Source organism: Sciurus vulgaris (assembly GCF_902686455.1).
Source record: "Sciurus vulgaris genome assembly, chromosome: 5".
NCBI classification, from domain to species: Eukaryota; Metazoa; Chordata; class Mammalia; order Rodentia; family Sciuridae; genus Sciurus; species Sciurus vulgaris.
This window is the reverse complement of record NC_136465.1, coordinates 65,509,984-65,783,509: the sequence shown is the minus strand read 5'-3', so window position 1 is coordinate 65,783,509 and position 273,526 is coordinate 65,509,984. Positions and strand designations below refer to the sequence as shown.

Genomic DNA, 273,526 nt, shown 5'->3' with positions numbered 1-273,526 from the left:
ATCATCTCCTTGGAACAAGGTTAATTGCTTTTTTTTTTTTTTTCCACTTGTTCAGATAACAGTTTGGTATCATCTTCAAAGGCCAAATGTCTAGAAGAGAAATAAGATGACATCTAATAATTTACTGGCCTCTGCCTCTGATTAATAATTTTGGACACTTTAACCTATAGGTCTGTTATTAGGAAGCTCAAAGTTTTAATTAGCTAGGGCAGAAGGATTTGTGTATTAAAAAGGGGGACTTTGGTAGTTACTCTAGATTTTTTCTGTGAACACTAATGCATAGGAAAAGAGAAAGTAATATAAAGGACTGAGAAATTTCTGACCCAGTGGATATTTTACAGGGTGGGGGTTGGAGGGTGTTACAGGGAATCAAACCTACAGCCCTGCTCATGGTAGGCAAGCACTCTTAATTTTGAGTTATATCCCCATCTCACCCCCAGTGAGTATTTCACTGGTTTGCATTTCAGTAGTTTGTTTATTTATTTATTTATTTTTGTGGTACTGGAGATCTAGCTCAGGCCTTGCACATGCTAAGCAAGTGCTCTAACATGAAGCTATACCCCCAGACCCTGGCCCTGATTTTTGAGGATATATTTCTTGACTCCTTTACTTTGCAGTCAAGAGGACATGTCTATGACCCATTCACCAGCATTAAGGGACGTTGTCTATGACTTTATCTTTGCAATCTGGCTGTCTGCTTTGAATCTAATGTCCATCCATTGCTAACAGCAAGACCTTGGACACTTTTTAGTTAACTAATTTTTTTGCAGTGTTGTGGGTTGAACCCAGAACCTTATGTATGTAATTTGCTGTGTAACAAATTATTCAAAACTTAGCTGCTTTACGATATCTATTTTCTCAGTTTCTAAGGTTCAGGAATCTAGTCATGGCTTAGGTGGTCATTCTGACTCAGGGTCTTTTATCAGGTTGCACTCAGGATGTGAGCTAGGATTTCAGTCTCATTTTTTTCCCCAATTGCGAATGAGAATAAGAGGCCCAGAAAGATGGAGTAATTCACCTAATTGTCTTCATCTTGTCCTTGTGGAGCTGGTCTGACCTCTGCAGCCTAGGGACAAATTTCTAGGTGCCTGGATTCCAGCAGAAGGGATGGGGAAATGAGAATGCATTGATTATTTCTTTATTTTGCAGTGCTAGGGGTGGAACCCAAGGCCGAGTGCATGCTAAGCAAGCTGTTCTGTCACAGAACCATACTCTCATCCCAATTTTGGTTCCTTTGTTTCCTTTTTCTGATCTTCCTTCAGCATAAACCCTCCAGGAAGGTCCTGCCACACCCTGTGCCCAAGGTTTCTGCACCATTTTTTCTGACTCTTACTGTACTTTTCACATTTTGTTTAGTATTATATTACTGAATATAGAGTCTCTTGTTGGGTTTGTAAACTGAGGTCAGTGAGTATTTCTATTCTTAATCCCTCCTTTCTCCTTCTTTTTTGGTAGTGGGGATTAAACCCAGGTACACTTTACCACTAGCTACACCCCATCCCTTTTTATTTTTTATTTTTACTTTTTTTTTTTTTTGGGGGGGGGGTGCTGGGATCGAACCCAGGGCCTTGTGCTTACAAGGGACACACTCCACCGACTGAGCTATCTCCCCAGCCCCAATATTTTTTATTTTGAGAGAAGGTCTTGCTGAGTTGCTGAGGTTGGCCTTGAACTTGCAATCCTCCTGTCTCAGCCTCCCAAGTCATGGGGATTACAGGTGTGCTGCACCAAACCCAGCTCTTCTCCTTTTTTATTTTTCACTTTCTTTTCTTTCTTATTTCTTTTCTTTTCTTTTCTTTTCTTTCTTTCTTTCTTTCTTTCTTTTTCTTTTTTCCTTTTTAGAGACAGGGTCTGTAGCAGGGTTTGATGATGCACACCTGTAATCCCAGTAACAGGTGGCTGAGGCAGGATGATCATGAGTTTGAGGCCAGCCTCAGCAATTTAGCAAGGCCCTAAGCAATTTAGCAAAATCCTGTCTCAAAAATAGAAAACAAAAAGAGCTGGGGATGTAGCTCAGTGAAAGCACTTGCCTATCAAACAGGATGCCCCAGGTTCCATTCCCAGCACCACACACACACACACACACACACACACAATAGGGGGGAGGGCAGAGATGAAATCTGACAGTGCCCAGGCTAGCCTCAAATTCTAAGGCTCAAGCTATCTTTCTGCCTCGGTACTCTGAGTAACTGGGATTATAGGTGGGTTACTGCACCCGGCTTTATTATTAATTTTTTACTTTCACCCTGATGCTCAACTAAGGTCCTACACATAACAGGTTTATATATTTGTAGAATTAACAGGAATTCTGGCTTAGTCTTAACAAATAACAGTATGGATACTACAACTCTGATCAAGAATAGAAAACATGCTGGGCATGGTGGAGCAAGCCTGCAATCCCAGTGGCTCAGGGGGCTGAGGCAGGAGGATCTCAAGTTCAAAGCCAGTCTCACTAACTTAGCAAGGCACTTAGCAACTCATGAGACCGTGTCTCTAATAAAATATAAGAAACAGACTGGGGGCTCACTTCGGCAGCACATATACTAAAATTGGAATGATACAAAGAAGATTAGCATGGCCCCTGCTCAAGGATGACACGCAAATTCGTGAAGCATTCCATATTTTTATCTCGCTGATAAGCGGATGATGACACATAATGGGGGATGGGAGGGGGGCAAGAATGGAGGGACTGTATAGAGTGAAAAGAGGGGTGGGAGGGGTGGAGGGGAAGGAAAAAAATAACAGAATGAATCAAAAACTATTACACTAGGTAAATGTATGATTACACAAATGGTATGCCTCTACTTCATGTACAGAGAAACAAAATGTATCCCATTTGTTTATAATAAAAATAAATTTTAAAAAATCTTTATGCAATAAATGTAAAAATTATAAATAAAATCTTTTACATTCTTTAAAAAAAAAAAAAAAAAAAACACAGACTGGGGATGTGGTCCCAGTGGTTAAGCACCCCTGGGCTCAATCCCCAGTACCAAAAAAAAAAAAAAAAGAAAAAAAGAAAACACAGCAATCTTCAGAGAACAGACAGGTAATGTAAATGAGATGAGGGTGGTGGAGGACTGATGAATCAGAGGACAGATACCACCTAGCAGGGCAGCTGACCCAAAGTTCTCTGTGCAGATGACAGGCACAATGCTGCCAGATTTCTCAATTCTGTTCAGAGAATCCCCAAATTTGAATATTATGTAAAATGCTCTAATAGTTTAAGTTTCATAATGAATTAGAAGAACTTTAGTGATGAATGAGAAGTAGACATAATGGAAGCTTGAAGTAGTTGCTTGGGTTCAAATCCTGGCTCTTACTAGCTGTGTTCCACAGATAAGTTACTTAACTTCTCTGTGCCCAAAGTTCCTATAGCACCCCCACTACACACAGCCTTTCTCATGATTTTCTCACCTTCTTTCTGACCTGACTCCCGCTCTGCACCTGCCTCCATGAAGCCATAATATTCACAGCCAGTAAAGTGGGTTAGACCTCTGCTCAGAGCTCTTCACACAGCTCTCCTCCTGTTCCAGTGACACATGATAAACTGGTCAGAAGAGGAAGGAACTTAGGGGTTGAGTCTCACACCTGACCATGTTGCAAGCACATAATAGCTCTTGACATAGATTCCTTGTGCTCAGTCACGCTGACTCAAATCAACAGTTCTATGAAAACTCAATAATGATAACCAGGCAGTGAGACAGTAGAAAGTATAGTGATTTTTGCATTTAAACAAGCATGAGTTCAAATCTAGCATCTACACATCTGACCTAAGTTACCTCAATTTTAAACAGAGGGACAACAGAACCTACTTTTCCATGCTGTTAATATTTTTATAAAGTGCATCAAAGGTCTGGGGGTGTAGTTCAGTGGTTGTGTATTTGCCTAGCATACATGAGGCCGTGGATTTTATCCTTAGTACTGCAAAAATAAAAATAAAATAAGCAAGTGCCTCCAAACTGGAATGGGATTGATAATAATGGCAGTATGGCAGTGAATATGACAGACCCAGTTCCACCATTTCTTTATCTGAAATTTCTTTTGAGTCACTCCTTCTTATGCATTCAGCCAGGGGCACTTACCTAGACTCACCTCCATATCCCTGAGTCTCTGACAGTTTTCCAACCATTCTCCTGATCTTAGGCTGGTTCTGTCACCCTTCCTTTTCTGCATCTTTCAGTATTTCTTACATGCTACCTGGTTAATCTTCCCTGTTCACCTTCTCCAAGCCAATTTTCTTTTCTTGGTACTGGGGATTGAACCCAGGGGTGCTGAACCACAGAGCTATATCCCTAGCCCTTTTTATATTTTTAGAGACAGGGTTTCACAGAGTTGTTTAGGGTCTTACTAAATTGCTGAGACTGGTTTTGAACTCGTGATCCTCCTGTCTCAGCCTCCTAAGCCACGGGGATTATAGGTATGTGATACTGAACCCAGCGCAACCTCTTTTCTGTTATAACGCCTCCCAGTGTAACTCAGTGACAGAACTGTGCTTAGCATGCAGGAGGCCTTCGGTTCCATCCCCAGCACTGCAAATAAAAAAATAAAATAAAGAAGTTCCCCTTTGTCTAATTCAATAAACTTCTATTCTCCCCCCCCCCCATTATTGTGTGTACTAACATTCACATACCAGAATGAACATTCAGTCTTTGTTTTCTGAGGATTGGCTTATTTCACTTAGCATGATATTCTCCAGTTCCATCCATTTACCAGCAAATGCCAAAGTTTCATTCTTCTCTACAGCTGAGTAATATTTCACTGTGTATACATACCACATTTTCCATCTGTTGAAGGGCACCTAGATTTGTTCTATAACTTAGCTATTTTGAGTTGAGTTGCTATAAAATTACCACCAATTTTGGGGGAACAATTACACACAGATACAAATAGTTCTGGAATCAACACATCATTATTCATTCACATTTCTTTCTTTCTTTCATGGTGCAGCCCATTGAACTCAGGGCCTCATGCATGCTAAACAAGCACTGTACAACTGAGCTGCATCCCCAGCCCCCCACATTTCTTGAGAATTTACTATATAAAAGGGAAATCTGATGCAAAGATATATACAGAATAGGATAGAATTTGCAATTCATCAGGAGAGACAAACCACAAAAACAAATAATTACAATACAAGGCAGAATGTGGTATCATAAAATTGTAGAGCATCCAAAGGAAAATAATAGATGAGAAGTCAGGAAGGACTTCATGGAAACAGAGTTGCCTGCACTGGGCTTTGAAGGACGGGTAGGAGTTTAGTGACTGAAGCTGGTTAAGAGCTATTTGAAGTTGAGCAATGTAAGTAAAAAGACATCCTGAAGAAGTCAAGGTGAGGTCTGTGCAGAGGGATAAATAGGGAAGGAAAAAGAGATCAATATCAAGGGCTGGAAGTGTAGTTTACTGGTTGAGTGCTTGTGTAGCATGTATAAGGCCTTGGGTTGGATCCCCAGTACTAAAAAATGTAATTTAGGGGCTGGGGCTGTAGCTCAGTGTCAGAGTGCTTGCCTAGCACACCTGAGGCACTGGGTTCGATCCTTAGCACTGCATAAAATAAACAAATAAAATAAAGGCATTCTACCCATCTACAACTACAAAAAAAAAAAAAGTTATTTAGGATCCAAGGTCTGGTTAGCCTTAAAAGCTAAATCCTGAGTTTGGATTATTTACTTTATTTATTTAGTGGTAGTGGGGATTGAACCCAGGGGCACTTTACCACTGAGCTTATACTTCCAGCCCTTTTTATTTTTATGTTTATTTTTTGAGATAAGGTGCTGTGATGGGGCCTCAAAGAGATCCTTCCCCCCAGCCTCCCTAGTAGCTAGGATTACAGGCATTTGCTACCATGCCCAGTTTATTGTATTTTATTCACATTTATTATGATTTTGTCATACTGGGGATTGAAAGTAGGGCAATCTACCTCTGAGATACATCCCCAACTTTTTTTTTTGTTTTGTTTTCAATTTCGAGTAAGGGTCTTCATAAATGTCCATTCTGGCCACAACTTGTGATCTTCCTCTTTCAGCCTCCCAAATAGGATTATAGGCGTGAGCCACTAGGCTCAGCCATGAGTTTGGACTACTTATTTATTTGTTTGTTTATTTATTTACTTACATATGTGTGGTACTGGAAATAGAACTCAGGGGCACTCCACCACTGAGCTACATCCCCAGCTCCAATTTTTAAAATTTAATTTTAAGACAAGATCTTACTGAACTATGGAGGCTGGCCTCAAATTTATGACCCTCCTGCCTCAGTCTCCCAAGTAGCTGGGATTATAGGCATGCACCACTGTGTCCAGCATGTTTGGATTTTACATATTAGACAAGGGGCAGGTGCTAAAGGTTCAAAGCAAATGAATGACAAGTCCTTTATTGCAGAATTTGTGATTAATCAGAAAGATATGTAAAGAGAAAATACTAGAAGTAATAAGAATAGTTCAATCCCTGGTAACAACCTCCCCCCAAAAATAGCTCATTCAAAGGTAAGAAAGACTGGAAGCACTGGAAATTGGTAGAACCTAGAAAAGCAAAGAATAATAAAGAATTCATTAACTATTGCAACATGGAAGTCTGAGGAGGCAATGAAGAATGTATTTTCCTGAGAAGATGAGTAGGTACATAGTGGTGCTGATTTTGGTGGCATCAGGACAACCTGGCAAATGGCACTGGAAATATGACTAGAGTTTGGAAGGAAAATCAGAACCAGCATTCTGAGCTTCCCATTCAAGTTCTTCCCACACAAGTGCCAAGTGAGTTGTGGGGAGGGTTTCAGATGGAAAAGAAAGAAAACACAGAGAGAAAAGAAGACAAATAGGCAGATTTGGGGTCATAGTCAGGGAATTGGAAAAGAAGCCAGAGAAATCAAAAAGAGAATTCAAAGATAAAGTAATTATGGGCTTGGGCTTTGGGTGGTAGAGCACTTGCCTAGCTTGGGTGAGTTCCTGGGTGTTCCATTCCAAGCACTACAAAATATAATAACAATAATAGGCTCTACATTGTTGGTACTACTTGAGCTATATATTTAAATTTTTTAAAATTCTCATTAAAGAAGCTTGATTTTATGGGTTTGTTTCAGGATACAAACATTTAAAATCTGAATAGCAACAAGGTCTCAGTTTTAATGATTCTTTTACTGTCATGTAATCAGTCAGCTTTGTAGATTGATGTACATTATAGTATGCTTTTTTTTTTTTTAAACAGGATCTCACTATGTTGCCTAGGCTGGTTTCAAACTCAAGTACTCAAGTGATCCTCCCACTTCAGTCTCCCAAGTAGCTGGGGCTGTAAGTGCATACCACTGTGCTCAGCTTGCTTGTTAATTTTATGTATACTTAATCATTAAATTTAATTTTGCACAACTTTTTGTAATCTTTCTTTTAAATAAAAGTGACTAAACACTGGGGATATAGTTTAGTGATAGGGTGCTTTCCTAGCACATGCGAGGTCCTAGGATCAATGCCCAGCACCACCAAAACAAAGGTTAAACAATTATAACTGGTATTGATTAAATATTTACATTCCAGATCACTATTCTGAGTGTTGTATGTATATTCGTGGGTTTTGTTTGTTTGTTTGTTTGTTTTTTCTTTTTCTTTTCCCAGGGGCACTTTACATCCCCAGTTGTTTTTATTTTTTGAGACAGGATCTTGCTAAATTCCTGAGGCTGGCTCTGAATTTATGAGCCTCCTGCCTTAACCTCCAGAGTCATTGGGATTACAGGTATGCACCACCGCACCCAACTGTATTAGCTCATTTAATTCCATCAACTTTTTTTTTTTTTTTTTTTGGTGGTGCTGGGGATTGAACCCAGGGCCTTGTGCTTGTGAGGCAAGCACTCTACCAACTGAGCTATCTCTCCAGCCCTAATTCCATCAACTTAATGTACTGTTGCTTGAAGAAACTGAGTCAGAGAGCTTAAACAACTTGCCCAAGCTCACCCAGTAAGTGAGACTCAGAGCCCCAAGTCAAAAGCAGATGATCTGAATCCAGTGCTGTGTGCTTAACCTCCAATCTATTCTGCCTTCAAAGCAGTAGTAGAGAGCTGGGCTCCTGAAATCAAAGAATAAAAAAAGAGTTTCACGGAGGATGTCAAAAGTGTCAGTGTTGATGACAGGTCCTGGAGAATGGGACTCATTACCATGAAGGGAGTCCTGCAAAGGATAGTCTACAATGAGGCTCTGATGTCACAATAATGTGTCTGTACAAGTGCACATTGCACTGGACCTTTATACCTGCCCAGCTCCCTTTAACAAGGTCGATCAAGCATGACAAGAAGGTTTTCACTCATACGATTGTTCTGGAAATAAGGTGGCTAAATGCATTAGTCACCAGCCTTCTCTGTCATCATCTTAGATCATTAAACCCATTCAACCTGCCATTCAGGTGACTGGAAAAGAACATAAGCCAAACCCTGACTGTCCGCAGAGGGATCCTTTAATGAAAGGTGAGAGTAATTGAATGAAAGCTTCAGTTCTCTCTAGCCAAAGCCAAAGGAAGGTGGGGAAAGGGATATTATAATCAAAGGAATTGAAACCCGGCTTAAGTAGCACCGAGAGTTCTACTTCCCATTCATTAGGACCATAGAACATGATCCTACAAGGACATTTGAGAGTGATTGAATTTTTAAGTGAAGTTTAACTGCTTTGGCATGAATTTTTTATTCCATTCAATGATCTTAGCGAAGATTTCAGGAATGCATTCTGTGTCAGGCAGACCCCACCCTGCTGGTATCAGATGGTTAAGCCAACTAGTAGACAACGTAGAGCACTAGTGGGACCCCCATTTGTACTTAATTGTGACTGTTCTTCAGCCTTCCCCATCCCAGGATCCCACATATGATCACTGCTTCTTTAAGGCTACCTGTCTTTATTTGACCCTGTTTATTGTTTACATCCCCTAACTACAATCTGGAATGCATAGCCTCTCCTTTCTTCATGCATTCACTTATTTATTATTATTTATTATTGAAGATTGAACTTTGAATGCTTTACCACTGAACTACATCCCCAGACCTTTTTGTTTTTTATTTTGAGAAAGAATCTCACTAAGTTGTTGAGTGCTTGCCAAGATGCTGAAGCTGGCTTAGAACTTGTGATCCTTCTGCCTCAGCCTCTTGAGGATCTGGGATTACAGGTATGTGCCATAGCACCCAGTTCTTTCATTTATTATTTTTTTATTTTTTCTTTTTGTCCTCCCCCAACCTCCCTGCTTTGAAACTGAAGATGGAACCCTTCACAGGGTTCCAAAATGGGTCTTGCATATTGTAGACATGCCCTACCAGTTCGGCTACATTCCCCAACCTTCATATATTAATTGGATAAACATTTAGTCTACTATGGGGTAGGCACTGCTTTAGCTGCAGAGGACAAACAATAATCAAATGAATATGTAATTTGTCAGATAGTGATTAGGGATATAAAGAAAAAAATGAGCATAAGTGAATGGAGAAAGAAAATGGTGGAGCAACTTTAGAGAGGGGGTTAGAGGCTTAAGCAAAGAGAAGGATGGAAACACGGGGACATGCACCATCTGATTAGATCAGGGCATGTGTTGTGTTCATTCCTTAACACTTATCATCACATCTACTGCCACATCTTACACCAAGTAGTTTCTCAATATATACTAGGAAAATGTAAAGAGTAATAGCTACTTGAAGGTAAAAGAAAAGAAAATGAAAAGAAAAGTTAACTACTGACTCTTACATTGGACTACAGAAAATGTTTATTACACAAAAACTTTTTTTTTTCTGGCAGTGCTGGGAATTAAACCCAGAGTCTCTTACATGCTAAGAAAGTGCTCTACTACCAAGTTACACCCCCCAGCCCCTTTAAATTTTTATTTTTACATAAAGTCCCTCTAAATTGCTGAGAGTCTCACTTAATTGTTGAGGCTGGGCTCAAACTTACGATCCTCCTGCCTCAGCTTTCCAAGTAACTCTCTGCCAGAAAATTTCTTAGAGTTACCATTTATATACTGTAGCTAGATAAGCCCAGTATTTTTATATGTGACATGATTGAACACAGGTTTCAAAAGGTTTTATTATGGGTTGTTATAATTCTCCTCTTTGTAGTAATTATTATTATAAGAAAATTTTATTAGTTAGAATTTATACATGTTATTACATGTAAATTCCATTACTATTTTCTGCCTTTCTCATAAAAATAATTATTTCAAGTACATTTGTAAGATTTAAAAATCAGAATGTAGACAGGTGCGGTGGCACACCCTGGCTACTCAGGATACTGAAGCAGGAAGATCCCAAGTTTGAGGCCAGCCTCAGCAATTTAGATCCTATCTCAAAATTAAAATAAAAGGGTCTCAGAATGTAGTGGTAGAATGTCCTTGTCTTTAATCCCCTGTACTGGAAAAAAAAAGCAAATAAGTATAGTAAGATACTTTCCTCCCACCTTTCACTCTTCTGCTGTCCAGGCCTGGTCCTCATCCTCAACCCTTCACAACACATCTATTACTAGAATCTTGTGTATCCTTCCAGAGTTTCTTTGTGCATGTACAAATAAGTATAAATGTATGATCTCATCCCCGCCCACCTTTTTACACAAATGATAGCATACTACACACACCAGTCTGCATTTGTTTTTTGTTTTATTTTGCTTTGTTTTTTGGTACCTGGGATTGAACTCAGGGGCACTCAACCACTGAGCACATCCCCAGCCTATTTTGTATTTTATTTAGAGACAGGGTCTCACAGAGTTGCTTAGCACCTCACCATTACTGAGGTTGGCTTTAAACTGGTGATCCTCCTGCCTCAGCGTCCCGAGCCTCTGGGCTTACAGGCATGTGCCACTATGCCTGGTTGCATTTGCTTTTTAAAATTTCATAATGCACTGGGATATATGTTTGTAATCCCAAGTAACTCAGGAGACTGAAACAGGAGAATCTTAAGTTCAAAGCCAACCTCAGCAATTTAGCGAGACCCTAACTCAAAATAAAAAATAAAAAGGACTGGGGATGCAGCTCAGTGGTAAAGTGCCCCTGGGTTTAATCCCCAGTACCAAAAAATAAAAAATAATAATAACAATTTCATAATGAATCTTGGGTTTCTTTTTTGTTTTTTGGTTGTTGTTTTGTTTTGTTTTGTTTATATCAGGGATTAAACCCAGAGGAGCTTAACCATGGACCCACACCCCCAGCCCTTTCTTTATATTTTATTTGGAGACAGGGCCTCACTAAATTGCTAAGGCTGGCTTTAAACTCATGATCCTCCTGCCTTAGCCTTTGGAGTCACTAAAATTACAGGCCTGCACCACTGTCTGGGTTGCGGGGTCTTTCTGCTACCAGAATATAGAGGGTTACTCATTCTATTTTACAGTTTCATAGCATTCCACTGTATGAAGGACCACGATTTATTTTAAGAGTCACTATGAAGAACAATTAGTCTTCCAGTCCTTTGTTATTAAAACAATGCTTCAATAAGTAACTTTGAATTTTTATCATATTGCACGTGCTATAGAAGAAATTCCTAGAAAATCATTGGATCAAAGGGTATAGTTACTCTCTTTTTTTCTTTTTCTTTTCTTTTTTTTCTTTTTTTTTTTTGGTGGTGCTGGGGATCCAACCCAGGGCCTTGTGCATGTGAAGCAAGCACTCTACCAACTGAGCTATATCCCCAGCCCCAGGTATATATTTTTTTTTTTTTTTTCCTTCTGGTTCTGAGTATTGAACCCAGGGCTTCACATATGCTAGACAAGCATTCTGCCAGGGGAAGAAATGTTAATGACCACATTGAGTTTCAATTCCTGGTGGAGCTAGTCAATGAGCAGGTAAATATCCAAACCTGCAGTTCAGCAGAAAGCTCTGGTCTAGCATACACATTTAATAGTCATCAGCCAGTAACTGTCCTTTGAAGCCCTGGGTGTGGATAAGGTCATCCAAGGGGAATGCGGAAAGAGAAGTGGGGGGAGAACAGAGCCCTGGGGAGCAGCTGTTGATTGGCCTCCATGGCAATTGCAGAAGATGCTCCTCCCTGTGAAGTTCTCATTTCTTCTGGCAGTTGTGGACACTGTGCAAGCATCCTAATTCTTGACAACTCTCTAAAGGGCCAGGCAAATTTAACTTGTTGTCATTAATAGTGTTATTTTCATTATCTCAACTGCTCATCTGGGACCTCTACCACCCCCAACAGCCTCTGACTAACACTTCAACATAAGCAGCCTTGGTTTCCTACCTGCCCCACAAGCAACTCTGTACAAATGTAGCTCATGGAAATTAAATACTTCACTGTAATTGTCTGGTTTTTGTCCCCAGATGGTGATAGTAAAAGCTCCTTAAGGATAAGAATTATGGTTTATTTGTCTTAGAATCTACATCACCTTTAGCACACACACAGGCATTTTTTAAATGACTGTTGAGTGAATGATCTTGATTGGGTTCTAAAAGTTGGTTTATGTAATGAGACAAGGAAATAATAGGAATTGTTATAGCTGTGTGATATGTAGTAATAATAAACTGTATTTGGTATTTGCCTGGACTTGTAAAACTAAAATAATAAAGGCGCCTGGTGACAAACTTGCTGTGTGGCACGATGACACTCCTGAACAATGCCAATATGAACCTTTATCTATGATTTGAGTGGTGTCTCCAAGTATAGTCGTGTTCTCGTCTTTATCAATGAAGACCAGAGCATGAGTGGGCTGAAAATCACTACTTAAATCCCTGGACTTTTGGAGCAAACTGTCAGCAGCACTGTGACCAGAGGACTCCATGTTGCTCTGTCTCTTGACTGCCCTAGCTGCTGTCCACACTATTGCTGATTGCTGATTGACCATTGTCACCGAGGCCAGACGACTGACAACCTCTCCTGCAACAATGACTGCCATCCAGCCTCTGGCTTATCAGACACCCGAGGACATCCAAAGATATCCAAGGAGCTCAGAGAGGCTAAGGCTGAGAAGAATCCCCTCGGTCTTGTTGACTGGCTTCTTGGTTAAGAGACATTACATTCAGTAAGTCCATGAGGATTGGACTCTAGGTGAATAAGGGAATCTTCAATGTATTTGTGACTTGCTATTATTAGGAATGTTTAGTGTGTATTGCATGAATAAAATCCACTTGTTGGAAACAAACTTGATTCCTCTGTTACTCACTGCTCACAACAGTTTAGTTTCGTTTTTTACAGTTCTGGGGATCAAACCCAAGGTCACAAATGACAGGAAAACACTATTATTGAGCCACTTTCCAGTCCTGGGTTTTGCTTCTTGTTTTTTAAAAATTATTATTTTTGGTCCTGGAGATTGAAGCCAGGGCCTCACTCATGCTAAGCATGTGTTCTACCACTGGGCTCCACCACCCTCCCTGAGCTCTCAGAGGTTTAGAACTGATTTATACCTCTTGTTCTGGCATAGTTATTCATAATAATTCCATTTAACCTCAGAAGTATCCCAATTTGAAAGATGAAGTATATGGTTATCCTGTTTATAGGTCACTCAGTTTTCCTAGCTGGTCCTAACTTTAGGCAGGTTCCTCTGTTTACAAAACATTCCTACCAGAGAAATCATTGGACCCAAGAGAACTGGTTACTATTTCAAGTCAACACTAAATAAGTAGAAATCACTGTTCTGCAGTTCTTTTCTGTTGGCAGTGCTGGGGATCCAACTCAGGGCTTTACACATGCTGGGAAAGTGCTCCATCATTGAGCTACATTCCCAGCCCTGGAACCACTTTACTGAAATTATGAGGCACAAATAAGATATAAGGGCTATGGGAAAGGGAGAAAATTCAGGGAGATCTTCACATTACTAAAACTTCTTATAAAACTAGCAAGCTACAGGGCTGGAGATATAGCTCAGTTGGTAGAGTGCTTGCCTTGCAAGCACAAGGCCCTGGGTTCAATACCCAGCACCACATGAAAAAAGAAAGAAACATGTGCCTCTGCCAGATGCAGGTCAGCTGGGGCAACTTAGTGAGACTCTGTCTCAAAATAAAAGCTGAAAAGAACTGGGGATAATGCTCAGTGGTAGAGTGTCTCTTGGCTCAAAAAGTAATCAAGCTAGAGGTACTGCACAGGAGTAGAATGCATGCTTAACACATATGAGGGCCTGAGTTCATGTCCCATTATCAAAAAATTGAAATTAAAAATAATTCGACATAGGTGTCGAGGGTGTAACTCAGTGGTATAGCACTTACCTAGCATGCACAAGGCCCTGAGTTTGAATCCCAGCCCCCAAAATATAAATAAGTAAAATATAATATTGGCACATATAGACTGCAGTGCTAAGAAGAAAGAATCAAAAAATTTTATAAGTATACTCAGAAATCAGAAAGGTACTCAATGTGTAATTGTGGAAACTGAAGCCCAGAGAAATTACATTGAGTTGAGCAATAGATGTTTATTATTGAAATTTGGGCTAAGACATATGGATAATCAAACAGATCATGGAACCATAATAAAGAACTAAAAAAATACACCCACACTATAGTTGTTTGGTTTTTCCAATCAAATCCAATTGGAATTTGGTACCAAAGCAGTCGAATAGGGAATTAAAATATTTTCAACAAATGGTGCTGGAACTAAATATCCATATGGCAAAAATGAATCCTGATGCCTTCTTCAAAACATTGAGAAGATTAATTTGAGATGAATTAGAGACCTAAACTATATACAGCTTCAGTTAAAACTATAAGACTTCTAGAGAAAACCATAGAATATCTTTGCGATTTGAGGGTATAAATATCTTAGCACAGAGAAAACAAAAACCATTTAAAAAATTGATAAATTCTACTTCAGCACAATTAGAAATATCTACTCATCAAAAGACAGTATTAAGCAGGGCATGGTAGCACACACCTGTAATGCCAGTGACTTATGAGGTTGAGGCAGAAGGATGGCAAGTTCAAGGCCTATCTCAGCAGCTTAGTGGTACCCTAAGCAATTTAGCAAGACCTTGTTTCAAAATAAAAATTAAAAAGGACTTGGGACTTAGCTCAGTGGTAAAGCTCCCCTGGGTTCAATCCCCAGTACCAAAACCAAACCAAACCAAACAACAATAAAAACAATACAGTGTTAATAAATAATTCACTATTAAGAATAGTGTCAGGCATGGTAGCAGATGTTTGTAATCCAGCTATTTGGGATGTTGAGGCAAGAAGATCTCAAGTTCAAGTCCAGCCTCGGAAACTTTATTTATTTATTTATTTGGTACTAGGGATTCAACCCAGGGCAGCTCAACCCACTGAGCTCATCTCCAGTCATTTTTAGTTTTTGAGACAGGGTCTTGCTAAGTTGCTGAGACTGGCCTCAAACTTGTGATCTTCCTGCCTCAGCCTCCTGAGTTGCTGAGATTACTGGCATGCACCACCATGTCTGGCCCAGCCTAGGCAATTTAGCAAGAGTCTGTCGCAAAATAAAATTAAAAGGACTGAGGATATAGGTCTCTGTTTGCCTAGCATATGGGAGACCTAAGTTCAATTCTCAGTACTGCAACAAACAAACGAACATGTTAGCAGGGAAATTCAGTGGTAAAGCATCTGCATAGACTTTTCAGTCCATGGGTTCCATCCCTAGCAATAAAAAGATTCGGAGGAAAACTTAAGATGGCGGTCTAGAGGGAGGCTGTGTTCCTTGTCGCTCCGCAACGCCGGATTCAAGCAGAGGATATCTGTTTCTCGGTGAGGCAGTTTTTGCTGCTTATCGATCCCCTTCTCTTTACCCCATTTGTCTGCTGTGATCACCTGCAATCCGCCGCATATCCACACCTTTTTTGAGAGCAGATTGCTCACTGTCAGGCGTTTGTCATCCGCCATTTGCCTGCCTCTCGCCTGTCCATCGCCTGCCTTACCCCTATCCATCACCCAACGCTCCAGGTTCACCTCCCGATCGTCCGACAGCTGCCAGCAGATTGACCGCAGACCGCCAGTGGAGAACCAGCTGCCTGCTGCTGCCTGGAAGTTCACTGTCACAGTACCTGCAGGTTTGATTACACATGGCTGCCGCCATTTTGAGAAAACAGCCAGGCCCTGTAGGACCCCTGGCCAGACTGACTGAGTCCCATCTCCAGGATTCCTCAGCCCAACCGATCACTCCCTGCCTCTGAGGCCCTCACATCAACTGACTGCTCCCTGCCGCCAGACCAACTGACTGTGCCCTATCACCGGGAACCCAGACCAACTGATTGCACCCAGCCTCCTGGATCCCACAACTGCACAAAACACACCCAACCTCCAGGACCACTGCTGGACCAACTGCATTCTGTCTCCAGGACCTCCAGCTGACCACGTCCACCCCTGAGCTGCAGCTCCCCATTTGCCAACACATTTGGAAGCCAGAGCAGCCATCTTGGATAATCCTGGAAGCTGTAGCTCCGATCTTCGATCTTCGGGTGGGGCAAATTCCATCCTGAGACGCCTGCTGGAGGCTTGAAGCTCATTGTCAGGTACCTCTCATACATCAAGCTACTGAACACTGGGAGGTTTCATTAGTATATGACTATTATACAGTAGATTTTCTTTTTTCTCCTTTTTTAAAAAAAATTTAAGTTTTTATTTCTTTACGTTTCTTGCTTTCTTTTCCTTCTGTTTACCTGTTCCCTCACAGTCGCTTTCTCCCTTATTTACATGATGTTATTGTCCCCATAGGGGCTATTTGGTCTAGGATTGCATAGTGTCTGATTTGGGTACTGCTAATATTGATCTCCCCTTAAAGAAGGGTTTTGGACACCTACAGGGCCTCTATAAGCCTATAGGGGGAAATCTGCAATACCCCAGATCTGCACTGCTAGAGGGGAAGATACATGAACAACATGAAAAAACAAGGGAAGAAAATGATCCAAACAAATCTAGATTCTATAGTAATAGAATCCAATGACAGTATGTTAGAAGAAATATCAGAAAAGGACTTCAGATTATACATGATTGAGATGATTTGCGAAGCAAAGGATAGATAAGAGAGCAAATGCAGGCAATGAATGATAATACCAATAAGCTGAAAGAGCACCTGCAGGAAGCAAAAGATCATTTCAACAAAGAGATAGAGATTCTCAAAAAAAACCAAACAGAAATCCTTGAAATGAAGGAGATAATAAACCAAATAAAAAACTCAATGGAAAGCATCACCAACAGACTAGACCACTTGGAAGACAGAACCTCAGACAATGAAGACAAAATATTTAATCTTGAAAATAAAGTCGCCCAAACAGAGAAGATGGTAAGAAATCATGAACAGAATCTCCAAGAACTATGGGACATCATGAAAAGACCAAATTTAAGAATTATTGGGATTGAGGAAGGCACAGAGATACAAACCAAAGGAATGAACAACCTATTCAATGAAATAATATCAGAAAATTTCCCAAACCTGAAGAATGAAATGGAAAATCAAATACAAGAGGCTTACAGAACACCAAATGCACAGAATCACAACAGATCCACACCCAAGGCACATTATAATGAAAATGCCTAACATTCAAAATAAAGATAGGATTTTGAAGGTCGCGAGAGAAAAGCATCAGATTACATATAGGGGGAGACCAATATGGATAGCAGCAAACTTCTCAACCCAGACTCTAAAAGCTAGAAGGGCCTGGAACAACATATTTCAAGCTCTGAAAGAACATGGTTGCCAACCAAGAATCCTATACCCAGAAAAACTAACCTTCAGATTTGAAGATGAAATAAAATCCTTCCATGATAAACAAAAGTTAAAAGAATTTACAAATAGAAAGCCTGCACTACAGAATGTTCTCAACAAATATTCCATGAGGAGGAAATGAAAAACAACAATGGAGGTCAGCAAAGGGAGGAACTACCTTAGAGAAAAACCACTCAAAGGAGAAACCAAGCCAACTTAAAAACCAAAAATAAGCCAAATGACTGGGAATACAAATCATTTCTCAATAATAACCCTGAACGTTAATGGCCTAAACTCATCAATCAAAAGACACAGACTGGCAGAATGGATTAAAAAGAAAGACCCAACAATATGCTGCCTGCAAGAGACTCATCTCATAGAAAAAGACATCCACAGACTAAAGGTGAAAGGATGTGAAAAAACCTATCACGCACATGGACCCAGTAAAAAAGCGGGGGTTTCCATCCTTATATTAGATAAGTGGACTTCAAGCCAAAGTTAGTCAGAAGGGATAAAGAAGGACATTTCATACTGCTTAAGGGAACCATAAATCAGGAAGACATAACGATAGTAAATATTTATGCCCCAAACAATGGTGCATCCCTGTACATCAAACAAATCCTTCTCAATTTCAAGAATCACATAGACCACAACACAATAATTCTGGGTGATTTTAACACACCACTGTCACCACTAGATAGATCTTCCAAACAAAAACCAAACAAAGAAACCATAGAACTCATTAACACAATCAATAACCTAGACTTAATAGACATATATAGAATATTCCATCCATCAACGAGCAGATACACTTTCTTCTCAGCAGCACATGGAACCTTCTCAAAAATAGACCATATGTTATGCCACAAAGCAGCCCTTAGGAAATGCAAAAAAAACAGAGATACTGCCTTGTGTTCGATCAGATCATAATGGACTGAGAGTAGAAATCAATGACAAAGTAAAAAAAGGAAATTACTCCAACACTTGGAGACTAAATAATATGCTATTGAATGAAACATGGATAACAAAAAACATCAGGGAGGAGATTAAAAATTCTTAGAGGTCAATGAGAATGATGATACAACATATCAAAATCTCTGGGATGAAAGCAGTAACTAAGAGGAAAATTCATTGCATGGAGCGCATTCCAGAAAAGAATGAAAAGTCAACAATTAAATGACCTAACATTACAGCTCAAAGCCCTAGAAAAAGAAGAACAGAATAACAGCAAAAGTGGTAGAAGACAGGAAAAAATTAAAATTAGAGCTGAAATCAATGAAATTGAAACAAAAGAAACTATTAAAAAAATTGACATAACAAAAAGAACCATCTTTGAGAAAGTAAACAATATAGATAAACCCTTAGCCACACTAACAAAGAGGAGAGAGAAGACTCAAATTACTAAAATATATGATGCAAAAGGAAATATCACAACAGACACCACTGAGATAGAGAACATAATGAGAAGCTACTTTGAAAATGTGTATTCCAACAAAATAGAAAGTACCGAAGACATTGACAAATTTCTAGAGACATATGCTCCTCCCAAACTGAACCAGGAGAACATACACGATTTAAACAGATCAATATCAAGCAACGAAATAGAAGAAGCCATTAAAAATCTACCATCCAAGAAAAGCCCAGGACCAGATGGATTCTCAGCCGAGTTCTACAAGACCTTCAAAGAAGAACTCATTCCAATACTTCTCAAAGTATTCCAGGAAATAGAAAAGGAGGGTACCCTACCAAACTCATTCTATGAAGCTAATATCACCCTCATACCCAAACCAGGAAAAGACACATCAAGGAAAGAAAATTTTAGACCAATATCCTTGATGAATATAGATGCAAAGATCCTTAACAAAATATTGGTAAACCGTATCCAAAAACATATTAAGAAAATTGTGCACCACGATCAAGTGGGGTTCATTCCTGGAATGCAAGGATGGTTCAACATCCGTAAATCAATAAACGTAATCCATCATGTCAATAGACTTAAGGATAAGAATCATATGGTTATTTCAACTGACGCAGAAAAAGCATTTGACAATATACAACACCCCTTAATGCTCAAAACACTAGAAAAAATAGGGATAGTAGGAACATACCTGAACATTGTGAAGGCTATTTATACTAAGCCCATGGCCAACACCATTCTTAATGGACAAAAACTGCAAGCATTCCCTTTAAAAACAGGAACAAGACAGGGATGTCCTCTTTCACCACTTCTATTCAACATTGTCCTCCAAACTCTAGCCCGAGCAATTAGGCAGACTAAAGAAATTAAAGGGATACGAATAGGAAAAGAGGAACTTAAGCTGTCACTGTTTGCGGATGACATGATTCTATATTTAGAGGATCCAAAAACCTCCTCCAGAAAACTTCTAGACCTCATCAGTGAATTCAGCAAAATAGCAGGCTATAAAATCAACACGCATAAATCTACAGCATTTTTATATGCAAGCGATGAAACAGCTGAAAGGGAAATGAGGAAAACAACTCCATTTGCAATAGCCTCAAAAAAAAAATAAAATACTTGGGTATCAATCCAACCAAAGAGGTAAAAGATCTCTACAATCAAAACTACAAAACACTGAAGAAAGAAATTAAGGAAGACCTTAGAAGATGGAAAGATCTCCCATGTTCTTGGATAGGCAGAATTAATATTGTCAAAATGGCCATACTACCAAAAGTGCTATACAGATTCAATGCAATTCCAATTAAAATCCCAATGACGACGTACCTCACAGAAATGGAGCAAGCAATCACGAAATTCATCTGGAAGAATAAGAAACCCAGAATAGCTAAAGCAATCCTTAGCAGGAAAAATGAAACAGGGGGTATCGCAATACCAGAACTTCAACTATACTACAAAGCAATAGTAACAAAAACGGCATGGTATTGGCACCAAAATAGACAGGTAGAGCAATGGTACAGAATAGAGGACACGGACACAAACCCAAATAAATACAATTTTCTCATACTAGACAAAGGTGCCAAAAATATGCAATGGAGAAAAGATAGCCTCTTCAACAAATGGTGCTGGGAAAACTGGAAATCCATATGCAACAGAATGAAACTAAACCCCTATCTCTCACCCTGCACAAAAATCAACTCACAATGGATCCAGGACCTTGAAATCAGACCAGAGACCCTGCATCTTATAGAAGAAAAAGTAGGTCCAAATCTTCATCTTGTTGGCTTAGGATCAGACTTCCTTAACAGGACTCCCATAGCATAAGAAACAAAAGCAAGAATCAATAACTGGAATAGATTCAAACTAAAAAGCTTTCTCTCAGCAAAGGAAACTATCAGCAATGCGAAGAGAGAGCCTACAGAGTGGGAGAATATCTTTGCCACTCATATTTCAGATAGAGCACTAATTTCCAGAATATATAAAGAACTCAAAAAACTCTACACCAAGAATACAAATAACCCAATCAACAAATGGGCTAAGGAAATGAACAGACACTTCACAGAAGAAGATCTACAAGCAATCAACAGATATATGAAAAAATGTTCAACATCTTTAGTAATAAGAGAAATGCAAATCAAAACTACACTAAGATTCCATCTCATCCCAATTAGAATGGCGATTATCAAGAACACAAGCAACAATAGGTGTTGGCGAGGATGTGGGGAAAAAGGTACACTCATACATTGCTGGTGGGACTGCAAATTAGTGCAGCCACTCTGAAAAACAGTGTGGAGATTCCTTAGAAAACTTGGAATGGACCTACCATTGACCCAGCTATCCCACTCCTCGGCCTATACCCAAAGGACTTAAAATCAGCACACTACAGAGATACAGCCACATCAATGTTCATAGCGGCTCAATTCACAATAGCCAGACTATGGAACCAACCTAGAAGCCCTTCAATTGATGAATGGATAAGAAACTGTGGTATATATATATACAATGGAATATTACTCAGCTATAAAGAATAATAAAATTATGGCATTTGCAGGCAAATGGTTGAAATTGGAGAATATCATGTTAAGTGAGATAAGCCAATCTCAAAATCCAAAAGAGGAATGATCTCACTGATCAGCGGATAATGACACTTAAAGGGGGTTGGGAGTGGGACAAGAATGGAGGAAGGAGGGACTGTATAGAGGGAAAAGAGAGGTGGGAGGGGGGGGGGGGGAAGGAAAAAAAATAATGGAATGAATCAAACATCATTACTCTATGTAAATTATGAATATGCAAATGGTATGCTGTTACTCCATGTACAAACAGAAACAATATGTATCCCATTTGTTTACAATAAAAATAAATTTAAAAAAAAGATTCGGAGGAAGAAGAGGAAGAGGAGGAGAGAGAGAGAGAGAGAGGTTGAAGGAGAACGAAAGAATATGTAAACTACAGACTGAAAGATCTATAAACATATATCTAATAGATATCTATTGTTACAAGAGAAAAATAGTAATTTTATGGTAGAAAAATCTGTCAGATTCTACCAAGTGACCAAAGATAGCATCACTAGAAATAGGACATGGATACTATTCACCTCTTGATAGGATGCACTAAAAAGGACCCAGCTTCCCTTCTGTGGCATTCCTGCCTGCAAACATACCCTCAATCTTGTCATGAGGAGAGACCAGACAAACTCCAAAGGAGGCAGGTTCTATAAAGTAGCTGATATGAGGGTGAGGCTTCAGCTCAGTGGCAGGGTACTTGCCTAACTTGGGCAAGGCCCTGGGCAGGAGCCAGAGGTAGAAGGAATAGATGGCTTGTTGCTTTCAAGTGTCAAAGTGTAAAAGGCAAAGAAATACTGAGAAACTCTTCCAGATTACAAGAGACCAAAGACACATAATAACTGAATGCAATATGTGAAACCAGGTAGGACAAAACAAAGGATATTAATGGGACAGTTGGTGAAACTTGACTGAGGTTGAAGTTTAGATCATAGTATTATATTAATTTCATAATTGTGATTATCATAGTGTTGTTATGTAAGAGAATGTACTGTGTGTGTGTGTGTGTGTGTGTGTGTGTGTGTGTGTGTGTGTGTGTATGTTATGTGGTTGAGGATGTAACCCAGGGTCTCGTTCGTGGTAGGCAATCCAGGTCACTTACCCCCAACCCTGTATATTTTAAAAAGGAAATACACTCTAACAGGAAGTACACGCTGAAGAATTTAGAGGTAAAAAGGCATTATATCTGTAATTTGCTCTCAAAATATTAGAAAAATATTTATTCATGATCTACACATATATGTGCATGCATGTGTACTTGCATGTGTATATGCATGTGTACATATATAGAGGGAATAACTGATAAAGCAAGTGGGGAATAATGTTAACTTCTGGGGAATATGGGTAAAGGGTATATGAGAAAGCATAAGACCATTTGTGCAATAGTTTGAAAGTCAGAAGTTATTTCTATTCTTTTCTTGCCCCTCCCACACCCCCTGCCTTTTTTCCTTATTTTGAGACAGAGTCTAATTTGCTTAGGGTTTCATTAAATTGTTGAGGCTGTCCTTGAACATGTGCTCCTCTTGTCTTAGACTCTCAAATCACTGAGATTACAGGCATGTGGAAACACACTAGGCGTGTGTGTGTGTGTGTGTGTGTGTGTGTGTGTGTGTGTGTGTACACGTATGTGTTACTGGAGACTGAATTTAGGAGCTCTCTACCACTGAGCTACATCCCAGTCCTACATTGTTTTGTTATTGTTGTTTTATTTTGAGACGGTCTTACTAAATTGCCCAGGCTGGCCTTGAACTTTCAATCTTCCTACTTCTGCCTCTATAGTCCCTGGGATTACAGGTGTGGATCACTGTGCCCTGCTTAAGGGGACTGGGGTGTAGTTCAATGGTAGAGCACTGGCCTGTCATTTGTACAGCCCTGGGATTGATTCCCAGCATCACAAAAACAAATAAATAAACAAATAAGCAGTCCCTGTTCCCAGGTTTTTCAGTGGAGGAACTGAAATGGACCAGACAGGACTGATTTGAACTGTATCAGATGAGTTAACAGTCTTAAAATAAATAAGTAAATAAATAAATAAATAAGAAATATAAAGAATGGCATGCCTATAACTCAATAAAAACAAACAACTCAATTAAAAATGACAAAATACTTGAAGGGACGCTACACAGAAAGATATATGAAAGGCAAATATACACATAAAAAGATACTAAAAATCATTAGTCATTTGAAAAATGCAAATTAAAATTATGATGCAATACTTATATATGCCCGAATTAAATAGTATTTAAAAGTATTTTTTAAGTTGTCAATGGACCTTTATTTTATTTATTTATATGTGGTGCTGAGGATGGAAACCAGGGCCTCATACATGCCAGGCAAGCGCTCTACCACTGAGCTACAACCCCAGCCCCAAATTAAATAGTTGGACAACACTAAATGTTGGCAAGGATGTGAAGCAACTGGAACTTTCATATACTGTTAATATGACTCAAATGGTACAATTACATTAGAAAGGGTCTTAACAACTTCTTATAAAACTGAACATACATTTCTTCTATACTCTCATTACCTATGAGAAATGAAAGTACATGTCCACAAAAAGACTAGTAATATGATGTTGGTGAGTTTTATTCATAATGCCCCCAAATTAGACACAACCTAAGTATCCCTCAACAGAATGGATATACAAACAGTGGTGCATTCAAACAATGGAGTGGTATTCAACAATAAAAAGGGGCATGCAATAAGATAGATGGGAAATAAAATGTATGTAGATAGGGAAGGAATAAATAAAACTATCTTCGTTCACATATGGCAAGATTGTTTATGGAGAGAAAAAAATAATTAAAACACACACACAAAACACCACCACCATCAACAGTAACAATAACAACAAAAACCTCCTGAAATTAATAAGCTATCATAACTAGATTGGAGGTTAAAATTCAAAAGTCAGGCTGGGGATGGGGCTGAGTGGTAAAGTATTTGCCCAGAATGTCTAAGATCCCTGGGTTCAATTCCAGAAATGCAAAAATTTTAAAAAGTCAGCTGCATTCCTATATACCAGCAATGGACAAATGGAATGGGAAATCAAAGCACAACACCATTTACAAAACAAGAAATACCTAGGCATAAATCTAACAAAGTAATGTACAAGATTTATATGAAGGAAATGATAAAGCTCTGATGAATAAAATCAAAGACAAACTAAATAAGGGGAAAATATTCCATGTTCATGGCTAGGAAGTCTAAAAATTGTCAAGTTTGTCAGTACTTGTAACTTGATCTATAGATTCAAAGCAATCCAAATTACAATCTCAGCAAGTTATTTTGTGGATATTGACAAACTGATTTTAAACTTGATGTGGATAGTGCAAAGACCCAGAAAATCACTGGAGCATTATAGAAGAACAAAGTTGGTGACTAACACTACCTGACTTCAAGACTATGAAGCTACTATAATCAGGACAGTGTGGTATTGGAAAAGAATACACAAATCAATGAAATAGAACAGAGAGCCCAGAAATAGATCCACATAAATGGAGAACTGATTTTTGACAAAGGAGTAAAGGCAACACAATAGGAACAACAACAACAACAATAACAAATGTCTTTTAAAAAATGGTGCTCAAACAATTGGAAATCCATATTTAAAAAAAGAAAAAAAAGGAATATAGACACAGACCCAAAATGTAAATATGTCAAACTAGAGAAAATATAAATTAAAATGACCTTAGGTTTGCCAATGAATTTTTAAATATGACGCCAAAGGTATCATCAACATAAGAAAGAATTGATAAGCTGAACTTAATTAAAATTAAAAACATTTGCTCTGACAAAGGACTAAGAAACAAGTTGCAGAACAGGAGAAAATACTTACAAAAGATATAATGATAAAGAACTGCTGTCCGAAATACACAAAGAGCTCTTACAATTCAACGATAAGAGTGGTGAGCACACACCTGTAATCCCAGTGGCTCAGGAGGCTGAGGCAGGAGGCTCACAAGTTCAAATGCCAGCCTCAGCAACTTAGTGAGTCCCTAAACATCTTAGAGAGACCCAGTCGCAAAATAAAAAATAAAAAGGGCTGGGGATGTGGCTCAGTGGTTAAGTGCCCCTAGGTTCAATGCCTGGTACCAAAATAAGTAAATAAATAAATAAACGAAGTGGCTAGGAACTGTGGCACACTCCTGTAATCCTAGTGACTCCAGAGGCTAAGACAGGAGGATCACAAGTTCAAGGCCAGCCTCAGCAATTTAGCCTCAACCCTAAACAACTTAGCGAGACCCTGTTTCAAAATAAAAAAAATAAAAAGGGGTGGAGATGTAGCTCAGTGGTAAAGCATCCCTAGATTCAATCTCTAGGGATTTTTTTGGAGTGGGGAGGTACATGGGATTGAACTAAGGGTCACTCAACTACTGAGCCACAGCCCCAGCCCTATTTTGTATTTTATTTAGAGACAGGGTCTCAGTTGCTTAGCACCTCACTTTTGCTGAGGCTAGCTTTGAACTCCTAATCCTCCTGCCTCAGCCTCCTGAGCCACTGGGATTATAGTCATGTGCTACCGCACCCAGCAATCTCCAGGTTTTACGTTTGTATGACTTTCACCTTCCCTAGACCACCTATCTAATTTATTTAATAGTTTCATCAACTTTATTCTCGAGTCATACTTCCTTAATAAATAAGATCTTAATAAACAAGATCCTTAATAAACAAGAAAGTTTGAAGAACACAACTGGTTTACCTACACTGGAGCAAAATGTTTTGTGATTCCATTGGTTAAGTGAGATGTGAAGAAGATGACTAAGAGGAGAACCCATAAACAACTTCTCTGTGCGAAGCACAATGCAAACAAAGTGGGTTGTCTACTGAAGCTTAGCTTGAAGCAATATTCGGTAACTCTGATGCCAGGAGCAGCAGACAAACCTGCTTAGCTTGTTGATGCAACCATAGAGGGCAGCCTTGGCCAGCACAGAGGTAAACAGTTGTATACAAATACCTATCAATATTGATTCAGTTACCCAATGGCTGGTTCACAAACCATAAGGGCAGCCAGTCTTGATTTGTTCTTTGTCTTAGGACCAAGCTTCCCTCATCACACTCAAATACCTGAATGGCACTTACTGACAGTGTCAATTTTGTATTATGAGAATATATAGATATAAGCAGGTAATATACAGGGATATCTAATAAATGCATAAACCTTAAATCTTGTTATTTGAAAATTTGAATTTTCAAATTAAAATTTATGGAAGACTAAAGTTGGGGTGATTATTTTATTTTGGTGTGGGGGTTTGAACCCAGGACCTCCCACATGCTAAGCACATTGAATAAAACTGGGATCTGCTTTGCTCTTCTTGCACTAAGGGAATGAACTTGCAGTGCCACAGTGATGTCTGCCTTCCTGATGTGCCTCCCATATCATTGAGGGAGCAATATTAAGATGGCCTCCCTCTTCCCAGAGGCCTGCTGAGGAGGCAACTCTGTCATAAGGTCACAGAGCATCCCCAGTGTACTGTGAACTTCTCTTAATTGGCACACCAGAGGGACTAGGTCGACTTGTGCTGAAGGGCTGCTTTGCGCCAGTGACAGCAAGCCTCCTTGATTCCCTATGGTCCACGCCTGGAAAACCTCTTCCTTTGTCTCCTGAACACGGTTGGGGACTAGTGGGAACTTGCCAAAGGAACTTTCCTAAAAATTAAGGGAAGCCAAGTAAAAACAAGCAAGGGAAACTCAAAAACAACACAATCAGAGAGCATGCAGGGTTCTGAGCTTATAATAGCTAACTCTTTTACCATGCCATTTCCTGTTTTCTAACATCCCTCCCAGGAAACGCGCCTTTATAACAAGGGTCTGTTCCCCTTCCAGGCGCTGGTTTGGGGTGGGGTGCCATCTCTGAACTGTTCCTAAGAAAACTACCAGCCATAGAAAGGCTGATCTTTTGCCTCTTTCCTCTCCTAACTATCTCCTAAGTGTCCTCCCTTACATCCCATTTCTAGGATAAAGGATATTTTTTTCCTGCCTAGTGTTTTTATGTGAGAAGAATTTCTATGTGTGAGATTACATAAGTAACAAAAGAGGTTGGGTCTGAATCCAGCCTATAATGCTTCCTGGCTATTTATTTTGTAGTTTTGCTTTTTGATTCACATACCACGATTTCATTTTACTTTTTTTATTTTATTAAATAAAACCCAGGGTCTTGGGCTGGGGATATAACTCAGCTTGTACAGTGCTTGCCTGTCAAGCACAGGCTCTGGGTTCAATCCCCAGCACCACAAAAACAAACAAACAAACAAACAAACAAAAACCCAGGGTCTTGCACATGCTAGGAAAGTGCTCTACCACCAAGCTACATTCCTGGCCCTACCATACAATTTATATATATATATTTAGTTGTCAATGGATCTTTTATTTATTTATTTATTTATTTATTTATTTATTTATTTATTTATTTATTTATTTATATGTAGTGCTGAGGATCGAACCCAGGGCCTTATACATACCAAGCAAGTACTCTACCACTGAGCCACAATTCCAGTCCCCTACCATACAATTTTTAAAGGATACAATTAAGTGGGTTTTAGTATATTCACAGAGTTATGCAACCATCACCACAATCAATTTTAGAAGTTTTCATCATCCCTAGGAGAAATCCCCTGGTTATTAACAGTCCCTCCCTCCTTCCCCAAACCTCCCCTTAGTCTGTCCACCCTTGAGTCTCAACTTCTTCCTATGTAAAAATGAAATTAATAATAATGTGCCTTCACCTTGCAGTGAATAGGAGGCATTCAATGAAAATTAGTTTACTCATTTCATTTCAGTCTTAAGATACTGAAGTTTTTGTTTGTTTTAGTTTTTATGTTGTTTTGTCTTAATGACACCTGTGCTGAAGCTGAGTACATTATCACCCTACAAACTTATGAAAATAGAAAGTCACTAAGATAATGAACATCCATTTCCCTCCTTTTGGCCCAGTGGAGAAACAAGCTGCTCAGCACCAAGTAGACCCGTAATGATAATAATCACTATCATTTATTAAAGCTCACTATGTGGCAAGCACTACACCATACCCCCCTGCTTTTTTAAACTGACTTAGTAAAAATATGAGTTAGAGTGCAGGAAAAAGAAGAGAGAGCATCCTGCAAACATGTGAAGCACAGAGAAGTTTAAGTAACTTGCCCCAGTTACATGGCTAGTAGGTAAGTGATAGAGTCCAGTTGCAACCAAGGCAGGTGCGTCAGAACCTGTAGTTTGGTCCACCCCGTTCCCAGTTTCATGGTATTAGTACAACAGTGTGGTCACAGGAGTTTTGCTGCTCAGGGCAGCCAGCTCCCCAGCCATGTCCTTTCCATCTTCTGTGATGAGCCTGTATCTGAGCTGGTCCATGAAGTATGACTACTTCATGTTTTCCCTCCCATGTGATGTTTCTCCCCTTCTCTTTTCTTTCTATCTATCTATCTATCTATCTATCTATCTATCTATCTATCTATCTATCTATCTACTTATTATTTTGGTGGTGGTGGTGCTTTTCCCAAATCTAAGATCAAAAGTCTCTCAATGCTGAGTTTCTGGTGGATAACTGGGTTTTGACCATAATAGTGGGATTTGAGGAATACCAGCATTCTCTGTCCTATAAACACATACACACACACACACACACACACACACACACACAAATCTACCTCCTAGAGTCAAGAAACCTGAAATTCTTTTTTTTTTTTTTTTTTTTGTGGTGCTGGGGATTGAACCCAGGGCCTTGTGCTTGCAAGGTAAGCACTCTACCAACTGAGCTATCTCCCCAGCCCAAGAAACCTGAAATTCTGAAACTCTTTAGTGTAAAACTCATTTTGAGGTTAAAATTCTGTTATTATAGAATTATAAACTACTTCATAATAAAGAATCTCTCACTCAAAAGGGAAAAACAACTTGAGGCTATTAGGGGCTTGAAGAATAGGTAAGAAGGGGAAATAAAGGTTAAAAGTCTGGGACAATGATGAGAGGCAGGAAATACACACACACACACACATACACACACACACATGTGCACAGACACAGAGTTTTATTTTGTTTTTTGTCAGTTCAGGGACTGAACTGAGGGGTACTTTCTCACATCCCCAGCTCTTTTATTTATTTATCTATCTATCTACTTATTTATTTATTTACTTGAGACAGGGTTTCACTAGGCTATCTAGGCTGGCTTGGAATTTTTCAATCCTCTTGCCTCAGCCTCCCAAATCACTGGGATTACAGGTGTGTGCCACTGTACCCAGTGGGACAATACATTTTATAGCTGGGTGCAGTGGCACACACCTGTAACCCCAGTGACTTGGGAGGCCAAGACAGGAGGACTGCAACTTAGCAAGACCCAAAGCAACTTTGTGAGACCCTGTCCCAAAAGAAAACATAAATAAAGGCCTGGAGATGTGCCTCAGTGGTTAAGTGCCCCTGGGTTCAATCTCTGGTACCAAAAAATAAAACCAAAAACAACAATTAAAAAAAACCCACCATTTTATTTTATATTAAGTAATTTATATTGTTTAAGTAATTTTGTGCTTTTTTTATGGGCATGCTGGGAATTGAACCAGGACCTTGCTGAGTAATTTTTGTTAGTGTTATCTGTAGCCACTTTAATCCTGGACCTCATTCTAAGTCCCCCATCACTCCAACTTCGAATCTCTGCAAACTGTCTCCAGAAGTACAGCTTGCAGAGATTCAAGGCTGCTCGGCCTCTCTCTGGTATAGTCCTTGAGCCCTGGCTCTCCTGATTTTCTACCTTTAGCCTAAAACTCTAACATTGTTGAGATGATCATTCTCTGACTCCTGTCATCCATTCTCTGACCCTTCTCTATTCAGTTAAATGACCAAAAGAGACTGATGCTTAAAGATTTCAGCACTTCACTCCCTGGCCATCTGGTGGCCAAGTGACTGGGCCACCTAGAGGCACCAAAAGGAGACCAGAAGACAGGAAGAGAAAGGGATAGGGGCTGTTTCTTACTTTGCTTTCTTCCTGCCATGGTACCTTAGCTCCAGCAATAGCTGCACCTTTCTATGACTACTTTTCTGTGACTACTGATGTGGTAGGGAGGTCCTGGTTCAGTGGTAGAGTGGCTTCATCTTTCTCTGGGGCTCCATGAACACTGTTGCCAGACCTTGTCCTTAAAACGTAGGGGTATGATGGCTGTCTGCCATTTCCAATTCCTGAATGGGTAAGCATCCCTGGTTGGTTCCTTTTTACCTTGCTCCCACCCTTTATAAAAAGTTGTTCATTTCATTCTCTTCTGAATTTCATCAGGGGTGCCTTTGTGTTCTGCTGGACCATGACTAGTAAAATTACAGCATAAGTGATTTTTGGCTTCTCTTCCTAAAGGTTGGGAGTGTTATCTCTTTTTTTGCATCAAAGCAAATATATATACACATAGTTATGTATTTATGTGTATAGTTTTTTCTTTTTGGTGCTAGGGATCAAACTGAGGACCTCACACATGCTCAGAACACATTATACTGCTGAACTACATCCCAGCCTCATACTGTAATTTTTATTAATTAATCAATTAATTAATTACCATTTTTGCAGTACTGGGGAGCCAAATCTATTTCATGCCAAGTAAGTGCTCTACCACGGAGCTACATCTCAACCCTTAAAATTTTTCTTTTTAATTTTTAAAATTTTGAGACAGAGTCTTCATAAGTTGTCTAGGCTGACCTTGAATTTGTGATCATCCTGCCTCCGCCTCCTGAGTAACTGGGATTACAGGTGTGTACCACTGTGCCCTGCTCAATTTACTTATTTTTGTTTATTTATTACACAATGCGGAGGATGGAACCCAATGCCTTGCAATCGCTGTCAAGAACTCGACCACTGAGCTATATCCCCAGACCTCATAACATAATTTTTGCAACATGAGTTATTTGTTAAAAAATAAATGATGTTGGGCTGGGGTTGTGGTTCAGTGGTAGAGTGCTTGCCTAGCACTTGTGAGGCACTGGGTTCAATCCTCAGCACCACATAAAAATAAATAAGTAGAAAAAAAGGTATTGTCCATCTACAACTAAATAATATTTTAAAATTTTCAAAATGAAAAACAAATGATGCATGAAAAATAAGAAATGGAAGAAACAACAAAATATCCCTGTTCAATATTTTTAAAGTCTAGAATTTTTATTTTAGCTATTCTATTTGGAATAAATATTTCTCTTACCTCTATCCACTTGCAACCCAGATCGCCTTCTTTAGGTCAATAATGTTCAGAATGACACTTTGTTTTGTTTTGTTATTTTATTTTTTGGTACTGGGTCAATATCAGAGGTGCTTTACCACTGAGTTAGATTCCTAGCCCTTTATATTTCTCTTTTGAGACAGGGTTTCACTAAGTTGCCCAGGCTGGCCTCAAACTTATGATCCTCCTGCCCCAGCCTCCTGAGTTCACTGGGATTATAGGCATGTGTCACTGTGTCCAGTCAGAATGACTTTTTAATAACATTTGTATATATTAAAATCAATGTTCATAATCTTCCAGATCTTCAAATTTGGATATTGTCTAGTTCATATACTTTCTAATTTCTAAGGTGATTAGGGAAATTGTCTGAATTCTTTGATTAAGATAAAAGTTGGAAATTTAAAAAATTTTACAAGCTCAGGGTAGACACTGTAGCTCAGTTGTAGAGTATATGCTTAGCATGTACAAGGCGCACACACACACACACACACACACACACACACACACACACACACTCAGAGGACTTCAGATCAACTAAAATGCCTTACTGAAAAACAAAAAGTGAATCTAAGTTGTTCTTTGCAGACCTTCTCAGGTCTCCTTAGGAGTTTGGAATGCAGGGAACTATTATAGATTTTATCCTGACTGTTGGAGCATCCCCTCCTCTCTTCTGCAGACACAGGGGTCAGGGTGGGGGCTGGATTGGAACCTTGGTTTATTCACGTTCCCTGTTTTAAAACCTAAGTGCAGGGGTGGGGGAATAAGGAATGGGGCTTGGGGGTATGGCTTAGTGACAGAGAGCCTGCCTGGCATGCACAAAGCCCTATGTTCCATTCCTGGTACCACAAAAAAATAAATATATAAAATAAAAATAAATAGAACATAAAAGGTGTTCTTAACATACTTTCCTCCCCTCAGGCTTCAGAGTCAAACCAGCTTTCTGATTCTAACTTTGCGATTTCTCTTCAACCATTGCTTTGCCTTCCCATTGCTATTAACCTCATCTTGGCTCTCTTACTAGGTTCCTGTCTTTTGCAAGTATCCTAAAATAGCTCCCCAATTCCAGTGAGTCTCTCTTAAGTCCTTCCTGGCCCTAGGCAACCTACCCAAGCTCTTTCCCAATCCTCCATAACAAACATTGTGGGCCACAGATAACCTTGTCTAGTTCTCCCCAGAAGCAGGCCTGCTTGATCCTGTCTCTGCCTGTCCCTTTGATTGTGTTGTTCCCTATATCTGAAATGCCTTTCCACCTCTTTTCTGGTTATCCTATTCTCACCTATAGTTAAGTTCAGCGCAGATTTCACTTTCACCATGAGTTTTCTTCCATCAAGCTTAACACTTGATAATTGTTCCCTTCCTTGGAATCACATAGCACTTAAAACATCTTTGATGTATTAAATTAAGATAATTTTTTGATACTCAGAGGCTGAGGCAGGAGAATTAGAAGTCCAAGGCCAGCCCAGGCAATTTAGTCTCAAAATAAATATAAAAGGCTGACAATATAGCTCAGTAGTGGAGTGCCCCTAGGTTCTATCCCAGTCCCTCAAAAACCTTGACAACTCCACAGAGGCTTGATCATGATGAACATATAGTACATACTTTAAGAAATATTAGTTGATTGGGGATGTGGCTCAGTGGTAGAGCACTTGCCTAGTATGTGGGAAGCTCCAGGTTTGATCCCCAGCACCACAAAAGTTAAAAAAGAAACACTAGTTAATTATCTGAGTAAAACACATAGACTCAGGTATCCCTTATTCATTCAAGTAAAAAGATATCATGCAGCCAGGAATGGTAGTACATGCCTATAATCCCAGCATTGGGAGGCTGAGGCAGGAGGGTCACAAATTCAAAGTCAGCCTCAGCAATCTAGTGAGGCCCTAAGCAATTTAACAAGACCCAGTTTCAAAATTAAAAAGTAAAAAATGGATGTGGATGTCCCTCAGGGGTTAAATACCCCTGGTTCAATCCCCAGTACAAAAAAAAAAAAAAAAAACAAAGATACCATGCAGCCAGGAGGATCACAAGTTCAAGGCCAGCCTGGGCAATTTAGTGAGACCCTGTCTCAAAATAAAAAATAAAAAGGTAAAAAAAGCTGGGAATGTAGCTCAGTGGTAGAGTGCCCCTGGGTTCAACCCCCAGTACCATGTACACACACACACACAGAATGATAGCACATATCCAGCACTGTTTAGGTGCTAGAGGTATACTGATTATGACATGGGTCTGTGCTTGGGAGTACACAAAGTTTCAGGGGAGATGAACATGAGCAGTGCTACCATACAATCAAATAAGAACTCTACCAGAGGTGTGTGCATAGGTTTACCTTCATTTTCCAAAGAACTTGCCTTTGGTATGTTTTTTTTCTCCCCTCTTTTTTTGTTTGGTGCCAGGGGGATTGAGCCCAGGTGTGCTTTACCACTGAGTTTTTTATTTATTAACATTTATTTTGAGACAGGGTCTTGCTGAATTGCTGAGTCAAACCTTGAAATTGCCATCCTCCTGCCTCAGTCTCTGAAGTAGTGGGGTACAGGCCTGTGGCACTGTGGCAGGTTTGAGATAAGTCTTGAAGGATAAATAAAATCTCACCAAGTATAGAAAAAAGCAACAGCTCAGGAATCATGGCCAGCAGACACATACAGGCAGGAAAGTGTATTGCTAAGGGAAACGTAGGTGTCACTGCTATGTCTGCTGGGGAAGGTGACAGGCAAGGCAGGCAGTTTGGGATATGCTAGTATAGAATTTTGCACATAGCACTGAGTTTGGACCTTATTCAGTAGGCAATGAGGAGGCAGGAAATATTTTTTAAGAAGAGAAGTCATAGGGTCAGATATTTGAGAACACAATGTGAATGGTGACCTGGAAAGAAGAACCCTAGGGCAAGGAAGCCATCTGGAACACAATGCCAGGCTTCCAGAAAGCAGAGAATGAACAGCAGGTCGGAGGAAGACCAGAGAAGAGGCAGACAGAGTGGAGAAATTTGTTTGCTGTAGTCATAAAAGTTGTATGTGTGGGCTCAATGGTAGAGCACCTGCTGGGCACGTGCCAGGTCCTGGGTTCCATCCTTAGCACTTCAAAATAAATAAGTAAGTAAGTAAAAGTTATGCATCAAGCATAAGAAAGGCAAGTAAAAGAATGTCAACAGTAATCTGTGAGGAATGATATTATAAGCAGCTTTTCCTTTTTATGTGATATTGTTTTTGCATTTCTTACATTTTACGTATTGAGAATACATGATATATTATTCTCATCATTTTTCATTTCATTATATATATTACAATGATTAGAAAAAGTAAATACTCTTTTTGAAAGAACACATGCTCATTATGGAAGACTTTAGGAATACAAAAAAGTATAAATGAGGGCTGGGGTGGGGCTCAGTGGTAGAGCATATGTATAGCATTTGGGGGGCCCTTGGTTCCATCTTTAGCATCAAAAAAAAGAAAAATAAAAGTATAAGTGGTAAAAATGTTGAAATCACCCATATGGAGGAAAAGGATACAAAATTATAACATATGGTCTCATTTTTACTAAAAGTATTTACCTTTATTTTGTTTTTATGTGGTGCTGAGGATTGAACCTAGGGCCTCACATGTGCTAGGCAAGTGCTCTACCACTAAACCACAACCTCAGCCCTCTAAAGTATTTTTGTAGGAAAAGACTGGAAGGAAATGGTATCAACAAAATACTAGTAGTTACCTCTGATAGTGGAATTACATGTGATTTTGTTTGGGGGTTTTTTATTTATTTATTTATTTTTGTTTTGTTTTGTTTTGGTATAATATGGAATGCTTCATGAATTTGTGTATCATCCTTGCACTGAGGCCATGCTAATCTCTGTACTGCTCCGGTTTTAGTGTATGTGCTGTTGAAGCAATCACCAGGTGATTTTGTTTTTTACGTATTTCTTCATCTTCTTCTCCTCCTTTTTTTTTTTTTTGGTGATGCAGGGATTGAACCCAGGGCATTGTGCATGCTGAACATATGCTCCCTGCCAGACCAAAAATATCAGTTTATATTATTCTCTCTGGCTTAAAATATTTCAGTGACTTCCCCAATTTTTAGGGTAACCTTCAACTTTAAACTCAGCAATAAAGACCCTTCGGGCTGGCTCCAGCTTGCATTGCTAGCCTCCTTCTACCAAAACCAACAAAAATGCTCCATACCAGTTGCTGCAAATTATTTTGTTATGCTATACTGTTGTGACTTTTTTCTTTCTTTCTTTTTTTTTTTTTTGGTACTGGAGATTGAACCCAGCCACTGAGCCACATCCCCAGCTCTTATTATTTTTTATTTTGAGACAGGGTCTCTCTAAGTTGCTTAGGACTTCACTAAATTGCTGAGGCTGGCCTCCAACTTATGATCCTTGGCCTCAAGTCTCCAGAGTCACCGAGATTACAGGCATGCACCACTATACCCAGCCCATAGTGCCTCTTTGCTTCAGCCTTCTCCATCCAGCTGTCACTATTCTTTCAAGCTCCACTGGAGCATCTCCTGTTCAAGAAATGTACTTCCGGTATTCTAGTTTTATTTTAGTATTCTTGCTCTGCGCTGGATGGTACATTGTGCCTACACTTATAACTTCAATCCTTGATTTATTTGCCTTCCTCGCTAAACTTTAATTGCTAAAATTCATGGGCCCAGGGTATGGAGCCAAATAGCACTGAGTAGGCCTTCAGCAGAATATTTTTATCCTTCTTTTGGTTGGACATTACTTACTATGATCAAGCACTGCCCTAGGTGCTAGGAATATAATACCAAACTATTCAGGAGTTGGGGGTATAGCTTAGGGGTACAACACCTACCTAGTATACACAAGGCCCTGGGTTTCCATCCCCAGCACTGCAAAAAATAAATAAATATTGGATAAAGGAACTTGGAATATGTACTTGAAGAAGAGAAAACCTTAAGGGTGCAATGACTAGAGCCTCCAAAGTGATATTAGGTGAAAAGAGGAAATAATACATTTTTATCTTCCTCTTAAATTAAGGATTACTGAGTTAAATTACAGGGAAGATTTCACTTCCTGCAGAAGATTCTTTGAACAATTAAATCTGATCAAAACTGGGATAGCTTGGATCAAGTAATAGTGACTCCCATGACTGTAACTGGAAAAATGTTTCAAGTAAAGGCTGACATCTGAATGTCTGGTGCCTACCATCCGCCATTTGCCTGCCTCTTGCCTGTCCATTGCCTGCCTTTCACCTACCCATCACCCACCACCGAGGTTCACCTGCCAATCCTCTGAGAGCAGTCAGCAGACTGACTGCAGACTGCCAGTAGAGCGCCAGGTGCCTGCTGTTGCCTGGAAGTTCACTGTCACAGTTCCTACAGGTTTGGTTACATGTGCCTGCTGCCATTTTGAGAAAACAGCCAGGACCTGTAGGACCCCTGGCCGGACTGACTGAGCCCCATCTCCAGGACTCCTCAGCCCGACAGACCACTCACTGTCTCCAGGACTCTCAGACCACCTGACTGCGCCCCATCTCCAGAATTCCACAACCAGACCAACCACACCCCACCTCCAGGACCCCTGCCTGACCAAACTCAAACCTGCCTCCAGGACCTCCAGCTGACACGCCCCACACCCTGTGCTACGCTCCCCTTTGCCAACACATTTGGAAACCTGAATGGCCATCTTGGATAATCCTGGAAGCAAATATCATCCCTGAGACTCCTGCTGAAGACTAGAAGTTCATTGTCAGGTACCTCTCATAGATCAGGCTACTGAAGACTGGGAGGTTTTGAACATATGAAAATAAAGATAGGATTTTGAAGGCTGCAAGAGAAAAGTATCAGATTACATATAGGGAGAAACCAATACGGATATCAGCAGATTTCTCAGCCCCAGATTCTAAAAGCTAGAATGGGCCTAGAACAACATATTTCAAGCTCTGAAAGAACATGGTTGCCAACCAAGAATCCTATACCCAGATTTGAAGACAAAATAAAATCCTTCCATGATAAACAAAAGTTAAAAGAATTTACAAATACAAAGCCTATGCTACAGAACATTCTCAACAAAATATTCCAAGAGGAGGAAATGAAAAAACAACAATATAGGTCAGCAAAGGAAGGAACTACTTTAAAGGAAAAGCCAATAAAAGGAAAAAGCAAGTCAAGTTAAAAATAAAAAATTAGCCCAAATGACTGGGAATACAAACCATATCTCAGTAATAACCCTGAATATTAATGGCCTAAATTCATCAATCAAAAGCGACAGAATGGAAGATTGGATCAAAAAGAAAGACCCAACAATATGCTCTCTTCAAGAGACTCATCTCATAGATAAGGGCCACAGACTAAATATGAAGGGATGGGAAAAAACCTACCACACACACAGACTCAGTAAAAAAGCGGGGTTTCCATCCTTATTTCAGATAAAGTAGACTTCAAGTCAAAGTTAGTCAGAAGGGATAAAAAAGGACATTTCATGGGCTGGGGAGATAGCTCAGCTGGTAGAGTGCTTGTCCTCGCAAGCACAAGGCCCTGAGTTCGATCCCCAGTACCACAAAAAAAAAAAAAAAAAAAAAAAAAAGGACATTTCATACTGCTTAAGGGACCCATAAATCAGGAAGACATAACAACCATAAATATTTATGCCCCAAACAACAGTGGATCCATGTACAACAAACAAATCCTTCTCAATGCCAGGAATCAAATAGACCACAACACAATAATTCTGGGTGACTTTAACACACTGCTATCACCACTGGATAGATATTCCAAACAAAAACTAAGCAAGAAACCATAGAACTCAATAACAATCAATAACTTAGACTTAACATACATATATAGAATATTTCCATCCAACACGAGCAATACACTTTCTTCTCAGCAGCACATGAAACCTTCTAGAAAATAGACCATATGTTATGCCACAAAAGAGCCCTTAGGAAATGCCAAAAAAATAGAGATTACTACCTTGTGTTCTATAAGATCATAATGGAATGAAATAGAAATTAATGACAAAATTAAAAACCAGAAATTACTCCAACACCTACAGACCAAATAATGCTATTGAATGAAGCATGGATACAGAAAACTTCAGGGAGGAGATTAAAAAATTCTTAGAGGTCAATGAGAATGACGATACAACATATCAAAATCTCTGGGACACTATGAAAGCGGTACTAAGAGGAAAATTCATTGCATGGAGCACATTGAAGAAAAGAATAAAAAGTCAACAATTAAATGACCTAAAATTACAGCTCAAAGTCCTAGAAAAAGAGAACAGAATAACAGTAAAAGTAGTAGAAGACAGGAAGTAATTAAAATCAGCGCTGAAATCAATGAAATTGAAACAAAAGAAACAATTCAAAAAATTGACAAAACAAAATGTTAGTTCTTTGAAAAAGTAAACAAAATAGACAAACCCTTAGCCATACTAACAATGAGAAGGAAAGAGAAAACTCAGATTATTACTAAAATTCATGACAAAAAAGGAAGTATCATGACAGACACCACTGAAATACATAACATAACGAGAAGCTACTTTGAAAATCTATATTCCAACAAAATAGAAAATACCAAAGACATCAACAAATTTCTAGATACATATGATCCTCCCAAACTGAACCAGGAGAACACAGACAATTTAAACAGATCAATATCAGCAATGAAATAGAAGAAGCCATCAAAAGCCTACCAACAAAGACAAGAAAAGCCCAGGACCAGATGGATTCTCAGTCGAGTTCTACAAGACCTTCAAAGAAGAACTCATTCCAATACTTCTCAAGTATTCCAAGAAATAGAAGGAGGGTACCCTACCAAACTCATTCTATGAAGCTAATATCACCCTTATACCTAAACCAGGCAAGACACATCAAGGAAAGAAAATTTTAGATCAATATCCTTGATGATATAGATGCAAAAATCCTTAACAAAATCCTGGTAAACCACATTCAAAAACATATTAAGAAGTTAGTGCACCACAATCAAGTGGGGTTCATTCCGGGAATGCAAGTTGGTTTCGACATCTGTAAATCAATAATGTAATCCATCATATCATAGATTTAAGGATAGAATCATATGGTTATTTCAGTTGACATGGAGAAAGCATTCACAAAATACAACACCCCTTAATGCTCAAAACACTAGAAAAAATAGGGATAGTAGAGGAACATACCTGAACATTGTAAAGGCTATTTATGCTAAGCCCATGGACAACATCATTCTTAATGGAGAAAAAATGAAACCATTCCCTTTAAAAACTGGAAGAAGACAGGGATGGCCCTCTTTCACCACTTCTATTCAACATCATCCTTGAAATACTAGCCAGAGCAGTTAGACAGACTAAAGAAATTAAAGGGATACAAATAGGAAAAGAGGAACCTCAGCTGTCACTATTTGCTGATGACATGATTCTTTCTTTAGAAGATCCAAAAAACTTCACCAGAAAACTTTCTAGACCTCATAAATGAAGTCAGCAAAATAGCAGGATATAAAATCATCATGCATAAATCTAAAGCATTTTTATATATAAGTGATGAAACATCTGAAAGGGAAATGAGGAAAACAACTCCATTTGCAATAGCCTCAAAAAAAAAAAAAAAAAAATACTTGGGAATCAATCTAACCAAAGAGGTGAAAGATCTCTACAATGAAAACTACAAAACATTAAAGAAAGAAACTGAAGAAGATCTTAGAAGATGGAAAGATCTCCCATGTTCTTGGACAGGCAGAATTAATATTATCAAAATGGCCATACTTCCAAAGGCGTTATACAGATTTAACGCAATTCCAATTAAAATCCCTATGACATTTCTCATAGAAACAGAAAAAGCAATCATGAAATTCATCTGGAAGAACAAAAGACCCAGAATAGCCGAAGCAATCCTGGGCAGGAAGAGTGATGCAGGAGGTATCACTATACCAGACCTTAAACTGTACTATAGGGCAGTAGTAACAAAAATGGCATGGTATTGGCACCAAAATAGACAGGTAGATCAATGGTACAGGATAGAAGACATAGAGACATACCCACATAAATACAGTTATCTCATACTAGACAAAAGTGCCAAAAATTTACAATGGAGAAAAGATAGCCTCTTTAACAAATGGTGCTGGCAAAACTGGAAATCCATATGCAGAAAAATGAAATTAAACCCCTATCTCTCACCCTGTACAGAACTCAACTCAAAATGGGTCAAGGGTCTAGGAATTAGACCTGAGACCCTTCACCAAATAGAAGAAAAAGTAGACCCGAATCTCCATCATATTTGGCTTAGGACCACACTTCCCTAAACAAGACCCCCATAGTGCAAGGAATATAAGCAAGAATCAATAAATGGGATAGATTCAAACTAAAAAGTTTTATTCTCAGCACAGGAAAACAATCATGTGAAAAGAGAGCCTACAGAGTGGGAGAAAATCTTTTCCACACACACTTCAGACAGAGCACTAATCTCCAAAGTTTATAAGAACTTAAAAAAACTTTTTATACCAAAATACAAAGAACCCAATTAGTAAATGGGCTAAGGAAATGGGCAGACACTTCACAGAAGAACATATACAGGTGATCAACAAATATATGAAAAAAATGCTCATCATCCCTAGTCATTAGAGAAATGCAAATTAAAACCACCCTAAGATTTCATCTAACTCCAATTAGAATGGCTATTATCAAGAACACAAAGCATATAAGTGTTGGTGTGATGTGGGGGAAAAGGCACATTCATACATTGCTGGTGGAGTTGCAAATTGGTACAGCCACTCTGGAAAGCAGTATGGAGATTCCTCAGAAAGCTTGGAATGGACCCACTATTTGACCCAGCTATCCCAATCCTCAGTTTATACTGAAATGACTTAAAATCAGCATACTGCAGTGATGCAGCCACATCAATGCTCATAGCAGTTCAATTCACAATAGCTAGATTGTTGGAACCAACTTAGATGCCCTTTGATTGACGAATGGATAAAGAAACAGTGGTATATATACCCAATGGAATATTACTCAGCCATAAAGAAGAGTAAAATTATGACATTTGCTGGTAAATGGATGAAATTGGAAAATATCATGCTAAGTGAAATATGCCAAGCCCAAAAAAACCAAGGTCGAATGTTTTCTCTGATAAGTGCATGACAATATATAATGAGGTGAGGGTGGCGGAGGGAAGAAAAGAATGAAGGAACTTTGTATGGTGTAGAGGAAAATGGGGTGGAAGGGGATGGAAGACAGAAAAATCGTAGAATTAAACAGTATTATCCTATGTATATGTGTGATTACATGAATGGTGTGAATCTACATTGTGTACAGTCATAGAAATGAAAAGTTGTACCCCATTTGTGTACAATGAATCAAAATGCAGTCTGTAAAAATAAAAAGATTTTAATTAAAAAAAGAAAGAAAGAAAGAAAAAGGCTGATATCTCCTCAGACAAGTCATGGAAAGCATTCCTCAGTGGATTGGAGGTTGACCCAGACGCCCAAATGCCCAAAAGCATCTGGACCATGAACTCATCGTGCACTTTTTTTTTTTCCCCAGTATCAGGGATTGAATCCAGGTGCTCTTTGCCAATACTTCACCACTAAACTACATTCCCTGTCCTTCTCACTTTTATTTTGAGAGAGGGTCTCACTAAGTTGACCATCTGGCTTTGAACTTGAGTTTCCTTCTGCCTTAGTCTCCATATTTGCTGGGATTACAAGTGTGCTGGCTCATGATGCACTTTTAACTGTCATATACTTTTCAGTGCTCTGTTGAGATAGCCACAATTTGCAGAGCAGGCAATTTTTATCTCACCAATGCCTTAATTTTAATGTATACATTCTTTTCTTTCTACTTCATCTTCTTTCACCATTGGTTCCTGTTATGCATAAGCAAACCTAGGAGCTCATTTATGCTCTTTATACCCATAGGATGCTTATCTGATTCTATTCTTCTTGACTCATCACTAACAATCCAAGCAGTCCATTTCAGATGATGATGATGAAAGAGCGAGAAGAACACAGTTGGGTATTTCATCTCCCAAGAGTTGCCAGCAGTTGGGAATCACCCTTTAATCTCAAAGAGAGTCAATAGGATTGGAAAGCCAATGAGATAAAATCTAATCTAGTATTCCATAGTATCATTTTTATAGTTCCCATAGTTAACTAAAGGCAGCATGTTACAGAACAGCGCCCAAGTATATAACATTTAATTGGTTATAACCAGCAATATAGGGGTTTACTTATGCCAATGCCATAGACAGTGGCACATGTCAAGTAAACAAACAGCACAAGGTTTCTTTCTATTTGTTAGAATTAAAGAACTCATGTACAAGAAGAGAATAACAATAGGACTGGAGACCTAGAAATACCAAATCCCTGCTTTGGTGCATGAGAGCAAGCTTGGTGGCAATTACCTGAATCTCAATGACTCAGGAGGCTGAGGCAGGATCACAAGTTTGAAAACCAGTCTCAGCAATTTAGTGAAGCCCTGTCTCAAAATGAAAAGGACTGGGGATGTAGTACCCTAGGCTCAATTCCCAATACAAAAAAAAAAAAAAAAAAACAGGGCACAGTGGCACATGGCTGCAATCCCAGAGGTTCAGGAAGCTGAGGCAGGAGGATCGAGAGTTTCAAAGACAGTCCAGCAAAAGTGAGGTGTTAAGCAACTAAGCAACTCAGTGAGAGCCTGTCTCTAAATAAAATACAAAACAGGGCAGGGATGTGGCTCAGTGGTTCAGTCCCTGCTATTTCCCCCCTACCAAGAAAAAGGTGGTAGAAAAAATTTAGCAGGGTTAGGGATGTAGCTCAGTGGTAGGAATATGCTTAGCTTTTAACAGATCCTGAGTTTAATCCCCTACACTACAAAAACAAACAAAAAATATTTATTAATCATACAGGCCTTTCCCCCTTGCCTAATAGATGGGCTTCAGGACTAATTTACAGCTAAAATAATGCTTGTCACTCATTTACAGGTTTTCATTCTTCCACCACTGTTGATCAGTCACTGATGATTCATCAGCAGCCTCCTTGGTTGGTTCTCCCCTCAACCTCAACAGAGATTGAATCCAGGAGCACTCTCTATAAACGACATCCCTAGCCCTTTTATTTTATATTTGATACAGGATCTATGCTAACTTGCTGGGGCTGGCCTCAAACTTGTAATCCACCTGCCTTAGTTTCCAGAATTGCTAGGATTATAGGCTGTGCCACCATGCCCAGCTCCCTGGTTGGTTCTATAACCACCATTTCAGCCTCAGTCAGAATTGCCAAAAACAAACTACTCTGTTACATGTAGGGTTTGTTTTTCTTTTTGTTTTGTTTTGTACTAGGGATTGAACCCAGGGGCATGCAACCACTGAGCCACATCCCCAAATCTTTTTATATTTTATTCTGAGACAGGGCTTCCTAATTTCTTAGGGCCTCATCAAATTTCTGAGGCTGGCTTTGAATTTATGATCCTCTTGCCTCAACCTCCTGAGCTGTTGGGATTACAGGCATATGCCACCACACACCAGTTTTTGTGTATGTGTGAGTGCATTCTAGTTGTACATAATGATAGGACTTTTTGTTATATATTCATATATGACATGTTAGGGTTTTAAGGTACACACAGACATTCTACTCCTGCAAACGGATTAATGATATTAATTTATTTTTCAGAGTTCACCATCCAACTTTTAGCTAGGAAGCTTAGTCACAAGTTGGGTTTCAAACGGGCACATGGAAACGCTTAAAGGGCTGAGAGGACAAATTCAGACACAGAGTTGTTAAGTGATGTTCTCACAGTTCCTAACCTTAGTAGCAAGTATTATGTCTGGAGAGTGGTCTTTTCTACAATTAGCACATTTGATAATTCCAATTGTTTAGTTCTACAAGGATGGGCCATTAGGTCAGAAATGTTTTTAGAGACCATCATAATAGCTAATGTTTAGTGATCCAGGAAGACAACCTGAGCCATCCTTTGGACTGTCTGTTTTAACCAACAATATGCTTTGTTCACACACTCACTCCATCTTCCCAGTGCTGGGGACAGAACCTAGGGCTGCCGTCCCTGGTAAGCAAGATCTCTACCACTGTGCCACAACCCTCATCCCCTACAAGGGCTGTATTATTCTTAGGTTTGATCATCCAAATTTATACCACAGTAAGAACACCTATCACAGGTTACCCTCATACTTTTCCTTTTCACCACCAGGTCTCTTTCCTGTAAATTTCCTGTTCCTCTTCAGTTTTAGCTAAGTAAAGTCAAGAGCCTCAAGGCTCAGTTTCAGTTGTTAAGTAAGGTAGGAGGTGACAAGTGAGGTTTGAATAACTTATAAAAAAAAAAAAAAAAAAAAAAAAGGTGGGGATATAGCTCAGTGGTAGTGTGCATGCTTAGCATGTATGAGACCCAGGGTTCAGTCAGCAGCTTACCAGAACCAAAATAATAACAAAAATAATAAAACAATAAACATTAAAGATTTGAAGTTCATAAGAATTTTCAGGTCCTCGACTCTTATTTTTTGGTACTGGGGATTGAACCTCAGGGGTGCACTATCACTGAATTACACCCCCAGACCTTTTTTTTTTTTTTTTTTTTTTCCCTAATTTTAAGAAAGGGTCTTGATAAGTTGCTGAGGGCCTCACTAAGTTTCTCAGGCTGGCCTGGAACCTGAATCCTCCTGCCTCAGCCCTGCTAAGTCTCTGGGTTTATAGGTGTGCACCACTGCACTCAGCTTCAATTTACCAATTTTTAAAGTGAAACACATTTTGCCTTTTTATTCTCCATTTTCTTATTAAAGGTATTGATGTGTACCAGTAAATAAAATGAACAAGCTAAACCATATTCTATTAGAGGAAAATTGTACTGTTGTTATAGAATACCACTTGTCTTATTTTACAGTCTTTGACTTTTTTTCCAGTGCTGAGGATAGAACCCAGGATGCCTCAAGCATTTTAGGCAAGTGCTACAAAACTGAGTTACAGTTTCAGTCCCTTAATTGATATTTAACAATCCAATCAATGAAATAATAAATACATATCTGTAGGCCGAGCTCCATGGTACCCTCCTGTAATCCCAGCACCTCAGGAGGCTGAGGTAGGAGGATTGAGAGTTCAAATTCTGCCTTAGCAACTTAGCAAGGCCCTAAGCAACTTAGGGAGACACTGTTTCTAAATAAAATATTTTTAAAAGCTTGGGGAATATGGCTCACTGGTTAAGTGCCTCTGGGTTTAATTCCTGGTACCAAAATAAAAAAAGAGGGCTGGGGATGTGGGCTCAGTGGTTAAGCACGCCTGGGTTCAATCCCCAGTACCCCCCCAAAAAAAAAAAAAAAAAAAAAAAAAAAAAACCAAAAGAACAACAATGACAACCAAAAAGCAGTAGGTATCTGGTGCTTAACTAAAGATCTAAGATATAGCTCCTGCCCTGAAAAAGACTGTATTTGTTCTAATGCTACATACCAAAATTAGATATTTATTTATTTTATGGTTCTTGCCTCCTTCATCTTCAATGGAGGCATGGAAGATAATTAAAAGAAAAAACTTACTTGAAACCTGCCAAGATGAATTGAAAAGATTTTAGTTTTTAAAGGGACATATCACTTTTGAGTTGAGTTAGGCTTAAAAGTGATGACATTAATAATTCTTTATATGTATATAGCAGTTTATAGTTTAAATAATTATTGCTGACTGAGTATGTAGCTCAGTGGTGGGGCGCTTGCCTAGCATGCACAAGGCTCTGAATTCCATCCCTAGCACTACCACAAAATAAAAATAAAAAATTACTGCTTTTGGTTCCCCCAATAATCATGGGAGAAAATACTGTGGGAATGTGTAGTATTGTTATTTGATATTTGAGAAAATTTAATGTAATACCCAAGTCCACATTTAATACTAAAGCTATTAACTAGAAATCCAGAGCTTTTGAGTCCTAAAACATTGCTCTCACTTTCACATTATATTGATTTTTCTGCTAAATATTACTTTATGTTTAAAAATGGTTTTTAAGCTGGGGTTGGTGACTCATGCCTGTACTTTCATCTACTCAGGAGACTGAGACAGAGGATTGCAGGTTTGAGGGCAGCCTCAGCAACTTTGTGAGACCCTGTCTCAAAATATAATAATAAAGGGCTGGGGATGTAGCTTAGAGGGAGAACACTTCTTGGTTCAGCCCCTGGTTCAAAAATAAATAAATAAATAAATAAATCTAAATTAATTGGTCTTGAATTCAATAAGGTTTTATTTAAGTTTTTAAGCTCTGAATAAAAATAGCCAATTGCATTTCTCACCAATTCAAGAACCATTTTTTTCACCTCACACTAAATATTTTCTTCTCTGGACTCATGTCTAAAAGAAACAATTGGAGTAGATTTTTTGTTGTACTAAACAAATCAGGTCCTCACACTGCTAGGCAAGTGTTCTACCACTGAGCTACATTCCCAGTCCCTGGAGTAGATTATTTCTAACACCCTTTATAATTTTAATACTATATAGGATAATTATAGTCTATAATGCACTGACAATCTTGCCATTTTATCAATTGCTTTAGAAACTTCTGAGATCAGAAGAACTTCCAACCTAAATATATATTTCAATGTTGATGAAACAACTGGAGAGAGACAACTCAGGCTTGGCTAAAGAGTTTGAGACCAGATGTATACAACCCTGGGCACTTTGTCAACCAAAATAATGTGACCTTTAAACTGAGTAGGGACTATCTAAGGTCAAAGGAATGACACAAGGAGCTAAAATAATTAAACAGAAAGAGAAATTAAGGATAGTAGCTCTTTTGAAAAGAGATTAAGGGGAAAACTCATTAAGATTCACCAGCTTCTGAATGGCACTGAGAATTGAGATGCTACAAAGCTATTTGACCTGGTGTCAAGAACAAGGGGAGATGTCACAATAAGATAGGCCAGGACTGGACACTTCAGGAATTCAGAGAGGAATTTTGGAATAGAGCAGCATAAACATGGACTAAGTAACCCAGGGGCAGCAAGAGAGCTCATTCTTAGATAGTTTGTAGAAGAGAATGGAACAACTGCTCTTCAGCAAGCAATAAAATCTGGTGAGGATTTTAGCCCTAAATCAAAGAAAGGGGGCAATGGTAGAAAGGAGTTCTTGGCCCCCTTTTAATTCTCATCCATTGAATACTAAATTCACCAGCATATTCAATAATCTCCTATCTCTCTGTGTATGGTGTTAAAACATTATTTGTGGGCTGGGGATGTGGCTCAGTGGTAGAATGCTTGCCTAGCACGGTGAGGCCCTGGGTTAGATACCCAAGGCCACAAAAAAAACAAACAAAAACAGTATTTGCTAAGATGCAGTTCTCAGCTCTGGTTCAAACTGGTTTAAGCCAGAGCACAGAAGCAATGCTCCAGAGAGCAACAGCCCACCCCCTCAGGGCTGAACCTCTGAAGCACCAGGAGCCTTTCTCAACCAGGGTCAGGAGGGTTTCCAAGTCTGACACTTCAGTTTCATGGCAATAACAAATTACCAGTCTGAAGGGCAAAAATAAGAGGGCTGCTTCCGTAGCCTTGGTCCCAGGCAGACTTGCAGCTATTATTAAAGTGCAATAGAACACCGAAGCTTAACAAGCACTACAATTCACAGGAATGAGAGTCCCTGTGCTAAGAGGCTCTGAGGAAAGTATGGACAGGTAGAGGAGAACCATGTTACCTTTGGGCATGTTTCTACCTCAGTCTGGGCTTTAGAAAGGTAATTAACTGCAAAATACTACCCTAGAGATGGGGGGGGGGGGGGCGGGCATTTAAACAGAGCACAATAGAGTTAGCCAAAGAATTTCTGATCCAATTCTCTATTCTCAGTATTATTATTATTATTATTATTATTTTGGTAATGGGGACTGAACTCAGGAGCACTTTACCACTGCATGACATCCCCAGCCCTTTTTACTTTTCATTTTGAGACAAGGTCTTGCTAAGTTGCTGAGGGTAGAACTTGGAATCCTCCTTCCTCACCTCCACAGTAGCTGGGAGTACAGGCCAGTTGTGCACCACTGCCCCGGGCTTCGCAGTGAGTCTTTATAGCAACTTTGGATGTTTACCCTCAATACTTTTTTTTTTTTTTTTTTTTAGATGCTGGGTATGGAACTCAGGACCTTGTGCATGCTAGCAAATCTTCTACCCCTCATCTACACCCTGGTACTCCTTTTTCTCTCTAAGTTTTCTATCACTTTCTCTCTCTTACTAAATGTTCTCATCTCTATCATCTTTTCTAGCTGGTGGCCTGTCCATCCAGGGATCCATAGATGCATCCCTCAAATGCGTCTATGCTGAAACTTGCTTCACAAAGTATGTAAAACGAATTGACTTCCCATGGTAGATGTAAGTAATAGTGTTAGAACCACAGGTTCCATGACCCTTGGGAAGGAAAGCTGAGACAAGCTGAAAAGTTCTTGAGAGAGGAAGGAGACATAAAGATAAGACTGGTAACATCAGTGACATGAGAAGGGGAAATTTTACTGAATTCCTTTATGACTTACCTTTTGTTCATTTACTGTTCTTCTGTGGTCTAAATCCCAGGGCCGTGCTGGTGACCTTAAACTGAAAATGATGAATGTAGACCTGTGTGATTTTACTTGTGCAGGATTTAGCTTCACGCCACATGAAATGAAGAGGTGTTCCTTGATGATATGAAAATAGAAACCAGACACCTGATATAACGGAAGGAAAAACTCAGAATCAGAGAAAACATAACAGGCTTAGTGGTGAAAGTGTTTGCTTAGCATGTGCAAGACTTTGAGTTCCATCCCCAGCACCACATGCACATAAATAATATAAAAGAAATCACTGTAAAATGGAGAAATTAAGTGCAAAAAGAAAGTCAAGTTTATATGAAAGGGTTAAAAGTAATATTGGAGCTGGGTGTAGTGATGCACACCTATAGTTCCAGATACTCAAGAAGCTGAGGCAGGAAGATCTCTTAAGCCAAGGATTTTGAGGCCAACCTGGGCAACATAGCAAGAACCCAACTCAAACAAACAAACAAAAGTAATTATTTTAGTCAGCTTTCTCGCTGCTGTGACTGAAGTCCCTGACCAGAAAAATTTTAAAGGAGGAAAAGTTCATTCGAGGGCTCACGATTTCAGAGATCTTAGTCCATAGAAGACCGGTTCCATTCCTTGGGGCTCGAGTGAGGCTGAATATCATGGTTGAAGAGTGTAGCAGAGGGAAGCAGCTCATATGATGATCAGAAAACAAAGAGAGAGAGGTCTATACTTGTCAGATAAAAATATATACCCAAAGCCACACCCCAATTCCTACCTCCTCCAGACATACCCTATCACTTCAGTTACCACTCAGTTAATCCCTATCAGGGGATTACTTCACTGATTGGGTTAAGATTCTTATAACACAATCATTTCTCCTCTGAACCTTCTTGCATTGTCTTACATGTGAGCTTTTAGGGGACACCTCACATCCAAACCATAACAGTAATCTTGGGCTGGGGTAGAGTGCTTGCTCAGCATATGCAAGGTCCTGGGTTTGATTCCCAGCACTGCAAAAAATAAATTAATACGTTAATAATTGTAAATTAAAAACTATAATCTGCAATGTATCACAGAACTTCTTTATGATCAAAAATATATCTAAGCCAGGTGCAGTAGTACATGCCTATAGTCCCAGCTCTTCAGGAAGCTGAGGCAGGCAGATCACTGTTTAAGGCCAGTCTCAGCAACTTAGCAAGATCCTGTTTCAAAATAAAAATTTAGAAAGTATGTGATGTAGCACAGCGGTAGGATAATCTGAGTTCAATCCCCCCCACTCCTGATGCCATGTACAGTAGAAAAAAAATATAGAAAGCAACTAGTGTTCTCTGTGAATTTTAAAGATCCATAATACACAACACATTAATCCTACAGGAAGCCCTGCCTAGTGTCCTTTTTGGTATTAGAGATTGAACCCAGGGACTCTCTACCTCTGAGTTACATACGCAGCCCTTTTTATTTTATTTATTTATTTTTGGGTACCAGGGATTGAATTCAGGGGCACTCAACCACTGAGCCACATCCCCAGCCCTATTTTGTATTTTATTTAGAGACAGGGTCTCACTGAGTTGCTTAATACCTCACTTTTGCTGAGGCTGGCTTTGAACTCACCATCCTCCTGCCTCAGTCACTCAAGCTGCTGAGATTGCAGGTATGCACCACCAGCCTTGGCTCATTTTTAAAATATTGCTGAAATGATAGTATTCGAGACACACTGGGTTAAGAATATACCCAAGGGATGGGGGGGGTAGCTCACTGGTGGAACACTTGCCTATCATGCTCCAGGTCCTGGGTTCCATCCCAGTAAAGCGCGCGCACACACACACACACACACACACACACACACACACACTGAGGCTGGACGTGGTGACTCAAGCCTGGAATCCCAGCTGCTTAGGAGGCTGAAGGAAGAAGTTTGCAGGTTCAAAGCCCACTTGGAAAACTTAGGGAGACCCTATCTCAAAATAAATTTTATTTTGTGTTTGTTTTTGCAGTGCAAGGGATTAAGTCCAGGGTCTTGAGCACACTAAGTTAGCTCTCTATTGTTGAGCTACATCCTCAGTCCTTTTTAAAATTTTATTTTGAAGGGCTGGAGATGTAGCTCAGTGGTAGTGTGGTAGAGTATTCACCTAGTATGTACAGGGCCCTGGAATTACAGGTGTGTGGCCATTGTGCCCAGCTAAGATTTAGCTTCTTAAAACTGAATTTTTTTTTTTTTTGTACCAGGGATTGATCACTTAGCCACATTCCCAGCCCTATTTTATAGTTTGTATTTAGAGACAGGGTCTCACTGAGTTGCTTAGTGCCTCACTTTTGCTGAGGCTGGCTTTGAACTAGCAATTCTCCTGCCTCAGTCTCCCAAGTTGATGGGATTATAGGTGTGCGCCACGGAGTCCGGCAAAACTGTATTAATTTTAAGAAGATGAATTTAATTTTAATAATTAAGATTATTAGGATTTCTTTTTTTTTTTTTTTTTTTTTCTTTCTTTCTTCTTTTTTGCTGTGTTGTGTCGCTGTGGATTGAATCTAGGGTCCTAAGCATACTCAGCATGTTCTCTAACAGTGAGCTACAACTCCAACCCTAGGATTTCCTTTCCCCCTTTCTTTACCGTCTAATGTAAAGTGATGGGGAAGCATCCAAGTTATATTTGGTGAAATGACACTGGAGCTGGAAGAAGTGCTAGTGCTGAGAATGTGCCCTACAGGGCTGTAAGTGAATTTTGTGAGGGAGAGAGCAGAAAGGCAGTAAAAGGAAAGAATGAAGGAAAGTGAGCCCCATACCAGGCGGATGTTAAGGTTCTAAATTTCTTATTGTGTATGCTATTATTTACATCATTGTTACACAATAAAATTAATTAGTACATGTTGGGGGGATCTACCCAAAATGTCTCATCTCACTGAGAACAAAAGACAACTCTAATTACATTGAAAACTTTAAATAGGACTGCGGCTGTGTAGCTCAGCCGCAGAGTGCTTTCCTAGCATGTGTTGGGTTCATCCTTAGCACCACATAAAAATAAATAAAATAAAGGCATTCTGTTTATCTATAACTAAAAAAAAAAAAAAAATGTTTTTAAACTTTAACATTTCATGCTGGGCTCAGTGGCACATGCCTGTAATCCCAGTGACTTGGAAGGCTGAGGCAGAAGGATCACAAGTTTAAGGCCTGCCTCAGTAATTTAGTGAGACCCTAATCAATTTAGCAAGACCTTGTCTCAAAATAAAAGATAAAAAATGACCAGGAATGTAGCTCAGTGGTAAAACACCCTGGGTTTACTCCCCTGTACTGGAGGGATGGGGGTGTGGTGGTGGGGGATTTAATTAGCACTTCAAAATCAGTAATAGAAAAATGACAGGAGAAGTGCTTGGTCAGTGAATCACACAAATGGTAATCTCTTGTGTAAGAGTACCTGGAGACACCCCCAAGCTAGGGTGTATCAGGAACGCTTTACCAAGAAAATGAGGTTTGAGTTGGTCAAGACTGGAGGTTGAGTTGTCTTTCCGGGCAGCTGAAAGATCATGTTCAAAAAGGAGGAAGCAAGGACATCTTTTGGGTGAGCGAACTAGTCTGGCCTGAGGGAAGGTGTCACTGGTGGAATGGGGGTGAGTGAACTAGTTTGGCAGGAGGGAAGGTGTCACTGGTGGAATGGGGTTGCGAATGGGGGTAACACAGAAGGTTGGAAAGTCTGGATAAAGCCAATTTTGGCATTAGCATTTACCTTAGTTGAGATTTTGTACCATGAGCAAGGGGGAGTCATTGAATTTTGAGCAGGTAAGTGACATAATTTAATTATTATTATTTTTTTTGGTAGTTAGTGGAATAGAACCCAGAGTCGGATTTATGCTAGGCAATGTTCTGCCACTAAGGTATATTTCCAGTCCCTGAATTTAAATTTTAAGAATGTTATTCTGGTTTTATTAAAAGGTAGAATCAAGGGCTTAGGTTGTGACTCAGTGGTACAGCACTTGCCTCACATTTGTGAGGCACTGGGTTCGATCCTCAGCGCCACATAAAAATAAATAATTAAATGAAATAAAGATATTATGTCCATCAACAACTAAAAAAATAAAAGGTAGAATCCATAAACTCAGGGATCGTTTAATTCAAGTCTTTCCTCTCACAGAAGCAATAAAGGGAGAGTTAAGAGCTCGTCCTTAGAATCATAATTTCTCACCATTAATCTAATTTACTTACTAAATTTTCATTTAATTTTTTTTTTTTTTTTTTTTTTTTGTACTGGGGATTGAACCCAGGGATATTTTACCACTGAACTACATCCCCACTTCTTTATTTTATTTTGAGACAGGGTCTCAATAAATTGCTGAGGCTGGACACAAACTTGTAATTTCCTGCTTCTGCCTCCCAAATGGCTAGAATTACAAGTATACAACACTGCATCTGGCCCAGATTTTTAAATTTTTTTAGTTTATAAGCCCTCTTTGGGAACAGGTACATTATTCCCCTTCCCTGCTGTGGGTAGTACCCAGGGCCTCAACCCAGGACCTTGCACATGCTAGGCAAGTGCTCAACCACTGAGCTACATCTCCAGCTGCAGCCTGGAATTCAATCCTCTAGTGAGAATGGCAAAATTGTGTTGGAAGGGCTAAGGATACTGTAACAACGCCATAGGGCACTTGTCCAGCATTCATGAGTCCTGGGTTCTATCCCCAGCATCAAAAAAAATTGTGTATGTTGGGGGGTGGGGGGAGAAGATGTATGTGAAGGGGTGTCAAGAATTTGTACTGTGCTTGGACTTCAGTTGTCCACAGCAAATTAAAGTTCTAAAACACTGGGTATAGTCTATTTTAGCTTCAATTTGACACTGCGACTAAACAAGGAATATCCAGATCTCACTGCTACACAAAGGGAGAGAAAAGCCAGTTTAAATAGAAAGGAGAAGCAGCATAATCCATTAGGAGAGAAAACTGCGATGAATAGTTAGAACTGAATGCTAGTCCTGGTTAGCTATAGTTATGAAAGAAACCACACTTACATTTATTGGTCTCATCTCTTCCAAAGGTCAAATAAATCAGGTCACAAATTTTTTAGTTGATCATTTGGAACTTGCATTGTATTTCCCAAGAAATAATGAGATAAGAAGGGGACCAAGTGCTGTGGTGCCCATCTGTAATCCCACAATTCCAAGACTAAGGCTTTGGCAGAAGGACCACAAATTTGAGATCAACCTCAGCAACTTAGCAAGACTATCTCAAATTTTAAAACACGATGGGGAAGGGACACTAGATGTAGCTTAGTAACAGAACACCCCTGGGTTCGAATTCTAGTACTGAAAAAAAAAAAAAAAAAGGTTAGTTTCCCAGATCATCCTCCAGGAACCCATGAGTTCTATTAGTTCTATGATAGTTGAAATTACTTCATATTTTGCAAGGGGACTTGCATGTAAATATTTTTGCAATATTAATCAATAAGCAAAATAGAAAAGTCAACTATCATTGTGCGTTTCTGTTTTTTGGGGGGGTACTGGAGATTGAACTCAGGGGCACTCAACCACTGAGCCACATCCCCAGCCCTATTTTGTATTTTATTTAGAGACAGGGTCTCACTGAGTTGCTTACTGCTTTGCTTTTGCAGAGATGGGCTTTGAACTCAAGATTCTCCTGCTTCAGCCTCCCAAGCTGCTGGGATTACAGGCATGCGTCACAGTGCCCGGCCTTATTGTGCCTTTCTTAAAATGGAAAACTTTAATTAGAAGAGGATTTGGAACTAAAGATTTGTGGAGAAGTTGAAAGAATTACTTCTAGGTACTTTCAAGGTCATATGAGGTTAATGACACTGATTCACTAGTGAAAAACAGCAAGAATGAGAAAGCAAAGGAGATGCAAGATGCTAAGAAACTAATGATTAGAGGGTTGAAAGAATGGGTCAGGCTGGAAAAAGCCAGGAGCATAACATCACTCAGAATGGAAGAGAGAAAGCAAGGAAGGCCAGTGCCAAACAGGGGGTCAGTAATCTGGATTCTATGAGATTAGACTAGACATGAATCCAAAAAAACAAATCTGAGGCAGTTTAGTCCAAGGGGAAAGGTGAGACAAATGTTGAAGGCAGGGGCAAGGATCCACAAGTATCAATTTCAACAGCTGCAGAGGTAGGAGTCAAAATGGGAGGGAATCAGAGGAGGTCCTAAAAGGGAATGTTCCAGATGGAGTTTTGAAGTCAAGGAATTTAGGGTCCAGATTTACAGCAAGACCAAGACATTTTAGATTCCTCAGTTGCTGAGGCCAGGATTGGTTCTAGATTGTAGGTGGAAGCTGGGATGGGAGGGTGAGTGAGGAGGAGTGCAAACAAGAGGAACCAGACCAAAACTATGGACTGAACCAGTCAGTTAAGAGAATCACAGATGGAAATACGTCTAAAGCAGATGTACAAGTCCAAATGACCAAGGACCTTTGACAGAAAGTAAGGTGTTGAGATCTATGACCACCACCAGGGGGGCGCCTCCAGTTCCAGGGCAGCTTTGTTGATTTACAGTACTTGGCAGTTAGGAGAGGAATCAGGGTACCCCGTAGAGTTGCCTCCAATGGTGGGCCTGTGTGTGGGTGTGGGTATTGTAGTCACATTCAAACATACTGCAGTGACTACAAAGTAGCCACATCTTTCTCATTTTCCTGCTTCCTGGTATTGTTAACACTTTATTACTAGGATGGCAAGTAGTGACAATTGAGAGGTCAGAAGGTTAAAAGATAAAAGATAAAGACAGGAATGAGAAGACAGGAGCGCACAGACAAGGTGAGGGAAAGAACAGTAGGGATACAATGAGCTAGAAACAATTGTGAGAAAAGGCAAGAGCACTTTTAAAATATTAAGAGGAACAAAAGTGTGGAAAGTCAAACTATGAGGAAATGGAGAGTTCAGAAAACAGTGTATTCAAGTTATATGATGAATTCCACGTGGCCTGTCACCCTTTCATATCTTGCTTATTAACCGAGTATCTACAGAGTAACGGTGCCTTTGCCCTTTGGCAGCATTTAGATGTGTGTTCATTTTGTGTTGGGGCGGGGGAGAGCACCAAGTGTTAGAAGTAGTTTAAGTTCAGTTGATTCACAAAAGGAATTTTTAATGTTTCTAAGTGCTGTATTTTAAAAACACAACAGGTTGTTAAGATGATCAGAGTATGTGAGGAGTGATAACCTATTTTAAAATCTATCACATAAATTCATTCCTCATGCTTGCCATTCTCTTCAGATTTTACACAACCGCATAAAGGCAAAAGAGGATCCTTGGTTTAACCACCGTGTATTTTGCGGTTGTGCCTGTCACTCATTAAACACTTGATTAATTTGGGGGAAGCATCAGGGGCCATGTTGCTTGAGAGGTGACTGGAGAATCAGGCTAGGGTCTTCTGAGAGTTGGGAAGAATGAAGAACTAAATGACTACGTGCAATGACAAATACGAATAGCTAGGCATTCAATGTAGTTTTTCCAAACTTCTTGACTATTTTGAGGTGATTTTTTTCCCGTTCCGTTTAAGCAGAATTCCTATATCCTATATGGCACTTAAGATTTCTAAAGCACATGCCTCAATACCCTCCTAAAGCACATTCCCTTAGCTTGGGCGTGCAGGTCTCCACCCCCACCCGAACACACTCCCCAGATTCTAGAGCTCCTTTTCCCATCCCCCCAGCCTTCTAGCCACATTGTGCGCACTCGTGCAGGCAGCTTTGCTACAGCGAGGGCAGTCGCAGGGCTCGGAGCCCGGCTTCTCTAGGGCGGTCACACGTGTCCATTCCCTGGGGTGGGGGGATTGCTCTTCCCGCTTGGCTGCTGATTGGTGCCTCCCCCTACCCCACCCTTCCCGCCGCACTCTAGCCTCCATCCCACTTAGTTCCAGCCTAACCAGCCCCACCACCTTCTTCCCTTTGAGAAAGGAGCCACTTTAGAGTTCCTTGAAGCATCGTTCTCGGATGGACGAAATGCACTAAAGAACAGGTGGAAACCATTTCATCTCTCTAAGCCTCCTATTTCCAGGGTGGACAGCCCACTCGTCCTCCTGTACTAACCCTCCGCATCAATAATAACTGAACTCCCACACGTGCACACTTCTGGAGCTAGCCCCTACCGAAAGCACCACCCAGCGGGCCCTTTAAAAGGACGCGACCACTAGGGCCAAATGGGGGGGTGGGAGAGACCCTTATTGTTATGTCTCACGAAAGTCTCCAAACTCCTCAGTCCTAAACACCTGGAAAGTCGAGTGTTTCCTCGAAAAAAGTTCCTGGGGTGCACCCGGCTTCCTTCGAGTTACATTCCTCCTCTCTCTCGGTGTGCTCTAGTCCCTCTCCCCTCCCCCTTCCTTCCAATGCAGCTGTCCGGGCGGGGGTGGGGAGCGGGGGCGGGGGTTGTTGTTGTGGTGAGGGACAGCCCCGCCCCCTCCTCGTGGGGCGGGCCCCTCCCCCAGCCCGCTGTTCCGGGGGCCCCCTCCCCCCCGCCCCCAGCCCCATCTGTTTTCCCCAGCGGTGAGTTGATTATATTGTATGGGACTGGGGGCGGCCGTAGCCGCAGCCGCGGGATGGGGCGAGCGCGCGGGCCCGGTCAGCAGCCCGAGCAGCAGCCGCCTCAGTGAGTCGGCCCCGCGCCGCCGCCCCCCCGCCCGGCCGCGCGCCCTCGGCTCATGCTCACGCCGAGCAGCGGCAGCCGCGGGAGTAGCAGCCTCCGCCGCGCCGCCGCCGTCCGAGCTGCCGAGGCGCCGCGCCGCGGCGGGAGTCCGAGGCGAGCGAGCCAAGCGGGGGGCCGCCGGGGCGCGCGCGCCGATCCCTGGGGCCAGTGCCAGCACGAGGAGATTGCCCGAGGAGGGCGGCGCGGACCGGGCTGGGCGAGCTCCGTTCCTGGTGGGAAGTCCCGGCCATCGCGCACTTCTGTTCGCTCTTTCGCACTGCGTTTCCGCCTGCCCGACTTTGAGATCGAGGTGAGTGGGCGACGCGCGCGCTGCGCCCCTTTCTCCTTCAGTCCTCCTCCGGGCGTGGGGGGAGCGGAGGCGCGAGAGACTTTTGAGGGAGTCTGGAGCCGGGAGAAGGGCTGGCGGTGCGGGCACGAGGCGCGGAAGGGCGGGCGGGGGTCGCTGCGGCTCGGCACCGGACGCCAAGTGCGGACGCCGGGCTCGGGACGTTCGCCCGGGGCGCCCAAGGCGCCCACGCGTGGTCTGTGGAGGAGGCGAAGCGGGCAGCGAGAGGCGGAGGGCGAATCTGCTTTTGTCGGAGTGGGACGGGAGGCTCTCCGGGACTTCTGCGGAGGGGCGAGCCGGGCGAGAGTGCGTGCGCGCGCTCCCCCCGGTGCCATTGAAGCGGCGAGCCAGCTGCTCCGGGCGGGGACGGGGTACGGGCGCACGCGCGGGGGCGCCGCGGGATTTACTGGGATCCGCTCGCCCCCATTCGGGCCGGCGCGTGAAGAAGGATCCGCACTTTGCCGACTCCCGGAGGCCCGCAACTCTCTGGGCATTTTGGGCTAACTTCGGGCGGGCAAGGATGGGGGGCCAGAGCTCGGCGCGCTCCTTTGGGGAGCCGCCCCGCATCGAACCTTCGCTCGGGGCTCCGAAGCTGCGGAGGGAAAGTTTGGGACTCCGTTATTCTTTAACAGTTTCTTTCCAGTAGGAATATGCAACCTTTTTTATTCTGGGACCTGGGGAGCTCTTGGAGTTGATTTCGCCACCATTATTCCTCCGGGCAGCGTGCAGGAGAGGGATGGCTTTTCTGGCCAGGCCGAAGGTGCTTTCAGACCCGAGGCTTTGTGATAAACTGGACAAAAATTGGAGGGTCTTAGTGGCACGGACGGTGGCGGGAGTGTGAGGAACCGAATGCATACGACGGCCCAAACGAACAGCTAGCCCCAACAGCATCCTTCTTTCTTTTATTTTTAGTTTTGGAAGGGGGTGTGAAATATTTGATTGGCTGGCAGGTTGAATTGCTTTCTTTCCTATGGGAGTCTGTGTAAGTGACTTATCACCTTTTGCCTTGGGACAAAGGTACTGTCGGTCAGTTTTTGTTTTCAGTTTTGCCAAGGGTTGAACGATGTAGTAATCAAAATTGGAATCACTCTTTTGGAGAAGTTAATTGTTGCTGTTGCCTCTACCCTCACGTATCTTATTTTCTTCTGCCATTTTCGTGTTGCTTTTAATTCGTTCACTTCTGAGGTCTTTGCATCACCTTTATTTTTAGATTCAGTCGTGTTCGCGGAAATATCATTTGCTTCTCATATGAATGAAGCGTGAGAACTTGCTCTTGTTGCAGAGTTAATGAAATCGGAAAAATAAAAAGATCAAAAGGGCTGGGACCTGAGAATGAAGAGGAATGTAGACTGATAAACGAGGGCCACTCACTGGCTTTTGACGATTCTTGGTTCCTTAAGCTGATTAAAACAATGTGATTAAGTCGTAAGCTCTCCATGTTTTAGGAAAATGTAGCGTGGGCATGTTTTTGCAGCAACAGCATTTATTTTCAAAGTTTGAGGATGGATGTGACAAGCATGATTTCTATAATAAAATTTTTCCTGGCAACACTCTTTATATTGACTAAAGAAGAGAAATGACTGCAGAAATTAAGGAGTTGAATCCTAAAAGTCAGGAGATGCTTAACAATTATTCTGATGCCTTACATTTCCTTTTAGTTGATATAAAATCTTGAGTAGTCTAATTAAATCCTGCTGCTCAAAATGGTGGCTATTGTGGGAGGTGTTGCTTGTGACAGTGCCATCTTGGGTGTTGGTAAACTTGTCCCTTATCTCTTATTTTTCCTTGCAAGATAAAGTTGATGTGATGCTGGATTACAAGTTTGTAGTTTAAGGACCATTTCTGAAAAATACTTTAGGAAAAACTTCATCTCTTTAAATCCATGTATTCCCATTTTGTTGATGACAAGTAGAGGTAATTCATCTCTACTTATGCAGTCCCGGCATTTTAAGAGTAACCTATAAATAACTTGTCTTTTGTCCTAAAAAGTAACCTTGTGGTTTCTTTAGCTATTAGCTGGGCTAATTCCTAAAGGAAATGTGAGCTGATTAAAGATGTTAAATTTATATGTATAGCTGAAATGAAAAATCATTGTAGCTTAATAAAGGCTACTTGAGATGACTCTTGATTACAGTGTTTTTTGGAATCGACATTTCTTTCAGCTAAAAGATATGCTATTTGAAAAAACGCAGCACAAATGAATATTTGAATTCCAGTGTGCACACATTTTAAGAACTACTCACATCCCCCCCCCCTTTGGAGTTAGTAAATGGATAACAAATGATAGTGACTTTTCTACCCTGCAGTTCTTATACAACCTGTCTCATGTTAGTTAGGTGTGTTTTGATGCAGTTAATGTAAAATTTAACTTAAGGTTTTCAGTAGTTATCAACAAATTTAAAAATCTTAGATTATTTTCTAGTCTTTTAACAAATTTAACACTCATTGACAGTGCAGAACTACTAAAGACACTAACAATTTTGATTCTCAGTATAAATAAGTGCTTTTTTTATTCTTCGATGATTTTTAAAAATTGGAATAGTTTATTGACCTGAGAATTAGAGAAACAGTCCCTTTTATGTTGTGGTAGAGAATCCTTATAAAAAGGAAAAAGGTTCCAATGCTGAGTTTTACCTGTTAGGCTTTGCAGAAAGGCCCTACAACCTTCATTTTAGTGCAGCTTCAAAAGACAGAAATGAAGGGGTCTGGGAATATAGCTTCAGTGTTAAGCACTTTTGTCCAGCATGCAGAAGACCCTGGGTTCCATCTCAGGCATCACCAAAAACAAAACATGAATTTGGAATGATGTGTAATGCCAAATGGCATAAGTTGGGTATCAGTTTGGTTTTTATAGGCACAGAGTTTTCAACTATGGGAAAGACCTCAGTTTGCCTTTGACCACCAGGCTGACCCCATGGATTTATAGAAACTTTAGGGAGCAGAATCTTCAAGGACTTGGCTTCTATTTATCTAAAGTGAAGCAGCAATCTCTAGGATAGGCAGAGGGCTAGAAAGATTCATGCAAGATGTCAAGATTCGGCAAGATGTCAAGACTATCCACTTAAACTGGTCCCCCAAATGAATATTTTTATTTTTGCATGTAAATTTTTTTTACTGTATTAATCAACCTTGAATATACATAATTTTTTAAAGAAGAGGCAACATACTTGACTTGTGGTTTTAGAATATGTTTAAGGATTTGTATGTTGCTGCCCCTCAGATAAGTGTTCTGTCTTCATTATACTGAAAATCTGTGAATGTCCAATAATAATGCTTTAAGTTGTTCAAAAATTCTTTTTTAAAGATAACATACAACCATTTAAAACTTAAAAGTTATAGAAAAATATAGATAAAAGAATTAAAATCACTCAAAATACCACACAGGGATAAAAGCTATTAGTTATCAACATATTTAGAAATTGTTAAATATGCTTAAAATATGTTATACCGTAGATTAGGTGTTTTTATATTTCAGAGGAAATTGAGTTATAACTGGATAATAGTAGGTTAATGACATTCAGTAGTTGGAATTATTAAGCACTTACTGTGTACTTTACACGGAATTTGGGAATTTACTAAAGTGGCCCATAACTGGCCCACTCTTCATGGGAGGATTAGCTGTTAATATTTCAGAACAAGCAGTTATATATTACTTTACTTAGACGTTTTTAGGTTTTTTTTTTTTTTTTTTTGGTACCAGGGATTGAAGTCAGGGGCACTCAGCCACTGAGCCACATTCCCAGTCCTATTTTGTATTTTATTTAGCATCTGGGTCTCCCCGCATTGCTTAGAGCCTTGCTTTTGCTGAAGCTGGCTTTGAACTTGCGATCTTCCTGCTAAAGCCTTCTGATTTGCGGGGATTACAGGCCACCACACCCGGCTGTTTTTAATTATTTCATATTCTAGTGGGTTAGGTTGACTAAGCTTTGTCCTGATTGAGAAACAAAGAAAGGTTAAAAAAAAATATATATTTTTTTCCTCTCTAGTCAAGTGCTGTTTACAGTGAATAGTATCTTACTTGACACTATAAGGTAAGGAAGAATAAAATGATTTTCAGTAATTTGGTCAGAGATTAATCACCCTGGGTATGGGTTGCCTTCAGGTGGCTATTTGGAAATGTTCATGCAGAATTATTTGAATGGTTTGTATAGCAGTAGCAAGATCAGAATAATCTGATTGTCCTGTCACCCTTGTTTTCTGAACTTCCTTCCTTGAGGTACCTAATCCTTTGCCTTCTCTGTACTTCCTCCTGGTTGTGATTGTATGCGGCTAAAGTCCCTTACTTAATCAGCATGATCTGGGAGCAAAATTGGGTCTTGAATTCTACCCTTGTTGTTTGCTTGGACCTAACTGCTTAATGAAGAACATAGACCATGAATTATTACTCATTAAATTAAGGAAGAAAAATTGCTCAGAGAAACTTAAAAATACATCTGTCATATTAGTAGTTCCTAAACCTGGAGCCAGGGGACAGGTGGTAGGCATTGTTTAGTTGGTATACATGTAAGATTTTGCTTGGGGCGGGGGCGGGGGCGGTGGTAACGCTTTTGTCAAGTTCTGAAAGAAGTCCTCAAAGATACAAAAGTTAAGAAGCCCAGGAACTACAGAAAACAATAAGCTGACCCTGATTAGGGGAATCAGAAGCTTCATTTTATGACCCAAGATGCACTGGACTAGAAGTTAAGAAATAATATATACCACATACACACATTTATATTTTCATATATATACATTATATATGCTTGTGTATGTGTGCTGGGAATCAATTCTAGGGCCTTGAGCTTGTGAGCTCTTGCAAGAAGTGTACTCTGAGCTATATCCTCAACCCATTTTTAAGAAATTTTATTTTGAGACAGAATCTCACTAAATTGCTGAGGCTGGCTCCAAAATTGCCATCCTCCTGCCTCAGCCTTCATAATAACTGGGATTACAAGTGTGCACCACCATACCTGCCAGAAGGTCCTTTCTTTAAACCTTTTGCTGAACTACGTGCAGAGGGACAAGGTGGTGTATTCATTAATTTTTTTTAACAAATATTTATAAGACATATACTGTGAGCTAGGCAGGGTACAGCTGTGAACATAACACAAAAATATCTGCCCTATTTTTAAGTGGAATGAGGCAGATAGTAAACAGATCCAAATATACGATATATATTATGTCAAAGGGTCACTGTAAAAAAGTCATTGGTGGCATACAGTCATGTTGAGTGGTAGGCCATTGTATTGTAAACTAGGGTGATTATGTGTAGCTACACTGAGAACATGGTATTTGAGTGGTACTGAAGAAAATGAGTGATTTAAAAATTAGTGGTTTGCCACACTAGTGCATTTAATGTAAGATACCAAATGATAAAATGTCCTTTGAAGAGTCAGGGTCAGCTCCTTCTCTGAGGAGGAAAACCCAAAACAGGAGGTGAGTTACAAATCCATATGTGATTTGAAATCTTAAGAGAATAAGGGACTGCCCAGTTCCCTTTCTTTTTTTTTTTTGTACTGGGGATTGAACCCAGGGGCACTTTACCACTGAGCTATATTTCCAGCCCATTTTCATTTTTCAAGACAAGTTTTCGCTACATTACTTAGAGCCTTGCTAAGTTGCTGAGACTGGCTTTGAATTTGCAGTCCTCCTGCCTCAGCCCCCTGAGTTGCCAGGATTCAGGCATGTGCCACCATGCTCAGCTTATACCAACATTTTAATATAAGTTTCTACTTTTTTCCCCCCTGTTACCATATGAGATTTCAGAGGGGCAGTTGAGACCATCTGTAGTTGTAGAAAGGACAGTACCTTCTTGTCCTGAAGGACAGCTTATATTAGGGTTTGGCTTGCTTTACAGTGGAAGTGAAATTTGGTCTTGCTTAATTTTCTGGAACACAGTTAGGAAAGCCTAAAATACAACTTGGCAGCAATTGGTACACCTAACCATCTGCCCTTTGATCAGGAGAGGCTCAGGTTTGGATTCCTGTTGTGTGAGGGATTCAGAATGAGGAGCACTAGCAGAGTGCTAGAAAACTGCAGGTGCAAAGGTAAAAGTGCAGTGTGAAGACAGTGTAGAGGGAGCATCTAATGATGTGACTTTAGATCTAATTGATACAATTGTGAACATAGTCTTCTCTGTTGGGGTGCTGCCAGATATTGAACCTAGGACCTCAGGCAGGCTAAGCCTCCAGACCCTTGAACACCTTTTTACTACCTAGATTGTGAGCCCACCTCTGTCATTAATTTTAATTGTGATTTAAGGCAGATCACTTTCGGTTTCAGATGCTCTTTCTGTAAAATGGGTGATTCCTAGATATTTTCTAGGTTTAAAGTTCCATGATTTTAGGAATATTCTGAGCATGCATAGCGGGATTAATTCCTTTTAGAAAGTCACTGACCTCATTGGTTAGGAACAAGTTTAGGATCCATTTCTTACAAATCAGTTTTGTACCAAGTGAAAAATTGCAAATTCATACTTGGTGTGTTTGTGAATTATATGAAATTTTCCCTCTTTCTGTGAAATCTGCACCCCCCCCCCCCTTTGTACTGGGAATAACCTGGGAGTCCTAATCACTGAGCATATCCATAGCCCTTTTTATTTCTTATTTTGATACAGGGTCTAGCTGCATTGCTTAGGGCCTTGCTCAGTGCTGAGGCTGGCCTAGAACTTGTGATCCTCCTGCCTCAGCCTCCTGAGTTGCTGGGATTATATGCATTTGCCACCATGCTCAGCTCTTAAGTGCAAATAGCTCCCTCTACCTCCTGCCTCTAGCTAGAGGATAGGACCCATTTGTACCTAGAACTTTTTGAATAAAACACACTTTTAGCTTGTGACTTCTGGCTTGCCTTTCATTTGATGATGCAGCCTTAATTTTGCTGTTATGACTTTTTCAGATAATTACGTTGCTCTGCCCCACATTTTCATATTTCATGGGATGCTGTTCCTTGGATGCTTTTCTTCCATCTTCTTTATATTAGCCTCATAACAATATTTCTGTTGGAAAACTTGGGGATAGTCTCTTTTATAACAGTTCTTACCATTGAGAAAGACACAGATGGATAATAACACAGCCCAGTATTCTGATTTCTTTCATACTTAGGGTTTCTCAATCTCAGCATGATTGATATTTGGAGCAGATAAGTCTTCCCATTGTCGAAAGCTGTCATATGCATCATGAGATGTTTAGTAGTGTCCTTGACCTCTCTACCCTCTAGGTACACTGTGTGTGAATTGTACACTGTGTGAAGTGATGAGTTTTTCCTTCAGATAGTGGTTTCCTCTGTAGCCAAACTTTTTAACATTCACATATTTAGGAACTGAAGGACAATTAAGCTGCTCCCTGATGTGCATGTCATCTGCAGTTGCTCTTTGTGAGAAACCTGGGAAACAGGCACGGTAGTGCACACCTATAATCTTAGCAACCTGAGAGACTGAGGTAGGAGGATTGCACATTTAAGGCTGGCTTTAGCAACTTAGCAAGGCCCTGTCTCAAAAAAAAAAATAAGAGCTGGGGATGTAACTCAGTGGTAAACACACCCCCACCCAGGGTTCAATTCCCAGTACCAGAAAAAATGAAGAAAAAGAAACCTGGGAAACAGATGTTGTGTTAGTTTTTTTTTTTTTTTTTTTTTTTTTTTTTTTTTTTTTTTTCCCCTTTCCTGAGAAGTCACTGAAGGAATGAAGAATGTTGGGGAGCGGAAAGGGCAGTTCAAAAAAGAAGTCCTCTCCCAGGTGGGCCTGGCTGCCTGGTGCTGTAGTGACTGGAGGGGCAAGGGGTGTGGAACACAGCCTTGGGCTGCTTCAGTGTTACCATTGCCTGTTTGGGCACGTGACTCTTCTTTTCTTTTTCTTTGGAGAGGGGTTATTGGGGATTGAACTCAGGGGCACTCAACCACTGAGCCACATGTCCAGCCCTATTTTGTATTTTATTTAGAGACAGAGTGTCACTGAGTTGCTTAGCTCCTCAATTTTGCTGTGGCTCTCTTTGAACTCTCGATCCTCCTGCCTCAGCCTGTGGAGCTACTGGATTACAGGCATGCGCCACCACACCTGGTATATGGCTCTTCTTAATGGATCTCTTGAACATGGCACAGTGGTGAACTATGGAGGGGGCTTAGTCATGACTGGTCAAAAGTTCAGTGGGACCTTAGTTGAAGTGTGTGAGAGTGAGTGTGTGTGTGTGTATTTGGGATACAAGCACTTATTAAAGTTCATTATTTCATTACAATTTTCAGTTCAGAGCTCACCGAACCCTAAGTATTTTTCATGATTTCTTTCAGTTCATTTTGCTGTCAGACAAGATTTGACGGACAAATACATATTTGGTTTGGATTGAAGTTGGTATTGTGATTTCAGCAGAGTAGTGTACTGTGAAAGACTTCAAACTTTTTGAATGAAGGATACTGAAGAACTTCAAGGAAATTCTGTGGTTTTTTTTTTTTTTTTTTTTTTTTTTAACAATAGTCTTTAACTGAAACATTTCACTGAAACATCTACCTCAGTCTTTTTCTTTTCCACTGTGGTATATTTGGTCTCTGCAGAGATCCCAAAATCTTATTTCTTTTTCATTCTCTCTCTTGTCCAGGGACCAGTTTTTTTGTTTTCTGTTTTTTGCCTGATCACCCCCTTTTTTTTTTTTTTTTTTTTTTTGCATTAGGTTACTTTTATCCCAGCAATCCTACTTTTATTTGTTTTCTTTTTTACTCATCCTTGTGCTCCTTTCTTGATGTCATAGGGATGGTTCTGGGCATTGGTGGAGGAAAGGGAGAATTTCTGGCCTGCCTCAAGGTGTTAAATCCTAGAATTTGTGTAAATAAGTTGGTGTGAATTCAGTCACTTCTGCAGCCAAAAGCAGTTTTCTCTTCTTTAGGGAGCAGTTGACTCCTCAGAATAATTCCGTTGTGCACTGTTTTGTATCTTTACACACCTGTCTTAAGTGTACTTGAATAAAAATACATGAAAGATAGTATTCATTCTCCTGTTTAAAGTCTCTGACCTCACATGACCTTTGTGGAAGATACTTGGCAGGCTTAAATGATGTCATGTTCCTGTAAGTTTCACACTGCACAGAACAGCTTTTAGTGTTGAGTCTACAACTTGGCTGCTTCAGGAGCTAAGTCAGGCCTACTTTTTCCCTAGGGTGGGTTTACTAGAGTAACTGTGTGACTTGGCAGTAGGTCACTGAGGCATGTGGCCACCTGAATTAAATGTGTGAATGGTTGTCACAGCAGATTGTGTGTGCATCCTTCTCTGCCCCTCCTCCCACCCATAATCTCAAAAATAAGTGCAAATAGAGGAATTGATGGGAACCACAGTTACACTAAACACTTCATATTGAACTTCAAATCACCTCCAAGTAATAATTCCCAAAATGGAATAAGTTCTTAAAATTGAGAATGCTTTTATACAGTCTTGTTGACTATAAGAATGTTTTTTCCTCCTGGCCAGTTCCTTTAAATGAACACCCCTTCCTTGAGTGTTCATTGTTTCAGCCACAATGGCACTAGGGACACTTGATTTGCTTGACAGAAAATGTGTTAAATTAACAGATCTACTTCCTTAGTTAGATCCTTCCCCCTGCATTCCATTGTGTCTCTTCTCTGACTGAAAGGTTGTTTGCAAATTCTTTTAGGTATGGGAGACAACTTTTTTTTTCTTTTTTCTTTTTCTTTCTTTTTTTTTTTTTTTTTTTTTTTTTTGGTACCCTGAATTGAACCCAGGGGTACTTAGCACTGAGTTATATCCCCAGTTCTTTTTGTTTTTTGTTTTTGAGACAAGGTCTCACTAAGTTGTGTAGGGTTTCACTAAGTTGCCCAGGATGGTCTACAACTTGTGATCCTCTTGCCTCAGCCTCCTGAGTTGCTGGGATTACAGGTATGCACTACGATGCCCAGCTTTGTGGGACAGTTTTTATAACAGTGTCCTGCAGTTCTTTGTTCAAAGAACAGTTATATAGGGGAGAGATGATTCAGAGAAAAATTCCATTTGTTGCCATAATTAAGGGAATTATTTTTTATACTCTTAGGCTGGCATTAATTTGAGTTAGTATCCTACTAACATACATACTGACGTTCATTGCTAATGTTCTAATTAGTACTAAGCGACATATGTACTAATTTTCTCCCACATTGTTTCTGAAAGTTTTTCTCCTCATTTCCCTGTGTGTTAAAGCAGGCACCCAGCCCTCCTCACAAGATACGAAGATTGGGAGGAAGTGCTTTAATTGACATTGAGAATATCTGTGCTCTCATAACCTTAGATTTTCATCACTTTTCAGTGATGGAGTCCATCTTCATTACCCTGCCTTTACTGGGATTTCTTTAATATGTAACTTTATTTATGGTTCTGGGAATTGAACCCAGGGCATCCTGCAAGCTAGGCACACACTCAGGCACTGAGTTATACCTTAAGCCCCCAATATGCAACATTTAAAGTAAAAGAATTAAAAACCCAAACCAGTTTGCCTCCTTTCTGTTTGCAAACATTTGTAATAAAGTTGCTATTTCCCCCTGTACCCTGGGGAATTAATCAGTTTATTGAAAGGTGGTAGTGGAGTTAGTGTGAACTCTGTTATTAGCAGAACAAGTGATGGGAAAGTATGACCGCTCTGTAGCAGTGGTGATGGAGTAAAGTGTTTCCAGGATTTGGTGGTTTGTACTATGTCAGTCTAAAGAGATGGTTCTTTATAGGGGACCGATAGAAAATGAGGCTGAGAGAGAGAATAGAAGCATCATTACAGCAAACCTTGAATGCTGGGTTCACTGATGTTAATTATTTTTTCTTCAGGAAGTGAGGAAACAAAGTTCTAGAGTAAGAATTACTGCATGCTAAATGTTTTAGGGTAAATCTGGTATTAGTAACTGGAATAGAAAAGAGTGAAGGAGAGTTGTGAAATATTAAGGTAGTAATAATAAGAAAGGACATTTTGCCACTGAAATTATGGGTAAGACTAGATAACCGATGGTGTGTAGTGCATAAAGGTAGGATTTTTTTTTTTTTTTTTATACTGCAAATAACAGAATAACAGTGACTTAAACACTGCAGAATATTCTATGCCATGGAAGCTGGAGAAAGGTGGTTCTTGGCAAGTATGACACTCCGTGATGGATGTCATTAAACACTCAGGCAGTGGCACCATTATGGTTACAGGATGGATTCTGCAGTGCCAAGGTCTGCATATTTGAGTGATGCAGAGAAATATAGGAAAATGACATTGAAAAACTGCCATTGAGTGGGTGATTTGAAGGGGTCAAAGAGAGACATTCACTTTAGAGAAGGTGATTTGAGCTACTGTGGCACAAAAGGAAGACGGAGAGGCTAAGACTAAACTACTGCATTCTTGTGGAAGGAGAGGGGAAAAGAACTCTCCAGGAAGCTTAAGAAGATGGTGCAATTTTTTTGCTTCACTTTTACCCTAAAGAATAGGTAGCTATTTTAACAAGAAAAAATCAAATTCGAATTCCTTTGTGGTAGCATTTTGGTGTTAAACAGAAGAGGTCAATTGTAGGACCCCTGTAAGAAAAACTAACATTCCAAATTCTTCTGCATGTTTCCTATCAGTCATCTTCTTTTCTCTTCTCTGAGTGTTTGGGAATGACTACTCCATCCTAGGATTGTTAGTTACTTGGCATTTTAGCTTTTTGTTTGGTAAAATGAAAACTGAAGCACACAAATATGCCTATTAGATTTAGATTTACTATTGCTTAACTGTTGAGTGTTTGGGATGCTTCTGTTTAGTTTTTCTCTTTTAAGTATTTAGTGACTTGTAAGACTACTACTTCATGGGGCTTTGAATCATTTGTAATGGGAATTTTTGTACATATAAGAAATTCATGTACTTACATTATGTGTTCTATTTAATAACAAGTTCCCCAAGCCAGGGGAAGTTACATCTCAACAGAATGGCTTCTTTTGTGTGCTTGCTTATCTCCCTGCTGGTTCCACAGAAAATTTGGAGATTGTCTGTCATCTCTATCCTTCCTCTTGTCAAGTAAATCACTTTCTTGGCCAGTAATCTTTAACACATCTTGCAAAAAAACATGAACTGGGTCAAATACCCGTTGTTGGGAGTGTAACCTAGGAAATACAGGGATTACTGAGTTAGCGTGGAAAAGAAGCTAAAAAGGTCACAGTGAGAAGCCATGATGCAAGCCAAAGTCTTGCATGTGATGAAGCAGAAACTAGGGAAGACCCAGCCTTGGAGGGATTAAGGGAAGGCTTCCCAAGGTCCTAGTGTGGATCTTGAAGGCACCTAAGAGTTTGCAATCCTTGCTCCCAAAGAGCATAGCACTACCTCCCTCATTTCTGTGAGCATATTTATATCTAGAATATTTTATAAGTACAAATCATTCTTGCATATACTTTTCTGATCTTGCTTGATTCAGTGAACAGTTACATGATATGAAATTCCCTTTTATCGCAATACATTATGATTTTTAATAGTTCCAGAATATTCATTGAATAGATATACTCTATTTAACCAAGCCTCAGTGGGGCATTTAGGTTATTTTGAGTTGTTTCCTATCTTAACTACCATGAATGGAAAGATTTTCCTTTCTAAGATAAGAGTTAGGTTTTTTAATCGCTGGACTTCTGTTATTACCTTCTATTTTGAGGTTTTGAGTATTGAGCTTTCGTCATAGCCTTTTTTTTTTTTCCTTGAGAGAGAGGTGAGGTAGAGGTTTGCCTGGTTTCCCAGGGCCCTGTGCATGCTAATAAGCATGTGCTATATCACTGAGTAGTACCCCTAACCTCTTAGTCACTTTTACCATGTATTTTATAATAAAATCTAACATGAGTTTTGGTGCCCATGGTGCTTCATCCTTCTTAGAGTTCCTCATTTGTTAGTTTACTTATTCCTTTTAATTTCTCCAGAAGGTAGGCACCACTTGGATTCCATTCTATAAGGTAGAATGCTGAGGCCAGTAGTGAAGTGATTCCCAAGGATACACAGATCTGAATCCCGGGAATCTGATCGGTAAAATGCGAAGGCATTCATTGGTAAATGAACTGAGTAGTAATGCCAGAAAAAGAAAGTTGGTATCCCAAGCAAGTTATTTAGGGGTATGGAAAGGTAGATGAGAGTAAATTTTAGCTACTGTTTTGGCATCATGATTTTTTTTTTTGCGGTTGGGGATCGAACCCAGGGCCTTGTGCTTGCAAGGCAAACACTCTACTGACTGAGCTATCTCCCCAGCCCTGTTTTGGCATCAGAAAGGAATCTTTCAAGCAAAACTAAATAAGAGCACTAAGTTAGGAAACAAGGACATTTTTAGAAGTGAGAGAAATGGTGTGTTTCCTCTTAATTGCTTAAATTATATGCAAAATATGTGAGTGGCCTTTAAGAGTTCATTATTTTTGTTATTTCTCCGCTGTCCTATAACAGTGGCTAGAACTTTGTAAACTTTATTTTAATTAATTAATTTGCAGTACTGGGAGCTGAACATAGGGTCTCATGCATGCTGTGTGCTAGGCAAATGCTCTACCACTGAACTCCACTCCCAGACCTTGTTAAATTCTTAGTGAGATAGGGTCTCACTAAGTTGCCTATGCTGACCTTAAATTTGCAATTTTCCTGCTTCAGTTTTCTATGCATGCACCATGCACCTGACTTACAACTTTTAAGTAATGTCAAACTTAAAGGTGAAAGACTACTATGAAGGATTCTTCAGTTTCCTTCATCCAGATTCCCCAAATGTTAAATTTTATACTGTTTGCTTAATTGTCTCCCTGTTCTCTCTCCCCCTCGTCCAGCCTTTTACCTCTTCCCTATGTAGTTGTTGTCTAAGAGTAAGTTGCAGACGTATTATATATTTATCTCTTGACATTTCAGTGTGTTTAGGATTAAAAAAAAAAAAACAATAATTTTTTTTGGGTGGGGTTGGGGATTGAACCCAGGGCCTTGTGCATGGAGGTATGCACTCTGCCAACTGAGCTATATCCCCAGCCCAAAAAATATTTTCTTTATAACCATAGTAAGATTATAAAAATGAGGGAACCAATACTGTAAAATCTGAAAATAATAGTATATCAAATAATGCCAGTTGACCCAATATTAATATATATGCCATTTATGTAATTTTATTTTTATATATATATTTATTGGTGGTACTGGGGGTGGAACCCAGGTGCACTCTACCACTGTACCACATTCCCAGCCCTTTTATTTCTTTTTTTATTTTGAGACAGGGTCTCTACTGTAAGTTGTAGAGGTTGACCTCTAACGTACGATCATCTTGCTTTAGCCTCCATAGGTTTGTGACGCCACACTTTGCCAATTAATATGATTTTCGTGATTATTGTTTTAGAAATCATTTTTCTTGCTTAGGTTTTCAATCTAGTACAATGCATTGCATTTATCTGTTGGGTTCCTTTAGTGTTCTTTAATCTGGAGTAGTTTTTCAGTCTTTCTCTTTGAGCTTGATCTTTTTTTGGGAGAGTACAAATTGTTCATTTTATTTGGATTTGTTGGATATATCTTCAGGATAATTAAGGTCACATGTTTTTGGCAGGGGTGCTAAAGAAATGTCTTCATGCATGCTATCAGAAATTACATTATTAGCTGGGCACAGTAGTGTACACTGCCAATCAGTGACTCTGGAGGCTGAGGCAGGAGGATCACAAATTCAAAGCCACCCTCAGCAATTTAGTGAGGCCCTGAGCAACTTAGTGAGATCCTGTCTCAAAATAAAAAACATAAAATAAAAGGACTTGGGGTGTTGCTCAGTGGTTAAGCACCCTGGTTTCAATCTCTGATATCCAAAAAAGAAAAAAAAGAAATTACCTCATTGATTTTGCCTGTTGCTCGTTATTACTGGGTTTGATCACTTGGTTAAGGTGATGTCTACCAGATTTCTTGAGGCTGAGGTTACTGGTTTCCCCTTATGATAACTAAGTATCTTGTGGGGAGATACTATATAAACAGGTATGTTTCTCATCAGAATTTCACCCATCAATAATTTTAATACATGTATGATTTTTGCCTAAATCAGTCCTTATTACATCACAGTTGCTGAATAGTTACTTCAGATTCTCTTGTTTATCTCTTGGGTCCCTTTAATCTGGATGAAACAAAACAAAACTGATTGTCCTTTTCTCCTTTTTTTTTTTTTTTTTTTTTTTTTGGTTGTTGTTGTAGATGGACACAATACCTTTATTTTATTTTATTTTTTTACTTTTATTTATATGGCCCTAAGGATCGAACCCAGTGCCTCACATGTGCTACAACCCAGCCCTGATTTTTTCTTTTTCTTTTGAAAAATTTCAAACTTACAAATATAGTTCAAAGTATAAGTGATTCCCTGTGTACCCTTGGCTTTGTATTCACCAGTTGTTGATATTTTGCTACATTATCCTTATTCTTTCTGTCTTTCCATCCTTCTTGTCCTGGGTATTAAACCCAGGGCCTCTCTCATACTAGGCAAGTGCTCTACCACGAGCTATCTAACTTACTATTAGGAAAAAATAGGTAAAATTATTTATATTTCAAGTTGCAAAGTCTGTTAGTGAAATAATAAAAAAGTTTGTCAGAATAACACTAGTTCCAGTCTGACTGAGTTTAAGAGTTGAAGCTATTTAACCTCTCATAGCCTCAGCTTCATTTGCAAAATTGTTCATGCTATTTCATAGTTATGAGATTAGAATAAGCTAATGCGTATGTATAAAGCAGATAATTGATCACTTTTTTTTCTCAATTTTGGTTTTGAAATAGGTGTTAATAATATGATATTATACTGAGAATCATTTGGAGAAAGAAATAACCTAATGAGAGATTTGTATGAACTCTTATATTTGCTTATGTTGAGTTTTTTTGGGTGCTGCGTATTGAACCCAGGTTCTTCGCATGCCAAACCAGAGCTCTACCACTGAGTCAAATCCTCAGTCCTACTTTTTTCCTTTTTCTTTCTTTTTTTTAATAAATTTTTTTTTTTTTTTTTTTTTGTAGTTGTAGATGGACACAATGCCTTTATTTGTTTATTTTTATGTGGTGCTAAGGATTGAACCCAATGCATCACGTGTTAGGCAAGCACTCTGCCCCTGAGCTACAGCCCTTTCTTTCTTTCTTTTTTCCTTTCTTGTACTAGAGATTGAACCCAGGGTTGCTTTACCACTGAGTCACATCCCCTGTCCTTTTTACATTTTTTAAAATTTGGGACAGGGTCTGAGTTGCTGAAGCTGGCCTTGAGCTTGCAGTCTTCCTGCCTCAGGCCTCCCAAGTAGCTGGGTTTATATGTGTGTACCGTCATGCCAGCCAGTTCACCTGTTAAGCATTTTGAAATTAGTGGGCTTTAATATATTCACAGATAGGTGCACCTATCATCAAAGTCGATTTTAGAACATTTTCATCACCTCAGAAGAAACCTTGTACTGTTTAGCTAAAAATCAGTCCATTTTTCTCCCCATCCCCCATTTGCCCACTCTCAGCAGTTACTAAATTACCACTGTTTGTGCAGATTTCCCTGTTATGGGATTTCATAATGAATGGACTCCTAATATGTGGCCTTTTGTGACTAGATTTATTCACTTAACATAATGTCTTCATGGTTCACCCTTGTACAAAGCATAAGTACTTCATTCCTTTTTATAGCCAAATATTTCATTGAATAACATACCTTATTTGCCACTGGTGGACATTTAGGTTATTTCCATCTTTGGTTTTTAGAATAATGCTTCTATGGACATTCATGTATAAGTTTTGTTTTTGTTTTTTTTTGTGTGTGTGTGTGGTACTAGGGATCGAACTCAGGGCCTTGTCAAGGCAAGCACTCTACCAGCTGAGCTATCTCCCCAGCCCTGTATAATTTTTTTGTGAGGGCATATTTTTGGTTTTCTCAAGTATATATCTCAAAGTAATATTTCTCTAATTACATTTATCATTTAAGGAATTGCTTTTTTACAAAAGTGGCTACACCATTTTACTTTGCCACCAGCATTATATGAGGATTCCAGTTTCTGTACATCCTCTTTTAAAAAATTTTTTTAGTTGTCAATGGACCTTTATTTTATGTATTTATTTTTATGTGGTGCTGAGAATTGAACCTAGTACCTCACACATGCTAGGCAAGATCTCTACCACTGAGCCACAACCCCAGCCCTCTGCACATCGTTGACAACACTTGTTATCTGACCTCACTGTCTAGCTATTCTAGATGTGAAATGGTTTCTCAATGTGGTCTGGATTGCACTTCTCAGTTGACTAATGATATTGAGCCTTTTTTCATGTGCTTATTGTCCATTTGTATATCTTAGGGAAATGTCTATTCAGATCCTTTATCAGTTTTTAAATTGGTTTATTTGAACTTTCATCATTGAGGTGTGTTTTATATGTTATAGATATTCAAGTTCTATGTCAAGCATATAATTTCTAAACCCACTCTGTGGATTGTCTGTTCCTTTGAAGCACAGAAGTTCTGTTCATTTACTTTTACAGTACTGGGAATGGAACCTTGCCTGTGCTAAGCAAGTGCTTTACTACTGAGCTACCTCCCCAACCCAGAAGTTTACAATTTTGATTTTTCTCTTATGTTGGTTGTGCTTCTATGTCATATGTGAATCCCTTGCCAGTTCGAAGGTCTTGAAAATTGATCCCTATGCTTTTTTCTGAGTATTAGCTCATAAGTTTAGGTTTTTGATCGATTTTTTTTCTTTTCTCCCCAGGGCGGGAGACCAAACTCAGCACCTTGCCTGTGCTAAGCAAGTGCTCTGCTACTGAGCTAAACTCCCAACCCGTTTTGATTCTTTTTTTTTTTTTTTGGGGGGGGGGGGTTTACTGGGGATTGAACTTGGGGGCACTCAGCCACTGAGCCATGTTCCCAGCCCTATTTTGTATTTTATTTAAAGACAGGGTCTCACTGAGTTGCTTAGCACCTCACTTGTGCTGCTGCTGGCTTTGAACTCTGGAAACTCTTGCCTCAGCCTGCAGAGCCATTGGGATTACAGGCATGTGCCACTACACCTGGCCCCTTTGATTCAATTTGAGTTAATTTATATGTGTGGTATGAAATAAGGGTCCCAGTTCATTTTTTAAACAATGTGGTTATCGAGTTGTCCTAGATCCATTTGTTAAAAAGACTTTTTGCCCTGAATGGTCTTGGCATCCTTGTTGGAAATAAGTTGACTGTAGATGGCGTGGGTTTATTTCTGGACTTGGAATTCTATTTCACTGATCTACTTGTCTATCCTTGTGCCAGGACTATACTGTCTTGATTAATGAGTTTCTTTTTCACTTGCCACATTTTTTATTGGTGCATTATAGTTGTATATAATGATGGATTTGTTGTTACATATTTGTACCTGCACACAATATAACAATGTAATTTGGCCAGTAGCACAAATCTGGAATGCTTCATGAAATTGCCTGTCATCCTTACACAGCGGGTATGCTAATCTTTGCATTTAGTATATATGCTGCCTAAGTGAGCACGGAACTGAGTTTTGAAATTGGGAGTTGTGAGTTTTCTTTGTCCTTTTTCAGAATCGTTTTGGCTATTTTGGGTTACATTAGAATTAGTTGTCAGTGTCTAGAAAGCTGAGGTTTGACAGGTATCATTGAATCTGTGGATTAATTCAGGGAGTATTACCATCTCTCTGTGTTCGGGGACAGGTGGGGATTGAACCCAGGGGCCTCATTTACACTAGGCAAGCACTCTACACAGAATATTGCCATTTTCGCAATATAGTCTTCTATCCATGAACATAGGATGCTTTCCTGTTTATTTAGGTCTTTAATTTGTTTAATAATGTTTTATACTATTCCAAGTAAAAGTTTCATGCTTTTTGTTAAATTTACTCTAAAGCATTTTATTATTTTTGGTGTTTTTGTGTGTGAAATTTTCTTAATTTTAAGATTATTATTTTAAGATTATTAACTTATAGTTATTTTGAGCAGGGAGGGTACTGGAAATAGAATCCAGAGGCACTTTACCACTGATCTACATCCTCAACCCTTTTTATTTTGAGATTGAGTCTCATTAAGTTGCTTAGGACCTCATGGAGTTGCTGAGGTTAGTCTTAAATTTGCCATCCTCCTGTTTCAGCCTCCGTGTCCCGAGTACCTCTCATTGCAGGCATGTGCCAATGCACCCAGCTCAGATTTTTTTTTTTTAAACCAATTTCATTGAACTATAATTTAAATAAAGTTTACTTCTTTTTTCATTTTTTATTTTGTGGCAGGGTCCCCTTGATCTTCCTGCCTCAGCCTCCAGAGTAACTGGGTTTACAGGCATGAGCTGCCATACCTAGTATGAGATTTTTTGTTGTTGTTGTACCAGGGATCGAACCCAGGTATGCTTAACCACCAGGCCACATCCCCAGGCCTTTTTGTCTTTTTATTTAGAGCCAGGGTCTTGCTAAGTTGCTTAGGTCCACGCTAAATTGCTAATGCTGGCTTTGAACTTTTGATCCTCCTGCCTTAGCCTCCCAAGTCACTGGAATTACAGGTGTATGCGACTGCACCCAGCTTTGAGAGTATTTTTATTACTACCCATGTTTTCCACTTGTCCTGTGGCAGTTTTCCCTCACCCCTACTTTGTGCAGTCTTGGATCTACTTTGTCATCATTAGTTTGCTTTTCTTTTTCGATATAGGGATTGAACCCAAAAGTGCTTTACCACTGAGTTACATCCCTTGTTTTTTATTTTAGGATAGAGTCTCACTAAGTTGCTTGGGACCTTGCTATGTTGCTGAGGCTGACCTCGAATTTGAAATCCTCAGCCTCTGAAGTGGCTGGGGTTATAGGTGTGCAGCACTGCACCTGGCTTAGTTAGTTTGCTTTTTCCAGAATTTCCTATGAATAGAATCTTACATATTATTTCCATTTGGAGTCTTTCACTCAGCATAATGATTTAAAAATGCAGCTATATGTGAATCAGTACTTTTTAAAAAAATTGTTAAATAGTATTTTATTGTATGACTACTTAGTGCTGCGTTTTTCCCCCCTATTGTTAAACATTTGCTTACAGGTTTTGGTTGAATAAGGTGCTGAAGATATTTACAAAGTCTTCATGTGAACCTAAGTTTTCTGTTGGGTAAATACAGAGCAATGTAATTCCTGGATCATATTTAAAATGTATGTTTAATTTTATGAGAAAACTGCAGAGCCTGGGGGTATAACTCAGTGGTAGAGTGCCTTCCCTAGCTTATTGGAGGCACTGGGTTTGCCCCAACTCCACATAAAAACCTCAAAACAAAAAACCTTACCAAGTGTGTTTTCAAATGACTTTTTTTAAAGTTTTAATTGAGGCTAATAACTCATACATATTAAATTTCATTCTTTCACTTTTTTTCAATTTTTTTTTTACTTGTAGATGGACACAATGCCTTTATTTATTTACCTTATTTTTATGTGGTGCTGAGGATCAAACCCAGTGTCTCACATGTGTGAGGCAAGCACTCTACCACTGAACTACAAACCCCAGACCCCATTCTTTCACCTTTTAAAATGTGTATTTTCATTTTCACAAGTGTATAATCACCACAATTCAAGGTATAGAACAGTTCCATTCCCCAAGAATTTCACTATGCTCCATTGCCATCAATCTCTTTTGTTGATTCCTATCCCTATAATTTTGCCTGTGTCATATAAATGGAATTCTAATACATAGACCTTTCTATCTGGTATCTTTTAACTTGGCATCATGCATTTGAGATTCATCTGTGTTGTTGCATGTATCAACATTCCTTTTTATTACCAAATAGCACTTTTGTTGTTGGGGTTAAACTGATGTGCTTATTCACTTGCCATTGAAAGAATGTCTGAATTATTCTAGTTTTGGTGAACTTGACTTACGCTGCTTAAAACATCCACATATATGTTTGGGCAGACACGTAGGAATGAGATTGCTGGTGTATAATGCGTGTTTAGTTAGAAGAACAGTTTTGCAGTTTCTGTATTCTCACCAGCCATGTGTGAGAATTTCAGTTCCTTTGGTTTTTTTGTGGTACTGGGGATTGAACCCAGGATCACTCTGCCACTGAACCACAACTCTAGCCTTTTTTATTTTTGTTTTGAAGCAGGGTCTCACAGTGAGTTGCTGAGTCTGTCCATGAATTTGTAGTCCTCCTATCTCAGCCTCCCCAGTCAGGGATTACAGGCATGTGCTAGCACCAGTTTATTTGAAACTGTTTTAAAACATATATAGAACAGAATGAATAAAAAACTATTACCCTAGGTAAATGTATGATTGCACAAATGGTATGCCTCTACTTCATGTACAGAGAAACAAGATGTATCCTATTTGTTTACAATAAAAATGAATTTAAAATTTTTTTTTAAAAAAAGATATATAGAGATCTTCTCATTTTGGTGTCGTTCTCTGCCCGCCTCTTACCAGGGATTGAATCCAAGGTCGTTTAACCACTGAACCTCATCCCCAGCCCTTTTTATTTTTATTTTGAGACAGTGTCTCCCGTAGCTGCTTAGGGCCTTCCTAAATTGCTGAGGCTGACTTTGAACTTGAAATCCTCCTATCTCAGCCTCCTGAGCAGCTGGGAGTGCAGGCATGAGCCATCCTGTGGGCTCATTGTGGTTTGAATTTACATTCACTTAAGAATAACAACACCCAGCAGCATCTTTTCATTATTTGCCATTTATTTGGACTTTGGTCTTTTAAAATCTTTACCCATTTAAAAAATGGGGTTATTTTCTTTCTTTCTTCCTTTCCTTCCCTTTATCTCTTTGTTACCCAGGCTAGTCTGGGACTCCTGGGCTCAAGTGATCCTCCTGCCTTAATTTCCTGAGCAGTTTGAGGATTAATTGTTCTTTCTTTCTCTTTCTTTCTTTTTTTTTTTTTTTTTTCTTCCCCTCCCCTCTCCTCCCCTCCCCTCCCTTCCCTTCCCTTCCCTTTCTTGATACTAGGGATTGAACCCAGGGGCTCTTAACCACTGAGCCACATCCCCACCTCTTTTAAAGTATTTTATTTAGAGACAGGGTCTCATTGAGTTGCCTAGAGCTTTGCTACATTGATGAGGCTGACTTTGAACTCATGGTCCTCCTGCCTCTGCCCCTGAGCCACTGGGATTACAGACGTGCACCACTGTTATTCCATACTGATAATACAAGTTCTTTATCATACATACACTTAGCAAATATTTTATTTCAGTCTGTAGGTTATTTCATTCTAATGTGTCTTGAAGAGCAAAAAACTTTAATTTTGATTAAGTGGTATAGTTTTTCTTTAATGGATTGAGCATTTGGTGCCTTGTTACAGAAATGTTTATCTAACCAAGGATCACAGAATTTTCTTGTTTTCCTTTAGAAGTTGTATAGTTGCCTTTTATTTTTGTCATGTATATATGTATATATGTGTTTATGTTTTGTGGTTCTGGGATCAAACCTAGGACTTCCCATGTGCTAAGCAAACAAGTACTATATCAGTAGGCCACATTTCCAGCTGATGTTGCTTCTTGTGTTTTGTTGATGGTGTCTGTGAAATGTTTTAATTGCTCTTCATTTAACTTCTAAGAAGGAGGTAACCCCCCCCCCCCCCCCCCCCCAGTACTGCAAGTTTTACCACTGATCTACATCCCCACCCCTTCCTGGGACAGGGTCTTGATAAATTGCCAAGGCTGCCCTCAAACTTGAAATCCTCTGCACTCAGTTTCTCCTGTCTGGGATTATAGGCGGGTACCCTATGTCTGGTGGCATTTCCCTGTTTGTATTGTGCCATGTTGTCTGGGACAGTCTAGTGCACTAAACCCTTCAAGGCAAAGTTCTGCCTTCTTTTTACCAGCTCAGTTCTGGAATATTCTCTGTGTGGAATCAGTGTACATTCAAAAGATAAATTTCACTTTTTATATCACAATATTTTCTTTCTTCTATATTTTCTTTTTATATGTCCATATAAAAAGTGGATTCAAAAACTATGTAGTATGTTAATTTTTCACATATTTGCTTTTGAATCCTTAATCAAATTTGATGTTAAAAGTAAAAGCAGAAGTCAGGTACAGTGGTGCACACCTGTAATCTCAGCAGCTCTGGAGGCTGAGGCAAGAGGATTTTAAGTTCAAAACCAGCCTCAGAAATTTAGTGAGGTCCTTAAAGTAAAAGAATAAAAAGTGTTGTGGCTCAGTGGTTAAGCGCCCCTGGGTTCAATCCTTGGTACCAATTTAAAAAAAGCAAAGAACAGAAGCTGGGCATGGTTGTGCACTCCTATAATCGCAGGGACTCAGGAGGATCGAAAGTTTGAGCGTGCTTCAGAAATCTAACATGACCTTGCCTTAAAAAGTAAAAAGGTTGACCCAGCTATCCCACTCCTTGGCCTATACCCAAAGGATTTAAATCAGTGTACTACAGAGATACAGCCACAACAGTGTTCATAGTGGCTCAATTCACAATAGCCAAATTGTGGAACCAACCTAGATGCCCTCAATTGATGAATGGATAAAGAAACTGTGGTATATGTGTGACACCATGGAATATTATTCAGCCATAAAAAATAATAAAATTATGGCATTTGCAGGCAGATGGATGCAGTTGGAGAATATCATGCCAAGTGAGATAAGCCAATCTCAAAAAACCAAAGGACGAATGATCTCACTGATAAGCAGATGATCACACATATAGGGGGTGGGAAGGGGGCAGGAATGGAGGGAGGAGGGACTCTATAAGAGAGATAAGAGGGGTGGGAGGGGTGGGGGGGAGAAAAAAATAACAGAATGAATCAAAAACTATTACCCTAGGTAAATGTATGATTACACAAATGGTATACTTCTGCTTCATGTTCAAACAGAGAAACAAGATGTATCCCATTTGTTTACATAAAAATGAATTAAAAAAGAAAAAAAAAAAGTAAAAAGGTCTGGGAATGTAGCTCAGTGATAAAGTGCCCCTGGGTTCAATCCCCAGCCTCAAAAATAAAGAGCAGAATATTGAAATAGATGCAACATGGCAGTTTAAAAACACAGTTTTTTATTTGGTTATTTTACATTTGATTCCTGAGTATTTAACCACTTACATTGTAGATCAATGGGATAAAAAGTTGTGAGTGCAGGTGAGGCCCTGAGTTCAGTCTCCAGTATCCTTCCCGCAAATGCATGCATACATGGGCACATTAGTACAAGTTGGGAATCTGAATGAGATCAATGGATTATTTCCTGTTTTTAATAGGTTTTTAAAGTGTTATCATTGGGAGAACTGAGCTGAAGGTAGAAGAAATCTCACTGCATTATTTCCTAAAACTGCATGCACGTCTATAACTACCCTAATGAAAATTAAAAATTTAATGTAAGACAAATGTACTGGACCCATAAACTCAGATTTCAGAACTGGAAGGTACTTTTGCTGATCAGCCTGTAACTGAGTGATTCAGGCAAGAAAATTTGGTGTTAAATGATTTACCCAAGGTCACTTGGCTAGTTAATGGCAGAACTAAATGAAAGGGCTAGTTTTGATTGTCCAGGATGTTTATGTTTTGCTTACTGGCAACATTGTGAAGAATAATAAATAATAACCAAACTACAAAGAAGAAGCAGAAACAAAGTAGACAGTAGGAGGCAGTGACCCCTGAACCTTTGGAAAACTGTAGGCCAGGAGAGTGGCAAACTGTATTTCCTGTATTTCACAGTGCTTTACCTATATTTCCTTATGTGAATATCCTTTTTAAAAATGTAATAGATTGAACACTGTCTAAAGCTGTTTAGATTGGAATGTGCTTGAATTAAAAACAGTCTGTTCAGTAGGGAAGAGGATATTTGGATACGTTGCAGTCAAATCATTTGATTATATAAATTTTTATTTTAAATTATATTTTGAAAGATTTTCAAACTTAAAATTGAAATGGTGTCTTGAACACTCACATACTTTTGAGATTCAACAGTTATATCACATTTGTTTCTTCTGTGTGACAGTTTCCATATTTTGTACATACAGAGATTTTGTCATATATGCTTCCTGATATTTTACTTTGTGTGTGTGCGCATGGAGGGTGGTGCTAGGGATTGAACCCAGGGGTACTCTTATCACTGAGTTAAATCTCCAGCCTTTTATAGTTTTTATTTTGAGATGGGGTTTCACTAAACTAAGGTCAGCCTTGATTTTTTTTTTTTTTTTTTTAAATGTGGTGGTACCAGGGGTGCTCAGCCACCAAACTGCATTCCCCAGCCTTTTGTCTTGCACTCTAAAAGATATTTTTCTAAGTTTTAATTTTAAAATCTTATCTTTCTGGTGCATTGTAATTATGATAGTCATGCATAATAGTTTTATTTATTGATTGATTGATTGATTGTTTGGTGGTGTGGTGGCAAATGCTCTACCATGAATCTACTAACTCCCCAAGCCCTAATTTAAAATTCTTTAATAGGCAAATGGTAATTATATATGATTGGGTATAATGTGGTATGATATCATAGAAAAATTAATTCAAGCTAATTAACATCTATTCTCTCATTTTTCTATGGTGGGGATGTTTAGAATCTATTCTTGTGGCTGTTTCCAAAATATACAAAATACTATTAACTCTGATTACCACACTTTGCAATAATATATATTTAATATAGTTTAATAAGACTAGATTAATAAAACTTTATCCTCCTAACTAAAACTATAGGGTTTGACCATCATGTCTTTCCTCATACCCACCCACCTCTGGTAACCTCTGTTCTACTCTCTGGTTCTATGAATTTGACATTTTAGATTCCACATATAAATGAGATGGTATTTAATGGTATTTGTCTATCTCCTTGGTTTATTTCACTTAGCATGGTTTCCTCTCCATTAATCCATATGAATTTCCCTTTTTTTGTTTTGTTTTGCTTTTTGTTTTGGTACTGAGGCTTTAACCCAGGGGCACTTTACCCCACTGAGTTGCATCCCAACCATTTTTATTTTTTCTTTTAAGACAGGGTCTCACTCAGTTGCTAAGTTTGGCTCCAAATTTGCAATCCTCCTGCCTGAGCTTCCTCGAATTGCTGGGATTACAGGCATACACCATTGCACCTTGCAATTTTCTTCTTTTTTGAAAATTGAATGGTATTCCATGGTATATGTATGCTACACTTTCTTAGTCCGTTTTATCTTGGCTATTGATAATCATGCTGAAACAAATATAGGAGTGCAAGATGCCTTTTGATTTATTGATTTTAATTCCTCTGTATATGTACCCAGAATGGGATTGCTGAATCATATGGTTCTAGTTTTCTTTTCCTTTTTTTTTTTTTTTTTGGTATTGGTGATCTAACCCAGGGGTGCTTTACCACTGAACTATATCCCTAGCACTTTTTATTTTTCTTTTGAAACAGTCTTGCTAAGTTGCTGAGGCTGACCTTGAATTTGTAATCCTCCTGTCAGCCTCCTGAGTTGTTGGGATTACAGGCATGTGCCACTGCACCTGGGTCTAGTTTTCAGTCTTTTGGGAACTTCCATACTATTTTCCAAAGTGGCTATGCTGATTTACTTTCCCACCAGCAGCGTACTAGGGATCTTTTCCCTCATATCCTTCTCAGCACTTATGTTCTGAATTTTTGATAATATCAGTTTTACAGGGATAAGATGATATTTTACTGCAGTTTTAATTTGCATTTTTCCTGATGACTGGAGTTCTTTTGTATATCTGTTGACTGTTCATATGTCTTTAGAGATGTCTGTTCAGGTTTTTGGCCCATTTTAAAATCAGGTTATTTTCTTGCTATTCTGTTGAGTGCATTTTACATTTTGGATATTTCCCTTTGTGACTGCAAATATTTTCACCAGTCTTTGGATTATTCATTTGGTACCAGGAATTGAACCCAGAGGCGCTTAACCACTGAGCCATATCCCCAGACCTTTTAAGTTTTTATTTTGAAACAAGGTCTCACTAAGTTGCTGAGTCTGGCTTTGAATTTGTGATCCTCCTGCCTCAGTGTCCCAAGCTGCTGGGGTGACGGCTATTTTTGTTTTTGTTGCCTATTGATTGGTCTTTTGTTTTCTCTTGTTTTTCTTTTTGTGTAGCACTATTGATTTAGCTCAGGATCTTATATTTGTGAGGCAAGTGCTCTACCCCTGAGCTTTGTCACCACCCCTATTTAAAATTATTATTTTAAGACAGGATCTTGCTAAATTGCCCATGCTGACCTCACACTTGTGATTCTCCTTCTTTAGTATCCCAAGTTGCTGAGATTACAGGTGTGTGTCACTATACCTAGCTGTTTGTGTGTGTGTGTGTGTGTGTGTGTGTGGTGCTGGGGATCGAATCCAGGGCCCTTGTGCTTACAAGGCAAGCACTCTACCAACTGAGCGATCTCCCCAGCCCTGTTGGTTTATTTTTTATCATGAAGCTGATGAAGGTGTCATGCCTTGAACTGGGTTATTACTTACTGTTTTTTTGTCTTGAGTAGTTCTCTTGCCTTTTTGCTTTTTATGACTCTTCAGATGAATCTGAACCAATTGTCTTATAGAGTACTCATGTTTGGAACTTTTCTGATGTTGCCTCAAGATTAGGTTAAAGATAAACATTTCCAGTAAGTACTTCATAACTGTTGCTGGGTACTTACTGTACCACATCAGTAGCTGCATAATTCAGGTTATTTACTATTAGTGATATTAATTTGATCACATGGTACATGAAATTTATCATTTTGATTGATACTACTCTGTTTTTCCTGTCAGTTAGTTGACCCTACAAGATAGATGTGTACACTGCTGGATCCCAGAAAGGAGGAGAGAGACAAAAAGACACAGAGCCTCTTCCACAAAATTCGAAGTATAAAGATAGGCCAGGTTTGATGGCACATGCCTGTAATCCCAGCCTCTCAGGAGGCTGAAAGCAGGATGATCACCATTTCAAAGCCAGCCTCAGCAACTTAGTGAGGCCCTAAGCAACTCAGCAAGACTCTGTCTCAGAATAAAAAATAAAGGGCTGGGGATGTGGCTCAGTGGTTAAGCACACCTGGGTATAACCCCCAGTACTCCCTAAACAAACAGAAAACCTCTAAGTATAGAGAGATATTTAGACAACTGTAGTGTAATAAAATGCTTGTTTCAACTGAAGTCGGTGTAAACAACAATAAATAGCCATTCCTGTCTAGGGGAATTGGGGAAAGTTCATAGCTTGAGCAGAGCTTGAAAGACTGGGTACAGATGGACAGGCAGATTGGTAGAGGGAGAGAGGGTCACTTGGTAGAGGTGAATAGGAAATGTAAAGTATTGCACATTGTTGGGAGTGGTGAGAGATGAGAGTATGTCAGTAACGTGGTGGTTAGACATGAAGACTATTTGATCAAGATTTTATTCTGAAGGTTGGGGGTTTTCAAAGTTCTTTTAAAACTTTGTATCACTTTGTTTCAAAGAAATCTTACCAAATACCTAAAAACTCTATAAAAACAGGTGAAGTGAAACATTGTTTGAAAATTGCTGTGGGTGATGGGAGTTGAAGTTTAAGCAGGGGAGAGTGATTTGATCTTGTGCTTAGAACAGGCTAGGCATAGTCTGTGTGCAAGTATTTGTTGATTGAATGGAAGAATAATCTGTACAGAGTAGAAAGTTCACTTTACCCTTAGTATAGAATAAGCAGACAGGAACCAAAAGATAAGTTACAAATCTGGGTGAGAGATGACAGAACCTGAAGTTGAGAAAGGAGGACAGATGCGGGAGACTGGGATACAAGAATCAGAGACAGGTAACTGGACATTGTTGGACAAGATAAGGATAGACTAGCACCACACTGGTACCATCCAGAAAGCAGTGTCATCCAAAAGGAGCATTCTGGGAATTGGTGGGAATGTTTTCTCTGTCAGAGATTGAAAGTCACTCTGGGCATTTAGTGGAAGGGGGGATCCTGCATGCTAGATGTTGTGCAGTGTTACAAAATGCATAGGCTATTTTCCAACAATGAACTTGCCCCTGTCCTAAAATTTTAAAAATGGGTTTGGAGTGTAGTTAAGTAGTAGAGTGGTGCCTACCATGCCTGAGATTGTGGGGTCAGTCCCCAGCAGTGCAGACACACACACACACACTCGCACACCCCTCTTCCTCAATCACTTCATCTGAGTTTGGCATAAAAATTAAAGGTAACCCTAAAAACTACTTTGAAACTACATTCAAAGAGAAAAGATGAGATTTTTTCTCAAGAAGTTAGTATATTTTTATGAAAGATTGTGCAAATAAAACTTCTGGGGACTGGGGGTGTAGCTTAGTGGTAGAGCATTCACCTAGCATGTGAGGCGCTGAGTTTGATCCTCAGGCCCCACATAAAAATAATAAATAAAAGGTATTGTGTCCATCTACAACTAAAAATATTTAAACAAAAAACATACCTAAGGTTTCGCTAAAATGTGTTTATTTTAGGACATCATCTCTGAAAGTGCAAAGAACTACTAGACATTATTGCTGCCCTCTACAAGTTTAAAGAAAAATGGGGATGCTCAGACAAGTGGGTAAGCCAAATCTGAACTTGGAGTTTTGGGAGAGTGGGTGGGAAAGGGAGAGCTTATGGTGGCTAACTTTGGAGGTGTAGTGGAGTATAGGTGAGCAGTAGGGATGCTAACAGGGTGGAAGGTAATTGGTGCTTGTGGGGTAGTAAACAAGGTTGTTAAAGGACCTAGGCACTGTCACTTCCAAACTTTCTTTTCATCCTTGAGGCTCTTTGGAATGTTCTATTTCTTCTAAGTCATTTTGAAGTCTGTTTAAAGCAGAGCTGCAGTCTGACCGCTGTGCTGATTACTGGAAAGAAACAGGGCTCTTCAGGGAGTTTGGGAGGGGAGATTTGTTCTGTAATTGACATCTTACCCTGCCTTTTTGTAGAGTTTTGTGGCAGGATCCCAGGAGAGTTATGTTCTTGCAAGATTTTTTTCAGACTTCTAGAACAAGCTTGGCTGTGATTTAGAATCCTCACTTCCTCCAGAATAAAAATTATCCTGATTTCGAACAGGGGTGGATAATAGAAATTGCAGCTGAAGAAGTTTGTTAATGGATTAATTATTTCTTCAGAGGACCAGAAGAATAATTTCTCAATTTTGTTTTTAAAAACAACTTTATTGAGTTGTAAATTAGCATGCCAGAAACCACATATTTATGTGTACAATTGATAAGGTTTTACATGTTTACACTATTGTAACCATCACAGTCAGGAATGGGAATAGATCCATTGTCCTCAGGAGCGCTTCCTTGTGTCCCTTTGCTGTTCTTAACCTCCTGTTTCCCTCCCCCTTTCCCCAGGGTAACCCCCTAATGTGCTTTCTGTCATTGTACTTTCATTTCCTAGACTTTCACATAATTGGAATTCTGTAGTATGTATTTTTCCTTTGATCCTTCTTACATTCCGCATAAATAAGATTCATTTACATTGTAGCATGTGTCCATAATTCATTCCTTTTATTGCTGAGTACTGTTCCAGTTTAAGGATAAGCTATTATTTGTCTGTTTTACCTAGTGGTGAACATTGATATGCTATTCTTGTTGAGCATATGCTTTCATTTCTCTTGGGAATTTCATCCTATAAGTTGGATGACTTAGATCATATAGTAGGTGACCATTTAACTTTAAAAAAACTTTTAGAATAAGTTTAGATTTATGGAAATGTCATAGTGACAATACAGAGACTTCATGTGTGACAGATAGTAGATACTTCAAGCTTTTAAGACAGATGGTCTTTCTTAGAACTACTTTGCTGATGAAGGGCAAAAACAGCTATAAACAATGACTAAATGAATGGGGATAACTGTGTTTCAATGAAACTTTTATTTCTTTAAAAAAAACACTGAATTGGTCCTTGGGCTTTAGTTTGCTGATCCCTTCTATGTATATATATATATATATATACATATATATATGTATATATAATATAGATATACCCTTCACTTAACTTCTCCCTCATGTTTAATTTTATATAGCCATTATGTCAAAACTAAGACATTAACATTGGTACAGCACTATAACTAGACTTTATTTAGATTCCTTCAGGTTTTTTTCCCTTTAAGATTCAGTCCACCTGACCACATTACATTTTAGTCTATCATGTCTCCTTAGTCTGTTATGATCAACACTGTGAACTCATTGATACTTATTTTATTCTTTGGATTTTAATCCAATACTATTTTTAAAAATTTTACTTCATTGTTTTCTTTAGTTGCTCAGATTGTTCTAATTGTAGCCATTGAGACTTTCTTCAGGTTGGCTCCTGTGCCCTCTCTTTTCCTTTTATGTATACCTAATTTCTGATCAATGGTATTCTAATGTATGGCTATACTACTGCCAGTATGTCTCCTCCTACTCTCCTTCCCACTCTTTCACTCCTTCCTTCCCTCCCTTCAATCCATTTACCTTCAATCCATCCATTGAAATTTGGATTCTTTTCCCCCCTACTTTTTGGAGTGTTATAGATAATAGCTATATGTATTTGCTTATAGGAGTGTGTCTTCTCTCTTGTGTAAATAGATACGTAAGAGTTGGGATTGGAGTTATATACTAACTTTAAATAAATTGCCAAACTTGTTTTCCAAAGCAGGTATTACCAATAAATAAGGGGTTTGTGGTGTTTACACATCACTAATACTTATTAATTAACATCATATGTTTTTATTGTAGTCACTTTAGTGGATGTGAAGTAATACTTCCTTATGATTTTGACTCATTTCTCCTAGTGGCTAATACTCTTGTACCTTTTCATGTATTTATTAGCTATTCATATGTCTTGAAATTGAATTAAGGTTCGTGCCCATTTTAAAATTGTGTCTGTTTAGTTATTCATATATTTAGGTTTTTCTTTTCCTAATCTAAGGTCACAAAGGTTTTTTTCTTTTAGATTTTTTTTTTTTTTTTTTTTTTTTTTTTAAGTGCTGGGTGAATATCCAGAGCCTAGTGCTTGCCAAGCATATGCTCTGCCACGGAACCACATGCCCCCATTGCTTTATGTGTGTGGTACTGAGGATTGAACGTAGGGCCTCATACATGGTAGGCATGCATTTCACAACTGAGCTAGGTCCCCATCCCTAAAAGTTTTATTGTCTGTGTTCCATTTTGAGTTTATATTTACATGTAATGTGGGTGTGAACCCAGGACCTAACACATTAGGCCAGTGCTCTGTTACTAAGCTGCAACTCCAGCCTCTGGTTTCATAATTTTTTTTTTTTTTTTTTTTTTTTGCGGTGCTGGGGATTGAACCCAGGGCCTTGTGCTTGCAAGGCAAGCACTCTACCAACTGAGCTATCTCCCCAGCCCTGGTTTCATAATTTTGATGCTCTTGTACAATTAAAAAAAAAAAAAATTCTTTCTTTGTATGTAGATATAGCATCAGCATTGATCTTGTATCTGCTTTTCCTAAACTGTACTTTTAGCAGCTTTTCTGAAGATTGCATTGGATATTCTACATAGATAACAAAATCGAATAAAGATAGGATTGGCCAGAGGTGGTGGCTTGGACTGCTGAGACAGGAGGATCACAATTCAAAGGCAGCCCCAGCAAGGCGAGGTGCTAAGAAACTCAGTGAGACCCTGTCTTTAAATAAAATACAAAAATAGGACTGGGGATGTGACTCAGTAGTTGAATGCCCCTGAGTTCAATCCCCAGTATCCCCCACACCCCCAAAGGGTAGTTTTCCTTTTTTTTTTTTTTTTTTTTTTTTTTCAACTTGGATGTCTTTTATTTATTTTTCTTGCCTTATTGCACTGTCTAGAATGTACTATAAAATGTCCAATAGTAGTGGCTAGAGCAGGCATCATCTCTCTAAAGCATTTAGACTTTCCCCATTTCCCTTTTGATTTCTTTCCCTACCTGTAGGTTATTCAGAAGAATGAATATATTAGAAGAGTGAAGAATACTAATTTTTCTAATATTTGAGAATTTTCCAGAGACTTTTTATTATTTCTAATGTAATTCCACTTTGATCATTTATATAACTTGCATCCTTTTAAATTTACCTGAGACTTGGTTTATGGGCCCAAAATATTCATGTCCACTAGAAATAGATATATTCTGCTGTTGTTGGCTGGAGTATTCTATACATTCCATTCAGAAACTTTGGTTTTTAAAACTTTTAACACAAAGGGGGTGAAATATTAAGTGTATTCATTTCCCTCTTTCCCAAATTTATAGCTTGAGCCTGGAAATCCTACCAGTTCTTTTTTCTAACTGAGGAACAGTCTCCTGATTGGAATGACAGCTTTGATTGAAAGACATTATTTAATTAGTGCACTAATCAACCACAAAGATTACCTGATTGACTATTTAGTAATTAAATGGGGTTGCTTGTAATTCTTTTAACCATATACAGAACTAATAAACCTCCTACTTCCTGGTACATTTGGGAGTATTCTCATGTGATATGAAGGAGCCCAAAATTCTAAAAGCTTTTAACTTCAGCAAGCAAATATTTCAGTCAATTTCAAAGGGAGGTACCTTACTTGTGGGCCTTTTAAGTACAAATAAACATTAATACAGGTTATGAATTAGTCAGTCCTTATGCAGTTTTCAGTGTTCCTTTATTGAGTTTTGATGATCTTTCCCCTCCACCTCCTCCCCAGTACTGGGGATTGAACCCAGGGACACTTTACCAATGAACTATGTCTCCAGCCTCCCACGCATTCCCTTTTTTGTGAGTCACAGTCTTACCAAGTTGCCCAGGCTGGCCTTGAACTTGCAGTCCTGCTGCCTCAGTCTCCAGAGTTGCTAGGATCACAGTGTAAGCCACAGCAGACAACTATAGTGTCTTAATGAAAGCCTTTTTGTACCAGCTCTTCTTTAGTATAGTAGTTCCCTCCTCATAGACCATTTAGTGTTTCTGAGGAAATTTTAGTGCCAAATGACTTCGGGTATTTCAACATTCACTTGCAACAGTCTAATAATATAAAGGGTGATGAAGTCTATACTGGGATTATAAATCATAGGTGTGATGAGCAAAATCTGCAAAAAAAAAACCCCAGCAAAATTCTGAGATTCTAATCTCAGAATTGAAGGATATGGTGAATAAGGACCTTCTTTCTCTGTTTTATAGATGTTTTATCAACGGAAAGATGTTTGAGGCAGTTAAACTATAGATACTTGAACTTTATCTACTAATTGTGATTCTCTTGGAGGGGGGGACTTGGAGGACTTTGTCAGTATCTTTAGAGTTTTGGGTGCTCTTTTTGGAAAGGGGTGTGCTGGTGGGTAGAGGGTCCAGAGACAATGCCAGATACCCTACAGTACATAAGACTGTCCTGAAGGACAACAAAACATCATCTGGCTCCAGTGTCATTAGTGTTCTGAACTTGAGAAATCCTAATCTGAAGCCATTATTATCTGGAGTTTGTTTAGAATAGGAATCTCCAAACTCTACCTTTGGTGGGTTATATAGTCCTGTCATCAGCTATTGGTAATCATCTCTAAATTATTATTATTTTTTTCAAGTTCATTTTTTTGTTTTTTTCCTCTTTTGGTACTAGGGATTGAATCCAGGGTGCTTAACCACTGAGCCACATTCCCAGCCCTTTTTATTTTTTTTAGACAGGGCCTCTCTAAATTACTGAGGCTGGCTTTAAACTTGAATCCTCCTATTTCAGCCTCCTGAGCTGCTGGGATTATCTAGTTCATTTTTTAAAAAACCAAGACAAAATTTACATAAGATTTAAAATGACCAACCATTTTAAAGTATACATTCAGTAGCATTTTAGTAAATTCATTATGCTGTGCAACTGTGATCTATATCTAGATCCAAGATCTTTTTAATCACCTTATAATGAGACCTGGTACCCATGAAACTGTTCCTCTTCATTTTCTCTTTCCCCAATCCCTGGTAGCCACTAGTCTATTTTCTTTTTCTTTTATTTTTATTAAAAAAAAATTTTTTTTTTTAGTTATCAATGGATCTTTATTTTATTTATTTATATGTGGTGCTGAGAATTGAACCCAGTGCCTCGTGTGCCCCAGCCACTAATCTATTTTCTATCTGCATATTTTACAGTGTTTTGATGTTCATTTTGTTCTGGAAAGAACTGTACAGGAAGTCAGGAGGACGAACTTCTTATCCCAGCTTCCTTGTTCTTCCTCTTAATAGCTGTATGATTTGGGCAAGTAATTCGTCTGTTCTTTCTATTTGAGTTTTCTTTTTATTTGATTTGACAACTGTCAAAATAGCCAGAATGATCTTCTTTAAATGAGATCTTTTAAAGTCCAAAATTTAGCCCAGGGTCTTGTTGCTTAGTATTTTGTTGGGTATCTGTAACTGCATTTTTTTAAAAAACATTTTAAGCTGTAGATGGACACAATATCTTCATTTTATTTATTTTTTTATGTGGTGCGGATTATCTAACCCAGTGCCTTCACATGACAGGCAAGCACTCTGCCACTGAGCCCCCCAGCTCCAGCCCTACAACAGCATTTTTAATCCTACACTGAATTCTTTCCCACCTAGAACGTTTCTGAACCTCCTTTCCAGGTACTGAGTTAGTGTCCTTAGATTGATATGCTTGGAATCTGAAATAATGTTAATGTTAACTCAGATAAAGTGATTAGGGAGATAAAGAGGCCTCCCGCCAATATTAATGTCATCCTAGAGCTGAAACAAAATATTTTGGGTTATTTATTACCTTATAATTAAAAACACAAAAAGCAAATATATTTTGTTTGGTGTTGGGAATTGAACCCAAGACCTTGTGTATGCTAAGCATATGGTCTGCCACTGAGCTACACCCCCCAATCTCTAGGAAGTGTGTTTCTGTATTCTCAAATCTACTTAAAAGCTCTCATGGCTTTCTCCTCCATTCAGAAAAAAATTAAAATCCCTTAGCATTGCTTAGTAGGGCCCACAGACTTAAGTTGCCTTGCTTGTGCCGTTCTCCCTAGTTCCTGATCCACAACAGTTTTATCTTAGTCTCATAAACTGAATGCCTTAAGGTACCTACCTCTTTCTGGTTTCAGGTTTTATCTCCAATTGTCACTTAATGGATGAAATTTGCCCTTATCATTCTAACCACCTATAGCTTGTTTTAGTAGCTTTAAATGAATATTATAGGAAGAATAATATGATGAATTCCCACTGCCTAGCTTCAGTAATATTAGTGTTCCTGTTGTTCAGAGTCACTTAGCTTAAAGCACTACCCTGGCTGCTCTTTCTGTCCATTCACTTTCTGTCGTATCCACTCTTTTTTTCTTTTTCTGGAGTTATCATTTTAGTTATTTTTTGTTTTTCACTAAGAACATGAATTCTGTCAGCAGGATTCACTCTGGGATTCCCAGTACCTCAGACTGTCCCTGTGTGCAGTAGGTACTCAGTATTACTAGTGCAACGAATTAAGTAACTTCTAAAAATGCAGGGACTGTGTTTTATCCATGTTCATATGTATTTTTCTTTTCTTTTTTTTTTCTTTTTTTAATTTGCAGTACTAGAGATTTAACCAAGGAGCACCCTACCCTTGAACTGTATCCCCAGCTCCTTTTTTTTTTTTTTTTTTTTAAATTTGAATACTAGGAATTGAATTCAGGGGTGCTTCACAACTGAACTTCGTTTTGAGTTCTTTTTATTGTTTATTTTGAGATAGGATCTCACTAAGTTAGCTGGCCTCAAACTTGTGATCCTCTTGCCTCAATCTCCCAAGTTCCTGGGATTACAGATGTGTGCAGCACCCAGCATATTTATATTTTAATTGTGTAGTGAAGAGCTTCTTCAGACATAGTACATAGCATTTATTTCTAATATTTTTGTTTTCTATGTCACTGCACCCCCTTACTGACAGTAGACCTATTTACACAGTAACCCTTTCCAGGATTTTTCTGATGAAGATTAGTGCATATATCTTTCATTTAGTTCATAATCATCCTGCTTATATAATGAAAACAAGGTTTTATGATTGGAATTTTTTTTTCTTGCCAGATTCAGTTGGTTTTTGAATCTTCTGTGTTGTCTCATTGGTAAATGTGGACTCCAGAATGTACATTCTTTGTTCTTATCTCTTATCTCTAGAACTACAGAAGGTAAGAACTGGAAAGGATGACAGAGATATTTAGATTTAGTTCACAGTTTTACCTGTGAGGATCCTTTGCCCAAGGTCATGTAAGGTAGTGGGTTGAGTTAGAACTATAACTAAGATAGCCAACCTGGCAGTTAGTAGGCAGCCTTAAGAGGTAATCATTTTCTCAATTTTTTGTATATATGATATCTGTCTTACTGGTTGACTCTTAAGTTTAATTTGTGAGTGTGAAATTGTACTCTTTTAGGTAACTTGTATGACCTTTAGCATCAGGCACAGAGTAATTTTTATTTATTTTTTTGATTGTAAGAATAATGTGAAGGTGTTGATTTGAGAATTATTTAATATTCTTCTGCATGCCTTATGGGAAGATACACCTGGCAGACAAATCTTGATTACCTTGTGCAATAGGTATATAAAAGGAATTGGGAATGGGACAGATGACATGAGAGAATTAACAGAAGGCTGCAGATGGTGGCTGAGCACTTTGGAAGATGAGTCCTCAGTTCCTGCTGTCCAATGCAATCGCAAAAGGTCCATTTGGGCCTCCCCTGAGTAAAAAATGTGATGTCATAGACATAGGATGTGAAAGCGGGTTTCACTGAAAGTTATATTAGGTTGGACCAAATAGGGCGGGTACAGAGGCAAAATGGGAAGAACTGAAAACTTAGATAAGCTAGGTCCTTAATACATGACTTCTTTTTTCCATTTATCTGGTAAAAGCCAGATGCTTGGTATTGGTTCCTTTTTTTTTTTTTTTACTAAAAAATCTTAAGTAAGCAAAATGTTTATTTAAAATAGTATCTTGCCTTGTGTTGCAAAAAAAAAAAAAGTTTATCAAGGACTTGGGATCTGGCTCAGTGGTAGCGCACTTGCCCTGCATGCGGAGAAGCCCTGGGTTCAGTCCCCAGCACCCTCTACACATACACACACACACACACACACAATATTTACTGTAAAAATTTCACATAGGTGAGGAAAAAGAAGAAAATAAAATAACTGTTTGTAGTTACATATAGGTCTTTATATGTGAGCACATACTTTAAAAATATATGGTGTCATATGTTACTTGATATAAAATGTTTTGTAGCTTTTTAGAGACAATGTATGATGATTTTTTCATATTAATATACAGACTTATACTGTCATAATGATTTGTACATATGATTATGTACAAATCATGTTTAACCAGTTCCCTATTGTTGGACATTTAGGTTTCCCTTGTCTTATACGAACCAACAGTGCTAAGATGATTGTGGGTGTGTATTCAGGACTCTTTCCTCAAGATAAAATTTCATAGTGGAATTTTTATCATCAGGGTTATATGCTAGTTAGTTTTTTTAAGTGATGTTTTTGAGTGCCATGACTTAATATTCTATTAACTTCATTTTTTTTCTGCATGTCCAAAAAATGATGATTCATAGTTGTAGACCCAGTGCTGGTGTTCTGAACTATTAATTATAACTAGAAATGACTGGGGACAGGTCATCACTATTTAGGAATTCTCGTTCCCCAAAATATGGTGATAGGAATTGTCATCTTTGAGTCTTAATTATGTGATAAAGTTCTTTTGATAAAGAAATGCTGTTTCTTGTAGCTACATTTTTTTTTTTTTTTTTTAAGTTTCTCCTTTTCTTTTCCATTTAAATTCTCTGTCTACTCTCATTCCCTTCAGGGACTTTTTTTATTTTGAGGGGAGGGGCACTTCATGCAGGCCTCCCTTTGGCTTAGCTCCCATTCTTGTGAACACAGAAGCCCCCCGTTCTGATCTCAACATTCTGTTTCACAAGAGGGTGGGACAGGAGGTCAGTTTCAACCCCCACTTGGAAACAGGAACCCTCTTCCAGAGATTCTGCTGAAGGTAAGTTAGAACTCCTGAGGTTGAATAAGTGGCATCTGGAAGTGCCCAGAAAGTCCTTTGAATTAGTTCTTGAAGTTTAAACGTGATTTGGGTCTCCATCAATGGTGTGTTTTGTCTTGTATGAAGACAGGTGATGAAGAGGGGTGGAACCATAGCCACCTTCTCAAGCAACATCATCCAGAGCATTCTGGGCATTGTCAATCTGTGTGTGTGTTCATGTTCATGTTCATGTTTATGTGTTCATTCAGTGCTGGGATTTGAACCCAGGGTCTGCACAGGTTAGGCAAACACTCCACCACTGAGCTATCCTATTTGTGCCTCTATTTGTGCATCTGCTTTTTTTTTTTTTTTTTTTTTTTTGGTACTAGGGATTGAACCCGGGAGTTTAGCCACACCCCCAGCGTGGAGGGGGCCCTCTTAATCTTTGAAACAGTGTCAGTTACTAAATTGCTTATGACCTCTCTGTGTTCTGAGGCCTCTGGGGTTGCTGGGATTACAGGCATTTGCCACTGCACCCAGCTGTATTCTGTCTTTTAAAGATGATTTTGTCTTTTTTGGCAGCTACTCTGTAGTCTGACTTTTTCATTAACTGTTGTGAAATAATCTTCAGATACCCCTCTTTAAAACTGGTCCTGAAGGTGAATGTCTAGCTCTAATGTCCACCTGTCTTGGGTACATGCACCTTTCATTGCCCTTGTTGGAAATAACCTTTGCAGGGTCTCAGATCTTCCTCCGGTCACTTGTGAGCTTGGTATTAGATGAACACTGTGTGTGATGAGATGGTGGATTTTTTATTTTAAAGGGAGCAGAATCAGAAATTACTTGTGTGGGGAACCAAAAAAAAAAAAAAACAGTGTTATAGTTCTGACCTTGGAAACTAGAATATTGAGGAAAATGGCTAAGTTATGTATAACAGTGTGACTTACTCTTTTACAGATTTGTTTTCAGGCAATTTTTCCAGATCCAGAGTTGGTCTAATTTAGGTTTCTGTAATTGTTCTTAAGCATGTCCTTCATGTATTGCTCTATCTTGTCAGTGATTGCCCCACTTAAGCTCTGTTTCTACATTTGCTTAGTTTGTTTCCTGTCTTAACATTGTTTGGACTTGTGGGTCTGAGCAGCAGGAGAGACAGAATGATTGGTGTTGGGACCGCCATCTTTGCTGCAAGAACTTAAGTCAGGGCTGGGCTTGTGACTCAGTGGTGGAGTGCTTGCACTTGTCAGCACAACATAAAAATAAAATAAAGACATCATGTCCATCTACAATTAAAAATACTAAAAAAAAAAAAAAAAAAAAGAACTTAGGTCTAGTCTTTCGTTAGTTATTTATTCAGTCTTTCATTAGTTATTTATTCAGTTTGACATTTTGGGCATACTCTCCAAACTGTTCTGTAAGGTAGATGTCTGGTCTGCAGCTAGTCCAAATTTCTTGTGCATTTGGAAGAAGGGCGGTTAATGATTGTTAGATTCCAAGGAGGACACAGATTCTGGACTCTTTATACACACACACACACACACACACACACACACACACACACCACACACACACCACACACATACACATACTAGAGATTTGAACACAGGGGCACTATATCCCTGTGCCATTTCCTTGGCCCTTCTAATTTTTTGAGATAGGTGTCTTGCCAAGCTGAGGACTGTGTATGAACTTGGGATCCTCCTGCCTTATCCTTTCAAGTTGCTGGAATTACAGGTGTGTGCTACTGTGCCTGGCATGATAAAATTTTGAAGTGCATTGCAAATACTTTGTGAACTTCCTCAGTTGACAGTGATAGTGAGGAATCCTCAGTTGACAGTGATAGTGAGCAATTAATTTGAGCCGATGCAAAATTATTTTTGTATTTTTCTAACTAACATTTTCATGTGTACTCTTCAATGGGATTAAAGATGGTTGGGGTGAGAGGAGTTGGAGTTGGCGTAGGTGGGAGTGGATTATATAACTAGTACTCCCCACATCTGTGTATTAATTTACCTTTAGCCTTTCTCAGTGATGTACGGATGATAATGATGATGATTTATAGTGGTGTAAGGTACCAACCTAGGGCTTTATGTAAGGTAAGCATGTGTTCTGATGAGCTAATGGTATTGCCTATATAGACAATATTAAAATACTTTTCATTCGTCTCTTATTTAGAGCAAAAGGAATGTATGAAAGATTAATAAATACGTTAATTAAGTCATTTAGAATCCATTTGTTTTGTGCCTTCAGTGCCTAGCAGATTTCCCCTACTTCTCTTTCTTGTTTTGCTATGTTGCCCAGGTTGGTTTTATGAAACACCTAGGCCTTGGGCTCAAGCAATCTGCCTGGGTTGCACTGCTTTTCTGACTTACTTGCAGGTTTCGAATGAGAGTATAAATGAGCATTTCCCCCTTTTTATTATTGAATCTTACTTATTAATATCCTTTAGTAATTGATTTTTGTGTTTTATTTTTTCCTCCTCTGTTCATCATTTGAAAATAGTGTTTTAAAAATGTAGGTAGGTGTACTACTTTCAGCTCTATATTCCCTAATAAAGAATTCTGTAATTCATAGAGTAATCAGGTGTAAATTGGTTCATGACTCTGGCATTTTGGGTATAATTCATTAGTGGTCTGACAGCCTAACATGGTCTTTAGTTTCTTTCATAATTTATATGTTCCTCCAGAGAATACCCATGACAAGCAACATTTTTTTGGATGATTCCAGGGCAGTGGTTTTGTAATCTTCAGTTTTAGAAAATCATAGTGGGGCTGGGGATATAGCTCAGGTGGTAGAGTGCTTGTCTCACATGCACAAGGTCCTGGTTTTGATCCCCAGCACTACAAAAAAAAAAAAAAAAAGAAAGAAAGAAAGAAAAGAAAATTGTAGGGTTTCTCTAGTTATTTTGTGGTGTTATGAAACACTAGTCACTCAAGATGAAATTTAAGTTCCCTTGAGAAATAATTTTTGTATAAAGGATTTAGGGAACAAAACTAAAGTACTATGCAGAGTCTACATTTTTTTCACCAGGAACTAGAATTAGAGAAAGTGAAATAAAGTTTGTGATAAGAGAATTGGGTTGTCTTATTTTCTCCCCCACATGTATCTTACAATCATCATTTAGTACCACATGTGAATATCGGGCTGCAGATGAAACGACATAGTTTAGTGGCCAAAAGGTTTTGAATTTGGGGGAAAAAATGTGATCTATAATATTTCTAAGTAGTAAAAATCCAAAGTCCAATGTTCTGTATTCCAGAAATCCAGCGGGCATGGCATCCCTGCTTAACACACAAGATACTTTTTATTATAATATATTTCTATGGATATATTGGTAGAGTGCATATGTCAGACCTGTTTGACTTATTAGGTCTAAGAAGTGATGGTGTGTCTTTTTTCTTTTTCTTTTTCTTTTTGAGATGGCGTCTCATGTTATCCAGGCTGATCTTGAACTCCTGGGCTCAAGTAGTCCTCTGAAGTAGTTTGGGATTGGGTTTACCCCACCCCGTCCTAACTGAATGGCAGAGTTTATGCTACTCTAGCACTGAAGAATTGATACCTCTATTTGTGTTTGTGGGCATTTCTTTTTTCTTTTTTCTTTTGGTGCCTTGAGCCTATCCCTAGTCCTGATTGATTGATTGAATGATTGATTGATACGGGGGATTAAATTCAGGGGCACTCAACCACTGAGCCATATCCCCAGCCCTATTTTTTTGTATTTCATTTAGAGAACTGAGTTGCTTAGCACCTCACCATTGCTGAGACTGGCTTTGAATTGGCTTTGAACTTCTGTCTCTTGGCCCACTGGGATTATAGGCGTGTGCCAATGAGCCAGGCGCTATTTCTCTTTCTCTCTCTTTCTCTCTCTCTCATCTCTTTAATTTTTTTAGACAGGTCTCACTACGTTGTTTAGTGCCTTTTTAAGTTGCCTGGGCTGGCCTTGAACTTGTGGTCCTCCTGTCTCAGTCTCCTGAGCCAGTTGGGTGCACCAGTGCATCCGGTGATTTTTGTTAATATAAGAGGATTTAGCTAACTGTGTTTTCAATAAAGTTATTCCTGAGTTATACCATTCTGACAAATTACTTTTCACTTAAATTACCATGTCCTTTACAGTGATTATGTATACTATAGGTAGGATAAAATGGGAAGATATCTTAAAGTAGTGTCAAGTAGCCTTCACAATCTGGGTGTGGTGGGTTGGCATCTGTTCTGATTTTTACCTTAGGCTTTCTTTTTTTTGGTGGCAAGTAAAGATTACTGGTACTATATCTTTTAGAGATAGAGGGTTTGTGTTTATAAGTGGGACAGAATTTGAAATTTAAAAAATGTTGGTTGTAGCAATTTCAGCTTAATTACTTCTTTTAACCTACAAATAATTTTAATTTTTGAGTCTGTTGTTTGTTCATCCCTCCCTTCTTCCCTCCTTCCGTCCTCTATTCATCACAAAACCATCCACTGGGAACACACCTTTCATTTAAGTTTGTTGTTAGTTCATGTCATTTATTAAATGATATACAATTGCTTATCTGGTTTGGAGCTGAAAGTCATCAACACTTTGTCACAGTAATCTGTTGAATTATGTTCTGGCCATAAAAACTGCAGCACCTCCTTCATCTGAAGGGAACCCCCTTTCTCCCAAACATGACCAGTTGTTCCGGAAATGGTCGATTTGCAGTTATTTCAGGACAGCCAGCTCACCTTCTTTCTCCTGTTCATATTCTTCTTAGGAGTGGTGTCAGACTTTTTCCTTTACCATGGGGACTCAACACAAGGAGAGAGTGGACTTCTTGAATGTTGTCTGACAAAGTATATCTATCTTCTAGTTGCCTGTCAGAAAAGATTAGCCTTTGCTGATTCAGAGGAATTCCTTCCTTATGCCTTGTTGTATCAAGGGATTCAACCACCAGAGCGGCAGTTTTCCTCTTGAGTTCTTACAAAAATGTGCATTGTGGTGGTGGTTCCGCCAAAGATGGTGCATTGGAAAGGAAGCCCATTTAATTTTTTTGTTTACTGGACATTTGAGGCCTTCTCACTACATCCACAGGCCGTTTCCAGTATGATGATGATTTCAGGGAAGACTCTTTTCTGGGTATTTCCTTTAATACTTCCAGCACTTTCCTATTTCTGTGTTAGAGAAGTTAATGTGGTGAGTTTATGAAGCCAGCAGACCATGCTTACGGGTGTTGTGTACCCTGCTCAGTGAAAAAAAACTTGAAAGGTATCTTTGAATATGACTCTCAATTTAAAAATTTCTTTTTGTGAATCAAGAAGATGGAATATAGGGCTGGGGATATAGCTCAGTTGGTAGAGTGATTGCCTTGCAAAGTACAAGGCTCTGGGTTCAATCCCCAGCACTGCCCCCCCCAAAATAAAAAAAGAATGAAAAGAAGATGGAATATATATCCCTGCCATTTTGTTTTCCTAGACCTTTATTGTCTCTGACCTTTATTTTTGTATTTGTTTCCTTGGCTCTCAAATGTTGAGAAATTCTTTTCCTTCTTATCAGTGTTCTGAGCAATAAAATAGATAAAGCCAATATGGCATGTTGAAATTTTAGTTTCTAAAACTAGGCTTGGTCATTCTATGGATGAGTCATGATGTATCCAGCTATTCTTCCAATTTAGACTCTCTGATTGTTTTGATGCCTTTGCTTTTTTAAAAAAAATATTTTTTAGTTGTAAATGGACACAATATCTTTATTTCTTGATTTTCATGTGGCACTGAAGATCGAACCCAGGGCCTCTCATGTGCCAGGTAAGCACTCCTACAACTCCAGCCCCCTGTGCCTTTGCTTTAAAAAAAAAAAAAAAAAAAAAAAGTGTATGTCATTTGTGCACATTTATAATTATGATGCATTCTTAAAACTTCTTAAAAAGTTTTAAACCATAGTTTTGAATGACTGTACTGCACACATTGGTTAAGTTTCTATTGTATGCGTTTTAGTAGAAATAGCTTTTAGGATGGATTTCAGCATAGGCCTAGCAACACCATTGACTGGCATTGTGTTTCCTTTGATAATTCAGTTTTACTTAATAAAATGGGAATTTTTTTGTACTGTACCTGCTGTGTAAAGAAGCTATGAAAGTAATTTTAGTCATATGCCAATAAAAACATTTTATAGCAGCTTAATAAGTTAGAGTTAGTGAAAACAGTGTTAGTGAAAGCAGTGTTAAATGAGTTCTGGTCAGATTCTGACAAGTCCTGCAAATCCCTCCTTAGGGTGAAAGGTGAAATGGTTGCTTTCTGGAATTTCCTTGGCAGAGCTTCTGGATAGCTGAGATTTTACATATTTCTTGCTTTGTAATAAAACACTAATCTATATATTATATTATATATAAATATATATATTATTTCTTACTACTTTGTTTGTTATTTTGCTAGTAAATATGCAGAGTAAGATGAGTGTGGGGACTGGGGAGTGTAGCTCAGTGTTAGAGTGCTTGCCTAGCATATGCAAGGATCTTGAATTCAGTTAGTTCAGTTGCCAGTACTGGGGGGGAAAAGAAAAAAGAGAAAGAAACAAAGATGATTGTGGTTACTTCTGGTTTCACAGACTTCAAATGAGGTGTAGTATGATCTTTAGAGTCTATAAATTGAATGTAGCTTCTGATTAAAAGGAACTTAATCTCATATATAGGAGCATGACTATGTAGCAGTGGTCTGTGGTCAATCTTGATGTGAGAACTGTGTTCTAGAGCCATAAACCTACCTTCTAAGCTTTATCCATTTGGCCTCATTCTTGCATTGTGTAACTCTTTCTTTTAATAAATAAATAAATTTTTATATTTTTAGTTGTAGATGAACACAATTTTATTTATTTATCTTCATATAGTGCTGAGGATTGAACCCAGGGCCTCCCACATGCCAGGCAAGTGCTCTACCACTGAGCTACAGCCCCAGCCCAGTAAATATTTATTGAGGGCCTGAAACATACCAGGTTTTAGGTGCCAAGTATAGGGAGTCAAATAAGATAAAGGCAACTACATCAATATGTGGGCTCTGATAGAATATGACTATGCAGGATACACTGGAGCAAATACCTTGAGATGCAGAATAGCTTAGTTTCCCCAGGTGGCAAAGCCCTTTCCTAGTATCTTAAAAAAAAAAAACAAAAAACAAAAAAAAACAAAAACCAACTTTCCTAGGAACCCCTCAGAGACCTGAAGGGTTTTTTTTTTTGTTTGTTTTTTAAATACCTGGAATGCTTAACCACTGAGCCACACCCCCAGTCCTTTTTGTTTTTTGAGACAGGGTCTCTGCCCTTGGATTTGTGATCCTCCTGCTTCAGCCTGGTGAGTTATTGGGGTTATAGGAGTGTGTTACCATGCCTGGAATAGACCATCTGAGACTTCAAGGTTTTGAAGTAGTAGTCTTGTTTTTCTTTGTTTTTAACTGTTGTTCTCTAGCATCGGGAGAAATTGGAGAAGTAGAAAGACCATTAGGAAGTTAACATAATTAAATAAGAAATGGTGACATTTTGAGCTGAAGTAGAGATGATGGGAATAAAGAATAGGAAGCCATGGAAGACATGTTATAGAGAAAGAGAAAAGATCTACAGAACTTAATAGTTCAAAGAGGGGGTGAGGGAAAAAAATCTGAACTGCATCCCAGATTCTGCTTTGGGGGCTGATACAGGGAGGGATTCTCTTTGCAACCATACAGCAAGTTCTGAGAGATTAAATAAACTCTCAGGTACCTTCTTGTAGCTTCATGTAACTGGAAGCCAGTCTTGTTTGATCTGTTTTCCCACCTAGATTATTTGAAGCAAATTCCAGACATCCTATTTCATCCATAAATACATCCCTTTTGGTCTATCCAAAAGATATTACTTCTTAAAAAAACAAAACAAAAACAGAACTGGGGATTGGCTTAGTGGTAGGGCACTTGCCTAGCATGTGTGAAGCCCTGGGTTCCATCCATAGCACTGCAATGTCATCAGAGCTGTTTCCCCTTTTGGTCTACCCCTTTTTACAATTTGAAGCTTCATTCAAATAAAGTCCATACACTGCAAAAAGTTCCATCTTTAAAATCTTTTCAAATCTTTCCCCCTTTTCTTGCATTTTGTTTATTGAAAAAAGCAGACTACTTTTTGTCTTTAGAGCTTCCTAGTTTGGAAGTTGCTGATTTTAATTCCATCAGGTGACGGAGCTTTTTCAGGAACTGCACAGAGACTTGAAGGTTTTGTTGTTGTTGTTGTTTTGTTTTTGGTACCAGGGATTGAACCCAGGGGTGCTTAAACACTGAGCCACAGGACCAGTTTAACATGTTCTTCTGTCCTCTGTATGATCTAGAAATGGTTGTTAAGTTTGATCAAATTCAGATTTACTTGATTCTTCAAATTTGGTGGTGGAAGTAGTACATTTAATGCCTGTTGGTGCTCTGCGGTATTAGCAGCCACTGATGATCATTGCTCAGATCCAATACTGTTTAAGATATTGTTTAGTACTGATATTTTAATTGTCATTACTTCTTCAGAGGTAGCCAGGATATGTTTTTAAAGAGAAACTTCTGCCACATACTCAGGAGGCTGACAGTTTGGGCAACATAGTGAGACTCTGTCTCTTTAGAGATAAAATTAAAAAAAGAGAAACTATTAAATATTTGATTATCCTAGATACAGTTTGTATAAGACAAGATATATGCATGATTATTTCTCCCTTTGTCACTTTTTAAAATACTGTTTTTTTCAGGGCTGGGGATATAGCTCAGTTGGTAGAGTGCTTGCCTTGTAAGCACATAGGCCCTGGGTTCAAATCCCTGGCACCACAAAAAACAGCAACAACAACAACAAAAAACTGTTTTTTTTTCCCTAGATAAGAACGATTGAATTGGAGGTGTTTAATCAGCATGTGCATGTATATTTAAAAGAGGCTGAGCCATGAGAATAGACATGGTAGGGAAATGTGTTTGAGAACACATTGTCAGTGGTGCACATCTGTATTTCCCACTACTCAGGTGACTGAGGCAGGGGGGATCACAAGTTCAAGGCCAGCCTCAACAACTTGGTGGAGCCCTGTCTCAAGATTAAAAATTTAAAAGGCTGTTGTAGCTCAGTGGTAGAATACCCCTGGGTTCAATCCCCAGTAGAGAGAGGGGGGGAGGGGCGGGGGGAGGAAGGAAGGTGGTGGTAGATATGTTTGGAATCACCAGTAAAATAGGAGAAGGGACAGTGGGTTGTGGTGCTTTGGTTAATGATGGAGATAGTTTGCATTGGTACACATGTGAGTCTGTTGGGTTTTGGTTTTCTAGTGTTCAGGTAACTGCATGTGAGATATATAATAATTGTTCTGAATGGAGGTGTGAAAGAGGGATTAGAGAATAATCTAAAGTTATAGAGTAAAGTGATTGATCATAGCAGCAGGTGGCTGATTTAGGATGTGTAAGGAGAGAAATGCGCACTGACTGGTAGGAGGTGCTTAGTAAATACAAGGTAGAATTACAAGGACCAAGATCCCAGTATCATTAGACTAGGAGTTTTGGATATGAGTGACATGTGATGCAGGAGGTAAGGATTTGAGGGTGGAACATAATATCTTCCAAGGGCAAGCATCTCTGGATAATGGGGTAATGCAGAGTACATTTATGATACTGGAGCTACTGAAGTTTGGTGGACAAGCCTTATTGAAGATTAAAAGCAGCTGTAAGTAAGGACTTCAAAATCATCTAGGTTTGTGCTGGGATGGGGAGGAGGAGACAACAGGTTGAAAGGTTGATGACAAATGGGAAAGACAGAGTAGTAGAGCTGGATTATGTGAGCCTCAAAGAACATTTTCATGAATGGTTGGCCAGTGGAAATTAAGAAGTGGTATGGTCGGCAGAAGGAAGAGCTACCATGGTTCTGTAGTCATTAGGAGGGAAGGACTTTCTCCTGAAGAGATGAATCTCTTATGGCAAAAGATGGAGAATATTGCCATATTGCTATGCAGAGAGGTTAAACCAGTTTGTACTCCTACCAGCAGTGTAAGGGACTGTTCATTTCCTCTATGGGACATTCAGTAGCATAATTTATCACAGGCTTTTTATTACATTTCTAATGAGCACAACAAAGCTTGGCTTCTGGACTACTTCTGTTTGTTGCCATTTTATCTGCATTGTATCTTGCATAGGCTAAACTGGTTACACTTCTCATTGTGTTCCTATAGGATACATGTGCATAACCCAAGCTTTTGTTTAGTAAAATGGTGAACACAGGTGAATGTTTCTGAGAAACATTTCAAGTGTGCATCTACAGAAGTGGTCCTACTTTTTTCTGCACTCTGGCCCTCTCTCTCTTCCCACATGTCCTTTGGCCATGCTTCCATCTGGCACACTTATTTATCCCCTAATTCTTTACAGTGGTCTATCAGCCAATTTATCCTCCATCAGTCCTTGTAGTTCATCACACTCAATTATCTCTAACCCTCTCCCACCTCCACTCCCAGCATATACTCCATTGCTCCTATCTCTCAGTGATTGATTACCTCTCCCCTCCTGCCAGCTTTTTCTCTGAGCTAGGCTGCTGTGTCAGATTTGAACATTGGGGAACAATGAGTTCCACCCTAACCTAAATTATACTTTGTTCATCCTGACTTGTTCTCCACATGTAAGCAAAGCTTCTTGGAAAATAACAGTGGGGAGAAGAGAAAGTTGCATCATCCCTGTGCATTGTAGTCACAGTGTCTTTGGACTTTAAAAAACATCTCACTGTTAGACTCTCAAATGACCCTGGAACAATACTCTGGCCTCATAAGTCATAATAGTTATAGTCAATCACTGCCTGCTATTTGTTTAATTATTTAGCATAATTACAGTAGTACAGGCCATTAAATACATGCCATATTAACTGTTGGTTTTATTTGAGCATTAAAATAACCTGTTTGTGAATTGTTTCCATACTTTGTTGCACACACTGATTAAGTGTTCACAAGTTAAAGTGAACCCTGGTGAGCTTGACAGTATTTGTGATTTTAAAATATTGATCATTACTCTGGTCATCCATACACATTTTGCTAGCTTCCTGAATGCTGCATCTGTTTTGTTTTGTTTTTTTGAGCTGGGTGAAAGAAACTGAAACTTGAATATCTCTTTAATCAGGCACATAATGTGTCTTATTTCTTTTAGTTCTTACAAATAACTCTGGTGTAATTGGATCATTATTTCTTTCACAGACCAAGAAGTGAAGCTTAATTAATTTAATTCTTCTCTTCTGGTCTTGGATATTCGGTTTGAGCTACTTCAAATGAAGACATTACTATGTGCATTTCAAGGTTGTTAAGATTATTACAAATAGTATATATGTAAAGTATCAATCATAGTGCCTGACCCAGAAATTATTATACAGGCATGTGTCTTGTTCTCAGTAAATTTGTAGTTTAGCATATCCTCCAAAACATCCTATCTTTTGCTTAACAACTTCATCTCTAGAGGTAGTCCATTCTATTTGGGACATTGTAGCATGAAATTATTCATATGTGTGTTGTGAATAATTGACATCAGTACTTTGCTTTTGTATGCCATTGTTTGGCCCAAATTCAGTAAATTACAACATGAGCATAAACTCTATTTACATTTTGATTGGTGTCATTAGAACATTACTTAAGATTTAAAACAATAAAAATAAATATAAAATTAAAAAAAAAAAAAGATTTAAAACAAAAACAACAACAAAACAAACCCTGAATTAAAACCAGTAATTCTTACTGGTGCTAATTTTAAATTTGATCAAATTGTCTGATATCTCATAGTTTTTTTGTTTTTGTTTTCTCTCTCTCTAAGGAGTGTCTGTTTACCACGATACTTGCAAACCATCCAGTTCATTTAAAGTCTACAATTTGGGGATGAACCCAACTACTACTTCTAACTATAAAGCTCTAATTTAAAAAGTGTACAATTCAGTGGTGTTAGTGTACTTGAAGAGGTGTGTAACCATTACTACAGCCAATTTTAGGACATTTTCACCAAGAAACCCAAAACTTTTACCAGTGATGCTATACACACAGACAGACCCACACACCGAGTTTTCTGGAAACCACTTATCTACTTTTTGTCTCTATGGATTTATCTTCTTGGATATTTCCTATAAATGGAACCATACAAATGTGGTCCTTCACCACCTTTCACTTTGTAGAATGTTTCAAATGTCCATCCATGTTGTAATAGGCATTAGTACTTCTTCATGCCTTTATTGCCAAATATATTCCACTGTATGGATAAACCACATTTTGTTTATCTGTTCATTAGTCAATAGCTATTTGAGTTGTTTCTACTTTGGGATTATTATGCACAATGCTGCTGTGAATATTCCTATACCATTTTTTGTGTGGGCATAGGTTTTCATTTCTCTTAAATGTATCTGTGTATCTATATATAGGAGTGAATTTCTGGGTCATATAATGAACTCTGTTTAACCTTTGGAGGAGTGACCAGACTTTACCAGAGTTTTACATTCCCACCAACAGTGTACTTAATCTGTTTTTTATACTATAAATTATTCATAAACTTTTCCATGTTAGCCTTAATGACAGTTGGATGTTTTAGTGATATCCTTCGATGTGGCACACACTGCCCAGTGTTTTCCCTGGAATTTTTTTATTGCCTGTATGCTTCATTGACTTGGGTGGAATACTTAGATTCTTGGCAAACTGGAGGGTAAATCTTTGAACTCATATTACTTACTGGTTTGAGTCATTATGTGTGTGAAAGTCCAGTATTGCTGTGTCTCAAAAATATCTTTGGGAAATCCTCCTGCACACCTCCCTTTGTCCCCCTTGGTATTGGGAATCAAACCCAAGGCCTCTGGGCATGCTACTACTGAGCTGCACATACCCTAGCCCTAAAAACATTGCTCATATGTACAGTCTCTAAAATAGTTCATAGAGGGCTGGGGAGATAGCTCAGTTGGTAAAGTGCTTGTCTTGCAAGCATAAGGCCCTGGGTTCGATTCCCAGCAAACCCCCCCCCCCCAAAAAAAAAAAAAATAGTTCATAGATGTTAGAGTGCTGTTAGTATAGTACCCAGCTTGGGGGAAATTTAAGTGTAGAACCCATGAAAGTATTTTCAACTTTGTTAGTAGTATATGTCAACTCAAATCATGTGTTTGTTTGGTCAAAGTTAAAATGAACTGTTAACTGTTAAGAGTGACAGCCTCCCCCTTGATCAATGCAATTATTGTATCCAAATACATCCTCAGTAATGGTATTGCCCCCAAAGGGGTGACAATTGAGTCTTTTGGAGGAGGAGTTGGTGAAATGATCTTAGCTGTTAACATTGATTTGTGGTCCTCTGATGGGCTGCAGTACATAAACTGTATCTGTGTTACTGAAATTTCATGATTTGGGACAAATGGTAGAAAACCTAAGAAGTTTGCACAAGGGGGTGATAATGAAAAATAGGTTGAGAAATAATTTTAAACTTAGGTCATTAGAGATCATTTAATAAGAGCTTGTTCTCCAGCCTTTAAAATTAAGCACAGAGGTATAGTAACTTAATTCATTGAATAAACGAGTGACTGCTAGGCCAAGCACCCTACTCTGCAGAAGGGAAAAATAAAATGAAAAGTCTGTTTGCTTCTCATGGGAGAAGTCTCATGAACAACCAACCAAAGATTATTTGATTATTGCTTTTTTTTTTTTTTTTTTTTTTTTTGGCGGGGTGGGGTATGTTCAAAGTGAGAGAGAGTGCAAGATAGTAGGATAGTGACCATATGTTAGCTTGAGAGAGACAGGGAAGGATCCAGGAGTACTGTGTAACACTAGTCAACCCACCCTTTGAGGGAGCTGTAGTAGAATTATTTTATGAATTTTAGTGTTTTAAAGCTGCTAGCTTATTTGTTTGCAATGCAATTCCTGAAGCCCGGTTCTGGTAATTCTGGTGCAGGAAGCCCAAGTATCATACTTTGGGACACACTGCCACAAAAAAATGGCAATAGAAATTTTCAGGGTCAGACATAAGTCTGATTTTGCTTTGTGAACATCAACCCACTAGGATAAATTCACCTCAACCTTATAGAAATCCCACCAAGTTGGTACTATTTAGGTTCCTGACTTCTTATTTGCAGTACTGGAGTTGAACCCAGGGACACTCTATCACTGAAATAGGTTCCTGACTCTATTTATTTATTTTTTTTTCTTTTGAGATAGTCTTTCACTAAGTTGCCCAGGCTGGCCTCAGACTTGGTGGTCCTCCTTCCTTAGCCTCATGAGTTGCAGGGATTACAGGCATGTGCCACTATGTCTGATTTAGTTGTTTTTTTTTTTTTTTTTTTTTTAAGGCAGGTCTCCTTATGTTGCCCATGCTGGCCTCCCAATGAATGCTAGGCTCACTCAATCCTCCTGTTTCAGACTCTGGTGTAGATGGGACTTCCTGTCCTGTTCATGTTCTGCTTATGTGTATGTTCTTTAGCAGTTTCTAAGATAGCCATTTGGGGAGATGAATTACCTTTAGAATAAAGACCGCGTGAGTCCTGTGGGCCTACTCGCACCACCACCCCCAAACACGCACACTCTTTTTTTTTGGTACCAGGGATTGAACCCAGGGCTGCCTAACCACTGAGCTACTCATCCCTTTTTTATATTTTATTAGAGACAGAGTATTGCTAAGTTACTTAGAACCTCACTAAATTGCTGACACTGACTTCGAACTCGCAATCCTGCCTCAGCTGGGATTACAGGTGTCCACCATCATTCCCAGCATGTCCTGCCTTCTTAATTGACTGGGGTATTGTGTTAAATCCCAGGTGTTAACAGGTGAAAGGACAGTGTCAGTTCAGTGGAACTTGTTTAGGCGAAGACCAGCATTATCTGGGACTGACGGAAAGAAAGGATCATGAATGTAAAACTTAGAAAAAGACACACTGAGCTAACTGGCCACTTATTGTAGTTGTGATGTCAGAACTCACCTGAAAAGCCAGCCAGGTAACCTAATGAGGTGGGCTTCATGTGCTACTGGAGAACTGGAGGGTTCATGTTCAGTTTAAAGGGGAGGAGCCACCCATAGCCCAGTTGAATGATGAAGGATGAATCAGAGTTAAACCTTCTGATATTTCAAGAAAAGGGATATATCCAGATTTTTATATAAACTCTCCCAGTGGTTTTTAAATGTTGGACAACCAGTTTAAAACAACAAAGATAAAATTGCAAACCAAAACTTATTTCTTCATGCTACCAGTTTCAGTCTCTTACACATCAGATAAAACTTGGACTAATTGATCCAGTGAATTTTTTCAAATTGAGATTCTGTGAGATTCAGACTGCAGCAAAAAGATAATCTCATAAGGTAGGATTTGGAGACAGGGTTGTATAATTGCAAGACATACTTTTGTGAATTGTTGATTAGAGTAAGTTTGTCTCAAAGTGAGATTCATGGTGCAGTGCCTCTTTTCATCCCTCATTTTCAGAAGTCCCAGTACCCCTTTAAAGCTCTGGTGTTCTGACAGGGAAAGTGTCTAGGGAATTAGCAAATGAAGCTATTAATGAGATACACATTTTTTTTTTTAGTTGAATAAAACTATGGATTGGTCATAAATATATTTTTCTTAGAATAAACTTTAGGTATTTACCCTCAAGAAAAATTGAACTAACATTTGCAGAACCCTCAGATTCAATCTTAGATAATGGTTTTTCTCATGGTTCATCAGATGTCTAAGCTTACAAGTATGTCCCTTTTGAGTTAATTAACTACTCTTTGGGTAACTGATTTTGCAAAGGTGGTATGTGCATCACTACCAGTTCTGACAACCTTTTCTTGGGCAGAGATGTTTTGTGTGTCGATTTCTGAAATGCCTTTGCAATGTTGATTGAGTTTGTCACCAGTGCATTTCCCCCAAACAGGGAGGTCCCATGGGACCAGTGTATCAGTCCTCCTCCAGGAAGAGGTTGTATAAATAGCTGTTGCACACACTCTGCAAAAAGGGAAGGAGAAGTGAAGTATTGGCCCCAGATGTGAATTCCTCTTGTTTTTGTTTGCGTTTAATTGATGTTTTCCTTAAATTGAGTAAACTCTGGACTCTTGTGCTTCTGGGTCTCAGTTCTGAATCAGCAGTCATCATATGTGGGCTGGGGCTAGGGAGAGGAGTTTATTTCTTGTCATCCCCAAATGAAGTGACACAAGAGCAGTGCTTTGTTGAGCTTGGACTTGAGGCTTAGAGGATGTTTTATGGTAGGTGGAAATGTCCCCCCCCCAAAAAAAAAAAAAAAAAAAATCCAAGTGACTGGGGAGGAACTAAATTGCCAAGTCTCTGGTTACACTCTAATGGCCTCAATCCTAGAGGTATTGTGGGATTTTGTGGTGTTTGCTTCTGGGTTCTCTGGTCAACTCTGGTGAACTGTTTTGTGTTACAAGGTGGTAGTACTCTTGCCATTCTGCTTTACTCTGTCTCCCCCTTCCCCCTTTGGCCTCCTAAATTAGATACTTTCCCCTTCTGCTCCCAGACGTTTCCATCTCTTGGTCCTCTGACAGAGCAATCATTTATCAAGTTGTTTCACGCGTTGTCGGGAGGGGGGCCCTGGGGACTCCAGTTTGTTTCGTCCCTTTGTTGGAGCACCACAGGATCATCCAGCTTAGTCTCCAGCCAACTGCTGAGAGTTGCTGGACTCCAGGAGCAAATGTTAAAGGGGCCGCCTTTCATCTATTTCAACTTTTATTTTAAAGTGCAGCTTGTTAGGATGCTAATCACCCTGTACTTTCACACATATACTCTTTTAGTATGTATGCAGTCACATGAGATTCCTTTTTTATTACAATTTTTTTCCATACACAGTCATCAAGAATCTGGAAATAGATTCATTCATTCATTCATTCATTTATTCATCATACACACCCCTCCCCCATTTCTTGTGTTTTTTTTTTTCATTACTATCCTGTCTCTTCTCCAAATGATAAATTATTATAGATATTAGTAAGTAGGAGTTCCTTCTTTTCTAAGACATCTTTTTGGATACATTTTAGCTTTCATAGTGTCTTTTCTCTTGATGTCACACTGATGATGATCAATAAAAATATCTAAGTGGTATAGAGTCTTTAAAAAGATTTTAAATTTAGTCAGACTCTAAAGTACTTTAAAGTGAATATTGCCGCTTTTTATTTGGAGTTATGCAAGTGTTCCAAAGTATCTAAAAAGGCCAATGGAACAATGTTCTAAGACCTAAGGACATGCCGTATGAAGAATGTTAACCAGTGTTTATTGACCTTGAATTTGAAAGACGGATGCTGCTCACTGTAATTTTTAAAAGGACAAAGTTTATGTGGTGGAGTAATTGGAGTGAGGTTGAACTGTTAATGAGATTTTCTCCTATGATTCTGGACTATTTCCCCACATATTTTATTATGAAAACCAGTTGAAAGGTTTACACATTATATTTTGAGTTTTAAAAAGGCATTGGGGGGGTGGGGGGCTGGGAGTGTATCTTTGGTGGTTCTACCACCAAAATAGCATGCTCAATACCCTGAATTTGGTCCCGGCATCGCCTTAAAGAAAACAAAAGTGTTTCTTTCTTTTTCTTTTTCTTTTTTCTTTTTTTTTTTTTTTTGTGGTGCTGGGGATCAAACCCAGGGCCTTGTGCTTGCAAGGCAAGCACTCTACTGACTGAGCTATCTCCCCAGCCCCCAAAAGTGTTTCTTCACAAACGGAGTAAAACATGTAGTAGTGATATAGTATGTTGTAAAGTTCTGCTTGGAAGTAAAGGAACAACAAAAATGCCCCAGATGATATGTGTTACAAATAATACAGAATTCTGAAATGAACCTGTTTTAACGTGAGTATCTTGTGTTTATTGTAGACAAACCAAGCCCAGAATGTAAAGTTGTATGGTATTAGGGATCATTGTTTAGTGGGGGTAATGTATTTCCTCCTGCTCTATTGCTTTAGACTGAAAATATTTAACCACCTTGATCAAGCTTGTCAACTAAAAGTAGATTAATGTCCTGCGTGTTTTAGGTCCTATGTATGAAGTCTCTTACATTACTGACACCCTACCCTCCAAACCTCGTATCAGGGATTGAACCTAGGGTCTAGCACATGAGGCACTCTATAAACAGTGAGCCGTGCCTCCCCCCACCCTAATTATTTTGAGGGGGTCTGGTCATGTTGCCCATACTAACCTCAAAGTTGCCATCCTCCGGAGTGCTGGGATTATTGGTACATGCCACCATTCCCTGCTAAATTATTGACTTTTAATATCAAAATGAACCCAGTCTTTCCCCATAAGATATATCCTTATTAGTGGGATGATTTTAAGCCATAAAACTTAAATGCATTAATTCATACTTATTTTCCAAATAAGGCAATAAAATTGTACATTGCTAAGAAAGAAATTTTATATTGAAAGCACTAATTCAAATATCACTAATACTTACCTGTATTTCATATTCAGAGTATGAAAGCAAGGAGAACTTGTTAATTCTGAAAGTTTAGAATATACTTCTAGATAACTTTTCTAGCAACAAATAAACAAAAATCATTTTGGAGTTTAAATACTGTTGGGGATAATTGTGAAATATTTTCCATTTTCATCAGTCTAGAGCAAAAGCTGCCACATTTTTGTATAAAAGGTTGTATGTTGCATATTTTAGGGTTTTTGTGTCAGTTTCTTTTGCAGTCACTCAACTCTCCTGCATGAATGAATGGGCAAGCTGTGTTTCAATAAAACTGTATTTATGCCAGGCTCCTGTAATCCCAGTCGCTCCTGAGGCTGAGGCAGGAGGATTGTGAGTTCAAAGCAGCATAAACAGCTTAGTGAGGCCCTAAGAAATTCAGTGAGACCTTGTCTCTAAATACAAAAAAAGGGTGGGGATGTGGCTCAGTGGTTCAGTTAATCCCCAGTACCAAACAAACAAACAAAAAACACTTACATTTATTTATTGACCCCATTCTAAAGTGTAAGAAACAAACATTAGGTTGTATAAAAATTCTGACAAAAATTTATGTAACAAAAGATAACATTAAATCAGTAGACAAGCAAGAGATTTCTGAGAAAACCCAAGCAAAGGACAAAGAGTTATTCATGTTCTGATACACAAACATATTCCAGCTGAATAATGGGCAAAGGATATGAACCAAGTAGTGGAAGAACAAATCCTAAAAATAAAGGGCAAAAAAGTACTGCTTATTTGATTGGTGACAGTTATGAAGTTTTAATCTTGATGGAAGAGAAAAGGGTGCTCTTATACACTGCTAATGGAAAATTTTATAGATAATGCTTTCTAAAAAATCTGACAGGTAAAGAAATAAGAGGGAAGTTTATGTAGCAAACCAATAGGAGGAAAAGGAAGGAAATTTTGATCTTAGTTGTCTCTCAACAGATGTATTAGGAATAGAATTTGAATTCCCCACCTCCCCACACTACTCTCAACATGATAATCATGTAATTATTGGTGATGTGCCCAGTGTTTTCTGGCACATTCATTTAGTGACAATATGTAAAGAAATTAGTACCTTATATCTCTGTTGATGATTATGTTTCAAATTTTATGTTTATTCAGAGGATTTTCAGAGCTTATTAATGCATTATAATTGTATATATTGAGATAGCAAGTCCTGGTTATTGTTGGGCATCTGAATGAGACTGATTGGTGGTTAGGCTTTTTCTGCTGGCAGAAGAGGTGGAATACAGAGGAAGGTACAAGTTTGATAGTGTGCTTATTTAGTTGATAATTTATAAATCTTATAAATAGAGCCACGTAATTTTATTTCATCGAAGTAAATAATATTTGTACTGTATTATGACAATTTTAAACTGATCATTACTATTTAAATAGAATAATGCACCAATAAAAAAAAATCCCTGGGGAGATTCATCAGGGATTGAATTGTTTCCCTGTGTTTCATTCTGTGACACTCACACACTCGTTGCCCACCTGCCCATTGGCTCACTTTGTTTCTCTATGCTTCTTTCCTTCTTCCCTTCCTTCCTTCTTTTCTTTTTTTTTTTTTTTTTTTCTGTCCTTTTCTTTCTAATATTTCCAGAAGATAAGTTAGCTGGATGTCTCGGTCCTGGATCTATTAATAGGTTATTTTTTTAGTTTTAATAGATTCTAGGTTGAAGAACTTTACATGGAAACCAGATGAAGTTTAGATAATAAGTAATTGGCTAAAATCCTTTATGAAACAGCAACTTTACAAAGATAAGATTGATACAGTTCACCTTGAAGAAAGAATTTTATGGAAAATAAAGTTCTTTAAGGAGCTCATACTAGGCTAGTGCTGTTTTAAGAGTTTGGTCTGTCTCAAAAGGAATCAGTTGGATGCTTGGAACTTTTCTGCGGAAAGGAGATGATAGACCTGTTCTCGGTAAACCTTTTCCTCTTAGAATGAAACTTTCACCACTTTAAAATTATGCCAGTTCAGAAGCTAATGGAATTATTAAGGGCTGTGCCTGTTTTGAATTCAGAACAAGATACAAGGATGGAGGCAGGGATAGTTAGAAAAAGGACCCCAAACATCATAGAATATTAAACTAGAAGAGGTTTCTTTCTTTTCCTTCCCGACCTTCCTACCTTCCTGCCTTCTTCCTGCCTTCCTCTTTCAGGGTTTGAGTCCTCTTAATACTGCCTTGTGATCCATGCTGCAGGAAGCTTGTTAAAAATGCAGCTCACTGGGCCTCCTCAGTTCTTTTTAATTTTTTGCAGTACTGGGAATTGAAACCCAGGTTGCTGTATCACTGAACTACATTTCTGGCCCTTTGTATTTATTATTTTTTAAAATTTTGAGATAGGGTCTCACTAAGTTGCCAAGACTGGCCTTGAACTAGTGATCCTTGTGCCGCAGCCTCCAAGTCACTAGGATTATAGGTTTCTGCCATATCACCTGACTTTTTCTTTTTTTTAAATTTATTTTTATTGTAAACAAATGGGATACATGTAGTTTCTGTTTGTCCATGGAGTAACAGCATACCATTTGCATATTCATAAATTTACATAAAGTAATGTTTGATTCATTCCATTATTTTTTTCCTCCCCCCCACCCCTCCCACCTCTCTTTTCCCTCTATACAGTCCCTCCTTCCTCTATTCTTGTCCCACTCCCACCCCCCATTAAGAGTCATCATCTGCTTATCAGTGAGATCATTCCTCTTTGGATTTTTGAGATTGGCTTATCTCACTTAACATGATATTCTCCAATTTCAACCATTTGCCTGCAAATGCCATAATTTTATTATTCTTTATAGCTGAGTAATATTCCATTGTGTATATATATATATATATATATATATATATATATATATACCACAGTTTCTTATCCATTCATCAATTGAAGGGCTTCTAGGTTGGTTCCATAGTCTGGCTATTGTGAATTGAGCCGCTATGAACATTGATGTGGCTGTATCTCTGTAGTGTGCTGATTTTAAGTCCTTTGGGTATAGGCCGAGGAGTGGGATAGCTGGGTCAAATGGTAGGTCCATTCCAAGTTTTCTAAGGAATCTCCACACTGCTTTTCAGAGTGGCTGCACTAATTTGCAGTCCTACCAGCAATGTGTGAGTGTACCTTTTTCCCCACATCCTCGCCAACACCTATTGTTGCTTGTGTTCTTGATAATCGCCATTCTAATTGGGGTGAGATGGAATCTTAGTGTAGTTTTGATTTGCATTTCTCTTATTACTAAAGATGTTGAACATTTTTTCATATATCTGTTGATTGCTTGTAGATCTTCTTCTGTGAAGTGTCTGTTCATTTCCTTAGCCCATTTGTTGATTGGGTTATTTGTATTCTTGGTGTAGAGTTTTTTGAGTTCTTTATATATTCTGGAAATTAGTGCTCTATCTGAAGTATGAGTGGCAAAGATATTCTCCCACTCTGTAGGCTCTTTCTTCGCATTGCTGATAGTTTCCTTTGCTGAGAGAAAGCCATTTAGTTTGAATCTATCCCAGTTACTGATTCTTGCTTTTATTTCTTATGCTATGGGAGTCCTGTTAAGGAAGTCTGATCCTAAGCCAACAAGGTGAAGATTTGGACCTACTTTTTCTTCTATAAGATGCAGGGTCTCTGGTCTGATTTCAAGGTCTTTGATCATTGTGAGTTGATTTTTGTGCAGGGTGAGAGATAGGGGTTTAGTTTCATTCTGTTGCATATGGATTTCCAGTTTTCCCAGCACCATTTGTTGAAGAGGCTATCTTTTCTCCATTGCATATTTTTGGCACCTTTGTCTAGTATTAGAAAATTGTATTTATTTGGGTTTGTGTCCGTGTCCTCTATTCTGTACCATTGCTCTACCTGTCTATTTTGGTGCCAATACCATGCCGTTTTTGTTACTATTGCTTTGTAGTATAGTTGAAGTTCTGGTATTGCGATACCCCCTGTTTCATTTTTCCTGCTAAGGATTGCTTTAGCTATTCTGGGTTTCTTATTCTTCCAGATGAATTTCATGATTGCTTGCTCTATTTCTGTGAGGTACGTCGTCATTGGGATTTTAATTGGAATTGCATTGAATCTGTATAGCACTTTTGGTAGTATGGCCATTTTGACAATATTAATTCTGCCTATCCAAGAACATGGGAGATCTTTCCATCTTCTAAGGTCTTCCTTAATTTCTTTCTTCAGTGTTTTGTAGTTTTGATTGTAGAGATCTTTTACCTCTTTGGTTGGATTGATACCCAAGTATTTTTTTTTTTTTTTTTGAGGCTATTGCAAATGGAGTTGTTTTCCTCATTTCCCTTTCAGCTGTTTCATCACTTGCATATAAAAATGCTGTAGATTTATGCGTGTTGATTTTATAGCCTGCTATTTTGCTGAATTCACTGATGAGGTCTAGAAGTTTTCTGGAGGAGGTTTTTGGATCCTCTAAATATAGAATCATGTCATCCGCAAATAGTGACAGCTTAAGTTCCTCTTTTCCTATTCGTAATCCTTTATTTCTTTAGTCTGCCTAATTACTCTGGCTAGAGTTTCGAGGACAATGTTGAATAGAAGTGGTGAAAGAGGACATCCCTGTCTTGTTCCTGTTTTTTAAAGGGAATGCTTGCAGTTTTTCTCCATTAAGAATGATGTTGGCCATGGGCTTAGCATAAGTAGTCTTTACAATGTTCAGGTATGTTCCTACTATCCCTATTTTTTCTAGTGTTTTGAGCATTAAGGGGTGTTGTATATTGTCAAATGCTTTTTCTGCATCAATTGAAATAACCATATGATTCTTATCCTTAAGTCTATTGACATGATGGATTACGTTTATTGATTTACGGATGTTAAACCATCCTTGCATTCCAGGAATGAACCCCACTTGATCGTGGTGCACAATTTTCTTAATATGTTTTTGGATACGGTTTACCAATATTTTGTTAAGGATCTTTGCATCTATATTCATCAAGGATATTGGTCTAAAATTTTCTTTCCTTGATGTGTCTTTTCCTGGTTTGGGTATGAGGGTGATATTAGCTTCATAGAATGAGTTCGGTAGGGTACCCTCCTTTTCTATTTCCTGGAATACTTTGAGAAGTATTGGAATGAGTTCTTCTTTGAAGGTCTTGTAGAACTCGGCTGAGAATCCCTCTGGTCCTGGGCTTTTCTTGGATGGTAGATTTTTAATGGCTTCTTCTATTTCGTTGCTTGATATTGATCTGTTTAAATCGTGTGTGTTCTCCTGGTTCAGTTTGGGAGGAGCATATGTCTCTAGAAATTTGTCAATGTCTTTGGTACTTTCTATTTTGTTGAAATACACATTTTCAAAGTAGCTTCTCATTATGTTCTCTATCTCAGTGGTGTCTGTTGTGATATTTCCTTTTTATGTATTTTAGTAATTTGAGTCTTCTCTCTCCTTCTCTTTGTTAGTGTGGCTAAGGGTTTATCTATTTTGTTTACTTTCTCAAAGAACCAACTTTTTGTTATGTCAATTTTTTTAATAGTTTCTTTTGTTTCAGTTTCATTGATTTCAGCTCTGATTTTAATTATTTCCTGTCTTCTACTACTTTTGCTGTTATTCTGTTCTTCTTTTTCTAGGGCTTTGAGCTGTAATGTTAGGTCATTTAATTGTTTACTTTTCATTCTTTTCTGGAATGCGCTCCATGCAATGAATTTTCCTCTTAGTACTGCTTTCATAGTGTCCCAGAGATTTTGATATGTTGTATCATCATTCTCATTGACCTCTAAGAATTTTTTAATCTCCTCCCTGATGTTTTTTGTTATCCATGTTTCATTCAATAGCATATTATTTAGTCTCCAAGTGTTGGAGTAATTTCCTTTTTTTTACTTTGTCATTGATTTCTACTCTCAGTCCATTATGATCTGATAGAACACAAGGCAGTATCTCTATTTTTTTGCATTTCCTAAGGGCTGCTTTGTGGCATAACATATGGTCTATTTTTGAGAAGGTTCCATGTGCTGCTGAGAAGAAAGTGTATCCGCTCGTTGATGGATGGAATATTCTATATATGTCTATTAAGTCTAGGTTATTGATTGTGTTATTGAGTTCTATGGTTTCTTTGGTTGGATTTTGTTTGGAAGATCTATCAAGTGATGACAGCGGTGCGTTAAAGTTGCTCAGAATTACTGTGTTGTGGTCTATGTGATTCTTGAAATTGAGAAGGATTTGTTTGATGTACAGGGATGCACCATTGTTTGGGGCATAAATATTTACTATCGTTATGTCTTCCTGATTTATGGTTCCCTTAAGCAGTATGAAATGTCCTTCTTTATCCCTTCTGACTAACTTTGGCTTGAAGTCCACTTTATCTGATATAAGGATGGAAACCCCCGCTTTTTTACTGAGTCCATGTGCGTGATAGGTTTTTTCACATCCTTTCACCTTTAGTCTGTGGATGTCTTTTTCTATGAGATGAGTCTCTTGCAGGCAGCATATTGTTGGGTCTTTCTTTTTAATCCATTCTGCCAGTCTGTCTTTTGATTGAGGAGTTTAGGCCATTAACGTTCAGGGTTATTATTGAGAAATGATTTGTATTCCCAGTCATTTGGCTTATTTTTGGTTTTTAAGTTGGCTTGGTTTCTTCTTTGAGTGGTTTTTCTCTAAGGTAGTTCCTCCCTTTGCTGACCTCCATTGTTGTTTTTCATTTCCTCCTCATGGAATATTTTGTTGAGAACATTCTGTAGTGCAGGCTTTCTATTTGTAAATTCTTTTAACTTTTGTTTACCATGGAAGGATTTTATTTCATCTTCAAATCTGAAGGTTAGTTTTGCTGGGTATAGGATTCTTGGTTGGCAACCATATTCTTTCAGAGCTTGAAATATGTTGTTCCAGGCCCTTCTAGCTTTTAGAGTCTGGGTTGAGAAGTCTGCTGCTATCCATATTGGTCTCCCCCTATATGTAATCTGATACTTTTCTCTCACGACCTTCAAAATCCTATCTTTATTTTGAATGTTAGGCCTTTTCATTATAATGTGCCTTGGTGTGGATCTGTTGTGATTCTGTGCATTTGGTGTTCTGTAAGCCTCTTGTATTTGATTTTCCATTTCATTCTTCAGGTTTGGGAAATTTTCTGATATTATTTCATTGAATAGGTTGTTCATTCCTTTGGTTTGTATCTCTGTGCCTTCCTCAATCCCAATAATTCTTAAATTTGGTCTTTTCATGATGTCCCATAGTTCTTGGAGATTCTGTTCATGATTTCTTACCATCTTCTCTGTTTGGGCGACTTTATTTTCAAGATTAAATATTTTGTCTTCATTGTCTGAGGTTCTGTCTTCCAAGTGGTCTAGTCTGTTGGTGATGCTTTCCATTGAGTTTTTTATTTGGTTTATTGTCTCCTTCATTTCAAGGATTTCCGTTTGTTTGTTTGTTTGTTTTTTTTTTTTTTTTTTTGAGAATCTCTATCTCTTTGTTGAAATGATCTTTTGCTTCCTGCAGGTGCTCTTTCAGCTTATTGGTATTATCATTCATTGCCTGCATTTGCTCTCTTATCTCATCCTTTGCTTCGGGAATCATCTTAATCATGTATAATCTGAAGTCCTTTTCTGACATTTCTTCTAACATACTGTCATTGGATTCTATTACTATAGAATCTAGATTTGTTTGGATCATTTTCTTCCCTTGTTTTTTCATGTTGTTCATGTATCTTCCCCTCTAGTGTTGCAGATCTGGGGTATTGCAGATTTCCCCCTATAGGCTTATAGTGGCCCTATAGGTTTCCAAAACCCTTTCTTTAAGGGGAGATCAATATTAGCAGTACCCAAATCAGACACTATGCAATCCTAGACCAAATAGCCCCTATGGGGACAATAACATCATGTAAATAAGGGAGAAAGCGACTGTGAGGGAACAGGTAAACAGAAGGAAAAGAAAGCAAGAAATGTAAAGAAATAAAAACTTAAATATTTTTTTTTTTAAAAAGGAGAAAAAAGAAAATCTACCCTATAATAGTCATATTGTAATGAAACCTCCCAGTGTTCAGTGGCCTGATGCATGAGAGGTTCCTGACAATGAGCTTCAAGCCTCCAGCAGGCGTCTCAGGATGGGATTTGCCCCACCCGAAGATCGAAGATGGGAGCTACAGCTTCCAGGATTATCCAAGATGGCTGCTCTGGCTTCCAAATGTGTTGGCAAATGGGGAGCTGCAGCTCAGAGGTGGACGTGGTCAGCTGGAGGTCCTGGAGACAGGATGCAGTTGGTCCAGCAGGGGTCCTGGAGGTCCGGTGTGTTTGGTGTGGTTGTGGGACCCTGGAGGCCGGGTGCAATCAGTCGGTCTGAGGTCCCGGTGATAGGGCGCAGTCAGTTGGTCTGGGGGTCCTGGCAGCAGGGAGCAGTCAGTTGATGTGAGGGCCCCAGAGGCAGGGAGTGATTGGTCGGGCTGAGGGATCCTGGAGCCCGGACTCAGTCAGTCTGGCCAGGGGTCCTACAGGGCCTGGCTGTTGTCTCAAAATGGCGGCAGCCACGTGTAATCAAACCTGCAGGTACTGTGACAGTGAACTTCCAAGCAGCAGCAGGCAGCTGGTTCTCCACTGGCTGTCTGCAGTCAGTCTGCTGGCAGCTGTGGGACGATGGGGAGGTGAACCTCGAGCGTTGGGTGATGGATAGGGGTAAGGCAGGTGATGGACAGGCAAGAGGCAGGCAAATGGCGGATGATAGACACCCGACAGTGAGCAATGGAGAAACAGATATCCTCTGCTTGAATCTGGCGTTGTGGAGCGACAAGGAACGCAGCCTCCCTCTAGACCGCCATCTTGGATCCAGCTCACCTGACTTTTCCTTGAGATAACTTTGTTTGATCCAGCAGGAGTTGTGTCACTTTGCATTTTCAATAAATACCCCCATGTGCAATGATTCAGATTCATAGATCATACATTGAGAAATAATTTCTCTTAAACATTGCTAAATTGAACTTTATTTTTTGTTATGAGCTTTTTAAAAAGGGTGGAATGATAAATTGTGTAGTAGTCTTTGACTAGAGCAGAGATCTGTGAACTGGAGAGGCAGTAGCAATAGTTTCCAATGCAACCACTGCAGCAGTAGTGCTAAAAATCCACCTTTCTTGTAACCTTTTTAGTGTTCTTTCCAGCGTATTAATAAAACCTATTTTCCTTTTGCTTTAATATTTTTTTGTTCATAACATTTTTTATTGCACAAATGAGGGAAAAACTTATTTGGTGTCTTGCTGCTTTAATAGGCAAAATTGGAAATTTTTTCTGCCCATAAATACTCACGATGAGTAGCAGTAATTTTTTTTTAACCTTTTTTTCATCTTGTTTTTTCTGTGTGCATGGGGGCACAGCCCAGCTCTTGTGCATGGGGCACTTCTGAGCTACATCCTTTGCCCTATTTCTTGTTCTTTTATGTTTTTCTGTTAGGTATTGGAAATTTTTCCCCCCATATTGAATGTAAAGAATTCTTACATAGCAGACAACTTTGCATCTGGTGTTTTACAAATTGGTATTTGCCTTCACTTTTTTTTTTTTTGGTGGTACTGGGGATCGAACTCAAGGCCTTGTGCTTGCGAGGCAAGCACTCTACCAGCTGAGCTATCTCCCTAGCCCTTTCCTTTACATTTTATTCATGAGTTTTAGCGGGCCTCTCAAGTTTTCTCAAGTTTTAGTGGACCTTCATTTTATTTATGAGTTGCTGAGACTTGAACCCAGTGCCTCACACATGCTAGGCAAGCGCTCTACCACTGAGTTACAACCCCAGCCCTGGGATAGAGTTTTTAAGAAAGACCTTTCTGGTTTAAGTGTCTTCAGTTTTGTGGGGATTTATTTTTTTCATTTTTGTGGTGCTAAGAATTGAACTCAGGGCCTCATACATGGAAACTACCTTCTAACACCCAAATTAATGTCTTTTATTCAGGATTATTTTCTGGTGTGTGGTATATGATATGAATCTAACATTTTCTAGCCAGTTAACCAAGTATGCCAGATAGTTTTCTAATGGTTTGAAAGGCTACCATGTGTACTTAAGTATACAACCTGTCTGTTCTTAGGCCATCACTATTCTGATTGAATTATAACTTCTTATAAGTTTTTCATATCATGTGATATTCACTTAACAGCATTTGCATTTGTCATATTTTCATTTGTGAACATTTATGAAATTCATAGCATATTTAAAAGTCATTAGACAATAGCAATTCATATTTCTGTAGAATCATTCAAAGTGTTGCTTAGTGATTGAGTCAAAACTGTTAATGAGATTTGCTGGCATTTTGCTCACGTTTTGTATTTTCAACTTCATCTAGAAAAAAGAAAACTCCTTTCTCCTCACTTAAAGAAACACTTCCATTCTTTAATTGCTTTCTGTTGCTGCAGTACATATTCCTTTTGTATTGTTTGTCTCTGAGCTTCCCTTTGTTCCCTTTATCTTGCTTTCTTAAAAAACAAACAACTCACTCTATAAATCCTATCTGTGGTATGTTTGGTGAAAAGAGGCTGATAGAAAGTTGGGTGATTCAGTTAGAACAGGTGTGCTTTTAGGTAAGTTTTACATGTTTAATTTTACCCCCTTGGTAATGTTGCTGGGCATAGTTTTCCTGTTAAAATTCTGTTTGGACCAGGTGTGGTGGTGCATACGTGCAATCCCAATGTTTTGGGAGGCTGAGGTAAGAGGATGGCAGGTTTGATGCCAGATTGGGCAACTTATTAGTGAGACCGATCTGAAAATAAAAAAATAAGAAGGGTTGGGGATGCAGTTCAGTGGTAGAGAACTTCTGGGTTCAGTGTCTAGTATAGGAAGAAAAAAAAATGGCTGTAACTGTTAGTAATTGTATTCATGTATTATATGATTTTATTCCTTGGAAATTAATCTTGGGCAGAGCACAGTGGCACTTGCCTGTAATCCCAGCGACTCTGGAGGCTGAGGCAGGAGGATCAGAGGTTGGGATCATGCCCAGCAGTGTAGGGAGACCCTGTCTCAAAATTGAAAAAATATAAAAAAGGCTAGAGATGTAGATCAGTGGTAAAGTGCCCCTCAGTTCAGTCCCTAGCCTCCCCCTCCATTTGTTTTTAATTAATCTTGAACGATTGGAAGATTCAGAAGGGAAAAGGGCCATAGTTCCCTTAAGCAACAAGAATCATATAAGGATTTTCCAGGAAAGAGACTGATGATGACAAAGCACAAAGCACCCATTGAAAGGAAACAGCATGACCATATTCAGTCCCAGTTGTTAACTCATCTCTAAATCTGACCTGAAGAGAAAAGGGAAAAAGACATAGCTAGAGACTTCACAGCTCCTTTGACTCCTGCTTTGCAACTTAGGACTATCAAGGAAGCAGGAAGCACATTTTCTCCGCAGCACGACCCTTCCCCTGCCTGTTCTGGGTACCTCTGTTCTCTTTGGAGTGACTACTGGGCAGCTCCCTGTTCCTTCAAACCTCCCTTCTGGTTTAGCCTGCTTCATCTTTTTAAGTTGCCTCACCAACCCCTGGATCCATTTTGGTTATAATGTCTAAGACAGGAGGGTCGTGGCTCACAAACTGAGTCCTGGAGGAAATGTATAGACAGAAACAAAGATTCAGACTAGGAAAATATTTTGAAATCTGGGATGATGGAGAACATGAACCCTGCAGCCATACTGTCAAGAAGCAGAATTTGATGATTGAAAGCAAGGTTGTTTGGAAAAATCACCTGTGTCTTTTTGATCCACTAAAAGAATGGTTAGGCCCCTCAGGCCTCAAAATCACTTTCCAGTTAACTTGCATATAGATGCACACATACACTTTACTGATACTTTCATAAGGACCAACAGATGTCACCCCATCCCTTCTGTGGTCTCCTGTGGAGAGCAGAGTTGATTCCACTATCTAGTCACTCTCTCCTTAGGCCCAGTGATTTTCATAGTCTGCCTCCGTGGTTAATTTCAGACAGTGAAGTTTTTGCTGGCTAATTCAGAGAATGTTAATTCCTCAGCTGGCATCTGAAGTACCAGGTTATACATGAATAAGCAACTCTTTCAGATTGAGTGCTGGTAAGTTCTTAAAAATAGCTTTGAACTACCACTGTTGCTATCATAAGGTTTCCCACAGGGGAAGTTACATAAAATGAGAAATACTAATACTCTCCTCTTCACCCCACACTAAATCTTGCTTAGAACTAATCCCAGGAAGAACTAGTCAGAAAGCTAAGGCCTCGCCAGAAATAGACATTTTCTTTCTGTATAATATCAAGGGTTAGTGAATGCTTCTAATAGGAGAACCCTTGAATTTACTTAGGTAAAGATAGAAGCAATAACTTTCCTAAGAAGGTAATGTAGATCTTAACCCAATGCTACTCTAAAAATATTCCACAAAACACCAAGTATCCTTACTTAAGATTAAAAAAAAAAAAAGTTTATTATCAAAGTGATTTAATCTTTAACTTTTCATGTAGGTAAATTTTTACTCTTATCCTCACTGTTAATTCAATGCTAAGTACTTTAGAATTTTACATATTAACAATTCAGATTTAATAGATTATCCATATACCTCATAATAAGTTATACATCTTAATTGTCCTATGTAAGGGAAACATTATATTTTGTGGCCTAAGATCTACAGGTTTTCATTGCATTCAGAAGAATTAGATGACATGCCAGTTTAATTGGTTCTAGAGCATTGCTATTGATAGTATTATTCCTTTTATCACCATCATCAGCATCACCTGGGAGCTTGTTAAAAATCTCTTACTCCAGACCCAGAAGTAAAATCTGCAATTGAAGTTTCTCCAGCTGCTAAAAATTATGCAAGAGTTGCCAGGAGTGGTTGCATACGCCTACAAGTCCCAGCAATTCGGAAGGCATGAGGAGGGAGAATCGCGGGAGAATCACAAGTTCAAGGATAGCCCTGGCCTCTTAGTGAGACCCTGTCTCAAAAAAAGGTCTGGAAATGTGAAGTGCCCCTAAGTATGAGCCACAGTATGGCAAAAAATACAATTATGCAGTAGTTACAGATACCATGCCTCAGTACTTCCTTTAGAGCCCCACTACTCCCTAAAGTTGGCTTTTGTGGGGGTTACTGGGGATTGAACCCAGAGGCACTTTACCACTGAACCACATCTCCAGTCCTCTTTATTGTTCGAGACATGGTCTCAAGGCTTAGGGCCTTGCTAAATTGCTGAAACTGGCCTGGAATTGTAACCCTCCTTCTTTAGCCTCCCCAGTCACTGGGGTTACAGGCTTGTGCCACTGTGCCTGGCTGAATTGACTTTGATCTTTGATTTAGTCCTTATAATTCTTCTTTTTCAAAACTTTAAAGAAAAATTTTTTTGGTGGTATTGGGTTCTACCCGGGGTGCTCTACCACTGAGATACACCATCAAGCTCTTTTATTTTCACTTTTATTTTGAGACAGTCTCTCTTGAGTTGATTTGCCAAGGTTGTCCTTCAGTTTGAGGTGCTTCTGTTCCAGCCTCTGAGTCCTGGGAGTACAGATATGCACCTGGCAGTTTTTAGAATTTTACCTTTTTTGAACCCAGGAATGCTTTACCATTGAGCCACATCACCACCCCTTTTATTTTTTTTATTTTGAGGAAGGGTCTTGCTAAGTTGCTCAGGTGGGCCTTGAACTTGAGATCCTCCTGCCTTAGTCTCCAAAGTTGCTGGGGTTATAGGCATGGGTCACCACCCCCAGCAGTCATTAGGACTTTAAAAGTTCTAGTTTGTTTTAGTAAGCATCCAAGGTTGATAACTGTTGTTTGAGAACTGCACTGTCCAATATATTAGCTGCTAGTGGCTATGTAAATTTACCTTACTTAAAAAGAAGCAAACTTTTGCTGGATGGGTGGCATGTACTTTTGTAGTCCCAGCTACTTTTAGGTTAAGGCAGGAGGATCAAATGAGGCCAACCTGTGCAGCAGTAACACTGTTTCCTTTTTATTTATTTATTTTTTGTAATTTTTTATTTTAATTTTCTGGTGCTGGGGATTGAACCCTGGGCTTTGTGCGTGATCCTATTTCTTTGTTTTTTTTTTTTTTTTTCTATTATAAGTTTTTTTAAATAGAATTTAAAGGTTAATTCCTCAGTTATAGCTACATTTTGTGCTTTCAATAGCCCTGTATAGTTTGTAGCTGCTGGATTGGACAGGGAAAGTAGAGAATAGTTACAGAGCCATCATCAGACAATTCTGTCTTAATACTTCAAGAGCTTTCTAGGTAACTTGTAATTTTTAAGAGAGTCTTAATTTTAGGGAATGAATTTATGCCATTTTGTTTTCTTGGGGAAAGTACACAAATATTCAAATATTGGAGATTAATAGGTTGTGCAAAACCATCTCTATTTTGATTAAAGATTTTTTTATCAAATGAGTAGTCAGTTATACCTTTAGTATAGTACTCAGCTCAAAGGACAGAAAAATGAGATGTGTAACATGTGTCCCAAGACTAAACTCTGATTTGATGGACTGTTTTAGGCAAATAACAGGCACACTGGTATGAATAATCAAGGTGGATGTTGTACACTAGCTAATCTAGTTTTCAGTTTTGTTTCAGTTTTTATTAGGTTCTTAAAAATGTAATTAGTATAATTTATTGTCTGATGCATGGTAGGAAGTAATGCAATGGAAGATTACTGGCATTGAACAACACTAGACTCTTCCATTTTGTAGCTTTATGACCTTTGGTTTTTCCTGATATATCTCCGCTTTTGCCTTTGTAAAATATGGTTAATAATAAAAACACTCAGAAGCTGAGGCTTAAGTGAAATAGTATATGGAAAACCCTAAAACACAACCTTGTCTGTAGTAGGTTTTCAGTAGGAGAAAGTAGCATCAATAATATATTTGCTTTTTGAGGCTTAAGTAGATCTAATCCTGTTATGTTTTGGTACCAGGGATTAAACCTAGGGGTGCTTAACCACTGAGCCACATCCCCAGCCCTTTTTCTATTTTATTTAGAGGCAGAGTCTTGTTAAGTTGCTTTGGCTTTGCTTAGTTGCCGAGGGTGGTGTAGAATTCTCAATCCTCCTGCTTTAGCCTCATGTGTTGCTGGGATCATGGACAGGAGCCACTGTGCCCAGCAAGATCTAATCTTGATGTATTGACTCAACCTGTCATCTCTTTCTTTGCCCTGCTTGGGTTTGCTCTGGGTTATTTATTATGCTGTGAAGTATCTTTTCTCTTGAACTCTGTAGCACTTTATAATTGATCATTCCCCCTACCCTTGCCTCTCAGACCCTGCTTTCCTAATACTACCAGTTCTTCTTTTTTCCTCAAGTTCTTCTCTTATCTAATGTATAAACATTAATATTCTCTTTTTCTGCTGGAGTGGCAAAACTTCTGAAATTAACAAGAGACCACCATGGCAAATACACGCTCTATCTCCCTTGCTCTATACCGCTTACTGGATACCCTCACCTATTCCTTCTGTCTCAACAGTCTTGTAACTGGCACTGTTGTCCACCTAGTTAAGACAGTCTTAGTTCTCCCATTTTTCTTAGTCCCACCCAATAATTGGGAACTAGTTCTTATTTCCTAATATTCTGTTCCTTGTTTAACACTTTATATCTCTTGCCTAGTCAGTTGCATTAGTCTGTTTTTTTATGTATGATGTTAACTATCCCAATCTAGGTCCACCTCCTCTTAATGGTAACTTCATTTCAATTATTTCTTTAGATAGACACATTCCTGGTAGACTTAGTTCCTTCAAGACAAAGATGGTGCTTCAGTTAGTACTACACTGTGCAAGGCAAGTGAACATGAATTAACTGCAGGAATTTTGAGAAATAGGTCATTCTGCCTTTAAGAGATGGGATTAATAAAAATGAGATAAATAAAAATGTGCCTTCTGAATTTTCTCGTTTTCTGATATATAATTTGAATAGTCATGTTTTAAATGTATATGCAATAATTTAGATTCCTTTGAGGAAAAGAGTAACATAGTTTTTTGTCACTTAAAACCAGTTTAAAATTAGTTCTTAATAGGAAGAGATACTAACTTGATTTCGTAAAACATGTAAACAGTACAAAATCCTGTGTGGTAGTCACTGTTCAGATGATATATAGCCATATAAGATGACTATATATCATCTCTGTGGATGTATTTCCTCTTTCTACTTAGTTATCAAATTGTCAGCTTAATTTCTCCAGTTTCTCCAATCTCATTTTAATCCCTTATAGTAAACGACTTCATTACTTGCTGAATTTTTGCCTACATCCCAAGTCTGTCTTTCTGCTTCCATCTTCCCACGAACTATCTGCAATTCTGTTAGTTTTGCTATGAGCATAAATCTTGAACCTCATGTCCTGCTATCACTGTAGTCCAAACCACCACTGTCTCATATCTGGAGTATTACAATTTCCTTCTAAACCCTGTTTTTCTTTGCCCTCTTGAATCCATGCCCTACCAGCAGCCAGGGTGATAAACATTTAGATCATGTGATTTTCCTGCTTAAAGACTTTCCCATACTGGTCAGAGAAGATAGACTTTTCCTTTGTTTACAAGGCCATGTGTGATCTATCCTCTTCCACAGACTTCTAGTCTCCTACTGGGTTTCTTCAGGTATTCTGTACTTCAGACTTAGCAAGGATTCCCTTTGGTGCTTCTCCACCAGAGGACTGAGCTTTTCAACAGGTCTGTGACCAGATTTTTCCCCTCAACCTGCCCCCGCCCCCCACCATGGCGGGGGTTAAATGAAAAGTACTTTCTTATATTTTGTATGGCTGGATGCTTCACACTGTTGTAAAAAATGTCATCTCAGGAAGACTTCCTTCCCTAGTTACTCTCACATTTGCATTAAAAAATATTAGAAGTAGAGCATTAAACCAGAGTTCCTGTCCTCATTCCACACTTATCATTTGAATACTTCTTAAGGAAAGAGTAGATAATCCTAATTTCTCCTTATGGTGGAGGGTTTTAGGTTGAGGAAACAAATGTGAGGGGCCCTGGGGCTTTCACAGGCCTGGCATATCATTGGACCCACCAGGAGGCTGGAAGGCCTTGCATAAGTCTAGGATTAGTAGGAATTGAGACTAAATCATGAAGTGGCAGATCATTTAGAACCTTCTAAACTATGTCTGAAATTTGAATTGTTCTGACTAGTGGCAGTCTTTTAAAAGGGTCCCTCTGGCGTACATGGGAAAATAGACTCAGGTTTAAGAGGGAGATAAAGAAGTGTCTGAGTCTGTTTTCTGACTTAGTCTGTATTCTGTAACAATATCTGAAACTGCGTAGTTTATAAAGAATAGAAGTTTGTTTAGTTTATGGTTCTGGAGTCTGGGAAATCCAAGAGGATGGCACTGGCATCTGCTCAGCATCGGGTGAGGGCTTTCTTGCTGCATCATAACATGGTAGAGGGCTTCACAGGGCAAGCAGGTCTCTCTTCCTCCCAGAAAGCCATAATGGGAACTTCTGTCCTGACCTCAGTTACTCCTAATTACCTTCCAAAGGCCCTTCTCTAAAAGCCATTAACGTGATTTTAAGGAGTAAGTTTTCAGTGATGAACTTTTGCCCTTTACATTCAGACCATAGCAGGGAGAAAACTGATGGAGATAAAAGTGATGAAAATTCATATGTTGAAGGTGTAGACCATAGAGTTTGCTGTGGGACTGGATGTGGAGTGTGTGTGAGAGAAAAGTTGAGAGTGATACCAAAGCTTTTTACCTAGCAGCTGAAAGAAGGGAGTTGTAAAAGTACAGTTTACTAAAATAGGGAGGACTGGGAGGCAGGGAATAGTTAAGGGGCAGGTGATATCTGTATTCAGTTTTAGGGAACATTTTTTTTCCCCCAGTACTGGGGATTGAACCCAGGGCCTTGTGCTTGCGAGGCAAGCACTCTGCCATCTGAGCTATATCCCCAGCCCAGTTTTAGGGAACATTAAGTATGTTTATTAAACCTGGTTGTTGTGTTAGTTGTTGGATATACTAAACTGGAAAGAGAATTTCAAGAGACTCCCAAGTGTAGTGGGCCCTTAAAGCTGTGAGAAAGGATGAGATCACTTAGAGAGGAAGATAGAAAAGAGGTCATTCATCACACTTACGGGGGCCGTATTGAGAATTCAACTAGGTCCTTATGCATGCTAGGCAAGTACTCTACCACTGAGTATATCCCCAGTTCTATAGCTAGTAATTTCTTTAAAACAACTGTTTATTGTCTGTGTTCTTCACTGACTACAAGTTCTGTGAAAGCAGAAGTCCCCTATTTGTGAAGCATCAAATGGTTATTGAATATATTGGAATACAAGAGTCCACACACCCCTTTCATGACTGCATTGCAGTACATTGTATACACATACCATAATTTTACCTACTGATGTAGATCTTTTCATGCTGCCAATAAAAATATGTGTGAGTATTCTTATAAAGTGATATATAAATTTGACAAATTTGAAAATAACTATTGCCAACATGACTTACAAAGAGTTGGTTGCATTTATGAGAGTACTTGTTTTCTTAAAATTTGGCCACTAGCATATTATCCACATTTTCCTCTGTAATAGTTTACTAGTATGTACCCAAAAAATACATCAGCCCTACATTTCTTCCCATAAAGAATTAACTATTGGCATCAAGAATTCGATTTTGGTTTTAGAAACTTTTTCTTGATACGACTTTTATAGTTTGACAAATTTCTTGTCTGATTGAGGCATTTATTGTCCTATGGTTTTCATTGATACATTAAAATTATACATATTAGTGGAATTCGTTGTTAAATGTTTGTACATGCACACAGTGTAACAATATAATTTGGCAAATATTGTTCTCCATAGCTGACACCTTTTTAAAGGAATCAAGATTGTCTCTCTGGGGCTGGGGAGATAGCTCAGTTGGTAGAGTGCTCGCCTCACAAGCACAAGGCCCTGGGTTCAATCCCCAGCACCGCCAAAAAAAAAAAAAGGATTGTCTCTGCAATTCTCTCATCTGGGGTAATAGAGGGGTCATGCTAAAACAACAGTGCCAGGTATCAGACTCATTCCAGTCTTGGCTTTGCCACTTACCAGCACTGTGTTATCACAAGTACACCTCTTTTCCTTATCTGTAGGATGGGTTAATTGAGGTAAGGCAATAAACAGAGTTTAGCACACTGTCTCGCACATAGTAAGAGCTCAAAACAAGTCAGATAATATTATCATCAACTGAAGTATTAACTAGACTCTTGATATTTTGCATCAATGTGTGAAGTAATTTATAATTAAAAGAATAGAAAATTATATTGTAGGAAAAAAGGCTGCTGAATAGTGCTGGCAACATGGTCAAAAAACTGTTGTCATGGAGTATTGAGTGTTTGGTGGGGGAATCTACCTAATTATGGAGAGAAGAATGTTGAACTGTTGAATTCAATGTGAAATTTTGTAAAATCAGCATTTTCTCCTCTTGGTGCTAGGCATTGAACCCAGGGACTCACAAGCAACACTCCCAGCACCTAAATTGGCATTTTTAAAAGGAAGCTGTCTGAATAAGGAGACAGAAAATTTGATGTTGCTGCTGGATTAGAGAGAGAGGCTTACTATGAGTGACTTTTAGTAATTTTGGTTAGAAGTGTATGTAATAGCCAATGTCCAAGGTGATCCATAGTGACCCTAGACTACTGACGTTCATTCAGTAGAGTTCCCTCTTGCATTGCTGATTAATCAGACTGGCTGATGATGTGACTTACAGAAAAATGTGGAAGGCACAGTGTGTCACTTCTGAGGCTACAACTAAAGGACATTGTGACTTGTTCCTTGATCTTACGTATCACTTGCTTTGAAGGATCTCATGGAGTTAAGGACACTCAGGCAGCCTTTTTAAGACCCATGTGAAGAGGAATTGAGACTCCAGCCAATGCCATGCATCACCTTGCCACCATGTGAGTGTACTGACATGAAGTGTAGATCCTTTATCTCCATTAGTCCTTCAGATAGCATCTGATTACAGTCTCCTGAGAGGCCCTAATCCAGTGCTGCCTGTGCCGGCTACACTCAATTTCCTGATCTGTGGACCCTGTGAAACATAGTAAATATTTGTTGTTTTGAGTCACTCTTGAGTTTTCTTGTAACTTGTTAAACAGAAATAAGTAGCTAATACAAAATCATTAATGATTTGTTTTTAAATATTTGAAAAATACCAAATTTTAAGAAAATTGTTATGAGTCCCACTTTATCCATTTATTTTTTGACCTGAAATGTTAGAAATTTATTATCATTCATTCTTATGAATGCACCAGTTCAGTACTACAGAAAATTTCAAATCACCCTTCAACAGCTCAGTTTCCCCTCCCTTCCTTGAATTTTTTTTCTGTACTAGGGAGATTTAACAAATGAGCCATATGCCCAGCCCTTTTTATTTTTATTTTTTTGAGACAGTTTAGGACCTTACTTTAAATTGCTGAGGCTGGCTTTGAACTTATGATCCTTCTGCCTCAGCCTCCTGAGCCATTGTGCCTGACTCCCTCTACTTGATCAGAGCTTTCAAATGAAGACCTGCTCTCTTCTTTCCTCTAAAATTTTGTGAAATAAAGGCAAAGAATTGTGTACATCTTGTTGTAAAATAACTGCCCCAGGCTCTGAAGACAGTGGCTTTTCAGGCTCCCTTCACTGTCCAGGTCCTGAAAGACTCTCATTCAGGAACTGTCTCACAAAGCAAATCCACCACTTGCTGGATTTATCATTCAGAAGGTCAGAAATTTACAAAGTCTCAGTCCAGTCTCTTGCCTTAGCTACTGTAGGTAGGCCCTCATGACTTCATCTTCCTATCTTTTGTGGCACATTGGCGGTGCCTGGGTTTGGACCCAGAGGAGCAGAACCTACTTAAAAGTACAGTGCTTGGGCTGGGGTTATAGCTCAGTGGTAGAGTGCTTGTTTAGCATGCATGAGGTACTGGGTTCAATACTCAGCACCACATAAAAATAAATAAATAAATAAAATAAAGGTATCGTGTCCATCTACAACTAAAAAATAAATAAATAAAAAAGTGCAGTACTACCAGTCTCCTACTTTATTCATTCATCTTTAATGAAGTAGAAACTGTAAAATCTTTTTCCTTTATTGTTTTTTGAGACTAGTCTTGCTATGTTGTCTAGGCTGGCCTCGAACTCTCCATTTTCCTGCTTCAACCTTCCAAGTAGCTGGGTTTGCAAGTATGTGCCACCATGCCTGACTTCTTTTGTTATTATACTTACTGTGTTTCCATGCCAAAAGTGTTATTGTCTATTGATTTTTAGATGTTCCCACTGAAGTATCTATCCCTGAATTGAGAAGAAAGTGAACCTGAATTCTGAGTTAAGAGTTCTCTGTAGGACACTACAGCTCTTCTTGGGGAGCATTTAAAAATATGTGGGGTTTGGTTACAACAGTATACAGGATAGATCTGGTGTTTTGAGAACTAGGGATGCTAAATAGTTCTTCTTCTTCTTCTACCATAGTACCACTAGGTGGATTCTCAAATTCTGCTATGTTTCCGGGCAACATCTATACCTTTTTTTCATATCAACCCATCATTTATCTGCCATCCATTCAGTTGACCTCAGAGAGCTATTTAGTGTGGCCCTTTATTCCTATTTATGCCAACCACTTTAAGATTCTTAGACCATCCTTCACTTGTTAGACAAAGCATGGCTAATGAACCACTGCTGGTTCCCTGTCCACGAGATAAGATGCTTTCACCAGAGCATTAGCCAATCGTATTACTGAGCACATGCAGTTTAGTTCAACTGATGTTTCTTTCAAAGTGATTTTCTCAGTGAAAGCATAAGTACATTGATTTATTTCCTTCGTAAATCCTGAAACATCCATGGTGTCTCTTCTAAATTACCAGCAGCCACAATCAACCCACCATTTCACCATTTTCTTTTGAATGTTTCCTAGACTGGTCCCTCAAAACTAGCTCTTTCTAGAGGACATTACTTATTTATAGCCTTGTTGGAGATGACTCTTTCCCCTGCTGTAGCCTTTTTACCACTAAGCCTGGAAATAGGATTGGTGTCCCACTTGCTTTCCCATTGCCACTTTCAAACCTTTCTTCTTTTTTCCTGTAATCCCTAAGGTTTGAATTCATGCCAGCTGCTTTTTCTTATTAGGGTCATTTGAAGATTTTAGTTTACTATATCATGTACTCAGTGCTCAGTACTACTCCTGATTCTGGTCTTAATTATGCGGTTACACTTCTCTAGTCCAGTCTCCTCTTCTTGTCTTCCTCTCTTCAGTGAATTTGTTTCCTTAAACTCATTCACATTTTCAGACCCCAGGCCAGAGCTTACCATGTAGGATGTCATAAACAAATTATTTACTAGAGAAATAGATTTCCAACTCTCTATTCCAGCCTTACAGCTGGGCATACCTGAGTCATTGGGGGGAGGGGGGGGATATCAGGTCTGTTGCTCCTGGGAGGCTGTATGTGCACATTCACATTGGTATTTTATGCACATGACATAAAGAGCAAAAAACCTAGGTATTGTCATTGATAAACTGCAGATCCTTCAAAATTTGAATTTGAAGCATACTGCTGTAACCATTACCAGCCCCCTCCTAGAATCTTTGCCCTTACAATCTTCATCTTCCCTCAGGACTAACAAACATTGATCCTTTACCTTTTCTCAGTCTTAATTCGTGTCCTTCTTACCCTCTGAATCCACTTCAAATTTCATGGTTCTTCATTTTAATTCCTTCCTTGCACATGGCCTGTAGTAGTTATCAATTGGTGTGTAACAGAGTGTAATATATGCAAACTTAGCAGTTTAATACAACACACAATTACCTAATAGTTCTTGTGGTTCAGGAGTCTATTCACAATTTAATTGCAAACAAGGTAGTACCTGAGGCTGTGGTCTCATATCAAGGCTCAATTGGAAAGGGATCAGCAGATCCAAAATCATCTTGGTTTTGATACCCATCATGTTGTCTTCTAGTTCCCACAGTTGCATGTGAAGTATTTGATGCTTTAATGCCCATGTTGTGTTTTAGAAATTAAAACCTCAGTCCTAAATGTTTAACTCATGGGGGTGGAGCCGTGGAGCAGGTTGTTGCCTTGGAATTGTGAATTGACCCCAGAGGGGCTGTACCAACTGAGCTACTTCCCCAGCCTTTACTAAATTGATGAAGCTGGCCTTGAACTTGAGATCCTCCTGCCTCAGCGCTGCCCTGGAGGAATTATAGGCATGTGCCACCATGCCCAGCAATGATTAACCAATTTTTGCAGTACATTGATACCCTACTATTTTACTATGTATGAAAAGGCCACCTTTATTCTAAAATCTTATGTAAAGCTGAGTTTGTGTTTAGTTTTTTCATCTTCTACTTCATAACTTATCAGTATCACACTTTTATATCACATTGTTTTATGGTTCTGTAATATGCATTGTTATCTGACTGTGCTACTTTCTCATTTTCTTTTACAAATTTCTGGCAGCCATTCTTTTAAGGTACAATGTAGTAGAACATTAGCCTATTTTGTTCCAGTGTCCCAGGTAACGTATTCTTCCAATGTCCTGTAGAGAGAATGGCTAATATATATCATACTGTATTGTCCCAGTGTCCTATTTTAGGACAATCTGTATTCTTTGTTCTTATTGATAATAAAGAATATATAAACTCTAGATTATGATTTCCAACATTTTAATGTACCTGTGTCAGTTTTGTTGAAAAATTCACAAAATTGAAAATTTGAGACTTAATTGTTTGTTGGAATCAATTTTGTTTTCTTTCAATAGATGTTTTAGTCATCTTTCCACGACCCCCCCCCCCACCCCATCATACTGTTTTGTCATTCATGTGAAACAGTATAGAGCCAGGAGCTTTTGAAGATGTCCATATTAGTAACTTGTTTGTTCCACAGTGAAAACTGTAAATTTATTGTAGTTTTAGAAAATCTCCCAGATATTGTGCTTCCAAAAGTATAGTTGAGAAAATTTTGTTTTCCTTTTGAATTTTTCTGAAACACCCCTTTTAAGAACATAGTAACAACCTCCCCCCAAAGCATTGTATAACGATAACTAACCAGCTTGTTTGATCTTGGTCTTGGCTAAAGTGCCTTCATTTATGTAATAGCAGTGTGGAGATGGTCTCAAAGAAATTCATTGCTTAGAATAAACTCTGTTAAGAAAAATATTGTGATATACAGGTAATCAACAAAAATGAAAAAGTGCTCATCTAGTAATTATGTAAATAAAAACCACCTTAAGATTTAATCTAACTCCAATTAGAATGGCTGTTATCAAGAACACAAGCAATAATAAGTGCAGTCGTGGATGTGGGGGAAAAGGCACACTCATACATTGCTGGTGGAGCTGCAAATTGGTGCTGCCACTCCAGAAAGCAGTACGGAGATTCCTCAGGAAACTTGGAATGGACCCACCATTTGACCCAGCTGTCCCATTCCTTGGCTTATATCCAAAGGACTTAAAATCCACATACTACAGTAAAGCAACCACATCAATGTTTATAGCTGCTCAGTTCACAGTAGCTAGATTGTGGAACCAAGTAGATGCCCTTCAGTTGAAGAGTGAATAAAGACAGTGTGGTATATATACACAATAGAATAATATTCAGCCATAAAGAAGAAAAAATTATGGCATTTGCCATCCATGGTAAATGAATGGAGTTGGGGAATATCATGCTAAGTGAAATAAGCCAATCCCCCAAAACCACCTGATAAGTGGATGATGATACATAATGGGGGTAGGGAGAAGAATGGAGGAACTTTCTATTGTGTAGAGGGAAATGGGGCAGGAAAGGGTAGGGGAAGAAAGATAATGGATTGAGACAGACATTATTACCCTATGTACATGTATGGTAACACAAATGGTGTGAATCTACATTGTGTACAACCAAAGAAATGAACAGTTGTATGCCATTTGTGTACAATGAATCAAAATGCAGTCTGTGAAAAAAAAAATTAAAAATATTGTTGTAATAAAGAGAAATATTTACTCTCTTATTTCTGAGACCCATGCTGTTAATACAATATGAAAAATAGTGGCAGGCACTATTTCCATATTTTAAAAAATGACAAAAAATGTTTAACACATCTGGAATAAGGATGATATTTCATGTAATATACATTTACATTTTAAAATTTTTGTTAATACCATTTTTGCTCCCTATCTGGTTAAACTTAATATTATTGGACTTTATATTTTTCAGTTTTACCTTGTTCTTTGTCTACCCTTCTCTGGACTAGTAGGGTCTTAAAATCTTAGTCCATTTCTGTTTTCTTATGTGTGGTATATTGGTAATTAATCTATAATCCCTTTTCCTTTGTAAAATTCTGTGATTTTAGACATTTTTTGTGCTGCAGGCTGCTTCTTGCCAGGATTATTCACTGAAGCAAAAGCTCCACAAGGACAAGGATTTTTGTCCAATTATTTGTTTGCCCTGAATGGCCAAAACCTACATCCTTGACTCACTTTCTTTCTTTTCTGTTTCTTTTTTTTTTTTTTTTTTTTTTTTTTTTTTGTCTCAGGGATTGAACTCAGGGGCACTGAGCTACATCCACAGCCCTATTTTGTATTTTATTTAGAAACAGGGTCTCACTGAGTTGTTCAGCGCCTCACTGTTGCTAAGGCTGGCTTTGAACTGTCAATCCTCCTGCCTTGGCCTCCTGAGCTTCTGCAGTTACAGGCTTGCACCACCACATCTGACCCTTGTCTCACTCTTAAGTGCTCAGAAGAACAGGTATGAATATGCATTTACCATATGACCCAGCAATTGCACTTTTGGGGCCTTTATCACAGAGAAAAACCTGTACATGAATATATGTAGCAGACTCTTTGGGTTATAGTTCCCAAACTAGAAACCACCAAGATGTCTTTCAATTAGTAAATGTTTCCTTTAAAGGAAACAGCTGCAGTATGGAATACCATTCTGCAGTAAAAGTAACCAAACTGTTGCTATATACAACAACTTGGATGGATCTCAAAGGGAGTTACACTGAGTAAAAGAAAGCCAATGGCAAAAGCTTAGTTACTGAATTATTCCATTTGTATGTAAAAATCATCAAAATGACATTATAGAGATGGAGTTAGATTATTGGTTGCCAAGGATTAGGAATGAGTGAGAAGAAAGTGAAGGTAGCATGGGGGGACCTGGTGGTGAAAGGCTGCTTTGTATCTTAATCGTAACAGTAACTACATGAATGAATGCACCTGATAAAACTGCATAGAACAGAATACACACACACACACATACATACATGCTTGTGCGCTAGCGAAGATTCCAGGTTTTTTTTGCAGTTTAAATTTTTTAAAAAAGAATATATAGAGGGGCAGCTCACTGGCAGAGTGCTTGCCTAGCACGTGTGAGGCACTGAATTCCATTCTTAGCATCACATAAAAATAAACAAATAAAACAAAACATGCTGTCCATGTACAACTACAAAATTTTTTTTAAAAAAAAGAATATATAGATTAATAGAAAGCACTTAGATATATTCTGATTGTGCATAAAAGAGCTAAAGCTGCATGGTTATTACCAAATATTCTTTAAAAACTAATTATAAGAGGCAATAGTTGCTTATGATCTTTTTTTGAGACTGGGTGTCACTAAGTTCAAGGCTGGCCTTGTACTTGGGGAGGATTTCTTCGGCCTCATCCTCCCAAGTTACCTGACTGCTTATATTCTTCGAAGGAACAGCTTTCTTGGGCTCATCATTCGTTTAATTTTATGTGCTAGTCTCATTTTAGGTATCTAGTTTTAGAACACTTTATTTATTTACATGTGTTTGTTTTCTGATGCTGGGGATCATGCACTTTAGGCAAGCATTCCACCAGTGGACTACATCCCAGCCCTCTTTAGAATACCTTTTAAAAGAACAAAGAAAATCTCAACTAGAGGAGCTTTAAAATTACAAGTGAGGCTAGCACATTTGAATAATAGTGATCTGAAACTTTGTGAAAAATGAGTAATTAACTATAAATTTCCATCTATATCATTTGGGCAGGAGGTACTATCCTCCCTCATAAGCATACTTACCCCTCTAGTTAGAGTTTTACACAGACATTTATAATTTATAATTTATAAATGCTACCTAGTCTTAAAACATTTATCTACCTAGACACATTTTTCTACATTAAGGAATGTTATCTAATGTAGAAATTGTTTTCATATTAACCCTTGTTATATTGTAGTTTAGAACTTATATTAATTAAGCTTAGATTCCAAAGGATTGGTTTTGATTTTAGTTCTTTGTTGGGTAGTGCTAGTTACAGTAAGAGCCACCAGAGTGGTATAAGTCAGACCCTAAGAAACCCTCATCTTAGGGTTTATCATTTAGAAAAAGGATCCAGAGCAGAGATGCAATTTCATGCTACCAAAAATACAGGAAAAAAATAGGTAGAGGAAGAGAATAGTGAAAGCCACAAACCAAAGTCCATTTTGCACCTTCCACCCTTGTTGAAAATCTTCAACATAAGAAACCTGGCTCCTCACTTGGATTTTACACATGTGCAAATGAAAGCAACTCTTTCTTAAAGCAAATACTTTCCAAATATCTCACTCTTCCAACTCCTGTGCTGTGCATGTGACTTTTAAATTGTCTTCGTGATGGACCTCATGCATTTACACCAGTAACAATTTAATGAATGCTGTTCAGGTGGTTATATAGTGGGAACCCAGTAGGGCATAAATAGTTGAAATAAAATAAGAAACAAATATCCTTCAAACAGATGGAACAACTCCAGCCCTAGAATCCAGGCCCTTAATGTAGGGGATATTAGTGTTATGTTTCGTGTGTAAAAGGCCAACTCGATCACCCCATGTTGTTTTTGCATGTCTGGGGATGTTCTGTGGAGTAGTCAAAATCCTATGCCTTGCTTGGAGCTGCTTCTTATATGGTAACCTACTCCTCTGCTTGCTCATTTCTTTTCCAGTTCATATCTTTCCAGAGAATAGGGGTAGGAGAGAAGAGAAGAGAAGGGAGTAACTTTTCTTCCTCCACATTAAACTGTTAGATCACAAGTATGCCCAGTAATATAACTTATATTTTATTCATTTATTATTTTAAAATATATGCAGTGACATGGTATCATAAATAATTACAATTTTATAATTTTCATGTTTTTTTTTTGTACTTCCATAATCCAATACTTAATTTTGTTACTTTGAGTTAATTGTTCCAACTGGCCATTGGGAGCTCCTTTAGTTGACTCCTGTGTTCCTGTGATATACTTCTGTCATGGTGGGGTGGTTTTGTTTTTTAGCGTTTCTTTACCATTACCATCTGTACCCTTGTAGCTTTCTTCACTTGCTTAATTAATAGTTTCAGTATCTAGGTAGCTTATGGTAACAGCAGAATTGTTAATCCATATCCTGGTGAGAAACAACTTTACTAACTGGAATACAGTGCTTCTGTACAGTTTACCTTACCACTTACTTCCAAAGTTACATAGGTCAGCACCTTTCCTCCCCACTGACTCATTTATTTTTTACAGACACTTCCTCTTCTTCCAGCCCAGAAGGTAGGTAGTCTCTGATAAGCCCCTCAACCTATAACACCTGTTTATGCTTGTAACCTGAGTCTCTGAGGTTTCTTTTTACTCATTTTGGACTTTTTTTGAGAGGGAACATAGGAAGTTTGTGTGTGATTTGTATATGTGTGTTTTGATTCTTGGGATTCAGTTTCTTGCCCCGCCTCAGTCCTGAACTTCTGGAGAGTCTTAGGGTCCTTGGAGAGTCTCACCCAATCGTGCCTGTCACTCTATGTGTCTGTGTCTTGGTAGTTGAATCACAGTCCTAAATGCTGTCTACATAACTACATCCTGTATTTCATATCCCATATTTCTCTTACATAAACCCAAACTTCATTTGGGGAAGGTGGCTCATGTTTGCACCAAAACCATTATTAAGATTCTTGCCTAGGACATCATCCCCTGTAGTCTATTCTAGTTAGCATTGTTTTATCCCTACCAAAACTGTTAGTGCATCACTAGTAGGTTTGGCTTAATTTTAACTAAATTTGTGTCACATCCTGGAGACCTGCTGAGGGAAGGTTACTTTCCTTTTTGTAGACCTGGCAAATCCTGATGCTTTCCTGACCCCCAACACCAGGAAATCATCTGTTAGCTCAGAAGATTTTCCTTGTAGTTATAGTAACTGACTGCTGTGCTCCAGGTCTTATTTATATTCACACAAGCAGGGAATTCTGTTTATTGCAGGCCTTAATTAAGGCAACATGAAAAAAAACTCCCCCCCCCCAATCTTGGTTTAGTGTTTATTCTTTTTATCCATTGCAACTTGTGCTATACAACTTTAATGACATGTTTGTTTTTTTGCCTGCCTTTCCTGCCTCCCACTCTTCCATTCTCTCTGCTTGCCTTCCTGTCTTCCTTCTTTTTTTGCTGGAGATTGAACCGAGGGCCTCAAACTTGCTGGGCAAGTGCTCTATTACTGAGCTACACCCACCAGCCTGTGACACAACCAGTCTCCTCAAACAGTGGGTGAGTTTTTAAAAAGATTTTCCCCTCAATTCTCTTCACTATTCTGCTTGTGAGTCAATATTTTTCAGGCCCCTTTCTCTTTCCAAGTGGTCACAGCTGATGGATGCCTCAGTCAGAAGTTCTCCCCACCCTCTTCTATACTTCTCATTTGGGTTAGGACTCATTTAGAACTTACCATCATTTGGGATGCTCTTGACCACAAGTATTTGGTGGGTTTTGTTACTAATAGACCAGTTTGTCCAGACAAAGGGAATTAGCATTCCCCTTTCATTCAAAGTCTAGGAGAGATTCAGACTCGCCTTTCTCAGATCACAGTCCTCTGTGTGCCACAATACTCAGAAATTTGTCTTTCTTCCAGATGCTTGTTGTGTTTGTCCCATATAAGAGAAGGATAAAAGTAAAGGAGTGATTCTTCTAACGGTAGGAATAAATGAAGAAAGGTTGAGAAGTACCTGTTAGTTTTGAAAAAATACACCTGGTCAGTTCTCCATATGATGATCTTTATCCTTTCTTTTAATTTATTTATTTTATGTGGTGCTGAGGATTGAACCCAGTGCCTCACACATGCTAGGCAAGTGCTCTACCACTGAGCCACAACCCCAACCCAGAGATGATCTTTATCGTAATGGGAAATAATGCCTAGAAGTTAGGTTGGAGTCATTTGAGAGGGTTTTGAGTGGTGAGCCTAGGGGTTTGAGGACATACCAATGTGGTGAGTTATGGGAAGTCTTTGGAGGCTTCCAAATAAAAGTGATAATCAGAATGGGATCTAAGCAAACTTAAACATTGATTTAGTCTGTACTGAACACAGAAGTTTGAAGTCTGTGAGAAATTTGATTTTCAGAATCATCCACCTTAGTCTGTTCCCACTGCTATAATAGAAATACCTTAGATTGGGTAATTTATAAATAATAATAATTTATTTCTCACAGCTCTGGAAAATGAAAATTCCAATATCATGGTATTGGCAGATGCAGTGCATCATGAGTGCCTGTTCTGTTGAAGGAATCGTTTTCATGTTGTTCTCCCATGGCAGAACTGGTGGAAGAGCAGAAGTGGAAGGACCAGGCAGCTTTCTGAAGCCTCTTTTAAAAAACAAAAACGAGGACATTCATCTCATTCTCAAGGACAGAACCCTCATGGTGTTATCATTGCTCAAAAGACCCCATCTCTTAATACCAGCACAATGAGGATTAAGCTTCAACACAAATACAGCCATACAAACTATCCATTTTAGAGCAGTGGCTATGAAGATAGAAGGACATAGGGGAGCCAGACGTGGTGTGGCACACCTGTAATCCCAGCAGCTCTGGACCCTGAGGCAGGAGGATCACAAGTTCAAAACCAAGCCCCAGCAATTTAAAGAGGCTCTAAGCAACTCAGTGAGACCCTGTCTTTAAAACACCAAAAGGTTTTGGGGATGTGGCTTAGTGATTAAGTGCCCCTGAGTTCAATACCCAGTACCTGCTGCCTGCCCCAAATACCCCAAATACTCCATTTTAAGAATTCTTAAAATGGATTTCTTATTCATCTTCCAGTATTCTTTAACAATGCTTAGACCCAAGAAGTGGTTCTCTATAGTTTGTGTTCTAAACCCATTGGTGAACTTATTACTTTTTTCCCCAGAGCAACACCTGTATTTGCTCTATCAGTGAATACTTAGATATTTATTTTTTGGAGAAAATAAGTTTTCATGGATATAGGTAATTGTTACATAATTTCATATTAAATTTCAGATTAGCCATAAAGTATTTCAGATGCTTTATTTTCATAATGCTGTTGAGTATTCATGTTTTTATTGTCATCCTTAGAATAGCCAGAATTGAAGGTTTCTCATACTGAAGTTTAGTCTTAAGTTTCACATCTTGGATTCTGGAAACTGGCTAACTTATTCAAAAAATATTTACTAAATACTTTGTGTTAGCAGATAAATTTTAAGGAAAGAGTACAAAACCAAAAAACAAAGTACCCCAGGGAATTTATTTAATTATGGTGTACACAGAAAATAAATGCATAGAATTAATAAGTGGTAAGTTAAACAAGAAAAATAAAACAGGACAGAGAGACATCATCTCTAGATGGGGACCTCAAGAAAGTCAGCCAGCAGGCTATGCAGATACTAGAGGAAGGGTATTACAGTCAGAGGAACTAATGCAAAGATACTGAGGCAGGAACATGCCAAGGATATTTGAGGAGCAGGTAAGCAGCTGGCATGGTTAAGTGAGGTGATGGAGGATAAGAGTGGTAGGAAATGATGATTTGGGGTCAGCAGGAGGTATAAGGTCTTAAAGGTCATAATATAAATTCTGAGGGAGGCATTTGTCCAAAAAGCATGTTCTTATTTTAGAAGTCTCATTGTTAAGACAAAAGCATACAAAGGTAGGGAGGAGTAAGGGAGTTCAGTCCGGTGACTGGGACTATAAATGAATACCATCACAATGGCCCACCCTTTGAAAAACTCAGGTACAGTTTTCTAGAGTACTTCACTTCTTGCAAGTTTTAGAAATATGCTTCTAATAATAATTTCTGAAAATTTTATTCTAGGTTCCTATTCACTTTATAGTTGGATCTGTTGGTTTTTCCCCTCCAGTTTCTATTATAGGTGATCTTTACAACAAATGCTTACTATTTTTGTTTCAGGTGATTTTTATAATGATTATACAACATAGAAATCATTAATACCACACCTTGAGAGCATGTACTGAGTCATGGTAAAGATTTTCTCCTTTCTTTTAAAATGTATTCAATCAAATAACTTCTGTAAATATCCAGATTTTTGTTAACCCAAAAACAAAGCATTTGAGTGAGCATCTTGTAATAGAGAAACTCAATAAGCATTAGCATTCAAGATAACACTATTTGTGAGATATAATTTTGCTTAAAACTCTTTGCATCAGCTCATGGCTTCATTTTCTGTAGAATAGTGATATTAATATCTACCTTGAAGGGTTTTGTGCAGACAAGCTAATGAATATAAACCTGCTATATGCTCCCAAAATGGTAACTGCAGTTTATAAATCCTTTTGTATCTTCTTGTCTTTTCTATCTTCTCCATGTCATTGTAGGCTTTTGCAAGATTAGGCTGTGGTAATAAATACTTCTAGAAGCTCTGTGTGCATGTGTATTTGTGTTCGTTACTGGGGTTTGACCCCAGGGCTACTTTACTTCACCAGTGAGCCACACTCCCTGGCCTTTTTATATTTTATTTTGAGAGAGGGTCTCACTAAGTTGCTTAGGACTTTGCTAAGTTGCTGAAGCTGGCTTTGAACTCACAGCCTCCTCGAGTCACTGGGATAATAGGCACATAACACCACTCAATATTTTTTTGTTTTTGTTTTTTTAAAGAGAAATTAGAACTTGTTATCTAAAAGAAGCTCAGTAGTTAGCAACTAATAGGGTTTTGTTTGTTTAATTTTTGCTGCATTTAATGTCTTTTGCTGGTCAGTTGCTCCTTCTGTCCTCTTTCTTCTCTTGCCTAGCTTAAAGGAGCCGTTCCTGTTTGATATATCAGGTAAAAGAGCTATAGCCAAACATTATGATAGTTTTTGAAGCTTCTGCTCAGAGGTGACATATAGCACTTCCACTCATTTCACTGACCAAAGCAATTTTCTTGAGCAAGTTTTGTGAGCAAGTGAGCTGTCAGTGATGGTGGGAAATGGAATTTTCTTATGGGAAAACCAATGAAAACTTGTAATAATAGTTAAACCTCAGCTGCATAACTGAATTTGAACAATGAACAGATAGATGATTGTTAAACCATTAAGACAAGATGATAAAACCGCAGGGGAATAAGCATCATGGAAATAACAAAGGGAATGGACTAAGATCTAGTGGTGTCTTCCTTTAGCATTTCCCAAATGGGGCCAATCATCAGATTCATCCTGGGCACTATAAAAGAAGACAAGTCTCTGGTACCCTATTCCAGAACTACTTACTTACAAACTGGGGGTGGGGGAGATTTGGGTAGAGCCTAAAATTTTTTACTTCAGCACATCGGTGGTGAAAGTTCTGGGGATAAGAGTTAAGAAGAAACAGAAAGAATGCAAAATTAAAAATCAGCTCCCCTGCCCTTCAGAATTTTAAAACATGGGAAATTTCTAGGCTGGTTCAAAATTTTGTGTCACTGAAATTTTGAATAGTGGAAGCCAATCTTTATTCACTCTCGGAGACCCAGAATGCAGTATTGCAGGAACCAGCCTTTCTACTTTCTAGAAAAGGCTCCTTTGTTGTTGTTGATGATGATGATCAAGAATGATATCAGGAGCCAACAGTCCAGTGTTTTTGTTCCACACCATCTCATGAGATATCAGAACTAGGACTGTGAGAATTCACCTGATCTTTTGAGACCATGAAGGATATGAAAATTACTCCTTTTGCATCTGGCCTGTAGACTGCTGCCAAGGAGCAGTTTCCTAGAGGAGAGCCATTAATCAGGTTTTTGGTAGTAGAAGTAGGCAGAGCACTGGCCTTTAAACTTGAGGCTTGCCACTCCCTCTCCCCCCCCCTCCTTCCCTCTGTCCTTCAGTCCCTTCCTATGGAGGTACTTCAAGTACAAAAGGGTTTGTGAAAGAAAGAGGAATATGCCCTTTTGCTGCTGTTACAGCATCTTACTGAAAATAGGTAACATGTGAACTCATGTGGTGGGATCTTCCAGGGAATCTAAAAGGAACTGGATACTTTAGGGAATAAAATAAAAGTGTTCAGTGTCAAAGGTTATGAGAGACAGAAAAGATATACAGTGTAAATGACTTAGTTGGTATTTTGCATTTGAGAGAAAGAATGGCAAAGAGGAACTGAGAGATAGGCTTTGTGTGAATGCCTGAAAGCCCAGGAAAGTAATTCCTCTCTATGTTCATTTCAAAGCCAATGTGGATTAATGTGATTTTGAAAAAAGTAGACTACTTTTGTTTTCCAATTATTCTTCTAATTTTAGTGCATCCTGATTTTTGTAAGATTTTGTAATCCAGGTTCTGTGTCTAAAAAAATCTTACCTAATTCAGATCTTTGTATATTGAGTATTCTAAATTGGTCAAAAGGAAGAATATTTGCAACTCAACTTAATGCTCATTAAACTTGTCACTTGACCTTCAGCATGCAAAAACTTCCTATTTGTGTCCTTTGTACCTTTCTGGGCCCTTTTCTAACAAAATCATAACTTGTTTGCCAGTTGCACTTCTAAAGTGTTCTTTTTGTAAACCAAAACCAATCCACACACTCTCATTCTTTTTTAGGGGGGTGGGGTGGGGATTGAACCCTGGGGTGCTTAACCACTGATCTACATTCCCAGCCCTTTTTATTTTTTTTTAATTTTGAGCGGTCTCGCCGCCAAGTTGCTGAGGCTGACCTTAAATTTGGGATTCTCCTGCCCCAGCCTCCTGAGTTGCTGGGATTACAGGTGTGTACTACTGTGCCTGGCTCACACGGTCTCATTCTTGCTTCCTCTGTTACTTGTTCTTTTGTGTTTGCTTTCAGATTACCAAATCAGACCCTTAGACCTAGGCTTAAAGACTTAACAATATCCTTAGGTCTCAGTTCTCAGAATGACATCTTATGTGTTTAAAATTTTGTGGGCCTCGTGTTTACAAGTAGGTGTTCAGCACTCACCACGTTCCCAGTACCAAGAACCACTAACCAAGGAGGTCAGGAATCAGAAGAAAATGAGTCAGTTGTGAGGGTATGATTTTTTTCCACACCTGTTGAAATTTTCTTCCTCAAAAATGGATCCTCAGTGTCTCTCCCCACAAGACAAGATTGGGTAAACACTACCAAATTCTTTTATTTTGTGACTTCTTTTGCAGTATAGATAACACGCAGTTTATACCCTGTGGAATCTAATAATGAGAATTCAGTATATTTGCATTAACTTTTTGTTGCTGTAACATACTTAAGATAAATCAACTTAAAAAGAGGAAAGGTTTTATCTTGGCTCCCGGTTTTTAGAGGTTTCAGTCTATGGTAGTTTGGCCAGATTGGTTTGGACCTGAGATGCCACAATACATCATGGTGGAAGGGCCTACCAAAAGGGTCTTCTGTTTGCCACAGCAGGGAAGCAAAGAGAAAGACAGGAAGGAAGCACAGCAACATCCCCTTCAAGGATATTCCCTCAGTGACCTAACTTCCTTCCATCAGGCCTCATCTGGTAAAAGGTTCCACCATCTCCTAGTATCACCAGCGGCTAGATATCAAGCCTTCAACACACAGGCCTGTGGGGGCCATTTCATATTCAAACTATAGCACTGTTTTCTTTGTCACAATCATACCCTGGTTGTTCCTAGTTTGTCCTTCCAGATCTCTTCTCTTGATTGGAGTTCAGGCATTTCTGAGAATCTTGAAATCACACATTCATGCTTTAGAATGGCAGTGGCCAGTTTCTTTGTTTTCTTAGTGAGCTTTCTGGACCACTCGTTCTGTAGAGGTACTGGTTAATACAAGGGATTGAGGAATAAATTATTACTAATTTTAAAAATTTTAACATTTTATTCTCAGAAGTAACCTACCTTTTCTGAGTGCCTTGTTGCTGTCATCTTCCTCATATTCACTTGCTGACTTCTGTGTCTTTTAGCCCTTGTTCATTTCTACAGCAGCATTCTGACTATATGTGTTGTGTTATCTGTCATGTTGAATTGAAAATAATGTTGTATGTCTTCGCTTCTAGATTCTATGCTATTTGAGGGTGGGCTTCTTTTTCTTCCTTATACCCCTAGAATTTAACACAGCCTGGTACATATGGAATGTCTTCAGGTGCCCAGGCTCTTTCAGTTATGTGGCACCCACTGCCATATATTCATAATTTGGTAATTGTGGGAACTTAAGATACTCAAACTCACAGACTGCAATTGTATATAAAATTTGTCTGAGCTTTTTTTTTTCCCCCCTTACTTGGGAGACCAGGATGCAAATATGACTGACCGGCCGGATGTAGATTGCAAGATTACATCCCACCTTAAGCTTCTAGGATTTCATCACTCAGATAACTCTTCATTGCTTCTTTCGAACTCTGTATCCAGCCTTTTTTCTTTATTTTCTTTTTATCTTGTGATTGATTGATTGATTGATTGATCAATCAATTGATCAGTCAGCACCAGGGATTGAACCCAGGGGTGTTTTACCACTGAACTACTACTCTGGTCCTTTTTAATTTTAATTCTAGACAGGATCTCGTGACTCAGAATAGCTGAGGCTGGGCTCAAATTTGTGGATCTTCCTACCTCAGCTTCTCAAGTCACTGGGAGTAGAGATGTGCATCACTGCAGCCAGCTGTATTTTTTTTCTTTTAAAGCAGGATTAAAAATTATCTAGTTGTCTTATTCTTTTTATTCCACCTGCAGTTACTCACAGAATCCTATTGATTCTGCTTCTTAAGTCTTTCTCTTACATATCATGCTTCCAGTTTGCATTGTCATCTGTCTAGCATTAACTTCATCACTTATTCCCAGGATTGGATTAGGGGTTTTCTTACCATTTCATTTCTCTCCCTAGCAATGTGTTCTGCAGATAACATCTAGGTTAACCTTTCAGATTTGATCAGTTCTTTTTTCCAAAAGTCAAAAGTCTCCAGTGGCTCTCTGTTTCCAAGTAATCCAGTAACAAGTTCATGGTGGCAGTGTGATTGTTGTATAACTTTTGAAGCCTGGAGCTGTTATCTGAAGTAGTTCTGAACATAAGTGGTCTAATGAAGTTTCCTGCTTTATCTTTAAAATTCATGCAAATATTTAATTCAAAATACCTTCCCCAGCAATAAGTACCAATTAAGAAAAAGGGAAATAAAACTGACTCTCCAGGAGGCTGTGCCATTTTTGTCCGTGGTCTCGTATATGCTATCCACACTCTGGAACCCAGGGAACACATGCCCTAATTGGAAAATCTTGACCCCAGTGATGAAATCTGGGTGACCTGACCTGGTAGCTGAGGTTGTGTATGGTCTGACAGGAACAACCTGCCTTTCCAGATTTCTCTCTGCATGGCCTTGCTTGTCCAGTGTATTATCCTTCTGGAACATTACACAATAGGAAGCATTCCAACTTTTTTGGTGCTTAAGAACTGTTTGTTTCATGGTTTTTTCTTGTGGGACAAGATCCATGCAGCTTCTGAATTTGTTTTTTTTTTTAACCTTTTGAAGCCAGTTTTGGTAATTTAACACATTTGCAGGAAAGCATCTTCTAGGTTTACATACGTATTGGTTTAACTAGTATTTTCCAGTTAACCTAACAGTGTAGCGTTGTGGTCATATTGAAGGAAAGAGCTAATCTAGTTCCCTTTGTTGTTCCACAGCATCATAGTCAGTGTTACAGCTCACAGCTGTTTCGTGCGAAGTTGAGAGGAATGGTGTGGTTGCAGAAAAGCAGCAGTACAGAATGTGCTAGCCTTTGGGGACTCCTGGGATATAAATCCTTTGACCAATGGAAAGTGTAATATAGCTGTTTTTTGGTCCCTCACCATTATATCCACTTCAGCTGATTTATATTTTACAGCCTAAATTGGCATGGCACATGCCTTTGGGATTAAATTAATTTATACCGAGTTAGAAAGCATCAGCTGCCAAAGTCAGGGGTGCCTTCTGGAGGCCAGAGTGCTTTTTTCTTCCTGCATTCTAAGCCCACACTCCAGGCATTCTCACTTGGACAGCAGCTGGGATTGCCCTTCACAGGCACCTGCTTTGCATCTCCTTTGTGCAAGTGTGGTTCTGGTCCCACACAGGAGCCAGATCAGGCGTTCCACATTGTAGTTGGTTCTGTGCAAATTAGATAAATTTGTGACTCTCCAAAAGCAAATAGAACAAACATGACTTTTTTTTTTTTTTTTTTAAGGCATTTTCTCCCTTCCATAAATTAATTCAAAGGAATTACTGTAACTAAATGGTAGTAATGCAAATCTGTGATCTTGATCCTTACTTGGAAATTGAAGAATTTTTTTCCCTCTACCAAAAGATTAAAGAGAAGCTCTACAGGAAATAGGAAGTGTCATACCTGTAATGCTTTCTAAGCAAAGGTTTGTGAAGTGGGTGACTGTGGTTACATTAAAGAATTTAATAATATTCTCTGTCATTTGTCTGCCTTTAACCTGGAATTTATCTGTTTATTAGGTAGGCGGGACTTTTTAAAGTGAGCAGTTGCAAGCACTTCTAAAATGTGTGCTAAGCACCCTCTTTTCTGCTTCTTCTCATTGCCCAGGAGAGGTGGGGCTAGTCCCCTTGCTCAGCTTGAGCTCTTCCCAGTTCCAATGCAGGACTGCAAAGATTTGTTCTCCAGGGTGGAGAAGGTGGGGGGACTTCGAGCAGGATTTTCCCTAATGAGCTGTGACGCCAGCTGCAAGGGGACAAATCCTGTTACTCCCTTCAGCTACTCTCTGAAGCTGCAGAGAAGCAGTGTGAACAGGGTCTCCCTTCTCTTCGTAGATCTGCCTTTTTTGCTATTTTCTTTCCCTTTTCTCTTCTGTCCGTGAGCATCTTGGCAAAGTTCAGATTTCTGTGCTCACAGTTCAATGCTCACAGTGAAAGGGAAATACAAAAGAGGAGGAGAGAAAGTGAGAAGAGAAAGAAAGGTTGGGGCGGAGATCTTTAGGAGGGTCCCTCATTGCCTTTAGTCTAAGACTTAAGCTCTGGGTTGAACCTTAAGTAGTAAAGCTTTGAAGAACCTGTATTTCCAAGTAGTTCTTTGGAGACAGTTTTATTTGCGCATGAACTCAGTAGGCCATGTATTAGGAGAATTTGAATTCCTATTCAGAAACTTGTGAATTTGGAAAAGAACATTTGTATCTTTTTAATCTTTGCTCTTTTCCCACAAATTATCATCATAAGGAAAATGGAATGGTTATTAATATTTTATACAGATTTACTATGTAGCTGGGGACATCATTGCTTCACTTAATCATCCCAACAACCATTGCTGATAGACACTTCTAATGTGAGAAAAATAAAAACAATTAAAAAATGAAACCATTAAAACAATGGTTTTCCCATTATCCATTTTTAGGTGTAAAGTTAACAGTAGTGCACTGCTATTAACCATTTGTAGTATGCATTTCAGTAGTATTAAGTAAATTCACATTGTTGTGAAACAGATCTCTAGATTTTTTTGTTTGTTTTTTGCCTGCCTGCCTGCCTGCCTGCCTGCCTGCCTGCCTTTCCATTATGGGGGTTGAACCCCAGGGTACTTTACCACTGAGATATATCCCCAGCCTTACCCCGCTTAACAGTTTTTTTGAGATAGTCTCAAAAAGTTGCACAGTCTAGCCTCAAACTTGAAAATCCTCTTGCCTCAGCCTCCCAAGTTGCTTGGGATTACAGGTGTGTGCCACTGTGTTTAGATGTCAGATTTCCAAAACTTTTTTATCTTATACATCTGAAACTCTGTCCATTAAACTAATGAGAGGAATTTTAATTGATTTGCAAGTTATTTCATTCAAAAGGATGGAAGTTGCTTTCCTGTTTCTTTTTCTCTTTGCTACTTTCCTGTTACATTCTTACTGGATATTGCACCACAGGGTGGTAAAAACTTATTAGGCTTCCATTATTACTATACCTTTGCTCATCCATTTTTTAGTTAACTAAGTTACAGTTAACTAAGGGGAAGACAGAAGTAGTTTTGCTCTCTGGGATTCATCACCTACTCTTGGTTATAATAAACTATAATAATTCTAAGTTTTAGATTCTGATGAGTTAGGAAACTTTCACTGTTAAATCCAAAAGTTAGCTTGGACCTGTACATTTTTTGGTGGCTTTTCCAGATAGCTTCTAGTATGTTAAAATATCATAGATATTTTAAAGTGAATTTTGAGCCAGGCAAAGTGGTTCACACCTGAATCCCAGCAACTTGGGAGGCTGAGGCAGGAGGATCACATGTTTGAGGCTAGCCTCAGCGATTTAGTATGATCCTGTCTCAAAGGCTCAGTGGTAAGAGTGCCTCTTTGTTCAAGCCCATGAGTGGCGGGGGGGGGGGGGGATTTTTAAGAATCACACCTTTTTTAACTTTATGAGTTAGTAATTGTATCTCAGGGATGGTAGAGTAGGTGAATGATAGGCAGTGGAAAGAGGTTGGAATATGTTTACAGATGACTAGCATTTCTCTCAATACTTGGGTGTTTCTGTTTTGTTTTATTTTGTTTGTACTGAGAATTGATCTCAGGGGCACTCAACCACTGAGCCAAATCCCCAGCCCTATTCTGTGTTTTATTTAGAGACAGGATTTCACTGAGTTGCTTAGCGCCTCACAAAGTGCCTTGTTAAGGCTGGCTTTGAAATAGCAATCCTCCTGCCTCATCCTCCCAAGCTGCTGGGATGCTGGAATTACGGCGTACTGGGTCCCCCCCCCCCCCCCCCTTTCCCTTTTTAGTTATACATGACAGCAGAATGTATTTTGGCATATCATACATACATACATACTTCCCATTCTTGTGATTGTACGTGATGTGGAGTTACACGGTTGTGTATTCATATGAACATAGGAAAGTTATGTCAAATTCATTCTACTGTCTTTCCCATTCCCGTCTTCCCTTCCTTACCCCTATTCCCCCCTTTTCAACCTCCACTCCCTCCCTACATCCTGCACCCACCCACCTGTTGTGAGCCAGTGTGCACATATCAGAGAGAACATTAGGCCTTTGGTTTTTTTTGGATTGGATTATTTCACTTAGCATGATTATCTCCAGTTTCATTCTTCTTTATGGCTGAGTAATACTCCATCGTGTGTATATACCATAAAACCTAGGTCCTTTGAGAGACAGTTTAGGCCTGTTCATTTCTCCAGCATTTTGACTCTATGCGTCTATTTAATAACCTTCCCTACTTGCTAACTTACTAGATCATGGTTTTGCTTGAAAAACCAAGGTTTACTGGGGAAAAGTCTGTTAACGTTCCCACAGTTGGGGTTGAAGAACAAGATCATTTAATTAATCTTTGTTTGTATTTTTTTCTTTTTTATTGAAATTGGGATGTTAGATCCCAGTTTCTGCTAATAATGTAAAAAAAAAGTAGAATCAGCAGTGAAGCATTTTTTTCTTCTGTTTTACATCTCAGGCCCACAGATTTTATTAATCATAATCCTTGGTTTTCATCATTGGTCTCAAGTGTTTTGCTTTATTCATTTAAAAGTAATATAATCATCTGTGAAAATGGTTTCCAAGTGGCAAGTATAATGTCATCAGTATGACTGTTTTGTGCTTCTCTGCCACTCAGTCTCCTCTCTCCCACTGCTTATGGGAATTTTTTAAAAAATCCAGATACGGATTAAAAAACTACCTCAGATTTATCAAATAAATGCAGAGTTGAGGTACAAATTACTAATTCAGCCAATGGGCATATACTTTTTTGAAGTTAAAGTTTTATTTTTAATTAATTTTTTTTGCAGTACTGGGGATCAAACCAAGGACCTTGCACATACATGGTAGGCAAGCACTCTACCACTGAGCTGCACCCCCAGCCCCTTAAAGTTTTGTTTTTAATTGGTTTATAATAATTATACAGATTTATAATATACAGTGTGATGTGTTGATATTGTTTATATGTTGTATATTATCAAAATCTGTTAACTAACATATCCATCACCTCAGATATTTATTATTTGTTACAGTATTGTTTCTGATTGCTGTGTTAGCTTTTAAGCTAGACTATAAATTTGCCACCCCATGTAGGAGATTGAACCCAGGACCTTGCACAAGCTAAAAGCACATGCTCTAACATTGAACCATGCTGCAGTCTGTCCACTAGCTATTTTGAAATGTAAATTATTGTTAACTATAGTTAACCCTCTTGCAGTAGAACACCAGAACTTATTCCTTTTCTCTAACTTGGTACCCAGTGACCAACCTCTCCCAAACCTCTGATAAACAGTATTTACTCTGTACTGTGAACATATACTTTAAGATAAACAGTTTTTAGACTTTGAAATGAACAATTTAATTGCATTTGATTTACTAACTTTGATTTCTACTAGCTGAGGTTGGCAAGATGTTCTTAATTTTGAGCTTCAAAATCCATAATTTATATGCAAATAAAATTCAATTTTAAGAAAGTTTATCTTTTAGCCATGTCACTCTTAACCTTTGTTAAGTCTTAATTTTTGTCTCATTGTTGAAGGTCCTGATTAGTTCTAATAGTCTGTAATTCTATTTGGGAAGTGTTTGGGGACAGAAATAATAGGAGATTGGTAATTGATACTATTTTTAGAACACTTCACCAGAATTTTATGTGACTTCACATTCTCACTGGATTCTAAATAGATTTATGGTTAGAAAAGCATTATTCTTTTCTTTCAGTACTGGGGATTGAGCACAGATGTGTTTGGGTTTTTTCATTTGTTTGTTTTGTTTTTCTTTTAGACTATGTCTTGCTAAGTTGCTGAGATTGGCCTTGAATTTGTGATCCTCCTGTCTCAGCCTCCAAAGTCTCTAGGATCACAGGCATATTGTGTACCTACATGGCTGGTGACATTGTTCTATAAGGTGCACATGATCCACTCTTGCCACCGTGACAACTCGTATCTTTTAGGCACATTATAATTATACATAATGGGCTCATTTTGACCCATTCAAAAATTGCACGTAACACAATTTTATTCCTTTCAGTCCCCAGAGTACCCCCTCTCGTCCTCCTTTGCCCTCTAATCTTGTATGTAGAGTGTTTAGTGGTTTGCTTATATATCTGTAAGTTACATTTAATTCTTTTAATATATCTCAACAGAATTCAGAACTAGAGGCAGAAACTCTAAACTCTACAGATTTCCATAACTGACCTCCTCTGCGTAATATAATCAAACACTAACGTTTTTAGATAAACATGGGGCTTTTGCTAATGTTGGGAGTTACAACATAAAGATTTAATTCAGTCTATTGCAGAAATTAAGTTGATTTGCAGATAATCTTGTTATTAGTGCATTTTTCTGGGTTTTTTTTTTTTTTTTTTTTCTTCATTTCTGTTGGTCATTGTTTCTTTTGCTCATTAGAACCAGACTATGCATCTTCACACCTTTCTCTATTCTCACAGCTGCTTTACAGCTGACTGGGACCTATTATCTTCCAGATAAAGGCATACCCAAATTATATGTGCATAGGAATCATGGGGCTCTTGTTAGCAGTTTCTGATTTGCATAAATCAGTTGTGGGACCTTAGGCTCTTGCATGTGTTAGTGTTGTTGCCACTTGTACTCTTCCTGGTAATTCTGCACACTGTTCGCAGAACGATTGTCTTGAAATAGAGAGAGACCTGATCATGTCACTCCACTCCTTCACACTCAATTGCATAGAAAAGTAAAGTCCACACTCTACTGTGGTTTTCAAAGAAAGTCCTCAAGAAATAGCTGGGAGCCTGCCTTTCCATCCTCATCAAACACCCTTGGCACCATCTGCATTTTGGGGAAGCACTTGGTACTTCCCGCTCAGGCCATGAACTCTCATCAGCTCTTTCTCAGTACCTGCTATTCTTGTCTTAAGGGCCCTGTGCCAGTCTTAACCTCCCTGGCCAGACTCACTCCGCTTTTCCCTCAGTGTCTCCATATCACTTGGTGTATTTAATATAGTATCTGCCATACTATCTTATAATGATTTGCTATCATCCAATCAAGAAATATGAGTACCTACTTTGTATGAGGTTCTCATTGCAGGAAGATGGCAATGTACATAAAAAGAAGGAAAAGACTTTTCCCATTTTGGGGTTACATTTTAGCACTTCCTCCTTTTGGGGGGGGGGAGTCCCTCCCATAAGGACACTTTGAATTTTTCTTTTTCTTTCTTTTTCTAATTCTCCTCCTCCCATCTTCTTCCTTCCTCTTATTCACCTTCATATCCCTAGTGTTCAGCATATAGTGAGTGGGCTATGTATTTTGGATGAATCTAGCAAACAGAACTTCATACTTCATACTGTTTGCTAAATTCTGTGTTATGCATAGGACCACAGAGAAGCAAATAGAGCTGTCCCTTTCCCATAAGCAGCTTGTGAAAAGAAGGTAACACTAATATGTTTAGGAGCAAAAGACATTTGTAATGCTGTTCTACAAGCCAGAAAACTTTTTTTTTTCCTTTTCCTATCTCAGAGGAGGACAATATCCCAGCTAGAACCTGCTTCTGGTAACAGTGACAGTGGTAGAGCGAGGAAGCCGAGGAGGCTATTCGTGGGTAGAAGTCAGGGATGAAAGAGAAAGGGAATTAGATTTCTTAGAAATCTCACTTCAGCTAAAATATGTAAATGTAGATTCTGCATTCTACTCTGTATTGATTGCTTTATAAAATTTGTGTTCTTAATTCCTTACCACAGAACAGACGTGATCTCTAGGTGTCAGTCAGTAATGCCCTCCCGGTTCTTAACCATATATCCACAGGTGTGGTCTTCATTATTATTTAATTTGGTATTTTTGTTCTTTAAAAACTCCAAGAGACATCACTTAGTGCCACCCACAACACCTTCATTCAAGAATCATATTGTGCTTTTAATTCATCCTGGTAGAGAAAGGTATGGGACAGGGACCCATAAAGGTGTGTGTAACAGAATGTAGACACTGCAATGATGGCATTGTGGCTAGAGAAAACAGCAGAGTGGAACTCAGCTTTTAAGAGGCTGTAGATAAAAAAGTCTTCTATGCAAAGGACCACGGTGTAGTTTGGTACAGGAAAGGGATTTCCAGGTGGGAGAAAGGTACTTGTGAAGACTTGGAGAGCAGAGATTTGTTGTTGTAGGTATTAGTGAAATTTTTTAAGCCATCAGGCTTTTCTAGAAGCCAGAATGTTACTCAGTGGGAGGCAGCTTGTTTATGGAAGGAACACTGGACCCAGTGACCTGGCTCCTGGGTAACCTGACTTTGGCTCTGTCACTGATTTGCTGAGTGCCCTTGGGCAAGTCATTTAACCTTTCTGGACCTCATTTCTTTATCTTTAAATTGAGAGAGACGAAATATGATCTGTAATTTACCTTTCAGCTCCAGCATTCTGACTTACCTGTCAAACGAGGTGGCTCGGAGCTTTTTGCTTCGAGGACTTAGCTTCTTTTATAACAGCCATTTACTTTGGAATCTTGCCCAGTGACCAGACTTAAAATATGAGCAGTTTGAATCTTCCCTTGCCTTGGTTCTCATTTATTTCCCTTGGGTCTTGATTTCCGTTTCTTCCTCCTGCTTGTTCCCTCATTTAGTGAGTCCTTCAGAAGCTTTCTCCTGAACTGTTCATTGCCTGTGCTGACATCTCTCCTCCCACTAACTGCCACTGGAATTCATCTTTTGTACACTTCAGCTAAATTAGTCTCCCTGTGCCTCTCCTCTATAAAAATAAGCTAGTGGGTTTCCGTTGTCTTCCAAAGAAAGACCAAACCCATTAGCCCAGTGCTCATTGTCCTCTATCTTAGCTTGCATTACTCCCCTTAATATTAACCTATGGAATAGTTAAATCAAACCTAACACCCTCCTGGTGCCTTCTCTCCTGTCCTTGCCTGCACCTGGTTCTGCTTTGACTCCCCACATTCTCAGGCTCACAATTTTCCCATCTTAAATCCCTCCATCTTCATGAAATTGCTCAGGCTTCCACAACCAGAAGCAGTTTTCTTCTTCTCAACTCCCGTAGTACCCATGGCACCCTTTCTGTTACTTTTCCTATCATTTTATCTCTCCTATCTAAGCTCCCTGGTGCTCACCATAGGGTGAGGCCCCAGTAAATACTTAATGATGACTGATTGACTAATTATGGCACAATTGCAAATTATATTTGGTTGATAGAATTTCTTATTTATCTGGATAACCACTAACTAGAATGTAGAGAACAACTCAGCCTGCAGGAGTTAGTAAGTTAATGTAAGAATAAGAACCATTGCCTTAACTGTGTTAGCAATTTCCAAGTTTATATATTTAAGATAAGTAAAATCTTTTCATCTTAAACCTTATCTTTGGGAGTGGGGGGGTGTTCATTCATTTGTTTGTTTTATTTTGTTTTTGCAATGCTGGGAATGGAAGACATGCTAACAAGCTGTCTGCCACTGAATATATCCCTGGCCTGGTCTTTGTATTTTGAGTGTCATCTACCTGGACTGTCAAGCAGTGCAGGGCATCTTGCTTTACACTTGAAGTACTCAGTAGTTTATAGCTTGTGTCAATTAGTACACTCAGCAATTGTCTTGTGCTGTGAAGTTTTTGGAATGAGGGTTTTTAAACTTAAGGAATTTTTAAAATAAGCTAACAAATGGAATAATTGAAACTACATAAGAACTTTTATTTTGATAGTAGAAACAGATTACTGTCATTAGTTCATGCTATCATATAATTGGTGTTAATATTAGAACTTGTATTTCATACTTTCAGAACCATTCATAAGATTATTGAAAGTATGTTTTTTCTGTGGATTATAGATCTGGTTATGACCAAGTCAGGTATATGCAGACTCCTGGGAAATCTTGCATGCAGAAAGTGGACAGCATCCTGGTTGAAAGAATTCAGGCAAACTATGTTATATATGTTCTAAGGTGACATAGAATGTACTCCATCTTCTCAGAAATGTCTGTTTATTTTGGGAGATTGATGAGAAATAGACTCCCCTAAAGTTTCCCACTGCTCTTTTTTGTCCAGTGGCCCTTTTAACTAATCCAAGGAAAGCAAGTACATTTCACCTAAGATTAGACTACCAATAGACATTACCTCATTTTTCTCCAGATGATGTAAGATTAAGTACTAGTAATCTCCTCTACTTATAAATGTCCTCACAATAAAAATTGTCATATTGCCTCCTTCCAGTGCTGTTTAGTTCAAAATACAGTGGTTCTTTCTTTCCCCTGTATTTTTATTATTATTATTATTTTTATTATAATCAGTAACATGATGCTCAGTATGCAGGGGTGCGGTTGTAGCTCAGTGATAGAGTGTTTGCCTACCATGTGTGAGACACAGGGTTTGATCCTCAGCACCACATAAAAATAAATAAAGGTATTGTGTCCATCTACAGCTAAAAAATAAAAAAGTTTGCATATTTCTTCCACTGATAAAGGAATGGGATCTGGTAAAGATCAGTGAGAGAAATAAACCCCACAGGAAACCAAAAAGCTAAACTCCCTTTGCTCATCAAGCAGAAATGTGGGAACAAGGGCAGAGTTGGTTTATGACAAGCCCTTTTGCTCCATTGACCATTCTGTTGATTGGGATCTGTGATGTCGGTAGTAGACAGGGTCAGGCAGATTTTGATCTCTGTATTTGATTCTCGCTCTTTCTCTCTCTCTGTCCCTTCCCTTTTCTCAGGAGTTAGAGGCAGCCCTTCATAGAGATGATGTGGAGTTTATCAGTGACCTGATTGCCTGTCTGCTTCAGGGCTGCTATCAACGCAGGGATATCACGTGAGTAATCCTGGTCTTAACTATTTCTTGAACAGGGAATTAATTAATAAGTCCCAGTGATATTTCCTTTCTCTTACAACAAACCAGAACCCATCATTAGCTAGTGTAGAACAGTGTAGACTTGAGTATATAGAGATGAATTGTGAGTTTATTTTACTTTCAGAAATCTGTTACTCCTGGTTATACCAACTAACACTTGAACATAGAATTTCTTCCTCTTGTATTTGCCTTATTCTGATTTTGGTTTTAATATCGGTAAAATATTTTCTAACAAATTAAAACTAAGTTTTACTACATTTCTCTTGCTTGTGTTTCTTCTGTTGATCACATAACTGGTAGCAGTAGTATAATTAACTTGGAGCCTCTGGGCTCCCTTACGCTTATGCTGCCAGGTAAATAGCTTTCCAGTGCCTTCTAGATGTATAGAGATTTGGAACATATTTTATCTGTGTAGACAAATAAAGATCTATTAGTTTCTTTGTTCTTAGTTTTTGCTTTTGAGAAGGGGTCTAGGGGCTCAGACTCAGGCTTAGGCTGGTCTGGAACCCCTGGGCTCATGTGATCTCCTGCCTCAGCCTCCTGGCTAGCTGGGACTGTAGGACTTATTCCCTTGTTTGGATCCTGACTATTGCATTTTTTGCTGTATTTCTATATACAACTACAGGACAGATTTATAAAAGGGCTAGGCCCAGTTGATTTCCCAGTCTCTTGGCCCTCTGTTGCCATGTATTGATTTGAGTTTTTAACGGTTGATATTTTTCAGACTGTTAAAGATGATAACTCAGATATTTTTGCTGTAATGAATCTAGCCTGTTGAGGCTGGGAGTCTATGTTAATTATGTTAATCTGCAGTGTACTTTTACACAAGATAAAAAAGAGACAAAATGCCATTTTTCTCAAGGTGGAAGTCTGTACTCCTTAGCAAGAGTTACTGCTCCTGAACTCAATATAACAACTTTCCCCCCTGGAATACTCAGGTTGTATTTATAAATACTAATTAAAATAAGATAAATATGTTTTAGTATATTTTTTCATTGTCTATTTAGGATGAAGACTTGGGAGTTTCTAATTGTCTTTAAAGTGGAATTGTAATTGCACTCTGTTTATAAATCAGTTTCTTTGCTGGAATTTTTTTCACAGAACATATAGCCTGTTGTGAGAAAGTGATTTGTAGATTGTGCATTCACAGACGGGCTCTTCTTATGGTAATCCTGGTGATGGGGCTGGCCCCTCTAATTTGTGCTTTTTTTGAATAAAATTGGTTTTACCTAATCCTGCTTGTTAGTTCTTTCCAGATAATGATTACACAATTTTTGTATCAACCATTTTTCTTATAAGCACCTTTTCTTTAAAAGTCATTGTCAGTTAAATCCAACCTGTAGGCTAGACATTTTAGGTCTAGCTTTTTTATATTTTTGCGGGGGGGCGGGTACTAGGGATTGAACTCTGGGGAACTCAACCACTAAGCCACATCCCCAGCCCTATTTTGTATTTTTTTATTTAGAGGCAGGCTCTCGCTGAGTTGCTTAAGTGCCTCACTTTTGCTGAGGCTGGCTTTGAACTTGCGTTCCTCCTGCATCAGCCTCCCAAGCTGCTGGGATTACAGGCATGCCCCGGCTAGGTCTAGCTCTTCACTGTGGTAAACACACTATAATGGGTAGCTTTATATAAAATCCATTAGGTAAAACAACTTTTATCTCCTTAGTATAAGTTTCTGGAAGTATACAGTCACTCAGAAGAAATGCCCACTTAAGATTTTGTAATTAATTGCAAGACTGCCAAACACGGGTAGTTCTCTTCACCTGTGAGTCATCAGTGTATGAGAGTGTCCAATTGCATAATATTCATTACCTCTGGACATGGCTCCCTATCTACATGCCTGCCAGTGGGTACTGGCAGAACACTCTGTTGAATCAGTTTTGCATTTTTGTGCTGGGGTGAGGATGGGATAGTCCACTAAACATAAATTATCATGTAATTGCAGATTACACAATTACTGGGATAAAGGTTTAGCAAAATATGGTGTATCATCAGAACATACAATCTGGTGTGAAAAAGTGATTTTGTGGGTTGAGCCTTCGAGACGGGCTCTTCTTATGGTAATCCTGGTGGGTGGGGCTGGCCCCTCTAATTTGTGCTTTTGAATAAAATTGGTTTTACCTAATCCTGCTTGTTAGTTCTTTCCAGATAATGATCACACAATTTTTGTCATGTTCTGTAAGAAATCCTGTAATCCCCTTATCATTCTGATTAAAATCTAATAAACCTTTGAAGAAATTTGGGCAACATTGACATCTTAACAATATTGCTTCAGCCACTGCATCCAGCAAGATTGGCTTTTTATTCAAGCCTTTAATATCACTCAGTAAAAAGTTACAGCTTTATTAATTTAGGTCAGACACAGTCCTGTTTTAATTGTTGCTATTAAGAGCAACAAGGAGCTGGGGTTGTCTCATTGGTAGAGTGCTTGCCTGCCATGTGTGAGGCCCTGGGTTCGATCCTTAGCACTGCATACAAATAAATAAGTAAAATAAGTAAGTAAAGTAAAATCAAGCCTGGCGTGGTGGCATGCTGTGGTAATCCTAGAGGCTTGGCAGGATGATCGTGAGTTCAAAACCAGCCTCAGCAATAATGAGGCACTAAGCAACTCAATGAGACCCTGTCTCTAAATAAAATACAAAATACGGCTGGGGATGTGTCTCAGTGGTTGAGTACCCCTGAGTTCAATCCCTGGTATACCCCACCCCCATTAAAAAAAAAAAAAAAGAGTATCATCAAATTGGGCATGTTGGCATAATGCCTGTAATCTTAGATTTGCGGGAGACTCAGGCAGAAGGATCACAAGTTCAAGGTTAGACTCCACAACTTAACAAGACCTTGTCTCAAAATATAATAGAAAGGGCTAGGGATGTAGCCCAACAGCATGGTGCCCTGGGATTCAACCCCCAGTACCAGGAGTGGGAGAAAAATGAGCAACATTGACATTACAAGTATTTTTGAAATGTGGAATACACTATATCACTTGTTAACTTTATTTTTTTTTTCCCCACTATCTTGATTTTTCTGTTGTTAACATCTATCCTTTGCAGTGTTTAATACTCATGTTTGTTTTGTGCTATATTACCTACTTTTGTTTGGTTACCGACTTTTAATGTATGTAACAAAATTTTCTAAATCTTGATAAATATGTCAAAATATACTGTCATGTATATCTAAAATGAGCAAATAATTTTTTTTTTAAACTGAGGCAGGATTTGATTTAAATTGACCCCCCCCCCAAAAAAAAAATTCTAAAAATTGGCAACTCTATATAAAAATTTATTGTCTCAGTTTGTATAGGTGAGTCATCTGGGCCACTGACAGCTGCATATATCAGGGTCTCTCACAAGGCTGTGATCAAGGTACCAGCAGTGACCACAGTCATCTCAAAACCTATTGATGAATAATATATACACAGAAGAGCTTACATTTTAAAATTATACAACTCAGTGAATTTCACAAACTGAATACATCTGTGTAATGCACCCTCTGGAAGAGAGAACATTACTATGAATTTTAATTTTTCCATTGAAGAGAATCACTTAAAGTGATAGTAGTTATTTTGTTCCACCCTTAGTGACCTATGTGTAACTAGTGAATGCATGCATGTATAGTATTCTCTGAAGTTTACTTTCATCTCACTCTAAAAAAGAGAATTTGGATAAATGAATTCTTGCCCTTTCTGGCTGTAGGACTTAACGTACAAACAGGGAGCTAAGTAAGTTTCTTAATCTCTTTGTATATAACTTGTCTCATAGATAAAAGGGATTATAACAATGCCCAGAAAAGTTATAATAAGAATTAAATTATCTAATTTAGGAGTACTGAGTACCTCAGAATGTTCTTGACAAATTATACATCATAATGTATAGAAACTGGCATTAGTTTCTACCAAGGCAGAATATGAGGTAGGCATTCACTCCAGGTCTCTTTAACCTTTGTAATTTGCAATTCCATTCCATTTTATTTATTTATTTATTTATTTATTTATTTATTTATTTATTTATTTATTGGTTCTGGAGATAATGAACCCAGAGCCTCACACATGAATGGTAAGCACAGTTTGCAGGTTTCATAATGTGCCAGCAAACCTTTTCTGTAAAGGGCCAGTTATTAAATATTGTAGACTCTGTGAATCATGATATGTCACAGATGCTTAGCACTGTCATTGTAATACAAAAACAACCATAGAAAATGACTGATAATGGCTGCATTTTGTTAAAACTTTATGAACACTAGAATGCAAATTTTATTATATCACTTTCGTGTATCAAAAATACTATTTCTTTTGAACCATGCCCCCCACACCAACCATTTAAAAATAATAAAAAGCCATTCTTCACAGGCTATTTAAAATCCCCCAGATATCAGGCCAGATTTTGATCCTCAAGTCAGTTTGTGGGCCTCTATTTTTCTGAGATTAAATGGGTTACTAGTCTATTTCTACTAACTCAATCAAATTTTTAAACTGAAATATAGAACCCATAATCCAAACTGAGATTTTTGCTCGTTAGAGAACAGCATGATGCTGTGTCCACTTATGGAAGCTCAACTGTAAGGTTCCAGCTATGTCAGGGCCTTGCTGTGGAACTCTCATTTAATCCTGACAGCAAGCTCATAATAGAAAGTTCTCCCTCACCTACCTGATGAGGACTTTGTGGCACAGAGAGGTTAGTGTAATTGCCCATAGTTGCACAGCCTGTAATTGACAATTGGTCAGATTTGGTTCCTAGCCATTTGGTCCTTACCCACAACCTGCATGCTATAAAACAGTACCAAAAGATTTTCCTTGAAAACAAGATTGTTAGCTCTTTTTCATGATGTGTTCTTCTTTGGCACTCTAATGAAAATGATGAAATCCATCTAAAACTAATGTTATGAAATCACAAAATTAGAATTAGAGCAGAACCCACTTATAGAGTAAAATAATGGAGTATTAAAGAATCAAAGTTTTGATGTGAAGTTACTTAATTAAATCACACATGCTGTCAGCACATCTGTAATTTCTCAAGAGTACTATCTTTGAGTATTGAAAAGCAAAAATGATACTTTTAATATCTACAGTATCTGTAATATGATACTCGCATTGCCTTGTGTATAGTACTAATAAAATTACTCTGGTTTGTTGCCTACATTCATAATTGAAAGAAATGTGAACATCAGGTATAGCTTTATTAAAGTAAAAATGTAATATTTCCCAGCCAAGTTCATGGACTCTGAATTATATGCAGGAACCTCTGCTGTAAAATGGTTTTCTCCTTTCAAATGAATCTGCAGATCAGAATTAGCATCTTTGATATGAAAGGAACCTTCGCTATTATCTAGTACAATTTATTTTTTTACCCAAGAAAACTACGGGAAACAAAACTGACACAAGTACCCCAAATCGTCTGACTCCTGTTTCTGCTTATCTTCCATTGTACTCTGTTGAGTCTCACATACGTCTAAACATCTTCTGAATACTACCGTAGGATTCAGTGAGACTGGTTTGACTGGATTTTATTTGTTTTATTTAGGAATCTGTTGTGCTGCAGAGACATTCAGAATACAGTCTTAGTTGAAAAGTTTTTCACGAATTTGTTCATTTTCTGATTAAAAGTGGTATATTAGGGTGGGGTGTGTGACTCAGTGATAGAATGTTTGCCTAGCCTTTGCAAGGTCCTGGGTTTGTTCCACAGCCACCTACTGCCCTCCTAAACCTTCCCCAAAACAAATCTAAAAGAAAACAAAACTACTCAAGTGGTATTTTAATGGGTGTCATAGTTTGACTCTGAAGAAGATCTCTCTAGGCTACCTGTTTATGAATATGGCAGGACCTGCCTCCATGCAATAGGATGACTTATGTGATTGTCATGCTCAGGATCTCTAAAGACTCTCCTTGATTTGGTGGAGTCAATAGCCATGCTGGTAAAGCCCACACACTCAACTATGCTGGCACCTCAGAGCCAAGGGCAGCATTCCCACAGCTGTGTACACTACCATAGGTAATCAGGCCACAGAAATGCAGTTGAGTAAATAAAGTAAGTCACAATAGCATTCATACCAGTGGTTTGTTTTTGTAAATGTGAAATAAGGAAAACTAAGTTAGGGTTTACATATATTTGGAAAACCTGTTAAAAGTGTGATGCTTAACACAGTCTAGAGCAGTGATTATACCTGCAAAGCAGGGAAAGAGTAACGCTAATGGAAAAGCCCAAGTGGTGGCATTTAAAGGGAGTGACTCTTGGAATATAAGGAACATCCACATCATCTAAAGACCTTGTTAAAACATTGCTGGACCCACCACCATATGTGCATGCTTTATAAGTTGTGGATGATGCGGCTGCTGGTGGTTCAGAGCCATACGTACTTGAAGTACCACTAGTATGGTATTACTCATTTTCTTTTTCCCTTTCTTTCTTTCTTGCTTATTTTCCCTTCCCTTCCTTTCCTTCCTCTTCTTTCTTTTTTCTGCTAGAAAGGATTGAATCCAGGGGCACTTAGCCCTTGAGCCACATCCCCAGGCCTTTTTTATATTTTATTTAGAAACAGGGTCTCACCGAGTTGCTTAGAACATTACTAAGTTGCTGGGGCTGACTTTGAGCCTCCTGCTTCAGCCTCCTGAGCCACTGGGATTGCAGGTCTCCACCATTGGGGCCTTGCTAAATTGCTGAGGCTGATCTTGAACTCAAAATCCTCCTGCCTCAGCCTTCCAAGCTGCTGGGATTACAGGCATGGGCTACTGCACCCATCCCACTTGTCATTTTCTTTGTGCCAACTTTTATATTTGTTATTATTGATTCACTTTTTAAAATAGATTAAAGGTATTCAGGTGAATTGTTTCTTAAATCATTTTTTGATAAGTGGCATTTTCAAGGAGTTTGATTTCACATTTTCATAACGTGATTACTAATATTGTCATCTTTTGATGTTTGTATGTTCTGCAGTGATGTCATAAGAGTTCTTATCTCTTCCATTTTGTTCTTTCTTTAGATTTATTAACTTTTTAAACATTTAGAAAATAACCAACCTTTTACTTTAATTTCTTGAATGTTCCTCACACATGCTGGGCAAGCACTCTACCACTGAGCCACAAACCCAGCCCTCCATTGAAGGTTATTGAGACTTATTTCCAGCATGTGGTTATCTTGGTGAATATTTCATAATACACTTAAAAAGAATATATTCTGCACCTTTTCTGAGTAGTATTCTGAAAAGGTCAGTTCAGGTTCATAGTATTGTTGATACTTGCCCTTATTGATTCTTTTGTCTAACTCATTAATGAGAAAGAGATGTTAAACTCTCTGAGAATGATTATGAATTGTTTTTTTAGTTCTGCCAGTTTTTGTTTCATGAATTTTGGTGCACTATTATTAGATGATAATTTTGTTATATTCTTGGTGGATTGGTCCATTTATTTATTATTATGTAATATTTTTTCAAATCAGGTTTGTCTCTTATTAATATAGTTATTCAGCCCCCCCTGCCCCCCCGCATTGGTAGTTGTGCGTGACTGTGTTGCGCTGGGTGGCCTCCCAACTCCTTGACCAACTTAACAAACATTCTAGGCAGTTGCTCTACCACTAAACTATATATTTATTTTCTATACCCACTCTTCCTAGTATATAATTTTCTATCCTTTTAATTGTTTTTATATTTAAATTACATTTTATAGAGGACCTATAGTTGATTTCTGCCTTTTTTTTGGAATGTTTAATACAATTTCTATTTAATGTGGGTTTTAGTATTATTTTCCCGCTTTGGTTGTTTTGAGTGCACAGATCATTGATTCTGAGTAAATTCATAAAATTGTGTGGCCATTACCACTAATTAAAAAATATGTTTATCACCTGAAAAGTGTCTCATATCCCTCCGAAGTCTCTTTGCTTCTCTTCCCCTAACCCTGCAATTGTATTCCTCTTGCTGCTTTTATACATTTCACTATTTTAGGTAGCCCTCATCCCCTTCCCTTTTGTACTGCAGATTGAACCCAAGGCACTTTTACTTCTGCACTACATCCCCAGACCTTTTAATTTTGATACAGGGTCTCACTAAGTTACCAAGGTTGGCCCTGAATTTGCCATCCTCCTGCCTTTTCTCCCAAGTCGCTAGGATTACACCTCCCTACCCAGCATATTTAGGTAGCTCTTATTATACAATAAGTGGTCTTTTGTGCCAGAATTCTTTCTCTCAGCATATTGTTTCCAAGTTTCATCCATGTTATGGCATGAATTATTATTTCATCCCTTTTTATAGCCAAATAAATTGTGTGGATATACATTTTATTTCTCCATCACTTCAAGAATTGTGCAATTTCTTTTTTGTTTTGTTTTGTTTTGCAATTTTTGTGGTTTTATTTAAACACAAAAAAACTGTTGCCATGAACTATTTATTTTCTTCACTGGACAGCCTGGCATTGGGATTGGTGACTCTGATGGCCAGTTGATCTGCTTTTTCCACAGTGGCTTTGTGGCTCTTGGGGGAGATGTGCGCGATCTCCGCACAGTAAGATTTGTTGCATATGAGCAGCACTTGCAGCTCCTTGACCTTGTGGACCAGGAACTGGATGCCACTTTATTTTCTTGTTTCATATCAAGATCTGGCCCTTGAATCTTGCCAATACCTATGGGTTTCTGCCAGTTGTACTTAATTTTGACATATTGGTATGACATATCTGGTGCCAAATGAACTTCTTGGTCCTCTTTTTGGTGATTTTTGGCTTCAGAAGAGGTCTGAGGGCAGCCATGATGCCAAATACAGACAGTGGCCACCTCCATAGGAAGCACCGAATAAGAGCCCTCCACTTTGTGACTTCAAAGAAGTAGCCTGCTTTCAGTATTTGTGTACAAGTGTTTGGAGTATCTCTGAGAGCGGAATAGCTAGATTATATGGCAACTCTTTAACTTTTTGAGCAATGTGTCAAATTTTCCAAAGCAGCCCAGTTTTATCCCCACCAGTAGTGTCACACCCTGCTCAGCAGTTATTGTCTTTTTGATATGGCTATCATAATGAGTGTGAAGTAGTAGTATCTCCTTCCCGCTTTGATCTACATTTCCCAATTGGTTACTGATGGTGAACCTAATGTTTATTCATTCTTCTGTTCTATAATGCTTTCAGGCTGATTTAAAAAAAATTTTTTAAAGTATATCACTTTATTTCTTCTGTTGGCTTCTATTGTGTGTAGGGTTTACAGTATGCACCCTTAAATTATCAGAAACCACCCAGAATTTTTATTGTACCTCTTCACAAGGTAAACCTTTCACTTCTGACTTTCCACTGTACACAAATGGTATTTAGAATTTCATCTAACTTCCATTACATTTTATCCTATAAGAATTATTGCAGGTTGGGTTTTCTTGTTTTCTTGACTACCCCAAATAAACATTCATAAACACGTATAAAATTTATATTACATTTATGATTCTCTGCTAGAGAATGTATTTTGTGTTGATTTTAACTTAGTCAAATACTCCTTTAATTTGAATTAGCTGTGATTCCCACCCACCACCACCCCTCAGTACCTGGGACTGAATCCAGGGGTGTTGTACTACTGAACTACATTCCTAGCCCCCACCCCCTTTTGAACTAAGTTGCTAGCTTCAAACTTGGGATCCTGCTTCAGCCTCCTAAGTTGTTGGAATTAGAGGTATTTGCCGCCATGCCTAGCACAATAACCATACTTTTTAAAGTATCTTGGTTGTTTTGTTGATTTTAGGTATGCTAGATATGGTGCTACTTACTTTACAGCCCTACTGAAAATCAGCTATGTTAATTATTTTGGCCTGGATCATTTTATGTTCTTGAAGAATAAATATTTTATCACTTGTTTTTGTTTTGTTTTGTTTTGTTTTGTTTTTTCTCCTGATGCACCACAGGATTAAATCTAGGACACTGCATACTGAGCGTGCACTCTACCACTAAACTGTGCCTCCACCCCTGAAATTTTCTTATAGAGCCTTTTGCCTTACTAGAACTAGGATGCTTATTTCAGTCTAGAACTTGAGTTAACTGTGTGGCCTAACTACGTGTGCATGTGCTTCCTTTGCTTTGCAGATGGTTATAGCAAATAGTAGAGTATAATTTTATTTTTTATTTACTCTACATTGTGTACTAAGCATGATGCCATGCCTTAATTACTCCTTTGCAAGGAGACTAAGGATGCTCCTTTTTTCTCCCTAATGTATGCCTCAGAGAACGCAAGAGCCTTCTTTTCATGTGTGATCTTCCAAAACAGGTTGCAGATAATAAAATCTGTTGCCTCGCCTAGTCACAAGTTCTGCCAGTTCCAGCCAGCTGAGACTTGCTATGAAAACATAGCACCTAGGTCATGCCATCATGGCTCACTAGTAGAAGCATGTTCTGTCTGGAGCAGGCTGAGGCTCTCTGTTGGGGTTCTAAGACATGCCTAATGCTGGGAGTTGGGAAGGTGGTTGACTCATTCTTTATCTCATTCTCTATCTCTCAATCTCTAAGGAGCAGAGAGGTAATTACAACCTGGTGTCATTTCTTTCTTCATATGATACTAAACAACTAGTTGTCTTTCTTGCTATTTTTTACAATGGAAAATGGGTCATTTTAAGAGTGTTTGAAGTTTTTATCAGACAACAGGAAAAGTAGACCTTACCGGGTTCAGAACTTCAGTGGTTTAATGTTCTTGATACTGTATTCAAATGAAATGTTTCATTTAATAAAGGATAATTTCATAAAGATGGGAGATATTTAAGTCATTAAGAGGGAATTACCCTGAGCTGAATGGATGAGTAAATCAGTGAATGTTCCAGGCAATGTACTCTAGAACTGAATTTTAGTTTATACACACACAGCCATTTTGGGCAGTACATTGCTACTACCCACTTCTTCCTTTAAATAGCAAAAGCTGAAAATATATGAAAAATTGGGCTTGTTCATTTTTTTTCCTAGGGTTGAGAGTATATAGTCTTAATCAGTTGTTAAAGGGTTTTATTTCCTACGGAGGATTAAGAGCCAGGAGTGGAAAGGAGCCTTTGGTGTCAAATTACTCTAGCCAATACATTTACCTTCAAAAGTACTCCCTACTCCATCTTTAACTAGATTTATATGAGAAGGTTTATCTGCACAAAGATCTGAATTATCTTGGATTGTGAGCCCTGGAGTGCCATTTGGTTAAGGTGGTATGAAGATGCTTTAAGAAAACTTAGAGCAAAAGTGATGTAATTGAAACTGAGCAGGATAATAGAGCTGTGGGAAAGACTTTTCAAGCATGCAATTCTTGAGTCAGACAAGGGCTTCCAGACAGGTTGTCAACACAGAGCACTACACTGTTCAGACACATTGTGGGACTAGCATGCTTGTGCTTTGGAACCACACATGGCAATAAGAGTTACAGATATAATAGTGGTATTTTGAACTAAACAGTGGGGAGGGGGTATGGTAGGAAAGATAGTAGAATAAATCGGACATTGTTACCCTATGTGCACATGTGATTACATGAACTATATAAATCTACATCACGTACAACCAGATGCATGAGAAATTATACTCCCTGTATGTATGTAACTAATTAGAACAACAAAAGAAATTGTAATCCCATTATCTAATAGAATTATACTTTAATTTTATGATTTAATGTGCATTATATGCAGTGCACATTTAGGTACTAATCAAAATGTAATTGTAGGATTGTCAGTCAGACTCTAGCAAAGAAAAACATTAAGGTGCTATCATGCTGTCTTAAATATTCTATAGAAAACTTGTCTGCAAAATTCAGCAATCCCATAGTCCCAGCTACTCAGGAAGTTGAGGCCAGGAATTTGAGAAGTGCCTGGACAACAGAGGGAAACCTCATCTCTGAAAAAAGAGAAAAAGAGAATATAGTATTGTTGCATATTAGAGTAGCTCCTCATGTTTTAGGGTTTTGCACTTTGTTATTTTAACCTGAAATATAAATAATTACTCTGGGATTTTTTGTGCCATCTTAGTGATGGATCCAATTTTGATCCAATTTTGAATAATTTTCATATGAACTACACAGAGTCTCTTTAAACTTATGAACAAAGTGAGACTGTTGCCTCCATTTTACATTTATATCTTTGATAATTAAAACTTTTACCTATTTCACCAGAACGTGCTGTCTGTGGTGTAAAGTACAACAACTTATTCTGTGAAAAACTCTCAGCGTATTAATCTTCTTTTAAATTTGACTAAACTTGTAGAGTCTAGGACATAAAGCTTCATTGAGGTTCTTCTAGATCCTGTCAGCACCTTTCATAAACTTTTTTAAAAATTATTTTTATATATATTTTTTGTTGTTGGTGGACCTTTATTTTATTCATTTATTTATGTGCATTGCTGAGAATCAAACCCAGTGCCTCACATGTGCTAAGCAAGTGCCCCACCATTGAGCCACAATCCCAGCCCACCTTTTATAAACTTAGCAGCTGTCAAACTCACCTACCTCTCCCTGTTTCTACCCATCACCCATTTTATATTAATGTATTTTTGTGTCTGGGGCCATCTGGCTAGGCCTCAGACATTCCATAGCTACCTGGAAGACATAATCAACTATCGTTGGGAGCTTGAAGAAGGGAAACCCAATCCTCTGAGAGAAGCCAGTTTCCAGGACCTGCCTCTTCGAACCCGTGTGGAAATCCTGCACCGCCTCTGTGATTATCGGCTTGATGCAGATGATGTCTTCGATCTTCTCAAGGTATTTCACTAGCAATCCTTTCTCTAGATCAGTTTACAAAACAAAACAGAAAAACAAAGCAGATAGGAATTTAGTCAGAATGTGAAACTAAAGGTAATAAGAGATGTCACAGTTTGGCTTGTGTAGCTTGTGTATGCTCTTAATTGACCACGACACTGTAAACACAGCCATGACATATAGCCAATGGAACACAAGCCACTTAATCTGTATGGCAGTGTGTTGTTTTGGTTTAATTTCTAGCTTGATTTTGTGTTTCTTTCCATACACTTTATCCCTAACTGAATCAGGACCAGGAAGAGGCACTTGCTCATTCTCATCATCTTACAGAACTATAACTAAATTGACCACTGAATTTTATTTTCCAGGGTCTAAATTTGTGCGTAATTAAAATACTCATTGAAAACTCTCAAACTGGAAACTGTATATGCTAGTGAAGTTCATACCCTGTACAAGTTCCCCCAAAATACTTTGAAGACAGAAGATGTAGGAGTATCTTCCCTCCCCAGCCTCTGCAATTCTCTTGTTATCTGTTTTAGTAGTATGTTGCAGAGGGAGGATAATGCTTTCATTTATAGGGAATTCAGTTTCTTTTTCTTTTTCTTTTTTTTTTTTTTTATTGTAAACAAATGGGATACATGTTGTTTCTCTGTTTGTACATGGCATAAAGGCATACCATTTGTGTAATCATAAATTTACATAGAGTAATGTTGTTTGATTCATTCTGTTATTTTTTCCCTTCCCCCCACCCCTCCCACCCCTCTTTTCCTTCTATACAGCGCTTCCTTCCTCCATACTTGCCCCCCTCCCTAACCCTAACTCTAACCCTAACACTAACCCTTCCCTCCCCCCATTATGTGTCATCATCCACTTATTAGCGAGATCATTCTTCCTTTGGCTTTTTGAGATTGGCTTATCTCACTTAGCATGATATTCTCCAATTTCATCCATTTGCCTGCAAATGCCATAATTTTATCATTCTTTATGGCTGAGTAATATTCCATTGTATATATATACCACAGCTTCTTTATCCACTCATCAATTGAAGGGCATTTAGGTTGGTTCCACAATCTGGCTATTGTGAATTGAGCAGCTATGAACATTGATGTGGCTGTATCTCTGTAGTATGCTGATTTTAAGTCCTTTGGGTATAGGCCAAGGAGTGGGATAGCTGGGTCAAATGGAGGGTCCATTCCAAGTTTTCTGAGGAATCTCCACACTGCTTTCCAGAGTGGCTGCACTAATTTGCAGTCCCACCAGCAATGTATGAGTGTACCTTTCTACCCACATCCTCGCCAACACCTGTTGTTGCTCGTATTCTTGATAAATCGCCATTCTAATTGGGGTCAGATGGAATCTTAGGGTGGTTTTGATTTGCATTTCTCTTATTACTAGAGATGTTGAGCATTTTTCCATATGTTTGTTGATTGCTTGTAGATCTTCTTCTGTGAAGTATCTATTCATTTCCTTAGCCCATTTGTCGCCTGGATTATTTGAATTCTTGGAGTAGAGTTTTTTGAGTTCTTTATAGATTCTGGAGATTAGTGCTCTATCTGAAGTATGATTGGCAAAGATATTCTCCCACTCTGTAGGCTCTTTCTTCGCATTGCTGATAGTTTCCTTTGCTGAGAGAAAGCTTTTTAGTTTGAATCTATCCCAGTTATTGATTCTTGTTTTTATTTCTTGTGCTATGGGAGTCCTGTTAAGGAAGTCTGGTCCTAAACCGACATGTTGAAGATCTGGACCTACTTTTTCTTCTATAATCTGCAGGGTCTCTGGTCTGATTCCGAGGTCCTTAATCCATTTTGAGTTTAGTTTCGTGCATGGTTTAGTTTCATTCTGTTGCATATGGATTTACAATTCTCCCAGCACCATTTGTTGAAGAGGCTATCTTTTCTCCATTGCATATTTTTGGCACCTTTGTCTAGTATGAGAAAATTGTATTTATTTGGGTTTGTGTCCATGTCCTCTATTCTGTACCATTGATCTACCTTTCTATTTTGGTACCAATACCATGCTGTTTTTGTTACTATTGCTTTGTAGTAGAGTTGAAGATCTGGTATTGCAATACCCCCTGTTTCACTCTTCCTGCTAAAGATTGCTTTAGCTATTCTGGGTTTCTTATTCTTCCAGATGAATTTCATAATTGCTTGCTCTATTTATGTAAGGTACATCATTGGGATTTTAATTGGAATTGCATTGAATTTGTATAGCACTTTAGGTAGTATGGCCATTTTGACAATATTAATTCTTCCTATCCAAGAACATGGAAGATCTTTCCATCTTCTAAGGTGTTCTTTAATTTCTTTCTTTAGTGTCGTATAGTTCTCATTGTAGAGGTCTTTCACCTCTTTTGTGAGATTGATTCCCAAGTATTTTATTTTTTTCGAGGCTATTGTGAATGGGGTAGTTTTCCTAATTTCTCTTTCTGAAGATTCATCACTTATGTATAAAACTGCGCTGGATTTATGGGCATTGATCTTGTAACCTGCTACTTTACTGAATTCACTTATGAGTTCTAAGAGTTTTCTGGTGGAATTTCCAGGTTCCTCTAAATATATAATCATGTCATCAGCGAACAGGAATAGTTTGAGTTCTTCTTTTCCAATTCGTATCCCTTTAATTTCTTTGGTTTGTCTAATTGCTCTGGCCAGAGTCTCAAGAACGATGTTGAATAAAAGTGGTGAAAGAGGGCATCCCTGCCTTGTTCCAGTTTCTAGGGGGAATGCTTTCAGTTTTTCACCATTTAGAATGATATTAGCCATGGGCTAGGCATAAATGGCCTTTATAATGTTAAGGAACGTTCCCACTATCCCTATTTTTTCTAGTGTTTTGAGCATGAAGGAGTGCTGTATTTTATCAAATGCTTTTTCTGCATCTATTGAAATAATCATGTGATTCTTGACTTTAAGTCTATTAATATGGTGAATTATGTTTATTGATTTCCTGATGTTGAACCAACCTTGCATCCCTGGGATGAAACCCACTTGATCATGGTGCACTATCTTTTTAATATGTTTTTGTATGTGATTTGCTAAAATTTTGTTGAGAATTTTTGCGTCGATGTTCATTAAGGATATTGGTCTGAAATTTTCTTTCCTTGATGAGTCTCTGTCTGGTTTAGGTATCAGTGTGATATTGGTTCATAGAATGAGTTTGGGAGGGTTCCCTCCTCTTCTATTTTATGGAATACTTTTGAGAAGTATTGGAATGAGCTCTTCTTTAAAGGTTTTGTAGAACTCGGCTGAGAACCCATCTGGTCCCGGACTTTTCTTTGTTGGTAGGCTTTTGATGACTTCTTCAATTTCAGTACTTGAAATTGGTCTATTTAAATTGTGTATGCCCTCCTCGTGCAGTTTAGGCAATTCATATGTCTCTAGAAACCTGTTGATGTCTTCGAGGTTTTCTGTTTTGTTGGAGTATAGATTTTCAAAATAGCTTCTAATTATGTTTTGTATTTCAATCCTGTCTGTTGTGATATTTCCTTGTTCATTCCGAATTTTAGTGATTTGGGTTTTCTCTCGTCTTCTCTTTGTTAGTGTGGCTAAAGGTTTATCAATTTTGTTTATTTTTTCGAAGAACCAACTATTTATTTTGTCAATTTTTTGTATTGTTTCTTTTGTTTCAGTTTCATTGATTTCAGCTCAGAGTTTAACTATTTCCTGTGTTCTACTACTTTTGGTGCTGGTCTGTTCTTCTTTTTCTAGGGCTTTGAGCTGTAGTGTTAGGTTGTTTATTTGTTGAGTTTTACTTCTTTTATTAAATGCGCTCCATGAAATAAATTTCCCTCTAAGTACTGCTTTCATAGTGTCCCAGAGATTTTGATATGATGTTTCTTTGTTCTCATTTACCTCTAAGAATTTTTTAATTTCCTTCCTAATATCTTCTGTTATCCATTCATCATATAATAGCATATTGTTTAATCTCCAGATGTTGGAATAGTTTCTGTGTTTTACTCTTTCATTTATTTCTAACTTCAATCCATTATGATCTGATAGAATACATGGTAGTGACTCTATCTTCTTGTATTTGCTAACATTAGCTTTGTGGCATAATATATGGTCTATTTTAGAGAAGGATCCATGTGCTGCTGAGAAGAAAGTGTATTCACTCTTGGTTGGATGGTATATTCTATAAATGTCCGTTAAGTCTAAATTATTGATTGTGTTATTGAGATCTATGGTTTCTTTGTTCAATTTTTGTCTGGAAGATCTATCCAGTGGTGAGAGAGGCGTGTTAAAATCACCTAGTATTATTGTGTTATGGTCTATTTGGTTTCTGAAATTGAGAAGAATTTGTTTGACATACATGGATGAGCCACTGTTTGGGGCATAGATGTTTATGATTGTTATATCTTGCTGATTTATGCTTTCCTTAAGCAGTATGAAATGACCTTCTTTATCCCTTCTGACTAACTTTGGTTTGAGGTCCACATTATCTGAAATGAGGATGGATACTCCAGCTTTTTTGCTGAGTCCATGTGCATGGTATGTTTTTCCCCATCCTTTCACCTTTAGTCTATGGGTATCTTTTTCTATGAGGTGAGTCTCTTGCAGGGAACATATTGTTGGTTCTTTCTTTTTAATCCAATCTGCCAGTCTATGTCTTTTGATTGATGAATTCAGGCCATTAACATTCAGGGTTATTATTGAGATATGATTTGGTTTCCCGGTCATTTGGTTCATTTTTTAAATTTTATTTATTTGTTTGTCACAACTTGTTTCCTCCTTTATTTGACAATTCCTTTAGGATAATTCCTCCCTTTGCTGATTTGCTTCTTTGTTTTTCATCTCTTCCTCATGGAATATTTTGCTGAGAATGTTCTGTAATGCTGGCTTTCTTTTTGTAAATTCTTTTAGTTTTTGTTTATCATGGAAGGATTTTATTTCATCATCAAATTTGAAGGTAAGTTTTGCTGGGTATAAGATTCTTGGTTGGCATCCATTTTCTTTCAGGGCTTGAAAAATGTTGTTCCAGGCCCTTCTAGCTTTTAGGGTCTGGATGGAAAAATCTGCTGATATCCGTATTGGTTTCCCCCTGAATGTAATTTGGTTCTTTTCTCTCATAGCCTTTAAAATTCTGTCTTTATTTTGTGTGTTAGGTTTTTTCATTATAATGTGCCTTGGTGTGGGTCTGTTGTAATTTTGTGTGTTTGGAGTCCTATAAGCCTCTTGAACTTGATTTTCCATTTCATTCTTCAGATTTGGGAAATTTTCTGATATTATTTCATTGCATAGATTGTTCATTCCTTTGGTTTGTTTCTCTAAGCCTTCCTCAATCCCAATAATTCTTAAATTTGGCCTTTTCGTGATATCCCATAGTTCTTGTAGATTCTGTTCATGATTTCTTACCATCTTCTCTGTTTGTTCAACTTTGTTTTCAAGGTTAAATATTTTGTCTTCAATGTCTGAGGTTCTGTCTTCCAGGTGTTCTATCCTACTGGATATGCTTTCTATGGAGTTCTTAACTTGGTTTATTGTTTCCTTCATGTCAAGGATTTCTGTTTGTTTTTTTTTCAATATCTCTAACTCTTTATTGAAATGATCTTTTGCTTCCTGTATTTGCTCTTTTAACTGTCGATTGGTGCGATCATTCAATGCCTGCATTTGCTCTTTCATCTCATCGTTTGCTTCCCTGATCATTTTAATTATGTACAATCTGAACTCCTTTTCTGTCATTTCTTCTGCCATGCTGTCATTGGGTTTTATTGATGTAACATCTAGATTTGTTTGCAGCATTTTCTTTCCTTGTTTTCTCATATTATTTAGTTATCAGTGGACCGCTGAGATATTGCAGATTTCCTTTATTGACTTACAATGTCCCTGAAGATTTCTGTATATATCCCCTCTTAGCCTTCAGTAGCCTGAAGTCTTGGAGGAAGTTGATAATGCGGTGCTCCACAAGGAATCTGCCTCTCTAGGAGTGGTGGCCTTCAGGTGGGGTATATTCCCTGCTAGTGGGCAGAGGTGCCTCCACTTGTTGACCAGTGGTCATCCAAAGGGGAATTAGGCTGTGGGCTGAGGCAAGGCCTTTTTGGGCCTGTGTCTCTGGTTTTACCGTCCTTGTGGGGAAACCTCACCCAGCAGGGAAGACTCACCCGGTGGGGAAGTCTTGCTGGTCAGTTCCCTCCTAGAGGTTCCCCTCAATTTACAGCTACCGCCTGGGCTGGGCTGCCTTCCTCTGCAATGTTCCCAGGGGCCCGGCCCTACCTCCTGGGCCTGGGAGCCTCACCCTTCGCAGATGAATCTCCTTAGGCTGCCCCTCCTCAGAGAATCTGCCCACAGGCCTGGAACCTTCGCTCCGCCCCTAAGCCTGTCTCTGTGCGGCTCTTCCACCAAGAAGCCTCCTAGATCCTGGGACCCTGCTCTGCACCTAATCGCCTGGCTATGCGGCCCCTCCTCTGAGCAGCCACCTGGGGCCCCATACAATTGCTCTGAGTCCCAGAGACCTGCCACACGCCTCTTCCTCCAGACAGCCGCCCAGTATTCCGGTGCGGTCACTAGGAGTCCAAGCAACTCACTGCGTTCCTCCTACTCCCACCGACCACCCGTAGCCCGGGGCAATCAATCACTCCGAGTCAAAATGACCCTCCCTGTTCCTCCTCCTCCTCCAGGTAACCCCCCGGGTGTTCAGGAGTGGTCACTCTGAGTGGCTCTGAATCCACGTGACCCGCTGCACGCATCTTCTGGGCAGCCGCCCAGAGCTCTGGTGCGGCCACTGGAGACCAAGCGACCCACTGCGCTTCTCCTCTAGGCAGCCCCCCTGTGTTCAGGAGCGGTCGCTTTAAGTCCAAACAACTCACCACTCACCTCCTCCTCTGAGCAGCCGCCTGGAGCTCCAATGCAGTCACTGCGAGTCCAAACGCCCTGCCGCGCTCCTCCTCCTCCTCCTCCTCCTCCTCCTCCTCCTCCTCCTCCTCCTCCTCCTCCTCCTCCTCCTCCTCCTCCTCCTCCTCCTCCTCCTCCTCCTCCTCCTCCTCCTCCTCCTCCTCCTCCTCCTCCTCCTCCTCCTCCTCCTCCTCCTCCTCCTCCTCCTCCTCCTCCTCCTCCTCCTCCTCCTCCTCCTCCTCCTCCTCCTCCTCCTCCTCCTCCTCCTCCTCCTCCTCCTCCTCCTCCTCCTCCTCCTCCTCCTCCTCCTCCTCCTCCTCCTCCTCCTCCTCCTCCTCCTCCTCCTCCTCCTCCTCCTCCTCCTCCTCCTCCTCCTCCTCCTCCTCCTCCTCCTCCTCCTCCTCCTCCTCCTCCTCCTCCTCCTCCTCCTCCTCCTCCTCCTCCTCCTCCTCCTCCTCCTCCTCCTCCTCCTCCTCCTCCTCCTCCTCCTCCTCCTCCTCCTCCTCCTCCTCCTCCTCCTCCTCCTCCTCCTCCTCCTCCTCCTCCTCCTCCTCCTCCTCCTCCTCCTCCTCCTCCTCCTCCTCCTCCTCCTCCTCCTCCTCCTCCTCCTCCTCCTCCTCCTCCTCCTCCTCCCCTCCCCCTCCCCCTCCCCCTCCCCCTCCCCCTCCCCCTCCCCTCCCCCTCCCCCTCCCCCTCCCCCTCCCCCTCCCCCTCCCCCTCCCCCTCCCCCTCCCCCTCCCCCTCCTCCTCCCCCTCCTCCTCCTCCCCCCCCCCCCCCCCCCCCGGTGTTCAGATGTGGTTTGAGTCCAAACAGCTCGCCACTCAGCCCCTCCTCTGGCAACCGCCTATAGCTCTGGTGCTGTCAGTCCGAATCCAAGCTGCCCCGTTCCTCCTCCTCCTGGTCCTCAGGGCAGGCCCCGGTGTTCAGAAGCGGTCGCTCTAAGTCCAAACAGCTCGCCACGCAGCCCCTCCTCTGGCAACCGCCTGTAGTTCTGGTGCAGTCACTCCAAATCCAAGCGGCCACGCTTCTCCTCCTCCTCCTTTGGGCAGGCCCCGGTGTTCAGAAGCGGTCGCTCTAAGTCCAAACAGCTCGCTGCACAGCTTCTCCTCTGGCAACTGCCTGTAGCTCTGGTGTAGTCACTCCGAATCCAAGCGGCCGCACTCCTCCTCGTCCTCCTCAGGGCAGGCCCTGGTTTCCTGAGTCCGCACAGCTCTCCTCGCCGGTCCTCCCCTGGGCAGCCTCCGGAGCCCCAGTGGTGGCTCCGAGTCCCAGCGCTGTGCTGAGCGGCCTCCTCTGCGACGCTCCCAGTTGTCCGAGTTCACTGCTCCAGCGGGGGGAGGGACATCTCGCCGGCAGCTCTACTTCACAAGTTCCCTGCGTTCTGGGACTACCGTCCCATGTGGGACGCCTCCCCAATGGGAGAGACTCACCCGGCTGCTTTGAGTTGGTCCCAAGTCTCTCAATTTCTCCTCTTTTGAATCCTGAGTCCTGGAGCAACATGAAATGCTGCCACCCTCTAGGCCACCATCTTGAAACCCCGGGAATTCAGTTTCTAATCCTGCTCAGTCATAAATGGTTTAATATGTTTGACATCTTAGTCTGGCTCTGAGGATGGACTCGTAAGAATCGTGTATTTTAGTACAGTCTTTGCTGAGGACTTCAGCAGTGCTGGGAATGCTAATGTGGGTTAGACTCAGGGGTAAATTGGGAAAAGGCTGCTGTGGGTTATGATAGAGGTGTAGAATATAACACAAGACACAGCCTTCACAACATCTTACTCTGCTTAATTATAATTGTCTTTCATGTAGGCACACAGAAAATAACACTTCTACACCAAACAAATAAAACATTCATCAGAATTACTTTTTGGTGAAATAGGAGTAATGGTTGAGGGAACATTTGAAATATTTCCATATCTTGTTCTTCAAAGAAGGTAGTCCCTTCCCATTCTCTCTCTTTTTCATCTGTCTCAATCAAAAAATAAATATGATACTTGGGTGTTTTAAAATATGAGGCATGTCTGAAGTTAAATTTGAATCAATTTAATTTGTTCCTGTTTTATTTCCTCAATCCCATTTTCTGTTTGGTCTAGGGTCTAGATGCAGACAGTCTCCGTGTGGAACCTCTAGGTGAAGACAATTCTGGAGCCCTCTACTGGTATTTCTATGGAACACGAATGTACAAGGAGGACCCTGTGCAAGGGAGGTCTAATGGCGAACTCTCCTTGAGCAGGTACAGTCTTTAATGTCAGGGTGTGATAGCTACTGTGTAACAACGCATCAGAATTCTACATCAGTACATTTTCCGCCCTGTTGAAAGAATTAGTTATATCAGCATTCCTATAAGGAACTGGACAAGGAATCATATCATACAGAAATTAAAATAAGCGTTGTGGATGTAACTCAGTGGAAGAGAGTCTGCCTAGCATGTGCAAGGCCCTGGGTGCAATGCAAAATAAATAAATTAAAAGGAATTACTCCAAAGGTTCTGCCACACAGCTATGGTGAAAGATAATGTCTTTGATATGAAGTTGTTGAAGAAATTTATGAGGAGTACCCCTACCCTACCACAGCCATTTTCTTCTGAGCAGCACAGTTACTTGTGTAACAATTTCACCTTTCATAGGCATACTTTGAGAACTCCATTTTCTATTAGAATTGATATTCTGCCTTATGACTCTTAAGATCCATCTGCATAAGTCCAGAGAACTTTAAATGGTGACCTGAAATGTAAGCTTTGCTAAGTGCTTCATAAATAAGAAACTGTTTTGCCATAGCATCCCAGAACAATGCTTACCTGTTGTTTTATTTAGACTTCCTTATTGCTAGGAGTAATGCTCACTATTATAATAAGGAAGGTGTTAGAGCTTACATTTAAATAGTGCAAAATGTGTTTTCCTTGGTTCCACAGTTTAATAGTGAAAGACAGAAGGTCGCCCTCCGCATTCATCGTGTTTGCTACCTTTTTGGTAACCTCATGACCAGAAATACTGTAATTACTTACAAATCATGTGAGACTCATCTATGAAAGAACTTTTCTGTTTAATAATACTATTTCTTAGGGAAAGTGAAGGACAAAAAAATGTTTCAAGTATTCCTGGAAAAACAGGAAAAAGAAGAGGAAGGCCCCCCAAACGCAAGAAATTACAGGAGGAGATTATTGCAAGGTGAGAAAATCTTATTATTCTGTGGTCACATACCCTCATGCTAGAAGGAGCCTTAATTTCATTTGTTCCTTCATCTTTGAGTTTTGCCTCTGCCGTGGGAAGGACATGGGACTTCAGTTGTGAAGACCCAATAAATGAAAATTGAAATTTGAATTAAGGTCAGAGTCTTTGTGAAATTGTTGAGTGTGCACTAAGGAACCAAGAAGCCCTGGCTGCATGACCTGTACCAAGTTATCTACCTTCCCTAAGCCTGTTCTTTTATTGGATTATGATTATCAATTTAATTAGGATTAAATTGAATAAGACAATGCATGGCAATGTAACAAACCGAAAATCATACTTGACCCATAGTAAAGGTTTGATAAACATTTGTTTTACTACACATTTAAAAATTTGTTGCACCACACATTTTTATACAGAAAGTTAGAGCAAGTTAATTTTATGGTTCACTGTTGACTAATCAACATTTAGTAGAATTACCTATCATATCTGAGTTTAGGGGTTAATTATTTCCCAATGGAGAATTTAGTTTAACATGCCCAGACATACTTTATTTTGTATAGAATGCAATTTCTTACAATGAAGAAAAGGTAAATCTAAATTATTTTCTTAATTTTTAATGTTAACAAAGAAAAAGGCATCCTCTTATTGGAAAACTTTTCTTTTGTAGGTTATTACTTTTAATGTTGATATGAGTGTATTCAGAATCTAACCCAATCTGACCTATAGTGTATAAATATACTTTTTGCTTAAGAATCATTATAAAACAATGGAAGTGAGGCATGTTCCTAAAATTTCTGGTAACAGATAAAAAGTTTTTTCCTAGTAAGTTTATAAACTGTAACTTCTTAATCTATATGCTTGGATTAAACCTACTTCACTGATTTTTTTTTTTTTTTTTTTAACCAAAAGGCACATTCCTACAAAATCAGATTATGAGTAAATCCATCAGAATTTGATTTTGTTAACTGAATCAGCATTCCACTTAATTTTTCCTGATTTAACTAGATTGCAGCAGCTACCTATTTCCTCCTTAGCAGTGTTTGTGAGAAATGTCATTCATTTGTGTTATATATACAACATCGGTTTCTGGCTTCTACATGGCCCACTTGCTCTTTTATGTTCAAAAAAGCTGTTTTATGTAACTACATTTCCCCATAAGTGCCACAATTAAAGTACCTTGGTTTTGGGAATATAGAATCATTTTAGCAAGCACACATGGACTTTTGCCACCCTCTACTGGTAGTTTCATACCTTTAGAGCTGTGTATCTGAGACTATTTAAACTATTATATAGCTTAAAACTATTTTTAAAATTAATGAAATTTGAATTAAATTTTATTTACTAGTAAAATACTTAAGTATACCAGCCTCATTTCAAGTGTTCAGTAGCCTCATGCGGCTTGTGGCTTCCATATCAGACAACCCTTGATAGAAACATTTTCATTTCCCACAGTTGTATTGAACAGTGTACTGCTTTAAATGTTTGAAACCCAACCAAAAATCCAGCATTCTTTTTTGTTTAAGGGGTACAATTGACAAATGATGATGACATTTAACGTTGTGCCTTTTGAAATTTAATCTCTGATATCCCTGTGAAGTAGGATAAAATGGCCCCATTTTACAGGAGGTCACATGGTAGTTGACAGACTTGAAATAATCATTCCAACTTCAGAGCCCATGTTTTTAGTCTCTACATTAGATAAGAGCAAATTAAACACACCTATCTGTAGTACAGCCCTGAATTAGGGGAGAGTGAAATCCCTAGTTCCTTTTTCTTCACATTTAATTATTAATCTGTCTGATTTTCTAAGTTATTATTTTCCTGTATGATGATGTTATTGCCATAACATTGGTACGTATATGTACTTTTTTATAGTGACATGCCCACATCCTGGTGTTTGTTTATTCTGTAGAACTCTTCTTCTTGAATCTGCAAACACACACACTCTTTCTCTTTGTGTTATATTAATTGGGTCTTTTATTGTTGTTGTTGTTGTTCTTTTTTGGATATACATCACAGTAGAGTGTATTTTGACATTATATATACGTGGAGTGTAAATCCCATTCTTGTGGTTGTGCATGGTGTGGGGTTACACTGGTCATGTATTCATATATGAACATAGGAAAGTTATGTCTGAATCATTCTGTCATTCCTGTTCTAAGGGAATCACTGAGCAAATTTGGATTTATCTTTGTTTTAATTGCTACCTCTTTTTCTTGTGTTTCAGTGAAAAGCAGGAAGAAAACTCCTTGGTGTCTGAGTCACAGACCAGAAATGGTAATGATCTTTGTTGGCGTTTAGAAAAGATCAAGTCAACATGATTCATATATATTATGATGGTGACTATCTTTTTCCAAAGTCCTACAAAGCAGTTAAAATGATTCCAGTTGCCTTATAACTAGCCTCCCTCCCCATCCTCAATTCTTTGTTCCTTATACCTTATCCTGTACCCATCTCTATCTGACCTCTTAAGATGAGGACAAGTTATGTAAACAAGTGCCCTGTTACCTGTTGTGGTATACACTCATTTTTAGTTTCTCAGAACTGTCTCATTAATGTCAGCACTTTATGTGTGCCATACTGGTTTTCTACCTTGATTTTCATCCTCTAATCCAAATGACATATTTTAGTGGAAAATAATGTAAATAAGACTAGGCATAGATTTCTACAAAACCTCAAACTCAAAACTTTTTCTGGAAAAGTACATAAATCCATTTAAGCTTTTCTAGGATGTTGAAATTTTATAATCACAATAGTTACGTTTGTATTGCCTCTAGTCTTTTAGTTGTAAATAATGACAGCAATAGGAAAATCAAAAGTGTACGTTATTAGCCTTTAAAAAGAATTAGCTTTCCTTTTTTTTCCTTTGTTTTAGTCATGACCCAGGTTAGGAATAATGTTGAGAATTAATAGGAAAGAAATGTCCTTGTGGGATATCTGTAGTGATTCATGACTTTCTTTTGTAGGATCTCAAGGACCAGGTCAAGGTACTTGGTGGCTCCTGTGCCAAACAGAAGAGGAATGGAGACAGGTCACCGAGAGTTTTCGAGAGAGGACCTCCCTTCGGGAGCGGCAGCTCTATAAGCTCCTCAGTGAGGACTTCCTGCCTGAGATCTGCAACATGATCGCCCAGAAGGTATGCAGAGATACTGAGGGTTCAGTGCCATCAGACCACTTGTTGGGTTTGATGCTGTGATATTAATTAGGACTTTTTAATGCATTTCACTGTCCTAGAAGTGTTATAGACTGTCATCCTCTCTGAACTGGAGTATTAATATGGGTTCTTGTAATATCCAACTCTGCTTTCACAGTGTGTCACATACTGTTCTCCTCACCCACCAGGAAGTCCTCTGTGATCAGTACCCACCAGTACTTAAATAGCTCTTCGGTTTAGAACCAGCTTTCTTTCCATTATGTTCCTCAGGAAATGTGCCCTGAGCTTGCCAGCTTCTCTCATGTCACCCCATGCAGACCTCTGTATGATGGTTACTTGGGTTTTATTATTGTTTGTTTTCTTTCTCTTTTGAGTACTAGGAATTTAACCCAGAGACAATTTACCACTGAGCCATTCTCACTCCTTTTTCTCTTTTATTTTGAGACGGGGTCTTGCTAAGTTGCCAAGTCTGACTTTGAACTTGCAGTCCTCTTGTCTCAGCTCCCCAAGTCACTGGGATTATAGGTGTGCTCCACTCTGCCTGGATTTTGTAAAAAACTTTTTTCTTCTGAAGAAAAAAAAAAAAATCACAGTATTATGGCTCTGTCTCTGTAACTAAACAACAGACTTTGATGAGCATTTATATTGGTGACTTCATTGCCAGCTCCTAGATTTATCCACCTGAGGTATTTGTACCCTTCTTTCCAACTTCAGGGCAAGTTATAATTTCATAAATTATTTGTATGATTAATACATGTTAATAGAAAACCAGAAATCTTTGACTACCTGCCAATGAAATCTGAAGAGAGAATGAATATAAATCATTGCAGCACCTAGAGGGAAAAGCAAAAATCAAATATATTACTAAATTTGTTCTGGGTAGCAGGTTAATTCTTTGTTGAAAATTCTAGACTTTCTATCAGGAACTTACAGTGAGTTGTTGAAGACAGCATCGTCTTTGATGATCAAAAAAATCTGCACTTTTGCATCAATTTACCTAATTTCATGAGAGAATTACATTGCTTCTGTGATTTGCAACCTACTGTAACAATTTTTCTAGGAATTGAAATATATAATCTCATTTTCTTAAAATTAACCAGGATGTGGTTTTGTGGTGTTGTACAACCTTGTATGTGACTCGATCAAAAGAGCCAGTGGTGTCAGATTAAACCATCTATAAATCATATAACTAATTAACTTAAAACTTCTTCTATTTTATCTGCTTCTGAAACTATTCTATCCAGAGATTTTGGTGGATAATAGAATTACCAGGGAAATCTTAAGAGCATAAAACTGATGGTTTTGTTAAAAAATTTCACATTGATACTTTTCAAGATTAAAAATTAAGAGGGGCTGGGGTTGTAGCTCAGTGGTAGAGCACTTGCCTCAAATGTGTTCTATTCTCAGCACTACATATAAATAATAAAAATAAACAAATCCATTGACAACTAAAAAATATTTTCTAAAAATTAAGATAAGGCTTAGATGTAATTTTTAAGAACCATGAAAGTAGAAACCAGAAAAAGATAGACTTGATATTTTGCAAGATATACAGTGTTAGCCAGAAAAACAAGGGAATCTAAATTATTAAGTAGAAAGTTTTAGCAGACAATTAAAGAAATGGTTTCACAACAGGATCTCATTAAAATCTCCAGAGTCAGGCTGGGGATATTAGCTTAGTTATAGAGCATTTATCTGTCATGCTCCAGTCCTAGGCAAGTTCAGCAAAACAAAAATAAACCAGAAATTTGAAGTTTTCTAAACCTTCAAAGAATAATTTCCAGGGACTGGAAATATCGCTCAGTTGGTAGAATGCTTGCCTCACAAGCACAAGGCCTTGGGTTCAAATCCCCAGCACCACCACCAAAAAAAATAATAATAATTTCCAAACATGTCAGAAATGATGGGCCAGGGATGTAGCTGAATGGTAGAGTACTTGACTAGCATGCACAAGACAGGCCTCGGGTCCACTCCCTAGCACTGGAAAAGAAAAGGGAAAAGGGAAGGAAAAAAGGTGAAGGTTTCCTTGTTAATTTACACAGGTATCATATTCCCATTCCCTATTAAACATTTTTTTTTAATTTTTCATTTTTTGTAGTTGTAGATGGACAGAATGCCTGTATTTTATTTGTCATGTGGTGCAAAGGGTGGAACCCAGTGCCTTACACATGCTAGGCAAGTGCTTTGCCACTGAGCCACAACCCCAGCTCCAGATTAAACACTTCTCATTCAGTGATCTATACATCTTTAATACTGACAAATAAAACCTACCTCTTAACCAAAAAAATAATTCAACATAATTATCAGAGGTAAACCTCAGAGTATAATATTGGCAATAACATTTCGGATGCCTTGCCCAGTATAGTATACCAAAAAAGGATAATAAGATACAAAGTTTTAGAATGTTTGCCTGGAGACTGTAAATCTGATAAAATGTCTATTAACTAGAATTACTTTAACAGTGCTGGAAAACTAGACTACTTGCATCAGAATCACTTGGCATGTGTACCAAAAACTCACATTCCTAACCACTGCTCCATTCCCAACCTCTGTCAGAGTTATTCCAAGTAGTACCTATTATCTTACAGTTGTGGAATCTCACCAGGTGATTATTGGGTATACTAAAATTTAAAGTTCTCTGGAAAATAAACTCATTGTGGTAGTAGTAAAAAAAAATTGTCAGAGTTGTGCATTGTCTGTAAGGAAAATAAACTTTCAGATCCATTGGTTGATACATAAATGTGTTAAGGCCTGTCTGTTCCTGGAAGGAAAGTATAAAATACAGCCCAATATTCACCTGGATAAATTGAGAATTATTATAATCTCCACCAAATCCCAGCACAATAAAATTTTCCTCCAAAACAGCAGGTGGATATAGTGTGAAGTAGGAACATTGGATGTTAGCACAAGAATTAGCACATCAGAAGCATTCTCAAAGGACTTTCATTTAAGGCTCAGCTAGTGTAAGTGATTTGCTCAAAGTTATGGAAAGTTATCAACTCTTAGTAATCTTTGCTATAGTTGGCATTCAGCAGTTGAGTTACATGTTCAACAGTTGTAACATTTTTATGAGCCTGTTTGTTCCCATTGTACTTGTTATTGTAGTTAAACATTTAAGAATTTATGAAACCAATAAAATGTGGCAATTAAAATTTCTGTAAAATGTTTTTATTGAGTTGGGTATATAGTTCAGTGTTAAAGCTAAAGTACTTGCCTAGAATGTGTAAGGCCTTGGGTTCAATCCCCAGAACTGCAAAAAGGGAGGAAGAAAATATTAAAAACAAGTTGTTTGGGTTGGGACTATACCTCAGTAGTAGAGCACTTACCTAGTATGCACTATGCCCTGGATTCTATCCCCAGTTCCACCAAAAAAAAAAAAAAAAAAAAAAAAAAAAAAACCAAAAATTTTTTGTGGGTGATTCTAAAGTAGCCTATCAAGGTGGGTGAAATAGTAAAAGATTGTACAAGAGGACTTAAAATTGTAAGGATTCTTGCCTTTGATTTTTAAGTGTGCTAAAAGTCTTACTTTAAAACTGGAAGACCAAATGAGGGTGTTTATGTGAACAAATCACAGGGAATCATCTTGTTGGGTATCTTATGATTGGTGAATGGTGGTACATTTGTAAATTAAGTGCATAAAATGTATACATTTTTTTAATTCCCTGCTTTATCTGTGTGTTAACCTGCCACTACACATTGTAATTGCATTAACCAAAAGAAAGTTCATTCTAAAATTGAAAAAATACCCATGATTCAAATGTGAAAATTGAAACATAGATAGGCAGAAAAGAATGCAGTGCTCACAAATAGACTATTACATATGAAAACATGGTATGGCCAGGTGCAGTGGAATACGCCTGTAATCCCAGCAGCTTAGGAGACTGAGGCAGGAGGATTGCAAGTTCAAAGCCAGCCTCAGCAAAAGCAAGCTGCTAAGCAATTCAGTGAAATTCTGTCTCTAAATAAGGCTGGGGTTATGGCTCAGTTGTCAAGTGCCCCGAGTTCAATCCCTGGTACCCGAAAGAGAAAGAAAAGGAAAACGTGTTATGTGTGTGTGTGGGGGGGGGGGGGGGCAGTGGCTCCACACCTGTAATCCTAGCTACTTGGGAGACTGAGGTGGAAAGATAATAAGGATGGGGATGTAGTTTGGTCATGGAGCACCTCTGGGTTCAGTCCCGGATACTGCAAAACAAAAACAATGCAAAAAAAAAAACGAACAGTATGTAAAGGAGGCACAAAACCCTGAGCAGTGGAGAAAGCTTACCAGGGTAACAAGGAATTTAGGAGTTTTTCTTCAAATATATTTGAATTATGGTGCTATCCTCTTCCAACTATCCCTTGGGTAAATTACTTGAGATCTCTGAATTTCAGTTTTAACTTTCTTATTAGCAAAATGAAATTCTGTAACTTCACAGAAGCTTTTGTGGGAATTAAAAGAACCCCTGTTAATGTATGTAGCAATCAGTAGGTATTCAGTCCCCTTCCCCTGTTGATGATGATGGATAATTGATGAGAAATTTTGGTAGGAAACAAATCCACATTTCTTAACAAAGTAAATGCAACAGAAATCTCTGGTCGTATGGTAGTAAACTTTAAGAGAATCAGAAGGTAAGGTCTGCTTTGACCATATAAAAGTTTTTTCTTTTCTTTTTTTAATGGGATATACACTACTGAAGGTATTTGTGTTGTTCATGATACAGAAAGCAATATTTAGACAACTTATAAACATTAAAGTCCTTAAGAAATAAATTTGTTTAGATAGTTTACACAGAAGGTAAACTTAATGTAGGGAGAATACATTCACCATCTATATTTCTCAGTTACTTTTATTGGAGGTGTCAAAGTTGGAATGAAAGTGGTATTGACTTTTCTTTCTATTAACTGGTGCGGTTTCTTTGGAAGACAGTTTCTATACATTCATTTAAAGTTTAGAAGATTCCTATCTTTCTAGTACACACCTTTAATCCCAGCAGCTGGGGAGGCTGAGTCAGGAGGATAGCAAATCCAAAGCCAGCCCCAGAAACTTAGTGAGGCCCTAAGCAACTTAGCAAGATGCTGTCTCAAGAAATAAAAAGGACTGGGATGTAGCCCAGTGGTAAAGCATCCCTGGGTTCATTCCCTGATGCTACCATAAAAACAAAAAAAGACCCCACTTTCTATTAGAGCCTTGTAACTTACAAAGGGTATACTTTAAGCATGTGAGAAAAATGCTAGAGTAGCTTTTAGAAAAAAGTACTGGGGATCAAGTTTGTCCTATTCACTCTCTTCCTTGGAAACAAAATCTTTCTAAAACTGATGATTCATTAAATCTACCACCATTGCGTTGTAAGGTAGTTAAACCATATAAACCACTCCTTATCGACATTGAGTTTTTTCCATCTTTTTATTCTTTATGTCTTCTTGATTCTTCAGGAAGTCTCAAAACTTTGGATTACTAGGATCAAATCTGAGTTTGATGCTGTAGCCATGGAAGTTACACTGACTGACCTGAAAGCCCTGTTTACCACCTTTTAATAGTACGTTACAAGGTGAAGCTATGGGTCTCATTCCATAAAGTTCCAAAGCATACATGTGCTAATACACCTTGGCCTTCCAAATTATTGCCTAGATATACATCATTCTTATAAACCCGTTCTTTGAAATATCCCCCCTACAGCAGTCACTCTCAGTCCTTCTGAATTTTCTTAGGTCTGTAATCTTTTCAGGTGAGCTCTCTGATTCTAAGTCTTTGTGTCTTTTTCCCACTCACTCACTTTGGGTCCCACCTTGGGCAGCTGCCCTCACTTCTCACTACTGCTACTGACCTGCCTTTTAAAGTGGTGTTCTGCCTCCAGCTGCACATAGTGCCCGCTCTCAGAGCCACTCCCTACAGCTGAAGGTGATAAGACATGCTTCCCCTTAAAACATTTGAGGATTATTTAGTTTTTAAACTTTATATAGTTTTTTTAATGTTTAAACAGTTAATGGATTTTTTTGTGGGGGGGCCAGTGATTTTGTCAAAGGAGAAACTCACTGTGTTTTTGTTTTAAGAGTATACACTGGCTTAGTATACTGCACAGCTGAAGAGTTCTTTTCTGTGATTATCCTAAGCATGGATACTTTTGGCCCTCCATCTAGGTAAAGCAGTTACCTACATACCTTTATGGTCATTGTTTGGCAGTGGTTGAGCAGCGGCAGTACAGCAGCAGCAGCAGCAGCAGTAGCTGAGAATACCCTAATCTATCTTTTCCTTTCTTTTCCGTACTTCTTAACTATAGGGAAAACGTCCACAGCGCTTAAAGGCAGAGTTGCACCCTAGGTGGATGTCTGACCACCTGTCCATCAAAGCCATGAAGCAAGAGGTGAGTGTGTGAGAGTAAAGAGAGGGAGTTTTCACTGTTCAGAAATGATGGTCCCATTTTCATGTACTTCTTTTTAATGCCTTTTTTTTTTTTTTTTTTTTTTTTGTCTAATTCTCAAACCTAGGTTTTGTATGTAAGACATAATTCTAGAAAGGAGGAGTTATAAAAATGAGGTCACATTCTTTTGGATCTTAAAATCTCTGTTGATAACCACATCCATATTTAATATAGATAAGTTCTATAATAGATATAAGATACATTTCATGAATACAAAGGTGGAAGAAATTAGAATTGAGCAAAAATGGAGAATTTGGGTAGGCAGGGCTGTATTTCACCTGATGAAAAGCCCTTTGAGGGAACAACTAGTTACTACTATGAGGGTTTTCCACTCAACATCCAGGAGCCAACTAAGTTTGGATATTTTCATTTTGTAACATAGCCTAGAGTAAGTAGTTAAATGATTCTAGCATCACACTGTAGGAAGGAACAGATGATGTTTTAATCAGATTTTTAGATCTCACTAGACACGGTGGCACACACCTGTAATCCCAGTGGCTTAAGAGGCTGAGGCAGGAGGATCATGAGTTCAAAGCCAGCCTCAGCAAAAAAGTGAGACGCTAAGCCAACTCAGTGAGACCCTGTCTCTAAATAAAATACAAAATGGGGCTCAGTGGTTGAGTGCCCCTGAGTACAAAAAAAAAAAGAAAGAAAGAAAAAACAGGTATTTAGAGAACAATTAGAAAGGATAACAAACTTTGCTGGCTGCTATGGCTTTAAGTGATCAGGAAGGCAAATAAAGTAAAGAAGGAAGGCGGTAAGGTGAAACTGTTTAGAAGTCATTAGCAGGAAGCTCACTGCACTGTTTGCTAATTGTCTGTTCCAGTCCACACTTGGTGCTATGGCCTGCCCTCACATAAAGGGGAAAATTTGTAACCATTATTTCCCTTTGGGTCACTGGGTTCCATCGCATACTTAATCAAAAGTTTGACAGTAGGATTTAGTTCTTTTACTCTACAGTAGGCCTTGATGTACGCATGCCTGTGAAGTAAGGGAGGTGGGTTTGTTTGTTTGCCTTGCAGTATTATTTTCATGGTTCTTAAACTGATATGTCAACACAGTGCTGTATTGGAGAGCCTGTCATTAAGTATATCACACCTGGAGCTCAGAAAAGGGAAAAACTGATCATTTATAAATTTTTATTGACTTCTGTATACTATTTAGCTTTTGTCTCTTTGCTCTTAGATGTGCTCTTGCCAGTCATGGATCAACATCTAATTACCTTTGGGTGACAATTCTTTACTGACTGGCTTCATCTCCCCTCTTTACTTTGTCCCAGGAATCACTGGTTTGGGAATGGCCTTTGGTAGTTGGTATCCAGTCATAGTTTTCAGTGGGTTTCCAGGTTATCTTGCTCATCTTCACTCATTTCCACAACTTTTATTAACACTTCTTGCAAGCTCCCTTTACTATTTGTTCTTCAGTGCTTTGGACAGTCCTCCATGCCCCGATTCACACTATCTTCTGATCACCACGGATGCCTCTTCTTGGCTACAAGCATAAGTTCAGTATCAAGCACCAACATTTCTTTAATTCTTGTCAGGATTTGTTTTTATAGTCTGCTCTTGGTTTTGAGATAACAGAGAACTACCGCATTATATAGATTGTTGAATATCTGTCTGATATGGAACATGTATCCTGGAGAACACCTTAATGGTGGTGCGTGGTCTGTGCTTTTTGTTTCTAGAGCAGAAAATTTTCAGACCTTTCAAGCATGCAGGCATTGGTCACCCAGGAGTCCAATCTCATTGCCTCAAAAAGTCTTTTAATTGTGACTCCTGGGGAAACTATCAGTGAAGGGCCACTGTCTCACTGAACCTCAGCATTAGACTGCTGCCATGGGTGTTTTTGCTGGCAGGCTCTGGACCTTGCTGTTGCTAGGGAGCTGTTTGTGGTGGTACAGTCTCTAGGGTGCCAGCAAGTCTTAAGTGCCTGCCTTGGGGGAGGGGAGCCAGGGCGCTGTTTAAACCAGAGATTCTGGTTAATAATCCTTTAGAGGATTTCAAGGTGGTGTTTCTAATTAGCTTCTCATTAAGTTGCCCCCTTGATTCTAGTAGACCTCTTATCTATAGAGCATTTAAACACCAACCCCTATCCCATTTGCAGCTGACCTCTTTTTAAAAAGAAAATCACAGTGTAAGACAACACTGTTCTTTTTTCCCACTGTTTAACTTTTTGGTTTGGTTTTTGCTCATTTTGTTGTACTGGTGTCCTCGGGAAGTGAGTTCTGTCCTATCCTCCAGTGGTGCTTTCATTAGCATGTGTTTTGCCTTCAGGTGGCAGAGTGCTAAAATTTAGTACAGAAATTTAAAAGCACACTCTTGGTGCACAACATGGATTTTTTTTTTTCAGATGTGTATGATGTCTTTTATGTAAAATGTTGGGAAACTGCTAGAATTGTAACATTGTAACATATATTATAGAGAAAAAGCACAAGAAATGTAAGGCAGAGGGAGGTATTCAGCCAAGCAGGGGGATTTTCACCTGACATGGTGGTGCTGGGTGGGGGAACTCTACAGAAAGTGATGAGAACACGTAGAATGAAAAATAGAGGTAGGGGTCAAAACTGTGAGGCAGGGGCCCACAGCTGGACAAAGGCATGCAAGCCTAGGCACAAGCCGAGGCAGGGGCACTTAACCACTGAGTTACATCCCCCGTCCCTTTTATTTTTTATTCTGAAACAGGATCTTGCTAATTTGTTTAGGGCCTCAGCCTCCAGGGTCACTGGGATTAGGCCACCATGCCCAGCTTTAGGTGTTTGACCTCACCTTGAAAAGACATTCAGGGAGCTTTGTTTTGTAAAGAGGCTATAAATTCAGGTTACTCAATTATTATATCCTGTGTGCTTAGCACCTATGTTTTTAAAACAACTAACTAGACATATACTGTGTAGTTAGATTTATGGGAAATATCCAGAAAAAATAAATCCACAGAGAGCTGGTTGGTTATTGCCAAGCACTATTGGAAAGGAATAGAAAATGGCTACATAATGGGTTCTTAAATGGTTAATTTTGCTTGTGAATTCACCTCAGTAAGAAACCAACAGATGAGGACAGTCTTTACATAACTTTTTTTCTGTTAATGATCCATAACCATGACTTTGATTTAAGAGCAGCAATCTATGGGGAATATAGGAGGAAGGGGTAATAGGAAGAGGGTGATAAGTGGGCAATGAGTTGTAGTTAACAGGAGCAAGAAGTTCCAGTGTGCTCTTGCATAGTAGGGTGACTGCAAGTAGGAATTGTATGCCATATATATGAAAGAGCTCAAGGAAAGGATTTTGAATGCTTTCTACCATAAGGAAGTGATAAATGTTTGAGGAGATAAATTTAACCTGATTATATATCTATGCACACTCACACATATATATATACACATATATATATACACATCTTAAAATATCACATAATTATTAACATGTAAATTTTTTTAATACAAAGAAAATATTTTATTTGTATATCAAAGACTAACAAATACTGACATAATAAGGTTAACAAGAGTTGACATAGACAGTTTGAAAAGCTATAGATGATTAATCACTGTTTCATTCAACCTTCTCTTCACTATTTTAGAAAGCATCTCTGGCATACTCCCAACTGAATCTTAAGCATGATGTTTCCAGGTGCCAAAATTATGTTTCCTTTCCATTTAGTCCTCACTGTCTTTCTTTTTCTTCTTCTTTTTCTCTGGACTTGGAATTGCTGTGCTGGTGCATGGCTCTTCCTCAGAAAGTGGTTCTTTAATGTGTTTCTTTTTATCCTTTTTCTTCTTCTTCTTCGTAGATGTCTCTTCTTCTACTAGTACTTCTTCTTCCTCCTCTTCTTCAACTTTTACTTTAATCTTGGCTTTTTTTGCTTTCTTTTCAGTTACTTCCTCCTCTTTGTCTACCTGTTCTATTTTGCGTTTTTTCGAATAGGTTGGAAGTGTGGAATCACCAGAGGGATCGTGAGTCTTCACTTCACTTTTGTGTTCATATTTTTCTGTTTTTGCTAATGCTTTTCCTGTTCCACTTATTTTTCTTATCCCTCTGTCCTCCAAGGTTCTTAATCGGGCCTCTAATTTGGCTCTATTCTCAACTCCCATTGCAGAACTGGAATCCTCACCAAAGGCATCGTAGCGTATAGCCAAAACAGTTTTGGCTGCTAGCATTCGAGAAATCTTCCCTTTGTGTTTGGGACTTGTCTGACCCACAAGTGAAGCATGATAAATAAGACCATACTTAGGGGTATCCCGTCTAGACTTGAGGGCTCTGAAAAGTGCTTTTTCTGCTCCAAGAATCTGAACTGTAGAATCTGCATGCTTGGCCAAATTCAAAAGAGAACCTGCATGAGCAATAAGCCGTGCTCCCAACTAATTCCCTAACCATGACTGTAACATTGGGTGCAATGGCCATCATTCGATTTTGTAGATATTCATACAGCTGAGTTCTGTATTCTGAGATTTCAATCACCTGGGTACAAAGATGCAGGATATTGCAAATATCTTCTTCAGAAACCTCTGTTCCCATAGATATCTCTGCAGCTGCTTTCACTTCGGCTTCAACTTCTTCTGGCAGCAGTTCAGACAGTGTGGCAGAGGCATAGTTCTTCCTATCACCAACTTTCTGTAAACACTTGCAGTATGTCAAATTATCTGAAATAATTTTTCCTAATTCAGGGCAATGCCAGCCATACCACTCTCTACATCGCATAATGTAGTTGTTTAGTTCTTTATCCAAGTCATCTAACAAGGAAATTGCCTGAACAATCATTGTATCCACCTTATCAGCACTAAACTTTAATCTGTATCAAGACAAACTGTGGGCCAATCCAAGACACATGGCTGACACTTCACGTGGTTCTACCCTAGGGATTAATCCGTCCATTTGTGATCGGATTCCCCTCATAAGTTCATTAACAACAGGACTATGGGGCTGGGGAGATAGCTCAGTCGGTAGAGTGCTTGCCTCGCAAGCACAAGGCCCTGAGTTCTAATCCCCAGCACCACCAAAAAAAAAAAAAAAAAAAAAAAAAAAAAAAACAGGACTATGGATACAACTGAGATTCAGTTTTTCCTTTATGATTCCTCCTAGTTTAGCATCAGCCACAGCCAGAGGTTCATGCGCTTCTTTTACCATTTTCTTCAGAACTTTCTTCAACTGCTTATTGATTTTGCCCTCCATCAGAGCTGTGAATGCTTGGTCCCTTGTAGAACAGCTTTTACTGAATTGTGCTTCAGCATTATGCTGTTGGTTTCCACAGGGAGATCAATTTAACCACTTCTCACCTCTCATCACCAGCCCTGCTAATGCTTCTGCTGTATCCTGAAATTTCTCAAAATGCTTTAGCTTTACTATTTTATTTGCTTTCTCTGGAGTTTCAAATTCTTTCCACAAACTATCAACCTCTTGAAGTGTCTTCTCATTTACAACCTTAAAGATGGTGTAGCCAACCGACGTTTCAAATAGCACCAACATAGTGAGGCCGGGTCAGGGTGCCAAGCGGCCCACCACGAGCTCTTGTACCAGTGCAAAAAAAAAAAAAAGAAAAAAAACCACCAACTTTACAGCCACAAAAGGACCGCTAGGCCGAAGCTAGAGCAAAAACGTCCACGTCTTCCCGTAAAGGATCAGACCACTCCACCTAAAACGTTCCACGTTGGACTCTAACATGTATAATTTTTGTGCTTTTTATGAATCAGTTAAGAATAATATTTAGTTTTTTATTGGCAATAAATAATCACAGAATTTCATTCAGAGGGAAAACTATGGTTTAATAAAAAGTGGAAAACCAAATCATTCAGTAGTTACAAGTGTTATTTTCCTAATACTTCATCAAATTTCCCACTGCAAATTAAAATAATTTTTTATGGATTAGTAATAATTTCTATAGATTATAAAATAATCTGTCTATATCTTTCAAATTATTTAAATGACTTAAATGAGCATTGCTTCTTTGACCTGATACCCAGTAGCCTACAAGAATCAGAACAGCTACCACGTTGGAATCCCAAGTTTAGACAGGGCTGTTCCTCACTGAACTGATGGAGACTGATGTTTGGCAGGTGCACTCCACTTGCACCTCTGCCCTTCCCCTGGGGCTTAGGATGCAGTTCAGTGGTAGAGCACTTGCCTAGCGAAGCATGTGTAAAGCCCTGGGTTCCATTTCCCACCCACACACCCCCAAATCTGATCCTTTTTTATATACCCCCTAGTAGTTGAAAGAAGAGTATTTCACATATTTTCACCTGTAGTCTTGGGATACGCATAAATTATAAGTTATGTATGATCATTATAGATAGTTTTTTTCTATACGTGTGTATACACGTCTGACATACAGAAACACTGTAGGTTTTTTTGAATGAAATTCTTTGACAAGGTTTAACTTTCCTATTATTTCCTTCCCCCACCCATGTTAATCATCTGCTATCTTATGGCATTTTCTTGGAGCCGTTGAAAGGAACAAAGACAAAACTTTTAGTTTGATTTGGTAACTCTGGGTGGATTATATGTTCTTAGCTGGGTGAAAATGGTATCAGAGCATTGGACTACATAGGGTACCTGGGAAATGGGGGAGGTGGAGATGATTGTAGGTGAAATGGATGGAACCTGCTTCACTGGCATTTATTTAGGAGGCAGTGACAGGAGATGTAATTATATTTTTTAAAGAATTATCCTTGCCAAATGTCAGTAGCATTCCTGTTGCAGAATTATAAATTTTGCCTATGGTTGTGGGATAAAGGCAGTTTGGGGGCCTTTTATTTATTCTATGAAGGTTCCTTATGAGTACAGTGTTGTTGGTGTGATTCAGATTTAATTTTTGATTTTCATCTCTCCTGTTTGTGTCTGATTTTTGTCCTTATAAACTTAAAGGCAGGCTCAAAGACTTTACGCGATAAAAATGATGCTGAGGAGTCTACTACTTAAAGGCAAGATCACCTCCAAATTCAGAGTCAAATTAGAACCTAAACTGGTTTTAAGAACCATAAACAAAAGATATTGAAGTTTAGAAGGTTTCATTGTTAAGTGGTTAACTTGTACAAACATCAGTCTGCATTTACTGTTTATTCTCACCACATCAAGACCACTTGTATAGAAACTATCTCTGCAATTTGTATTCACTGTGGCAGGTAGTAGGCATGACCTCTTCAGTAGCAGTATTGAGAAAAGAAAAATGTCTGGCTTTTACATCAGCACAAAAGTTGAGAAAAGAAATGGAAAATAGGGACTGGGGATATAGCTCAGTTGGTAGAGTGCTTGCCTGGCATACACAAGGCCCTGGGTTCAGTCCCCCAGCACAAAAAAAAAAAAAAAAAAAGAAAGAAAGAAAGAAATGCAAAATAACTTCAGTGTTCTGACCTATACAATGGCTCAGAACTAGTTTTATTGTGAAATGTACATTGTAAAACTTTCATAAAATTATGAATGGTAGAGGTCCTATTTTCCTTGGTGTATCTTTTTCTTTTGTTAGATTTCTTAGACAATCACATTCCCGTTGGCCACCTGCAGTCATTATTATGTTAATGTTGCTTGAGCTGGAAAACAAGGGAAAATACTAGCCAGTTCTTTGAATAATTTTCAGGAATATCTGCATAAACTCCTTCATCTCTGTTTTAAATCTTAAAGCAAAAGTGACCCTCTTTGCCTCCACCTCTTGATTTCTTCATATGAAACTGGGCATGGTGGCTCACCCCTGTAAACATAGCAACTCAGGAGGCTGAGGCAGAAGGATCATGAGTTCAAGCCAGTTTCAGCAACTCAGCTAGACCCTAAACAACTTAGTGAGACCCTGTCTCAAAAATAAAACAAAAAGGGCTGGGGAGGTAGCTCAGTGGTTAAGCACTCTGGGTCAGTTCAATCCTTGGTGCAAAAAAAGTCATATGAATCATTGAAATTGTGAACCTGTACTTTGTCTAGTAACTTTCATCCTTAGTGTACTTAGCTGAAGATGCTTTTAAAATTGCACTCTCAGGCTGGAGTTGTGGCTCAGTGGTAGAGCTCTTGCCTAGTACTTGTAAGGCCCTGGGTTCAATTCTTAGTACCACATAAAAAAAAAATAATATAAAGATATTTTGTCCATCTACAACAAAAATTTTAAAAAATAAAATAAAATTGCACTTTCATCAAAAAATCAATCTAGAGGAATGTGTGTCTCAATTTTTCCTCTCCTGTCCATCACATTATCTGTAACATTATTTCCTAAAGACTACAAATTATAAAAATCATTGGACCCAAGCCTGAGTTTAAAACTCCAATGCGAAGTTATCATGGCTTTTGTTTTTGCTTTTTTTATATTTTGGGGAATTGCGAATTGGACCCAGGGGCACTATACCCCTGAGCCTCAGCCCTCCCCCCACCGCTACCCCCCCCCCCTTTTTTTTTTTGAGACAGACTCTTGTTAAATTACTGAGGCTATCCTTGAACATGTGATCTTCTACCTCAGCCTACCAAGTAGCATGTGACCTTGTACCCAATCCCACTGTGTTTTAATGTAAGTGTTTATATAGCCATTCGTATATCTAATAGGTAATAAAATAAATTTGATATAAAGCCCTTAACTAATACTGCAATTGTATTTCTCCAATTCAATAAATCGAAAGAGTGAAGAATTGCTTTGTGTCATTGTCCTAAGTTTACTTGATGTGCTCTTTGACTCCTTACAGGAGACTCCTGTGCTCACCAGAATCGAAAAACAGAAGCGCAAGGAGGAGGAGGAAGAACGCCAGATTCTCCTTGCAGTGCAGAAAAAGGAACAGGAGCAGATGTTGAAAGAGGAAAGGAAGCGAGAATTGGAGGAGAAGGTCAAAGCAGTGGAAGGTATGTAGCCTTCTGTCGGAGAGGTTCCTGTGTGGGAATAGTCCTCCTACAGCCACAATCAGATTAAGATGGGGACCATCATTTATTTCAGTTATTTCTGGCCATTTCTGTTTAAACATGTCAGTTGTATTCTGTCGTGTTTATATTTCACAGATCTATTTCATAACATGAGTGAGATAAGGTTAAGAAAAGTTCCAGAGATTTTTATTTAGATATATCACTAGTCATGTCTAGAATATTACAATTATTAAGATCAAGTTTTCTCGGAGTCAGTAGCGGATCATGGTGTAATGAGTGTTTTCTTTAATTTATGGTTCTGCACAGCAAAGGAAACCAACTGTCCCTAGATATTTTCTTGGCTAGCAATAGTGATTTATAAGCTGAACCTAATAAATTATGTGATAACATACCATTTGGTTTGATTGAATGTAGACCAGCATTTTTCTTTTCTTTTAAATATATGGAAGTATTTTTAGTTTCAAATAAAATAACATATCATATGAATCTGACTTTTTTGATATAATGTTTCAATGAAAACAGGTAAATTTTGGCTATGAAATTTAAAATATGTGTTTTTCCCTCCCATTCTTAAGTAGTTCCTTCTGTTACATCATGGGTTAACCCCATTTCTGCCTAGTTCATTGCTTTCTTGTAAAACCCATAGTGTGTGTAATCCACAAATTTAATTTATATTCATATTATGTAATTATATCTTACTTGTGAGGTCTTGGATGTATTTTTGTTTTCAGTGCTAGATTTAATTTTTTCAAGGTAATCAAAATTTTTTTATTTGTTTTTCAGTAGGACTCTTGTTTTTTCAATAGGTTTTTATTACAGGTACACCATTGTTGATTTTTAATTTGTATAAAACTTCATTTTGTGGTTTAGTTTATGTACCTGAAAAATTAATAATACCTGTGTAACAGGATTGTTCTTTAACAAATGTTTGTTGAGCACTCATTCTGTGTCAGGCACTGTAGTACATACATGGTAATTAAATAAGATATTGTAGAGTTTCAGTTTTAGTAGGAAGAAGATGGAAAATAAAAAAGATACTGTGTCTAGGTGCGCGATGTTGCACACCTGTGATCCTAGTGGCTCGGGAGGCAGAGGTAGAAGGATCTCAAGTTCAAAGCCAGCTTCAGCAGCTTAGCAAGGTTCTAAGCAACTTAGTGAGATCCTGTCTCAAAATAAAAAAAGGGCTGATGATGTGGCTCAGTGGTTAAGCTCCCCTATTCGATTCCCGGTACCCCCTCATCTCCCCCCCCCCAAAAAAAAAAAAAAAAAACACAGACACACACACAAACTGTGGAATAGATGGTGGTGAGCTATCTGAACAAAAATTAAGCATGTTTATGACTAAAGAGTGCTATGATTGAAGTAGCATTAAGTAGGATTATCATGAGTATTCTCTCTAATGTGTGACATTGAAGTTAAGTGAGGTTGCCCTGTGTGTGTTAGAGGTCTGGGAGCATCAGAAGCATCAGGAAGAGTGATCACAGGTTCATTTGACTGTATTTGTTGTAGATCGAGCCAAGAGGAGAAAGCTCAGGGAAGAACGGGCATGGCTGCTGGCTCAAGGCAAGGAACTACCCCCAGAACTTTCTCATCTGGACCCTAATTCTCCCATGAGGGAAGGAAAAAAGACAAAGGACCTGTGAGTATTTAATAATGACATCAGTGATGGCACTTGACACTGCACTGTGCTAAAAGCAAGCACTCTTCTCATTTAATGTTTAAAACTGAGCTGGTAGTAGGCAATGACATCACCAATTTCAAAATTTAGAAAACACAGTAAGGGACAAAGGTCAGCCTTAAATTCATACCTGACAGCATTCCTCACAACACACAGAAATGCTGAGTGTCTCTTCCGCTCTCTGCCCTTCTTAGATTTTTGCTGTCACACTCTAGAAGCACAGTGATACTTGTACACGCAGTTTTTATTACCTCAACTAGTTAACTTAAATCAGATGATTATTATATACAGTTGTTGCTTGAAAATGTAAAAAGCAGTTTCTGCTTTTAAAAATAATAGCTTCCTTTGTAGTTACCTAGTTACTGTATATCTTTACTCCTTACTAAAAATGCAATAAGGAAACAAATAAGTGTTTAGTGTTCATGAACTCATTGTTATATGACTTTTTGGATTATTCTTTAAATCCCAAATAAACTTAATGAACCTAGAATAAAACCTGCTTAAATAAATTGTAGGATCTTAAAGTTTTGCATCATCTACATCAACCCTATCAAATTATAGATAAGTAAAGTGATAGTCCCTTTTTTGCTAAGGTGGATTGTCCCTCATCTTTATATTATTTTTAGCAAATGTTATCTATATTAAATATTTACTTGAATACTAAATATTCAAGATCTTGGTGCATTCAGCTATGTCTGTGATTGAATTGAATTGAGCTAAGTTGAAAAGGGAGAATGAATACTAATGTCTTATTTTATGATTCACAGCTTTGAGTTGGATGATGATTTTACTGCCATGTATAAAGGTTAGTTCCCATTCTCAACTACTGTGTTTGTGGTGGAGGTCTTGCTGTGAGTTACTAGTCAAGTTTTCTTCTTTGGTTTTCAGTTCTAGATGTGGTAAAGGCTCACAAGGATTCCTGGCCGTTTTTGGAGCCCGTGGATGAATCTTATGCCCCCAACTATTATCAGATTATTAAGGTATCTTTGAAATTATGCTTAGCATCTGAGTCTTGCTCATACTTTGTTGTTTGCTTTTGTTTTGCTTAGCTGTCATTCTTAAGAATCAGGGTTGCTAGAGATATATCAGGCTCTTGGACAACTTGTAATGTCATTATTCCTTTGCCTTATAGGGACTGTGACATGTTTTTTTTTAATGTATTTAATTAATATTGTTACTTGTCCTGTTTTAGATCCCCATGGATATTTCAAGTATGGAGAAGAAATTGAATGGAGGTTTATACTGTACCAAGGAAGAATTCGTAAATGACATGAAGACTATGTTCAGGAATTGTCGAAAATATAATGGGGAGAATAGTGGTAAGTGTGTAAGGAATTTACACCAGGTGCTGTTTGCCATGCCATTATAATCAGGATAAAAATTCCTTCTGTTAGACACACACTTCTTAGTGATTTGAATTTTTTTATTTAGAACTATAAACAGTGTAAACTGGATGTTACTATAAGCATTCCCACCATATGTGTCAGGAGCTCTCTTTCATCCCATAGGATGGCAGAGCACAGCTGGAGATTAGCTGCTGGCCTTAGGCTGTTTCTCATTCTAGAGACTAGTCTGGGTCTAGCTTCACCTGGACCTCTTCACCACAGATGGGATTGAACTTAGATGGAGCCAATTTATTTGGGGGGGTGGGGGGCAAGAGGGCAGTACTGAGAGTACTGAGATTGGTACCTGGGCCTGTGGTCTCCATACATGCTAGGCACGTCTGCCACTGAGCTACACCCAACCTGTCATTTCTAAGTCATTTTGAGAAGTCAGCATATGGTTCCAGGTTCTTCAGCTGGGTTATTTGTGCATTAACTGAGAATGCCAAAGTTAAAAAAAAGTAAGATTGAGTAATAGTATTTAATGATTTCAGTAATTAGGCCTTAAAAAATTAAATTTCTAGTGGTTTGAGGTAATAAACTGGGAATAACTGTCCCAGCCATACAACCTTGAGCTTTTTATGAACAGAAGCCATATCTTACTCATCTTCTGTCCATAGCCTCACAGGATAATATGCCCCCAAAGTAAGTTGAACAAAACAGTTACAGTTTTTGTTGTTTATTAGTGGAAGAGTTATTGTTTGTGACCTGTAAAATCTGTGCCTGAATGGTCAGTCCTTGTCTTTTCCTTATAGAGTATACCAAGATGTCCGATAATTTAGAGAGGTGTTTCCATCGGGCAATGATGAAACATTTTCCTGGAGAAGATGGAGACACAGATGAAGAATTTTGGATACGAGAGGATGAAAAGCGGGAGAAAAGACGGAGTCGCTCTGGGCGTAGTAGTGGAAGCCATATTTGGACCCGCTCTAGGGATTCAGAAGGGCCTAGCAGGAAACAGCAGCCTGTGGAAAATGGAGGAAAATCACTGCCCCCTGCACGCCGAGCTTCCTCCTCTGGGGATGATCAGAGCAGCAATTCTGCTCAGCCCCTTCGAGAGGTGGGCACTTCAAATGGACGAGGCTTTTCCCGCCCCCTGCACTGTGGTGGGATGCCCAGCCAGGCACCTCTTTTAAACCAAATGGTAAGGAAAAGCTAAACTTCTGTGATGATTTCTTCAAGCCAGTGAACTCATGGCAAAGTAAGGGCTATCCATTTGACACCTTTTACAAGTAATAATGTGGATGATTTTTTTCCCCACCTTCGTCCTTCCTTTATTTCAAATCCTCCTTTTCTTTTTGTCATTTGAATCATAAATTGTCAGTGTGAGCAAAACCAGATTTAAAAAAGCCTTGACATGGTGGTGTATGCTTAGTCCCAACTACAGGAGACTGGAGCAAGAGTATTGCTTAAATCGAGGAGTTTGAGAACAGCTTAGAAAACACAGGGAGACTTGATGGAAGTGACAGGGAGGAAAGGAAGAAGGTTAGCTCTGTATAAAGCATAGAAGTACATAAGCTATGCAGTGTATCTGAGGTATTAAGACCTTATGATGGAGGATGAAATGGGTAAAAAGACTTTTGTACAGGGGCAAAAGGGATGTGATTTTAAAAGATAGGAAAATTCCTTATCATTTTTGTTTTGTGGTACTGAGGATTGCACCCAGGGGCACTCTATCACTAAGTTACATCCCCTGCCCTTTTTGATTTTTTGAGACTGGGTCTTGCCAAGTTATCCAGGCTGGCCTCAAACTTGTGATCCTCCTGTCTCGGCTACCCAAGTACTTGGTATTACAGGCATACACAACTGCACCTGGCGAGAGACATCATTTTAATTTTGACTCTTCTGCAGAGAGAAGCTGCTTCAGGGTCAGGAGCTAGTCTAATCTAGGGAAGCACATATACTAGCAGATGTTGGAACCCCTTGCTCTGTGCCTAATATCCTTGTCTGTTTTGTTGTTTTTTTTTTTTCCCCCTTCCTTTGCTCACTGCCTTCAGAGGCCAGCAGTACCAGGAACATTTGGCCCTCTTCAAGGATCAGAGCCCAACACCTTCTATGGCTCCTCTAGAGTCCCAGAAGCACACCCAGGAGAGCCCATACAGCAGCATCAGCCCTTTACCATACAAGTAAGGAGTCACCTCAGAAGTTGTAGCTGCCAAGGGTCCCCTAAGCATGTTTCAGAAATAATATTTTCTCAGGTTAAATTTAATTCACCATCTTCTGTCCTGAAGAGCCTGTCCCTGTAGGTGAAGTATGTTGCAAGAACTGCTTTGGTCTGTGACTAGTTAACTCTGCTCTCTTATTTTTTATGTTGCCAGCCTCCAGTTGGAATTAACAACCACCGAGGACCCCAGCTTGGCACTCCTGAAGATAAGCAGATGTGTGGGGGACTGACACACCTTTCTAACATGGGATCACATCCTGCCTCCTTGCAGCTTGGACAGATGAGTGGCCCTAGTCAGGATGGAAACATGTATCCCTCAGCTTCATTCCAGCCAGGATTTGTTCCTCCAAGGCATGGTGGGGCTCCAACCCGACCACCAGACTTTGCTGAGAGTTCAGAAATTCCTCCCAGTCACATATATCGATCCTATAAGTACCTGAATCGAGTACACTCTGCCGTCTGGAATGGGAACCACGGTGCTAACAACCCAGGACCTTTGGGGTCAGATGAGAAGCCCCACCTAGGGCCAGGACCCACTCACCAGCCTCACACTCTTGGTCACATGATGGATTCCCGAGTAATGAGACCACCTGTACCCCAAAACCAGTGGACTAAACAATCAAGCTTTCTACCTCATGGAGTTCCTTCTTCAGGGTATATGCGACCACCCTGTAAGTCAGCTGGACATAGGTTGCAACCACCTCCAGCCCCAGCACCAAGTTCTCTATTCGGAGGGCCCTCCCAGGCACTACGGGGGATGCAAGGAGGGGACTCCATGATGGACAGCCCTGAGATGATTGCCATGCAGCAGCTGTCCTCCCGTGTCTGCCCACCAGGTGTGCCTTACAACCCCTGTCAGCCTACTCCCCCCCAGGTACCTGGCCCTTTTCCACAGGTAGCTCATTCAGCATCAGTAAGTGTGTCAGCCCCCAAGCCTGCCTTGGGCAACCCTGGGAGGATACAGGACAATAATGAAACACAAAAGCCTGAGAATGACCAAGGTAATTTCTATTGTCACTCTTATCTGACTTTTGGGTTTTTAACTGTTAAATCACCATATGAAATGTAAACCAAATATGAAACCAAATATAAACTCATTTCCAGTCTCTTTCCTAAACTTGTTAAGTTTGGGCCAGTTATAGTATTCCTTTTGGTCTAAAGGTCTCGGCATGATAAAAAGGATCAACACACTGATAGCTGCTTCCTGTTTGTGGCGTTCTTTTTGAGACGTTCATTTGTAATCCTTTAATTCTCAAAAAAAAAAAAAAAAAAAAACCTTCGTAATAGCTATGTTAATATCCTTGTTTTTACAGATGGAAAATTTAGTGCACAGAGATACTAGATTATTTGCTGTCTTCTGTTTAGTAAGTGGTAAAGAAAGATTTGAGCCCTGACAAGGCTAGATAAACATCCTTCCTATTAACCACCGCATCTCTCATGACTTTCAAAAGTGACTATCTGGAAGGTTATCATTGTAAGATAAGTTTTTATGTCTCATCATTTCTGTCCTTTCCTTGGATACATGCCTTTATGTAATAAAAATGAAGCACGATGAGTTCTAGCAAAGCTTGAACCAGTTTCTTAGAAATGCCAATTAAGAGAAGGCAAGAGTAAACTAGAGAAGAATCCTTTTGTGTACTTACTGCTAACTTTAAGGGAAGAAGTGTAGTATACATGTTCATAGTTTTCTTCAGATGAGAGATACTCAGATGTTCATAAAAGCTGATGAAGATTTCACAGAAATTGATGCTGGGGCTAGAACTCAAACTTTGAGCATTTCCTTCTAGGAAAATCCCACTTTGTAAATAGCCACAGACAAATTTTCTAATACTGGTTTCAGGTGTGTCTGCAAGTCAAAAGTTTGAAATAGTATCATTTGTGACACTTTGGATAACTCTGTCCACTAGTTGCTGAGTTTTATGTTAATGAAAGCATAATATTTTAATTTTGTTGCTCAGTTTGTGTCTTTGATCCTTAAGGCCAACTTTAGGTCACAGGTAGCCGGAGGCATCGTACTAGTTCTTTAAGTCATTTCTTTAGTCTTGGCCTTTAAAGTTTGTTTTCTAAAATCAGATTTTGATCATGCTTGGACTACAACTCTGTCTTTCTAAAAATATTATGAGTAGATGTGTCTTTGTGTATGAAAACATAATGTGGCTGTTATTTACTGTGTTAATGGTTTGATACCATAGTGAGGTAAACAATCTGGGGTGTAATTGAGCATTCAGGACTAATTAATTTGATTGAATGTATTCAATTCCTCTAATATTCAAAAAATGCCTGGCCTCTTGTTTCATGACTTCCCAAGGATGGTAGTGGTAGTAGAGTGTGCTTAGCATGCATAGGCCCTGTATTCAATCTCTAGCACCGGGTATCTTCCAAGCAAGCATCCAGACATCTTCCAAACAAGATGAATAATTTTATTCATTCAACAGATATTGACTGAGTCTGCAGTTTGTTTGATTACTGTGGAGAATAACACTGCCTGAGCTTCTATTCTGATAAATGGAAGTTGAGCATCTGGCCATTCTGAGGCCTCTTCATGTACTGGACCTTTACATTTTGTCAGATTTCAGAGCTTCTCACCTGGGCAGCCATTCTAATGCTAACCATGTTCTCCTTCCGTAGTTCATGTGCATCTGCCTAGAGTTCATAAGCTCCATATCCTATCAGTAATGTGCCTGTGATGATGCCGGAGGAGGTGGGGGAGGGACCATTTCCATTTTTTGGCTTACCTTGCAGGTAGCTGGAGAGGTGCTAGAGTCTACCTGTAAGTCCATGAAAGGGATCATGTAGATTCCCAATATCTTGACCTTTTCCCGGAACTAATGATAGCTAGTTGAGTCTCGAATTGCTGTGCATCACCTCAACCCTGATCCTCCTCATCTTACTGCTTGTCACATAGTCTTCATTTCTCCCTCTATTCATATTGTCATTGCAGCTACTGAATTATTTTGTTCTCGTTTTTGTTTTTTTCCCCCAGCAGAGGCCTTGCCTGGACTTGAAGAGAAAACAGCAAGCATTGGTGCTTCAGAGGGGGTATACCTCAAACAGCTACCTCAACCTACACCTCCCCTGCAGGCCGACTGCCCCAGGCAGAGTTCACCAAGAGAAAGGGAAGCAGAGGTCCCAGAGCTCAAAAGTGACACATTGGAGTCTGCAGACAATTGTAAAACGGCAAAGGGCAAGAACACCTGGCCCTCAGACAGCAGCTATGCCAGCCCAGCTGCCCAAGGCTGTATGAGAGACCTCTCCACAGTGGCAGACAGAGGGGCTCTTCCTGAAAATGGAATCATTGGTGAAGCATCTCCTTGTGGGTCAGAGGGGAAAGGCCTTGGTGGCAATGGTTCAGAAAAACCACTCTGCCCCAGAGGCAAAACATTGCAGGAGACCATGACCTGCACAGGACAGAACGCAACGACACCTCCGTGTGCAGACCCCAATTTGATGGCAGGCCCTGTAAGCCAGTTTTCTCCCTTGTATATGCCCGGCCTGGAATACTCTAATTCAGCTGCACATTACCACATCAATCCAAGCCTGCAAGGGTTGGGCCCTATGATGGGAGGAAAATCCTCAGTATCACATCCTCAGCATTTCCCCCCCAGGGCCTTTCAGTCTAACAATCCTCACCCTGGGGTCTTTCCCCGATATCGACCCCCCCAGGGAATGAGGTATTCCTACCAACCACCACCTCAGCCTTCCTACCATCATTATCAGCGAACTCCTTATTACACATGTCCACAGGGCTTTTCTGACTGGCAGAGACCTCTCCACCCTCAGGAAAGTCCAGGTGGGCCCCCAGCAAGTCACCCCCCACACCCACGGTCCCTTTTCTCAGATAAAAATGCCATGGCTAACCTGCAAAGCTGTGAGACACTGAGTGCTGCCTTAACTTCCCCAACTCGAATGGATGCAGTGGCTGCTAAAGTTGTCCCACCTGACAGGCAAAATCCTGGTCCAGAGGAAGAAAAGCTCAGTGAATCTATGGAGAGGCCAGAGAGTCCCAAAGAGTTTTTAGATCTGGACAACCATAATGCAGCTACCAAGTTACAGAGTTCATTGTCAGCCAACGAATATATTTATGGAACTCCTACACCTCTGAGTTCAGGGATGGGATTTGGTTCACCTGCTTTCCCACCCCATGGTGTAATGCTACAAGCGGGGCCTTCTTATACACCTCAGCGACCAGCTAGTCATTTTCAGCCCAGGGCATACTCTCCTGTGGGTGCTCACCCACCCCACCATCCAGGGGCCACCCAGCCTAATGGCCTCTCTCAAGAGGGTCCTCTCTATCGCTGCCAGGAAGAGGGCCTGGGCCACTTTCAAGCTGTAATGATGGAACAGATTGGCACTGGAAGCGGAATAAGGGGATCTTTCCAGGAAATGTACCGACCATCAGGGTAAGATTATGTTAAATGTTTATCTTATTCTCTAAAAGAATAACTCACATTATTTTTAAGAAGAAAAATTGCCTGAGGAATACACTTTTATAGTCTAAGACCAAGAAAAAAAGCATGTGAATTCTTGTGGGATACTTGGTGGAAATGTATTTGGCTTAGAACCCAATTTTATTTTTGATATTTTTTTTCCCTTCATGAAAATGAATTTGCACTAAGTGCTTGGTTACCCACCCCTCCCTTATTCCTGTGTTACTGTACATTGAATTTTGTACACTATCACTGAGCAATACTCCCAGCCTTGTATTGGCATTTAAATTTTGATACTGTAGGCTTGATAATCACAGTTTGAGAGCTGTAAGCAGAAACTGTCAAATTGCTACTGAGATACCTTGACACAGACAAAGGTAAAATATGTCTACCACAGGGAGTCAAGCATGTGCGATATTAAAGTTCTAATAGATCTGTCCAGAATTGAAATATATTTTTTTAATTAATATATATATAATATATATATATAAATATATATATATATTTAGTTCTAGGTGAACACAATAACTTTATTTTGCTTTTATGTGGTGCTGAGGATCGAACCCAGGGCATCACTCGTGCTAGGGAAGCACACTACCACTGAGCCACAACCCCAGCCCCTCAATATATTTCTATTGGTGTTACTTTTAAGACCCAGTGAAAACTGGGGATATAGCTCAGTAATGGAAAGCTGCCTACCGTATGTGAAGTCCTTGGTTTAAACCCCAGCAGGAGGTGTGGGCCATCCAGGAATGTTTCAAAATAGTGATGTGTGAAATATGATCATGTGAAGTTACTTTAGAAGTAATGAAACCTAGTTATTAAACTACTACCCTTCAACTTAAAAACCAATGTGACCACGTGTGGTGGCGCATTCCTGAATTCCAGTGGCTCAGGAAACTGAGGCAGGAGGATTGCAGGTTCTCAAAAGCAAAGCACTAAGCAACTCAGTGAGACCCTGTCTCTAAATAAAATACAAAACAGGACTCAGGTTGTGACTCAGTGGCTGAGTGCCCAAATTCAGTCCCTCGTACCAAAAAAAAAAAAAAATGTGCCTCTCCCACTTTTTTCTTATCATCTTACCCTTTCCCCCTTTAACATTTTGCTTCATATATCTTACTTTGTTTTGTTCGAATTTTTTTTAGTTGTAGGTGGACCCTTTAATTTTATTTGTTTATTTTTACATGGTGCTGAGGATTGAACTTCACACACTAGGCGAGCGCTTTACCACTGAACCATAACCTCAACCCCTTGTTTTGTTTTGATTTGTTTCTGACCCAGGATCCAGCCAAGACCTGTGTATTTACATTTTGTAGTGTCTTTTTGGTCTCTTAATTTATGACAATTATCCTGTTTTTGTTTTGTTTTTCAAAGCGTCTAGGCCTTGTGCAGTGTGTTCCAGATTCTGGATTCTTCTCAGTATTTCCTCTATTAAGATTAATCACTTTTGTCAGGAATATGTATAGTGTGGGTGTACTTCCTTATGTGTTACATCCAAATGCACATAATGTCATTTTGTCCCATTATTAATGATTCCAAGTTGGATCACCTGGATAATTAAACCATCTCTTCATGATTAAAGTATGCTTTCATTAATTCTTACCTGGTTCCTTTTCTTATGGCTATAGAATGCACATACATCCTATCCAGTCGCAGTCCTCTTTCCCAAAGACCCCAGCACCAGCAGCATCACCAGAACAGCTGCCACCACATAAACCCCCAACACTTCCTCTGGATCAGGTAAGAATTACCAAAAATTAGAAATAATGTGGGAAATAAATATAAGTTTACTATCCCTTCTGGAAAATGCTTGGGACCCAGAGTTTTTCAGATTTCAGAATATTTGCATAGGGTTTACCTAGTTGAGTGTAGCTAATCTAAAATCTGAAGTGCTCCAAAATCTGAAACTTTCAGCATGTGTCCAATTTCAAAAAGTTTTTAATTTCAAGCTGGGCATATAGTTCAGTGATAGCACTTGCCTATCACGTGCAAATTTTGGGTTTGCTCTTGAGCACACACTGCAAAAACAAAACAAAAATTTTGGATCTTGGAGCCTTTCAGATCTAGGATACTCAATCTATATGTGGCCTCATTGCTATCCTGAGACTAGGTTTTTAAAAATTATTTCCTTTTTGCCATGCCGATAATGGAACCCAGGACCTTACCCCTACTAGACGAGTATTCTACCACTGATCTGTATCCCCAAACCCCTAAGAATTTTTTTTTTTTTTTTTTTTTTTTTTTTTTTTTTGCAGGGAGTACCAGGGATTGAACCCAGAGGCACTTACCTTTTTTATATTTTATTTAGAAACAGGGTCTCACTGAGTTGTTCAGGACCTTACAAAGCTGCAAAAGCTACTCTGAACTCAAGATCCTCCTGCCTTAGCCTCCTGAGCCATTGGAATTACAGGCATGAACCACTGTACCCTGCTCCTGAGATTTTTTTTTTTTTTTTCAGATTTATGCAAATTTTAATTCCCAAATAAGTTTGATTAAAATATGTAAAATAATTGAGATGTTACAGTGCTATTTACCCATTAGTATGTTTTACTGTTACATATATCTTTTGTTGAGTGGAACACTGTGATACTTGTGAGATAATGACATAATACAATACATGACAGTGTTAATATATTAACATTAACACATTCACTTATAATTATTAACATGTTTCGTACATAATGTAAATATGGGTAAAAGTGCCCTGTAAACTGGGCATGGTGGCTCGATCATGTCTGTAATTCCAGCAAATTGGGAAGCTGAGGAAAGAGTTTCACAAGTTCAAAGTCAGTCTGAGAAAATATGTTAAACGTGTCCTTTAACATGTTAGTACATGTTACTTCATGTACTATAGGCATTCAGGTGAAACAAGTCACTGAGGCCCTGCTCCCAGTCCTTGGCATTGAGGAAGACCAGCAGCAGAGTCCTCAGAAGTTGCTTATCTACTATTTCCACATACTCCTCTTTCATAATTTTGAGTGGTAACCAACTCTTTAAGGAGTATTTATTTAAACCTCAATTTTTCCAAACTGCCTTCCCACATTTCTGCCAAAAGCTTGTTTGTTATATCCTTCCCACCTACTCCTTTTTGCTAGACTGGTCAGTCAGATTTGGAATAAGAGTAGCTACTTGTCTCTCACAGACACACTGCTGAGAGCTTCTACATGCAAGAACTATCTCAGTTCTTTCCCTGGCTCCATAAAGACACTGTGAGCAACTGCAGTAGCACTTTCTAGTGTGTATGAAGTTCTATAGCTTCTAAGTGTAGGGGCTGGGGTCCAAACCCAGGGGTCCAGGACCTGAGAGTCAGCCCTTTTGGAGTAAACTATAGATGTGTAGGCAAGCACATACAACTCTTTGACATGTTTTTTAATTAATAATCGACACAATTTAAAATTTTTCTTAAAAATGTCTTTACTTTGTTCCTCTCAGAGTTAGTCCTAGGAGGAAATAACCCCCAAGGAAGTGAAAAGCTGCACATGAAGACAGAACATGGAGGATTTGGGGAAATGATCTTTGCCCATCTCTGTCCCAGTCACCCTGCTCTGCCCCTTCAGAGTGAATCACGCCTTGCCATCAGGAGCTGGAGCTATTCCTGGGCCTTAGAAGCACACTCACTCCATAGACGACTGACACAGAGCTCACAGAGGTGCTGGGTCAGGGATCGCTTGCACAGCTGACAGTCAGGAAGAACAAGTGAACCTGGAGTTTATGCTGACTTCTCCAAATTCTGAGACTGTCCTTCAGGGAAAATCACTTTAAACCTGGGTGTGGGGCATACATAATAACAGAGTGGTGCTTTTAAACTTTTGTGAGCAGCTAATCTCAGGTATATATTGAGGAAGGGACTACTTGTAGTATTAATGTTTTCAGAGCTGGGTCCAGTTTACACAATTTTCATGTTGCCTTTTAAAACAATTTTTGTTGGTGGTGAATGTATTGTACATAATGTGGGAAGGGTGGGTGGGAATGTGGAAGAAATGGAAGTCCTAACTGGTGGGCACACAGCACTGAAGTGGTCTCTGTCTGTTTACAATCATGTCACACTCAATGCTTTGGGGAGCTGGAGAATAGGATAGGAAAGGCTTCATCTCGTCATATGTCAATAACTATTTCCTTAGTGACTGACCGGCCCTTCACAGCTGACGACCTTCCTTCCAGTCAGCCTCAGAGAGTATAGTTGTACCTGTCCTCCTTACTGTTTGTTTCTTAGTTTGGGGGTAGAGTGCTCTCCCATGGCCTACTGGAAGCTTCAACCTGGAAGATAGGCTGCTTTCACTCTGGTGGCCCAAGTGACCTTGGGAAAATGGTATTCCTTCCTGATTTTGCCTCCAGCCCTAAGAGATAGTTGCAAACCAGTATCAGGAATTGGGATCACTAGAGTGCTTTACTCATTAGAAGATCAAATGAACAGTCCTCTTCGCAGGCTTGTTAGGCTGTGAACTAGAAGGCATTACACAAGCTGTCTGACACAAATCACGTTTTGTGAAAGTGACTACTCAGGTTTGTATATGTTAGTCTCAATAAAGAAATTGCACAGGTCCAAATAGGGAATACGTATTCTATAGATTTACAGTTTGAATTTAGGAATATTTCAGTATATATAGTTTTTGCTCAGTTTAAATGAATCATAGTAAAGTCAGTCATCATGATTTAAAAATAGTTAATCAAGGACAACTTCTTGGAAATCATTTGTCATCTGTGGTAGGAAACAATTTTATAGTATTAAATTACTTTATTACAGTTTTAGAAGTGAGTTACACTGGATTTCTTGTGTTTAGCATTCTTTATGTTAGCTGAGATGTCACCAAAGTTAGGACCCATGAATATCCCACAAAGAAAAGACTAAGAAAACACCCTGAAATTACAGGTCTTTGTAAAGAATAGCATAATTTTTTAAAGCATGCTCTTGGGATAATAGAGGAGTCTTCATAAAATATTAATCTGCCTTAGTTTCTTACGTATTCACTTGTGGGTGGGGTCAGTAGAACCTTTCCCTCCAGTTCCAGCCTCCTTGATATAAAACTAGTATTTATAGTCTGCTAAACAGTGTGCTCAGAGGGAAGGAAACAGATTGGAAACATTCAAGTTATAGAACTCGAGACACCAAGTAGACTGGAAATTCATATCAGTAAGTGAATGCTTACTAACCTGGTGGTGTTGCTTTGGACTTTGCAGAGTTGAGGGTGCAAGGGGAGGGAACGGATGCATCTGATGTAAGGTGGGAAAAAAAAAAAACAAAAAAACAATTTTTCTCTAACAGACTTTCATTTAAGTTTGGTATGTTTGCAAGCAGATTGCATCATGAGGTTGAGTTCTCATTTGATCCTAAAACTTGTCAGAAACCTAGCACCAAGAAGAGTCCAGAAGTCAGAAGATCTGTGGATGGGCCTCAGTCTGTCCTTGAGCTTGTATAGGCTACCATGGTTAAAACATTACTACTTTAGTTTCTGTGTTTGTGCAAAAGCAGGAAGGAGGATCAGTTGGTGTGGGGCTGGTTAGGCCTGGTCTGAGCTCAAAGCATTCTGACTTCTCTTTAGGATTGTGGTCACCACGGGGCCTCTGCCACAGTGTTAAAACCCTACTATTGCTGTGTGCACACTGCTTGAGGTGACGCTTCCTCCTCATTTCCGCACACCCGAATACCTATTGCTAGAGAGATGCTGTGAACAATATAGGGGGGAAAATCAGTAATATCTAAAAATCTTTAATCTCCTTTCTTGTATAGACAGATGAGAGAATTTAAGGAAGGGCTATAGGAATTGAACTACTGTATTGAATTTAACACTGTGAACAATAGCATCAGTGAAATGGTTGGCCTTGTTGCATTCTGTGTGGGAATTGGTTGTACATTACAGGGCCTAGTGCTTCATCCCTTATCTGGTATGTCCCCAACTTTTATTGGTCTCTGAAATGCAGATCTGCTCAAAGCTGCGTGCAGCTGCTAGATTGTGGGAGCACAAGTGACTGAAGTGCTGTGAACCCCTTATCCACTTGCCCGCAAGCAGGATCTTTTGTTCTCATCTTTCTTCCTCCTGTAGCACTTCGCTTTTCCAAGTGTCTTAAGCAAATGCAAATGCATGTGCCATCTTCTCCAATAGGGAAATGATGGTTATATGATGTGTAATAATTAGAAAGGCATGTGTACAGGTATCCTAAAAGGTTTACTCTCAGGCTTAAGGAAACTTCACCCTGTAGGCAACTGTCACCTTGTCAGTGTGACTGCTCTCAGTAGTCCCCAGGAGGGCATAGATGAGATCCATGGATAATTGGAAATACCCTCATTCCTGTTTAACATTCATGACTTATCTTTATTAGGCTTGTTCGTAAGTTAGAAATTGTTTCTCTAAGGCCTAAGAGAAATAAGAGATCCAGAAAGAAAATTAGGACCTTTTGGAAGGTTTCTGAGGTATATGTATTTTTTTTATTTTGGTTCTGGTTTTCCCTCTCCCAAATTTGTTCATTTAAAAAGTAGTAGGAGCTATTGACTAAATTTGTTGTGGTAGACAAGGACAAAATACACAGGATTCTTGTTCATCTAACTTTCTGTCCTACCTCTTAAAAATAAAATTAAGTTAAATTAAAGCCACTTTAACCCTCTTGGATAAGGCTGGTTGAATTCCTCTGGTAGCACACATGACCTTATTCTACAGTACCTGTATTCTTACTGAGCCCTGGTCCACCTGTTCTCAAAAGGCAAATTTTCATGCTCATCTTTATTCAAGTTGTAGAAAACCTTAAGACCTTTAGTCTGTGTCCTCTACATTCAGTCAGAGCTCAGCTTTAAATGTGAATTTATTCTAGTCTTTCCCTTTGATACCACTTGGTATCATTATCCTGTGGTGTTTACCTGATGTGATTATTATGGTTTTTGCAAATACTATACTGCTCTAAAGACTGAATTGATACTTCACAGGAAACCTCAATTTAGAGGGTGAGGACAATTCCATAATGTCAGATTCCTGGCATGCTTCAGAACAACTCGATTTTCCAAGAAATGCAAGCCAACTGGTTTGCCAGCATGATTTCCCCTTCTGTGTTTGTCTCTTAGTTCACCCCCTGGCCAGATTCTTCATGGACTTCCATCGTAGAAATCAGTTTCATGAATCAGTGTATTGTTCAATCTTGGGTGTTTCCAGGATGTGGTGTCTCAGCAGATTGCTTTTTATATGACAGCTTCAGCCAGGATGTTGGAATTTGGGTTGAGGGTGTAGAGGTGTTTATTGCTAGGCTCACATCACTGCCTAGGAACTACAGATGTGATTGAGACTTGCTGGGTGAGAAGACACTGGCTCCCCTTTTCTCTTTCAGTAGGTTGAACTCTACCACGCCGCCTTAGGACTCTGAGCCTTACCTTTCTTCCTGTTCAGGAAAGCAGTTAGGGTGAGCTTGCTGCATCCCCTCTCTCAGTTAACTGTGACAAAAGCTTTTGTCTCCTGACTGGATGTTGAATCCTCTGTACTAGACACCATGGAGTGGCTTGGGTTGGACTTTTTACCTGGTCTTTTTCTCTTGTTCTCACTTAACTTTTTAGGTAGAAATGCCTGATAACCAGCAATTGTCCTGCATGTGTTTTTGAAAGGGTTGGGTGGGGTGGGAACAGGGGTGTGAATGTTAAGTAAGTTATTCAAACACTGACCCCCATCAGTAGACCGTGTGGCCCCCTCATTTCCCCAGCGGGGGCTTGGGTACCTCACTCACCTGCCTGGGAGTCCTATCCAGGCTCCACCAGCCTGCTGTGCACAGTGTCGGGCAGTCTTTGCTCCTGCTGTGAAAGCGAAAGCCGTGTGAACTTCCCTGGCCAGTACTGGAAAGGGGAATGCTATTTATTTTTATATTGTGTATATTTTGTCGTGGTCTGCTGATTCCCTGTTTGACTGAGAGCGACATTTACCTCAATAGTTAGTTCAATATTGTGTGTTGGATAATTTTTTAAAAGAACTTTTAAAAAGCTTTTTGATCCTTGGAGGTCTGTAGATTTATTTCCATATGAACTGGTTATTTTGTATAAAGTACATTCTTAAAATAGCAAAGCTCTGGTGTGTGTCCATGTGTCACTTTTATCATCAGGACAAACTCAGACTCCCATCAAGACAGATTTGGATCAGGCCACAATGCCATCACACCAAAGTGCCATCCTACATCTCAATATGATTGGTTGAGAATCCAAGAACAGATTGGGTTTGGGAGTGGGCCCTCTGCAGGTGATAGTGGTGCATGATCTGCACAGAGCTTTGAAACAGTAATAAAAGGACCCAGAAATTTCCAAACCACATCAAGGACAAAATGTTTATTGGAGCTGGTTCTGTAAAGATCCACTGGGTGTATTCACACACTCCACCCCTACACCACCCCCCCCCCCACCTCCAGCAAAGTTATGCACTTGTGCTACACCAATTTTAATCTTGCAGAATTGGGGGTAAGGGAGATGGGCAACAGAGTTGATAATGGGGAGACAATAGACAGCTCTACCTGGAGCCCTTGGGGAATTACAAGTGGCCAGAAGTGGGAGCTACCGCCTGTGTAAGCAGGTGCTTTTATATTTGCCCAGTTTGTTTTATTTCCCCAGTTTCTGACTTTTTGTTGGGGTGGTAGATGCAAAGAAAGAAAGTAACCATATTCTTATTAGTTAGTGGAAATCTACAAAGCTCCTAGCTCATTTTATCCTTTAAGAATGAACCTGGTAAGTAATCCTAATTCCATAAAATTTCAACCACAAATAGTACCAGTTTCTGAACATGTTTACTCAGGTTTATCACTTTCTAGGCTAATGACAAATCTTTCCCTTTTCATCTCCCAACTATTTGGTGTCAAATTTTCCCCACTGATAAGACTAACTTTTGAGATTTTCATTCTGTTGCTATTTTAAAACCATGTTCACAGTTCAGTCATTCTCTCATAAAAAAGCATTTCTCTGAAAAAAAAAAAATATTTTGTCAGCCACATTTTCTAACTAAGGAGTTGGATTTCATATAATTTTTCAAACAAATCAACCTTGAAGCAAAAGTTATTCGGAAACCCCACATCTGACATGTGATGCTGATCAACTTATTTAATCTCACCTGATTCTCTCAGTGTCTCTCTGACTTAGTAGAGCAAGGCAAGTGAGACTCTCCTCTGTCCTGGCTCCCTTCACTGTTATGCCACTTTATCTAGAGTCCAGTCTAACTCATCACTGGCTTAGATGCCATTAACATGGCTACTCCTTATGCACCAAAGTGTCATACCCTAAAAACACACGTAAACTTTGGTTTCCTACTTTTGTATTTCCTTCTGGAATCCCTCCGGCCATGACATAAATTCCTCCAAAGAAAACTAGAAATTGTTGACAGATTTAGCTAATGATAAGCTTTAATATTATATCTTTAATTGGTCAACTTGGTTTTAAAATTTAATATAGTTGGTGGAGTTGATCTAGCTCTATTTTTGGAGTTGTTATTTGAGATTAACACTTGTTAAGCCCCGTGGGTAACATTTTGCACAAAGATTAACCTACACCATGAGTTTTCTTAATATTGGAACATAAAAAGAAAGCAAGTATGGTGAGATTTTGGGAAGAACAGAAGCTATAATTGCTACTGGGTTTTTTTGGTCTCAAAATTCTGTTAAGCTTTCCATTTTGACATTTGGGGACATCCAAAAATGCTTCTTATTAAAGACTAGTGTCTAAACAAATTCTTGTTATTAGGAGGAAAGACATCTTGATTTTATAAATAAGCAGTCCCTATCCAGGCAGTTTTGCTGTAATCTACATTCTCTAGGAGTACTTCTGGGTTGACAAAATAACCCAGGCGGGCTCTTTTAGAGGCTGCCCTTCACCCTGGAATCTTCTGAGGTGAATGGCCTGTGGCATGAAGTTGTTATGCAAGAGATGCCTTTGGCAGGAAGGCAGCTGACCCTTTTCTTCCAGGCAGTTGGATTCTCTCCAGCCTGGCTGTAGAGATGGCAGAGCTGTAAGTATCTATGCTGCAGCTGCCTGTTCTCCGCACAGCTTTTACAGTCCTCAACCCCCACTGCGGCTCTGCGCAGCTTGGCACTGCACGTCAGTTTTCCTGGCCCCCCAATTTTTCCTTGAATTTTCAAAAGGACAACATTTGTGCATTTGTTGTAGCCCCCTTTCTGCTAGCAAGGTTCCTCTGGTTTCCTTATACAGTTTTGGGGCGGGGGGGTGGTGGGACTTCAGTGCAAAACAGACTGAGAAATACTTGCCAAGAAGGCGACTGGAAAATCCCTAGGTTTGTCTATTGTGTTGCTAGAACCCTACCCGCTTCTGCATCCATGACATGAATATCAATTCAGGTGCCCTTGAGACGTCTTCAGGTTTGGAAAACCACAACTTGCTCCTAGAATCTTGGACTTGAACCTTGTTCCGGAGAACCTATGACAAGGATGAGTCACCCTATTCTATCCAGTTAAAGTTGAACAGAAGTTTTAAAAAGCAATGGAGCCAGTTCCCTGGATTGTATCCAGGGTTTTTGCTTTGGGAAGGAATTGAGTCTTTAATAGGAAGGCAAAGAGAAGATCCAAGTAAAGCCTGGCCTGGGAGTGCCCCAAGAACTAAGATGAAGATTGACTAACTTCCGATCAAGTTTCCAGTAAGTACAACTGTCCCTCAGTACGTGTAGTTTAGTTCTACGACCCCCCTAATCCACTGATGCTCCCAAGTCCCTTGTAGAAAATGGTCTAGTATTTGAATATAACCTATTCATATTCCCTAGTACTTCAGATTATCTCTGGGTTAATTAACAGTAACACAGTGTAAATGCTATATAAATAGTTGTTACACTTTATTATTTGAGAACTAACAAGGAAAATAATCTGAACAAAGTCAGTACAAATGCAATTTTTAAAATATTTTTGGTCCACAGTTTGTTTAATCCACAGTTGCAGGACCCATACATACATAGGACAGTCTATTAAAAAATAAATATCTTGGGCCAGTGTTGTGGCTCAGTAGTAGAGCACTTGCCTAGCATGTGTGAGGCATGGGGTTCAATTCTCAGCGCCACATGTAAATAAATAAATGTTGACAACTAAAAAAACATTTAAAAAAAATAAATATCCACCAAGTGTCTCACACATTGCCTGTCTACTAATAATACAAAGTGCTTCCTCCACTCTATTATTTTTCTCTATTATTGGACTACAGTAAGGTGCTAGAAGGAACACACAGCTTAGCTAAAATGGTAGATTAAGGAACAATGTCTTGTTCCTTCACGCAGCTTAATTGTAGCAGGAAGGCAAGGCGTTGGTGTTCTCAGACCATTTAATTTGGGCAGACCTCCATACCAGAATTAAGGAGCCAGGCTCTCAGCTGTCTACGGACTGTAGCTTCATAGCTTGTTCCAGGCAGCACCCTCTATCCTTTTTCTCGCCCCTAACGAGGTGAACCTAAGGTGACAAATGACATAATTCAGAACATTCAGCCATCAGTAATTTTGATACGTAGTATGATACTAAAGGAACATTTCCCAGAGACTTGGCATAGGTGTGCAGAACTGGAACTTGGGAGATTGACAGTGGGAGAAGTGGTGATGTGCCTGTCCTAATGACCTCAACTCCATTAGTTTCTTGTGGTCACATGACTGATATTTTGTGGCAGTCAAGATGCAGTCCTGGTCCTGCAGCATTAACTTCACCCAGGAACTTGGAAATTCAAGTTGTGGCATCCCTCAACTTAATGAGGGATGAGGGACCCGGCTACCTGTTGTCACACAACTCAGACGTGAGAATGCCTGGCACTTACATTTCAGACCTTGAGCACACCTCCTCTGACCTGAATATCTCATTCAAACTTGATGGATATAGCACAGCTGCCTTCTAATTAAACTAGGAAATTCATCCCACAATCTGCTGATTAAATAAAGGTAATGGTTGGACTCGGACTGTAGCTCAGTGGTAGAATACTTGCCTTACATGTGTGAGGTGCTGGGTTTGATCCTCAGCACCATATAAAAAAAATACATGAAGAGATGTTGTGTCCATTTACAACTAAAAAAACACTTTAAAAAAAAAAAGTAATGGTTGTCCTATTCCATATCTGGGGGCAGAATGTAGGAGAATGACTGCAAGATTGAGAAATTGCTCGTCTGCCCCACTCTGCATGCTGACCTGACCATTTCTGCCCTCCTACCTTCATCAAATCTCACTCCCAGTTCTGCTTTTTCTGTCCCCTCCTCTGCACTGCCAGGGGCTTTGAGGAATCTAAAGCTAACAGACCAGTCCTATCCTAGCATCCTGTGTGTATTTGCAGTCTTGTGCTGTTTGACAATATTCTCTTTACTCCATGTGGCAACTTCTGCAACTGCTGTTGCACTTTATTCAACAAACTTCATGAGGTCATGTTTGGCTTTGCTACCCTTACCAATGATTTCCAGTTTAAGTTGTCTCATTAAGGGTTATCTGATGTCCTAACCAGGAGGTCACTTTGCATGTTCTTTGTGTGTGTGTAGGTGTGTGTGTGCTCCAAATCTTTTTTCTTTCTCCTAATAACATGCCCGTCACCAACACAGTTTCATTTATGCTTTGGAGTCTAGACTCATTTTCCTTGGATTCTTCCCTCCTTATAAGTGTTGCTCCAGTTTCCTCTATTTAAATATGTTTCTCTACCTTCATCCAAACTGCCTACATAGAATGAGGCTTTTCGCCTCTACTGCCATCTCCTGTGATTTGGGTCCCTGCTACCTTTCTAGAGCTAGTGTCTTGCATACAGGCAGTGTCATCGGATCCCTTCCCAGCCCTCTGATCTTCCCTGGAGCACCTAGCAGGTGGGATCACCTTCTTTGGAGACCAGTTTTTCACAGGTGCTGTGCCTTTGCATCCTCCCAGATCTCTCACTTGTTCTCTTTGCTTCCAAGAAGTAGGAATTTCCTTAGAATCTTCTTCCACCACTCTTTTTTTTTTGTGTGTGTGTGTGTGTGTTACTAGGAATTGAACCCAGGGGTATTTTACCACCAAGGTGCATCCCCAGTCATTTTAAGATTTTTGGTACAAGGTCTCGCTAACTTGCCCAGGCTGGTCTCAAACTTGCAATCCTCCTGCCTCTGCCTTCCAAGTACTGGAGTATCCGGGGGTATAGTAGCGCCACTGCAGCTAACTCATGTCTATTCTTTTCTTCCTAATGCTTCTCTCTTGGGATGATTTTATTCTATGGAGATTCAATTTTCTGTGTTTAATTCAGACTTCTTTCCATCTTTCAGTCATTCTTTCCAAATTCCAATTTGACATTCCACCTACATGTTCTGCCACTGTTTGTGATTGGGTTTGTTTCTTCCACCAGTTTTTAAAATTATATATAATTTATTGTCTAGACTTTATTTCCTATCATCTGCTTATTGTTTATAATCCTTTTTTAACAAAACTGTTCTAATAAATACTGACACTATCCTCCTCTCTCCAAGGCCATCCATTTATACGTAAATGTAACACTATTAGTGTCTTAGCTTATCTTTGTTGCTTCCTTTTATAATAGTGGTAAAAAAGGATATATTTACTATTTTAACCATTTTAAGTGTACATTTCAGGGTACATTTATCTTATACAACCATCACTACCATACAGAACTTTTAAATCTCCAGCTGAAAATCAAATACTCCTCATTCTCCTCTCACCCTAGCCTCTGGAACAATCTGTATCTGAATTTGACCTCCATTTAAGTGGAATCATACAGTTTTTGTCCTTTTGTGACTGGCTAATTACACTTAGTGTAATGTTTTCAAGATCCATCCATGTTGTAGCATGTGTTAGACTGCCCTTTCTATTGCTGAATAATATTCCATCGTATGTGTAGACCACTTTTTTCTTACCCTTTCTTCCTTGATGGACACTTGAGTTTGCTTCCATCTTTTGGCCATTGTGAATATTGCTGCTGTGGACATGAGTGTGTAAATATCTGTTTCAGACTCTGCTTTTAAAAAAGTTCTTTTGGGTCAACCCCAAAGTACAGTTGCTGTATCCAATGGTTATTTGTTTTTTTAATTTTTTGAGGAACTACATACTGTTTCCCAAGCAGCTGTACCATTTTACATTCCCGCCAGCAGTGCACAGAGTGTAATTTCTCTACATCCTCCCCAACATTTGTTGTCTCTGGGTGTTTTTGTTTTGTTTTGTTTTGTTTTGTTTTGTTTTGTTTTTTCCATAATAGCCATGTTGTAAAGGGTGTGAAATGGTAGAACCCTTACTTTTACACATTGTTATTCTGTCTTCTGTAGCTGCCACTCTTAGTTCAGACCAAGAGTCAATTTTCCCTCCTCTTTCCTTTCACCCTGCCATGGACTCTCCTACCTGGAGTAGTAATCCATCGTCTTCCTTTGCCCACACTTCACACCTGGTGTCTGCCCCTGACATGTTTGGTCATCTATCTGCCTAGCCCATCTGTTCTTCACAGAAATCATTCTTCATGACCTATTCAAACCACTGACACTGCCATAAACCTGAACGTGCCCTTTGGGCCCTTACTCAGTAGCTTCTGTTGCCCACCAAAGAAAGGAGAAAATACAGTCACTCAGTGAACACCTTTTATGTGCTTGGCATTCATTTCACAGATGGATAAGCAGGCTCAGGAAAGTTAAGTAGCTTATTTAAGATCACACAACTAGAAGGCAGTAAACCAGGATCAGTTCAAAAGCAGTCTTGATTCCAAAGCCTCTTCTGTGGTGCACCCCCATGTAAACCTCACTGCAAACCTGATATCACATCCCCATGTGCGGAAAGCATCATGGTATCTAGGCGCAATAGCATATGCCTATAATCCCAGCCATTTGAGAGGCTGAGGCGGGAAGATTGTGAGTTCAAAGCCAGCCTTAGTGACTTAGGCCCTAAGTAACACTGCAAGACTTTGTCTGTAATAAAATACAAAAAAAGGACTGGAAGTGTGGCTCAGTGATTAAACCCTCCTGGCTTCAATCCCTGGTACCAAAAAAAAAAAAAAAAAAGAAGAAGAAGAAGAAAAGAAAGCATTGTGGCAAATAATTTGCCTAAAGGAAGACAGCCAGGAATTTGGGAGCTAGGATGTGAACCTGGGTTTCTGCCAGTGATGTCTGTGCCATGACAGTTCCTCATATTTTCCAAACCCTTGACCTAAGAACAAGGTCATGTATCATCTGGACCCAACATAATGCACCAGGTTTTCTTTCTGCTTCCTCATCCCTTGCCCCAGTTTGCCACTGAAGTTCTAGAAGCTGGTTGTCATTTTGACACCTCTGCCCTTTCTCAGCCTCATCAACCTCTTCGCCAGCCTTCTAGCCCAAAATCAATTGCCACTTCCTCCCTGAAATTTTTCCGGTTCTCCAAATTGGAAGGAATCTTGAACTCATGTAGCATGTGATTGAGTTCACATTAATTTGTAAGATTTTTTTGCGGGGTGGGGTGGTAACCAGGAATTGAATGCAGTGACACTCAGCCACATTCCCAGTGCTTTATACTTTTTTGTTTTGAGATAGGATCTCACTAAGTTGCTTAGGACCTCAGCCTCTTGATCTTGAGCTCCTGGGATTACAGGTGTGTGCCACCATGCCTGGCCAATTGGTAAGCTTCTTAAGCACTAGGGAAGGTGCCCAAACAATGCACTGTCACAGCTGAGCACATGACAGCCCACACAGATAAATACTAAATGAACAGAAGGCTGCCTTGCAGGTCAGTAAAACAGTAACTTGCTATTAGAGAAGTGCATGAGGAGCTGGGTGTGGTGGCACACCCTGGTAAACCCCAGTGACTCAGGAGGCTGAGGCCAGAGGATCTCAAGTTGAGGCCAGCCTAGGCAATTTCACAAGCACCTGTCAAAAAAATAAAAAGGGTCCCCCAGCAGTACAAATAAAAATGATAGGAGACCAAACAGCAGAGGCTAGCTCCTGGCACTGAGTGTCTTGGTACGTGTTTGCAGTACATTGGTTTGCCCTTGTTTGTCCACCTCTTGGCTTCTAGGTCTCTGAGTGGGCGGAGAGTGCTCTTACCCCAAGTGGCCTTGGTCAAATCACTGTCCAGCCTGAACTTTCTGTCATACTGACCATCAAGTAAAGAGCCACCTGATTGCTGCCAGGGGACATTTGGATTGGCTGTGGTGTCCTCTCTGGGGTCTGATTCAAAGCAACCTGTCTGAAGGTGCAGTGGAGTCCCAGGTGAAAGAACTGGATGAGGCGGGAGGGAACCTGACAAAACACAAGAAAAACCAGCTGCTGTTGACCAGCATTGTAAACCACCTCTTCCCTGCAGTCCCACGGTAATCTGGCCTCCATCCTGGTTCCAGTAAAGGCAGAAGATTTTTCCTGAAGGAGGTAAGCGTTGGTCTTGTCGGTGTCAAGTTTAAAGTTTGGAAAAGACTCTCCTAGCAAATAAACAGGTAGAGAAAGGGAAGAGCAGCCAGTGGGAAAGGATCTCCCATCTCACAACCTGTTCCAGTGCTGGTCAACAGGTTAAGAAGTGGGCAGGAGGAAGTGACTGTTCCCTGACTATGGGGCACCCAGGTAACATGGAAGCCAGGAAGCCGTTACTTTCTTGGCAATGAATCAAGAAACAGCTCCTGCCAGGCAAGGCAGCCCTCATCTGTAATCCCAGCAACTTGGGAGAGTGAGACAGGAGGATCGCAAGTTCAAGGCCAGCTTCAGCAACTTAGTGAGGCCCTAAGTAACTTAGACCCTGTCTCTGGCTCCCAGCTGCTAGTGCAAGGGGCTCTATTCTGGGGAGAACTCTCACTCTGCTATTAAGATGAGGTGGGAGTGCTGGGATTGTTGCTTGATGGTAGAGTGCTTGCCTAGCACTGAAGGACCTCAGGTGGAGAAGTGCTTGAATGGCAGAGCAAAACGCAGTACAGGGGCTGGGGATATAGCTCAGTGGGTAGAGTGCTTGCCTTGCAAGCATAAGGCCCTGGGTTCAATCCCCAGCACCACAAAAAAAAAAAAAAAAAAAAAAAAAAAAAAAGCAGACTCTGTGCTGGATAGTAGGTTTAAGTGGAGCAAGTTTGCAGGTAGGTAACTGTAGGAGGCGGTCCAGCTCTGGTTGGATGGTACTGGATGGTGACAGGCTCTGGGGAAGACTTGATGGTGTTTTTCCTATCTATGATGAACTGGTTTTCTCCAGATCCGTTATGGACCAATGCTTTTGAAAAATACAATAAGAATGAATTATAGAAAAATAGAATTTTCAAAAAAGATGAAGCATAAGCCCACATTTTCAACTAATATATTCCTAAACATAAAATGGACTATCAAGGGGCTGTGGGGGGAGCACTTTACCTTAGCATGCATGAGGCCCCGGGTTTGATTCCTACTACTGCCAAATTAAAAAAAGAAAAATCATTTGTGAGAAATAATGTATTAGGAATCCATTTTTATAATTTTCTGTGCTTTCTGAGTTTTCTAATTGTTTCCCACTACTTTTTAGTACTTTAAGAAATAGCACAAATATTCATTAATAACAAAAAGTAATCCACTATTCCTGAAGTATTAATGAGCTTTCCCCAAGCTGAGCAGATGGGAGGGGTCACAAATGAGTTCTGCTGTTCTGTGGTGGGGAAGAGACCTAGGTAGCCTCCAGAATGCTGGTCAGTGTGACAAGATCAGTGACACAGGGCTGCACTTTGCCACAATCATCCTTAGCCACCTCTTTGTTCATCAGATAGGATCTGCAGTGGTGGAGGGAATGAGAGACATGGCTGGAGATGGGGCCCTGAGTGGCCAAATGCCAGGCCTGGGTCATGCTGGCAGAATGGAACACCTGAAGGGACATGGTCTGCAGGTATTCTTTTCACTTGCCTCCCACCATTGCTGGAGGAGGCCATCCCAAAGCCCAGATTATCCTGTTCTCTCCACTGCTGCAGGAGCTTCCTTTCCTGACTTCTTTCCTCACTGTCCAGTCCTTCAGATGTCATACTTGAGCTAGCTCCTAGTTCTTCCCTCTCCTTTAGCCTGGACAGTCACCATGTCCAGGTCCTTTTCCTCTTTAGGATGATTCCTCCCAGCCCAACCTTGTTCTACCTGATCCTACCTTTCCCATTCCATCACTGTACCATGATGTCCTCTCACTCCAAACTTCTTTCCCTCAACCCATTCTTCCAGAATAATTCCTCCCATACCACATTCAGTATGGTATTTTCCCCCTTCAAAGCATTCAGTGTTTTCTCACAACTTTCAGGATCAAATAAGATTTTCTCTTTTCCAGGGGTGGGGGGCACAATTTATATTTGGTAGCCATAGTTCTCTGAAAGTGACCAGACCTAGGAATGAAGTGAGTCACTGTCATCCGGATTTGCAACACCACCAGAACTCTCCCCCATCTCTCCTTAGCTCTGTACCTTAGTTACTGTTCATGACAAATCATCTCTCTGTTTCCCGAGCCATAAAACAGTTTGCTTATAAGTCCCATGTTCCAGAAAAAAATTTCCCTGAAAGAGACTTCATATATACTCTCTAAATTCCTATGGAAAAGATCAAATGACATTGCTCAAATCAGGTGCCCATCCTTAGATGACCACATGTTAGCCTGTGAATGGAGTTACGTATTGGGAATCAGGCAGTTACCCTGCATCCAGTGGGAATGGTAAGGGAGAAAGAAGCAATTCCTGGAAAAGTGGTAATCGAAGATAGTTATCCACTCTATTCCACCTTTTGATGCCTAAGAACATGTAAACAATTTCCTACACATCCACAATTATCATAATTAATCAATAATTATCACATATGAAGTTGTAAATACACTAGTCTTCCCAAAGCAAAATAATTACATGTCATGACAAGACACTGCATACAGAGTTAATGAGATGGAGCCTCTGTTTTCCAGATTATGATTTTGATGGGAGGCAGGATGCTAAGGATGGAAGCCAGTTCCTTGCACAAGTTAGGCAAGCACTGTACCACTGAGCTCCACCTCTGGCCTTCCCATCAACGTTTGGAACACGCCTTTTTTCTCTCTTAATGTGTCGTTTTCTCTCTTAACAACTTATTGAATGTCTCAACAGCCAGTACACTTTACTATCCTGATATTTTGCCACCAAATACCTCAAAGCTGGAATTTTTTGAGGTACACAGTTTGAGCTTCAAAAAATGTTAGGTAGCTAGTCATGGTGGTGCACACCCATAATTTCAGCTGAGGCAGGAGGATTGAAAGTTCAAAGCCAGCTTCAGCAAAATAACAGACTCTGTCTCAAAGTAAAACTAAAAAGGGCTGGGAATGTGGCTCAGTGGTTACATACCCCTGGATTAAATCCCTGGTACTAAAAACAAAACAATAACAAGAAAAAAATGAGATGGTGGGTGACTGCACAGGAACTGACCAACTCTCCAGAGGCAGACCCTAGAAGTAGACTCTCAAGCCTGTGCCTTCCTTTCTCTCAGCTGATCCCAGACTTTGGGATCTGGAATGCAAATTCTCACTCCTAATGCTAATTTGAGAGATCAGATTATTGTAATTAGAAATATCAGAAAGCAAGTCTAGCAAGATATGAAATAAGGTCAGTTTGATGCCAAGACAGGTGAGAGTCACAGAATCTAAGGACAGGAATGTACCTGGCATCCAGGAATGAACTGGAAACAAGGATTAAACAGCATCAGGAATGAATCCCTCTTGTTTCTTCACATCTTCATATGTGCTTGTCTCACTTTTCTGAATCTCTCTGCAGCTGTTTTTCTTGTTTTGCCAACTGATCCAAGTTCCATATTACAAACACATTCTTCTAGTTTCTCCCACAAAAACTTCACTGTTTCTTTAACTGTTCCTTTTATCTTTCACATCTTGCTCATCAGGAAGTTCTTTCTGTCCTGTCTTCCATAATTTACCCACTTTTCAGCACCCCTTTCTTGGACAGTCCCTTACTGCAATAATTAAATTGGTCTTTTTTTTTTTTTTCCCCCTGTGGTGCTACTGATAGAACCCAGGGTCTCATGTGTGCTAAGCAAGTGTTTTATCACAGCCATGCTCTGCCCCAAATGCTTTCCTCAGATCCTACATGATTCTCTCCTCACTAACTGCCTTAGGATCATCTGCTTCATGAATCTTTCTTGGTCAAGTCTCTACTGACATTTTCTATCCCTCCTTCCCTACTGAATTATTTTCCTCCAAAGTTATCATTCTCCAATCTCTTCAGGCTTATTTTTCTCATTTATATGTCTCCTCAAATTAAAGTCCCTGAAAGCTGGAATCATAGTCTTTTGTTCACTACCATTGTGTATCCCTAGATCTGGAATAATGCCTAGCATTCAATAAATTTTTTTAATATTAATAAACCTCCTAAAGAGATTGCTTCCTCTCTTTCCTTTTCTCTCTTTTCTTCCTCAGAATAAAATGCGTAGAGACAATAAAGAATTGCTGGCAGCCCTGGGGTACACCAAGGAGCACAGGAGGGCAGGGGACCCAAAGAGGCTTGTAGGAAGGCTGGAGCTCATACCAGCCTCCTTCCAGCACCAGGACCCTTCCTGGTACGGTGCTGGGCTTAAGGCCGAAGCCCTCGTCTTATTACACTTATTGTAGTTCCTACATCCTGAGCACTGCCCCTGGTGTTTTCCATATGTGACAACTATAAATAAATCCAGAGACAAATTGGTGTCATCGGAAGTTTAGAAAACACAGTTTGAGAACAAACTTTAGAATCAGTGTTTTATTTAGTTTTTGGATACTACAAGAGGGATTCCTGGGCCTTAGCAATACCTGGAAATTCCTACTTTGTATCCTGTATCCTCCTTTGTATCCAAGTTCTCTATCCAACATGCTCCCAGAGCCTCTGTTTGAGATTGTTGCTTTTTTGGTTGTTTTGCTGGGGATCACACTCAGGGTCTCATGAAGTTTAGGTCGCTTAACCACCTCTCTTACCCACTTATTATCTGATCTCTAAAGTCCAAAAGGTTGAGGATTCTGATCTAAATCCCCAAAGTCCAAAAGGTCTTGGAACACAGGGAAAGCTGGCAGTGTCAATGCATTGACACTTCTTTGTGGGAAGTTGGAGTCAAGGAAACAGACACCACTTATTTCCCTTCCAGTAGCCCAGAAAGCAGCTTCCCTTGAGGAGCCTTGTTTCTTTGGACCCACCAGCTGGCCATAGTCCCTGCAGAATGTCCAACCAGGATCTGAGGTAAGCTCTGGTGGAACAGCAGGTTTGGAGTAACAGAACAGAACAGCTTAGTATCCCCTATATCCTGAAGAATAAGTGTGATCATCCCCTTCCTGCCCCAGCAATATGCATATTTCCCCTCAAATACACACACACACACACACACACACACAAATATACAAACAAATATATAATACTATTAAATATAATTTGTAACTGGGTGCATCATCTCAGATTGCAAAATTCAAATCACAGTTCTATTTGTTGTCACAAAGTTTCCTACTTGCTTATTAAGGGTCCTTTGTGAGAAAACCTGTTATCTACTTTACCACTTACAGGTAATCTATCTCCAAATATTTTGCTCACATCTGCCACTGGCCTGATAATTAAAAAAATTTTACTAGGTTCCCAGGAGTCTGAGAAAGCTTTATTTTCTATGTTCTATCTTCTTAAACTCCTATATTTAACCAGGATGAAGGGACCCTATTATCTATCTTGCTTTGGCTAATCTCAAAATAGATAATCTCAAAATAGATAATTTTAGATAATCTCAAAATTTACCCTTAGTTATCTCCTGATGACTAGCAGCCCTCATTGTCAGAGATGTGTGTTCTCTTATTTTTAACAATAGCTATCATTTACCAAATACCTTAGTTTATTTAATCTTCACACAGTTCCTTAGGTGAGTTTTACACAGGCTCAGAGAAGTGAAGTAATTTGCTTAAGTAAACAGTCAGGAATTGCACTGTTCTGCCTTACCTTAAGCCAGAAATAAAGTTACAGTTTGAAAACTGTGCCACAGGTGGCTTCAAGTGTGAGGTGGAGATGGGGAGATAGCTCAGTCGGTAGAGTGCTTGCCTTGCAAGCACAAGGCCGTGGGTTCGATCCCCAGCACCCAAAAAAAAAAAAAAAGTGTTAGGGAAAGTGAGAGAATAGGTGGCACCTCCAGAGGGCGTGTTCCAAGGCTGAACTGAGGCTTGTCAATATCCCTGTGAGGATCCAGGGGGCAGAGTGGACCTTTTTCCTAGAAGCCCCTGCTGCATCCCAGCTTGGCGAACACAAGTACCCACACAAGTAGAGTTAGCCCAAGATGGTTCAGACCTGTGAGTATAGGCCTCCTTGGAGGAGATCTGGCACCCCCAGCTCCTGCCTGCCGCATCCCGAACTGGGGCCTGCAGGAGAGAGGCAGTCAGCCAGGGTTGGGTAAGAAGCCAAGGAGAGGGTCTCTAGACAGCTCCAAATAGGACTGAAGGCCTTGCAGCTGCCATTCTATTTTTCTCTGCCCTATTCCTACTCTCATGTCCCCCCACAACCACTCCTGGCTGCATGTGGCTTTCTGTGAGCAGCCATCCTCCCTCATATTCCTCTCTCCTTCCCATGAACTAGTATTGCAGCAAAACTCATCAATGGAGGTGTGGCAGGGCTCGTGGGGGTGACCTGTGTGTTCCCCATCGATTTGGCCAAGACACGACTGCAGAACCAGCATGGAAAAGATATGTACAAAGGAATGTAGGTATTGGAGAGTGGTATGGGTGGGGAGGAAGGGCAAGGGGCCTTCCAGAGGTTCTTCAGGAAGTGTGTTGATGGTGGAGGGACTTGGGGAGCATGGTCAATTGGGTTGTGCCCAGAAAGATCAGGACATGGGGAGAGATCAGGTTTTGGGGAGAGCATTGCAAATGTGCCTCATCCTGCCCATGAGGGGGCAGCCTCCTGGGCACCACTGACTTCCTCTTCTGGCCTCTGCTTCTAGGATAGATTGCCTGATGAAGACGGCGAGGGCAGAGGGCTTCTTGGGCATGTACCGAGGTGGGTTTATCAAGCATCCCAGGGGAGGCCTACCTTGGCATCGCAAGGACAGTAGGTGTGGCACAGAGGCCCAAGACCTTGTGAGTTGACAGCACACTGGGTGTAGGTGTTCCTCCTGGTCAGGGAGCTGCTGGAACAGGGCCTGGGCTACCAGGTGACCCTAGACTACACTGACTTTTCATGAGTCTTTGATGAGCTCTTTGACAGAGGTAGAGGTAACCGTTTCCTCCTAAGACTTCTTGGGGGACCAGTGAGCCACTGTGGAACCCAGGAGCCCCAGGTTCCTCCATTCCCTAAGCAAGTTAGCCCCAACCTGTCTCCCTCCCACCTCCCTTGCCTTCTGCCTCCCTACAGGGCTGATAGGACACCCAGCTACTAATAGCTGAAGGGGAGAGGCTGAAAGGGACTGAGAGTGGAAAGGGCTTGAGCTCTTCCCTAGCATTAGCCTATGCTGCTGCTGTCTTCTGCAGTAGCCTCATCCATGATTTAGGTCTTGGAAAACAGGACCTAGGCTAGGTTTTTTTTGTTTGTTTTGTTTTGTTGTTGTTGTTGTTGTTGTGCTGGGGATTGAACCCAGGGGCACTTAACTACTAAGCCACATCCCCAGCCCTTTTTCTTATTTGAGACAGAATCTTGCTAAGTTGCTTAAGGCCTCACTAATTTGCAATCCTCCTGCCTCAGCCTCCTGAGCTGCTGAGCTGCTCAGGTAGTTGATACTGTGTCTGGCTCCCTAGGCTAGTTCTGAGAAAAAGCTGATACGCCATTATCCTTGAGCAATAAAACAAAATCTGTGTGAACTCAACCACACAGTGAGGCTGGACCAGTGCTATACAGAGTAATGGAAATTCAATCCCTGTTACCTGCCCCAGGGGCTGATAAGTGGAGGTACTTGTTTATCCTCAAAGATGGAAAGCACCACTAAGGACAAAAACAAGATGATTTTTTGATAATTGGATGTGGGTCCATAAAGGAAACAAATATGTTAGATAGAAGAAAATGTAGAGAGGAAGTGAAAAGTAAATTTGCTTAAATAAAATAAGGTGAGCATCCCTGCTTGGCTCGCTGAGACCCCCTCTGCCCCCACAGCTTTGCCTGGCCAGGCTGTTTGTATGTTTTCTTTGAGCGGTGGCCTCTGGAAATCGTCACTTTTGGGACAGTCATAGTTGCTCATCTTTGTTCTTCATCTTTAGGGGCTGCAGTAAACCTCACCTTGGTCACTCCAGAGAAGGCCATCAAACTGGCAGCCAATGATTTCTTCCGGCAGCTGCTCATGGAAGATGGGTATGGACAAAAGGGGTCAGGGACAGAAATCTTTCACCTTGTCTTGGGAAGAGGATTATAAATGTGCCTCAGTGTATCTGTCTGCGCATATTTATATATGTGTACATATATGGCTAGGGGCTGGTGAGTTTGGGCAGGTGGAAAGTAAAGGGAAATAAATGAACTGGTATAATTTGGAAGAGAGGTAGGAAATACATTGAGAGAAAGAATATAAAACGTGGAATATGTTTGCAGATATATTTATCAACCAGCAGATGATTTTTTTTTTTTTTTTTTTTTTTTTTTTTTTGTGGTGCTAGGAATCGAACCCATGGCCTTGTATTTGCAAGGCAAGTACTTTACCAACTGAGCTATCTCCCCAGCCCCAGCTGATGAATTTTTAAATCAGCCTGGAGACACTTTCTAGTTCTATCCTCCCATTGCTCTAGATATAGTCCATAAGGGATCAGGGAGAATCAGATACCTGCCCTAGGTACTTTCATTATTACTGGTTTCATCTCCTATCCAGGTGTTTAAGTCTCAGGTGTTTAAGAAGACCAACCCTTAGGCCCAGGTGTCTATTTTCCCAACTGAGTGGGTGACCCAATGGTCACAAAGACAGGTACCATTTATGAAAAGGTTTCCTCCCCACTGCCAAGGGAAGATAGTAGATAAGCCAGAGCGGGATGGCAGTTTTGGCCTGAGTCTGAGGAATTGACTCCTGCTCCCATAGGATGCAGCGGAATCTAAAGATGGAGATGCTGGCTGGATGTGGGGCTGGAATGTGCCAGGTGGTGGTTACCTGTCCCATGGAAATGCTCAAGATTCAGCTGCAGGATGCTGGACGCTTAGGTGAGGCCTATTTCAATTCCACATGCAGTTAGTAAAGACTGGGAGCAGAATGGCTCACGTCCCTCATCCCACCTTCACCTGCCAGATCCTGAGTCAGCTTTCTAGGTCAATAGAAGCCTTTACCTCATGTTTATTCCTTTCAACACTTCCAGCTCAGAACAAATAGCAGAAATGAGAACTTGGATTCAGGAGGGACTGAGCATCTTACACCTAATACTTCTCTTCTATTTCCTTAGCATTTAGGCTGGATTTCCTAAAGATTTTAAGAAATGCCAATGACCTGCTCACTCAGCATTCAGCTAATAGGTATTTTATGCTGTAGAAGCTGGCTTTTAGTGGCAAGGCATAAAAAGGGAGAAGAGAACCACTCCTATTCTTTTGCTGTTCCTTGAAAGAGAAATTTGGCCTTTCCTAAATCCTGGTCCTCTCAGAAACAGAGTGGTGTAAATTTTAACACATGTAGTAAGATCAAAGGATATCTAAAGAATCAAATTCTATAAAATGGAGAAAGGTAAATGACATTCATATAATCCTGGAATACTTGAGGGAGAAGACACCCCAGGAAAACTGGAGGAGATGATTTTTAAAGACAAAAAGATTTCTTGTTTACTGCATTATTCAGAACCTAAATGGGATTTCTCCGTCCCAAAGTGCCAATAGGATGGAACTATCAAAAAGGTCTCAGGTGGAAGACAGAGCTGGGAGCAGTGCTAAACTACTGTAATTCAGCAGCTTTGGAGCCTGAGTCAGGAGTATCACAAGTTCAAGGCCAGCTCAGAAACTTCTAGTTTCCTGGGGTTTGTCCCTGGATGAACTAGTATGAAGCAGAACCACTTCTCAGAGCTTGCAGGCTCAGTTTCACTTTGAAGCATCAGTGCCATTGTAAAAAGCAATTCATTTCAAGCAGGCACCTGCACTTCAAGTGAATGTTCTGGAAAAGTCTGACAGATGGATTTCCATGAAACTTTGAGAATTGATCTCCTCAGCAGTCCCACTTTCTAGCTCAAAGTTGGTGATTTTAGCTCCAAGGGCTCTCTTGCTAGCACACTTTGTATATTGGGCCTGAATCGTGCTCTGAATGTGCTGGCTGAGAACAGCCTGGAAATGCAGAACAGAAGCAGTTTGTGCTAGTTTCCTCTAGAGAAGACTGGGTAGGTAATGATTGTGCTCCTGTGAAGAAGCCTACAAAAAGGGATCACTCGTTAGATAATACAGACCTTTGAAAACTTTTCTTGAAGCCCAAAATTAATGCTCTAAAATTGGGACAACCTTCAGGATTCTAGTTGAGGTAACTCAGCTTTGCACCCTGAGTTGTCTCAGGACTGTGAATTCAGAGCCACACCTTGGTTGAGTGTTGTGCAGCGCCTGCTGAGACAGAGCCTGTCCTTTCCTTTCCAGCTGTCTCTCATCAGGGCTCGACCTCGTCACCTTCCTCCTCCAGGTCTTATACTACTGGTTCTGCTTCCACCTACAAACGCCCGTCTGCCACCCTCATTGCCTGGGAGCTGCTCCGCACTAAGGGCCTGGCTGGTCTCTATAAAGGCCTGGGTGCCACTCTCCTCAGGTGAGCCCTTCTTCCTGGACTTGGGTATAGCAGTCCAAGGGGAGGATCACAAGCACTGCCAATTCTTTTTTTTTTCCCAGAATATTCAAACCCAAGTTGGCAAACTCCTGCTATGCTTTCTGCTGTCATAATCGATTGCAACAAACGGGCACCAGAAGATTGAAACTTTAGGCCCATCATTTTTTTGTGTGTGGAGGGTGTACCAGGGATTGAACTCAGGGACACTCAGCCACTGAGCCACATCCCTAGCCCTATTTTGTATTTTATTTAGAGACAGGGTCTCACTGAGTTGCTTAGGGTCTTGCCAAGTTGCTGAGGCCAGCTTTGAACTCATAATCCTCCTGCCTCAGCCTCCGAAGCAGCTGGGATTATAGGCATTCACCCTAACTCTAACCACGCCTGGCACTTTAGGCCCTTCTTCAGTGAGCAGGTCCTCATGAGCCCTAGGTGTTCTGTGGCCCAAAGACACTTAAGAATGCCCTTCTACAAAGGAGAGCAGACCTCTGTAAATAAGTGGATATATCCCTTTATCTTACTATGCTATTGGATTTTCTCTTCCCTACCTACCCACTTTTATAGAATTTGTTACCCTTTTTGAGTCTGCGTCTGGCTTCTCATCCATAGGTTGAGGGTGCAGGTAGGGCAGAGTAATGAGCTGGGGGTGGAGGGAGGCAAGCAAATATTTCCTCTCATGCAGATACTCACCCTACGTTACCATGGTGTGCCAAGCTAAGAGTCAGTAATTGTAGCTTCTCTCTGAGTCATCTGCCAAGCCCTGTAGCTCACAAAGTCTTGCATGGCCTCCTGTGGAAGGAAACCTCAGAGCTGTGCAGAGCTCAGTGTTTCTTCTTCCTCTAATACAGAGATATTCCCTTCTCCATCATCTACTTCCCAATGTTTGCCAACTTGAACAACCTTGGGGTCCATGAGCTTACTGGGAAGGCCTCCTTTGTTCATTCCTTCATGTCAGGCTGCGTTGCAGGTTCCATGGCTGCTGTTGCAGTCACACCTCTGGACGGTAAGTACGGAAGACATTGGGCTTGGTACTGGGGATCAAGGCTTGATCTGCTTTACAAATGAGGTTTCTCTGTAGCCAGCTTAGGGGGTAAACAGTACTTCTGAACACCTTTTTGGGTCGCAACCTGTGGCCACTGCAGTTCACCAAAGGACCTCACAGAGAAGTGGGCCAAGGAGAATGCTGCTATTTCTTATTACTGACAAACTGTCACCTTCTAGGTGTTAATTTCTTTAGCTTTTTGCCCCCCAGTGAAGTCATGAACTTTGCTGACATTTTTTAAACTATGAGAAGGCAGAAGCTGAACAGAATGAGACCTTGCTTCCTGTCACTAGGATTGCAGCTGGCCCCTCTCCCATGCAAGTGGGTTTTCTACACCAAAAGCTGCCTGAAAATCCTGTGCTAGAATTTCATTCATTGTATAAATGAGGCCTAAAGAGGAAGATGTGTTATAGATCACACAGGGGCAGAACTGGCTTCATAGTTCAGTCTTATGTATATTCATTCTAAAAGGGAACCCTACCACTTCAGGTTGAGTGAAGGACACCAAAAACAAGATGTCCATTACTTATTTTAACTTCTGCTCAATTTAGTTCTGAAAACTCGAATCCAAACCCTCAAGAAAGGCCAGGGTGAGGACATCTACAGTGGGATCATGGATTGTGCCAGGTGAGCCCAGCAGCCCTTCAGACACCACACCAGATCTGGAGACCCATCTTATTGCTTAGCTCTGGGTTTCTTTGAAATGTCCCTTTCCCTTACCTCTTAAACAAAAGTGTATACTGAGAGTTTGTTTCTTCTCTCTTGCATCCTTTTTGCATGTCTCCCCCAAGTCTATTTTCCTGGGCCTTGACCCCATTGCTAAGTAGCCAAATTGGATCCATGCCATGGACAAGGTTTGGCTCCCTCACACTATTGCTATGGAGTGACACCTATTCTCAAATGAAGGTGCATAAATGAGTGTGCTCCTTCCCTTTAGCTCACTTGCTCTTTTCTCTCCCCAGGAAACTCTGGATTCAGGAAGGACCATCTGCCTTCATGAAGGGAGCAGGCTGCCGGGCCCTTGTCATAGCACCCCTCTTTGGGATTGCCCAGGGTGTCTATTTCATTGGAATTGGAGAGCATATCTTAAAGTGTTTTGAGTAGATCCAGCTGGATCACAGCTCCTCACTTGCTCCCACCCCTCTTGCCTGTTTCACTTAGATTAGAAGGGTGTGGGGGTAAAGGTGATCCCCACATTGTATTTTGTCCTCTAACTCATAGAGCTACCTCAGTCTCAGAAGAAACAGCCCTATTCTAATAAGGCAGGTTCAGTATAGCCTTATTCTCCCTTTATGAAACCTACATTCAAACCTACATTCCTGCTACCAGGAACACTCAGAAACACCTAATCACCTAATTTCAATAAGAATAGCATGCACTTTTGAATTACAGGACCTTCACAGACAGTAAAGACAGAAGGGCTGTTTTTGTAATTTAACATTTCTATTTCATAAACAGTATACTTGAGTCAGTGTGAAGATTTATTAGTTTTGTTAAATAACTTAGTCTAAGCATTGATATTGAGGAAAAGGAAGATCAGAAGTCCAAGGGCTGAGGTAGAGCACTTGCCTAACATGCACAAGGCCCTGGGTTCCATTCCCAGCACCACAAACAAAAAGTCCAATGGGACCAAAACCAGCATCTTATTTGAACCAGGCACCCACTTGCGCATCACAGATGGCTTAGTGGACCTAACTGAGCAGCCTGGTCAAGTCCAGACAGTCATTCTGCCCCAAATCCTTCTCCTGGAACATGGACTCTCACAGACCTTTCCCAATGGCTGTCCACAGACTATATGAAATAAAGTTGAATGGTGAAAATCTTGTAATAGTGGGCACAGAAGATAGGCTGCAAGGAATAGTGTCTAATCTTCTTTTCTGTATCCACTTTAGAACCAAACTAGTTTTTAGAGCACTACAGCAGGTCACTACTACACTGAAAACTGTTACTTATCTAATGGGGATGGAGAATAGTCAGAAGGACACTTCATTTTATGTTTGAATCCTGACCCTCTCTACCCTTCACATTGAGGCGCTAAGTCAGCTGTGACAAGAGTTCTCTTCATGGGCCTCAATTCCTTCCTCCATAGATTGCTACAGAAAAGAGAAATAATGTCACACAAATGGGGTCAAGTCCTGAGGAAAAAATATCTATTCCAATAGCTGGTGTCTACATTAGTTCCCATCTAACAAAACTTGGGTTGAGGAGGAAAGTGGATGGTACTAAAAATGGTCAGGCAGAGTGGTCTCATTCTAAAAGAACTACCCTCCAGACAGACCAAGTCAAAATGCCAACTCTGCCACTGACTAGCTACAAGCCTTTGGACAGCTCTCTATCATCTGACAAAATACAGAATGGGGAGTGGGAGGAAGGAAGAGAAAGATCTCTGAAAGGATTTTAGCCTAGCAGTAAATAACCCTCTTTTATACTCTGCCCAAATTAATACAATGATTTCCTCAATAAAGTTTGACAATCCACAAGCTGAGGTGTGGCCCAACTGTAAAGCATGTGCTTACCATGTGTGAGGTCCTGGTTTCCACCTAACACCAAAAGGGGGAAAATAAAAAACAAGGTACACAACCCTTCAGAGGATAGGTAATACTGAACAACTGTTCGTGTATACAGGCTCATATGGGGCTTCAAAGAACATGGTAATGGTCTTATAAAATGAGCAAGAAGCTCCAGAGGACAGGAGAAGTTTAATGATTTCAAGTACTGGCAGCTGTGAATTATCAAATGCTGTAAGATTTGGAAATATATTTCATTTTTAGGTTCCTCAGTATTTTTTTTTTTTTAGACAGGGTTTCACTACATTGTCAAGGCTGACCTTGAACTCCTGGGTTCAAGTGATCCTCCTGCCTCAGCTTTCAGAATAGCTGGGACAATAGGTGCTCATCACTGCATCCCATCTTCACTCAAACTACAGGCCTGCAGTGTCATTCACAAGAAGTTATAATTAGCTGAAATAGTGATGAACACCTATAATCCCAACCACCTGGGAGCTGAAGCAAAAGGGCTCTTAAGTTCAAGGTCAGCTTGGGCAACTTAGCAAGACTCTGTCTCGAACTAAAAAGGGCTGGGATGACACTCAGTGGTAGAGTGCTTGCCTAGCATGTGCAGGTCCCTAAGGTTTGATCCTTAGCATGACACATACATGCAAAAATTAATTTCAATTCAATCCACATAAATCTTTTGTTTTAATAAATAATGTTCACAACTTAAATCACATTTACAGATGAAGAAAAATTCTAGGCCCAAATAGGTAACAAGGTACTACTGCTGGAAGGAATGCATACCCCACACCTAAAGAGCAAAAAACACCATGCATATCACTGTAGAGACTAGGTAATTACAACAGTGAAAAGAACAGGAGACTTGGTGTAGTCCATGAAGTACCATCTAACCCCTCCTCTTCAAGCTGCAGAACCAAATAAAAGCTGTTGTACCTTAGACAAACTACAAGTGGGTCCTGATCACACTGAGGAAACTACCCATTGTTAACATTAGGCCAAAGGCGTTAGCTACAGAAGGATATCCATTGATAAATATAATACCAGAACAACAAAGAAGCCACATAGCAAGCTACATAGACAATCTTGCTTCTTAGAAGTAGAGCAGTGGATTAATTTCACCTCCCAAAGGCTTAGTCCAAAAACTTCCTATTGGCATTTGCACCAAACAAGGCTCCTCGTACTTCAGGCATCATCTGTGAAAAAAAAAATTTAGTTAAGTATCATCAACTGGGAAACTTGTCAAAAACTGCATATTTTAGGGGGTTGAGGATATAGCTCAGTTGATAGAGTGCTTGTCTCACAAGCACAAGGCCCTGGGTTCAAATCCCCAGCCCCACCAAAAAAAACTGCATATTTTATCTTAACCACATCAAGAAAGTCATTAACCTCTACATGGTTGGGGAGGCAATCACAAAGCTAAATTCACCAAATCTGCCTTTGCTTATCTGATGCACTTTAACTGAACTAATCACAAATATGGAGTTCAGACTGCTTACAAGAAAGACAAAGTAAAAATATGAAAAATCTGAAGTCATTACTCTCTAAGGCCTGTTATATTATGATCTAAGGAGAAGAAAGATTCATTAACAATATTACCTCATAATTCTGGATCACCTACATTTCTTTCTCATAACAAGCATTTGTTGAGTGCACACTATGTGCCAGGAGGAACCACACAGAATACTTAAGACACAAGTTTGTGCTGAAGCATTCCTTACATCAACTAACATGTCCTTAGGATTTAGCCTCAAACTTCTAAGACTGCAGTGTTATTATATATGGTAGCACATTTGAAAAGTATGCTAGTGAAACTAAGGACTTCTAGGGATGGAACTCAGGGCCTGGTACATGCCCTCCACACCAAGCTGCACCCTCAGGCCCTGAGTTTGTAATCTTAATTTAAACATTCATCCACGGCTGGTGGTTACTGTACTAGGCTACACAGCTCTAATGTTTAAGTTACCAGAAGATGACATGCAAGGCCAAAATGCTTTGGCTATAAAGTTCTTTTAAGTAAAGGAGAAACCGAGTTGGCAGTCTAGAAGCAAATTAGCACTGATGGAAGATGCCCAGCATTGTAGAGCAAGTGGGATTTTCCTGGTTTATTTCCTATAGTTCATTTGTGAAAACATGGAAAGATCTGAATAGTCAGCAGCCTTATATTTCCTTTAAACAACTATTTACTTCAGTTTCCATAATTCCTGATGGATAAAGAACTCAATCAGCACCTGTACAAGTAGTGAGATGTATACATTAGAATCCTAGATAAACAGCACTCTGGTTCTGATCCCCTATGAACCCTATCACCTTAGTAATTAAATGCTGCTGCATTCTCTAAGTGGAAAAAAAAAAAAAAAAGTGGAAAGTGACAAAGTCCAAATGCCAGTGCATGGACATGTGTTCTGTACCACTTCAAAGTAACAGCCAGACCAGGTAACAAGAAGTTTCCCCACACTCACCTGCTGGGCTATGAGATCCAGCCGGCTTTCCAGGGTGTTGGAAACCTTTATTTTACGATCCCCATTATAGATCTCAACTCCACCAGCTCTACAACAAACATAGGAAATAACAATTTTATAGATTTGAGGAAGACAAAAAACACATGGTATGCTCAGGTCATTTCCTTGGAAGAAGACCACTTGGGGGCATGGAGTGTGCAAAATGAGCAACAGGCCTGACATTAATTCAAAACACTTCTGAGGGGCTGGGGTTGTGGCTCAGTGGTAGAGTGCTTGCCTAGAACAGGTGAAGCACTGGGTTCCACTCTCAGCACTATATTTAAATTAATTAATTAATTAATTAATTAATGGTATTTTGTCCATCTACAACTAAAACAAAAATATTTTAAAAGATGCTGGGATGGAGTTGTAGCTCAGTGGGAGAGCGCTTGCCTGGCATTTGCAAAGCATTGGGTTTGATTCTCAGTACCACATATAAATAAATAAAATAAAGGTCCACTGACAACTAAAAAATATTTTTAAAAAAATGCTTCTGAGTTCAGGTATTTGTGGTGTTAAATGACCACTATATGCCAGTCTGATTCTTATACATCATACAATTCTAATAACTACCCCTTCCTAAAAAATGGAAAAAAGGAAAATATCTCAGTAGGGTCAATAGGGTCTCCTGGTGAGACTGAGTCCTCATTTAAAAAAACTTTTTTTGGTAGGGGGTGTACTAGTGATTGAACCCAGGATCACTCTACCTCTGAACGACATATGCAGTCCTTTTTTCTTTAAAATATTTTTTAGTTGTAGATGGACACAATACCTTTATTTATTTTTACGTGGTGCTCAGGATCAAACCCAGTGCCTCACACGTGCTAGGCAAGTGCTCTACCACTGAGCCACAAATCCAGCCCACACGGCCCTTTTTATTTAATTTTTGAGACCATGTCTTATTACATTGTTCAGGCTCGCTTTGAACCTGCAATCCTACCTCAGTCTCCCAAGTGTCTGGGATTACTTGGCATGCACCTCCAGGTCAACCTCATCTGAATGTTTAAGGCAATACTCCTAACTGTCTCTCTGAAAAGCATTCGGACTCCATTCTGCAAAACCTCAACCCAAAGTCCTACCTGCAGCCACGCCTCACTCATTCCTTTCTTCAGTCTTACGGGCATAAAGTGAACAGGCCAAACCTATTACACAGGTCCTCTGAAAATGAAATTCATTTACTATGTCTTTTTTCTTTCTTTTTAGTACTGGGAATTGAACTCAGGGGTACTCAACCACTGAACCACACCCTCAGCCCTTTTCTATATTTTTTTTAGAGACAGGGTCTCACTGAGTTGCTTAGTGTGCCTTGCTGTTGCTGAGGCTGGCTTTGAACTCTTGATCTCACTGTCTCAGACTCTGAGCTGCTGGGATTACAGGTGTGTGCCACTGTGCCTGGCTTATAATGTCTTTTTATTATACCGACTTTTTTCTTGAAATTAGCAGGCTATCAGACAAGGCCAGGAAGGTTTTGCAAAACTTCTTTTGAAAATTTTTAAGGGACAAGAGCCTTAATAGTTTTCTTACATCTTCTTCCCCATTTCCATTTGTTTCATCTATTTTTGGTTTCTCTAAACAGCTTGTATTCTTCATGAGGACAGGACTGTTCCTTGCTGAAATCCTGACCCACTGTCTATGGCACAATTCTTTGTTCCACTGGGGGAGTGAGGGAGAGCACTGAAAATATGCCAGGAACCTCTTCAAGGTCAGCAAGGGTTTCTCCTTACTGAATCTTCCCATGGACTTACAAAAATCTCAGTGTACCCATTATTTATTTCATAAACCAGGAAACAGGCTTACGTTCAAACACTGAATAAAATGATAACAGAGTAACTGTCCTGACAATATTCAAAATGCCACTCTGCACTGGAATATGTCTATAGTCCCTTATCTGCAATACTGAAATCCAAAAGCTCTAAAAACAAAAAATATCCAGTTCATATGGCTCAAGAACTGAAAATGTTCTTTAGTCATTTAGCACCAACAACTTCAAACCTTTAGTGTTCATTCTCCACTGTGTGGATGTTCCTGTTTCACTTGGAAACACTAGTGCATCTGAACATGGGGCAATGCCTCAGACCTTGGTGGGGATGTTACAGAACAGTACTTTTCTAAACTCTAAAATTCAAAACACATATATCTCCAAATCTTTCAGTAAAAGAACAATGCTCTTTTATTATTGCTGTTTTTGTTTTTCATGCTAGGGATGAAACAGGGATTTTTAATAAAACCTGTTATTTACCAGCACTTCAACTAGTGTTAACCTGCTCTGCCCGCTCAGTTTCGAAGCAATGTGCCAGGCACTAATGCTGGGTGTTCTTTAGACAGTGTCTCATTTAACCACCACCTGAAGTCTATAAGCTAGGTGCTGTTATTATCCCAATTTAGAGATGAGAAGAATCAAGGTTCAGCTGTAGTAACTAGTCAAAGATTACTCAATTAAATGGCAAATGAATAATCAACCCCAATTTGAGAGCATGCATGAGGCCCTGGTTTCAATCCCCAGCACCAAAAAAAAAAAAAAAAAAACCTGACAATAATGTCAACTAAAAACACCTGACATGGGGCTGGGGTTGTGGCTCAGTGGTAGAGCTCTCGACTAGCACAAGTGAGGCCCTGGGTTCAATCCTCAGCACCACATAAAAATAAAGACACTGTGTTCATCTTACAACTAAAAAATATTTAAAAACCTGACAATAGTGTTCTCAAATCTAGGTCTCACTGTCCTAAGTCCCATACTCCTACAACTAAGTTCATAATGTGTCCCAGGACTCTCTTAAAATTAGTCAATGGTGGCTAGGTGGCATTAGACAGACATGTGAGATGGGAGAAAATGACCCTGGCCTCTATCTTTGATAGAGTTTCTACAGCCTACCCCAATTGCATTAAGTTTACTAGGAACACCTGCCTGAGTCTGTCATTCCCTCATAGTCTGCAGAAGTACCAATGTTACTTGAACCTAATTATTAGCACATGCAACAATCCTAGTTTTTTGTTTTGTTTTCCCTTTTGGCAATGTTGAGGACTGAACTTAGGGCCTCATGCATTCTTAAACAAGTACTTGATTCTTGTTTGGTAACTACTTAATAGTAGAGATTCTCTTCCTCAGTATCCAATACAGAGCTTATGGACTCAGCTGTAAGTTTGGGATGTAGTGCTACCTCTCTTTAGGATGAACGAAGCAACCATAGACTTTTTTAGAGTATATTAGCTGGTTAACAAAGAAGAACAGAGCATTTCCAGAGAAAACAGCAGCATTTTAAAAAAAAATTTCTGGCTAAGAGTGTGCTTGACAAAACACACTTCTAATTTTGGTCCAGGGCCTTGCACATTCTGAGCATACAATCTCTTACTATACCCCCAACCAAGCATGTTTAAATGCTTTTTTTTTTTTTTTTTTTTTTTTTTTTTGTGGTGGTGGGACTTGAACCCAGGGCCTTGTGTATGCTAAGCAAGCACTCTACCAACTGAGCTATATCCCCGGCCCCTAAATGCTTTTTAAAAACACTTTAAATGCTTAAAAAAAGCACTTAAACATGCTTTTACAAAGTCCTTTGTGCAAAGAACATTCTTGCAGTGAGAAGCAAGACATTAATGGCAGGAATACTCCTTACATTTCCTCAGGCAGGTAAGCCTCCTGATCAATTTGGACATCTACATCCTTCTTGGTGGCAATTTTGTACATAGGAATAGCTTTCTGCACTGCAGCCTGAAGGAAAAAAAAAAAAACACAATGAGAGGTTTTAACAAACTCTTGAACAGGTAACCCTCCCCCCACACCCAAATCAACAGATTTTACAAGTATATTCCTATTTACTCCAAGTGAAAAATATAAGCTCTGCTAATCGAAATGTAAAATAGTGCCACCTCTAAGGAAGAATGAGATTAACTGAGAGGCTTCGTGCAGCAAGGATGAGACAGTGAGCGACTTCTGTGAATAGACTTTGCAGCTAACCAGACACACCAGAATAGACAATAGTTGTGAGAAGTGTGGGAAGGTAAGAGGAAGATCACTCCAGCCAAGAGCATCAGAAGAGGAGCAGGTTTGGCGGTTGACTGAGTTTGAAATGGCAACTGCAAAAGATTAGATGACAGTCTACACAAGAAAGGGTGGTATCATTCCACACCCATTAGGATGGCTATTATAAAAAAAAAACAGTCACATGCAGTGGTATTGCACCTGAGGTCCCAGCTAATAGCAAGGATGCAACAGGAAGATCATGTTAGCCTAAGAACTCAAGGTCAGCCTAGACAAAGACCAGTTTCAAAACAAAAAACACCCAAACCAGAAAAGTGTTAGTGAGGGTGTAGAAAAATTAGAACCTTTGTGTACTATGGCTGGTGGGAATGTAAAATGTAGCAACTGCTTGGCAAACTATGATACTTTCTCAAAATTACCTTATAATCAATTCCACTTTTGGGTAAGCACCCCAAATTAGCAAAAGTAGGGACTCAAATTTGTATAATTATGTTCATAGCAACAGTAATCACAATAGTCAAAAGGTAAAACAACCCATGTGTCTATCAATGGAGGAATGGATAAGCAAAATATGGCATATATATTTGATGTAATATTATTAATCTTAGAAAAGGGAATGGACCCAGCACTTGGAAGACTGAGACAGGAGGATTGCAAATTCAAAGCCAGCTTTAGCAAATTAGCAAGGTCCTAAGCAACAGTGAGACCCTGTCTCAAAATGAAAAATAAAAAGGGCTGGAGATGCAGTTCAGTAGTTAAGTGCTCCTGGGTTCAATCTCCAGTACCCCCCACTCAAAAAAAGAGAGAATAAAATTCTGATACATACTACAACACAGGTGGCACTTGACAACACTATGCTAAATAAAGTGAGTCAGTCACAAACGGACAAATAATGAATGAGGGAATAGAAGAGAAAGAAGGAATGAATACGGCAAACAGGGAGTTATTGTTTAATGGGTACAGAGTCGCACAGGGGAAGATGAGAAAGTTCTAGAGATGCATAGTGGTGATGGTTGCATGGCAATGAGAATCAACTAAATGCCACAGTTCACTGGGGAAAAAAAAGATTAAAATGTGTTTTTACTGCTATATTTTAATTTGTATGGTCAAACATAATTATTGGAAAGGCCAGTCTTCAACACTATTGTGCAAACTCTAGTGAATATATAAATAGTATTTTCATGAAGGAATTAAAGAACTTCAATTTTTTTTTTTCTGATAATGTTACTAGTTGTATGTATTCAGTAATTCCCTGCTCTTTGTAGCTAATATAGCACCAGTTTGGAGAGCTAATAATTGACAGTATAAAAGTTTCAAGAAAACACTTGCTTGATATCCAGGAATACAGTGTTATCTAGACACTTAGACCCACCTCCATAGAAAGACAGACCCTTGGTAAACTCTCCACTCTAATGTCTAATACTCTCTGGTTTACAGGCTTATAATGAGGTGTCAACACAAATACTGATCCATGAGATGGCTGACAAACTAGAACCATAATTCATTACAGTAGCAAATATGTACCTTAGACAAATGAATACCTAATGTTCCCCGGCACATTTTCCTTCCTAGGAGACAAGTTACTTAGGGAGACAAATCACACTAAGAATACAAGGATATTGTTATAAATGTATTGGTGTGTTCTAAGAAATGCAGTTGCCAGGAGACTCAGCATGTCCTTGCCCTACAACAAGCTACATGGAAGAAGAATGTTAATCAGATAAGCAACCTGATGACACTATCAGAGAGACCAACCTCTCTTCTTTCTCTGAGTATGTGAATACATTTAATTAGGTTTTAGCCAGGCCTTGTATGTGGCAGTAGGCTGCCTCCTGAAGAGGGCATTGCCTATCTTTGCTCCAGTGCAGAGGCGCAGCTTTTATTATTTGATTTTAGGATCATAGTACTGCAAAGTTCCCCAAAAGGGAAGAAGGTACCAGCATAGTTGGCAACTCAATCTTTTTAAAGAAACTAAAAGCTGAACTAAAATGAACACATACAATGTGGCAATATTCCTCTAATTCCCAAAACTGAGCTGGTATTAGAACATGTACTTCATCACAAAATTTTGACTTTTTAAAAAACTTTTTCTTCAGCTAAGTTCTTCACCTTTACTAGAGGAAAATCTTGTTTCCTGCAACGAACAAACATTCGGGGCTCCAACAACTGGTACAAACCCTGTAAGAAACAATCAGATACCATTAGAGGAAAACAAACTATAAAAGCAACAGCAAAATAATGTTTCTAAAGTTCTTTCATCAGGTAAGGGACAACATTTCCTGAGAAGACAGCACAGACAGTATGGGAGAACATGGAAAGAAAATCGCAATTATCACAAACCAGATAAAGAGACCTAGTGCTCTGGTGCTCAAATCCAAGTTCATATGCTAGTCTTATCGATTGGATAGGGGACAAATATTTTGTGATTAACAAGCAAAATAAGGATTCACCACATAGGACTAAGCAATTATATCTGAAGGAAATATTTCAGTGGTAAAAATCAAATAGAGCAAGTTTAAAGTTGAAAGCAGATTTGACCTTTTGAGTCAAATATGGTTTTGAATAAAACCTCATACAAGAATAGTAAGCCTGAAAGTCTTTTATCAATCAGACATTACTCCCTCCTATACAGCACACATTTTAGAAGATAAGGAGTAAAAGGAAAAATGCTAAGATGAGAACACAGGAAAAACAGAGCTGGTCTTTAAAGAGGTCCTATAAATTTTCTCAGAACTGTGGCTATAAATGGTAGACTTGGCCTGTAAGTATACCTGGAGGACCAGTCCATCCAGCAGCACTTGGTACCTGGTTGTATCTTTTACTACCTTGCTGAGTCTCTGTTTTGCTTCATTCAGTAAGTCCTACAAAGAATGACAAAGAAAAAAGTTATCTACACATCAAGGTTGTTAGCTCAGAACCATCCGTGAGGCTAGTAAATGCCCATCACCTCACATTTTTTGCTGGTTTTTTGTTTAACACACATTCCAAGACACATGATAAAGCAGATGTTGTGCTATATATGTTGAGGAAGCAGTAAACATCAAACTTATTCAGAGTTCATAGTTTAGCAAAGAATAGCTCAGGTAAACCTACTTAACTGATGGACATAAAAGATATGCAAAATACAGCTTTGAAAAGAAAGCTATAAGAGTCACACAAGATGACTGCTTTTTTCTTTTATTGTCATGTTAGGGATTGAATCCAGGGCCTTACACATGCTAGGCAGGTATCTACCACTGAACAAAACTCACAGCCCCCATTTTTTGTTAGGAAAAAACAAGATGTCTGGGTATAGATCAAAATACCAAAATTTATCTCTGATTCTTTATGCTATTTTGTATTTCCCCATTGGTCTACAGTGAATATTAATTTCTATAATAAAACAAAAATTAAAAAGAATCATTAGGAAACAAATCTCACATACATTGGAAGCTATGTATGGAGGTGCATGCTACTTGGGAGGTAGGGGCAGGAGGATGGCAAATTGGAGACTCGCCTGAACAACACACTAAGACCTTGTCTCAAAATGAAAAAGGGCTGAGGAATGTAGCTCAGTAGTAAAATTGAACCCCTGGGTTCAATCCCTAGTACCACACACAAAAAAGTATTGGAGTTACTCATTAAATCATAAGTATTTATTGGCTTATGGGTTTAAAGAGGAAAGAGGACTCAATTATTTTAAAAGGTACAAATAATGCCTCTGAATTCCATTGTTGGTTACCTAAATTGTTCTGGTATATTTAACTATAGCAAGTGTTCTTTATAACTTATTTTACTTAATGTAATCTTTGGAGAGTTACAGTTTTTTGATATTTTAAGGAGAAGAGATATGCACCCCTAGTGGCAAATCAAGTTTGGGGGAGATGGTGGAGAGCAGGGATCTTTGAACCAGCCCAAAACTATACCCCTATTAAGAACTGCTGACTGACACACACCCACAGTGAGCTCTTCCTCCACACATGGTTGCCCAGCTATAAGCATATTTTAATTTTTACCCAGGACTACCTCAGGAAGAAAGAATTATCACTGGAAGAAATGGGACTGGGAAAGGAAACTGACATTTCCTAAACAAGTACTAAATGCCAAGTTTTAGGCTACAGGATTTAAATGTGTCCACTCATTCAATCCTTTTTACCAAATATCTTAATTTTAACATACAGAAGTGGAAATTTGGGATCAGAAACAATAATTTAGGCAAATGAATATGACAGAGCTAAAATTTACACTCAAGTTTCACTAACTTAGCCCCAAGCTCTTCTACAACTACCTTCCATAAGCATGTACTACTATTATTATTACTATTATTTATTTTTTAATTTTTTTTTTGCAGTGCTGGGGATTGAACCCAGGGTTTTACACTTGCCAAGGCAAGCACTCTACCAACTGAGTTATCTCCCCAGCCCCCTAAGCATATACTATTATTTTAAGAGCAGCTTATAAATGAAGTCAATTAATTCAAGTTGCAAAAGGAATTTTAATTCCCTGGAAGGGAATCAACTAATGATTACTGTGATACTGGGGATCTAACCCAGGAGATTCTGCATGTTAGGCAAGTCCTCTACCACAGAAGTACATCTCCATAGGTCTCATTGAAGAGACCTATGTAGCTCAGTAGTAAAATTGAACCCCTAGGTTCAATCCCAACTTGTCCTTAAACTTGTGATTGCCCTGCCTCAGTTTTCCCAGAAGAGGGGATTGTATGAGTGTGCCATCACACCAAGCAACTAAAAGTCAACATTTTAGTGAAATGATAGGTTGCAACTGTCCTAGTAACATTCTACAGTTAACATCTCCCACAAAAGCTCTCTAGTCCTTTGATGTCTTAAAGGGATAAATTATTCTCATTAACAACAGTTTATTTTCCCACATTCCTAGAGTTTAAAAGCAGATAAACTACTCAAATTTGGGGTCACTTTCTATGATGAGAGTTAAATCAATAAGTCATCTTGATGTATCCTGAGTATCAGTCCTTTACATTTACATCTGACACACAGTCCATCTGAAGGTTTCCCATTCCTCAAAATATGTCCAAAAGTGAGCTCATTCTTTCTCCAAACAGAACATCTTGTCCTCCTGATTTTCCACTTTCAGTAATGGAACCACCATTCTCTTGGTTATTCAAGAGTGAAATTCAGAACTTAGTGCAGGACTTGAAAGAACAGGAAGTCAATCAGTGGTTGATGTCTAGCAAGTCTTCCTGTAATATGTGCCATGTCTCAGTGCCATCATGCTATTTTTTTTTTTTTCCTTAAACTGGGGATTAAACCCAGGAGCATTTTATTTTTTTTTAGTTTGCAATGGACCTTTATTTTACTTATCTATATGTGGTGCTGAGAATTGAACCCAGTGCTTTGCATGTGCTTGGCAAGCACTCTGCCACTGAGCCAGAACCCCAGTCCAAGAGTATTTTACCACTAAGTTACATCCCCATCCCTTTTTTTATTTTAAAACAGGGTCTTGCTAAGTTGCTTAGGGCCTCACTGAGTTGCTAAGGCTGGCCTCGAACTTGCAATTCCCCTGCCTCAGCCTCCAGAATCGCTGGTATTACAGTGCCACCATATCCAGAATGCCATGCTAATTTTGAGACTACACACCTTACAACGCTGGTTTGTATTTTCTTTAAGACAATAGTGTGTCTTCCATTTACTTAGGTTTTATAGTTAGTTTTATCACATTTCTTCATATAGATCTTACATTAGGCATGTTAATTTAATAATTTCGGCTGGGGTTGTGACTCAGTGGTAGAATACTTGCCTAGCATGTGTGAGGGATTGGGTTCGATTCTCAGCACCACATATAAATAAATGAATAAAATAAAGGCCCATCAACTACTAAAAAAGATTTTTTAAAAATAACAATTTCTATAGCTTTTATACAGGGATCTACTTTTTATTATTTTATTTTCTAACTGGTTATTGTTGGTACACATAAAATCTATTAATTTCTGCATATTCTTTTTATAGCCAGTCATCATTTCAGACTAATCATATCTATAAAAGTGATAATTCTATTTCTTCCTTCCAATATTTATATAACTATATTTTGTCCATCATATAACAGAGTTTGGGCCTCCACAGGAACAATGAATAATAGTGAAAAGAGCCAGCCTCTGTTTAATTCCTGAATATAATTCAAACACCTCTAGACTGTTGGGTGTGGTGGTGAATGCCTGTAATCCCAACAATTTGAGAGGCAGAGGTAGGAGGATTGCAAGTTCAAGGCCAGTCTCAGCAACATAGTGAGGTCCTTAGTAACTTAACAAGATTCTGTCTCAAAACAAAAAATAAAAAGGGCTGAAGATGTGACTCAGGGGTTAAGTGCCCCTAGTTCAATCCCTGGTACCAAAAACAAAACAAAACAAAACACAAACCTCTAGACCCTCTCAATAAGTAATATGTTTCTACAAGTTTCTGCCCTCTTCCTTGAATAACTACAAAACTTCCCCAATGGTGTTCTTGTTTCTAACCTTTTCCCTATTAAATTTAGCCTACACAATATTATGATCCTATTTGTGATACTGTCCACAAAATACAATAAAACCTCCAATGGGTTTTTACTGAAAACAGGGACCACACTCTTGGTCTTGTATTCACAGCTCTATATTCGATCCATCCTCCCTTCTGAGCCTTACATACTGTGTACAGACCACCCATTGTTGTTCTATGATCCAATAGAGTCTCTGTTAGATTAGAAGGTCACTGAAGTCAGGGCTTGTCTCTCATTCTTGTTTGTATTTATCATTAATACCTCATATAATGATTTGCTGAACAACTGTATTCTCTTTAAAAATCATTTATCGACTCCTTAATGTTAACTATGATTCTCCAGAATGAGCAAATGAATAAACATTTTATATATACACATATATATTTTTTTTACAGTTCTGGGATTGAACCCAGGGTGCTACACATGCGAGGCAACTGCTCTGCGAATGAACTACATCCCCACCCATTTTTTAATCTGATTTTGAGATAAGGTCTTGATAAATTGCCCATACTGGTCTTAAACATAAGACCTCCTGCCTTAGCCTCTCTAGTAGCTACAATTATAAGTGTGTACCATCACACTTTGGCTAACATTTATAATTTTATAAGTAATAGGGGCTAATTACTCACAGTGATAAGGTCATCTCTTGCTCTGAGGACTTTGAGCCTTGCTTGATTCATCAAATTGGACATCTGACTGCAAAAAGTATAGGAAAACAGTGTAAGAGCAGCATAAAAAACAAAACTGAGAAGAAATACACAATTTTCTGTTATGTACAATGAAAATTTGATAAAGCAAGTATTTTTCTTTTTAATGACCAAATATAATCTTACTGAGATATATTTAACCAATATATTTATTGGTTTCTACCAACTTACTTTTAAAGGTTAGGATTAGATTTCAAAGATTAGATTTAATGAATGACTACCAAGTGACACTTTCACATCAGTTATTGAAATTTAATTTTTCAATAATCCTGTAAGGTTATCATCTTCACAAATGAGAAAGAAGTTAAACAACTTGCCCAAGGTCAGGTAAGTAGCAGGAGGTCGAGTTAAAAACTCAACTACAGAACACCTGCTCTGCCCTCTTGTCTCATTTGACTTTTTTTTTTTTTTTTTTTTGAGCAGGGGGAGGGGAGGTTACTTAGGATTGGACCCTTGGACTCAGGACTTCCTTCATGCTAAGCAAACACTCCACCAGTGAGCAACACACTTAACCCCATGTTTCACTGACCTGAGAATTCTTTAGCTTAATACTAGGGCCAGGATCTACTTACATTTTCTTCTGCTGCTCAATCTGTTTTTCTTTCTTCTCATAGTATTCCATAATCTTCAGTCTTTGGGTTTGCACAAGACGGCCTTTCTCAATGTTGAACTCTTCTTCTGCCTACGGGAGAATTAATTACCATTCATCATTACATCAGATTTTGGCAAACAGTTGTATTTTAGGCAGCTGGTAACTAGGGATACTTGCTTATGATTACTTATTCCATATCTAAAACAAGATTTATTGTGATGCTCAGTTGCAAAGATTACTTCTAATTTATTCAAAAGGAAAGAACAGTGATTTTTATTATAAATGATGAATAATAAAACTAAAAATGTGATCAAGGAAAACTGTATCCAGCCACAAAGTTACAAAAGATAATCAAACACAAGCTTCTGTTCATGAAAAAAAAATTTACATGCTCTTCACTTAATTCACTTTCTTACTAGAGCTAATAAAGAAACAGAATTTGGTTTATAGGTTACTGCCTATAAAATTTAATCAAGTAACAGTCTCAGTGTCCTCTGTTGTAAAATGAAAAAACAAAAAGTATTTTTTCTTCATGAGTTGAATATGTAAATGTAATACAAGCTCTTAAAATTATACAAACAAGGGTTATTGGTTTCATTAGTGCAAATTATTGAGCAGTTATTTTTTAAAATGTTATCCTTCTGTGTGTGTAGTTCAGTGATAGAACATTTGCTTAGCATATGCAAGGCCCTGGTTTGATCCCTGCACAGTCCAAAACAAACTAACAAAAACAGCTATCTTAACAGTACATGAGTTGTCTATGATTTTCAAGCAATATGAAATTATGATTTTGGAAAAGTTAGCAAAAGTTGTTGATTCAGATATTCAAGATTTGGCACAGGTAATTGAACTTGTATGTTCTAAAATAAATTTTTGTTGTTTATTTTAGTATTGGGGATTGAACCCAAGGGTGCTTAACCATGGAGCCACCATCTTAGCCCCCCCCAACACCTTTTTTTAAATATTTTGTTCTAGTTGTAGATGGACACAATAAATTTTATTTTTATGTGGTGCTGAGGATCGAATCCAGGGCAAGTGCTCTACCACTGAACCACAACCCCAGCCCCTAGCCATTTTTATTTTATTTATTTTTTTAAATTTTGAGACAGAGTCTCAAAATTGCTAAGGCTGGTCTTGAACTTGCCATTCTTCTGCCTCAGTCTTCTGAGTTGCTAGGAGTACAGGCATGTGCCACCATGCCCAGCCCTAAATGTTTTTATAACTTGTTTCTATACCCTACATGGGAAATAAATACAGATGATGACGTTATAGGGTAAGACTACTTTTTCAAGTTTTTTTTAAAAATTTTTGTGGTATTAGGGATTAAACCCAGTAGTGCTGTATCACTAAGTTATATCCCCAGATCTTTTCATTTTTTTTTTTTTCAGATAGTTCTTACTAAGTTGCCTAGGCTGGCCTTGAACTTTTTATTCTCTTGCCTCAGCATTCCAAGCAGTTGGGATTACATGTGTGTCCCATCATGTCTGGCAGGATAAGATTACTTTATATACAGTTACCAAAATAACAAAATAATAGCTGAAATAAAGGGGTTTTTTTTTTTGTTTGTTTTGTTTTTTTTTTTACCAGGGATTGAACCCAGGGAAGCTTACCTACTGAGTCATATTCCCAGCTCTTTTTTGTATTTTATTGAGAGACAGGGCCTCCCCAAGTTGCTAAAGATGGCTTTGAACTCACAATCTTCTTCCCTCAGCCTCCTGAGCCGCTGGCATTACAGGCAAGTGCTACCACACCCAGCTGAAATAAAACTTTCATACTTGGTCCAGAGAAAACTAAAGGAACTAGTCATACAGGAAACTGCACTCTTTTGCCAGGTGTGGTGGCACATGCCTGTAATACTACCAGCAATTCAGGAGACAGAAGCATGTTTGGAGGATGCATATTGAGCAACTCAATGAGACCCTGTCTCAAAATAAAAAATAAAATGCACTAGGGGGTACAACTCAGTGGGTTAAATTCCCAGTACCCTCTGTTGAAAGAAACTGCAACGTTTCTATGACTACCAAAATAATATCAAACAGTCTATCAATTGTTATATATTAGTGGGAGTTAAAAATAATCTTTTTTCCCTAAGTGATAATTCAAAGTTTCAGAGAATTTCAGTTCTATTCCAGGTACATATAATTTTAGAGTAACTAACGAATGTAACTATAGTAGATTTAAAAGATCAATAAAAATAAAATACTAGAAAATATGTTTTGATCATATTTAAAAGTTTTTAAATGCCTATTATGATTATATCCAAGGAAAATAAAAACTTGATATACTGTTAAGGAATATAAGGTGATATAAACAATGTGTGACTGAAATTTTTTTTTTAAACAGGGTCTTGGTCTTGCTATATCGGGCTCAAGTGATCCTCCTGCCTCAGCTTCCCAAGTATCTGTAACTACAGACATATTTCATTTTGCCTGCACTCATCACCTAAGAATTTTAGATGCTAAATGTCACCTTTGTAATGTACAATGGCTTTCATTTTAACCTTAAATACTTACAGACTTTATTGCAATTACAAATTATGGACTCCTTAAGAAAATTAACGCAGGTATTAATTCTCTACCCCATGATAAAATTTAAACACTTAATTAGCAATCAGAATAATTAGAAAATTTATTTTTTAACATTAAAGATACAGGCATTTTTTTTTTTTTTTTTTTTTTTAGTTGTAGATGGACAAAATACCTCTATTTATTTATTTTTATGTGGTGCTGAAGCTCGAACCCAGTGCCTCACACATGCTAGGCAAGCACTCCATCCCTGAGCCACCACCCCACCTAGAAACACAGATTCTTACTAGTCCTTTGCAATTTGGTGTTAAACAATTTTATTATATTATTGCTTAGCAAAGCAAAACAGTATGAAACTTTGGTGATTTCTTAAAACTAGAAAATGGATCTTACCTTTGCATCTATTTCTTCTGCTTTCTCATTGGCTTCTTGTTCAATGAAAGCCATCATGTGCTTTATCTATAAAGAAAAATAATATTTTTAAATTTGACATGAAAAGAAAATATATCTTCTCTGATTCATTCAATAACCATTTATTGAGTACATGGATAAATGAAACAGTTTTTGCACTTAGGAAAGCTTATAATCTGGAGAGTGTGTGTGTGTGTGTGTGTTTTAACAGACTGCATTTTGATTCACTGTACACAAATGGGGTATAACAATTTTCATTTCTATGGTTGTACACAACGTAGATTCACACCATTCGTGTAATCATACATGTACATAGGGTAATAATGTCTGTCTCAGTTCACTATCTTTCCTTCCCCTAACTCCTACAATCTGGAATTTGTTTTAGCAAATGAACAAGGTGCAGTATTCAATAACACAGGTATGTTGGACTTAATCCTACTGTCAAGGAACCTGGAATACTTGAGAGGACTCTTCTACTTCATGGCCCTTCAGCCAGCACCCTCTCTTTCTTTTCCCCATCAAAGAGCCACCTAAATTCAAGGGCTGGGAGTATAGTCCAGTACTAGAGTGCTTGCCTAGCCTGGGTTTGATCCCAAGTACCACAAAGATTAAAACAGTTATCTACATTTGCTGTCAAGTTTCTTACCTTCAACTCTCAACACACTCCAATCTGACTTCTGTCCCCTCTGTTCCACTGAGTGGACTCATAAAATGATCAACAACCTCCTTGCCCTTAAATCTTAGAATTCTCTTCCTTCATTTTTCAGCACCATTTGATGTAATGACCAACACTCCTTCTTTTTATATATATATATATATATTTTTTTTTTTTTTTTTAGTTGTTGATGGACCTTTATTTTATTTATTTATACGTGGTGCTGAAAATCAAACCCAGCACCTCACACATGCTAGGCAAGTGCCCTACCACAACCCTAGTCCCCAAGGTTCCTTCTTGAGCAATCTCTTCCCTTTGTTTCCATGACTTCCTCCTTTTTCTCCTTGTCTCTTTTGGGACACCCCCTTCTTCCTATGACTCCTAGAGAGCTCTTTTGGGATAGCTTACATAACCTAAATTCTACACATTTGCTATTAACTACTGGTCACTCCCCTTCCAACCTTCCACCTGGATCTCCATTTCAGGCACAAGCACTAACAATAGACTGATCTTCCTTCCACCTCAGTCCTCATATCCAGTCAATCATGAAGTTCTATGAATTCTTTTTTTAAGAGTTTCTAAATTTGCACATCTCTCTCAGTATTTAGAGCCACCACCCTAGTCCTAGCCATTATCTCACAGCTGAACTATTACAATAGCTTCCAAATGTCTCCCAAATGCCTCTAGTCCTATTACCACTCTATCCTACTGTACATTGCAACCAGAGATCCTTTCAAAATACCTAGCTTCTCATGCATCACTCCACTCTCCCTACCACAGAATGCAAAGATTTTAGGAGGTACAGGACCTGATCTGATCACTGCTTACCTCTCAAGCATCACATGAACAAACCATGCACTACTCACCACTTTTCAGATTAGTTCCTGTCACACTAAGCTTATTTCAGGTCCTTAAGTTTACAATTGTCTGTCTTACCTCCAAGATTCCAAACGTGCTCCACCTTCCACTTGAAACACTTTTCCTTCCCCTCTTTGCCTTGATACATCTCAAGTCTCAGCTAGCTTAATTGCCACTTCCTTTGGAAAATCTTTTCTGAACCTCTCACTCCTGTGTACCTGGGACACGCTGTTCAACTTCTACCACAGCACATAACATGAAGTCACAATTGCTGCTTACATGTCCCCATCCTCAACTAAATTATAAGGCTAGGGACCTGTTACATGGTTTTGGATCACTATCACTAAAATATTTTACATGGAGTTTGGGGTAACTCACAATGTATTGACTTTAGTGTCAGATGTAAAATATTCAAGTAAAATTCCAACCAATATAGCTAATCAAAAATTCACTGGTAGTGGAATGGTAGTTTCATTTCACAGTGACTGTACCTAAAAGAATTTTAAAAAAATAAAAAAATAGCTGGGCTCAGTAGTACATGCCTGTAATCCCAGCACCCTGGGAGGCTAAGGCAAGAGGATTGAAGAGTTCAAAGTCAGTCTCAGCAAAAAGCAAAGCACTAAGCAACTCAGTGAGACCCTGTCTCTAAATAAAATACAAAAAAGGGCTAGCGGTGTGGCTCAGTGGTTGAGTGTCCCCAAGTTCAATCCCTAAAAAAAAGCTAAAAACTTATGTGGAATCTCCATGTTACTAATTAATTTATTTCTTCCACTGAAAGGTTAAATTTGAATACAGGGATCCTGTCTGTCATTTATACCCCCAGAAGATGGAATAATCACCACAGCAGGTGTTCAACAAACGTGTGTAGATGAATGAGAATCTACTGTGAGTTTCAAGTCTTCTGAGGATTACAGGGTAATTTCCTAGGTACTTTTTAGGGTTTAACATTCTGGAAACAATTCCCACAGCAGCTTCTCAATGTGACACAAAGATATCATAAATCTAAGGTACATCTAGGTATATAAAAATAAATTTTGTTTCACAATAATATGGTTGTACTTTACATTAACAAACACTTAAAAATGGTTAAGATGGCAAATTTTGTTACGTGTTTTTTATTCTTTTGATACTGGGGATTGAAGCCAGGGGTGCTCTACCACTCAGCTAAATCTCTAGCCCTTTTAAGTTTTTACTTTAATACAGAGTCTCCTTAAGTTGCTTAGGGCTTCACTAAGTTGCTGAGGCTGGTTTTGAACTCACAATCCTCTTGTCTCAGTTTCCCAAACTGCTGGGATTATAGGCATGTGCCACCATGCCCAGCCTATATGTTTTCTAACCACAATGTTTTTTCAAAAAGTGAGTTGAGAATACATCAAAGTCTTAAAGAAAACAGTATGGTTTTAGAAGAGACAGCTTGAGCTGGGGCTAGGACTCAGTGGTAGAGGACTTATCTAGCATGCATGAGGTCCTGGGTTCCACCCCCAGCACCCCCTTCCCCGGCCACCCAGCCAAAAAAAAAGAGAGCAAGAGGAAAAGGAAAGGAAAGGGAAATGACAAAGGAAAAAGGAAAAGGGAAAGGAAAGGAAAAGGTATCCAGGACACATTTATTCCCAACCCTTTTTATTTTGGGATGGAGTGTAAACTGCCCAGCTGGCCTTGAACCTATGATCCTCCTGCCTAAATCTCCCAAGTAGCTAGGATTACAGTTGTTATGTCACCACCTGGAACCAGTGAACCACTCTATTTTTTTTTTTTAATAACTTTATTTTTTCTTCTTTTTTAATGTACTGAGGACTGAATAAGTTCTCTACAACTGAGCCATAACCTCAGCCCCCACACTATTCTTTATTTTTTTAGATGTTGACAGACCTTTATTTTATTCATTTATTTATATGCAGTGCTGAGAATTGAACATGCGAGACAAGTGCTCTTCTACTGAGCCACAACCCCAGTCCCCCACTCTATTCTTGAGGAGCCAAAATGTGATGATCAAAACAGATAATACAATACTTACTGTTGGATTAAACACTAATTAGTGCCTAGGAAAGCTTGCAGTAAGATATAAAGGACTAAAAAAATCTGATAATGTGGCTGGGGATATGGCTCAGTGGTAGAGCACTTGTCTAGCATATGCAAGGCCCTGGGTTCAATTCCCAGCATAGCAATAAAAAAAAAAAAAAAAAAAAAAAAAAAAAGTGATAAGTGAATGGGAGAGAGAAGCTGACCACTTCCCTTTATCTACAATCTTTAGGTAAGACTCAAAGCACAGTGACCTTGGTTGTAAAGTAAACGAAGGTATTCATAACACATCTAAGGAAATCCACCTGTGCAATGGGCGTGTAATCTATCCCATATTTATACGTCCTGTTTACAGATATAGTATGGTTCTCCCACTGTATCTCAGCCTGCCACCACCAAGGAGTGTGTGAATAATGTCCAAAATCCCTCTGCTGAGTCCTCCAAGTTCTTTTTCGGGGCTCAGAAAGCAATAAACTAGGGCTTTTGCACCCCTGTAGCTGAACACAGAGTCATTCTAGAGAAGAAGCCAAAACATGATAATGACATTCAATTTCATAAATAATACAATCTCACACTTTCAACTATTTGGGGTAACTAACCATGAGCGACATGTACAGAAAAATCACTATGCTTAAAGATTAGCCTCCACACATTTAGGAGGTATGTATGATCACGATGAGGAATGGTGTCTCCCTAAGTTCTATTTGAAGCCTCACTGAAATTATTTTGTCTGCAATTTCTTTTTTTTTTTTAATTTATTTTTATTGTAAACAAATGGGATACATGTTGTTTCTATTTGTACATGAAGTAAAGGCATACCATTTGTGTAATCATACATCTACACAGGGTAATGGTGTTTAATTCATTATTTTTTCCTTCCCCCTGCAATTTCTAAAGTAGTTTAATAGGGCTAGGAAATGTAACCCAGGACCTACCATGCAAGAGGTCCTACATTCCATCCACAGTCTGGGGTAGTGGGGTAGAAATAATCTAAACACAGTAATCAAAACTGATGTTTATAAATGCTACAAGATGCGGTTGAACTCTAAAGGTGAATTCTGATTCAAATCTGAATTATCTGCTTTCACTATTCATGCTGGACCCTCAGGTACCAGATTTGACTTGTTCAGCCTAGTCTAGAGCAATAGGCACTCATTTTAACCCAAGCCTATTTACAGTCAACCAAGGGTTCCAAGAATCAATCCCTTAAGGACATTTAACTCCTCCCCTAAGGCAGAAAAACCTGACCTCTAAAAATTATTTTTTTTCTTTCTAACCCAGTTATTAAAGGATTTGAGTCAGGTTCCTTTGAAAATTTGATAAAATAAATAACTACTCTTCAGATTAAAAAAAGCAAGCAAATACACACAAATAAATTAACATGATAGAGAAGCAGTCAAGGAATTCAGGATTTATTCAGCACCTACAATGTACTTGGCACTTGGCCTATACACTGCTGACAATACTGTGAATAAAACACATTGCCCTGGGGCCAAGGATGTAGTTCAGTGGCACAGCACTTGCCTAGCATACACTGGAATATTTTTTCTTTCTTTTTCTTTCTTTCTTTTTTTTTTTTTTTCAGTACTAGGGATTGAACCCAGTGGTGCTCTACTACCACTGAGCTACATCCCCAGCCCTTTTTTATTTTTTAATTTTGAGATGGGGTCTTGCCAAGTTGTAGAAACTGGCCTTGAAACTTGCAATCCTCCTATCTCCTGAGTAGATGGACTCACAGGTGTGTGCTATCAAGCCCATCTAAGGTCCTGAATTTGATTGCCAGCACCACAAAAATAAAAACAAACAAACAAAACAAAAACACTGGAAATTACAAGTAGTGTAGTGGGGGGGGGAGAAAAAAATGATTTTAATCTACAGGTCAAGGAAATACACTGCCTTACTTTTGCACAATACCTTTCCTGTAGAAGCCTCAGTCTTCTATATACTACAAGGTACAAAGATGATGGAACAAGGGAATTAATATTGTGTCTACTAACAGCATGTGGTAGGCATTTGTACTTCTCCACTGCATCAAGTTTCTCCTATATTCAAAATCAAAAGTAGTGATAAATGTTCAAAAAACTTCATTTTCTACAAAAATATTGTAGAATTTCTCTACAGATGCTATTTTTGTCATTCCTATTTCACTTTTGTGATCAGCACAGGAAAAAGGAAGGAAGAAAAGAAGAAAGGAGGGCTGGGGTTATGGCTCAGAGGTAGAGTGCTTGCCTCGCATGCATGAGGCACTGGGTTTGATTCTCAGCACCACATATAAATAAATGAATAAAGGTCTATCAACATCTAAAAAAAAAGAAAAAGGAAAAGAAGAAAGGAAGGAAGAAATGAAGAAATACCTCATTCTTCTTAGGGAATATTAGGCTAAGAATAAAATGAGCGAGGCATGTTGGTGCATGCCTGTAATTCCAACAGATCCAGAGGCTGAGGCAGGAGGATCACAAGTTCAAAGACGGCCTCAGCAACTTATCAAGGCCCTAAGCAACTGAGCCAGACCCTGCTCCTAAATAAAATATAAAAAAGGGTTGGGGATGTGGCTTAGTGGTTAAACACCTCTGGGCTCAATCCCCAGTACCAAAAAAAAAAAAAAAAAAAAAAAAAATTAAATGAAAAGAATTCCTTTTATTTTTTGATTCATTGTACACAAATGATTCAACTTTTTTGATTCATTGTACACAAAAAAATACAACTTTTTATTTCTATGGTTGTATACACAATGTAGATTCACACCATTCATATAATCATACACATACACAGGGTAATACTGTCTGTTTCATTCTACAATCTTTCCTTCCCCCACCCCCTCCGGCCCAAGAATTACTTTTAAATAAGGAAATGGAAACATCAAAGGAAAAAACATTGTATTGCTCATCTAAAACGATTCATAAACCACTGAGTGTGCTTTAGTCAGAGAATTTTCCTAGTACTTGGAGAAAAAAGTAGGCTTAGTTTTCCATACAGATATTAAATCGCAGCCTTAAATTTCCTTCTCTGAAAAACCTACTGGCAACACAATTACTAAATGCTAGGACCCTGGTTTCAGGATATCAATTAGCAAGACCATTCCCTTATTATAGACACCACTATACTCCCCAAGGAGGCTTTTGGTTATAACATTCCTTTCTATTTTACTTTTACTTATTTTGACAGAGTCTGGGGGTCTACGCTGGCCTTGAGCTACTAGGCTCAAATGGTCCTCCTGCCCCAGCCTCCTAGACCAGGTATCTTAAAATATTTCTAATGCCTACAATTTTAAGGTATGGTTCATTTTAAAAAGCTAAATAAGTTTCCCAAGACTGATTATATTCACTTTCAAAAGTGATATAAATTCATGGGCTGGGGTTGTGGCTCAGTGGTACAGCTCTTGCCTAGCACATGTGAGGCACTGGGTTTGATCCTCGGCACCACGTAAAAATAAGTAAAAGGTATTGTGTTCATCTACAACTAAAAAAATTTTTTAAAAAGATATAAGTTCAAAACTTGCATAACAATTTTTTCCATAAACCCCGACTCAGCGACCTGGACCAACATTGTTAGGTGCTGGGGCTCATAAATTTAAGAGAATGATCCCGGCGTGGGGGCGTACGCTAATTCCCAGCGATGTGGGAAGTTGAAGAAGGAGGGCCACAAGTTTGAGGCTATCCTTGGAAACTTGGCGAGGCTGTCTCAAAATAAATAAAAAGGTCTGGGGATGCAGCTCAATGGATAAGACCCCGTGATCAAGAAAGAAAAAAAAAAAAGTCTAAGAAAACAAGATTTTTGCACTTGACAAAAGTGAATACACAAACTAGATCGGTTACGACAGAAGACATTCCTTCAAAATGAAAATTCACAGTGCATAAAGTGAATGACCTCAAAACAACATTGAAAGCGGCCTTCCCCCAACACCGTTTCTTTCCTATCATATACCGTGACTCCTTCCCTTGGGGTTAAAACTCAAGTGAAAGGCTGTTTTCAATCTTTGCAAAGATTTCTGTCCAATTACTTAACTGAGTACCTTGAGTACACTGAGTACCCTGGGAAAATAGGGACAGCCAAAGTGGGTGAGCAGAGCAAGGCGTTCCAGGAGGAGCGCAGGCAAGTAGGCAGCTCGTAAGGCCCAAGCAGAAATCATACGCTCTATGAAGCAAATTTCCCAGTAAGCAAATCTCTCCCGGACAGAACAGCAGGACTGGTGGTAAGGGACCCTCCCTGCAGCATTCGACGTGCCTAAGGCCCAATCCTTTTTCCAGGCGTACTCCACCCACCTCCCCCAGGAGGGCACCTCAGCTTCGCGACATCCAACCCTAACCCCTCACCTGCTTCTGCACGTCAGCATCGCTGAGAGCCATGGTGAAAGCGATGCTAGGCCGGTGGGCAACTGGCTCGAGTTCAGTTACGAAAAAGGGTGGTGAAAGAACACGGCGAACAAAACCAGAGCAGCTTCTGACTTCCTTTATTTTATAACCCCGTCTTCCGCTTCCTGCCAGGTGCCCGCGCAGCCCAATCTATGAGGCTTTTCAGCCAATGGAAAGAGCATGGGTTCTGGGAAGTCCCGCCCTTCCCAGCCAGACGCATGCGCGGAGGACTCTCCAGGAGACCTTTTACATTGCTGACTGTTGACCTCCCCTCTTCTGTTTGAATCCGAGTCACTTCAATAGGAGAGAGAAGATGAGTTTTTCCTGTATTTAAAGTTAATCGGAGTAGTTTGTATTTCTTCAGCCTTACTACCCTTGCAGCTTTAAAAATGTTTAAATATTTTATTTATACCCAGACCATAAAGTATTATGATTTTACTCTCTTGGCTTAAATGGAAACAAACTCACCAATATTTTGTTCTTAATAAATTGTGGGTTGTGTTCATGTGTGGGACCTAATGCCTAATGCCCTTTTATTCCAGGGTCCCATCAAAGATACTTTACATTTAGTTGCCATGTCTTTTTAGGCCCCTCTTGGCTGATAGTTTCTCACTTTCTTCATTTTAAATACGCTGATAGTTTCGAGGAGTACTGGTTAGACATGTTTTTAGGTAGAGCGTTGTTGGGATTTTTCTTATGATTACACAGGAGTTTCAGGGTTTGGAGGGAGGAAGATCACAGAGGTATAGTATTGTTTTCATCATGTCATATCAAGGGCACATACTGTCAATGAGATTTCTGACTGTTGATATAAACCTTAATTACCCAGGTGAAACAATGTATGACAGATTTTACCACTGTAAAATCACTCTTTTGTACCCCTGCCCCAGTTTTCCATACTGTACTCTTTGGAAGAAAGTCACTATACCCAAATGCACACTATGCTCCCCCTCTGGAGTGGAGTACTTACATAATTTATCTGGAATTTTTCTGAAAGAACCTATGCATTCTTCAGCATCTTTCCCAGGATCCACTTAGAAAGTATGGTCGAGGGGCTGGGGAGATAGCTCAGTTGGTAGAGTGCTCAGTTGGTAGAGGCCCTGGGTTCAATCCCCAGCACCGCAAAAAAAAAGAAAGAAAAAATTAGGGTCGAAACGCCCCCATGCTTATTTACTTTCTGTTTGGATTAACTTCAAGTCCTCCCTCCTTTGCCCCAACTACAAAGGTAAAACCTTTCGAAAACTTTGTTTTTTACAATAGATTCCTGGTAGTAGAATTAGGAGTCCAAGGTAGACACATTTGTATTATTAATTTTTTATTTTGAAGAAATTTCAAACAAGCTGTTAAGAATAGTGCAAGGAACTCTCTTCACCTTGATTTACCAATTGTTAACATTTTGGTACATTTGTTTTATGGCTTCTTTTCTTACACACAATTATTCATGACTGTTTCAGCATGTCATAAAAGGATCACCTTGATCAAATTCAGGAAATTTAATGTTGGTAAACATACAGTAATAGTCCATATAAAAATTTTGCTGTATGTCCTAATGTCCTCTATAGCCTTTTTTCCCCTCTGATTCAGGATCATTTACTCTATTAGTTATGACTTTTTAGTCTTGTTTAATGTGAAATAGTTTCTCAGACTTTGTCTTTCCTGAGAGTGACTTTTTTGAAGAGTATAGGCTAGTTGTAGACAGTCCCTTAATTTAGTTTGATAGTTTTCTCATAATTAGATTCAGGTTATGCATTGTCAGGAATACTACATATGTGATACTCTTTGCCTTTTGTCTTTTTGAATAGAAATTGTACACACATAATTTTTTTTTTTTGGTACTAGGAATTGAATGCAGGGGCACTTTACCACTGAGCTACATCCATGACCCTTTTTATTTTTTATTTTGAGATAGGGTCTCACTAAATTGCTGAGACTAGCCTCAAACTTGTGAAATTCCTGCCTCAGCTTCCCAAATAGTTGGGATTACAGGCATGGGTCAGTTTTGGTGGTGCTGCAGATTGAACACAGGGCCTTGTACATGGTACACTCTACCACCTAGCCATGACTGCAGCCCCTGAATTTTATTTTTATGTTCCCAGTTCTTCATGTTGCCAAATTGCTTTCAACTGTACTATTCTACATGGTTCCTTGTAGTGTATGACAGATTGGTATACATATTTGAGAAGACTAGTAATATTGGGTAAGGGAAGGATTTAGCCACCGGACAATAAAACTAATAGCAAAAAAAAAGAAAATTCATACAATTAAACTCAACTTTCAATATTCAAATCAACTGAGCTAAAACCAAATTATAAGACTGTCTCATGGTTGTTTCTGCATTAATATCTTAATTCTTCACAATCCTAGAAGGTAGATTTTTAGGATTATGCTTCCCTCTTAACATTCCTAGGCCAGGACAAAGTAGCATTAAACTCATTTGGATTACTGTCTCTCCTTTCACCTATTTTTACAACATTCTGCAAATGACTGGGTTTGCAGAGTGGGAGCAGGATTCTAGTGCCACAAATCAAATTGTTTATGAAATTAATGCATGAAATAGATGTAGCACTGTAAAACTCAATACCTTTGTTTTACTTTTGTTATTGAAAATAGAATCTTGGCTTATTTTACTTTGAGGCATTAAAAAGAAGTACTAAAAGTAATTCAAATATTTTGTACCAGTCACCCAAATTTTATAATTAACGTTTAACACATTTACTTTAAGACAATCACTCAGAGACAGGGTTGTTTTGCTTGTTTGTTTGTTTTGGTTACTGGAGACTGAACCCAGGGCAGATACTTCACCACTGAGCAATATCCCCAGTTCTTTTTTTAAATTTATTTTTGAGATTGGGTCTCGCCAATTAGCTGCGGGCCTCACTAGATTGTTATTTTTGTGGTGGTGGTGATTTTTTTTTTTTTTTTTTTTGTACTCCAGTTTAACCACTGAGCCACAACCCCAGCCCTTTTTTGTATTTTATTTAAAGACAGGGTCTCACTGAGTTGCTTGGAGCTTCCATAAATTGCTGAGACTGGCTTTGAACTTTATATCCTCCTGCCATAGCCTCAGAGCCGCTAGGATTACAGGCATGCTTGAGGCTGGCTTTGAACTTGTGATCTTCTTACCTCAGACTCCTGAGTCACTGTGGTAGGCTTAATCTTATTTTTCTTGGCTGTGTTTCCTGAAAAACATTTGTGATTTTTCTTGATAGAAGAGAGTAGGCTAATTTTCAGACTTTCAGACCATTTTTGAGCTAAAAATTATTCTTTGGTGAAAACAGAAAAGCTGTAAACATTATAAATTTTTTTTAAAATTTGGGAGAGGGGTCTGGATATGTTGCCTAGGCTGATCTCAAACTTCTGGGGTCAAGGGATCCTCCTGCCTCAGCAAGCCATTGCACCAGGCAAAACTTCACTTTAAAAATTAATCATGTAGAGCTGGGGATATAGCTCAGTTGGTAGAGTGCTTGCCTTGCAAGGACAAGGCCCTGGGTTCAATCCCCAGCACCGAAAAAAAAAAAAAAAAAAAAAAGATATATATATATATATATAAAATCATGTAGCCAGTGTGCACCTGCCTGTAATCCACACAACTAGAGAGGCTGAGACAGGACTATCACAAGTTTGAAGCCAGGCTCAGCAACTAAGGGAGGCCCTAAGTAACTTAGTGAGACTCTGTCTCAAAATAAAAAATAAAAAGGGCTGGGGATGTGACTCAGTGGTAAAGGGCCTGTGGGTTAAATCCCACGTACAAAAAAAAAAGAATCATATTACGAATATAATTAAAATTCCCTTTTGTGCAACTTTCTCCTCTCCTCTATTAATGCTGTTTAACAACTAGTTTCTGCAGTGTTTTGCTGATTCACCAAGGAGCAGGCCAGGTCCTGTCTGATACAAATGTTGTCTTAAGAGATTATATCTGTTGTGAAAAAGTTATGAGTATAGTTGCCTCTTGGTACCCATGAAGGATTGGTTCCAGTCCCCCTCTCAAATACTAAAATGTTTGGCTACTCTAGTTCTTTATATAAAATGATATAGTATTTCCATATAACCTATGCAGATCTGGCTGTAGAGCTTAAGTAAAATCTATTTATAATACCAATTACAATGTAAATGCTAAGTAAATAGTTGTCATACTGTGTTGTTTATGGAACAATATAAAGGAAAACGTCTGTATACATGTTTAATATCGCACAATTGTTTTCCAAATATTTCCTATTTGTGCTTACACATACAGATAGCTGACTGTATATGCAAATATTATTCAAATAGTAGTTTTTTAAGACCAATATCCTTCTATACTAGTTTAGGTCTTGTAGAGAAACTACTTATAACAGATTTTTAGTTAAGTTAAAAAAAGGCCACTCCCAGATAAGCCTGTTTGCCTGCAACTTTACCAAAACCACTGGTCTAGATTGCTCTTACTTAGTCACAGGGATGGGCGGGCCACTACGCTCGCTCGTTGTAGGCTGATTGTCTCATATGCTTAAGTCAGTCAACAGAAGAAGCTCTTTTTAAAAAAATATTTTTAGTTATAGATGGAGGCAAATGCTGGAGCCACAAACCCAGCCCTACATAAGTTAACTCTTGAAGAGGATAGAGGGACAGATTCAGGAAAATGTAAATCATCTGTCTTTATTTTTATTCATTTATTTTGTGGTATTGGGAATTAAACCCAGAGGTGTTCTACCACTGAGTTACATCCCCAGCCCTTTTTACTTTTTTTTAATATCTTTTTTTAGTTGTACATAGATATCTTTATTTTATTCATTTATTTTTATGTAGTCCTGTGCCTCACTCAGTGCCTCACACATGCAAGGCAAGAGCTCTACCATTTAGCTACAACCCCTTTTTATTTTTTATTTTGAGGCAGTGTCTTACTAAATGGCCCAGGCCGGCATGGAACTTTCAATCCAACTGCCTTCCAAG

General features: G+C 39.2%; 4 protein-coding genes, 1 long non-coding RNA gene and 1 pseudogene across 17 annotated transcripts; 2 read left to right on the top strand and 4 right to left on the bottom strand.

Moving 5' to 3' along the window:
* Nucleotides 1–57,640: 57,640 nt before the first annotated feature.
* On the top strand, nucleotides 57,641–217,353 carry CECR2 (CECR2 histone acetyl-lysine reader). Of its 11 annotated transcripts, XM_079140199.1 has the most exons (19): nucleotides 57,664–58,079; nucleotides 162,629–162,723; nucleotides 175,243–175,426; nucleotides 184,344–184,483; nucleotides 185,313–185,417; nucleotides 187,648–187,697; nucleotides 188,387–188,556; nucleotides 194,832–194,915; nucleotides 203,613–203,766; nucleotides 205,294–205,423; nucleotides 206,230–206,267; nucleotides 206,351–206,442; nucleotides 206,655–206,781; nucleotides 207,600–207,988; nucleotides 208,842–208,970; nucleotides 209,163–210,009; nucleotides 211,992–213,408; nucleotides 215,064–215,175; nucleotides 216,868–217,353. In XM_079140199.1, the coding sequence occupies exons 1-19, from the start codon at nucleotides 57,786–57,788 to the stop codon at nucleotides 216,871–216,873; spliced, it is 4,563 nt and encodes a 1,520-aa protein (XP_078996325.1). In that variant the 5' UTR covers nucleotides 57,664–57,785; the 3' UTR covers nucleotides 216,874–217,353. The 11 variants fall into 11 exon arrangements, with proteins under 11 accessions (XP_078996329.1, XP_078996328.1, XP_078996324.1 ...); XM_079140203.1 differs by lacking the exon at nucleotides 162,629–162,723 and having other exon boundaries at nucleotides 57,641–58,079; nucleotides 209,163–209,844; nucleotides 211,995–213,408; XM_079140202.1 differs by lacking the exon at nucleotides 162,629–162,723 and having other exon boundaries at nucleotides 57,641–58,079; nucleotides 209,163–209,844.
* On the bottom strand, nucleotides 114,186–124,578 carry LOC306661351. Its single transcript, XR_013763855.1, has 3 exons — nucleotides 123,872–124,578; nucleotides 114,384–117,560; nucleotides 114,186–114,255 (listed from the first exon to the last, which is right to left on the bottom strand). It is a non-coding gene; the product is annotated as an uncharacterized lncRNA (long non-coding RNA).
* On the bottom strand, nucleotides 169,817–172,581 carry LOC306661346 (large ribosomal subunit protein eL32-like; annotated as a pseudogene). The gene has a single exon. The product of its transcript is annotated as a large ribosomal subunit protein eL32-like (transcript).
* Nucleotides 198,415–200,609, bottom strand: LOC306661349 (nucleolar protein 58-like). The gene is given in 5 exon segments (XM_079140277.1): nucleotides 198,415–199,319; nucleotides 199,321–199,758; nucleotides 199,762–199,872; nucleotides 199,993–200,147; nucleotides 200,238–200,609. Coding segments are annotated over 5 exon segments (1,593 nt in total). The 5' UTR covers nucleotides 200,428–200,609; the 3' UTR covers nucleotides 198,415–198,620.
* A 5,918-nt stretch (nucleotides 217,354–223,271) lies between the features above and the next one.
* On the top strand, nucleotides 223,272–244,648 carry SLC25A18 (solute carrier family 25 member 18). 2 transcript variants are annotated; one of them, XM_079140247.1, is made up of 11 exons: nucleotides 223,272–224,030; nucleotides 229,357–229,706; nucleotides 234,402–234,490; nucleotides 235,856–235,978; nucleotides 236,220–236,275; nucleotides 237,466–237,556; nucleotides 238,269–238,387; nucleotides 239,786–239,951; nucleotides 240,815–240,969; nucleotides 241,560–241,635; nucleotides 241,971–244,648. In XM_079140247.1, the coding sequence occupies exons 3-11, from the start codon at nucleotides 234,471–234,473 to the stop codon at nucleotides 242,110–242,112; spliced, it is 948 nt and encodes a 315-aa protein (XP_078996373.1). In that variant the 5' UTR covers nucleotides 223,272–224,030; nucleotides 229,357–229,706; nucleotides 234,402–234,470; the 3' UTR covers nucleotides 242,113–244,648. The 2 variants fall into 2 exon arrangements, with proteins under 2 accessions (XP_078996373.1, XP_078996372.1); XM_079140246.1 differs by having other exon boundaries at nucleotides 223,274–224,030; nucleotides 234,399–234,490.
* On the bottom strand, nucleotides 244,187–268,735 carry ATP6V1E1 (ATPase H+ transporting V1 subunit E1). Its single transcript, XM_079140270.1, has 9 exons — nucleotides 268,562–268,735; nucleotides 260,699–260,764; nucleotides 257,761–257,870; nucleotides 257,111–257,177; nucleotides 252,767–252,856; nucleotides 252,105–252,173; nucleotides 249,631–249,725; nucleotides 245,981–246,068; nucleotides 244,187–244,714 (listed from the first exon to the last, which is right to left on the bottom strand). The coding sequence occupies exons 1-9, from the start codon at nucleotides 268,592–268,594 to the stop codon at nucleotides 244,652–244,654; spliced, it is 681 nt and encodes a 226-aa protein (XP_078996396.1). The 5' UTR covers nucleotides 268,595–268,735; the 3' UTR covers nucleotides 244,187–244,651.
* Nucleotides 268,736–273,526: the final 4,791 nt, after the last annotated feature.

Coding starts and splice junctions, on each gene's coding strand:
- CECR2 (XM_079140195.1), top strand. CDS start 57,649: ATGGGACTGGGGGCGGCCGTAGCCGCAGCCGCGGGATGGGGCGAGCGC. Junction 175,427..184,343: donor ATGTCTTCGATCTTCTCAAG/GTATTTCACTAG, acceptor TGTTTGGTCTAG/GGTCTAGATGCAGACAGTCT. Junction 210,010..211,991: donor AAAGCCTGAGAATGACCAAG/GTAATTTCTATT, acceptor TTTTTCCCCCAG/CAGAGGCCTTGCCTGGACTT.
- SLC25A18 (XM_079140247.1), top strand. CDS start 234,471: ATGTCCAACCAGGATCTGAG. Junction 237,557..238,268: donor CAGCTGCTCATGGAAGATGG/GTATGGACAAAA, acceptor CTGCTCCCATAG/GATGCAGCGGAATCTAAAGA. Junction 238,388..239,785: donor GCAGGATGCTGGACGCTTAG/GTGAGGCCTATT, acceptor TTTCCTTTCCAG/CTGTCTCTCATCAGGGCTCG.
- ATP6V1E1 (XM_079140270.1), bottom strand. CDS start 268,594: ATGGCTCTCAGCGATGCTGACGTGCAGAAGCAG. Junction 249,726..252,104: donor AAGATTTTCCTCTAGTAAAG/GTGAAGAACTTA, acceptor TTTTTCCTTCAG/GCTGCAGTGCAGAAAGCTAT. Junction 246,069..249,630: donor GCTTACCTGCCTGAGGAAAT/GTAAGGAGTATT, acceptor TGTTTGTTGTAG/AGCTGGTGGAGTTGAGATCT.